At 41.5% G+C, this 247,836-nt stretch overlaps 18 protein-coding genes across 25 annotated transcripts; 8 read left to right on the top strand and 10 right to left on the bottom strand.

Annotated features, from left to right (window-relative positions):
• The first annotated feature begins 7,174 nt into the window (after positions 1-7,174).
• sap30bp (SAP30 binding protein) lies at positions 7,175-25,452 on the top strand. Of its 4 annotated transcripts, none has more exons than XM_083994010.1 (10): positions 7,175-7,302; positions 8,471-8,580; positions 9,611-9,655; positions 14,002-14,041; positions 18,634-18,722; positions 20,686-20,777; positions 20,873-20,985; positions 21,066-21,124; positions 21,680-21,770; positions 24,884-25,452. In XM_083994010.1, the coding sequence occupies exons 1-10, from the start codon at positions 7,209-7,211 to the stop codon at positions 25,060-25,062; spliced, it is 912 nt and encodes a 303-aa protein (XP_083850136.1). In that variant the 5' UTR covers positions 7,175-7,208; the 3' UTR covers positions 25,063-25,452. The 4 variants fall into 4 exon arrangements, with proteins under 4 accessions (XP_083850136.1, XP_083850135.1, XP_083850134.1 ...); XM_083994009.1 differs by having other exon boundaries at positions 24,881-25,452; XM_083994008.1 differs by having other exon boundaries at positions 21,066-21,226.
• A 6,374-nt stretch (positions 25,453-31,826) lies between these two features.
• itgb4 (integrin, beta 4) lies at positions 31,827-57,344 on the top strand. Its single transcript, XM_083993994.1, has 42 exons — positions 31,827-32,105; positions 34,528-34,610; positions 35,007-35,089; positions 35,413-35,514; positions 35,616-35,820; positions 35,897-35,993; positions 36,092-36,263; positions 36,827-37,090; positions 37,177-37,266; positions 37,339-37,461; positions 37,645-37,812; positions 38,807-38,883; positions 38,976-39,184; positions 40,855-40,958; positions 41,042-41,140; positions 42,016-42,151; positions 42,757-42,882; positions 44,280-44,398; positions 44,551-44,584; positions 45,102-45,296; positions 45,380-45,483; positions 45,566-45,624; positions 46,047-46,070; positions 46,175-46,323; positions 46,414-46,593; positions 46,674-46,822; positions 46,954-47,161; positions 47,251-47,568; positions 48,020-48,183; positions 48,263-48,443; positions 49,161-49,298; positions 49,397-49,579; positions 49,673-49,801; positions 51,766-51,948; positions 52,044-52,193; positions 53,223-53,387; positions 54,433-54,582; positions 54,695-54,883; positions 54,985-55,140; positions 55,746-55,910; positions 56,267-56,386; positions 56,473-57,344. Exons 2-42 carry the CDS (start codon positions 34,535-34,537, stop codon positions 56,598-56,600), a joined length of 5,871 nt encoding a protein of 1,956 aa, XP_083850120.1. The 5' UTR covers positions 31,827-32,105; positions 34,528-34,534; the 3' UTR covers positions 56,601-57,344.
• A 1,245-nt stretch (positions 57,345-58,589) lies between these two features.
• On the bottom strand, positions 58,590-62,429 carry LOC311003187 (butyrophilin subfamily 3 member A3; the record flags this gene model as incomplete). The annotated part of the gene is made up of 9 exons (XM_083994872.1): positions 58,590-59,149; positions 59,233-59,259; positions 60,274-60,300; positions 60,495-60,546; positions 60,774-60,914; positions 61,090-61,248; positions 61,992-62,099; positions 62,188-62,286; positions 62,367-62,429. 9 exons carry the CDS (start codon positions 62,427-62,429, stop codon positions 58,590-58,592), a joined length of 1,236 nt encoding a protein of 411 aa, XP_083850998.1.
• A 3,073-nt stretch (positions 62,430-65,502) lies between these two features.
• Positions 65,503-67,346, bottom strand: LOC311002654 (histone H3.3A). Of its 2 annotated transcripts, none has more exons than XM_083994074.1 (4): positions 67,255-67,346; positions 66,487-66,624; positions 66,259-66,412; positions 65,503-66,160 (listed from the first exon to the last, which is right to left on the bottom strand). In XM_083994074.1, exons 2-4 carry the CDS (start codon positions 66,612-66,614, stop codon positions 66,032-66,034), a joined length of 411 nt encoding a protein of 136 aa, XP_083850200.1. In that variant the 5' UTR covers positions 66,615-66,624; positions 67,255-67,346; the 3' UTR covers positions 65,503-66,031. The 2 variants fall into 2 exon arrangements, with proteins under 2 accessions (XP_083850200.1, XP_083850201.1); XM_083994075.1 differs by having other exon boundaries at positions 66,487-66,621; positions 67,255-67,325.
• A 129-nt stretch (positions 67,347-67,475) lies between these two features.
• On the top strand, positions 67,476-78,568 carry unk (unk zinc finger). The gene is made up of 15 exons (XM_083994055.1): positions 67,476-67,934; positions 68,403-68,612; positions 69,250-69,426; positions 69,512-69,663; positions 70,178-70,313; positions 70,404-70,521; positions 70,686-70,770; positions 70,860-71,161; positions 71,255-71,320; positions 71,405-71,588; positions 73,088-73,180; positions 73,836-74,018; positions 74,101-74,282; positions 75,988-76,248; positions 77,479-78,568. Exons 1-15 carry the CDS (start codon positions 67,783-67,785, stop codon positions 77,632-77,634), a joined length of 2,457 nt encoding a protein of 818 aa, XP_083850181.1. The 5' UTR covers positions 67,476-67,782; the 3' UTR covers positions 77,635-78,568.
• unc13d (unc-13 homolog D (C. elegans)) lies at positions 78,461-96,585 on the bottom strand. Its single transcript, XM_083994077.1, has 34 exons — positions 96,476-96,585; positions 95,655-95,681; positions 94,412-94,468; positions 94,251-94,307; positions 94,059-94,169; positions 93,916-93,975; positions 93,740-93,806; positions 92,419-92,599; positions 92,292-92,336; positions 92,131-92,202; positions 91,237-91,306; positions 91,036-91,140; positions 90,206-90,298; positions 90,025-90,125; positions 89,654-89,771; positions 88,994-89,115; positions 88,364-88,454; positions 88,227-88,283; positions 88,043-88,140; positions 87,190-87,241; positions 86,968-87,098; positions 85,194-85,311; positions 84,803-84,955; positions 84,612-84,707; positions 83,809-84,015; positions 83,639-83,713; positions 83,485-83,564; positions 83,047-83,161; positions 81,392-81,463; positions 81,222-81,305; positions 80,400-80,520; positions 80,199-80,322; positions 79,863-80,083; positions 78,461-78,708 (listed from the first exon to the last, which is right to left on the bottom strand). The coding sequence occupies exons 1-34, from the start codon at positions 96,530-96,532 to the stop codon at positions 78,596-78,598; spliced, it is 3,351 nt and encodes a 1,116-aa protein (XP_083850203.1). The 5' UTR covers positions 96,533-96,585; the 3' UTR covers positions 78,461-78,595.
• Positions 96,586-100,158: 3,573 nt separating this feature from the next.
• On the top strand, positions 100,159-109,687 carry wbp2 (WW domain binding protein 2). The gene is made up of 8 exons (XM_083994076.1): positions 100,159-100,344; positions 102,930-103,038; positions 103,186-103,321; positions 103,861-103,953; positions 105,231-105,377; positions 105,496-105,624; positions 107,220-107,296; positions 108,641-109,687. Exons 1-8 carry the CDS (start codon positions 100,286-100,288, stop codon positions 108,686-108,688), a joined length of 798 nt encoding a protein of 265 aa, XP_083850202.1. The 5' UTR covers positions 100,159-100,285; the 3' UTR covers positions 108,689-109,687.
• Positions 109,688-110,680: 993 nt separating this feature from the next.
• On the bottom strand, positions 110,681-117,771 carry trim65 (tripartite motif containing 65). 2 transcript variants are annotated; one of them, XM_083994060.1, is made up of 8 exons: positions 117,708-117,771; positions 116,887-117,317; positions 116,691-116,786; positions 115,369-115,599; positions 114,306-114,474; positions 114,138-114,227; positions 113,021-113,238; positions 110,681-111,208 (listed from the first exon to the last, which is right to left on the bottom strand). In XM_083994060.1, exons 2-8 carry the CDS (start codon positions 117,313-117,315, stop codon positions 110,900-110,902), a joined length of 1,542 nt encoding a protein of 513 aa, XP_083850186.1. In that variant the 5' UTR covers positions 117,316-117,317; positions 117,708-117,771; the 3' UTR covers positions 110,681-110,899. The 2 variants fall into 2 exon arrangements, with proteins under 2 accessions (XP_083850186.1, XP_083850187.1); XM_083994061.1 differs by having other exon boundaries at positions 117,733-117,767.
• Positions 117,772-118,276: 505 nt separating this feature from the next.
• Positions 118,277-125,047, top strand: mrpl38 (mitochondrial ribosomal protein L38). Its single transcript, XM_083994070.1, has 9 exons — positions 118,277-118,433; positions 119,381-119,572; positions 119,962-120,093; positions 120,186-120,388; positions 121,735-121,807; positions 121,904-121,949; positions 123,027-123,185; positions 124,060-124,196; positions 124,768-125,047. The coding sequence occupies exons 1-9, from the start codon at positions 118,349-118,351 to the stop codon at positions 124,902-124,904; spliced, it is 1,164 nt and encodes a 387-aa protein (XP_083850196.1). The 5' UTR covers positions 118,277-118,348; the 3' UTR covers positions 124,905-125,047.
• An 896-nt stretch (positions 125,048-125,943) lies between these two features.
• On the bottom strand, positions 125,944-137,826 carry fdxr (ferredoxin reductase). The gene is made up of 12 exons (XM_083994063.1): positions 137,499-137,826; positions 137,184-137,272; positions 133,047-133,142; positions 132,070-132,192; positions 131,867-131,980; positions 131,642-131,743; positions 129,450-129,557; positions 129,145-129,229; positions 127,517-127,716; positions 127,257-127,428; positions 127,004-127,177; positions 125,944-126,755 (listed from the first exon to the last, which is right to left on the bottom strand). Exons 1-12 carry the CDS (start codon positions 137,581-137,583, stop codon positions 126,625-126,627), a joined length of 1,479 nt encoding a protein of 492 aa, XP_083850189.1. The 5' UTR covers positions 137,584-137,826; the 3' UTR covers positions 125,944-126,624.
• Positions 137,827-140,396: 2,570 nt separating this feature from the next.
• LOC311002652 (uncharacterized protein) lies at positions 140,397-142,515 on the bottom strand. Its single transcript, XM_083994072.1, has 4 exons — positions 142,423-142,515; positions 141,357-141,722; positions 141,143-141,267; positions 140,397-141,056 (listed from the first exon to the last, which is right to left on the bottom strand). Exons 1-4 carry the CDS (start codon positions 142,487-142,489, stop codon positions 140,916-140,918), a joined length of 699 nt encoding a protein of 232 aa, XP_083850198.1. The 5' UTR covers positions 142,490-142,515; the 3' UTR covers positions 140,397-140,915.
• A 2,841-nt stretch (positions 142,516-145,356) lies between these two features.
• narf (nuclear prelamin A recognition factor) lies at positions 145,357-152,512 on the bottom strand. Its single transcript, XM_083994068.1, has 12 exons — positions 152,290-152,512; positions 150,907-150,975; positions 150,748-150,816; positions 150,124-150,252; positions 149,883-150,015; positions 148,875-149,009; positions 148,550-148,668; positions 147,428-147,557; positions 147,080-147,152; positions 146,668-146,805; positions 146,347-146,504; positions 145,357-146,258 (listed from the first exon to the last, which is right to left on the bottom strand). Exons 2-12 carry the CDS (start codon positions 150,958-150,960, stop codon positions 146,011-146,013), a joined length of 1,386 nt encoding a protein of 461 aa, XP_083850194.1. The 5' UTR covers positions 150,961-150,975; positions 152,290-152,512; the 3' UTR covers positions 145,357-146,010.
• A 297-nt stretch (positions 152,513-152,809) lies between these two features.
• On the top strand, positions 152,810-155,245 carry cybc1 (cytochrome b-245 chaperone 1). The gene is made up of 7 exons (XM_083994073.1): positions 152,810-152,946; positions 153,183-153,270; positions 153,418-153,459; positions 153,561-153,731; positions 153,812-153,956; positions 154,574-154,726; positions 155,042-155,245. The coding sequence occupies exons 2-6, from the start codon at positions 153,183-153,185 to the stop codon at positions 154,722-154,724; spliced, it is 597 nt and encodes a 198-aa protein (XP_083850199.1). The 5' UTR covers positions 152,810-152,946; the 3' UTR covers positions 154,725-154,726; positions 155,042-155,245.
• hexd (hexosaminidase d) lies at positions 154,761-161,495 on the bottom strand. 3 transcript variants are annotated; one of them, XM_083994064.1, is made up of 12 exons: positions 161,329-161,495; positions 160,778-160,935; positions 160,561-160,676; positions 160,352-160,439; positions 159,822-159,986; positions 158,810-158,993; positions 158,513-158,584; positions 158,234-158,432; positions 157,195-157,356; positions 157,011-157,115; positions 156,128-156,217; positions 154,761-155,957 (listed from the first exon to the last, which is right to left on the bottom strand). In XM_083994064.1, exons 2-12 carry the CDS (start codon positions 160,862-160,864, stop codon positions 155,786-155,788), a joined length of 1,440 nt encoding a protein of 479 aa, XP_083850190.1. In that variant the 5' UTR covers positions 160,865-160,935; positions 161,329-161,495; the 3' UTR covers positions 154,761-155,785. The 3 variants fall into 3 exon arrangements, with proteins under 3 accessions (XP_083850190.1, XP_083850191.1, XP_083850192.1); XM_083994065.1 differs by having other exon boundaries at positions 160,778-160,943; positions 161,338-161,495; XM_083994066.1 differs by having other exon boundaries at positions 160,778-160,943; positions 161,351-161,495.
• Positions 161,496-161,706: 211 nt separating this feature from the next.
• On the top strand, positions 161,707-171,057 carry ogfod3 (2-oxoglutarate and iron dependent oxygenase domain containing 3). Its single transcript, XM_083994071.1, has 9 exons — positions 161,707-161,824; positions 163,278-163,504; positions 165,010-165,085; positions 165,212-165,254; positions 166,536-166,600; positions 166,700-166,756; positions 166,918-167,071; positions 167,317-167,440; positions 170,106-171,057. Exons 1-9 carry the CDS (start codon positions 161,721-161,723, stop codon positions 170,240-170,242), a joined length of 987 nt encoding a protein of 328 aa, XP_083850197.1. The 5' UTR covers positions 161,707-161,720; the 3' UTR covers positions 170,243-171,057.
• Positions 171,058-180,357: 9,300 nt separating this feature from the next.
• On the bottom strand, positions 180,358-183,626 carry LOC311003186 (urotensin-2 receptor-like; the record flags this gene model as incomplete). The annotated part of the gene is made up of 2 exons (XM_083994871.1): positions 180,358-180,735; positions 182,913-183,626. 2 exons carry the CDS (start codon positions 183,624-183,626, stop codon positions 180,358-180,360), a joined length of 1,092 nt encoding a protein of 363 aa, XP_083850997.1.
• Positions 183,627-202,092: 18,466 nt separating this feature from the next.
• On the top strand, positions 202,093-203,130 carry LOC311003185 (interferon a3-like; the record flags this gene model as incomplete). The annotated part of the gene is made up of 5 exons (XM_083994870.1): positions 202,093-202,224; positions 202,363-202,455; positions 202,584-202,733; positions 202,848-202,928; positions 203,038-203,130. 5 exons carry the CDS (start codon positions 202,093-202,095, stop codon positions 203,128-203,130), a joined length of 549 nt encoding a protein of 182 aa, XP_083850996.1.
• Positions 203,131-240,222: 37,092 nt separating this feature from the next.
• On the bottom strand, positions 240,223-241,289 carry LOC311003184 (interferon a3-like; the record flags this gene model as incomplete). The annotated part of the gene is made up of 5 exons (XM_083994869.1): positions 240,223-240,315; positions 240,485-240,565; positions 240,682-240,831; positions 240,954-241,046; positions 241,158-241,289. 5 exons carry the CDS (start codon positions 241,287-241,289, stop codon positions 240,223-240,225), a joined length of 549 nt encoding a protein of 182 aa, XP_083850995.1.
• Between the last annotated feature and the right edge of the window lie 6,547 nt (positions 241,290-247,836).

The raw sequence follows: 247,836 nt of genomic DNA, 5'->3' as shown, positions 1-247,836 counted from the left end.
AACACCCAGGACTGGTCTGTGAGTCTGGACTATAGAGAACAGCAGGATCCAGCCCAGGAGAACCTGTGAGAGTAGTGAAAGGAGAGGAGGGTGAGAACAAGAAGGAGGACTAGCTGTGGAAACAGTGACTGTGTCACATGTTGACTACAGAGGTAAGAGCTTGTTTATTGATTTACATACACAGCACTTTAAACCACCTCGTACATATCACATTAATACCAAGTTAGGGCTTTCATGGCATGGATAGAATGGACTTTCTAAGTCTGAAATACATAAAAATAACAGAACTAAGTAGCTAACCAGCTGTAGAGAAGTCTCGGTGCACCTATTAACTTATTTGCAGTAGCAACATGTTGCTGACTACAGCTGCATGTCTCTGAGTGTATTCAGCTCCACAGTGTGGGAGCACAGTCCACAAACACAACAAGTCAGACAGTCTTCAGACTGTGGTCCAGATGTCCTCAATGAGGTCTTTATTCGCCATACAGCAATAGTCCTTCTTTGATGTGGAAAAACTGGACAGTTACTGTACAAGTGAAATGGATTCATCATTAAAAACAGAGTAAATCCAGTGGTCCTGCTTCTGTGATGACTGCTGTCTCATCTCCAAACTAAAACACTACCAACATGACAATAACAGTAAGAAAGTGTAAATGTAAGGGACATCAAACCATTACCATCAAATAATTAAACACCGGTTTTTGTATTATTATATTAGTGTGGCGAGGATTAGGGGGTGGGGAGTAATCAGGGAAGGAAAAGGGACCAACAGCACCACCAGGAGCCTTAGGATATTCTTTGAGGTCAAAAATCAACTCTGTTAAAAGCTATGGGGATATGGGCTTCTGACTGAATGTGGTACAAACTCAAAAAACGGCCAGGACTGAAGTTAACGAAAACCATAAAATGGTCAGGACTGGAGCTGCTAGAGACAAGAAGAAATGACACTCCGGTGGTAATGCTCGTATAGGCCTATACAACAAATTGATTTATAATAGGCTCTAATAACTCGACAAGCCCAGGCCATGAATTAGATTGGATAAAGTACAAATCTATTTACACAGAAGAACAGTAAGTGGGGTGCTGAGGCAGAGACTACTGTAAAGTAGCTCAGATTGCCCCTTCTCACTCACCCTAGTGCAGCACAGCAAACCACAGCAACCTCACAGCAGACATGCCCCAACAGTTTGTTCCAGTGCCCCTGATCAGGGACCTCACCAAGGTGCCTCACCTTACCAACACCCAGCTGCACTGAAAAGAGACCATTTAATTAACAGACCAACACCCAACTGATGAACAACCAATAGTAAAATAATCTAAAACAATAGTATAGCCTACAAATACAGCAACAGAAGCAAAACAGATCACACTAGGGAGACTAAACTAAAAACAGCAACACTAAACTAAGCAAATCAAGACAAAACAAAAGGAGGCAAAGGCAAAATGAGACAAAAACAAAGGTAAAGGGGGCAAAAAGTAGGTGGACCACCTCAGTGTAAAGTATCAATACAGCAGCCACCTACACCAGCAGCCACCACAATTAACTAGACCCGCAACAATTAATTGATTAATCGAACAATAATCGATTATTAAATTAATCGTCAACTATTTTGATAATCGCATAATCGGTTTGGGTAGTTTTTTAAGAAAAAAAGTCAAAATTCTCTGATTTCAGCTTCTTAAATCATGGTTTCTTTGTTCCTTTATGACACTGAATATCTCTTTGGTTTGTGGACAAAATAAGACATTCAAGGACGTCATCTTGTGGTTTGAGAAACTTTGACACGTTTAAATAATCGACAGATTAATCGATAGGCTAATGAAAATAATCGTTGCAGCCCTACATTGAGCCCTAGCTTAGAAGGAGTCCCTAGGCGACGTTCAAGAGGGGTGCACTACTGGGGAGCACCACTACAAAGTGTACAGACAGAACTTCCCAGTCCAGCTGAGTTGAATGAGCCATAGCCTGGAGATATTCACAACATGATGTAGCCTACCTGTAGTTCTTTTCTCCATTGTCAGATGAAACAACTGTGATAACTTGCTGCCACATGTTGTCACACATCCTTTAAAAGTTGACTGTGAAGTATAGTAGCTAATATAGATTAGATGCACAAGTATTTAGCAATCACTAAGCTAAAGACTTGTGCACTGAATGAATGGATAGCTTTGATTGATTGATTACATAAAGCCTAATGTAATCAATCAATCAAAGCAATCCATTCATTCAGTCAACTGTGGGTCTCCATGGCAACAAAGCAGAAGGAGAGCCAAATTTGCTGCCGGCCTGCCATCAAACTGTGGTTAAAGACATGATCCTGGAGGTAAAGCTGTTTAGAAACTATAAAGTAGTAGTAAATGTACTTCTATAGATAGTTTATGAACCAATGAGCAGCTGGTATTTTGTTATTACATGTGGCAGGTTGTTTCTGAGGCAGGCTAACAAGAGTTAGCCTGTTTATGCTACTAGCTTAACTTAACTTAGTTGGTGAGAGCTAGAGCTGAGGCTATCATGAACTAAACTTTATTTACTCACTTATTTAGTAATTTAGCCATGTTGTAACTGACAGATATCCACGTAGGTGAGCTGACATCTTGGTGAGTTAGTTTGTCATGACCTATAACAAGGAGGAGAGGAGGCCTCTTCAAAACTGCTCAGCAAAGTGGCTAACTCGCTAACTAACGTTAGCTACAACAACACTAACCTGTGGAGTTCACATCAACTGGTCAGTCTAAGATATCTTTAAATCACTTATTCAAATATGATTAGCCTTAACCATTTATCTATGTATTACTATATTAATTTAGTTGTTTCATTATAAGATATTTTGATCTGGCGATTTATTGATATTTATAGTGGATGGATGGAGAGACACCAAACTCTGGAACTGATTTGGGGATTGTTGTGAACTGGTTTTGGGACTGTTTTGAACTGGTTCGGGGGCTGTTTAAACTGGTTCTGTTTCTAGACTGGGGCTGTTTTAAACTGAAGTTGGGACTGTTTTAAACAAGTCCCAAACAGGTGGCTCTTGGACTGTTTTAAACTCGTTCCTTTTTTAATAGATTGTGGGTCTGTTTAAACTGGTTTTGGTTTAACTGTTTCTGAACTGGGACTGTTTTAAATTGGTTCTCTTGGACTGTTTGTTTTCTCTGTGTAAGTCAGTGTTGTATTGAAGTATGTATTGAGTACAGTGTGTGTGGTCATATACTTAAGTAGAACAGTGGTCTCCTACTGAACTTTGTACCTTTTTACTAAAGTAAAGTAAGTAATTGTAAAGGAACAGGAAATCTGAGTTTTTTTTTCAGACTGCTTATATAAGAAACAGTGGGTTTATTACTGTAATCATGATGAGTTCCTGTGTTTCTCATTAACACACTTGTGTCCCTTCAGACTGTCTTATGACTGACTGTCTTCAGTGTCCAGCTGTCTGTCTGGGCTGTCACCCACACTCAGCTGTTATAGTGATAATGACAGGCTTAGTGTGACATTTGTCATCTCAGGCCTGAAATAGTTCACTTCTTTTTAATTTAACTGAACTCGCTGCCTCCTCCTAGTTAGGGAGGTTTATATATAAAAGGTAATAGTGGTGGGAGTCAGTATTTAAAGATTCTCGGTGCATGCAGTGAGAGGTAATGACAGGGTGGAAGTATAAAATTGCAGGAGCGCAGGGTGGAGCTGTGCAGGACATTTTTCTTCATGTGAAATCCTACTTCACCCAGTGTTTTCTTTTCTTGTGTTTCGGGTGCAGCTGTGAGGTCATTTAAGCATTTTCTTGTGTTTTCAGGTGTAGTTGTGAATTCATCTGTGTGGTCTGTACATGTACCTGAGATCATGGACGCAAGTGAGGAGCTTCTGACTGTCGTGAACAAGATGTGGACCAAACTGCAGGATCTGCCACAGGCCACTCCTCTGGAGCTGGGAGCCTTCTTTGTGCTCATTCTGTTTGTCGGTAAGTTTCAACTCTTTAGTCTGAGATCACACTAACTAATCATTAAATGTTAAAATTATCCTTTACAATAATGCTCCTTTTATCAGTAATAAATAATTATAACTAATTGGTAATGTGTATAATAAGGATTCTTTACCATTTGTACTCTCTTTTTTTACTGATAAATTAATTGTTGAGATCACGGACATGTATGTAAACAGTGGACAAAGAACGAGTAAGCATTCCACTAAAGAAAGTCACTAATGGGAATGCTGAAGTCCTAAAGAATAGACCAACCAGCTCCAAGCATCCCTATGTACATAACAATCTGAACAACACCTGTGACTATACTGAGGACAGGTGTTGATAGCATGTCAGTATGCATATGTTATTTAATGAAGGATAATTTGATAATTTGGCCTTCAATGTACCTGCTAGATGGAACTTATTTGTGTGCATGAGGTTTATCATGTATCAGTAGTGCTGCTGTTGGGAACAAGGTCAGGTATAGGTAAAGGTGAACTGAAACACTGAAGGAGCTGTAGAGGTAATGATGATGACACCGACCTTTTCCTATGTCTCCTGTCTCTCCTCTCAGCCACGTTTGTCTTCCTGATTGTCCTGACCTGTGCCCACTGCTGCTGCTGTCCAAAGACAAAACAGCAAGCCTCCAGAGTCCAGCCTCTGCAGCCCAAATGAGGAGGAGACAGGACCAGCATCCACAATACACACACACACACACACACACACACACACACACACACACACACACACAACCTTATCTTCCAGTTCGTCATCCACATCCCCAGGTTCCATCACTCAGTTGCACAGAGTGACATACAGTGTTTATTTTGGAGGAGGAAATTCCATACCAACCGTCCATATGAAGAAACATATCAAAATGACATGGACAATGGCTCTGTGTGGCAGCTTCAACAACAAGCCATCAAAGCAGAGCATAAAGAGACAGAGTGACATTTTAGTGACTCGCTGTTCTGCCGATCTCTATTAGGATCCTGAAATCAACATGGAAATAGTGGGCTCTTCCACAGACACAGCCCCTCCTGCTGGTCTACAGAAGAAGAGCATTTTAAATGTTTCTAATGTTGAATCTGAGCCGTTGTTTGGTTGATGTTTGTTATATGAATAGATAATAATAACATAAATGTGTTCTCATTGTTAACATTTTGCTGGTCTATTGTTCTGAGGTTGTTTTTGGTTGTTTTGATGTCAATGTAATAAAAAAGTTCAGTTCATGTTCAAAGTAAGAAGAATTGTTTTGTATGTTTCGACCTCTGCCCGGAAATCCTCCATGTTTTCAGTAAACATTAACCAGGAGTTCCTGCCCTGACTCTGCTGTGACCACACACAGTAAATGGCTACGCTGTCTGGAGAGCACTGGAGGCTCCTCTGTCATGAAATGATACTAAACTGCAATTTTTGAGCTGTTTTTAAATAGCTGCCAGGCTGTGAGTGAGTGGAACAGAATAGGACAGTAGCTGGAGCCCTGTGTCCTCACACCATTGTATATTCACTGTGTTGGGAGTCAGTGAGCTGTGAGAATCAGACAGCGGACATGGCCATGGAGAGGTGAGTTTCTGGGCAGGAATGTGTAATGTGACAATAGTATTTAAAATCAGCAGATTTTTATGTAGAAAGCTGATAAAAGATGGTGTAAATAAAATGTATTATGCTTTTCATCACTGTTTAAAGCGATAAAGGTGTAATGTCCGGGTTCTTTCTCTTCCGATACTTGTTTATCTTTCTGTGTGCAGCGTAGCGGAGCAGCAGAAAGCCCCAGAGACACCTGAGCACTGGGTGGAGTGGTTCCTGTACCGGCTGCACCAGGAGCCATGGGCACTGGGTGGTGTTGTGGTTATAGCAGTGTTTGTGCTGGGGACTTTGTCTCTGGTCATGTTTGCCCTGCTGTATGGATGCTGCTGCGGCCCAACAGACCAGAAGCAGAGGAAGCAACAAAAGAAGTCAAAGCAGGATGGAGTGATCTAGACTGTGAAGAGAGGGAGTGTCGATCGACGGAGGATGGAGAAAGTGTCTTAATGTCCTTGCCCTGTCCACCTGTGGATCACGTCTCAGATGTGGTGGGAATATAAATCGAAAGTAAATCTGAAAGTTTGATCTGTCTTTGCTGTTGACACTGAGGGAGACCAGAGACACAGTGGGGTCGCATGATTTCAGATTGAATCATCTGTGTTCTGTCAGTCAGTTACAAACAGTGATTCCACTTTTATGAACTTTATCTCTTCTTCTTATGATTTTTTAAAAATATACATCACCATTCTTCTACAAAATATCTTAATTATTTGTGTAGAACGATATCAGGTGATGCTGGATCGTCTGTACTACACACATTTGATCTCATCTGTATGTCAAACACCTAGAGCTAAAACCTACTTCACAGTGAAACAAGAGGCTGCATTTTGGTCTCTTTCTGGACATGGAGAGTAAGGTATATAGATATTTATCTGTCCATTATTAAAAAGACTCAAGTTGTAATACAAGGTTGTCTGAGATGGGTACAAGTATATACTGTACCCAAATCTACAACTGCCCTATCACCATTGGTTTGTACAGTATTTGAATAAAATACCTTTAAAAAAAATCATGTCTTTTTTTTCCCGGATCAAATGTCTAGGATTTTAAAGTAGGCTATTTGATGAAAACATGTGGATTGTGGAAGGGAGTTGTAGATTGTTAAAGTGTTGAACAGGTAAATATCCAGTTGACCATGTTGTCTGAAGGAATTTGTGTATGAAATTAAACTTACAGGGAAATGTCCAATAATGGATACTTTAAAGTTTATAGCCTACACATAACCTAATGACAGAAACAGTCGTGTCCTTGTGAAGGGTCCACCTCATAACACATCCATCAACACCTGAATTGAATTTTTAATTTTTTGATTTAGTGATAACACAGGACATTATCAGGAACTGTGAGGCAGCACTGTTGTTTTAAAAATGAAAACATGACATATTAATGTGCTTTTTCAACAGGTTATATTAGTAATAGGCCTAGTTTAACTTTATAAATTGGTTACACGCAGGATCCATTTCTTCTTCAATGACCAAAAGACAATTGTTGATCTGTTATTATTGTGGAGAGTGAATGTAATGTAATAGTAAGTTGTTGTTTTCTGTTCCATGAAGCCATGGGGCAGCTGCGCGCTCACGATCAATGCGCGCGCATCACAGTTTCACTGACGTAATCACCCTGCGACCAAACGTGTCTGCGACGCGACGCAGACTGTTTAGTTTAGCGATGGCGAGTGCTAAAAAGAGTCTTCCACTTTCCTCTCTGGCAGACTATGGAGACGATTCAGAGCCCGACTCTGAACCCGAACCAGAAGAGACAGGTACATGTTATTAAAGGTTATAGTTGTTTTCAGTCAGGTGGAGATAAAACGTCGTTTACAGCGGGACACTAAATGGAAGCTAACGTTAGCTTGGAACTAGCCATCGCAGCTAACTGGGGAATAAAACTGTTTGATTAAAGATGAAATTGGTTCAGTCTAAACCGTTTTATGGTAGGGTTAGGTTTAGTTGTTGCTTGTCGACAAACTCAATGATACTTGCTGCATGTCAGTGTTAACTGTAAAGTAACGGGGTTCATGTTTGGACATCGGTTTGTTTTTACATACGTTATAATAACGTAAAAGAGTTGTTTCTGTTTTTAGTGCACTCTTTGTTTTTGTTTTCTGATGTGTTTGAATGCTCACTGGTTCAATGGCACGACCAAAGTTATATTCTGTTCTTTCCCCCATTTTTACATTGTGGAATATCAAAATCGATATTAAAATACAAATTGTGGAAAATTGAGCCATATCAGGAAGTAGCCTATGTTTGAGTTGTTGAATACAACGAACCAAAGACAAAGAGCCTAAATTAGCCATTGGATAGTTGCCTTAGTCCACTGTTCATGGATGAGTTAGTGTCCAGCTGAATAGACTGGGCTGTGCGTGAACACATTCAACCTGTTCTTCAACCTGTCCTTCATTATTAGCTACCTAGACCAACTTAATTGAGCCTTGGCCATTATACACAATGATGATTTAGTTGATAATTATAGATAAAGTCAGCAAACATAATAATGTTACTGACAACAGACCTGAGAACACCACAACAGTGTATATTAGGAAATATTTTTCGAAACAGTGACAATGTATAGATTCATTGAATGTCCTCATTCTCAATTTTGATTTTTATTTTAACTTGGTGACACTTGTTGACAGATCTAGGCTACATCCAAACATCATGATGATCAGTGCTTTGGTGTGAGAGATGGAGTGGATGGCTGCTGCTTTTTAATGATATCTTCATGACTAAACTGTGGTGCACTCTGTTGTGCCATTTGCAAGACACCTGCCTGCACAAGAGCTCTGAACACACAGACAGACAGACAGTCCTTGCTTTGTAGCGCGTTAGTCTCCATGATGGAGGATTTACAAAAACTAAAACTACACTATATTGAACTAAAGATTGCCTTTTTTCTTCCCCTCTTCACCTTCTCCTGTCTGTCTCCAGGGCCGCGTGGAGCGGGACTGGTCTACGGCTACGGCGACGATGACCTGAACCGGACTGAGGATGTAGAAGAGAAGGTGTCTGGAGATGAAGACAGCAGGGAGAGCAACTCGGTCAGTATTGGAGCTTCAGGATTCAGTGTTATCATTGTCATGTTATAACTCAGAGTTCAATCACAATTTAAATATCACAGAGGTCAGTTTAACAGTGAAGCTGAAATATTCATAGTTTTAGTCCTTGTTACAGCCCCTCTAATGGCAGAATTGTGTGTGTGTTTATGATTGTGAGGTGGTTGATGCAGGCTACTGCTGGAGGTCATATGACTGTCATGTAACTGATACTCTACAACGACGACGCAACATATGGGGGAATTTTCAGTATACGATAACAATGTTCAGTATTGCAATGAAGACATGTTATGATGAATGAATATCTCAGTGTGCACAGGGCTGTACGGCCTCAACACTGATAGTTCACCATTACCTTAAAGTTACTGTGGTGGGTGGAGCAGTTCAAAAGTCTTGTTGAACAGGGGTGTGATGAAAACGCACCTTTTTTTGCTCACAAAGCTTGTGAAAACACTGTGGGTCTCATTCATCATTCAGTAGATTTTGTGAGTAGCTACGAAAAGATTGGCACTACTAAAAGATTGATGAATGCGGAAATCCACGTACATTTCCGCTGCACATGGTTTACACACAAATGAGACCCTGTGTGTGCTGCTGTATGTTGTTTCCAGTTCATTTGGCTCAATGGCTGTCCCATTGGTGGTTTGTTTGTATTCATTCCCTTTAGTCAGTCTTTTTTAATGTGTTCCTATTGCGATTCCAGTGAAAATACAAATGATTGGTCTGCACTCATACAGGCTCAGATGCAGAGTATTGTTCTGTGTTGTCTTGTCTCTCCTCAGTCAGTTACACACCAAAGTGTCTTTACAGTCACATGTTACATGATCTTGATGTATGTTCTTGTTTTGTTTTTAACAAAAATCAATTTTGATTAGAAGTCTAAAGAAATCTAAAACATAACGATGTCTAAAGCTGCAGCTGGTTCTGGTTCTGGTGTGTGCTGCTGCTCGGCCCCTCCTAGCCTCTTGTCTCTCTGGCCTGTATGGTTTTAACCCTCTCATTCTTGTTTTTATAGGAGATGGAGGATTCTGACGAGGGGAGGGACACAGAAGATGTTGAGGTATTTGAACACTATCTGGTGAGAGATGGACTGGATCTTGAAATGGATTAGTTCTGATTCAAGTTTCATTTCCTCTGTGACTATACGGGACAGCTCTTTTACAAGATGTGACAGCAGATGTGAAGAGGGATGAACACTAGATGGTGCTGTGGTTCTATGTGTGTTTCAATCACCAAATTGGAACTTAATCTAGATGAGACGAGGTCTGAGATTGTTATTGATGGAGCATTCCACCTTCATGTGAGTTAAACCTGAACCTGCAGAAACTTGTACCATGCTCATCATCTGTGTGTACACGATGTTCAGGGCAGGCCTCTGAGGTGAGAGAGAGTGAGTCACAGGCATGGCCCAGGTCCAATCCGCCCCCTAAAGACGTCAGCTGTATGTGACTGAGTGTGAGAGTCTGTGAGGGTCCAGATGCTGTGAACAGGAATGGAACAGCACTTTACTTCACAACGCTATGAACTGTGGGTAATTTCCTTACCCAAAGTCAGCATCGGTGCTGACGTACGGTAAGGGGGCAGTAAGGGCTCATTCACTGACTCACTGACTTGATGGTCTGACAGTGGAACGGCCCTCACACACTCACGGACTTCCTGTGAACGCACCTCTAAGTCAGTGAGTCCGTAAGGAATCGGATTGGAATTGGGCCTCAGTCACAGGATGTCTGTTTTTCTCCAGGTGCTGCTCTTTTATTGTGAGTCTGTCCAGACAGCACTGGCAATATAAAGGTCTTAGGTGTGTGTCATTATACAACAGTTCAGTTTCTATTGTAGACCGTCTGACTACTTTATATGATTTACTTTCAGATGAATCAGATAGATTGTGTCATTATAAGCTGCAGTATTCAGATATTTAATGGAAGTTAAACCACTGCACTGTCACCGTAAAACAACTGACAGCTTGACCTGCAAACTGCAGCCAGCTGACTGTCCTTCTTCCAGGGGTGGGGGTTGATTGATTGATTGATTGATTGATTGAAATCTTTATTCTGAAAATCAAAACAAAACCAAAACCAACTAAATTACCATTATCAGAGAAAAAAAAAAAAGAATATATAAAACAAACAAACAAAAAAACTAATCATTTTATTACTAATTAACTAATAATAATAAATAAAATAAACATAAACATGTTCAAAAAGGAGTAGGTAGAAGCAAGAAGAAACGTATTAACTCCTACCCCTATTCTCTATTTTGATATTATATGATACCAATTATTATTTCATGTGAATGTCCGTATGATACTAATAATAAAAACAACAACACATCAGTATAATACTAATGATAAAGTATGATACTAATTGATTATTATAATAATACAAATAACAGTTTTATAGATAGTGTGCAGTCGATCCAACCTTTGCACCAGGTGTGTTTTGTTTGTTGCATCCTGCAGCCGCACACAGGAGAGAGAATTGAGAGTCAACTGAATGATATGAACACGGGTGAATGATGAAAAGCATCCATCAGTCAGCTTGTGTTTCACCTCACTCAGAGCAGGCTGGATTAAGAGATGTGTAGGCCTGGACTCTAACATGGTGCATCCATTAATGTTTACATTATGAAGGTGAACAAACTGATTGCATTGATGCTCTGTTTATTTAAAATGACCAACAGTTCAGACATGCATAATCCCCAAAACAAACTAACAGAAGTACAGCAGTTGCACTGTGTATGAACAGGTACACACACATTTCTCCACACATCTCACACATTGATTTGCTTCAGGTCAGATCTACGCAATTTAAAACTACTTCATAGTTTTTATATTTAAAATGCAACCACACACCAGTTCAGTTCAGTTTTATTTAATGTCCCAGAGGGCAAATTGAGTTGCAGCTCATAGAATCACATAAAAACATAAAATGTGTGACATGCTGTAGTGATCAGATCTTCTAGCAAAAAATATTTTTATATTCAACGTTGTTTTTAAAATTTTTTATTTCTAGCCCTAGTTATGGATGCACCGATGTGGCTTTTTCAGTCCAAATGGTGATGCTAATACCTGGGCTTAGCTTATCGGCCGATAGCCGAGCCGATCGTATTTTGCAATGCTATCACCAGCACTTGCAGCATTTCCATTGCAGATATTGCAAGTACCTGTCAAACTAGTGATGTGGGGCTGCTGGCAAAGTAATGCACAGTAAAAATGAATTCTGTGCCGACTCTGTCCCTCCCATTTATTATTGCTACAGTTCTGTTATCTACGGATTGAGTGCTGGCGTTTTGATACAGTTCTGCTGAAGTGCAGATAAGCGGTCGGCTCGAAGCTGGAACCTCCTTTAACCTGAGCCACTGAGTTCTTATGAAGTCTTTGAAGTGTTGCTGCAGCCAGGCAGCCCGTTACACTAGGGCAGAGAAGCACGGGCATCAGGAGACATTCAACTGTCTGTGGTGATCTTTGCTTTTCATCAAGCCCCATGTGCAGGTGAAATCTGTTACAGATGTTCAGGGTCCGTGTTCAGGGTAATTTCCCGTTAGTCCTGGTCTACCACCTGAAAATCTGTCAAGTCTGCAAAAGTTATTTAGAGACATACAGTAGGTTTGATTTCCTGTGCGCTGCCAGGAGTGTCAACAGGTGTGTCGTCCAATACAACAGACAAAGATCTGAACTGTGTGGAGAAGGTTATTCATCTGTAGATTGTGGTGGTTTTGGATTGGTGGATTGGTTTTAGGTTAATAATTCACCCACTTTGATTAAAAATGAACAGTAAAGTGATCTGTTGGGATGTTGCAATCCAGTTTTTTTGTTGCCACCAATTCCAAAACTTTGATGAGCCTGGTCGACCAATCACTGATGGTGTACTGTACATTTTATCAGTCACATACACTTGACCATTCAACGGACATGTTGTTTTGTGTTGGTGCCTGTCAAGGTCAAGGTCAAGGTTTCTTTATTCCTACCAGGTGGTAAATGTGTTGTGCAGATGGGAACTCAGCAATCCCAATTTAAAAGACTTAAGCCACTAAACAACAATAACACAGACGCACCGTGCCGTGTCACAGCCTCTCGCCGCGGAATGTGATGGTCTCTCGGCCACAGCAGCTCGGGAAGACCGGTCCCACCGGTGGTCGCGGTCTTTCTGTGGTACGGGTCGGTGCCGGCGGCCTGCTTTGATCGAGGGATCATCACATTTTACCGCGGGAGGACCGTGGGGAGGACACGGTGTTGCTCCAGATGAAGACCGGGCCGGACTGTCGGCTGAGAGCTTCCTGTTTCGGCTCCGAGCTGCTGGAGCCTCGCGGGTGAGAGCAGAGCAGCTGCTGCATCCACATGCAGAACTCCGTTTGCAAAAGCCGAGTTTTGATAAAAAAACTTCCAGATCGTGAGCTGTCATGAGTTTTTGATCGTCATCTATTTCAGTTCTGCTCGTCGTAGAGTCCCCAAATTTACACATAAAGGTGTGTTAAAGTGTCTGTTTTCATAATTAAAAAAGAAGAAGCAAAAAACGTAAAATTATCATTTTTGGCACTCAACGCATGGGAACGAAAAACGAGAAATTACGTGGTTGGCACTCAATGAGTTAATAGATGCTTGAAATATTTTATGTAAACATATGAGTAATGTAATTATATTTTGACTATATTTGATTTTACATATAATCGTAGTACTGCGATTATTTCTCTGACAATAATCGTGTCAAGAAAATGTATAATTGTGACATCCCTGGTTGTCAGGTTTAATGTGTCCTGAAGCAGCTGTGTTTTGATGAGTTAAAAAACAACAACTGAGTATGTCCAGCCATGTCTCGGCTCAGTGAGACGACGAGTCTCCGTCGTCTCAGACAGCCGGTGTCCTGTATCTGTATTGTTGTTGTACATTACTTCCAGCCGGCCCTTCTTCCTCTTCTCCAGCTCTCGGTGATTTCGCCGCTCTCACCGCCGTTCTTTGAGGTGCCTGTGCAGTTGCTAGGTGATGACGGGATTCCTGTGAATAACAGCCCTGTTCCTTTGTGCTGAACCTGTGCTCGGCCCACAGTGCTGCTGGCACAGGCAGCGTGTTTGAGAGGCCGTAAAGACTCTCTAACTCCTCCTGCTGAGGCCTTCACTGGAAAGAGTCCTTCTGATTTACTGCCCTGCTTTCTTTTACTTCTTAGAAGCTTCTGTTCTGTTCACTGCTGCATTCATACCTGTGATTAGTAGCCCTCAGGTGGGAAATGTTTCTGTTTTCACTTAAACTGACTCATTAATGCATACAACTAACACTTTTACAGAGGCTGCTTCCTTTCTTGTAGCCATCAATTTGGGTGTTCCTCACTGTATTCAACCACAGTGTCTCAGTCTGCTGCAGTGAAGTCATTAGACTGACGAGACTAAATATATATAATCTCTGTGTTTTTGTAGATCCCAGAGGCAGAAAGAAAAGACCCCAATGAGCTAGTTGGTAAGTACACACGCACGCACACACGCACACGCACGCACGCACACGCATGCTTTAACAGCTTGGCTATTGTACGAGCCACTCAGCAGAACTGGGTTAGTTAAAAAGTGACTGATTGGTGGGGTGTGAGTCTTTAATATGTGATTAGTGAGTCACAAGTTCCCTATACAGGTGTGGTACAGTCAGAGCAGACAGGAAGTGAGTGATACAGGGAGTGTTAAAGTTAGTCTGTGTGTGTGTGTGTTTTACTCACAAATCTGTCAGACCATAAACCTGTGATACTCGAGGTCCCTGTTAAACTCAGTAATTGTTGTTGTGATACTGCAGAATAAGAAGAGGACAATGATTTGACGATGTGTAGCTTTGATGAAGAATCATTAGAGTGAGAGTCAGAGTCGGTTTATTTGCCATTTGTGGAAGGAGACCACATTGGAAAAGGATTTGCAAGAGCTCAAACAAACAGGAACACACAATAGATAACATTGTTAATAAAACAATCAATAAACAGATACAGATAGAATAAATAGAAACAGTAAGATAAATAAGGACAATTTGCCCCCATGGATAGGCTGACGGTCACCAAGAAAAAGTACAGTACATACAAAAAATGCATACTATGTAAAGTGCAAAGTGCCTGCAGGAGCATAATTTAACATGGGGAAAAAAAATTAAATGCACAATTTTTGTTTGTTCAGGCCAAGCACAGCACTTGGAAAAAAACAGTTTGCATGCCTAGAGGAGGAGCATTTTATTGCACGATACCGTCTACCCGATGGAAGAGGAAGAAAAAGAGCAGTGACAGGGTGACCAGTGGGCTCATTTATGATATCTGAGGCATGGGACAGATCATTTATTTAGAAAGGAAATGAAATTGAAGTGCAGTACACTGAACTAGTCTAGGCCGGCGGTTCCTCCTCACATGCAGCGGTCACTCCTTCATCATGTCTGTGTGGTGGTGTTGTGGAGGAGCTTCACTTTTCACCACTGCAGCGACTCTGGGCCTGGACACTTGACATTCCTGCAGCGGAGCCTGGCTCCTCTGTCCTGTCTGTCAGTAAATGTCACAGAGTGTCAGCAGCTCAACACAGCCCTTTGTGTGTTTGTTGAAACACACACACACACACACACACACACACACACACACACACACACACACACACACACACACACACACACACACACACACACACACACACACACACACACACACACACACACACAGAGCCTCAGGCCTGTTTCTGTGAGTCAGATGGTGATTCTGAAGCAGGGAATAATCTTCTTTCTGTTCCCATGTTCTTCCTGTTTGTGTTGATATATTCACACTTAGCTAGATCTTTAAGATAGATGAGGCTAAACGAAGCATAATGGTGTTACCCCTGAAACACCACAGTTACACTGTGTACAGGGATGTTTTTAAAGTCCCCCTCCCGTGACCCTTTTTGGTTATTTTAAAACATTCTCTGTGGTCTTTAAATTGTGATTATGAAGTTTTTAGCCAAAATCACAAAACCTGTGCCATTTCCCAGGGCTCTTGTTCTGCACAGCACCAGCAGCTCATTAGCAATGCGCCTCTGGAGGGTGGGCGGAGACTGCGCTGCCCGGCCCCCTCGCACGCTGACAGCTGGACACTGTACGATTACCGATTCAGCGCGTTTAGCGTAAAACTCGATTCGATCCCAGACTGGAATATAGTCCTTGCTCACAGTGCAAGCTGCTCTACCAGGTGAGCTATACCTGTTACACCCTTTTACTGAGCCAGATGCAGAGCGGGGCGGGAGCTTGTAGCACTAGTGCCCTCCCCTGGGGTTGTGACACGTCAGCTCCAGTCTCCCTGAAACTGCCCGTTTGCGTCTGCCATTTGGCCCGGCAATTTGAAGGCAGAACAACTCAGAAATGCAATTTTGCACTTCATTTTCTGCTGATATGTCCTCTAACATAAGAAAAATGCCACAGGAACATGTGAAAAGCATGAAAAGCACAGAAAACACGATTTTCATGGGAGGGGGTCTTTAAAAAGCACATACACCAATTGGAGACTCTGATGTGTTAACAAGAGCACACAGAGATAGCTCTGTGTGTGTGTCTGTTCATGGCTCTGTAAGTGCACATGATGATGCCACTCCACTCCGTTGTGAACAAGACTAAAGGTCTCCTTACCTGCTGTTATGAAAAGCTTCTTCCACTGATTCTTCAGTCTCTGTTGGTTAGATTTGGTCCTACCGCTCCAGTGTAGTTACATAAAACACCTACAGTACCTGACTGACTCATCACTCTGCTGCTTAGGTTTGTGTTCAGGACCGGAGGCTGCATGTTCTCAGATCACATCAGAAGCACTTTCAGACTTGAAATCAAACATGAACAAACTGATTAGGAAGGTTTAAAAAACAAACATTTATATCAAATCAACATTTCCCTAGTATTGCTAAAATGACTGTGAGTTACAGACTCAGCATTGTGCTCAGTGCAGGTCTGTGCCGCTCTGTTCCTGGTTTTCACTGCTCACCAAGGATCTGTTTCAACCTGCCGGTTCCTTACCTGGAAGAGTCTGAGACAGATCCAGGACTTTCATTTTAAACCATTTTACTCTGGAACTCTCATTAAACATGGAATAAAACATCTAGGTATATCTGAGTTTATCTTTGCCAACAGGTCGACACGCAGCCACCAGAGTGAATTGTATTGTATTTCATTCGAATTATACTTTTCTTTAATAAGAGTGGCGGGTATAAACAGTAAAGTACACTGGTGAGAATTTGTGTTGTGGTATGGGTTTTCACTTCAGCTCTAACGTAGCTGCTGAAATTTCACACCACCATTAATAGAGGACCAATTAATGGGCACTGATATGACCCTTTATAAGCTACTAATCTACCAGCAGAAGTACTATGGGTTGTGATAGTGGACGTCACAGGCTGGACTCCTACATACCTGCATCTGGGCCAGTTTTGAAAAGTTTGTGCTTTAGTTATAACAGCTTGATTTTCCACGGCAATTCATCAAATTATACTACCATATGGTCATGTTGCATTAATGTTACTGCTTTGAGTCCATTCATAATGTAAACAGTCAGTGTTTTTAAATAATGCACCATGTTTACAGCTTTAGTCCTCTGAGAATCTCATTCATGTCTGAACAAATGCAACTTCTGGTAGGAGAAACCTCAGGGTGAGAGACAGACATAAATAAACTTTGCAGAATGGAGCCTTGGCATTCACTTTTTTTTTCTTCAGTTTTCACTATAAATTTCCGTCAGGTTGAGATCAGGGCTGTTTGTTGACCTTGAAAACCTTGAACACCCTTTGCTCTGTGGTTAGTTTCTATGGAAGTGTCCTCTTCTCTTCTCTAATATGAAGCTTTCACTAACAGCGTAACAAAATCATCTTCTCATGTCCTGTCAAGTCTTTACCTGCGGACGATCGGCACAGAACACACAAACTCTCACTCTCAGCAGTTGTTCAGAGTTGATTGATGGCACCGAGTGACTGTAAAGACTTTTCCAGAGTGACACTGAAGAATGCCTGGCCTCCAGTCAGAGAAATTCCAAAACAAGCAGAGCAGGGAAAACAGAAGAAGGGCAGGGAGGGAGAGGAGCCTCCCTTCTCATTACTCGCCCCAACAACAGCCACTCCCTGCCCTGAGCGTGCACTCCTCATACCTCGCTGCCTTATGAAACACACACAGGGAGTCAGGGACACTGTGGATGCAGTGTCGGCCTAACACACACTGACCCTTTGCTTCATATCTGAGTCCGGTCTCTGGTCCTGAACCCACCTTCCCTCTGATTCATCCACTCAGCAGTCAGTTGATGGTAGGGTCACACCAGCAGCTTCTTGTTTAAAGGGATAGTTCACCCAAAATTCAAATTTCACTCATTATCTAGTACTCACCCTCATGTCGACTAAGGGCTTGGAGAAGTTTCAGAGTCCTCCGTGCCTTCTCGGAGTTACAGCGGGGCTCGGTGCAGCACTGCATGTCCATATGACGGTTGCGAACGGACACCACTTTTCTTTGTCCAAAAAGACACACCAAAAACCATCCAAATACCTCCACACAGCTCGTCTGTAATGTCCGCCTTGTATTGAAGCCCCAACATGAGAAATTGTTCCGAAAAAAATTGTAGCGGAAACTCCTCTTCCTGGTCCGTCCAAATTTTGCACGATTTGAGCCGGCGTCAGCAAACAAGCTTGAAATATAGACTTATTTAATTTTTTCGGAACAATTTCTTATGTTGGGGCTTCAATACAAGAGGGACATTACAGACGAGCACTATGGAGGTATTTGGATGTTTTTTGGTGTGTCTTTTTGGACGAAGAAAAGTAAGCTCTGTTCGCAACCGTCATATGGACATGCAGTGCTGCACCGAGCCCCGCTGTAACTCCGAGAAGGCACGGAGGACTCTGAAACTTCTCCCAGCCCTTAGTCGACATGAGGGTGAGTAGATAATGAGTTTTGAAATTTGAATTTTGGGTGAACTATCCCTTTAACCCTGGCTGTGCAGGTAGAGACATGCTAACGCAGTGAAGAGGGAAAGCTGCTACCTGAGAACATGTAAGGACTCATGTTTTGTGTCTCTCTGTGTGTGTGTCTGTTTCCAGCTCTGTTCTCGGAGAAGGTGAGGAACATGTCACCTGACGAGATCAGGATCCCCCCCGAGCCCCCCGGACGCTGCTCCAACCACCTACAGGTCTGACATCATAACTGTGCTTAGTGTCACCACAGTAGAGTAGATGTTCTGGGTCCCCGTGTTGTGTATTTGACTCAAAGACTGTAAATAAAGACTATTAATTGTATCCTCTGTGACGCTCTGAGTAACATTAGGAGCAGAGCTGGTATCAGTCCATCAGTCCTCCTCTTCTTCTTTCTTCTTTGGTTTAGTTGAGATGTTTAGGGGAAATGTATCAGAGTAATGCACATATTTTCTTCAGGAGATGTAGTGTAGTAAGAGTAAAAGTTGCCAGAGGTAGTAATAGAAGTAGATAAGTAGAGTAGAACATTTTACTATGGTAGCGAAGGTACAGTACAACACTGATGTTTCCCTCGTTTCCTGCTTGTCCAAAAATGGGCAAAGGTGTGGAGGAACATTCAAGAACTATGGCAACTGCTCTGTCTCCGTCTGGGTAGTGTCTGACTCTGCCCCAACTCTCAGCCAATCAGAATATTTTTTTTATAATTTAAAGTTTTTATTACATTTTCATTATTGCAAACAAAAAATCATAATAAAAATAATAATAATCTGAAAATAAATGAAATAAAAACCAGGCAGGTAAGTAGGCAGGGTAGGTGACTGTACACATCTGTCCACCAAAACTATCCCATTTTTCCATCATCATATCATTCTCACAGTTTAATCTCCCCTCTATAACGTTTTCCCACAAGGGAAAGACCTTCCCATAATGCATGGATAAATGTGAGCCAATCAGAATATTGAACAAAAAGCTGTTGAAGACTCACTGTTTACTCAACAGTGGAACTGCAACTTCTGGTTCTTCATTGTTGGCTTCAATTTTCAGCCTCTGAATTTAGACCTGTTTTATTGTCTTGATAAAAGCTTTACAGGTCAATCATTTGATCCTAAAAGAAACGTCTCTGTCTGTTTGGAGAGTAAAGAGTAGGAGGATAAAGATATGAATCCTCCCTCCCTCCCTCCCTCCCCTCCCTCAGAGACGAGTTGCTGCCATCATGGAGGTTTTGATTGAGTCAAACCCAGATGTTCTCCATCAGAGTGAATAATTCAGCTCCACTGGTTCCCTCTGGGGTTAGAGATGGGTTCTGGTGTCTTCATAAATCCTGACACTCCTCCCTGTAATTTCAGTATGATTGTCTGTCATTCTCGGTATCTGCAGCTCCTTCTCTCCCTCTCTGTGGTTAGCTGCAGTGAGGAGCTGGGGCAGGTCAGGACACACAGCTGATTCAGTAAGTGAAAAGCTCTGCGTTATTCCCTGCTGGGCTGACACCTCCCCACCTTTATGATTCACCTTCACCAGAGCTGCCTGGATATCCCTGCCCTCCAGCTACGGAGCTGCAGCACAACACAACAGCCTGATTGTGCTCATTATCGAACCGTTTCCAAGGCTCTTAGCCCAGGGCTTCGAAAATCTAACTGATTGTCAGCTCCTGAACCTCGTATTATCACAGATTTCCCCCAGAAACACACTGTATCAGCTGCTCGTCAGTGTTAGATATGCTTTGAAATAACTTGTGTGATAAACACATCTGACTTCAACATAATATTTACAGTCATTTACTGTTCCCCAGCTGGCCAACTAACTAGTTATGGGAGGAGCTGTGGAGAGAAAACACTCTATAACCTCATACATAAATAATAGCTCTGTCCAAATGAATTCTCCACATGAAGTAAGAAAGAAGTCTTGTTGTTTGTGACAGTCAGAAGCAGAAGAGGGGATTGTGGGCAGGAACGGCAAGCAGACAAACCTCAGAATGAAGCATCACAGAGAGGAAAGACTGTGATGGTGGATCGTGATTCCACTCAAAAACTTTTTTTTTTAAATCAGATTATCTAACTTTAGCACCAGATGTGGATCACTGGAGATCTACAGGAGCTGATGAGGCATGAATAAAACATTAGTAGAAACAATATGAATATGTGTTGATGTCGGTTCACCTTCCTCTGCTTTGTGTTTGGTCAGGAGAAGATCCACAAGCTGTACGAGAGGAAGCTCCACGGAGACTTTGACACCAACAACCACATCCAGAAGAAGAAGGAATTTAGAAATCCCAGGTACAGTACACTGAACACATACACACAAACACAGCGAGATATTGACAAAGGAGGTCAACACACTCACCTATATTCACCTGCTCTGGTTCCTCCAGCATCTACGAGAAGCTCATCCAGTTCTGTGCAATAGATGAACTGGGAACCAACTACCCAAAGGACATGTTCGATCCTCACGGCTGGTCAGAGGACTCCTACTACGAGGCTCTGGGTAAGTGTGTGTGTCTGTGTGTGTGTGTGGGTCTGAGTGTGAGATCACAGCTGAAACACAGTCTTATCTCTCTTCTTCAGCTAAAGCTCAGAAGGTGGAGATGGATAAACTGGAGAAAGCCAAGAAGGAGAGGACCAAGGTGAGGAGCCACTTCGCTCGATGTCCATCAGTGAACACACCTGAACCAACACAAGTGTTTCTGCCTTTGCACGAAAATGGTCCAGAAGTGAAAAAAACACCAGTATGCATTTTTACACACTGTTAAACCTGATAAAAACAGATGCACTCTTATTTAACCGTCAGATGAGTTTTTTCAGAGAAGACATACACAGCTGCTGGATGGATGGATTTACTTTACTTCACTAATTTCAAACTGGGATGTTGTTATGTTACAGCAGCAGTAGGCATTAAAAAAGCAAACAAATGAAGCTCATTCTCATTCTGAGAGGAAGCAGCAGCCATGGTGTTTCTGGTTTAACACTGAAAACACACGTGTGTCCTGTTTAACCAGAAACACCATGGCTCCCTGTCCACAGTAAATGATATGGGCCTGTACACATGTAAATGAAGTGTACAAATAAGTTGTGTCCAGCTGCAGTAATGAGAGAAAGAAACCAGATACACTTCATTAATACTGTTGTTGTTATACTGAGCCCAACCAGCCCCAAGTCATATTGTCTTATGTGTTTCATAGATTGAGTTTGTGACGGGGACAAAGAAGGGAACCAACCCGTCCAGCACAGCAGCCCCCACCACCAGCAACACCACCACCACCACAGCCACAGGTAAACCCCCATCACTGCTGCGTCCGTCCGGCCTGGTGCTATAGCACGGCCCTGTAGCTCTGACCCCTGGTACTGTGAGCTTGGTTATTAAATCCAGTCCAATCTTTACAACAATCAAAATTAGTGACAGAATGAACAACTCAAAGTTAAAGGGATACGCCAACATTTTTTTTTTTTTTTTTACGTTTCTTGCCTCACTCCCGAGTCCATGACAAGCAGATAGACACCATCCTTTCGACTGTGCATGCAGTAACAAGGGAGAGCCCGTATCGCCCATAATTAGCTTAGCTCAAACGCTGGAAGTGTATCGGTAATGGTAGCCTGCCTCCACCTAAAGTCATCAGAGACGCTCTTCAGCAACTCTAAACGGACCGATCTTCGTCTCAGAGCTGACAAAACTCTCCGCTAAGGCATCTTGAGCGGTCAAATGCCGGTAACGGGACGAGAACGGTCAAAACGGAGGGTTCAAGCTAGCTACATCGAGGGTAGGTTAGCTTCCTATTTCAAAGTAAAAGCACTTCTGTATGTAAAGGGCAACGGGTGTTTTATTTTGTGAAAGTAACCGGAAGTGCGTTGGTCACAACGGCTAGCTTGAGTAGCGCCGAATTCATCCGAACAAAATTGTAAACAGCTGGTATTTAGACAAATTAACGACACACTGCTGATCTAAACGGCTACTTTCTCGCCTAAAACTGTTTGAAATGTTGATAAAGTGATATATTTACAGAGTTTAGAGCTAAAATAAAATCAGCTTCTGACTGCTGATTTCGGCTCGGGTAGGAGTCAGGCTAACACTACCTATGCACTTCCAGTGTTTGAGCTAAGCTAATTACAGGCGATATGAGCTCTATCTCCCTTGTTACTGCATGCACAGTTGAAAGGATGGTGTCTATCTGCTTGTCATGGACTCGGGAGTGAGGCAAGACATGGGGGAAAAAATGTTGGCATATCCCTTTAAATGATTGGACTGAGCCACGCCTGCTTCACTGAAACCTGAAAACAGATTCACCAACGTATGTTGCCATAGAAACTGCACTGAATGAGTGGCAGCGACACAGGACTGGTGGCCTTAGAGAAATATTCCTGTGTTTGTGCCTCTAGCAGCTAGAGTCTAGCCGGACACACACTGTACCATTTCATCCTTTTAATGAGCCCAATGACTCATTTTAGAGGCGCGCTGAATATGATCCTCACAAAGCAAAGAGCCAATGTGACTAACCCTAACGTCAGAGCTTTTGTTTCTCACGGCCCCTGAGCAAAGTGTGTCAAATAGAACATCTTAGAAAACCATGGCAACACCACACTGGACAGAAAATATGGAGCCAGTTGGTGCTACCTCCTCTTTCCCTCTCCTGTCACGAATTTCAATCTGTACTTGGATTTTAGCTATTTTAATTGACATTAACACAAAACCATCGGACAGTACCAGTGTTTTAAGTCATTTAAAAATCACAGCTGTTTCACTTTTTCTTAAATTTTACACATTGTTTAAACTGCTGCACTTTATGATGTACACTTTTCACTTTTCACACATAATGGTAAGATGTTGTAATATTTAATGTTATTCTTGGTTTAAGGGATAGTTCAACATTTTGGCAAATTCACCCATTACCATAATCCCTATACTCATAGCAGTAGGTTCATTACCTTTAATTATCGGTGCAAGTTGTTTTGAGATCCGGGGGGCAGAAAAGTGAGCTGCTCAGCTAACAGTAGATACAGTTGTCCCCTGTCCCTCATCAAACTCATCAAATACACAATCCAACAACTCCAAAACGCTCTGGTGGACAAGTTGTGACCTGCACATTCACCACGCTATGAAGTAATCATGTAACATTACAAGATGGAGTTGTGTTCGAGGTAAATGAGTATCCAAAACATTTCAGACACGGCTGCTGGGCGGAGCGATTTCGCGCAAGAAGTTCAGAGTATTTGCTGCATGTGTCGTAATGTTACATAATTATACGTTATTATTTGATAGCGTGGTGAATGTGCAGGTCACAACTTGTCCACCAGAGCGTTTTGGAGTTGTTGGGTTGTGTATTTGATGAAGGACAGTATGTACTGTTCACTGAGCAACTTGCGCCCCGCGGATCTCAAAACAACATGCACCGATAATTAAAGGTAATGAGCCTACTGCTATGATATTATTATAGGGATTATGGCAATGGGCGAATTTGTCAAAAGTCTTGAATCATCCCTTTTAAATAAAGGTTAAATAAACAAAAATAACCACTTTAGAGGTTCCAGCTCAGATGTTAGAGTTAGCTTTGTTGCTAAACCAACCTGTCTCAGAGCTTTCAGACAGTTGTCGACAGCCAGACCGAATCTCCTTGTTGTTTACATTCTACTTCCGGGTAGAAAACCAGCACGTAATTTGAATGAGATCAATAGTAACGAACGAGAGTTTAGCTATATATCATATTTTTCACGCCCTATCACTGTTTAGACAAATCTGAAATGATTGAAGAAACATTACTATTTCTGTGTGTGTGTTTTGTGTTGCTATGTGTTGTATTTATTCAGTTTGGGGGAATCACGATGTCTAGAAAGCATCAGTGGCTGCAGCTGACAGGGACAGCTAACGGTAGCTAAGCTAACGGCAGTAGCTAAGGTAACAGTGGTAGCTAAGCTAACGGCGGTAGCTAAGCTAACAGCAGGACGTCAGCTGTTAAAACCCTCCCATTGTCGGACACGACACGAAACTACTCCAGTTAGCTCAATCATGTTGTAACTCAGATATCCGCTGGAGAAAATACTTTTTCATGGACCGTTTATTGAGTCACTGAGTTATTAAAGTTAAACAGGTAGCTAACCGTTAGCCCAGCTAATCTATGATAACCATGACTAATTACAAAAATGTGCACACGTAAATAGTAATGTTTGTCCAATCATTGGTTTTATAGACTTTACAAACACCAGATTAGTCTAAACGGCGATATAGTGACATGAAAAAGTATATATAAGAAACTCTTCTCGTGCTGGTTTTCTACCCGTAAGTAGTTGTAAACAACAAGGCGGATCGTGTCCCGAGCTCGAGACACGATCCGTCCCCGTGGTAACCAGGTCAAGCTCGTTGTCTAGGTCCTGACCACACTCTCTCTCACCAGCAGACGCCCAGAAGAGGAAGAGTAAGTGGGACTCTGCGATCCCCGTGACCCTGGCCCAGCCCACGCTCATCACCACCTCGGCAACCCTGCCCGCCGTCGTCTCTGTGACGACCACCGCCAGCGGCACCAAAACCACAGTCATCTCCGCAGTCGGCACCATCCTGAAGAAGGCCAAGCAGTGACAGGAGCAGGGGGACGGGCCGTCCTCCCTCCGACGACCACACAGAGCAGGACGCCTGGGCCGCGACTCGGTCCCGCCGCCTTCCTCCGTCTCTCTGACCGGATCACAGCTCGTATCCACGGCGACGCCTGCAGAGCTGATCACAATGACTCCTCTTTATCCTCCTGTTTATGAGTTGACTCTGAACTGGTCCTAGGCTCAGTAAGAAACAGCTCTGACACAGGTCTGTCAAAGTTTATTTTTATATCGCAGTCTTGGCTCAGTGTTTTCCATTCATGCCTCTGTAGCAGCTTTGTGTTGTCGCTCAGCATGTTCTTTTTCTCCTTCAAACTTTGATGTCAGATTTTTTTTAAACTTGTACATACTATGTCTTGATGATTGGGAATAAATAGATCAGATGTTGCCTTTTTAGACTTGTTGGACTTGTGTGTTTTTAGGCCTCTGACTTCTCTAACATCTGTGTTCAGTTCACAATGAACATGTAACAAGGATTCACTTCTTCTCTCTGTGTGTGTGTGTGTGTGTGTGTGTGTGTGTGTGTGTGTGTGTGTGTGTGTGTGTGTGTGTGTGTGTGTGTGTGTGTGTGTGTGTGTGTGTGTGTGTGTGTGTGTGTGTTGACATGGAGCTTCAGCAGGTTGAGTGGTGTGAGAAGTTTCTCACTGTCCTGTGAACTAATGACAGATGAAGAGCCTCCATCTGTTTGTCAGCTGCTGTGTTGTACTCCACAGTCTGGGATAGTAATATTGTGGAAAAGTTCCTTTTTTCATGATTGAATTTAAACATGGCTGAAAGGGCTGGCTGTTCAGAGTGCTATATCCAAAATATCATAGTGATGCAAAGTTGACTGGAAGTAAAGGGAAAAGTGTGGTGGTAAATGGTGAACAAACAAGAAAAGTCAACTTGAGAGTTAAGACTACAACTGGTCAATGTAAATTATATTTGTGCATATAGAAATTTTAAAATCCCAATAACACACCCAATTGTATAATCAAAATCATGCATAAACAAAGACAATAGGAACACAAACCTACAACCGACCTGGGAGATGATAACAATTATGACAACAAAGGAAAATGGACAGGAAAATAAAACAAAATAAGATAAAAAATAATAAAAATAGAATAAAACGAATCAATTTATAATTATTAATAATAATAATAAAAGTTTGTATCACATTATTTTTTTATTCCTCCATCCTTCTTTCCCTCCTTTCTCCCTCCTTTCCACCATAATTTCTCTTCCTTCCTTCTTCTTCCTTCCTTGACTTCTCTTACTTTCTTTCCCTCCAGCTTTCCTTCTTCTTCCTTCCTTGACCCAATCTGTTCCCTTTTACCATCCTTCTTTCCTTCCTTTTTCCCTTCCTTCTTCCCACCATCATTTTCACTTCCTTCCTCCCTTCTTTCCCTTCGTCCTTCTTCCTTCCTTGATCCAATCTGTTCCCTTCCTCCATCTTTCTTTCTTTCCTTCCTTCCTTGACCCAGGAGGACAACAGGAGGATGAAATGATACTGGTGGTCGACTGGTTAGACGACATGTGCAGAATTTGCCCCAAAGCAGTCAGTCACTCTCCCTTCTTTTCTGTCTTTGCACTGTCCTATCCAAAGCAACATGGTCGTCGACTCGGAGATGCCACTGCAATGATACAGTCTCCAGCTGCTGTAAAGAACAAATCTCACATAATTAGATTTTAATACTTTTATATGTATACATTGTAAAGTGATGAAATCCATGTTGGTGTCTCCGTGTGCAGCTGGTCCCTGCACCGTCCACGCTGGCTTCAGGCCAGTTTGGGGATCTGAGTCATTCAGGTGAATCACACCCACAACATCAACATGAACAAAGTCCTTCCTGCTTTATCACATGTTTCTGCAGAAGCTGGAGTTCAGATCCAGCGCTGAGGAACGCCCCGTTCCAACTGAGTGATAATGGAGGACTTGAACCAGCCTGTGGTTCTTCATCATCACACTGGATGGTTGTAATGAATCAACACACACAGACTGAAGCTGTAAGAACTGATGCTCTCCCAAGAGAGTCGGCTCTAACCAGCACATCTTCATTTCTGACTGTTGTGAAATCTGATGAGCTCATCAGGTTTGATTCAGAGACTGTTTCACGGTGTGTGTGTGTGTGTGTGTGTGTGTGTTTGGACGTGCAGTGTTCAGGTGAGTCTACAAGCCACACCTGGTGAACAGGTCGCAACTTCCCCTGATCAAACTTTCCATCCCTCCACATGCCATTTCACTCTCAGCTGTTTTCACAACAGTTTCAACACACTTAAGTTCTGTTAAACCCTCATGTAGCTGGTTAACATAATAAGCAACTGTGACATCTCCCTGATTAAAGCTGTTGACAGATTTAACTGTGTCACAGCTAAAAGCTCTGACCTGCTGCTCACTGAGATGTGTCCCATTAACTCTGTGTTGTTGTGTCCTGATTGTAGACAGTAGTGGATCATTGTTATTCAAACAAGGTACTGTAACGTGATCTCATTAAGTTTTCTAGAGAATCAGGATCAGAATGACTTTGCAGAGACGGTAGGCAGACGTAACCTACAAGGAATTTGATTTGGTTAATTCTGCAGAAACACAATGAATAAAGAATGATTGCTCACTGTGTGCCCAGATGTAATTACAAACAACAAAATATAAATAAAGACAGTAAATAAACAATATATGGGTGGGGGACAGACTAGGAGGTCTCTGGCCTTGTTTATGAGACCAGTGTTGTTTTCATAACAGAGAAATAGATACATATTCGTAACAGTTGGTGGTACAGTACAGAGGTTTTTGACATAGTTTGATGGTTTGATTTGAAAAAAACAAAACAAAAAACTATAAAGACTACATGTTGAGGTTTACGTTGGTGTTGTGGGACATGAGCTCTCACAAATCACATCTGTCACATCTGTAGGAAACTGGGAGCTGGGATGCCTGCTGTAAGGAGGAGGCAGGTGTCCCTCAGTGGACACATTTCTCAAAGTGATAATACCCTTCTCTCTCTCCAATGTGGTACAGGGTGGTAAGGGCGGCTGGGACTGGGTTCTTCCTGTACTCCACAATCAGTCTCCACTTCTTATTTTTTTTTCCAGATTGTTGTGGCTGCACCAGATGATGGATCTCCGGCTTCTCCCCAGAGATGAGTCCAATCAGAGTTGTTTCATCCTAATGTTTTGGTGCCACTGACCTGTTGTTTGCCACAGAGTGAGCCCACATTTATCAACACTACTAAGCCTTGTGTTTTTAGACTTTTAGACTTTTTATTTATTTGCACATAAAAAAATAAAACAAAACTTTTACTTATCTCTCTTACTAGTAAGAAAGATATGAAAAATAAATGTGCAGGTGAGGTCTGAAACCTGAAAGGCTTATAACATGACCTCACCTTGATCTAACACATAATTGAAGCACAGTCAAGAAATAATAATCGCGTACCTTGTGCAAGGTATAGATAGAAAATAAAATGTAAAAAGAAAGGAAGGAAAAAGATGAAAAAAACAGGGAAGATGTTGGTAGTAAAAATAATAGTAGTGATGATAACAGCACTAAATAAATAAATAAACAAAAAAGAGGTGAGAAAAGAAAGCGAGACAAAAGAAGAGAACAGATGAAAGTGTCTGGTAGGTAATTAGGTTCATCAGCATCATCAAGAATTTGTATCTGTTTGCTTCATGACATGTTTGTTGCCACAGAAATTCATTGTCATTTATTAACAAGTTATGATTATGGCAGGGGAAACAAGCCTGAATGTAAAGTATAAAACACACCACCAGTTATTTTGAGTTACAGTTAGGCTCCCTTTGACCAGATGTAATCGTAGTGCAAATAACCTTTTCCCCTTTTCCCCTGTATTGCTTGGTTCAGAGGAATAATCCCAGAACTTGATTGGAGGGTGGAGAAAGGTGATGAGAGGACAGACCCTCAAATCAGTCAAGGTCAGGTCAAGGTCAGGTTTATTTATATAGCACCTTGAACCAAGGTGCTTTACAATTAAAATAATTACAATTACAGTTTAAACATCAGATAAGAGCACAATAAAATAAACATACAAGCATAAAATATAGGAAACAATAAAAAACTGTAATGATAAAACAATCAGTCAGGGGTTAAAAGCAGTCATAGGGATGTTTCAGTGTGTTGGTGTAGTAAACAGCTGGACCAGGTGCATTCACGGCAGGAAGTCACTACTTGTACTGAAAGTGCTTTACTTGTTGCACTGTGGGCAGACGGACAGATTGGAGGAATGATACAGTGAGTGGACCACACCCTTCAGCTCCTCCTCCGACTTGTGAAAGCTGTCTGGACCGGCACCAACAGCCAGCCATGCAGCCAGAGGGGAGGAGGGGAGGAGGGGAGAGGAGAGGTGTTTCTCCCACAGAGAAGTTGCCCATTGTACCAAACCAGATGTGGTTGCTAGGAGCATGACTGAGTATGTTCAGATCTGTTCAGTGGAACTGTTTTCTTGAATCCCAGATCTGTGTGATCTGAAACTGGAGCTGGAGCACAGGCCTGCACCAATCCTCATACTACTACTCCTGCAACTGCTCTCAGTGGTGTTGTTGTTGTAGTTTTTCTTTCTTTTTTTTAACATTCTTTTTATTGAACATTTTCAAAATTATAAAAGTCCAGCAGAGTGCAATTTTCCTGTAAAGGACAAATAAATTCATCTATCTATCTATCTATCTATCTATCTATCTATCTATCTATCTATCTATCTATCTATCTATCTATCTATCTATCTATATGATATTTCAGGCAGTTGCACTCTGACTTCCCGTAAAAGGGTCATTCTGACCGTTAATACGAAATCTTAGTCTTTCCAGAGAAATAAAGGCTGATATCAAAGACTTCCACAGGGGAGGTTCATCTCCTAACCATCTGGTCATAACAGCCTTTCGGCCCAACATGTACAGTGTTCTTATGTGATCTTAGTGATTCAGGGATATATCCCAATAAACATAATATTGGATTAGGCTGTAGTTGCTGCTTACAGTAATTATCACACTAACCCAGTGGTTCCCAACCTTTTTTGGCTTGTGACCCCATTTTGACATCACAAATTTCTGGCGACCCCGGGATCGCATGCAGTCAAGATGCGCCAGCTCAGATATTTTTATGTGCTGCATTTAATTTGAAATTGATTTATATTCGAAGTATGGAATAGGAGTTGTTTAAGATTGTGTGTGGTGTTTTTAATCATAATTTTAAAAAGAATAATAATTACTTAAAAAATATTTTTTTATTAGTAATTTACTAGACACTTCAGGCGGCCCTATTTGAATTCCAGGTGACCCCACGTGGGGCCCCGACCCCAAGGTTGAAAAACACGGCACTAACCTCATCACATACAGTAAAATAGTCTAAATAGTACATTTTGGGAAGTTTGGAGAGGCCCCTGCTGTATATTTACTATACATATATGGAGATATATAAACATTTTGTGAGATAGTTGTTGTTGTTTTTTATAGAAATCACATACAATACTGTATATCAAGCAAGAATGCAACACAAGATAATAAGAATCGAATGAGTCAGATTAGTCAATGAATCCTGGCACAGAACTTATCTCACATTCTGGGTATAAACAGCGATTACTAACAAGACCAGGTCAAAACCTAGTACATGTCTGGACCACCTTTGGTCAAATATTGATTTTATGACTACAACAATAATCACCCAACAATGTGCATTCTGTTGGGTTTACTTTGAAATACTATTATACTAAAATAAAATACTAATAGAGAGTGTTATCTTTCTTTTTGAGGTTATTTTTTAAGCCACAGGCCAGACTGGAGCCCATGCAGGCCACTGGGGCAAAGACTAAACTCTCAGCTCATGCTCCGACAGGTGAGCAACAGTCAGCTTTTACTTACTTCAACTTCAGAACAGATACATTTTTTATCAGAGGCAGGTTCTTATGTTGGTCACAGTAGTTGGTGTGAAGTTTTTTTTTTTAATCAATGACTTCTCTCTCTCCTGCTCTCTCTGCCTTGCAGGTCTTCCTCTCCTCTCCTTTAGTAACAGTGATAGGCTACATGTCACGAAAGTAGTTTATCTGCTGTCATGGAGGCGAGGTTCATTGTATGGGAAGCGCTCCTCCGTTAAGTTGTCAGGGGGCTGTGAATACTTGTAGGCTGGTCTCCACAGTCTGGTGCACTCTGTCTTTGTGAGCTCCTTTGTGCAGCGCTGTCATACACAGTGAGCACTGGGACTGAGCGTCACAGGGACACAGGACCATGCTGCTCTCTCATCTGCTTAGGAATGTGTGGCTTTCCACGCTGGTATATATAATCTTAATACAGAGACAAGGAAGGGAAAGTGAGTAAAAGATAATGTAGCAACCATGATGTTCCTGTCAAATATTTGACAAGTAGAAAATGTGCCCCGTCTGTATGAGCACATGGTTGTGTCAACACACAGTCACAAAGCCGTTTCCCATAGCCTGTAGGCACATTTCTGCTGAGGGCCACTCCCAGGAGCTCAGGGAGGAGGGGCCTTCCTCCCCACGCTCAAGCCCACACAGGTGAGGTCCTGTTGGGGAGGAATGCAGCAGGGGAGGGGGGGCTGACGCATGGAGGTGTGGAGCTTTAACCTCTAACAGGGTGGGGAAGAGACAGAGGGAAGGAAGGGAGTTAACCTTCAGCTACTCACCTGGAGGAGGGGTGTGTTTGTGTGTGTGTGTGTGTGTGTGTATGCGTGCGCACAAAAACTAAAGGAGGGATCAAGTCACGGCACACAATCATATTCACTCAGTCTCACTCCCGCACACACTGCAACACACACTGAGACACACACTCTCAGAGGAATGTGAGGGTGTTTGACCAGACTGTGCCGAAGGAGCAGAGACAAGACACAGAAAAAGAAGAAGAAGTGGAGGCTTTGTTTTTGTCCCAGCTCTTTTTTGGACGTGGACACGTGGACGCAGAGTTTCACCAAACTCTGGACAAAGCAAGACGGACTTGTGTTTTTGTGTGGTTTTTTTGTTTTTTTGTTTTTTGATATTTTGATTGTTGGACTTTGGCACCTGCACCGAGAGAGCGCAGTGAAAGGTCTGTTTGATCACTAATCTCTTTCTATCCCAGTCATAAAATTCCTAACAGCTCCATTGTTCGGGAAGTGATTACTCTGCTGGTTTGTGCGTGTGCATGTGTGTGTGTGTGTGTGTGTGACTCCTCAGCAGGTGAAGCTGTAAAGTGTGTGTTATGTAATGTTATATATCAGCATGTGGTGTGGATGACCGAGGGCTGGGTTCTGGTCTGGATTCTTCTTTTCTTTTGTATCTTGGCCACATCAGAGCAGCTCAGGTGGCAGGTCCAGACAACAGAGGCTGCTACACACCTTGTTTATTATAAAGGTTTAAAGGTTGAATGGAGAGCTGCTGTAACTCCCTATAGGCTGGAATCTTCCAGATGTGTTTTGCTGTCAAAGGCGGCAGGACCCCCAAAACCTATAGACCCCACCCCCTCTGTGGATGTCAGGGCAGGGTCAGACCCACGCCCAGCGCTGGTATGTTCACCTGGCAGCCATGTTGCTGTCTGTTGCTGCAGACACAATGAGAAAGTGGGGGTGTGTTTTGTTGCACACTGAGTCCAGATCCATGCTGCGTCTCCTGGGAGCTGGGGTCTGTCTCTAGTTTAGTGACAGGGTCCTAAACACCTGTGAGTAGCAGCAGAAAGCTGCTCTGTTCCTGCTCACTGACCGATGGCCGATGGGCTCACACATGCACACACCTGCAGACAGTCGAAGCTCACAGTCAAGTGCTGAGGACTGATGTGTTTTCAGGCTGTGTTTTTGACCTGGTTGGTCATTCTCTCACCTCGAGGAGAAATTCCTTCTTGCAGTTGTAAATCTTGAGATTTTTTTCTGGCCTGTGGTCATGGGTGCAGATCCCGGGGGGGACGGGGGGACACGTTCCCTGCCAATTTCTAAATATAAATAAATATACCATAAATTATTCAAAATTGAACAAATGTATTTTAAGACTTCACATTCTTGACATTTTAGATTCACATCTAAAAAGAAATGATTGAAATGGTGGAACAAATAACCAGAACAGAACCGGGCTCCTCCACTACAATGCAAATGAATGGGTAGTTTCTTACACAGACATAGGATACGATACGATAAACTTTATTGTCCCGTTCAGGGAAATTTGTCTTGGACACTGTAGCTGCGCCATAAATGCCTTGATGGCCACAATGACAAAAAAACAATACACTTCCAAACCCAGCAAACACAAGACATAACAGCAATGCACATATCCTATAACATAGCACATATTGCAAATATCCCACAACATAGCACATACATACACCTCATAAATTCACCATGGTAAGAGCACTATAAGAGTTATTGCACAAACTCGTTAAGAGATTTGATGGAAGTTGGGATAAAAGAATTCTTAAAATGGTTTACAGCGAGGGACTCTGTATAGTCTACCTGAGGGTAGGAGGTCAAACTCTGAGTGAAGGATGTGGGAGGGGTCACTCACTATCCTCTGGGCTTGTCTAAAAACAGTTTGCTCGTAGATGGACTGCAGGGTCTGGTTGTCGCTTTTCCCAATGACCTTCATGGCTGTGTTTACTATAGGCGAGCAAGCTACAACATAGGCATAAAGTAGTCCCATACACTGGGAGAAAAGGAAGATGGTGAGAAGGATTAGGGATCTGTCTGCATGAGTAGACATTACATGCCTGAGACCCTTAAAATGATGATTTACTAATATAACAGTGCTGGGATTTGCGCTGTTGGCTGTTTAGGACAAATAGACAAGACTGGGAAACACAATAAATGATTCCCTGTGAATGATATGGCGAGTCTCTACAAAGTTGTGATTTATGGTGCCATGGTATGAGTTGCATACGGGCAAAAAAAACAAACACTTTTGTGCCCCCCCCAATCCTGACATCGGATCTGCATCCCTGCCTGTGGTGTTGATGTGTGTGCAGCACAGTGATGTTGCCCCCAGAGGCAATTACTAAGACATTTCATGACACATGGTGCTCTTTGTCCCCCATCCCTCCGCACCACCACCACCACCACCTCCGTCTTTACTGGACTCTTTGTTTTCGTCAGTCTGTTCCCCGTCCAAAAATTCCAGCAGCAGATTATAAAGTACTTTTATTGTGATGAGAGTGAACAACACAGAATATTTCAAGGCCCCTCCCTGAACTGCTCTCTTCTGCTGCTGTCACCTCCAGTCGTTCCTCAGCTGGCTGCCTGTCTGTATAACAGAGCCCAGGATTGTATTATCCAGGTTGATTTGTTTGATCATTTATAGGACTATGTCATCCACGTTACATTCGAATCATGTGTGTAGCTGTGCAGGTGCATTCAATAGTACAGACTAATGAGTTTACACTGTCAGAGACCCTAATACTTACTGAGGACTGGACTTTTACTTCTGGTGGTTGTGCACACATACCTCTCTCTCCGTATTCTGCATAATATGAATGTGTTGTTGTGTTGCAGGGAGGAGATGGGGAGATGGACGTCGCATCTCTCAGTGGGACTGGGGCTTCTCCTCGTCCTGCTGACCTACTGCCATGCTGAAGGTGAGGAAGAGTCACGTCTGATCATCTGCAGGTCATTTGTTCACATGTCGTTCTATGAACAAGAACAACAACACAATTGACAGCAGGACTTAACATGTATGTGGCTCGACTGACAACACAAGCGTTCAAGCTGTTTCAGTCACAGGTTGATGAAGTTTAAAGATGTCACCTTGGACTTTTGGAAGATTGATTGATTGATAACCAATGTTTTCACTACTTTCTCTCATGATGATGTTTACACCAATTAGCCATACCATCCATCCATCCATCCATCCATCCATCCATCCATCCATCCATCCATCCATCCATCCATCCACCACATTATTTTTGACTTTATTATTTTGCCACTGATTAACTAACACATCTGTAAAAATTGTGAATCCCTATGACCCACAGATAACTACTGCTTTGCTGCCAGAGCTAAGACCTGCTCTGAGTGTCTGCAGGCAGGAAAAGGCTGCGCCTACTGTCCCGATGAGGTGAGAGCACAAGACAAATAGAGTCAGTTGAAATCTTCATTGTCACATCCAAAGGGAACAGCTACAGCTATATTGTACAATAGTACCATAAACACAGGTTTTTTTTTCATAGTTTTCCTCAGTTATTCTGGTTCATTTTTCATATTAGTCTTAATATTCTCTAAACCCAGCCCTAGTTTTTGTGTCAGATAATTGGCCAGTGTCACAAATTCTATTATGGTTGGAATTGACACACAAAAAAATTATTATAATAATAAAAGAATATAAAGTCATGGTCATCATTGAACATGAAGAGCTCTGATTTCTCAATTCTGTGTCCACAGAACTTCAATGGGCCTCGCTGTGACATGTTTGAGAACATCCGGGCCCATGGCTGCAGCGAGGCCGCAGTCATCACCGCTCAGAGCAGCAGAAGCACAGAGAAGGTATAGGCTACGACTCCATTGGTCTGTTGGTATGAGAGACACCGCAGCATCCTCTTCATGCTGCCTTCTTCACCCCCAGCTCTCCTCTTCTCTCTGCTCAGGCGCTGGCCATCAACACAATGCTTCAGAAGTCTCAGGTGTTTCCTCAGCAGATGAGCATGACCTTCCTGCCTGGAGAGATGAAGGAGGTGGACATCGAGGTGTTTGCTCCAACCAAAGGTCCTCTAGATCTTTACATCCTGATGGACTTCTCCAACTCCATGGCTGACGATCTGGACAACCTGAAGAGGATGGGTGGACAACTGGGTGAGCAGCATGTGCTCTGTTGTTGTGACTGTCTGGGAACTGTTAGCGTGATACTGATGGATTGTGTTTAATGCAGCTTCACTGGTCCGGGATCTGTCAGACGACTTCACCATCGGCTTTGGAAAGTTTGTGGACAAAGTGATTGAGCCCCAGACTGATATGAGACCAACCAAGTAAGAGAAGATGTGACTGAGGGATGTTTTGGTATATACAGTATGTAGAGCAGTGGTAACTGACCAGCCTGTCTTCTTCTTCTTCTCCTCCTCCTCAGACTCAAACAGCCTTGGCCCAACAGTGACCCTCCCTTCTCTTTCCAAAATGTCATCAAACTCACCAACGACACAGAGTTTTTTAACAGGGAGCTGAGCGGGGAGAAAATCTCTGGAAACCTGGATGCTCCTGAAGGAGGCTTCGATGCCATCCTGCAGGCTGCTGTGTGTGGGGTGAGTGACACTAGACCACCTGCTTCATTAGATAGATACAGTAGAGAGATAGAGAGCAAGGGATGGATGGATGGATGGATGGATGGATGGATGGATGGATGGATGGATGGATGGATGGATGGATGGATGGATGGATGGATGGATGGATGGATGGATGGATGGATGGATGGATAGATAGATAGATAGATAGATAGATAGATAGATAGATAGATAGATAGATAGATAGATAGATAGATAGATAGATAGATAGATAGATAGATAGATAGATAGATAGATAGATAGATAGATAGATAGATGGATGGATGGATGGATGGATGGATATATTAATGCTTAATAATGTACTAACTAACGTTAATTAAGGGACCCTTATTGTAAAGTGTTACCCATAGATTGATAGATAGATAGATAGATAGATAGATAGATAGATAGATAGATAGATAGATAGATAGATAGATAGATAGATAGATAGATAGATAGATAGATAGATAGATAGATAGATAGATAGATAGATAGATAGATAGATAGATACCTCCTCTAACTCGTGGGTGTCCCCTGGTCTCCAGGAGCGGATTGGCTGGAGGGAGCACAGCACGCACCTCCTGGTCTTCTCCACAGAGTCGACCTTCCACTACGAGGCCGACGGCGCCAACGTACTCTCTGGGATTCTGCCACGCAACGACGAGCACTGTCACCTGGATGCAGCTGGAAAATACACGGAGGACATAAACCAGGATTACCCCTCCATACCCACGCTGGTGCGTCTTCTGGGCAAACACAACATCATCCCGATCTTCGCCGTCACCGACCACTCCTTAGACTACTACAAGGTCAGTGCTTCGGTCTTCATCACAGTTATACGCAGCATGAAGCAGAGTTCAGGTCAATGATTTGTTTTTTTTTTTGTCCTGTGTAGAAACTGCAGACATATTTCCCCATCGCTGAAGTGGGTGAGCTGCAGGAGGATTCCTCCAACATACTGGAGGTCATGAAGGAGGCCTTCAAGGTAAAAAGCCCATGTCTGTCAGCTGAACTGAGTCTATAAAGTTCTGTGGGCTGACCTTCTCTTCTCCTCTAGAATATCCGCTCGAAGATGAGTATACGAGCAGAGGACAGAGCCAAGGCTTTCGAGGCTCATTTCCTGAAAAGCAGTGGGCAGGTGGCAGAATATGGAGCCTTTGATTTCAAGCCTGGAGCCATAGTAAGAAACAACATGCACATACATTCATGAAATCAAAGGGAACTCACAATTCATATGTAAAGTACAATTAAACATATTTTCTACTCTCCATGTTTTTGAAATATCCAGTTTAGTCAATGTTGCAGCACAGGTTCTACATGACAACAACACCCATGCTTTGTGTGTTTGTGTGTGTGTTTCAAGGGTAAGTTCAAGATGAACCTCCGAGCCCAGCAGATGATCGATGACACTCCAGTATGTCAGTTGTCTAAGGAAGACAAGGAGTCTCTTATGAGGGTCAAACCTACGACCTTCAACGCTGCCGTCCATATTAACGCCACAATCCTGTGTCCAACCTGTGACTGTGAGAAGGTACAATCACTCACACAATTAACTGTCACTTCATAACAAAACTAACTGAGTTTGTCCAACTAAGTTCCTTCGGTTACTCATGAACTAGCACGGAAACTAGCTACATGTTGATATATTGAGAAAAAAACTTGTATCCTCAGCTATATAACTTATTGTGTGGAGGTGTGGGAGACGAGTCAACATTTAAAACAAGTGTCAAGTGTGCTTTTCATTAATTGATAAAAATGTCCAAAAGCATGTATAGCAGTATGTACCTTAGCCTGTGCCTCTACAGCCACTACTCCATTTATAGACCACAGACTTTTTGGTTTTACATGTCTAATTGTTTTTGCTGTCTATATTTAGTGTCCAATCCCCAAGTGTGCCAAGGCCCTAATAATCCCTGTTGTCTTTTAGAAAGATTATTATTTGTTTGCACAGATACTATTGTACAGATACAATACTGATTGCACTGTAAAAACTCAAAATCTTTCCAAGAATATTTGTCTTATTTCTTGTCAAAATGTCTCAATTTTAGTAAAAAAAAAAAAACTAATCTCTTTCCACTTAAAATAAAACTAATCACCTAGAAATTAACTTGTTTTTAGATCATTTTCACTTGTTTCAAACTAATTTTCAATTGAAATAAGTAGAAAAATTTGCCAGTGAAAGCAGGTTTTTTGTGCTTGTAATAAGAAAGAAAAACTTGCTCCACTATCAGATTTTTCTATTTATTTCAAGTGAAAATATGCTTGAAAAAAGTAAAAAAATGTCTAAAAAACAAGCTACTTTTTATGTGATGAGTCTTATTTTTAGTATAGTGAAATTTGTTTTTGACATTTTAACTAGAAATAGGACAAATATTCTTGGTAAGATTTTGAGTTTTTGCAGTGTGGTCCCTAAAAACCAAACTTGAATTGTGTTGGCATGTGCTTGGATGTTCACAAAAGACAAGGTCCAGCCGAACTCATTTACCGTCATTAATTATGGGCCTGTCTGTCTCTCTGTCCTCCAGAATCCCACCCGTAATGCTGCCAGGTGCCACGGTAACGGAGACCTGGTGTGTGGGAAGTGTCGCTGCCACGACGGCTGGTCAGACTTTAACCATTGATTCAGATCTTGGCCTCGGTTCTGGTTCCTCTGCCTCTGGGTGCTCAGAGTGGTTGTGTCTTTGTGTCCTTCAGGCTGAGTACCTTCTGTAACTGCTCTGCCAGCGCCTCGGCTCTGGACACCAGCCTGTGCGTCGGCCCCAACATGACGGAGCCGTGCTCGGGTAACGGAGACTGTCTGGAGTGTGGAACCTGCGTGTGCTACAACCCAGACAAGTATGAAGGGCCCTACTGTCAGTACGACAAGACCCAGTGTCCACGATCCGGAGGCTTCCTCTGCAGCGGTACGACACTGTGATGAACTGTATCACAACCTGTATGAGCAACAACTGTGCATCCTTGTATAGTATTTGGTAACACTTAGGGATTAGGGAACACATAGGCCTATTCACCATTAAAGCAGAAGTGAGTGATCCGGTCGTTTTCGCTAATGCTGCGTTCCAGGCAGGCTTTTGAAATCGTAAATTACAGCTTCAAGTCACAACTTACGACTTTGTAGCGTTCCAGGCAACCCACTCGTGTTTTTCCGACCTGTTTTACCGGTGAAAGTCACTATAACGGCCACTCGTAACTTCCGACCGGTGAACTCGTACCAGATCGAACTGGTACCACTTCACGGTCAGAAAAATACGAGTTTCCTTGAACGCACCATAACAGTCCTCGTCGCTACGTCACCACATTCACGGCGTTCCTTGGCTGCACACACAGCCCTGCATGCCGTTCTCTCTCCTCATTGGATAAAAACTGTAGGATACGATAAATGTTTTCTCTTCGGCTCAGAGCAGAGCAGAGTGACTGAGAGACCCGTGTTTCAGTCCAAACACTTGTAAGTGATTGCTGTCGGAAGATATAACTATTTAAGACTTATATTAACACAAATATATCACTCACTTCTGCTTTAACTAGGTGCTTATTAATATGCATATAAGTAGCTTACTAGCTCCTTATTAGTAATTATTAAGCACGTATTAACACCTTATTCTACATAGCCTTATTCTACCTCTATTACACCATGAATTAAGATTTTTCCTGATATTAAACCAACACTAAGTAACTTTTCAACCCTCATAAAATATTTTCATAACTTTTGTGATGATACATCGACTTACAACAAGTTGAATGACACCTCTGTCGTGGTCGGAGGGGGTCTGTATCTCTTTCTCTGGCACTAAGCAGCTTTGAGGAGCATGGTAGGAACCCTGCTCTCACTTTACTTTCACTTTCGCGAGTCACAACAAGGAGGGAACAGGCAAAACGGCACTTTAGCAATGGATTATGTTTGTGTTTTCACTTTGAAATGATCCACTGGAAACAGAAACTTAGTTTTGATGTCTTCTGTTAATTTTAATGCAGGATATTTACAGGGCTTCACGCTAGTGCTCATGGGAAATGGAGTCTTCCTTCAGGCAAAACACTACCGCTTTAGTCCACAGGCGCCGCCAAACTCAACCAAAACTGAAAGTTCTTTACATAATACTGCTTTAACTCCTAATTATCGCTTATTCATTGTAAATGAATGCATTGTTGTTTCTGAATAATGATGTGAATAACCAGTGGGTTATTGGGGCCTTTTACAGGGGCAGTAGCACAAGAACAGCAATTCTTCCTTTATCACTCTGAATTAGTATAGCATTGATGCATTAATTTACAATGAATAAGCGATAATTAGGAGTTAATATCAGGAAAAATCTTAATAATTCATGGTGTAATAGAGGTAGAATAAGGTGTTAATACGTGCTTAATAATTACTAATAAGGAGCTAGTAAGCTACTTATAAGCACCTAGTTAATGGTGAATATGTGTTCCCTAATCTAAAGTTTTACCGTATATTTTACTGTGACATGTTGTCATGACCAAGGAGACACGCAAGCACACAAACACTCACATACACACACAGCACACACACAGGTGCAGGTAAAGAAGCTCCCCCCCCTCACTCTCTCTCTCTCTTCAGGCCGCGGCTCCTGTGTCATGGGTCGGTGTGCGTGCCCAGAAGGTTATGATGGGAATGCCTGTCAGTGCACCAAGAGCAACCAGACCTGTTTGGACAGTAAGGGGGTGAGTGAAGATGAGTGGCCCTGTCACCTGTCATGTGTGGGTCTGTAACCTACAGTGTGTGACGGTGTCTCTGTCTCCACCAGGGTCTCTGTAACGGCCGAGGAGCTTGTGTCTGCGGACAATGTCAATGTCAGGAATCAAAAGAGTTTGGCACGACTGACACCTGTGAACCAAACTTCCAGGTGTGTAGATGTAATGTGTTTTTATCTGCTGTCTGTGTCGGGATAATGTTTACGTGTCAGTGTCATCTCTCTTCATGTGTGAATGAATGAATGAATGAATGAATTAATTAATTAATTAATGAAAAATGTTTTATTTCGGTCAGGTCATTTAAATTACATAGTTTAATAGAAAATATTAGTTTAACCATACTGAAAAGGCATAGGCTAAAGCTAACGCTTATTTTCGCCTACCCTACATACATGATCAGCTTATTCAGATCAAATCATTCAAAACATCCAAACAGAAATAATGACGTGTAGCACAAGATCCCAAATATAATTCCAGACTAGTGTCAGTTACATCAACCAAATTTCTCATATTTTTCAAATATCTTATTTTTATACATACATACATAGAAATACATTGATCTCTTATTTTAGTCCTGGATTTTGTTTTCTCAATCATACATTTCCCGCGGAGCTCTTATCTACATTCCCTTTTTTTATTTTAAACATGTTCACAATTTTACAAGGTAACAAGTTGTTATACCTACACTTTGTACATTATCAATACAATTTTGTAGTCCACTAAATCCATGAATTTGAAAGTCCTTAATTTAATAAATAATCCATTTGATGGTTCTCTGTAATTTGATTTAGTGATAATCCTTACAGCTTTTTTTTTTGAAGAATAAAGATAGGTTTAGTATGGGTAGAATATGCATTCCCCCATATTTCTAGACAATAGGCTACGTTATGTAAGGGACAACCATTGTACAATACAAAATATACAAAGCACGCTGGTTCAACATATCTTTTACCTTGTATAATATGGCAATTGATTTAGCTAATTTTGACATGTGTGTGTGTGTGTGTGTGTGTGTGTGTGTGTGTAGGCCCAGCTGGGCGCCTGTGAAGCTACAAGAACTTGTGTCCAGTGTACAGCGTGGAACACAGGGGAGAAAAAGGACACAGAGGAATGTAAAACCAAGTGTCCCTTTAAGATCGTCATGGTGGATGAACTCAAGGAACGTAAGTGATCAGTAACTGTCCAGATTCAGCAGGACGATGCCTGTGATGGATGTGACACACGGCCACTGTCTCACTGCTTTCAAACACAGTTGGTATTTGTCCAGCTCCACGTTGTTTAAATAGTGAATACACATCTGAGCACTGATGAATGTGTTGGTGTAGGTTAGGAAACCTGGTCTGAGGTCAGTCTTACATCGTAGTATCGTGGCAGTCTTTGTGATACCGACAATATCGAATTGTTGTTAATTGAATCGATATAATATCATATTGTGCACATATCAGAGCACACCTGTTTTTTAAAGGGAATGGGAGATGACTCTTTGATTGTCGTCATTTCTTTCTTTTTTTAAATCACAAAACAGACAACATCAAGAGCACTTCATACAAGCAGAAACCAAATAACAAACATTTAGTCATCTGATTCTCTTGCCTGAAAATCAATGTCAAAAAGCTCCTTGTTCTCTGATTGGTTTGTTGCATATTACAACAAAAGACTCACACGGTTGGTTGAGACACTCAGTACACAGCCGTCTGAACAATGGACTTGGAGCATAGACATTGTATAGACTATGAAGGTAATAATATGATAACATCTCTGTTTCCAGGGGAGAGCGTGAAGGACTCCTGTAGTTTCCGTGACGAGGATGATGACTGTACATATCATTACACTGTTGAAAATACTAAAGACCAGGCGGATGGGATCCTGGAGCTTCAGGTGCTCAAGAAAAAAGGTGAGGTGCAGTCAGTGTGAACAACATCACCTTTTAATGACTGGTTGGTTTGAGTGATATTTGGTCTGAGCTGAGCTGTAGAGGCCAGACCGGCAGTGGTGGACAGTAACGGAGTAAATTTACTTGAGTACTGTACTTAAGTACATATCCAGAGGATTTGTACTTTATTTGAGTATTAGATTTCTTTGGTACGTATTACTCTTACTAGAATACATTTCCAAGACAAATATTTTTACTTTTACTCGAGTTAATTTCTAGGAAGGCTGAAAAGTAATCGTTACTTTCAGGTCTGCTCTTTTTTTTTTTTTTTTTTCTAAAATACTATTGAACACAAGCTGTGTTTGTCAAAGAAGGAAACCCTAACTCTAACCCCTGAAAGCAGCACATCAGTGCAGGTGGTTTCAAAGAGTTCATTCTCAGAAACAAGAGTTAAAAGGTCCTTCAATTCATTCAGAAAAAATTATAGTAATTCATTGATGTGAAAAATAAGAAATTTACTCTTACTCTTACTCTTACTTAAAGCAGAAGTGAGTGATATATTTGTGTTAATATAAGTCTTAAATAGTTATATCTTCCGACAGCAATCACTTACATAGAGTGTTTGGTCTGAATCACGGGTCTCCCAGTCCCTCTGCTCTGCTCTGAGCCGAGGAGAAAACATTTATCGTATCCTACAGTTTTTATCCAATGAGGAGAGAGAACGGCATGCAGGGCTGTGTGTGCAGCCAAGGAACGTAGGGACGAGGACTGTTATGGTGCGTTCAAGGAAACTCGTTTTTTTCCGACCTGTGACGTCGTACCAGTTCGATCTGGTACATAGACTGTACAAAAAGACGTAGGCCTACTGGTACGATTTCACGGGTCGGAAGTTACGAGTGGCCGTTATAGTGACTTTCACCGGTAAAACAGGTCGGAAAAACACGAGTGGGTTGCCTGGAACGCTACAAAGTCGTAAGTTGTGACTTGAAGCTGTAATTTATGATTTCAAAAGCCTGACTGGAACGCAGCATTAGCGAAAACGACCGGATCGCTTACTTCTGCTTTAAGGTAAATTTCAAAGCATGTACTTTTGGATAATTAAGTACCTTTAAAAGAAAGTACTTTTTTACTCTTACTCGAGTAATATGTCGACTGAGTTACTTTTACTTGTAACGGCGTAAATTTTGACCAGTAATATTTGTACTCTTACTCAAGTGCTGGGGTCGAGTACTCTGTCCATCTCTGCAGACCGGACAACATGAAAGTAATGACACAGGCGCAGGCACCAATCAGAGCAGGACTCCAAAACCTGGACTCCAGAACTGTAGCGCTTAATGTCTGCGATTAGGGTCAGTGTCTATGTTATTATGTTTATTATGTTTGTTGTATATTAACTCTGATCTACTCCCCTCCCCCAGACTGTCCTGCTGCCAGCCTCCTATGGCTGCTCCCTCTCCTCCTCTTCCTCCTCTTACTGCTGGCTCTGCTGCTGCTCTGCTGCTGGAAATACTGCGCCTGCTGCAAGAGCTGCTGGCAGGTAACTCAGGACACATCTGGACTCTCAAATGCACCGTCACAATCTGTACACTCACTTCAGCACACTCAAATATCTATACACTCATGATCTGCATGCTCACATCTCCATCCACCCAGAGGTGATAAAGTATCTGTCTCTTCTTCTTTCTCCAGAGCTGTCTGGCCCTGCTGCCGTGCTGCGCTAAAGGTGAGACTTGTTGTGACAGTAACTGATCTGAGAGCTGAGAAGTTGTCCCACATGGGATGATGTTGTCAGTAGGGGTGGGAGAAAAAAGATCGATTCACATAAATATCGCGATATCTTTTTTTGACGATTTTTAAATTGATTTTTTTTTCAAAAATCGATTTTTTTTTATTTTATATTTTGCAATGTGCATTTGTGAGGCTTTTTTACATACAGAGAGAGTACAGGTTTTGAAAAGGGTTTAAGTTCACTTTATAATGGAGTCTGTTAATTTATAGGCTCCTACAGTATTTGTGTGCAGATAAATGTTAAAAATGCAGACTAAAAATCGAGAGAATCGGCAATATCGTAGAATCGCAATTTAAATCGAATCACCATCCAAAAAATCGTAGAAGAATCAAATCGGGAGAAAAGCATATCGTCCCAACCCTAGTTGTCAGACTTGGAACCACATTTCCTGACCTGGGATCATGTTCTGGACCCAGAATTAAGTCTGAGTCATGTCATGTTTTGTCTGCAGGGCGCATGGTCGGCTTCAAGGAGGACGAGTATTTGCTCCGTCAGTCTCTGCTCACTTCAGACCACCTGGACACTCCCATGGTGAGAACCGGTCCTCCTAAAGGGACCGATGTGGTTCGTTGGAAGGTCACAGATAACGTTCACCGAGGGCCCAACCACCCCCAGGCTCTGATGAAGCCCAACCCTAAAGAGACCAGTGAGTGTTTTGTCAGAACACGTGAGTTGAGTATTGGTCTGAAGAAGATCACGACAGCTTCAACCTCTGTCCTTGTCTTTTAGTCCAGTTCCCAGTTTCTCTTCGGCTGAACCGGCTCTTCTCTGAGAACCTTTCTCGACCTGAATCCAGAGATGCTGAGCAGCTCCGCAAGGAGGTGGCCGACAACGTGAGTGTGTTTGTCAGCGATTATTCATAAATGTGTTAATGATTGATTGAGTGTGTCACTGAATGTTTGTCCCTTCTTGCAGCTTAGTGAGGTGTACAGCAACATCACTGGGGGCCAGAAGGTGCAGAAGACCACCTTCAGGTAAGAAGTCCAGATCCAGACAAACCTGAGTTTACATTGTGTGTTGATCCGGCCGAATATTCAGAGTTCCTAGGATGAGCTGGGAAATTTTAAAGAAATATTTTATTCCACAGGCCTACAAGCTCTGAATATGTTATGATTGTTTGACTGCACCTGGCAACCCCTTAAAGGGCTGTTGTGTTTGCTGTTGTTGTTGTCTATGCCTGTTTTGCACAAAATTTCAGTTTGTTTCTTGTTTCTATGTCTCTTATTATGTGTATGCTATGGAGTGCTTTGGTTGTTTTATGCTTTGTTGTCTTGGAGAGGCCGAAGACAAATTTCCACTACGGTGGACAATAAAGTCCATCTATCCATAGTCCATATCTATCTATTCTATCCATCTATTTGTGTTCCCTGACTTGTATCTGTTGTGGTTCTTGCAGGATGCAGAGGAATGCTGGGAAAAGGTAATGTCCTGATGGATACACTCAGCTCACTGTCGCTTTACGGACCCACTGTTGAGTCCAACTCTAACATCTGTGCCCCCCTCCCTCCCCTCTGTGCTTTTCAGGCAGGACTATACCATCATGGACACAGTCCTGTCTGCTCCGAGGAGCAGTTATCCTGACATCGTCAAACTCACAGAAAAAAATGTTCAGTCTGGAAATTTCCATGACCTTAAAGTGGTTCCTGGTTACTACACTGTGGCCACAGACAGAGGTGACTGTTCAGATGCTAATCCCACATGTCTAGTAGCTCACATCTCCATCAGTAATACTAATGTCATCTTCTTTTCATCTATCTCTGCAGAGGCATCAGGAGCCATCGAGTTCCAAGAGGGAGTGGAGTCAGTGGACGTTCATGTGCCGCTCTTTGTCAAGGACGAAGACGATGACAAGAAGCAGCTGCAGGTGGAGGCCATAGATGTACCACTGGGCATTGCTGAGATTGGAAAACGCCTGGTGAATATCACCATAATCAAGGAACATGGTAAGAACATTTTTAACTTCCCACCTATTCAGTCAAAGAAAATCAGACGAGCTGACTCCGTTCTTCCTGTCTCTCTGCAGCCTCCAGTGTGTTCTCCTTCCTCCAGCCGGCCTACACCTACAGCCGACAGGACGGAGTCGCCAATATCCCAATCAGCAGAGAAATCATTGAGGACGGACGCACACAGGTCTCCTATCGCACAAGGGATCTGACAGCAAAGGACAAGAAGGTGAGATGACTTTGTGCACTGGAGCTTCGCTGGTTATTAGTCCTTCTCGGAGTAAAGGGTCAGAGTGAGATGTGAGGTGTTGGTCTTCATCCGGAGTGTACTACTTCTGACCTGTTTGTCTCCATACTCAGGACTACGTGACTGTGGAAGGAGACCTGACCTATGGTCTTGGTGAGAGCCAGAAGACAGTTCCTGTGCGTCTGCTGGAGCTGGGTGAGAAGGACGGTCTCCTCGAGGACAAACAGGTGAAGCAGTTTGTCATGGACCTCAGTAACCCACGGCAGGGCGCCAAGCTGGGGCGCTACCCAAGAACGACCATCACCATTGCCGACCATCAAGGTGAGAAGATGTAGGATACTTCACACAAATATTCCCCCCTTCCTTCAGTGACAGCACTGATTTTCTTCAATTCATCTCATTTTATCCAGAGCCCAGTGTGTTCATGTTCAAGAAGGGCACCCAGAACTTCACCACATCTGACCCAACCTACACCATCCCAGTCGTCCGCACTCGAAACCCCGACAGCCCCGCTACAGTGAAATGGCGCACTAAGAAGGCCCAGCGCTTCGAACTGTCTGGTCCACTTAAGTTTGGTCCTGGAGAAACAGAGAAGAACATCGTAATCGACCCCAAAGCCCATCCTGGTCCCATCCAGCCAGAGACCATCCAACTGGAGCTGTTTGACCCCAGTAGCAACGCTTCTGTTGGGGAGCGAAAGACCACCCTGGTCAACGTCACAGACGGAGGTAAGATACAGTTAGGAGACATGAAGGTAACATGTATGTCTGTGAAGGTTCTCAGTCATCCAGGTCATCTTATTCTTGTGGAGTTGTAGTAAAAAGCAACTGAACTTCTTTTCTAGCTTGAAGACGTTTCACCCCTCATCCAAGAGGCTTCTTCAGTTCTGAGACTAATGCCAGAAACCCAGGTATTTAAATCCAGAGTGGGTGGTCCTGTGATTGGTTTCTAGTGAAACCAAAGTCACATGACATGAAAATACCTGGGTTTCTGGCATTAGTCTCAGAACTGAAGAAGCCTCTTGGATGAGGGGTGAAACGTCTTCAAGCAAGAAAAGAAGTCCAGTTGCTTTTTACTACAACTCCACAAGAAAAAGGTAACATGTAGTTTCTCAGGTTTCATGTGATATGAGACAAAAAGGTTGTGTTTCATCCTAATCCTAAACTTCGCCTCCTGCAGCTCCTGAGATTGCTAAACTGCAGCAGAAGGGCTTCATCAGCCAGAAGGCCACTTCCCCTGGAGGTCTCCTTTTCGCTCCAGGAAACCCTAAAGCCAAGCCGACTGGACCCAGAAACATTCACCTGAAGTGGGACCCCCCACCTGGCAACGCCATGGGTTACAAGGTAGGTACACGATGTCCATAAGAGCAGAAGCTTCAGGGTGGGTGCACATCATTTACAACACACATTTTCCTTTCTTTAGGTGAAGTACTGGATCTATGGTGACCCAGAAAAAGATGCCAAGGTCCTGGATGTGAAGACTCCTCAGGCTGAGCTGACTGACCTGTACCCCTACTGTGACTATGAGATGCGAGTGTGCGCCTACAACGCAATTGGAGAAGGCCACAACACTGACATTGTCACCTGTCAAACCTTGGAGGATGGTAACTACCCAGAACCAATCCACGACACCACAGAGGACTCAGTCGCACAAAACTGAATCATATTTAGAGGATTCACGTCTTTGTACACTGTTGTTACTTGTACTTGTTTATAAGTCTATAGCTATATGTTCATGGAATGATTCCCAGGTTATCGTCCATGTACTGGGATTATAAAGCAGACTTAGGTTCTATAATAATAATAATGACCACCTACTAACATTGAGTTGATTTTTGGTTCTTAAATACTGAGCCCTAGTGCTGCTATTGAGTTCTGCTAAATACTGAGCCTACTGCTGCTAAATACTGAGTCCTCTTGCTGCCAGATACTGAGCCTGAGACTCCTAAATACTGAGCCCTAGTCCTGCTAAATACTGAGTTCTGCTAAATACTGAGCCCTCTTGCTGCCAAATACTGAGTCTAATGCTGCTAAATACTGAGCCTTATGCTGTTAAAATATATATTCTTTAAGATTCAAACCTAAAGATTTGAGGAAAAGGATGAACTAATCAACTGAACTGTCAATACTTTAATTTTTATGTGAACAAGCTGAGTTTATTAGGCTAGAGATAATTAGGCTGTTGTGTTATTCTATTCCATTGAGTTTTCAGCTTCTGGTTGCAAGCATTCATTAATAACTATGGTTTTAACCATTAAAAGTACTGATGTGTAAACTACCTTTATGAAACACTTATGTCATAAATACTTTCTGACCTGCAGTGCCTGGTGAACCTGGACGTCTGGCCTTCAACGTCATCAGTCCAACCGTCACTCAGATCAGCTGGGCGGAGCCAGCTGAGACAAATGGAAACATTACGGCCTATGAGGTTATCTACACACCCATTGACGACGAACTGAGTACGAACCTTTCCCGAGTCCCACACAGAGGAGTAAACGCTGTCATGATGTTTATGTGATCTCATCATGTTGTAATATGGTCTCCTCTTCCTTCACAGAGCCCGTGGGCGCTGCCAAGAAAGTAAAGATCGACAACCCCAAGAAACGAATGCTACTGATCGAGAACCTCCAGAACGCCCAGACGTATCAGTACAAGGTCCGCGCCAAAAACAGCATCGGCTGGGGCCCCTTCAGAGACGCTTCCATCAATCTGGCATCGCAGCCCGCCAGACCTCTGTCCAGTATGTCCAAAACAAATCCCAAATCTCCACAAAAACTAGACTAAGAGCTATAGTTCACTAAGAGGTTTCTTTTTTTATTATTTTTTTTCCCAGTTCCCATCATCCCAGATATCCCTATCGTAGACGCAGAGGCAGGAGATGAGTATGACAGCTACCTGATGTACAGCAACGAGGTGATGAAGTCTCCTGCAGGCTCGAAGACGCCCAGCATTTCTGGTGATGGTGGGTATGAGAGCCAGAAGCACAAACTCCTCTTAACAGCTGACAGTGTGGTTTTATTCTGCCAGATAACTCCCAGTACAGCTGATGGTGGTTCTGATCAGTTCATTCTCCAGTTCTCTCAGGGTTTTTGCTTAGTCTTGTAGCCAGGATGTCCCTATGCAATATCAGTCCGAGGAGACACACAGCTCTGCGAAGTGTTGGTCAGATCAGGGCTGAAGGAGGAAATTCATTTGCCTTTCTACATTTCTCTGCTTTGGTGTGAGAAGCCTGAAGAGGTTCAGGGTGTTAATCCCATGAATATGAATACGGATTGTCTCTAAGTACTGTTCAGTAAAAAAAAAAAAAAAGCAAACCTTGGTACTTGTTTTCTACAACTCTATCCTTCCTTCACCTTCTTGCTTCTACCTGATCCAAATGCAAGGCTGGAAATATGTGAAGTTGGTGGGGTCCCACCTAGACCTGCGTCAGGTGTCTTGGAAAAAGCAGGTGGACGTCATCCCCAGTCGGCTCAGCACAGACACAGAGACCAGCACTGATGAGGCCCCCAACCCTCTGCCAGGTGAAGACCACTCCACCAGACCCGCAGATAGGCAGCATGCCAGCAAGGCCACCAGGGTTTCTCTCTGCCTCTGTGATCCATCTGTTCACCAACATTATCACTTATTTAGTCACTCGTTTCCCCCTCCCCCCGTTGTTTCGCTCCTCTCCTTCCACCAGCTGAGAGGAACACCGGCATCAACTGCCCCACCCCCAGTTGATGATCTGGGGCAGGCTTTTCCAACAAGTGCCTGTCTCTGCCTGCCTGTCTTCTCTCCATCCCACTGGGGAGATAGTGATTGGGAGGCGGCTTGTCTGTGTGTATCTGGGCTTTAGTCACTGCACTGTGTCCTTCAGGTGGAGTTGTTCAACTTGTACTGCAGTTCTCCACATGTCAGAAAAAGAGCAGCAGCAGTTTAGATCTGCAGAAGACACGATGTCACCACTTACAGCCTTGTGTTACAGGTGTATTTTATACTCAAGGGATGTAATGTCACTGTATTTACAAAAACATTCTGGTCAGACTGAAAAGTCTCAATAATTACTGAATGGATCGACATATCGAAATATAGGTGTCCCATTGTTGTGATGGGGTCACAGCAGCCATATCTATCAATATGTCATGTCGTATCCATCAATGTTCAGTAGTCATTACTATATCATTAGTTCAGTGGACAGTAGTTGTTAACTGCTGCGTATCCACACACAGTGGTTGTGGCCTTTGTTTGGGTGCACAGGGTAATAGGACTTTATGTATATCCCCTTCTGTTTGATATGTAAAATTACTTATCCAGTGTTAACATTACTGCTTTACATAGTAATACAAACTCAACACTTCCTTTCAGCATTTCAAATTAAAAGCCCTCTGTCGTTTCAGTGAACAGACACCCTTTATGGCTTAACGGGGCTGCTATTCCTGTATTGCAGAAAGATTTTTGTTGTCTTGTTTCCTGTTGCTGTTATTTCTCTTGTTTACACGCTATTCGACCTTCTGGCTTCATTTCCAGTTCTCTGCTCAATATGTCATTGAATCATTTTTCTGTCTCTTGTGATAATGATAATACGAGAGGAGTGAGCAGTAATTGTTACAGAACCAAACATCAGTGAATGAACAATATAAATAATTCCATTGTCATTCAAGGGCAGAAAGTTAAAAAGTTACAGTTCCACAGTAAAATCACTCCCCTTGACTGTAGGTGGTGCTGTTTGTTGTTGCCATCTCTATAACTTGTAATAACAATCTGGAGGTACAGGTCATTTAAACTGCTGGTGCTTCCTTTCTATGGACTGGTTCAGCATGGCGCCAGGTTGCTTCATGTCAGTGGCGCTGTGTCGTTCAGTGTCAGGATGGAAACTGCTGAATGAATTTTCCAGGTTCTGTTGTGTTGTTGACAGTTGTGGCTCCTGGTTGTGGTGTCGTTTCACAGATTATACCATGAATGGGAAGTGGGATCAAAGCTTCCTTTTCCCAGGAGGATCGGGGAACCGCAACCTGTCCACGTCTTCCTCTCCCATGTCCACCCTGAGCTCCAACTACAAAATGGGTGGAGGCGGTGGTGGGGCCTCCTCCTACACGACAGAGACGACCACCACCTACATGAGCGGACCAGGTGAGATGGATGGATGACAATCGAATAACTTCTTCAGGCAGAGTATCCACTTGTTGTGAATCTTCATCCTTTCAACCTGTCTTACTCTCCCACAGGAGGTTCTCTCAGACAGGACATGATGATGGGAGGTTCAGTCCACTCTTCGGAGGTGATCATGAGAAAGCGCTCAGAGAACAGGGCTTACACAGATGAACACATCCGGGACTCTATTGTCATGGGAGACATGTCCAAATTTCCAGCTCTGGGTGAGTTTCAACGGAGGTCTGAATTATTCCAGAGTGAATGTAGAAAAGTCAGCCCTGTCCCTCTGGTTTAAAACAGTGCAATGTTTTACAGTTTTTTTTGTTTTGTTTTTTCAATCATTTTGGCAAATTTTTCCAAAACAGTCTTGACATTTCATGCTCCATCAAAACTGTATTGCATGTATGTTAAAAGGTAGTAAGTCATTCAAAACTTTTAATTCATGTTTGAAAACCTACAGTAGGCTAGTTGTTAATTTGTCAGTGCTGCCAAAATGAAAATTTGTTTTGTTAGATTTTGTGCTAAACTGGTCAAAATGTATACTGTAAAAAGTCAAAATACATTTGGAAATTACCTGTTTAAAGTTTTTTATTAGTGCTTAGAGGACAGATTCTGGGTTAAGGTATCTCTATGGAGGACTTCAGCAGAGCCAAAAAGCGAACACAACTTATAATCATGTTAAGAAACACGTTGTGGGTGAAATGGTCCTTCTATCCTGAGAGTAGTCAATACATTATGTCTTCAGAAAAAGGAACGACAATAATCAGACCTCTGTGGCATCTGCAGGACTGACAAAACTCTGACCCATTCATGCTTTTCGCTCCGAGAGCAAAAAACCAATCAGATGCCTTCATGTCTATCTTTGTAATCTATTTCAATGAGTTTTGTGTTCTGTCTCTTTATTCTTATAATTGCATCACAAAAGAAAAAAGAGATATAAAAAAGAAATATAGCTAAAGAAGAAAAATGCTTTTCTCATTTGAGAATGCTGCCGAAGCGAATGAAAAACCTGTGAGACGCCTCAGTGGCACATGAAGCTGATAGCTTGGACGTCTGTTAGCATGGTTGGGGCTGTTGGCTGCACAGCAGGCTTATCCACTTTTGCTGACTATCGCTGTTTCTCCCTCCCTCCCTCCCCTTCTCTCATCTGCCCTCAATATGTTTTGTTTCCCCCTTTACTCGCCCCTCTTCCTGCCACTTCCACCCTTCATCTTCTGGTGTCCTCCTCTCCTCTTTTGCCCCCCTGCTCAAAGCGCCCTCGGGTGGGTTTGGCTACACTGGGATGCAGAGCAGCTCTCAGAACCAGTTCAGCAGCTCTCAGAACCAGTTCAGCTACAGCCTGTCTCGGGGTCCACGGGCCGGCAGCCAATCCTCAGAGGTCAATGAAGCCTTATATAATCTGGACAGGGTGCTTTATGGTAAGTGTGCAACATGCAGACACGAGGCTTTGGAGGTTTGCTTGATGTGAGGTGTATTGCAGCTCATCTCTCTTCCTGCAGCTGTGAGTGTCTGATTCTGAATCACCGCTGATGTGGTCAACTCTACTGTTTAATGTGTAATGTTGTAGCCTCTACAGATAACTCATCATGTCCTACATAAATATACCACTAGGTTATATTAGCGTACAGATAATACGATACATAATGATGAGCAAGGTGAAGGATGCTCACCGCTTTGATTTTAGATGCTGGTTCAGTCCAGTTCGGCTCAGACCATCAGGACCATCTGTCCTCTAAATGCTCTTCAACCAGCAGAAAGACATGGCCAGAGAGCAAATGATGAACTTATTAGAGCAGTGGTTCTCAAAGTGGGGTCCGGGGACCCCCAGGGGTCCTTGAGAGGGTTAAAGGGGGTCCCCAACTTTTTCTTGAAATTTTATCACTTTAGAATTTTCTTTAACTTTTTTTTTTTTGGGAGAAATTCTTCTTTTTTTCCCCTTTCTTTTTTGAGAAATTTTACCCGTTTTTCGTATTTTTGGGAAATTGTTCCACTTTTTTCTAGAAAAATGTTCAACTTTTTTTTTTTTTTTTGAGAATTTTTTAACACTTTTTTCCAGAAATTTCTCTACAACATTTTCAAAAATGTACGCCATTGGCCCTAATTTGAATGTACTGTATACATCGACTAATGTTCTTCAGTCTCTTCAATTTTTTGTCCAATGGGGGTCCGTGGTCTAATTTGTGTCAATTTAGGGGTCCTTGATGTAAAGAAGTTTGAGAACCACTGTATCAGGGCATTTAGTAGCTAAAGAGCAGGATATCTCCTTCAGGGGGAAAATAAACTTGCAAGTCAATTTTCAGCCCACCTCATGTCTATGTGAGATATAAGAGTAAAAATCTTAACATTTAAACACTTCAGTCTGTCCCTCTGGTTTGAGACCTCACACTCTATACAGATAGGCTACACACGACTAGCACATTGCTCATAATCAGTTTCCATTCTGTTATCTCTGTTACCGATCAGATGCTCGAGTGTCCCCCGGTGTCCCCGACACCCCCAGTCGACTGGTGTTTTCTGCTCTCGGCCCCACTGCCCTCAAAGTCAGCTGGCAGGAGCCCCACTGTGAGAAAGACATCATGGGCTACTGTGTCCTGTACCAGCTGCTCAATGGAGGTGAGTGACCCCTGAAAGATGACTGCTTAGTTTAGTTTAGTTAAGTTGCATTCCCTAACTGCTTTTAAATACATTTCTGAGTATTTCTTGTTGATCTTGTCCTCTCCTGAAGGCGACATGAAGCGCGTTAATGTGACGAACCCGGCAGAAAACTCTGTGATCATCCAGGATCTGCTGCCCAACCATTCGTACCTGTTCAAGGTGAAGGCCCAGAGCCAGGAGGGATGGGGTCCGGAGAGAGAGGGAGTCATCACCATCGAGTCTGCGGTCGACCCCAAGAGCCCCCTCAGCCCCATGCCAGGTTCTACCCCCGAAACCCCCTGAGACCAAGACTTCATCAGACACAGTCAGCAACACAGTATTATATAACTCCTTGTCTCCGCCTCTCTTCTGTCACTGCAGGATCGCCATTCACCCTCAGCACCCCTAGTGCCCCCGGCCCCCTGGTCTTCACCGCTCTGAGTCCTGACTCGCTGCAGCTCAGCTGGGAGAAACCCCGCAAGCCCAACGGAGACATCCTGGGTTACGTGGTTACCTGTGAACAGCTGCACGGTGGAGGTAAGACTTTCAGGAACATTCACAGTCTTGTTCTCTGTAGTGGTTTTTGTGTAGGATGCTCACGTTCCCTACACCTGTCATTTCTTTACTGTTAGTCTTACATAGGGTTGCAAAATTCCAGGAATTTACGGGAATATATGGGAATAAACGGGAATAAATCCGAAATTTACAAAATTGAAGGTAACATTTTACTCAACATTCATGTTTTTGTTGTTCAGTAAAAGAATTGATTGTTCATACAAGAATTAAAACTTGATAAAGTTCTACTCACAAATAAATCTGTTGAAATGTCATGTTTTTTAATTGTATTATTTTGCATGGATGTCTGCTTATGACAAAACAAAATATTTACATTTATGTTTGGATATGATACAGTTTGTTTAAATTACCCCTAATTTCCAGTTAATTCCCATAAATTCCCAATAATTCTCAAAAATTCCCATAATTCCCATGGAAAGTTTCCCATTTGGAATATTTCCCAAATTCCCCATCTTAACTTCCCATGGAAAGTTTCTGGAAATTTATCAAAAATTTACTGGAAATCTTCCGCCCCTTTGCAACTCTAGTCTTGAATATGTGTTTGACTGGCTTGTTGTTGCCTGCAGGCGACGTTCGTTCCTTCCAGGTGAACGGAGACAGCTCCGAGACCAGTCTGACGGTGCCGAACCTGACGGAGAATGTTCCCTACAAGTTCAAAGTCCAGGCTCAAACCACACAGGGCTTCGGTCCGGAGAGGGAGGGCATCATCACCATCGAGTCTCAGGATGGAGGTGAGATGAATTTCAGTCTGACAGCAATTCAACAGGTGCATCTAAATACATGGGAAAGTCCATTTCTAGTAGTTCAAGTCAAATAGCCCCAACCAAGTGTACTGACTGCATAGATGGACATAAATATGAAATAAATAAAGACATGTGTGTAATAGATGTATAAAATGTATTAGTTTCACTATTTGAATTGAAATAGATCAAGTTTTTCCATTATATTCTAATTTATTGAGATGCACCTGTCTAAGTGAAGACTGTCCCCTACAGACTGAGCTGTCAGACCTGACAACACTAGGTTGTAATATGAATTCAAGGTTTCAGAATAATCAACCCCGTCACTACTTCTTCATCCTCTACAGGTGCGCTATCTCAGTTCAACAGCCAATCACTAACAAAGAGGGAGGTCTTCCAAATGCCAACAGAAGTCAGCACAATGACCAACGTCTCTCACACCATGCTCGACGACCCTTACTTCTCAGGTACAGATAGAGTTTCACAGTGAGCTCTGTCCTGCTGCTGTGAATAATGAATATGATTAACTGAAGTCGAGTTGTTTCCCCAACAGGGATGATGATGACAACACAGCACACAGAGACCAGCGGCATGGTAACACGTCACGTCACCAAAGAAGTGGTTCAGAGGGGCGTCATGGCGGGAACAACTGTCACAAAGAAGATGTTGTATGAATCTTAAGATTTGTTTCACTACAACACGATCGTATCAGAGGCGATCCCACACACTTAGTGCATGTGAGCAGTAGATAAAAGGAGAGAGGTTCTTCTGTCATGTCTGTTACAAAATGTGCCTAAAGGAAATGCTCTTTTTAATGTTTCCATTATTACTGTCACTGTTGCTTCTCAAGTTTTCACTTTTTATAATCTCATGTAAAACTCACCCTGTTGGTTCAGGTCAGTAATCTGACTGTGGCTCAGTCATAATGGTCAGCAAAGAACGCTTTTTCTTTATGTTTAAGCGGCTACAGTTTTATTGGTTAACTGTTAAACTGTTCAGAAATTTGCATTAAATTCCACAGTGGTCTGAGTACGACTCATTAAAGGGATAGTTCACCCAAAATTCAAATTTCACTCATTATTTACTCACCCTCATGTCGACTAAGGGCTGGGGTCCGTGCAGCAGTATTTGCCCATATAATGGTTGTGAATGGTGCTCACTTTTCTTCGTCCAAAAAGACACACCAAAAAACATCCAAATACCTCCATACATGTAATGTCCCTCGTGTATTGAAGCCCCGACATGAGAAATTGTTCCGAAAAAAATTAAATAAGTCTATATTTTAAGCTTGTTTGTAGCGGAAGCTCCCAGTGTCTCAGTTCACTGCTCTTCCTGTGTCAGTGCAAATCTCCCGTAACTTCGAGAAGGCACGGAGGACTCTGAAAATTCTCCCAGCCCTTAGTTGACATGAGGGTGAGTAGATAATGAGTGAAATTAGAATTTTGGGTGAACTATCCCTTTAATGTAACTGTGGCTCATTACACAGTAATCTAACTATGGCAAAATCAGTAATCTGACTGTGGCTCATTAATCCAAGATGAACTTCTCCCCCCGTCGTTATCATTCAGGTTCGGTCTGAATTTAAGAGCGTGTTTTCTGATCCTGTCTAAAACCAGGAGCAACCCAGTGGTGTATTATGGATGCTTGTTAATAGATTTGTATATTAAAGTTTTTTTTCCAAGTATATTTAACACTCCTTTACAATTTTTACTGAAGCAGACTGAAGTTTAATTTAATGACAGACAAAGGTTTATGTTGCTGATTTATGGCTTCAATACTCACACAGAGCACGATCATGATGTAACATGGTTTTATGATTCAGATTTTCCCGTAAAAAGGGCTTCACATTCATGTGCTCCTCTACATTTTAATGAGATGTCAAGTCAAGTCAAGATACTTTACTAATCTGTAAAGGTGGTAAATGTGGTGTGTGAAAACAGAGAGTCTGTATTTGCTTGTGTTTTGCATGATTTTTTTAAAACATATTTTAGAGTTGGATCAACTTTCTACCAGTTCACATCGGTAGATCCTCTGGTTTCTGTTCCTACAAGAGCTGAAATTAAAGTTTCTTCTGTATGACCTAATGATGTGTCATCACTGACAACAAAAACAGTGTTTACGGTTTGTTTATTGATGTTTGGGAGAGAAAAAAAACATCTGTATGTTGCAGAAACAACAGAACAGCACAGCTGCAGAAAGAAGCCCATGCCTGAACATGTTCTCATGAAGCTTGAGATTAAGAAGCAAACTGTTGACATGCATTAGCCTCGTGTGCACCGACCTGCAGCTGTTAGTGAGCTGAACAGCACTGACAGGACTTGCTTTTCATCTAGAATTAATACAAATGTGATTGCCAAATTGCCACATTCACCATGTTGCTGCGGGGAAACCTTTGGCTCATGTTCTTCACTTCAAGAAATTTTTGTTTTGAAATGTTGAATTTGATAAGACGTCATCTAAAGGCTGCTTCTTTAAGGGTCTCACCTGGCTGGTATTATTAAAATACAAACATCTCCATGAGGGCTGGTTTCACAGAGGCCGTGATACAGAACGATGGTGGCTCACAAAGCCCCCCTCCCGGAGAGACTTGTGGTTCAGAACCGTTACAGGATTTAGATTAACTAAAGAATCGACCAGAATACCGACAAACAGAGGAGCGTGTCGGACGTTTCAGTTCCAGAGGCACGGCCCCGGGCAGAGGCACGGCTCTCTGACATCTTCGGACCGGATCACCAGGTCTTTGAGCACCTCCACAGTCCCGAACACGGGGATCAGTTCCTCTGTGAACTTCTCGCTGAAGGTGTACAGGTGAGAGCGCTTCTCCACGTCGTAGAAGGACAGCTGTCCCTGCTCGTAGTCCAGGTACACCCCCACCTTCCTGGGCATCAGGCTGTGTGACAGCAGGGTGGGCGGCACCGTCAGCGCCTTCAGGTCCGACCCCCTCTCCAGGCGCAGCGTCAGGTAGCCCGTGTCCGTGTTGAGCGAGTGGAAGCCCTGCCTCGTGGCCGAAGCCTTGGCCACTCCCAGCCGCCAGTCCCGCTCTCCCACCTCCACCTCCCAGTAGTGTCGTCCAGAGGTGAAGCCCTCGCAGCTCATGGCGCACCACCAGCCGTCGAAGCGTTGCCGGCAGCGTGGGGCGTCGTGGCGCTCCAGGCCGCACCGCATGCGCTTTTCATCGGTGGAGATGAGTAGATCGGGATTGGCGGAGTCGGGATCCAGTCTGACGTCCTCTGTGGAGTCAGATCAGGAGAGAAGGATTACACACAGAGAGCCGGGTACCAGAGTGGTGAAGAAGAGAGAAGAGGGGTCATACCTGCAGCTTCACAGATCCAGTTCCACACTGTAGAGACAGACAAGAGGCTTTACAGCAGCTTTGATGAAAATCCATCAATCACATCAAATGCCATGTGACCCTAACCCACCTCTACAGATCCCACCAGCTTCACACACATCTACCATGTTCACCAGCTTGACCAGACCAATCCAGACCAGAGCAGACCAGACCAGTTCAAACCAGAGTGCATCCTGAGGTTGTATCTCAAGTAGTGATGTCACGATTACAGATTTTCTTGGTAGGATTACTATCAGAGAAATAATCACGGTATTACGATTATCACGATTATTCTGCAGTGTTATGTTAGATAAATGGACCCGTATCTGTGCATTTACCTTTACTTGGGCGCACATCTGTTGATATGGTTCCAACATCATCTTTTTTTGGAAAGTGACGGTATATAGGAATCTTTATGATAAATTAAGTTTATTATTAAGTTTTTTCCCAGCCACAATCAGACTCATGGCAAATATTAAATATTAAATATACACAACACCACTGACAGCACTGACATCACTCCTGCAATTTTGACAATATGGCAGCTTTACTTATTTTAATTGTGTTTTTTTGTCTTAAATGTTATTTATTTATAGGCTATTTGTTGAATTGTATGTTTTTCCTTATTTACTTTTGTCTTGACTCACTATTTTTTAACAAGTTTTTTAAACCTTTTTAACCTGGGGGGACCTCTGCACAAGAATTCCTATTGTACCAAGCTTGCTGTGCACAAAATGGCGAAATACATTTCTTGAATCTTGAATCTTGAAATTAATTTTAATACCACGATTAATTGTGAAAACAAGTAATTGTGACATCCCTGATCTCAAGTGATAAATGCATGCGATGCCTTGAGTCTGCTCTGTTCCAGTGAACAGGTTTAACATAAAACAGACTGAAGCTCAGCCCAGCCTTAGTCCAGACCAGACCAGATCACAGACTGTGGCTCCGCTCAGCTTCAGTCTGCTCATAATTAATCACAATACAGATGAGCTGATATGAAGTGTTGAGGTTTCCACTCACCACTGTGGGGGATGTAAGGAGCAGCATCTGAGAGGAAAGAGAGACCATCATCACTTCCTGTCCTCTGATCACAGATCAATACTGATTAGCCTGAACGGTTGATAGAGACTCACTCACACAGTCAGATACAGTTACAGTCAGTTAACCTACTACAACATCTTCACACCTCGTTTCCTTATTCATTAACACTCTCTACATTAATGAGATGGTGATCGACTCACCACTCTTCTGGCACCGCTGTTTCCACACCAGCCACTGCTTAGTCACATCCTCCTACACACACACACACAGAAGGCCAGGGTGAGTGGAACAAACAGATAAAGGGATTAGATTTGCAGTCGTGTAGCATACATACATCATACATACATGCCAATTCATCCATACATGCATGAGGTACGTAAATAAATACTGATATCAGTTCCTCATATTCTCTGTCCTTTGAGGTATTAATTGCGTTTAGGTAACAATCTAATCAGGGAATCAGTGAGGGAGCTCCAGACCTTCACGGCGCTGTCGTCGTTCAGCACGCCCAGCATGACCAGCTCCATCGCCGGGCGCAGGTTGGGTAGACGGCCCCTCTTCCACTGGAACTCCAGGTCATCCAGCATCATGAGCACCTGCTCTCCCAGCCACACGCTGGACTGAGGGGAGAAGGGCAACATTTTTATTTTATTTTATTTTTTACAAATGTCGTGAACACACCTCCAGGATATTACAGCTATGATGGGATGACTGTCAGTGGTTTATCCTTCTCATCTGTATCAGGTGCAGGAGGGAACTGGGTCAGCCTCATCTCCTCCACCTCTCTACGCTCACCTGAGTTCTGCTTTTCATCTCCTGAGTCCAGTCCATGATGACTCGTTTGTGGGGTCCCATGTCACACTCCCCCCCCGCCTCCAGGATGCAGAGCAGGTGACCCTTCCAGTCCCTCTTCTCCGGCTTCTCGTACTGGCGGTTGGACACGGTGATCCTCGGCTGAACCACAGACAGGCGTTAGACACGAACCTGCCCCAATAATGCTGCTATTCAACTTTATTTAGTTAATCACACCCCAACCTCCCCTTTTTTATTATTATTTTATTATTAAGTAATTAATTAATTTATTTTATTTTAACTATAATTTTATTTATTTTTAATTAATTATAATAGATCATACTATATTATTCAGCGTCATTTGGTATCAGTATCAGTTAACTTGAAGCTCTGTTTCTGTTTTTGTTGTTGTTATTCTGTTTTGTTTTGTTTTGTTTTGTTTGTTTTATGGCAAGAATGTTGCTCAGTGACAGATTACTAGAATAATTAGATATTGAGTGAGGGGCAGGCAATATAAGATGTATCTTCTCCCTGCTCCCTTCCAACCAGTGAAAGAAATGTTGTGATGATATTGTCAAATTGTGAAATTGCCTTGGTTGGAATAAATAAAAAAGAAAGAAAGAAAGAAAGAAAGAAAGAAAGATTGCACTATAACTAGGGAGGGGAGAAGGCTGACTGACTGATCGATTGGCTGCTGAGGTTTATTTTTATTTTATTTTTTTCCTCTCTTCTCTCTTGTTTTGTTCTCTCATATCACAATTTATCATTTCATTTACTTTTTCTGGCCGCTGTGTTGCGGTGTTACGTCTTTCTTGTCTTGTGCTGTGTTTGTATGTTATGTTTGTCACAATAAATAAATCAAAAATAAAGCTGCAGAGAAAATTCACATGACATCTGTTTCATACCTGTACTCTCTTATCTAAAATAGCGGCCCACTCCACAATGAAGTCCCGACACAGGGCAGGGGGCCAGATGTCCTCATTGGTCCAGATGTGTCCCAGGATGTTTGACCTCTGAAGTAAGAACAACAAACCTAAATGAGTGGGTGTCTGTGATGATATTTGCTGTTTGACGGCAGCGTGTAGGAGGCAGAGAGCCCACCTGGCAGATCTTGTTGAGCTCTCGAGCTAACTCCATGATGAATAACTGACTCTCCACCAGCGGCGCCTTCTTCTCCAGCCTCACCTGCTTACAAGACTCCTGCAGATGAAAAGGAGAACCGTGACCACGGGAAACACTTGACCTCAGCGCTTATTGAGTCCGAAGCTAAGGATCTGTACCTTGAGGCGGATCTTGAGCTTCTTGGCTGGCTCGATCAGGAACTGCAGGCAGTCCTTCATCATGCTGGCAGCTGCAGAGCACCCACACTGCCCTTTGGTACAATAATAAAAAGCTTTAGTGCACTGGCACTCAGTTGTGTGAAGAACTGAAGCAGAGCTGCAGCCGATTACACAGAGCAAGAGAGAGAGAGAGGGAGTATGTTTGATTACCCCTCTGCACAGAGCTCTGAGCTCTCATTAGTGGATGAGGAGGATAGAGCCACACACTCAGAAGAGTAAGCAGACTTTGCCCACACAGTCCCCACACACACACTCCACAAACCCAAACCAGGCACAAATATTGCAAAGTAACAGGATTTCCTGATGTGTGTGGGTTGATGAATCAGAACACACACACTTTTGTATCCCCAATGAGACGTGAAGCAGCAGCTCAGGGCACTTTAAAGGCTGCAGAGGCTGCAGGCAGTGGTGGGGGCGGTGGAGGTGTGTGTGTGTGTGTGTGTGTGTGTGTGTGGGTGGTGGTGGGGGGGGGGGTTTGTTGGACTGGTTTGCTGTTGATTCAGCAGTCCGCCCTCGCAGCCTGCTCTCACGCTCTAGGGGATTTGCTGTGCTTTCTGTGATGTAGAGGAGGCAGCTGAGACAAGAGAACTGACTCTGCAGTGACTGAGGAGGAAATTTGGTCCTGACAAAAAAAAAAACTGCATCAAAAATAAAAGACTGAGTCCCTTATCTATAAAGTAACAGACATCAGATCAGTGAGGATGAAGATCCACGACTGTGTCATGTGTGGCAGTTTCTCTATGATGCTGATGCTGATGCTGATGATACTGACTGTAGGTCCTTCACTCACATCAATAAGTCAGTGAGAACCACTAGAAATGTCCACATGTGTCAGAGGACGTCCAGAGCTGGGGACTGGACTGGACTGGACCCTTCCCGACCCCCTAAGACTGACACTCTGTGACTACACATGGTTGGAGGGTCTATTTTGGGAAGTGGAGGAAGACAAGCTGTGTGAGAGCTGTGTGTGAGCTGCAGATTACACAGGATTAGCAACTAGAGCTGAACAAAGCCAGGTAGCATTTCTCTATATGAGGAGCTAGGCTGCCTGCACCACAACAAACACACATTAACAGTAACAACAACACAACAGGGAAGGTGTTGCAATGCAATGACTGACAGGAGCTGAATTTAATATGCTATGTCTGAACGCTGAACGCTGACATAGTAGCTACATGATGTAAATCTGCAGAATAAAGTGTCCTCACTAAGTCTTGTATTGACGCCCTGACAGCTGCTCCGCTTCGCTCCGTTAACATCGACGTGCAGTGCAAAAATCAAAGTCTCACCTGGTTATAGGAAGACGGAACTCTCCGGCTCCTCAGAGGTGGTTTCTGGTGCTGGGTTAGTCCTGGTCCTGGTCCTGGTCCTGGTCTGAGCGGCTCCTCACTACAACTGCAGCATGAGACTCAGCGCGCGCTCTTATCTACCGCTGAGCTGCAGTCCAATGAAGTGTCAGCAGAGGACGCCAGAGCTCAGGGAAGTCATAAGGACACCACAGCCTACAGGTGTGTGTAGGAAGGATGGATACACCAGGTATGATATGATATGATATGATATATGATATGATATGATATGATATGATATGATATATGATATGATCCCTTGAATCCTCTGGTTTTCAACATGAACATGACAACATAAGAAAACAACACAGCAATTAACAATTCAGCTAACACAGAAGTCGGTATAACACCCATTAAATGCAAGCCCAGCAAATCTACCATGTCCATACATAAAAATGTGCTGTTTTGCTTACTTTATAGGTTACGGAAATACATAAATTCAATAAAACAATCTCAAGCATTCTCAAGTCTCAGTCTCAAGACACGCTCTGTTTTTAAGTCTGGAGTGGTGTCAGCTGTTCTTATTAAATCAGTCACAAGGAGCCTTGAACATAAAGGGTCTTTCTGCCTTCATATGATACACTGGTGAACATGGTGCCACACTTCATACTAAGGATATTGGAAAGGTTCACAATTGAAATCAATGAATAAATGTCACTTCATCCAACAAACAAGCATCCTATCCCTGTCTTTGGTAGGCTACAAGCTGTGATAAACACCAGCCTTAGTTCTGGGTAGGTATGTTCCAGCTGCCCTTATCAAAAAGAAAAATATTGACCCCTCAGTCGTGTCAAAATGCAGACCAATCTCTAAACTACTGTTTTTGTCTAAGGTTTTAGAAAAAAAAGTGTTGTTTTTTTCAGCTGCAATCGTTCCTGCTTGCCCATGGCATTCATGAAAATACTAAATGACTTACTAATTTAATAACCTTACTTGGGAAACCCTGTAGATCAGTGGATTTTATTGTCTCGCCTGAGCAGCGTGTTGGCACCACTGGCACTGCACTTTTATGGTTTCAATCCTACCTGACAAATCTTAGCTTTTCCATGCGTCTACTGTAGGGGAATTTGCCTCAGGCATGGCTCTGCTCACATCTGGGGCTCCCCATTAAAGATCCATTCTTGGCACCATCTTCTTTCTACTATACTTCTACTGGGTTTGATTTTCAGGAGGGATAATATCTATTTTGATTGCTTTAAGTATGTTTTAGGGGGGCCTTTTTGGCCTTTGCTGGACAGGACAGTTGAGAGAGACAGGAAATGGGAGGCAGAAAAGGGGGGAATGACACGCAGGATAAGGCCGCTGGACGGGCCGCCTGCAGTGAGGATTCCCCCTCTCTGCCTTCCCATCTGGTGTCTTTCATTTGTCAACTATACTATCAAACAAAGGGAAAAAATATACTTTAAAAAAAGGTTAGGATTAGAATGTTTTTCTATCTGTAAAAATTGTGGCTAGGCCCAAACAGCTGGACCCACATATAGTCTGATCATGTAATTGAATGTAAAGTGAATCACCATGCTTCAGCTGTGTGGCACTGAAAGCCAGCAACATCAGGGAGCGCGAGAAGACTGTCTCATGGTAAACATGTTTACACATACATGTTGAACCACATTTTTTTCTTTCTTCCAGCTGAAGCACACAGTAGTTAATCTGACCCATTTCATGTGTAATAAGAGTGTCAAGACCATACGTCAACACCATCACAGTCAGTACAGTACACAGACTTTCTACTCATAAAGACCTTTAATAGAAAGACATGTGACAACATTTTCATAAATAGTATAAGTGTAGCTGCCAAGATTTTATGTTGGAAAACATGTAAAAATCAGTCCTGAAAAATACAGGGGTTTGTTATGCCCCTTGTCAGTGTTGAGTATTGACAGCATCAACGCCAACACTGCGGTAAGCAAGACATGCTGGCATCATGTAACTGGTAGATGGGTGAGAGGATCCTGGACCGCTGTGGAGGATGTAAAGAAACTCATCCTCCAGATGCCCGATACCCACAGACGTTGAGGGGACTGCATGTTGTAATGTGGAGTAATGACTCATGATAGAATGGGTAGCTATTCCTACTGCACTACCAAACTACCAGAAGTATGCAGGTTGTGGAATGGTCAATGCAATATCTTAATCTAAAACTGAATACAAAATTCAAAAGAAAAGTTATAAAAAAATACCCAAGAAATAAAAAAGTCCACAAAAATGGTTAATTACGATAAATAGAATCATTTGTGGTGAAGCACTGCTACTGGTCATTTAAGCCCTCTCTCCCCTTATCCTGCGAGCCAGCTGGATGTCTTTGGGCATGATGGTGACGCGCTTCGCGTGGATGGCGCACAGGTTAGTGTCCTCAAACAGACCCACCAGGTAAGCCTCGCTAGCCTCCTGTACAGGGGAAGAATGAAAGCAGGGATTAGTCTTGCAAAAATACTGATCATGTTACAGCGGTGGTCCTTTGGGGGTCTCATAGAAGCAGTGTTTACCTGCAGAGCTCCGATGGCAGCGCTCTGGAAACGCAGATCAGTCTTGAAGTCCTGCGCGATCTCCCTCACCAGACGCTGGAAGGGCAGCTTGCGGATAAGTAGCTCAGTGGACTTCTGGTAACGACGGATCTCCCTCAGAGCCACAGTCCCAGGCCTGGAGGGAAAGTGCTGTTTTAGTGTCGAGCAGTTTCACATTCAATTCAATGCTCACTTGTCATGAATACAAACCTGTAACGATGGGGCTTCTTCACCCCGCCGGTGGACGGTGCGCTCTTCCTGGCTGCTTTAGTAGCCAGCTGCTTCCTCGGCGCCTTTCCTCCGGTGGATTTACGAGCGGTCTGCTTAGTACGGGCCATCTCGGTTCTACTGAACAAAGAAAAGAACCTTTGTTACGAAAAAACAAAGACCACCAGCCCCGGATGTAGCACAACAACCGCATTTCTGTCGTAGAGTCCCGCTTACCAACGGGTATGCGGTGCTAGCTTAGCAATAGCACCAATAGCATTAGCATTGAGTGTAAAGAGAGCTCCCCTCCCCCAGGCCGGGGCTACAGCGAAGGCTTCAGGTTTGCCTCGCTAAGCTTAAGGCGGAACTGAATTGGAGCAAATCGAATAGCAAGAGTTCACGACAACGGACTAATGCCGCCATTATTGTTCCAAGTCAACGATTTAACGAAACGCTAAAAGGCTGACCGCCCGAGTCCCGACAGCAGCGACCGGGGGAGCCCACGGCGAAACACGGACGTGATATAACCCGTCTGTGGTTCAGCTTCACCTCAGTGAATTGAACGTTCATGTTTCGCCATGTCCGTCAACCAGAAGAGAGCCTATTGTTCTATTTTTAGCTAACTGTTAGCGCTAACATTAGCACATCGACATTTTAATCCTGAGCCACTGAATACGCCTGTAGACAGATATGTAGTAGTCCCCGGACACATATGACTGTGGAATCAAACAAACAGTGAGACACATCATCTACAAGGTTGAGCGGAATTACCTTCAGAAAATAGCTTTGATGCCAAATGACCTGCGTCGCGGACGTCTGATCGGCTAAAGCCACAGAGGACGGTTCGTGTTGGGAGGGGGAGGTTGAAGCCGAGTATATGTATGTTTTCATGACGTCATACCCGTAAGATACCGTGCGCTGATTGGTTCGCTTTCAAACGGATATATGTGACAGCCAATGAGATCGAGCGGATGGAATCACATGAGCGCTATCTCTGATTAGGACTACATTCCTTTGTTTCAACTTACCTTCAAACCGTGTGTAATGTTATGTTATCTTTATTAAAACATTGTCACGGTGTGTGAGGTGAGCACGGAGGCGTTCACCGAGCTGCTCACTCTGTAATTCACTTGTGGCGGGGACTAGTTCCGTGCTTTCCCCCGTTAGCTCTTCGCTACTACTTCCTCTTGTTTTGCGCAAGCTCACATTGTTGTAGAATGCGGATTCCGAAGCTATGTCGAATAGCTAGCCAGAAAGCTAAAAACAAGGTTCTCGTTGTTAGGCTTTAAGCTGGAAAAAATGTCGAAAACACACTCACAGCCGCCGTCATCTTCGGCGGCAGCGACAACCACCGGGGGGGCCTCTTCGTCCTCTTCGTCTTCACCCGCAGGGGGCTCGACATCTCCCGCTACTGTGTTGAACATACAGCCCGAGAAACCTCAACATTACACGTACGTAGTTTGTAGCAGGATTAGCTAACTAAGTTAACACAGCCTAACGTGTCATTGTGTAGACCAATCTAGACATACATTGTAATCGAAACAGTGAGTTATACATAGGTTATGTGTGGACTGAGTCAAGTCTCATCAGATTATTATAATGTGCTTATTACCAGAGCAGGTCTCTTCAAAGAGGCCTTACGTTCCTTAGCACCAGTGGTCATTTCTTAAAGCTTTCTTTAAGAGGCTCAATAGAAGTCATCCTGTGTGTTTTTGAATATGTTTCTGCATATATTATCTGTATAATGTCTCAGCAGCAGAGAACGGGGTGAACTTTAAACAGCTGAAATCCTTGTACAGAGTTTGTACTTGTGTGCACTGTGTCAACTTGTACAAACACACTCTGCTAGTGGTGAGAGGCAATAACATGGTCTTGTTATGAATACCACAGTCTGTTGTTGTTATTTCCCTCTCTGGCAGATACCTGAAGGAATTCAGAACAGAGCAGTGCCCACTGTTTGTGCAGCATAAATGTACACAGCACCGGCCTTTTACCTGTTTTCACTGGCACTTCTTGAATCAGAGGCGGCGGCGACCCATCCGCAGACGGGATGGGATGTTCAACTACAGCCCAGATGTTTACTGCACCAAGTATGACGAGGGAACAGGCACCTGCCCTGATGGAGATGAGTGAGTGTGCTCACACTGACTTTAAACTCAGTATCGATTGTTTTGGTTCACTTTTTTACCATGATATTCTGATATAAGTCAGAAATAATGAAAAGAATCACTTGACCATTTGTTTGAAACCCTACAGACAGACCACATTTGACCCTTAAAAACATGTTTTTCTTTAAAGGGTCAAATTTGAAGTATTGTACTTGTCTCATCTCTAACCTATAGTGGTGTTTCACGTTTAAATCCTGAACTGTCACAGAATGACACAGAGAAAGACAATGTCAAAGTAAAGAATGAAGCCGATTGCTTAAATTACTCCATATAAAATGCTTCTTTATAAAAGAAAAATAGATATTAGGTAAGGTAAGTGTTTAAGAAGATTCAATGTATTTTCAGATCAGGAAGGTTGTGACTTAATGATTCATACAGATCACCAATGTCAGTGTCATTGATTTAATCTGTGTCTCATATCAACAGTGATTGTAGTTCTGTTGAGATACAAAACTGTTTTTCTAATTCTAAACCAGACCTCACTAAAGTCAGTTACAGCTGTCATTATATGTGATTCATAGGAATACAGGAGTAGTGGTATTTAATTGGCTTCTGCATGTTAATTTCTTTGTATGAATCCTCTGTTTGTCCCCTCCAGGTGTCCATTTCTCCATCGGACAGCAGGAGACACTGAGCGCAGGTATCACCTTCGCTACTATAAAACTGGATCATGTATCCATGAAACTGATGCAAAGGGCCACTGCAGCAAAAACGGCTCCCACTGTGCCTTTGCGCACGGATCACATGACCTGCGCAGCCCCGTCTATGACATCAGGTACACCAGAGGAGTCAAAGAAATGCTTGAATCTGTCTGTACCTGTATCTCTTTGCCGTGGTCACTGATGACATCGTTTCCACAGAGAGGTGCAGGTGATGGAGTCTCAGGGAGGTTTGGGGTCCTCGGAGGGAGGAGGAGCAGCGGGGTCGGGGGGAGGAGGAGATGGACAGTCAGGACAGGCAGCGAGTACAGCCCTCATAGAGAAGATCCTGAGTGAGGAGCCACGTTGGCAAGGTAAACCAGCTGTGTTGTTGTGTTGTTTGTTCTGATGTGAAATCCAAAAATGAAAAATTGACGGATTACCAGTATCATACATCACAAAAAACGAAAAAATGTCTGGTTTTTCATATTTCAATTTTAGGCTCAGATCAAAAATACGAAATGGAAAAACAGGACTGAATTTGATTACAGATGTTTTACCCTCCAGCTGCGCTGGTCACGTCACAGAAACTGATCTTTGTGACTGTGTCTCTCTGATATCTCCCAACAGTTTTCCCCAGAAATTTGCTGATATTTCCTATGAAATTGACCAATTGAATATTAAAATCAAATTCAGTCCTGTGAGCCGTTTTTCCATTTCGTATTTTTGATCTGAGCCTAAAATCGATTTAGATTTTTGAAACATTTTTTCGTTTTTTGTGTTAGATTAAAAAACAAATAATCCATCGCTTTTTCATTTTTTGATTTTTGATTGCCAATTGAAAATAGAAAGAACGAATGATACAGGGATTGTGTTGTTCTCCTTCAGATAACCAGTACGTGCTGTCTCACTACAAGACGGAGCTATGTAAGAAGCCGCCTCGTCTGTGTCGTCAGGGTTACGCCTGTCCGTATTATCACAACAGCAAAGACAGAAGGCGGAGCCCACACAAGCACAAATACAGGTGCTGCTCTGTCACATCAAGTGATGACTATCTCATTGTCCCTCGGTTGTGCTTGTATTGACGGAAACTCTTGTGTTGTTGCTGCTTTAGGGCGCTGCCGTGTCCATCTGTGAAACAGAGCGAGGAGTGGGGAGACCCCAGTAAATGTGAGGGGGCAGAAACATGTCAGTACTGTCACACCAGAACGGAGCAGCAGTTCCACCCAGAGGTTTGTGTCTCTGCAGTCGTTTTGTTATTATATATAGCATGTGGCCGGAGCTGATATTAGTTATTTAATAAGTAACTGTAAATAACGTTGTTGCTGTTGTTGTTGTGTTATCATTGTAAAATTGTGGTTTAGTGACATTAGATGTACTGTGTGTCGTGTCACAGATCTATAAGTCCACAAAGTGTAACGACATGCAGCAGAGTGGCAGCTGTCCCAGAGGACCCTTCTGTGCCTTTGCTCATGTAGACAGTGAGTCCTCACATGTCTCTGACTTCAACTACTATTGTTATTTTTAGTTATCATAATAATGGAACATTTCATCTTTTATCCCCTCCCAGAGTCCTTTGCTCCTGAAGAGCCCTCATTCCCAACGCCCGGCTCCCCTCCAGTCCCCCGACCTCCAGACCCTCTTGCCACCCAGGACGCTTCTTCAAGTCCCATCAGACATAACATGGGGCCGGGACCTGGTTCTGTGTCAGACCCCTTCTCTCCGTCTGCGGTGTCCTCTGTGGCGGAGCAGGGGCTGCTGGGAAGCATCCTGTCCCTGTGTGAGGATGTGAGTCAAGGGTCCGGGCCTCTTTCTCCGTGGGCAGGGGAAGGAGGGTATGGCAGGGCTCCTGGCTTTGAGAGGGAGGACCAGGTGAGATGGAAAAGGTGTAGGAGGAGAACACAAAAATAAGACATGACCATTGTCCTCCAGTTGTGATCAGTGATCTGATGTTTGTGGTTTCAGGCGAAGCAGAGGAGTTTTGCTTTCGAGCCTCGTAGCAGAGAAGTGGCCTCAGCACAAAGTAAACAGGTGGAGAGAGCTCAGTGTATTTTGTCTCAGACCTGTTTTCCCTGTAATGTCTGTGTGGTCAACAACATGTTCTCTGTCCTTCAGGATCTGCTGGTGTTTCTGCCAGTGGGCAGCCCTCTGAGTCTGTCCTCCAGCATCCCCTCCAGTCTGGCTGCCACCCCGCCCAGCCCCGCCCCCCTTGGACCCCTGGGCTCCAGCATCTCTTCAGGCATGAATGCTAATGCCCTGCCATTTTATCCCACCAGTGAGACTGTGGAGTCAGTTGTTGGTAAGTGTGTGTGTGAGAAACATTTTTGCAAATGTATTAAAGCCCCTGTACGGAGCTTTTAACTGGATACGCAAAAGTCTCTGGTTTCTGCTGATGTGTCTCTGTTACCTACAACAGCAAATGAGCCAATCAGTGTGAAGATACGCTATTTCTAAGTAGTCTAATCTATACCTCTGGAAGGCATGGTCGGGTCGGACCACTGACGAAACGATACGAAAAGATACATTACGTTGCTAAAAAAAAAAGAAGCAAGTCCTGTGTTCTTTCCGACGTTTCCAAAATAAATCTGCACGCGCCGGCCAGACAAACGTCTTCATGACAGTGGGAAATGCAGTCTTCATTCCACCGCTTTCGTCCACAGGGGCCGCCAAAATCAACACTAGATGAAAAGTCTTTATAGGGGCTTTAAGAATGCGTTGGCCAAGAGGCTACAACATTCAGTAACTTCAGAAAACATCAGTTTTACAGCACTAGCAAAGTTTGACACTATCATGCATTGTGTTTGGACCTGGGGACAATGTAGGAAGACTGCTGCTCAACCCAGCTCAGGATTAGTAAGATGTGTATACATCTATAGAATCAGAGTTCCAAAGGAAAAAGACATCCTGAATTACAACATACAGTAACACTGATGTCAAACTCCTCATTGAGGCCTTTAGGTATCTAAAGTATCAATCCAAAAGAGCTCCCTTTGACGTAGCTTTGTTCCCATAGCTCTGCTGCTTGGCAATTCAATGTGGTAATTCAGGGGAAAACAGCCCAGAGAATATCACCTGCGTGTACAATGAGCTCAGTGTTCAGTCTCTATAGGGAGAAGTGAGTCTGGAGTTAGTCCATCCTGTTTTATTGTCCCCTGGAAATCATTCTATTGTTGTTTCTGCCATTGGTTGAGTTGTGAGTATTGGCTGTTGTTGTCAAACTGATGAAGATGTCACTTGGCTGTGGCGCTTGATCATCTCTGAGACGGTTCTACACCTTAATTCAGACCGAGAGGAATTCAAGTAAAAAGCTGACGATTGGGAAAATGCACATCCTAAAGAAAATGCATGTGAAGGCTGAATAATATCGCAGGAGCAAAGCTGAAAAGGCAGAATCTAAAGTAGAAATGCAGAATTTGCAAACTGGAAGCAGAATAGTTTGAAAATAGTTTAACAATCAGCAGAACTATTAAAAAGCTGTCGCTGCTTAGTTTGTATACAGAGTGAGACAGGAATTAAGTTAAAATAGCCCTCTCAAACTGTGACATAAAGTTACTATGGTGGTTAAGGTTGGAGTGACTATAGGTTATGTATCTGGAGCAAGGGTTGATGTTGAAAAGCAGACGTATAGCTGTAGTTGAATGACCAATGATGTTGGCTGAAAAAAGAGCAGAACTGTTGAAAATAATCTGTTTAAATCCTTCAAGCTTAAGAGTGGTGGTCCTCCTGACCTGGAGAAGCTCAAAATCCTCTGATCTTCATTATCTGAACAAACCGACATTGCTGCTTTTTGTGTTGCAGAGTCGGCTCTGGACGATCTGGACCTGAACGACCTTGGAATGTCTTCGTTGGAGCGGAGACTGGAGAGCAGCTCCACTGTCGGGGTGATGCTGGGTAAGACACAGGAAAACCACTTCGCAGAATTTAAATATGGCACAACCCAGCAATACACACACACACACGCATTAGGGCTGTCAATCTTCCCCCCAAAGCAGATTGAATTTCTAATGCTTATTATGTTAAATATTCGAATTATATTCAATTTTTTATTTTTTATTATTTTTACCAGCTTTTTATCACATCCTGTGTCCACTAAAGGGCATTCCAACCAAATCTGTTATGTAACATTTGCAACACACTTAAGTTTTACCAACTCAATATAAAACTTCAAGAAGGGAAATCGAAATATTATAAGTAGTGGTGCAACGGATCACAGTTGATCCGTGATTCATTCCGATCGCTCTCCACGTGGGAACACGTAGGCACCGCCCCAGGAGAATAAACGGGCAATTAAAAAATCTCTATGTCGCGCACAACAACAACAACAAAATAGTTTGTTTTATCAACACGTTCACTACCCCGAATGTCACAACACACAACGTTAATTTGCGTCGTTGCGGAAGGCACAGGCTGGAACATCAGTTTCCACCTTCGAAGGTCCTCATTTTTACAATAATTTGAATTCTGTTGGAATAGCGAAGTTTGTTCTGACAGCCCTAACACGCATGCACACACACCCCTTATATCTCCTGATCGTGTGTATCTGTAGGAGGGAGCCAGCTCCAGAGTTCTGCTCCAGTCAACATCCCAGGATCTTTCAGCAGCTCTGCTCCTTTCAGCTCCCCATCACCATCTCCTCCAATCAGGCCTCATGCTTCACCTTTCCTCTGTCACCTCTCACAGCCCAGCCAGTCGGAGAGCTCCTTCTTAGGGCCGTCCCAGAACTCTTTAGGTTTGTGGATCCTGCTGACAGTGAACATATGAGGTGGTGTAGTAAGGTGTGACCTCACTGTGGTTCACCCTTCTCTCTGTAGGTTTTAACGGTATGAACACTAACATCTGGGAGCACTTTCCCTCCGCCCAGGGCTCCCCCGGCACCCCGCCCGCCCTGCTGCCCTCCGGCCCCTGTGCAGAGAGTGGGAGGCTCAAACAGGAACTGGAGGAGGCTCACAGGGCGCTGAAGCAGTGGGGCCATAGCTGGAGACACACAGCTCAGGTAGGTAGGTAGGGAGGGAGTGGAGTTACAGTTTCTGTTTGTCCCAGAGCGATGGCTTGTGGGAAGAAACTGTATTAGGGATGTCACGATTATACATTTTCTTGGTGCGATTCTTGTCAGAAAAATAATCACGGTACTACGATTATCACGATTATTATGCATTAATTAATTTCACAACACTATGAATGTGTAAAATCAAATATAGTCAAAATATAATTACATTACTCATTGTTTACACAAAATATTTCAAGTATCTATTAATATAGGACCAATTATTAATCCCCAGGGGAAGTGTTTGAAATATTTAGGTCATAAATTGTTATCTATACCAAATGTTTACATTTATTTCAATCTTTTTTTTTGTTTGTTTGTTTTTTTTATTAAAAATGACACGCTAACATTTAAATTCCTACCAATTCAATGTTACGTTAGTTAAATGGACCAGTATCTGTGCGTTTACCTTTATTTTTGTGCACATCTGCCGATAAGGTTCCAACATAATCTTTTTGGGAAAGTAACGGTATTTAGGAATCTTTACGATTAATTAATTGTGGCTTTTAATACCACAATTAATTGTGAAAACAAGTAATCCTGACATCCCTAGTTGATATGTGTGTTGGTGAGGGCGCATAGTGCTCTGTAGTGCCACCCAGAGGGGGGAAGTCCAGAGTGGTCTGATGGATCTGTAGTGGAGTTTTCCGTCACTTTTGTCGTCTTTTTCTGCCCTGTTTGGTTGATGAACCAAAGTGCAAAGGACAGATTGGATTATTGCAGTGTAGAAATGGATCAGCAGCTCCTGAGGACGTTTGAACTTTCTGAGTTGATGCAGGAAGTGTTTCCACAGCAGACCCAGTCTTCTTGTGTATGGTGATAGCAGGCTTCCCCTCACATCCTCTGTCATATCCACATTCATCGTTCAGATGAAAACACATTACAGCTGTTAAGATGTGACTGTTGGGGAACTATTAACTGTTGGAGTTAACCATGAAGAACAAGCTACACGTCATATAGTAGAATTGAAGACTTAATTATACATTTTCAAAAGCTTCTGATATGTAGTTTATTACTTACTCTCCTTGAAATGCTAAAAGAAGATATCCTGATTACAGTGATAACGGCGTTATAAAGTAACGGTGCTACTTTTTTCAATAACTAACAAGTAATGTTACTGTTTCCCCCGTTATAACACTGTTACCATTACTGACAATTAAAATGCACCGTTACTCATAAAGAAATCCCGTCACAAGATAATACACCCGTTAAAGTGTACGTTATATTCAATTTTTTTTCAGTCTATCAACTAGTCGGAAAAAAGCCGACTAGTTGACCATATCGCTTAGTATTCCTGAGGGAGTCGGTTAGTTTCAGATAAACAGGAGGTTAGGCTTATGGTTAGTGGGGTCAGTCCAAGTAATTTGACATATTTGAGCATTCTTTAAAAAATAAACACAATAGTTACTCTTATAATGTAGTAAATCAGTAACTAACTCGTCACTTTTTGGGGAAGGTCACTAGTAACTATAACCAAAATTTGTTTTCAAAAGTAATGTGCCCAACACTGCCTGATTATTGTGCTATGAGTGTTTTATTATCCTGCCGTGTTGTATGAATGATGAATGTATGAAACTGATGATGTAATACCATCGCTGTAAAACAAAACACACTAGGTCAAAAATGAAAGAACTCTCTGTGTGTGTCTCTGTAGTCCTGGGCTGCAGCGAAGGCCGAGGCTGAGGAGTCTCGTGCCCACGCAGCTCGGTTAAGCATGGAGGTGGAGAGGGCGAGGCACGCTGAGGAGAAGGCCCAGAGGCAAGCCACCGTCCTGCAGGAGGCCGTGGAGAGCTTGAGGAACGGAGACAACCCCCATTTAGCATTGCACCAGCTCCAGCTGCTACACAGACTGCCCCTGGAGTCAGTCCTCAGTCTGCAGGCTCAGCTCTGCAGCTGTCTCCATGCTGTAGAACAGGTGAGAGCACAGTCACTCAGTTACAAAGTCAGAGATGTAAGGTTTTTATTTATTTATTTTATTTTTACAATGCACCATTTCATTATAGAAGGATCTCAAGGCAGTTTTCAAATTGAGCAAGTCTAGACCTTCTCTTCACAACAGTATTTACAGAGACTCAAGGGCAGAGGATGTTGTTATGATGCCATGTAAAGCCCTTTGAGACAAACTGTTTGTAGAAACGGGCTATACAAATAAAATTGCCTTGCCTTGCCAACAAAAACAGAGCCAAAGAGCAGCACACATGGCAAGTGACAGGAAAAATGTCCTTTTAAAGGCAGAACCCCACTCAGGGTGGGTGGGGCCATCTGCCTCGACTGGCCGGATTGGTGGAGAAGAACTAGACAGTGAGGTACTATAAATTCTGATAAAATCCAGAAACACTAATAAGGATTAAGAGTTTAGCACAGGTGTGTGTATAAAGACAGGTAGATTTTAGATAGATTTTAGATTTTATTCATTTGCACAGTTAAAAATTACACAAGTAAAAGTGACAATTTAATGTGCAGGAAGAGGCGAAAACTCGAGGAGTACAATTTAAAATTTAAGAAACAAACAAACAAAAGACAACGACTAAAGAACAAACCAAATAAAACAAACCAGAAATAATTTCAAGGAGATTACACAAGAAGATAAAATATGTGTCATGTCAGTACATCCATTACTTGTGCCAGAGCAGACAAAACAAAAATTAAATGGTGTTTCAGACATCCTTTATAACCTTGTACAGAGTGGGAGTGGGAATATGTATTCCGTGAACCTGACAGACGGAGGTGGTGTGATAGGAATCAGAGTCCAACAGGTCACAGGTCTTGAAAGTTGAATAAGACATTTTAATTTAATTTTTATAGTTTTATAGATTCCTCCTTATCCTGATCAAAGTGGAATGACAGTCTGACATTCTGAAAAGACCCAGATGTGCAGACCTTTTTTCTCCCTCTGCTCTTAACCAGACTGCCAGTGATCCAGGTTCACTGTTCATGAATGATACCATCAGCATTCACACTCTTATCATTATGGCTTCTTCTGCTGTTTTTCAATACCTAGTAGTCCCACAGTATTTATGCTCCAAAAATCATTCAGCTGTCCAAAAATACCGTTTTTTTCTGTTACTTTTCTCACTCGTTTTTGCTATTTGGGCCTTTTATTGTGATATGGTGTGAGTCGTTAACTGTGTGTTGGTTTTTCCAGGTGGTGTACAGGAAACAGAGACAGTATTGTGTGACGTGTGGAGAGCCTGGGTCGGTGTCACTTCCCTGTGGTCACGGGCTACAGTGTGAGAACTGCTCCAGCTCCACAGAGTGCCCCCTCTGCCCCGAACAGACCCTGGAGCAGCAGCTGTCTTGACCTGAAGTCCAGTGGGACTGCCACAGACCACAGACCACAGACCACAGACCAGTCAGTCCTGATTACATAGAAGCCAGCCTTGGACCTGAACTCCCTCCAGAACCACCTGGAGCTCCTTTTCTCACATGTTATCTTAGATGACGTTCACCAACATGAAAAGCTGAGGGTGCTCTGGTCTCCATCATTTTCCAGCGTTATCATAGTCTTGCTTAGCTAATGCTCTTGACCAGCGACACTGTTCTTCACCCTGTTCTTGAATGTAACTTAAAGTTACCTTAAACTACAAAACACACACATACTGAACCATGTTTAAGCCTAAACAAACAGCTGAGTGTTTCAGTGTCTACGTTAGGAAACCATCAGTTACCTGTGACGACAAAAGTGAGATGCAGCTTCTACCAAACCCCCTGTGTCTGCCGCGTGTGAATGAAGCACAACACATAACCTGACTGGCTCAGATCATGGGTAACTGTGATTATTGGAGGATGAGGTTGTGTAGTCTGAACAGACAGGTAATTCCAGGTTCAGCAGATTTTTATTAAGACATTATCAAGAGGTTTGAAACAGTAACAGTAATCTGATACAGGGGCCACTGCTCAGTCTCTCATGTTCAATCTGACATTGCATTCTGATTTTTTAAATAGTTATTTTTAGGTGAAGAAATAAAGAAAGTGAATTCCTGTTAAAAAGAGAGAAGATATTTAAAGTATAGTAAATGTGTGTAACAGATGACCTCTGTTAAAGCTCAGGTTTAACAAACTGGAAACATGTTAACAAAGAGTCTCTTTTTTTACAACACACACATACACACTTAACATATATAAACCCACACACAAAGCATCAGGAAGTGAACAGGTCATGTCATGATCCAGTGTTTCCTCTGAGTGGTCATCTCTGTGTTTTTGGTACAGATTAATAAAACAAATTGTATATTTTTGGAGAAGACACGGTGTCTGTTCCATCACTGTCCGTTGCCCTCCTGCGACTGTCTCTCTCTCTGACGTCTCTTCTTTACGAAGGCCTGAGCTTCCCGCTCTCCTCTCCTCGACTCCAGCAGCCTCAGGATGGCGTCCTCTGCAACAACACACAACAAACATTCAAGTTCAACAATAAATTAGCATTTAAATTAGATCAACTGGATTCTCATAACATCACATGACCCACAGTTCATTGGATAGAGCAGTTCAAATACAGTATGTAAGCTAGAACATATTGTTGAAGCTAATTAAATAACAGAACTGAATGAGTTAGGTTAGCGATAGATGTCACTGCCTGTATCTACCTCATAGCACTTCATACTGTGACTAGCTCCTCCCTAGGATTTCATCAGAATTCTGTTATTTATAGGACCACATCAAAGTAAAATGAAAACATCATGGTTGACTCTTTAATGTAACCCCTCCCAGCAGGGGGTCTACAAATACTTCTGTGTCTTGATGGTTAGGTCTGAACGCTCTTGACTGTAAATTCAATGGCATGGCTATCCCAAAAATGTTGAAATTGGACCCTTTATTGGATCTTCTGACAAAAAATGTTAAAAAAAAAAAAAAATATATATATATATATATATATATAGTTCCAAAAAATATATATATATTTTTTGAATATCAGGTTTGCATAGACAATTACCTTACATACCTGCTGTATCTATTTTGATACACACATTTTCAACACGGTTCTACTATAAAATAAGTTATGAAATATGAAGTAGTTTTACTTTGCATCAATGCAGTAACTATTCCTATTGAAGTTTCAGTAACAATTTTTAAGTTTTTCTTACCTTAACTTTTTCAAAATTGGCAAAAATATTCATGAGAAAACACATTTGGGTCACTGACTGACATCGGCCATATTGGATGTCCCTAGTGAAGGCCTGCTGGTGCATGAATAATAACTCGGTTAAGGGTTAATCTCTACTTAGCTAGGGGAATTTAAGTCTATTTCACTAAAGTAATGGCTTAACGAAATGACTTAGTTAAGATGAGAATTTCAACATTGTGTTCGTCAGACAGACTTTAAACAGACAGTCTGGATGGATCCTGTGACGTGTTAATAACAGAGGAGATGAGGAAACTAATCTCTTATTAATTCTTAATTTATCACCATGAAGTTATTAAAATAGAGACACAGTTGGTGTGATCTGATCAATATATCTACGGTTCATTTGAAACTATTAATATGTGGAGCTCTTATATGGTTGATTGTTTTTGTGGATCCATAGTTCATACCGTTGGGTTTAGGATGCATAAGAGGCAGGCGGATCTGAGCAGGGTTGCTGTCGGGCTGTGAGCTCGGTCCATCTTCTTCCCTCCCTCCACCGATTCCTGGAATGGCCTTCAGTCCCAGAAAGGCCTCTCCCTCAAAGTCGTCTGTGCGCAGGGTGTCGTGGTCCATGACGGTGACCACCAGGCAGGCCCCGGGAGCCTGGCACTGGTCCAGAGAGACCATACTGTGGCATGAAGGAGACAGGTTGCAAATAAAGGTCAAGATGATGATGAAAGACCACAGACAAGACTTACGGAGACTGAGACCATGCAGCAACAGAAGGAAAATAATATATTTACAATTCGAAGGCCTCGTCAAAAAGAGGGTTGAGGTCACAGCTTTTGATCTGGGTGCAGCGAGGCTCCACCTCACTGAAGATGTGGTTTGGCTCCAGACACAACTGCACAAATGGATCGCTGAGACCTGGAGAGGACATCGGTCTGTCAGCAGAGGTCGGTGTTACGTGTTACCTGTCATGTGACCGGCCGACCTGGGCTCACCGTTAGAGTCCATTGGTAATAGGTTGACTGCATTCAGCACCTCCACTCTGAGTCTTTGGTCTGATCTCCTGTAGGACGTGAGGAGGGTGACGGCACCGTACTTCTCTCCACTGTACACGTTCTGCAGAGAACACAGTTAACGGGATAGTTCAACATTTCAGCAAACTGGCCCGTTGCCATAACCCCTATTATAGCAGTAGGTTCGTTACCTTTAATAGTCGGTGTAAGCTATTTTTAGAACGGTGGAGCAGAGCCGCGAGCTGCTCAGAGCTACGCTACGGAGCCTAATGGGATTTCTTGGTTTCCCTCATCAAACTCATCAAATACATAATCCAACAACTCCAAAAAGTTGTGACCTGTACATTTACCACGCTATATGAGATAATAACAGAACATTACGAGACAGAGCATGCAAAACCGCTGATGCGCGTTGCCTTCAGGGACAGTTTTTCAGCAAGCAGTCTCTTAATTTACCTCTAAAACAACTCTGTCTGGTAATGTTCTGTTATTATCTCATAGCCTGGTGAATGTGCAGGTCACAACTTGTCCACCAGAGCGTTTTGGAGTTGTTGGATTGTGTATTTGATGAGTTTGATGAGGGAAACCAAGAAATCCCATGAGCCTCCGTAGCGTAGCTCTGAGCAGCTCACGGCTCTGCTCCGCCGTTTTAAAAACAGCTTGCACCGACAATTAAAGGTAATGAACCTACTGCTATGATTATAGGGGTTATGGCAATGGGCCAATTTGCCAAAATGTTGAACTATCCCTTTAAGAGTCGAGTGGAACAACAACCTGCACACCTACAGCAGGTGAGCCTCTTACCTGCTCCTTTATCTTCCTGTCATAGAACTTATGCACCAGTTCCTGGCTGCTCAGAGAGTTGTGGGTCAAGTGAGCTTTGAGCATCTAGACAGAGACAAAGATCTCATGAAGTAACAGTGAAGAGAAGAAGACCCCCCACCCCCCCACCCCTCGATGTCTGATTCTCTCACCTTGTATTCGTCAGAGTGCAGGGTGCTCAGAGGGAGTCCATTTCCCTCAGCATGGAAGCACTGCTCCAGGCACTGAAACACACAGTTTATGAGCTGACAACTATTCTCTCTGTACAATGATAGCTGAGTAAGGAGAAAGAAGCCACTCTGAGGGTCTCTGGTCTTTGTTTTCATACCTAGCCTAGCAGTGTGTGCATTTTAGAGAATGTGGCAGTCTGTCATTAATCAATTGATCTTCCCTGTAGATAAAGTTTTAAGAGCTTTTACTTCTGCTAAGCTGGTCGCAGTTGCAACCTTGGTGCTTTCTGGTTAACCAGCAGCGTTCACACCAGTTTAAGTGGAACCAAATTGGGAGCATGTTACTCTGCATTACTCAGAATTTTTGCCTTTTTAGCTGTCTCTGTAATCATTCTTCAGTTTTTATAAGTTTACTAATTATTTGGTCTGGTGTTGGAGTGAACCCAGCCTCGACCATCTCTTAACAGAGTTCAAAGATTAGAATTACCTTACTTTACCCAAAGAGAAATTCATACAACTTGTTCTTTCTTGTTTTGCTTTCTAGCTTTTCTTGAAATTCTGTATTTGCCCAAATTGCCACCAGACCACTGACATTTTTTCTCCAGGTTGTCAGTCACTGCCTTCTGCTTCTTCCTGCTTGTCTAGAATACGACACGCCCACTGACGATGTCACGGTTCGCAGGGAAGAACTGAGTATTTCTTGGTTCCCCTGAGAATTGACTTTTCAGGTTCTGAACCTGTTATCTTGAATTTGTGTTATTTTCTGACCATTTTGGGTCAGACACTTTTGGGTTCAGGAACTGAAACCGGCACGGAGCCCTGCCCTGTGAAACCCCTATGAGAGGAAAACCTGATGACCTGAAGGTCTGTTTTTTCTTCTCCTCCATGTATCAGTCTGTTTTCATTGGTCACAGCTACAGTCAACATGATCATGTTTGCTGGCTAACTTTTAGGATTGCAGTGGATCCTATCACAGCCATGGTAGCATGGGGTAATGGTTTTGGTTTGTTTGTTGAACCTTAAAGCAGATATCAGTGGAATGTTTTTGTTAATATAAGTCCTAAATAGTCCTATTTTCCGTCAGCAATCACTTACATGAAGTATTTCAGCCTAAACACGAGTCTCTCCGTCACTCTGCTCTGCTGTAACCCGAGGAGAAAATTTTCCTTGTGGGATACAAGTGTTATCCAATGAGGAGAGAGAACGGCATGAAGGGCTGTGTGTGCAGCCAAGGGATGCGCGTGAATGTGGTGACGTAGCACGAGGACCAATTGATGCCTGACAAGGGCGGGGGCTGCTAACTCATGGTGCGTTCAAAGAAACTCGTACTTTGTGTTTTTCCTTCCTGTGAAGTCATACCAGTTCGATCTGGTACGAGTTCACGGGTCGGAAGTTACGAGTGGCCGTTATAGGGAACTTTCACAGACAACAGGATGGTAAAAACACGAGCTACGGGTTACCTGGAACGCTACCAAGTCGTAGTTGTGACTTGAAGCTGTAACTTACGGTTTCAAAAGCCTGCCTTGAACGCAGCATTAGCCGAAACGGCCGTGAAGCTGATATCTGCTTTAATGAAGCATTTGATATGAGCAGCTGTGTTAAGTCACTGTGTGATAAGCGTGTGGCTCAGGACCGACCTGCAGGGTGTAGAGCAGCCTCTGGCAGAACACCATCAGCCCCTCCTGCTGTGGATGCTGAGTGGCCACCTGGTACAGGATCTTCACAGAGTTGTTCCACAGAGGAGTCAGGAGACTGGACACCAAGGAAACCAGAGACAACAACATGGATGTGGAGCCATGATGAAGGATGATGATGGCAAGGCAAGGCAAGGCAATTTTATTTGTACAGTTTGTCTCAAAGGGTTTTACATGGCATCATAACAACATCCTCTGCCCTTAGACCCTCACATCCACTGAGGAAAAACTCCATGGAAAACCCTTTTACAGGGAAAACCAGGAGAAACCTCAGTGTGAGCAACAGAGGAGGGATCCCTCACCCAGGACGGACAGACGTGCAATAGATGTTGTTACAGACAAGAAAACAGTTTATGACGATGATGATGATAAACACTATACCTGCTGAAGTTCTCCTTTACCAGATTTTCATTCATGTACTTCAGCTCCTGTTCAAGGTAGCGCATCAGAGGAGCGGCAGCCTGAAACAGAGACGAAGCTGAGATCAGACAAACTCCCGAAAAACCAGGACCCATGAACTGTGACTGTCACCTACGTCCTCTGTGGACTTGGAGGGAATCCGTCGCCTGGTGGACATGCTCCTCACATGAGTCTCAATGTCTGTGTTCAGCTGAAAAAACACACAGATGAAGTGGTAATATGAGATCACACATATTTGATCGTGGTAATGTCAGTTCCTGCTCCTCCTCATGCACCCGAACATACCCTCTTTCCCAGCGTGTCCAAGGCGGAGCGGATCTCTCGGCTCAGGATGCTCTGGGCCTGTTGGAGCTGTGACGGCAGAGTGTTGTGGAACTGACTCTCTCCGATGACGGTCTGGGTCCGGTCCCGAAGCCCCACCCAGTTCAGCTGTGTAGGAAGTCTGCTGAGGACGGACCTCAGGTGCTCCAGGTCGTTGACAACCACACACAGCTGCACGCAGAAGAGGTGTGTGGTCATATTTTTCAAGAATTTTGGTTTCCATTACTTTCAGGTTTGGAGGAATTTTCTAAAGAGGACATATGATTGGTTGAGCCCTGAATCGGTGCCCTGTAGAGCAGGGTAGACCTTAATATTAAATATATGTATCTCTGTAAAATCTATGTGTGTGTATGACTATGTGGGTGTTCATATGTGTAGCTAGTGTATAGGTATGGGTATATGGGTACACTACAAGCACGCTTATGTGTATGTTTGTGCATGTAGGCACATACAGTATATGTGCAAATACCCCACTAATGTCAGTGAAGATGGGTTGCTGCTTTTTCACTTATTTTTATTGATTTTTATTTTCTCCTGTTCTGTTTGTATTTTGTGTTTTTGTTGTGAGTCACTCCATCACTGATATTGTTTCAGGATGGATATTTTTTGTTGTTGTATTTTTGTGTTAATTCATTGGAAATATATAATAATAATATAATTAAAAATAATAATAATAAAAAAAAGAGGTTTGTGTGTGTGTGTGTGTGTTAGTAACATAGAGTAATAAAAATCCACATTTGTGTGTGCCTGTGTGTGTGCATGTGTACCATGTTGATGGCGCTGCCGTGGTCGGAGTTCTCAGACAGGACGCGGACCCTCTCCTTCAGAGTGTGACAGTAATTCACCACGATCTTACACACATCCTGAAACACACCCACACACACACACGCCTCAGTCAGCTGCCTGTGTTTGTGTTTGTTCACATTAGATCTCGCTTCTCCTGCCTGTCGTGACGTACCTCAGTCAGTTTGACCATAAGCATGAAGGCCTCTTCGGGATCGGGCCAGGACAGCTGTTCCCACAGCTGGCAGATGGGCTGGATACATGCCACCAAGTCCACCGCTGAGGAGCTGTGCTTAATAGGTACCGACCCAGACTGCAGCGGCTGGAGCTGAGGGGGATGTGAACATGTCACCATCTGACAGTTGATCTACTTTATCAGTAATTAATGTTTCTTTTGTTTGTTTTGCTTTGCTATTTGTGCAATTGCTTTTATAGGTGAGGTTTAAATATAAGCCTGTAATGGGTTTCTAACTCACCCGCACATGTATTCTTTTCAGTTTAATTGTTTGATTTTATTGTTGCTTTTATAATCGTGCAAATAAACATAAAACATAAAACATAGTTACCTGGTCCACCTGCACAGCCCGCTCTACCCGGTCCTGAGTTTTGCTGAAGGCCTGGTTGAGCCAGTATGGCAGAGCTTCTCTGAAATCCTCGTGGAAGTTGCTCAGCTCAAGCAGTCCCCTGAAACAACACACAGAGCTGCTCAACCCTCATGTTCCACTCATGTGACCATATAGTTTGCATTTCACCTCCTCAGTGGATATGACATTTGTCGTGGCCATGACGTGAACTGGACCATGTAAGAACCATCTGGATGGTCAATGTTGGGTTTGCTTAAGCCAAATAAGGAAAGGTTCGTCAATGAATCACAACAGAAGTCATCAAGAGTCTCAAGCAGCTAAAAGCTAAAACATCTTCATTCACAGGTCACAAAGGCTCTGACTAACTGTATAAGAACAGAATGAAGAATTTGTGTACTGGATGTCTTTTATATTTATTGATTAGTATCTATTTGAGGCCTGTGAGTGCGTGAATCAAAATCTGATACATTTTGTACCTCACAGTGGAAAAGAAATAATCTGTAAGGTTCAAATTCAATTTGCAATAGAATAGTTTGGTTGAATTGCTACTTTTAGTGTTGCAATTATATTTGTTTATCTGTATGTTCTGTCATACAGTGTTTTTCAACCTTTTTTTAAACCATGGCACATTTTGTTCATTAAAAAAATCCTGTCGCCCCCGCACTAACCAAAAATGTTACAAAATGACACAGTTCAGCCTAATTCAGTAAATATAATACTAATGTTGTCTCTTACAGTGTAGTTAGTTTGTTCTGACTCAGTAATGGACATTGCTAAGGCCAGGTCATTGTGCAGGCTTCTGCCACTGCACCCATTGACATAAAAGAGTCCTATTTTATTAACCAACTCTGCCAGATAGTCACTATAGCAGACACAGATCATCCTCTTAATCGCCCATAGAGGACCGGCCGGTCGGCACAAGCCTAGTCAGCCTGCTTTTAATCAACTGATCTCAGTCTTCAGACAATTGATTGGTCAAACTGTGTGCTCTTGTTTGATTGAAACAAAAACCAGTTATGCATAATGGTGAAGCAACCTCATCTGTATTTTGACTTTGCTTTGCAAATTACGTTTTTTGTTGTTGTTGTTGTTGTTGTTGAGGTGTAGGTGTGAACTTTGTGGAGTTACATCAGTGATAACCTGAGGCTTTCACTCTCAAAACATTTGGACTCCCACGCCATCAACTCCTCCACTCCAAGGCAGTCGTGTTTGAATCAGCTAGTGCCCTGATGAAGCTATGTTAGATTAAAATGAGGCAGAGGACTCACCAGAGACCATGGCCTTATCTGAGGGCTGTGTCCGAAGAAATACAAATTCCTGTCATTTTAATGTTTCTATATTTACTGCAACCTAACTTCCTCACCTCCTACAAAAAATCTACCTTGGTTGTTTATCATCTCTCACAGTCTTTTTCTTTTACAGGTTCTACAGTCAGTTAGTTTCTGTAAAAATGTGGAACAATCCAACAATGAGTTGACATAATAAATAATCAGGGCCGTTGTATAGGGGAGAAAGGTGATGATAATTCAAGGGGCCCAGTAACAGCCCTGTAAATAATATTTTAGTATACAGTGCTACAAAACTTGTGTTGGAGTCAGATTTTTCCCCCCGACTCAAGTGATGAAGTTGGGGATTTAGTTTACCCTTGTTATTATCTGACAGTTTGTTAATGACACATACTTGAGGTAACACACAAATTAACTCAAAGTAAAAAATGAGCTAATGCCAATAGATTTACAGATTTGTTGTGTCTAACCTCTTCTGTAAGAAGGCCTTGTCTTTGTGGATGGTCTGCAGACTCAGGTAAACAGAGAACAGGCTGTTGGCCAGAGGCTGCTCCATGTGACCCTCCACCAGGGACAGCGTGTCCTTCACTTCCCGTGCTAGCTGTGGACAAAGGTATAAGGGGAATGTGCTGAGATGAGACAACTGAGTACAGTTCACAAAGTAATCTTAAAACCATTCACTCATCACTCACCAGAGAATCAAACCTCTTATAGACCACAGTGAACACGTCCACCTGCACAGCACTGAACAACCAGGGACACTGATTAATACAAATATTCCTCATCAAGTTTTGTCTGAACTTTACATTTCTTTGTTCTGTTCTCTTTTATATCATTTACTGGTGGATATACAAGTTAAACCTAAACACAAGCTATGTGTGTGAACTGGTAACATGAAGTTATTAAAGGGATAGTTCACCCAAAATTCAATTTTCTACTCACCCTCATGTCGACTAAGGGTTGGGAGTTGGGACTCATCTGTGCCTTTTTGAAGTTACAGGCGGGGTCCTCACAGCACTGCATTGCCATATGACGGTCCCAAACGGGGCTCACTTTTCTTTGTCCAAAAAGACACACCAAAAACCATCCAAATACCTCCATACAGCTCGTCTGTAATGTCCCTCTTGTATTGAAGCCCCAACATGAGAAATTGTTCCGAAAAAATTAAATAAGTCTATATTTTAAGCTTATTTGTAGCGGAAGCTCCCAGTGTCTGGGCTTCAATACAAGAGGGACATTACAGACGAGCAGTATGGAGGTATTTGGATGGTTTTTGGTGTGTCTTTTTGTTACGAAGAAAAGTGAGCCCCGTTTGCGACCATCATATGGCAATGCAGTGCTGTGCGGACCCTGCCTCTAACTTCAAAAAGGCACGGATGAGTCTGAAACTTCTCCCAATCCTTAGTCGACAGGAGGGTGAGTAGAAAATTAGTGAAATTTGAATTTTGGGTGAACTATCCCTTTAATGTTATCTGTTACACACCTGTGATTTAAAAGTCAACAGATCATGAGAATGTCTGTCAGTGTCCACTTGTCCCTCCTTACCTCACAAACACCTTGTTCCAGTTGTCCTTGTTATGTTTAATGTCCTCCTGCACTTCTGCAATCAGCTTGGAGAGGGCGCTGACAATGTGGGGCCGCTCCTGAAAAACAGCCTGACCTTAATACTGGGAGATAAAGCTGTGACACCTGGAGACACAGTGTCAGAGGTCCTGAGCTCTGTAGCTACCTTAGTCATGGGCTGGTGGAGACTCTTCTTGATGGTGAACCACTCCTGTGTACCTGTCTGAAGGTACAGGTGCATCTGATGGAAACAAGGACTTATATATTTCATACACCGATGATGTTGTCACTGTGGTAACTTACCTGTATGGCCAGGTTGACTTCATCCTGCAACTCAAAATGGGCTGGGTTCAGTTTCTGAAAAGCCCTGGTTTTACAAATCTGGACCAGGATTCTGAGGAAAAGCATATTCATGTATTGTTTACCTCCATCACAGCAAGCACATTAGTAGTAGTAGTTTATTCGATCTTTAACACAAAATTATTTACAGTTGAGCATCAAACACAGTCAGTCAACCTTCCATAATACCATCATTCGTTCAACTATTTCAAAAATAGATCGAAAAGGTGTAGGCTGAAGCTATCTAGCTTATACTGTAGATGCCTACCCTTTAATTCAATTTTCCATTATATCCATTAGAGCTCTTCATGATTTCAGAGTCATAGAAAGAAATAATTATCCAATAATTAACAAGTGTAGCCAAAAAAAATAAAATAAATAAATAATTTAACAGCATTACAGTTGCAATCAACACCCAATTATTCAATCCTGTTCATAGCTTTCTATCATACTATGTTTTAATCTATTTTTAAATTGTGTTATGTTTTTGCTTTGTTTGAGATGCTATGACAAGCTATTCCACAGTTTTACTCCCGCCACAGAAATACACATGCTTTTTAATGTAGTATTTATTCATATTTTAAAGGTCTGTACCTGAGCAGTGTGTGGAGTTTTGAATTAGCAGAGGGAGTTGGAGGGAAGATGTCTCTGTATTTGGCCACGAGACAGAGTCCGTACTGCAGGAAGCCATGGAGTGAGTCTCCCAGTTCCTGTTTCTGTGGACAGACACAAACCCTATTCTCTGTTTTAACTCATCGTAAATCCAATCCTCATACAACAACCCCCCTGACATCAGGTGATCTGAAATTGCCCTGAGAGGACTATTTATGTTACATCATTTTACTTGGTGGTTTCTGGCAAGTAGCCAGCTAACTGTAGCATATTATGCCATTATAACTTATTATGTTTTCAAGATAATGGTGATTAGGAGAGGATGAGAAAATTATGATCATTAGAGGCAGGTAGGGACAAATGGTTGACAAATAGATTTAGGAAGCAAATAAGGGAAATGGAAATGATGAAAGGTGTTGCGTGATGGCAGTTTGTTTGTGAAATGCATTAACTATGATTGTAAACCGTGTGAAAAAAGGAAATGGCTGGGGGAAAAAAAAGTCATAGTAAACCCATTATTTCACAAATGTTTGTAAAGGATGGACTGCATGGACAGGTGTCTGGTTTTATGCATCTGTGCAGATAGCATAGGTGAGGTAGGAGTGTATCCTGTTCCCTCTGCGACTCTGAGCTGGATGTTACCTGCTGGTGCGGCAGCTCCTGCTGGTGCCAATGGTACTCTATACTGGTGAGCTGCTGCAACAACACAGAGGAGTCCACCTCCAGGCTCTGGTACAGTTTACTGTAAGCTACCCACTTCCTGTGAGAGACACACACACAAATGAACACACAACCAAACACAGAGCTGCTGATATGTTTGAAATCACTATTCTTAAATGTATCGTCTTTTAATGTGCTACGCCGTATTGATTTGGACTGTATGAGACTTATTTTCCTGAACATTGTTTTCTTAGGCTGCTGCACATCTTCTACATCTGCCGTGTGCTACAGGTGCTGTATGTCTGCAACAGACACAGGCGCAATATGTCTGCCAGATGTTAGCAGGTACTTACGCAAGGTCCTGGAGGAAAGGGGAGAGGTCGGTCTGCGTAGCATAGAGCTCGAGCAGAGTCTGAGCCTCCCCACACAGCTCACCTTTCCATGGAGCAGAGCTCTGAGAGAAAACAGATGAGAACATCAAGAGGAGACGAAGACAGTGGACAGGCTTTTCTGACAGGGGAGCGTGTCCTTTACCTGCTGTTTGGAGATGTACGCCTCAACAAACTGCTGCAGAATCCCACAATAGTTGATGTAGGCGCTGCGACCAGCACTCAGGGTCAGGTCTCTCTGTCAGGCACAGAACACACACCTCCGTGCAGTTAAATAAACTATCATCATGGCTATCCAGGTTATCCAGGCTTACAAAGAGGATTTTAATCTTTAGTAAGGCCGTCCTAATCAGTCAACCTTTAAACATGTGGTCTTTCCTTTCAAAGAAACCTACCCTCATCTGGTTTGAACAATTCAGGCCAATTTCCAAACTTTCAAAAGTTTTAGAAACGGTGGTACTGACACAAATTGTATCTTTAATCTATCAAAAACTGCTTTGACAAAATGCAGTCTGTTTTTAGAGCTTGATACTGCATGGCCCTCCTCAGTGACATACCCTTAGCAGCAGATAGACCATTTGAAATCTTTCAGGTTTCAGTGCAGCCTTTGTTACAATGGATTGCACAATTTAGCTGACTATTTCAGAAACTGGGTTCCAGGACGAGGACACTGCACTTAATTGGCCAAATAATTCAAAGTCAATATGTCTCCTTCCATCACTATGCAGACAACACGGAGACCTGATGAGATTAGAAGCTGAAAACCTTCAAATCATTCAAAATCCAAAATGGATATTGTTACAACCCCCCACCCATCTTATTGAGAGCAGCCACAATGTTTTATTCACCAATATCCAACCTACTTCCAGGAACCTAGAGGTGATATTCGACCTTTGAGCCACACATAACAAAACAAGTTTGTACAGACATGTTTCAGTTGTCTATATGAGGATGATATGAGTATTTTTTTTTTACTGATTTATGGATGAACTTGAGGTTAAGGTGACACTGTCCACGGTCGGGATACGTCTCTGTTCTGGGCTCCAGGTTGTGCCAGTTGTCTTCAGTGCAGTGGAGGTCCTGCAGTCACATAGAGCAGGTGTGTGTGTCATGGGACGGTTGTGAGTCAAAGAGTGAAGAGTGAAGCAGCTGGTGTAGAAGGAGAACAGGACGTACCTGTAGCTTTAGGACAACATTCCCCAGGAAGTCATCAGTACCTTTCTCCTTCTTGGCCTCCTTGATCATCCTAAAGGGAAGAATCAGATCTTTTTAGCGAAGCCGTCCTTACACACACAGATGTCCATATAAGTTTGTCATCTGCTCTTTTACCAAGTTTGCAAATTGGCTGTGTGGTTTTTTACCTTGTATTTGTGTCACTGTCAGTTTGAAACTAGAGAAAGTTTATTGAAAAGTTACTTTCTCACTGTAACGGATTTAGGAAGAAAAAAACGATTTAAATCCTGAAACTGATTTTTTCGGGAAAAAATCGAAGATTTTACTATACTAGTAGGCTACATGTAAACAACATGTAAATAGTTGGATAATAATTCCTTATGGTGTGCCTAAACAGATTTTTGAGACAATGGAGTTGCGTGTCATAGACTGTGATGGTACAGAGACTCAGGTTTAGATAAATATAGACCTAGGTATTGGTTCGTTATTGCATTATTGTTAAGTTTAATTAAAAGCAACATAATATTCATCTGAGAACTGCTTCTGTTACAAACTCTCGGTCTCTGGCTACAATGGGAAGTGCTGTTGTTTTTTCCCTGTATTTATTTATTTACATTTAATGTATTTAGGTCTATAGGACACTTTATAGCGCCAATGACTAAAATCCCAACCAGTTTTGTTATTATAATAAGACACAAAACGTGGGCAGATTTGTTTTGTTTTTTTTCTGAATTGTACGCTTTGCATCAGGGCTCCGTTCGTTCTGTCGGTCGGGAGTTTATTTCTCCATAACGCGGGTCGTAAAAAAGGCAATTTTTTTTCAGCACCCCTTGCTCAAAATGACTTCCAGCGGCCCTGGTCTGGTGTGATGTGTAAGAGTCTCAGAGAGTCTGCTACCTTCTTATACTGTTAAAATTGGTTTTGATCTCCTCCAGTTTCTGGCTCAGGGACACCGCCTCGTCCTTGTCCCTGAAACACAAGAGGCACAGTGAGGGTGGATGTGATGAAGCTGACGATGATGATGTTGTACTAGAGGACATTGAGCCGTGTTCTCTCACCACATCTCCAGATGGAAGTTTGCTCCAGCAACATCTCCAAACTCTCTGAAACAGAAACAATAAAGAGTGATGCAAATCTCAATCTGGTTGACCTGACATATACGTACGTATGTGGTTTAAGACTCACAGTATGAAGGTCTGGTTCCAGATGGGGTTCAGGGTCTGTTTCTTTACATCTGTTTGGTAGATCTTGTCACCGGATGCTGCATCTTTCACAACTGATTTACAGGGTTTGGCTCTGGACTGGCGAGTCCTCTTCTCCTCCTCATCCTCCAGTATGGTCAGAAGACAGTACGGGTCACTGAAACCTGTTCACACACACACCTGAGCTCACGTGACATGGAGACAACTTCACGGGTGGGCGAATAAAAATTACAGACCGCACATAATTGAGGTGAAAGCGAAACGCGCAGTCAGCAATGAACTGATAAAAATCAATATCAACTGAATATGAAACACACACAGATTATCATCAGAATCCATTTCTCTGTAAGAGGATGAATCATCTCATTCACTGCCTATAAAAAGTGTCCTTGCTTTTATCAATTTGGGGGTTTTGGACAGAATTTCCCAAAAAGAAACTCCCTAATGTCAAACTGAAAGCAGATTTTCACAAAATAATGTGAATTAATTAAGATTTATAATGTAAAATAAATGACTGCATAAATATTCACCCCCTTCAAGTTAGTATTTAGTAAATGCACCTCTGCTCTGTGTGGATAGGTCTCAATCAGGCTTGCACTAAATCATATGAAGCTACATCTAGACTCTTTTTGTCCATTCTTCCTTGCAAAACTACTCAAGCTCTGTCAGATTGCTCGGGGATTGGGCCTTCTTGTTTGGATTGAGGTCAGGGCTTTGACTCGGCCGCTCCAAAACATTCACATGCGGATCTTTAAGCCATTTCTGTGTAGCTTTTGCTGTATGCTCTGGGTCGTTGTCTTGCTGTAGTAAAAACAAAAGCACGCACATCCCAAAAAAACTTAAGACTAGGTGCTGGACCACCAAGGAAGACACAGGTGAGGAAAAAAGGAGACCGCACACTAGTTTTAGCTCCCGTGACAGTTTAATGTCACACACATGTAACGTTTCGGGCGTCAGCCCTTCATCAGACATGAAGACAGTAGTTAACACATCTGCTTAAATAAATGAACAGGTCACCTGAAATGTCATGACCAGTTGCCTTGTTTGTTTGCCTGCCTAGTGATTTAGTACCTCTGCTTGATTTTCTGCCTGCCTGGTTTTGATTTGGACTGAATAAACTGACACTGATTTCACCTGAACCCCTGATTCTGTATCCGTGTGTCCAAGCCTTTGAGTACTGAGCCTGGTATACTGATCTCATTCTGAGATGTCTTGCTGCTTCAGGAGCCTTCTCTATCTAAACAGAGTATTATAACATAAGAACTGGACAGACAGGTGCAAAGAGGTGCACAGAAGCAACTCACCACTGACGTCTTTCCCCAGGATCCCCTTTGCTTCTTTCACAGTGGCCATCAGACAGTACACCGGAGGCTGGAAACGTGACGTCAGACTGTTACTAGCTGCCTCGAGCAGGTGTGAATGAAAGCAGGTGAGGTGCAGGAGTAGCCTACTACAAATGATGCAGGTGATTGTGTCTCACCTCTGCGCTCTGTGCTCTCTCCATCAAACTGCTGTGCTCTGACTCTGTCATGAGGAAAGCCTGTAGACGGGACAGTGTGTGTGTGTGTGATCAGTCATATATACTTGATGGGATACTGTGTGTGAGGCTGAGAGAGAGTTTACCTCCTGGATGTACTGGTGAAGCTGTCTGTCTGTGAACACCTCCGCTGATGATGATGGTCTACCCATCTTATGAGCGATGGTGTACAACAGCTCCTTATACAGCGGCTTCAGCTGTGAATGAAGACAGAAAACAGAGTGAGTGCCAAACAGGAGAGCTTGCTGCAACATGTGAATGAGAAGTGATTGTGATACCTCAAACTCCTTGTGTCTTCTTGCTTTCTCCTCTGGATTCTCATCTTCTTTAAGATCCTGAAGCAGGTAAATAATTTGTCAGTGACTCATTTTGTTGAGGAGGTCAGTGAATAGACTCCAGGTCAAATCTGAGCTGTTAAAGGTCATGATGTGTCTCTCACCCTCCTCTCTCGCATTTTTCTTGTCTGCCCCAGTTTACGAACATGTCCTGGTGAAAACTGACAAACATCATATATATAAATCAGACTGTGATGCCAAGACAACAAATACTCTCTCTTTCAATTATTATATTATAATTTTCAGAAACGAAACATGTTCATTTTCAGAAATATCTAGTCTATTTCACCACATCAGAGGCACTTCTGTCATCTGTGGATACATAATTTCTGGCACTTAACATGCCATGGCTGATTTTTGTCCTAGTCCACCCTTTGTCTCAACTGTTCTCCCGCCTACTGCTTCAGATACAGATGTGCAGTGGCCCTGAGGGCTGAACACAACACTGCAGAAAACACACAAAGACACAAATGTGCTACAATGCTACATACCCTTTGGGCGGGGTCATTCCTATGTTCCCACAGCCCTATGTTCCCACAGCCTTATGTTCCCACATTTCTAACTTTTGTTGTCACTGAAAATTAGGCCCTATGTTCCCACACCCCTTTGGTCCCACCATTGGTTGTGTTTAGGCAATGAATAAAAGAGTTGGTTAAGTTTAGTAAAAAGACCCGGTAGAGGCTAGACAGGCCAGATAGATAGAGCCCAGATAGGTAGAGAGTCCAGTGGGAACATAGGGCCTAATTCTGAGAAAAATCTTAGAATTGTGGGAACATAGGGCTGTGGGAACATAGGGCTGTGGGAACATAGGCATGGACCCCTCTGGGCCACTCTAGTAAACTAATATTTTAGCTCTGCTAGCATGTAGCTGTAGAAATGCTAGTCTGTTGGTGATGCAACCTCCACTTTGAATCCTAATAATATATCAATAACGGACTGATTGCCATGAAATCTTGTACAAATATCCACAAGACACAAATCCTCCTGTAGTGTCTCCAGCAGGTCAAAGTAAAATCTACTTCCCACTTTGAGAAATGATAATTATGTTTAGCTACATGCTAACACATTTCACTTGGTTGCTTCACATAGTAGCTAATCATCAAACATCAATCATTCAAACATCAGAAGTTTCCATTCAGTGGTCAGTTGGATTTGATCTCTGCTGTTTATTTATTGAACCTATCTACTGTTCTGCTGCTATACCTGCTCATATTCACCATTTAATGTTGTAGTGGTGTGTTTTGTTTTGTGGATTGTTATTATTTTCCTACTTTATTTGGGAGAGGTTTAACAAATTAACAACCAATAAGTCAACCAGCAAATTAGTTTGAAAAAATGCTATTTTACCTGTCTGGGTCTTGTGTAACCTGGTTCCTGCAAATAAAGGACAAAATGCAACTTTAATCATGATATTAGGAGAGAAATCAATTAATCGAACAAACTGGTGGTATCAAACTGTCAACGTCAGCCTTCAGTGAACATCACAGATGAGATAAGACTGTCAGAGACTTCCTCTATCACTGATCATGAGACTAACAGTGAAATAACTCTCTGTGTTAGGCCTGTGAATATTCTCATTTATCCAGGTCAAGGAAATTTAAATCGAATGCAACTGGACTTGGTTATTTGTCTTGGAAGATGTTTCACCTCTCATCCAAGAGGCTATGCTTCATCAGTTCCTGCTCGCATCTCACCAGGCTATGACTGGTCAGAGATAACTCTTTGTGTTCAGTGTAGGAAAATCACTCGGACAACACATACACACACGTTCCAGTAACTTTACAGACTCAGAGCGTCTCCTCTCTGTGGTGACAGCAACAGTTTCAACTCCCACAGAAGCAGAAGTGCTTTCAGTCACATCTAAAGTCAAACCTTCATGAATCATAGTCACATATCTGGATCTGGGCAGCATGACTCGGTTATGAGCAGCTTGTAGCTTTTAAACTGACTAAAAACCGTCAGTTTTACGGGATTTTTCAACTTTGACAAGAAAAAATCCAAAATATTAATATAAAACCAAAACTGAAGAAACAGAAACCTAAAGAGAAGTATCGTCAGTTCATTATCGCCTCATCAGTAATGTGGTTGGAGACCAGCATAGAGAAAGAAGTTAAATATACAGTGATCAAAGATACTATGATAATGCAGATGTACGTGACAGTCCATACCTGTTCAGGTGTCAGCAGTTTTTCTCCCATGCCGCTGGTTTCACCCTGACTTGACATGATGAAGCTAATATCCTGAGGAGCTGACTATGTGTGTGTGAGATGGGGAAGCTGCATGGCTGCTGTGTGGTTCATTTGTATGTTTCACAGCAGCAGGAAATCATCACTTCCTGTAGAAGGTGTAACATCAATAGCTGCGACTGAGGAGTTCTTTTACTGCTCTGACCTGAATCTGCACAAACACTCTTACTTCCTGCCAGAATTATCACCAAAGTTACAACACAGATCATCGGCTTCAGCTAAACTTGAACTTGACACATCGGTCCATCTCCTCTGTGGCTGTGGAAGCATTACGCTTGTTCAAGTGTTTGTGGGAGCATGATATATTATTATATTACTAGTGCAGTGGCAAACATAACAGTTTGCTTGGTGTGAGAGAGGGGGAGCGAGTGGCTACAGTGGCAAAAGTCAAAATGTGTTTCCTTGACTGATATCTTTTGCATTTTATATCCAAACAACTCCAAACTTCACACTGCCCTCGGTTGTGTCATTAGCAAGACGCCCACACAGACAGACGGTCCCAAATGTAAAGTCACAGGTATGCAAATATTTGATACATCATGAAAACATCCCTTGTTTTACTTCAGTTTGTAATGGCTATAATGCATTGGTTAGACAACAAACTAGGCTACAGGATAAGAGGACGACCAAGAGATAAGGGCCACAATGACTGATAATATAGCAACCCTGGTCTCTCTCAAAGGATGTGACCAAATCTGCAGCATTCAACAACTGCATCAATAATACAAATATTCCAACAATACAATAGATGAGATATCCTTGATAACTGTTTGCATTTGTTAATGTATGTATTTCTTCATTTAGTTAAATAAACTGTAGTACAGTCAGTAAAGGATATTTTTAAAGGAGCTATTCTGTAATGAAAATATAACTTGTAAGAAAAAATATATTAAAACTTCAAACATAAAAGTTCACTATTCTCCTGTTGGATGTGTGTGTTAGAGTGTTATGACAGAGTATGTTTTGTAGGGGTGATAGCTGAACAAGTTTATTTTGAGATTACTTCTGGTGGTTTGAGGGAGTTTTGCTGAATTTGGTGTCAGTAATGCAGACTGTATGAAGAGTTTCAAAAAAAGTGGCTCCAGGGGGCTGTTGCACAGAAACCTAGATAACAGATTAGGCTGGGGTTTTATGGTTATCTTGGCTGAATGTAGCGGGGACTCAGTTGCATGAAAGCAGAGGCAAATATGTTGCCATGGAGATTTATTCTGTGCAGCTAGCCTGCTCCCAGCCAGGCTACAGCCAGGCTTAACTAATCCTGATGTTGTATTTGTTCAGTCAGCTGTAACTCCTATAGGAAATAAATGGGTTTCACAGTCATTTAATGGTCTTGACCTGGGTATGGTCATAGTTATTTCATGGTACATTTTCTGAGTAATATGCATTAAAATAACACACGTCCAACGTCATTCAGTGAAGAAGCCTCCTGTTATCAGTTTAATTCTAACTGTCATCACTTACATAATACCTATTTTAGGATAGTCATTATTAGTTATGCCAACTGTTATATTAATGGAGACTGCTGTTCACATTGCTGTTAGAAGTTTGATGAATAGCCTAAATATATTATCACAAATGGATGATGATGTTGCAAAGGTGGTTTTAATAAAATCAGTGATGTGGGTAATGTATCCCATGTGTCCAATTCACATGTGTCGTCTTTCTTCACAATGACACTTTATTAAAGGGATAGTTCAACATTTTGGCAAATTGGCCCATTGCCATAATCGCTATAGTCATAGCAGTAGGTTCATTACCTTTAATTGTAGGTGTAAGCTATTTTCAGTACGGCGGAGCGCAGCAGCTGGCTGCTCAGAGCTACGCTATGGAGGCTAATGGAATTTCTTGGTTTCCCTCATTAAACTCATCAAATTCAACATCCCAAAACTCCACAGCGCTTTTGTAGACAAGTTGTGACCTGCACAACCACCACGCTATGAGATAATGACGGAACGATACGAAACGGAGCCGTTTTCGAGGTAAATACAGGGTAAATACGGAGACTGCTTGCTGAAAAACTGTCCCTGAACGCAACGCGCATCAGCGGTTTTGTATGAATTTACCTCGAAAACGGCTCCGTTTCGTATCGTTCCGTCATTATCTCATAGCGTGGTGGTTGTGCAGCTCACAACTTGTCTACAAAAGCGCTGTGGAGTTTTGGGATTTTGTATTTGATGAGTTTGATGAGGGAAACCAAGAAATTCCCTTAGCCTCCATAGCGTAGCTCTGAGCAGCCTGCTGCTGCGCTCCGCTGTACTAAAAATAGCTTACACCTACAATTAAAGGTAACGAACCTACTGCTATGACTATAGCAATTATGGCAATGGGCCAATTTGCCAAAATGTTGAACTATCCCTTTAATGAGGAGGCATTTCAGGGCGGACCCCCTACCATTCTTGATGACTACTTGATATCAACTGTTTCTGTTCCCTGACTCTGACTCTATCTGTGAAAACAACTGCGAGTCCTACCAGTACCACATCTAGAAATACTCAAAATACAGCGATTATGGTGTGTGGAAGAAACATGCAGGAAGAGTGCAGGGATCATCTGACAGTAGCCTTCAGTAAATGGAGCAACAAGAACTGACTCCTTCTAAACACTTTCAAGGCCAAGGAGATGGAGACTCACATACCTGACTGGGCATCTGGACAGTTAACTGGGTACCAGAACCTGAGGGGGCAGGACCGGCTCTTTTTCCTCAGGAAGTTTAGGACTCACTCAGGGCTGTTGTTGAGAGACACATCCAAATGTAAGATGGAGAACATCATAGACAACACAAACCACCATCTCCACAACATTTAGTTCAGACATGCAGCTGCAGCAGCATCTCACTGCAGAACTGAGATGTTTAGAAGATCCTTAGTCCTCTCTGTCATCAGACTGTACAACACTACAGCCTAAGGTAATAACTCACTTAATTCTATAGTTTGTTATTTATTATTAAGTATAAATTATTCATTAGGCTATACGAATATACAATGAATTTCCATCTGACTTTTTAATGGATGGAAGACTGGGAAAACAAGATACACATTAGAAAACTGATCAAATCAGCATACAAAATACATCTAAAACAGGTAAGAGCAGCAGCATCAGTGGGAAAGGGGCACTGCACAGGAGGTCCATATAGGTATATATAGTTTCTGGGCTGAAAGCTGTTGTCCAGTCTGTTGGTTTTGCTTCCGATTGTCCTAAATCTTTCCTTCCTCTGCCAGAGGGCACCACAGTGCTGCAGTTTGTCAGGATGGACTCCAGTAAACTAAAACAGTATCAAGGGGGTTAATCAGAATCAAAGTTTAGTATAATAAGTATAATATGATAAATAAAGCATTTAGAATTTAGATTAACCCTCCCCCCAAAGAAACTGTTTGTGTCGACAAAAATCAAGCACTTTTTGAGAAAAAATAAAATAAAATAAAATAGAAAAAGTGCTGATATGTGAAACAACTGATACTAATTCTACTTCTACTACTATGATGATAACAATAATCAAGTTTGCTTAATCTGTATCTTATTTTTTCGCGAATGCTTTTTAGGCTCTGTGACGTCACGTTGTGGGCGTTCCATACGGAAGAGCAGGTGCAGCACCGACCATAGACCATAGACATACAGCACCATAGACAGACACAGCACCGACCGTCAGTCAGACGTTTTCAGCGGAGCTGGAAGAGCTCGCGGAACCGCAGCCTCCCGTCCTCCAGTCTTCCTGTCCGGTGGGCCGCCAACACCATGACCCTGAACCAGAACCACTCGGAGTGCGGTGGAGTCATCATCAACAACAGCGAAAGGTAAAATCATCATGAACACGCTAACGTGCTAAAGCTAGCGGGTTTCATCCTACTCTCTACCGTGAAACGTCACAGACACGTCATTCAATAATAAACATCTCCTGCGTCATTTGTGTGAACGGATGGAGACGGTGTATATTTATCCAGCAGACACGGCAGCGTGAGTTAGCTGACTCATCCCGCGGAACAACTTTTAGTAGCCTACCTGTTAGCTTGTTTATCATTATGTGATGGTGACGTCACAAGCTGTACGCCTGGTCCCATAGTAACAGCAGCGAGGCCACAGTGACCGTTATAGCAGCGCGCGCCGAACGGGATTATCGCATTTTCCAAACTAAACTTTCACCAACTGATCTTCACTGCAGCAGCCAACCACACAACCACAGAGAAGACGTCACCGTGATCACACCAGGCGTTTCCTAGCTTTAGGTGGAGCTGTGTTTCACCATGTTGAACAGCAGCATTACTGTCATGTTTACTGCACAGTCTTCATCATCATTCCCATCGCTTTCCTCATCACTTTCCTCATAGCTGTCTTCATCTCGGTCTTCATTACTGTATTCGTCATCACCACTGTATTTATCACTGTATTATTACTGCCTTCACCAGTGCTTGTTGTCTTCACTGTCTTAAAGCAGAAGTAAGTGATATATTTGTGTTAATATAAGTCTTAAATAGTTATATCTTCCGACAGCAATCACTTACATAGAGTGTTTGGACCGAAACATGGGTCTGTCAGTCACTCTGCTCTGCTCTGAGCCGAGGAGAAAACATTTATCGTATCCTACAGTTTTTATCCAATGAGGAGAGAGAACGGCATGCAGGGCTGTGTGTGCAGCCAAGGGATGCGCCTGAATGTGGTGACGTAGGGACGAGGACTGTTATGGTGCGTTCAAGGAAACTCGTAACTCGTGTTTTTCCGACCTGTGAAGTTGTACCGGTTCGATCTGGTACGAGTTCACGGGTCGGAAGTTACGAGTGGCCGTTATAGTGACTTTCACAGGTAAAACAGGTCGGAAAAACACGAGTGGGTTGCCTGGAACGCTACAAAGTCGTAAGTTGTGACTTGAAGCTGTAATTTACGGTTTCAAAAGCCTGCCTGGAACGCAGCATTAGCGAAAACGACCGGATCGCTTACTTCTGCTTTAACTGTCGTCTTCTTCGCTGCCTTCACTGCCTCTGTCTTCATCACTGTCTTCACTGTCTTTATCATTCTCTTCATTATTGCCTTCACCAGTGCTGGTTGTCTTCACTTTCTTCTCCGTCTTTATCATTGTCTTCATCATCACTGTTCATACCACTGTTGACACAACTGTTCTCGCCACTGTCCTTATTAGTGCTCATCATCTTCACCGCTACTCTCTGAGCTGATTTTAAATTAAAATGTGTGTCTCACATAGACAGTCAAATATTTCTAGATCACACTACAATTAATGTAATAATAGACATCAAGATTCAGTATTCCGTGCCATGTTGACAAGTCGACTGGAATTTGCCAAGCGAAGCCCAAAAGGACAGGCTTCACAGTAATTCACAGAAAGCTTCATGTCTAATTTAGACCAGTTTGTTTTGTTAAAATAATTTGTTAGCCTATAATAAGCTTTCATTAAAACTGTATTTTATTATTTTAACTTGAAACTTTTAAATCTGACCTGGTAAAGGCCCCTTCACTTCTGTAGTTCCTTTAAAAGACCATCCACTAATTCTTTAAAGCATTTTACAGAATCACACAGACAGTCCTACATGGAGCTGTAATGTCTGAATGACAGATAATAACACTCACATCAGGCTGCAGTGTGGTCATGCAATGGTGCTTCAATACCCCATGATGCAAAATATGTATTTTCCCAGCTTTATGCTGTATGTTCATGTATCTCTTGATATAAACCTCATCAAAATGTATGTATTTTCTCCTCCTGTAAAACAACTTCAGACGTTTGCCCTTGTGGGTATCCAATTACATTCTCAAAACTCTTAAGATCATTTGGCAAAACAGTCTTCACAACACCATAGCTCACTTGCAAAAGCTCATATCTCTCCCAAAACAGTTCACTCATGTATACAGTGCAAATGTATACAGCATAATATATTGTAATACTGTACAGCATAATATACTGTAATATAAAACACATAAACAAAAACAGGAAGCAATGAAATGATGCTGACATGTTTTGGAGAGAACAACCATTAGACTGAGAATCAACATTAGATCAACAGGATCTATTCATTTGGAAATTGTGCTAAATATAGGCTATCTGTACTTAATCATTTACAAAGACGTACTGAGACATTTGCAATTTGATTAAATTAATGAGAAATTCAATTCTGTTGTGAACATTTGCCAAGTGGTTTGGAGGTTTGTCCATATTGTTTTGAGAATGTAATTTCTGTTTCAAGAAATGAGTCAAATTAATGGAGGAAAACTGTCCTCAAATCCCCAAATGTTTACATTAATTCATTTAAAATTCTGCTGGTCACCGTGGCAGCCTCAGTGCTGGACCTGTTAGCCAGTTTGAGAGTATTATATGGACCGACTGGCCGGCTGTGTTTTCTGTTGTGTGATTGTTGTGTGCTTGTTGTCTCAGTGTGCTGATGAACCATGACAACGTGGAGCTGGCGTTCTGTGATGTGGACGGTCTGCCTGAAGCCTTCAGGAAGAGCAAGAAGGGAAGCATCTACCTGACTCCATACAGGGTGAGAGACACACTGTCCATTTATCCTCATCACTGCTGACAGCAAGTACACAACAGCCTGATACACTGACAGGCAGCAATGTGTGTGGGGGGGGGCGTGTTGTGTGAGAGGTTTTGCAGACAATGTTAGTGGTCTGTTCCCCCTCAGGTGATCTTCCTGGCTAAAGGCCACGATGCGCTGCAGTCGTTCATGATGCCCTTCTACCTGATGAAGGGCTGCGAGGTCAAACAACCTGTGCTGGGAGCCAATTACATCAAAGGCACCATCACCGCAGAACCTGGAGGTACGTTCAGGTTACACCGTAGCTGTGGCCCGGTTCAGAGGCCGCATCCGTCACAGGTATGAAGGCCGAGCGTCATGGAGCAGCTAGACTGACTGTCTCATTGCGAAGGCGCAAGAAATGCATTCTGGTTTCCCTGGGCAATGATGCATCCAATGAGTGGATCCTTTGTGGCCCAACCTTTCCCAAGATTCATTGCACGCTGGTAATGAAAGAAAGAACAACACAGAGAGCCACTTGTATTGCCACAATGTAAGTACTGTGTCTCAGTGTAAGTGGCTCAGCACAGTTCAACTCAGATCACCGTTGCTGTGCTTTTCAAAGGCAGTTGTGGATGTATGAATCACAGTGGATGTATAAATCCTCCGTAGACCAGACTGTCTTATTCCGCTTCATTCTGTGAAATGTTTGACCGCTACTAAAGGGGTATACACCTTCATAGACTGCGTCCTCCAAAGGATGCAGCCCCTGAATTAGGACACATTGAGCCCACGGATGTTGGTGCAGTGACCACAGTGATTGATGTGTGATTGTTCCCACAGGTGGCTGGGATGGCAATGCTACGTTCAAGCTTGTGTTTGCTGCAGGAGGGGCCATAGAGTTTGGACAGTACATGCTGCAGGTGGCGGCTCAGGGTATGACAACCCACCAGCACAGTAACATGTCACAGCAGCAACTGTCATCCTGATGTTGTTGTTGAATTGAATTGAATTGAAAATCTTTATTGTCATCTTCAAATTCATCTTTGGCCTCAAAAACAAGACTACACAGCACGTACAACATACAAAAGCTTCAGACACAGATTAGCAGATTAGCAGACACGTGGCATAGAAATGTGCAAAAGACAGCTTTATATCTGTTAAAAAGTGAAGATAAATAGTATAAGTAAAATAAATTAGTAACTCCAAAATATCAATGGTTCAATGAGAGGTGGGGGGAGGGGTTAACTTAAAATGCATAGTGTAAAATCACCTGATCATTGATTTAGCAGAATAATAGATGTAGATCTAGTTGATGTAGGGACCCTGAATCTCCTTCCTGATGGGAGTCTTTCAAATGGGGGTCCTGAACTATCAGTAGGTCTTTCCTCTTCATTTTACTGGCTATATTTATAATTTTTGTGAGTTTACTTTTGCTTTATGCCCCTAGATTCCCAGACCAACATGTAATGTTGTATGAGATTACGCTTTTCCAGCAGACAGGTGTAAACCATCCTCAGCACTCTTCTGCTAACTACAAAGCTGTTAAATGTCCTTAACTCTCCTGTTGTCCTCCTGGGTCAAGGAAGGAAGGAAAGAAAGAAAGATGGAGGAAGGGAACAGATTGGATCAGTGAAGGAAGAAAAACGAAGGGAGGAAGGAAGTGAAAAGGATGGTGGGAAGAAGGAAGGGAGAAAGGAAGGAAAGAAGGATTTGGCAAAGGGAACAGATTGGGTCAAGGAAGGACGAAGAAGGAAAGATGGAGGGAAAAAAGGGAAAGAAAGAAAGAAAGGGAACAGATTGGGTCAAGGAAGGAAGAAGGAAGGAAGGGAAATGATGGTGGGAAGAAGGGAGAAAGGAGGGAAAGAAGGATGGAGCAAGGGAAGAACAAAGAAAGGAAAGGAGTAGATAAAGGAGGGAGGAAGGAGGGATGGAGAGACAGAAGGAAGGGAGGAAAGAAGGACAATTCGAAACAGATTGGGTCAGTTTGACACAGGAGGACGACAGGATGGTTAAGAGAAACAGTCTCAGCATGTTCAATAGAATTCAGATTACTGTCTAGGATGATGCCAAGATATTTAAAACTGCTGACTGTCTCAACATCTTGGCCCCCGATTATGACCATTAGACCCACCAACGCCATGTCATCCACATATTTAATTAAACGTAACTATCACATCCTCCTCTGATTGTCCTCCTCTTCTGTCTCTCAGCATCCAGAGGTCAGCCGGTGACCGCTGGCTTCGGTGGATGCCCCTTCATGGCCAACGGAGCCTACGCTTACCCTCCTCCCCCCACTAATGGGATGTACCCATCCGGAGCTCCGCCTGGCTACTCCTACCCCAACCCTCCTCCCACAGGTAGCAGCAGTTGAGATGACCGCAGCCTTCATCAGCAGATACTATGTCTGTCTCAGAGGCCTGAGATAAAGGCAGCATGTGTGTGTGTGTGTGTGTGTGTGTGTGTTCTGCCCTCCAGGCGGATTCTACCCCAGCCTACCAGCATTTGATGCCTCTGCTGCCGCCGCCTACATCCCTCCACCTCCATACTCTGCTCCTCTGGGCCAGCAGCCGCCACACGACCCAGACCTGCCGTCCTCAGCAGCAGGTGAGTGTCTGACAGAGAGGTTGCCGGGGTGACCAAACTGATATTGTGGCAGTTCGACCTTATTTACAGTTAGCTCCATATACGTATATTTGGACACTGACATAAGTTTTGTTATTTTACTTGTTTACTGAAACATATTCAAATTATGGTCATATAATGCATATGGAGTGGAAGTGCAGACTCTCAGCTTTAATTAACAACATTATTAACAATAAGGCCTGGACATCCATTCCTGGTGGATGATCGTAGGATCATTTCCATGTTGAAGAAACGCCCCTTCACAACATTAAGTGAAGTAAAGAATTCTCTCCAGGAGGTAGCAGTTACAATATTCAAGTCTACTATAAAAATAGACTTCATAAAGGCAAATACAGAGGGTTCACTGCAAGGTGCAAACCACTCAAAAGCCCAAGAAAAAGAGAGGCTAGACTGGATTTTGCTAAAGAAAGAAAAAAAAACATCTAAAAAAGCCAGCACAGTTCTGGAGCAGCCTTCTTTGGACAGATGAGACCAAAATCAACCTCTACCAGAATGATAAAAAGTGTGGAGAAGGTGTCGCATACTACGTCATGTGAAACATGGTGGAGGCAGTGTGATGGTTGGGGTCTGCATGGGCACCGGCGGCTCTGGGTCACTGCTGTTTATTGATAATGTCACAGAAGAAAGCAGCAGCCGGATGAGGTACACAGAGGTGTACAGAGACATACTGTCACTCAGATCCAGCCCATGCAGCCAAATTGATTGGACAGTGCTTTTATCAAATCAAAGCAAAGAAATTGAATATTCTCCAATGGCCAAGTCAGTCACCAGATCTAAACTTCAGACAGGAAGACTCACAAACAAACAGCAACTGAAGGCCGCTGCAATAAAGGAATGACAGAGCATTAAAAAGGAAGAAACCCAGTGTCTGGTGATGTCCATGGGTTCAAGACTTCAGTCAATCATTGCCTGCAAAGGATTTTCAAAAAAATATAAAAAGTAGCCTTTTCTCTTCAATTATTGATTTGTCCAGTTACTTTTGTATATCTGTATCTGTATAAAAATGATTGCCGTTCCTACCAGTTTTATGCAATATTTTTGTTCAACACATCAAATTAAAGCCAAAAGTCTCATATCAGTTAATTCATTTCAAATCCATTGTGTTGATGCACAGAACCAAAATACTAAAAACTGTTTCACTGTCCAAATATTTATGGACCTCACCTAACTGTATATTGTGGGTGACTGTAAGTGCAAGTCCACTTTCCATTTATTGCTGGATCCTTGAAAGAAATGACTTTAAATGTAATGTCTGACTTATCCCATACCAGGTGTCACTTCTCGCCTATAATCAAGTTTGATTATAGGTGAGAACTGACACACTTAGGGCAATAATTAATATCATAATTGTTTTGTTTTTATGCCTCCACCCTGGCAGTCGCAGCCAGGGTCATATTGTTTTGTGTCCACCCCATGTCTGTGCCAATTTGGCACAAGCATTTACTGTATTTTTAGATGTGATGCAGTTCTCTCTCAAATCTCAGGGATTTAATGTTAAAGTGTGTTAATGTTTTATTACCCCCCCCCCCCACCCCCCACCCCTCCATCTGTTCCAGCTGAGACCAAAGCAGCTGAGGCAGCAGCTAGTGCCAGCGGTGCCACACTGCCTCCCACACATGTGTACTTGCCACAGGTGAGTTCCCTGCGTCAGTCTGTTGGAGCAGCCCCCCCCTCACCCTACTAACCCTACCTCAATGTACAACCTGCACATTAGGGTAACTAACTGGTGACCCAAGGAGGTGACAGCTTGCCTTTGCCCAATGTCAGCCCCTGCAACCATGATAAGCAGTATGGATGATGGATGGATAAACGTGATTTATAAATGAATGTTGTCATCAGATATAAAGTGTGACATTAACTTCACCTTTTCTTTACATTTTTTCATTATCTATACCTCTTATTCTGCACTAGGGTCACGGTCTCAGCTGACTTCACCCTGGACAGGTCGCCAGTCTATTCTATCACAGGGTTAACATACAGTCGTGCTCATAAGTTTACATACCCTGGAAGATTTTGTAACTGTGTGTACCATGAATGATCAGGCAAAACAGATTTCTCTTATTTTTAATGGGATTCAAATTAAACTGTTGAGACATCCCAAAATAACACAACCATTAAAAAAAAACTAAAAAAAAAATGATCATCAGAGACCAACAAATGTTTGATGGTACCAGACCGTGGTTTGGTATCAACAGAACCCCTCAATTTCCACTTTTATGAGAGCTTGAGCACTGCTGATCGGCATTCTCAAATCTCTGGATATCTTTTTATATTCTTTTTATGTTTTATAAAGTTGAACAACCTTCTCCCTCAGGACTTTTGACAGTTTTGTTGCTTTCCTCATGGCTCAAAACCCAGCAAAGTCAGTGCAGCAGTGGATGAAATGTGCAGGTGTTTGTCAAGAGCCCAGAATCTCATTGACTTTTTGATGCCGTTGACGGCGACGACACAGCAGAACGATACTGCGTAGGCGCTGTCCATGGTTTACTTGATTGATTGAGATATTTATTAACAACAGACAAAACAGCGTATTTCCATTGTGGTCCCTTTAGTGTGTGAGTGTGTGTGTCTGTGACGCACCAAAAGTCTCTTGATGTATCAAACACAGAGAACTATGGGCTGTGGAAGTTTGAATAGTCAAAATACATACGTTATCATGACCTGAACCATATGTTGCGGTAACAAAATTGTTGATTGGGTGGAAACCCGGCTTTACAGGCGGGGGCAGCGGGGGTAACGGGGGTATACTGTACTTTTCGGCCCAGCTCCTAGCAAAACACTGATATAGCTTTAAATAGTTAACTGAACAAGTTTGAACCAACTTGGTTGTGCAGGTACAGGTATCAGGATGACCTCTGTTAGATTCAATTAATCCAGGTGAGTAAAAGTTATTCTGGGTTTGTTAAACTGGCTTTGTAGTTTGCATCAGCCTATAGTCCTGCAGTCTTAGACTAGACCTGTCTGTCTCTCTCTGCAGGACAAGCCTCCTCCCTACTCCCCACCAGAGGACAAGAAGAACCAGTAGACCTGTGAGAACCCCAGTGGACCCCCTGTTGAACATCAGATCTGGACCACGACAGCCGGTGTGAGACTCTGGTGTCCTGGTCTGGGTCTGGTCTGGACTCTTCCTCTGTCATTTATCTGTCCTTGTGTCTGACCTCTGCTTTGTCACAGCTGCTGCACTCTGTCATGGCTTTGTACTATAATGTTGATAACAATGAAGCTCTTTATTTATTTCAAACCAATTAATCAACAATTTAATGTAAATGTCTGAAGTGGGCAAACAAAGCATGATCACATGACTGACCACATGATTGCATTAGATTTTATTAAATGATTCATGTGGAAACAACTGAGTATTGCTTCATCACGGATTCACTGAAAATGTACAGGCAGTAATTCTTCTTCATCTTCAAATCCCACAGACTGAAGCTCATGTCCTCAGCCTTTCTGTTGAAGTGTTCATGATATTAAAAAAAACTCAAGTCTATGAAAAACATCAGCTGGTTTGGTCACAGGTTGAAAACTTTGATTCCATTGTCAGCGTTGATTTATATGTATAAAGTTTGGTTTCAGGTCACTGATGGTCCATTAGAGGGACTTGTGTACTTTCACAGCTCATTGTCCAATTCACAGCTGTCTCATATGGAGACTGAATAGTTTGTGTTTTAGCCTCAGCTGTAGTGTTTTAATCCAGGGAGCTGACTTCAACGACAGGTGTTCACAGAATTCAAGGGACTGTCACGTTTAGCAGTTCTTCTACAAAAGTGACAACGTGCTCCTTCTCTTTCTTATATCTGCAAACACACCTACTGTTGAGTTAGAGTTTGTTAATACGATTACCAGGCGGTGCTACTGGTCAGTGAGGCAGGGATGAATCAGTCTTTATTTCTGAGGAACTGGGCTGGACCAACAGCAGACTGAATCAGGTGTGTGAGTGAAGTTCAGGACCTTAAAGGACAATTCCGGGCAAATTCAACTCGGGGCTGTATTTTCCTAACATTTTAGGTCTAAAAGAAGGAATCTGAAGGTTTTCAGTTTAATTGCTCCTGTTTTGCGGTAGTTGTGTCTGTCCCCGCATCGCCACGGTAGCGATGAATGGGAGAGGATGGAAGTTCGGCTGCTTAGGCTGTTTACATCCCTCAAAGCCACATTTTTTTTCCACAGACAGCGTCAGATGGCTCCTCAAACATGCACCGAGAAGTTTATTTACTTCAAGCAAGCCAACATGTAGGGCTGACCCAAAAAAATCTAAGCTTCGAAGCTTCATTCGTTGCCATGATAATCGATCATTAAGTCCGTGATCGATTTTTCTTTTCTTTATTTCCTTTTACTGGTTCTCATTGGCAATTGTTACAAATGAGTAGGCTACTTGGCATCCTGGAAACCTACCTGATTTTGGAGATATGCAGTGTTTGTTTGCCATTACTTTCATTATTTCCGCTACGATCGCGCACCCCCCAGCCGCTGAAGCTTCAATTTTGATCGATTTTATGTCCGCGAATATTCGATTATCAAAATATGATAATCAGGACAGCCCTACCGACATGTTTGTAAAACTAGATCTAATTCAAAGTCTCACGTGAGACCCAAGTTGACGCGCTCGGTGTGTTTATGTGCAGTCGGAAGCTCCCATTTGTGTCATAAACACAGGAATATAACTCTTGACTTGCTTGAAGTAAATAAACTTCTCGGTGCATGTTTGAGTAGCCATCTGATGCTGTCTGTGGAAAAAAATTGTTTACTTGAAGCAAGTCAACAGTTGATATTCCTCGAGCACGTCAACTTGGGTCTCGCGCAAGACTTTGAATTAGATCTAGTTTTACAAACATGTCGGCTTTCTTGAAGTAAATAAACTTCTCTGTGCATGTTTGAGTCGCCATCTGACACTGTCTGTGGAAAAAAATTGCAGCTTTGAGGGATGTAAAGAGCCTAAGCAGCGGAACTTCAATCCGCTCCCATTCATCGCTGCCGTGGCGACGCGCGGACAGACGCAACTACCGCTAAACAGGAGCAATTAAACTGAAAATCTTCAGATTCCTTCTTTTAGACCTAAAATGTTAGGAAAATACAGCCCCGAGTTGAATTTGCCCGGAACTGTCCTTTAATGACCTTTGACTTGTCTCTTCCATATGAGGACGTGATGAGAGAGGGGCCAGTGTAGCAGGGAGTGTTAGTTCTCCTGAAACAAAGATTGAAGTCACAGTAAAAAGATTGAAGTGGTTCTCCAGTGGGCTCATGTGGAGCAGAGGGTGATGCTGACCCCCTCTCCGATCCAGCAGGCGGGGAACAGCTCCTGGGTGAAGGCACAGTGGAAGGCGTGGAGCCTGATCTGCCCGTCTCCGTAATAGGTGAGTGTCCCCGCCTCGTAGTCCAGCAGCATCCCGATGCGGGTGTGCTGGGGGTGACCCCCCACAGTCTCCCTCCGCCCGTTATGCCAGGCGCTCAGCTGATGCTCGTCCAGCTGCAGACTCCAAGACAGCTCGTTCATTCCCACCATGCACCTCTTCCCTTTCTCCTTCCTAGGAATTGCCTCGTAGGTCACCTGAGGAGAGGAGGAGGAGGAGAAAACTGAGATGAAGCCAGATTATAGACAATTAAATGTGTGTCCTCACATATTTAATCAACACAGTATTTGTTTATTTCACCATGCACTATTTATCCTTTCAACATTAAACATTAGTTTATTGATGGAAGTCACCCACAAGGGTCAGACACTTCACAAAGAGATGAGTCTCTAGTTCAGCAGGAAAAACCTTCAAACCATTGGGGAGTAAAGATGCTCTAGACAATTTTATACACATGTTGAGTTGATTTTACATTCATTGAACTAATTAGGCATTCTGAAGGCTCCCCTCACCGACTTGCCATTATTTGAACTCGATTTATATTCGAGAAAGTGAAAGTATAGAATACAATTGTTTAAGATTGTCTGTGGTGTTTTTAATGATAATTTTAAAAAGAATAATATTTGGTTAAAAAAATATTTTTGTTTAGTCTTTAAAGCAGAACTATGCAGGATTTCGGCTATAATTATTGTGTCTCAGAGTCACTGTGATGGTAGAGTGACTTATTATGAGGTGAATGGGGTCTAAGCCAATGCGCCCACCCCCCCCACTGGCTGAAAACCGCACTTGCAAGATCAGTCCTCCGTCTCGGTGTAAATCTCATCAATGGATAGAACTATCGCGAGAAACTGCCTTACGGCAGTACGAGATAAGAACGCAGATGACGTCATGCATGTCATGAATCGTGATTGGTTTGAGTTCGGAAAGTCGGAGGAAACCATGGAAACATGTTTGTACTGATGAAGTTCGGCTTGTGGCTAACACGGAGCTAATGCTAACAGACACACACACACCATGGATCTTTTATAAGATAATGTAATACATCATGACACACACACACACGCCTTCGCGTTTTGGAACCTTTATTCATGTGTGTGTGTATGTCTGTGTCTTTGTGTCTTTGTCTGTGTGTGGCCGTATTAGCGTTAGCTCCGTGTTAGCATTAGCTCCCTGTTAGCGTTAGCTCCGTGTTAGCATTAGCTCCGTGCTTAGCAAACACCGCTCTCTACCTTCAGCAGTAAACACAAGCACGTGTAGGGAGGGGGTGGAGGAGGTGGGGCGGCGAGTTTTTTTTTACGACAGTGACATGTGCCTCCCAGAACTGTGGGGGAGCCCCGGAGAGGGAAAAAAAGAGAAACCAACGAAGGAGCGAGCTATTTCCGGCCAAGTTGCATAGTTCTGCTTTAAATCAATTAGACATTTCAGACGACCCCATTTGAATTCCAGGCGACCACACGTGGGGTCCCGACCCCAAGGTTGAAAAACACTGCTGTAGCCTGTTCTGAACATGCTGTTTGTTAGGATCAGTTGTTAGGAGGAATGAATCTTGGGTTGATCCAGGCGATACTGTCACAATACAGCTGCATTAAGCATCACACATTTGTAATAACAGAATGTTTTCTATGGAAATTCATCCACCGACAGAGCTTTGCAGCAATGTGTGTGCTTGCAGTCAATTGCTCTGATTGCATCAGTGCCGTAATTGGCTGTAACTGTACAATTATAACTACATTTTATGGGGACTTAATCATCTGGATGACATACAGTACAAACTACCCCGTCTAATAAAGAACGGCTCAAGGATGACCTCCTCTCTGAAAATGCCTGTGTACTTATTTCATTGCACACACATGGATATGTTACTGTTTGCACTGATTAACTGGCAAAACTCATTCATCCGTCTACCACTAGATCAGTCTCAGTTATCTCTGAACACTGTGAAGTACTTGACGTCTGTATCAAACCTTCGGTGACACCTTTCCTACAGTGTGCCGGTGAACAGCTCTTACCCCGAGGTACGCCCAGGGCTTGGACACCTCCAGCTCCCAGTAATGCTGTCCATGGGTGAAGCCCTGAAAGCACAGCACTTGCCAGGTGTGGTCGAAGCGGGCCTCGTGAGATGGGACAGGGCGGGGCCCGGAGGTCAGGTGCTCCGCCCTGCGGTTCTCCTGGGACAGGGACAGGTGTCCATTGGCTGTACGAGGATCAAAGGTCAGAGAGCATCGGTCTGCAAAGAAAAGGAAGCAAGGAGTGATTCCACCAAATAAAAATAAAAAAGTTGAAATCTATTTGAGAGAACAGACATAGAAAACCAGAAGAGGGACGATGGAGGTAACAGAAGCCACGAAAATGATGTGGATCAGATTGACCGTTACAATGGTAGACAAGAACTAGAGAACTGAAAAGATGTCACATTGCCTTCAATTCTACCATGGCCTGGTTGACTGAAAACCTACAGAGACACAATGGTCCACACCACCAGAATGCTTTTGACCTTCCTGGGGAGCTCAGAGACCAATACATAGGGTGGCCGTGAGGGGCCAGGACGCTGCAAACTCCACAACACAACACTTTAAGGAAAAATGCGCTGCAAACTCCACAACACAACACATTAAGAAAAACGCGCTGCAAATGTCACAACACAACGGAAGTGTTTTCCAGGGGGACCATAATCAGAGACGGACCCACATCCTGTTGCCGGTCTGAATCAATGAATGTTCAAACCAATCTGTATTAGGACCATAGAGGATGAGTTTTTTTCAAAGAGGTAAGTGTTCTTTTAACAGACTTGTCAATGATACCACAGTGGCTGTGCATCACTTTCAAGTGTCCCTTGGAAACACTTCCATTGTGTTGTGACATTTGCAGCGCGTTTTTCTTAATGTGTTGTGTTGTGGAGTTTGCAGCGCGTTTTTCTTAAAGTGTTGTGTTGTGGAGTTTGCAGCGTCCTGGCCCCTCACGGACACCATAAACACCTTACTGGAATTCTGGGTGATATAATCTCTTCTTCCAGTCTCCTTTCTACATGAAAACACTGTGACCTCTGCTGTTCTCATGTTCACTACTCCTAACTTGTGTCATCCAGTGACAGAAGGAAAGTCAGAACAGGACAGGAAACAGACGTACAGGCGCTGAGGCCCTCCTTCCCCCCGGGGTGACATGGAGCAGCTGGACTGGGAACCACAGCCAAGACTGGTCTCTTGTCCTGAGGAGATCCTGGAGATCAGGGATAAGAATGAGAAGATAAGAACCTGGACAGAGGAGGAACCAACAACCCAGAGGGAGGCAGCTTACCGTCTCTGTCCTGACCCACAGTCACGCTCACAGCTTTGTCCAGGTCCTCAGACACCAGCTTTGAGACCCGAGACAACACGTCTGTGATGCCACTTAGCTGCTCCTGAAGGTTGGGGCATACGTCTGTGGGGACTTCCTTAAAACGAGGAACATCTACATGCAGAGACTCCTGATGTGAGAAAAAAAAAAAGATTTTCAGAGACAGGAAGCAGAGCTGTGAGACAACGATCCAGATGTGTTGTTGTGTCACAGTCACACAACAGGTGGAGCAAATTAAGTTAGTTAACAAATCAGTCATTACATAATCACGTGATAAAACCACATATGTGTTCTGTTTTAAAGGGATAGTTCAACATTTTGGCAAATTGGCCCATTGCCATAATCCCTATAGTCATAGCAGTAGGTGTCGGTGCAAGCTATTTTTAAAACGGTGGAGCAGAGCCATGAGCTGCTCAGAGCTACGCTACGGAGGCTAATGGGATTTCTTGGTTTCCTTCATCAAAGTCATCAAATACACAATCCAACAACTCCAAAACGCTCTGGTGGACAAGTTGTGACCTGCACATTCACTACGTTATGAGATAATAACGGAGCGTTACGAGACGGAGTTGTTTTAGAGGTAAATTTATGCAAAACCGCTGATGAACGTTGCGTTCAGGGACAGTTTTTCAGCAAGCAGACTGTATTTACCTCGAAAACGGCTCCGTTTCGTAACGTTCCATTATTATTATATTATTATTATTAGCGTGGTGAATGTGCAGGTCACAACTTGTCCATGACAGCGTTTTGGAGTTGTTGGATTGTGTATTTGATGAGTTTGATGAGGGAAACCCCAAGAAATCCCATGAGCCTCCGTAGCGTAGCTCTGAGCAGCTCACGGCTCTGCTCCGCCGTTCTAAAAATAGCTTGCACCGACAATTAAAGGTAACGAACCTACTGCTATGACTATAGCGATTATGGCAATGGGCCAATTTGTCAAAATGTTGAACTATCCCTTTAATAACAGATCTATCTATCTATCTATCTATCTATCTATCTGAAACACTACAGTCAGCAGCAGTACCTTGATGAGCTCGGTGTCCGGGAGGTGATGCAGTGATGCTATGTGTTCCTGGCTTTCTCTGAGTCGGAGCGAGTTCTCCTCCAGCTCTGCGAGCCGGGCCTCCGCCTCAGTGATGGCGGCCTCCCTCTGTTCGTCTATGAACAGCTCTGTAGCCTGCTGCTTCTCAGCCAGGACCTTTATCAGGCTGGAGAATTTGACAGTTACCCAGGCTGAGGTCTGTTGAAGAGTCACCTGTAGACAGAAAGCAGCAGGTCACACGTCTGCCTAGTAAACACCTGGTGAACACAGACACAGACTGTTTGAAGCTTGACTGGCTGTGAAGCTTTAATTTACTTTTACTTTTTTTTTTTGCACATTATATAACCTGCATAAACAATGGAAATAATTAAATTAAACATTGTGCAGGAGAGGTGGAAGCCAAAAAAGGCTTATGAAAATACCTCCCCTATGTAAAAAAGCGGTAGGTGCAAAGTAAGAAGATAATACAGAAATTCATAACATAAAAAATAGAAAAGAAAAAAGACAAATTTACACGGAAAATGAAAGATACTGAATTAATGAATGAAAGAAAAAAAAAAACAAGCTCCAGATTTGTCAGTTAAAGGGATAGTTCAGCTTTTTTGAAGTGGGGTTATAGTAGAAAGGTCTCTGCTCTCCCCCACAGAGAAACACAGGCCCATGTGCTGCACAGAGACATAGGCAGTACACTGTTGTCAATGAGGAACCATTAATCAGCGTATTTTCAAGAAGTCCCGTCTCAAAATAATACACCAGTTCAAGAGTAGGATCTAAAGTAAACATTTACAATGCATCATGGTTGGAAAAAAAGTTTCTTTATCTGGAACTAACCAACTCACTCAATACACCTCAGTATTCCTCCACACAGGCAGGCTCCACTATGTGCTGTATCACTCCACCTCTGATCCAAACAGCTGATAGGGTTTTTTCCGACCAGCTGATGCATTGTAAATACTCTTGAACTGGTGTATTATTTTGAGATGGGACTTCTTGAAAATACGCTGATTAATGGTCCCCCATTGACAATGTACTGCCTGTGTCTCTGTGCAGCATGATGGGCCGGTGTTTCTCAGTGGGGGGAGCAGAGAGCTTTCTACTGTATCTAGTGTACTTAATGGGCATTTGTAGCTCATACAATCCTGTGTGTGTGTGAGGCAGGGGGGGATTTCTCCTGAGCTGAACTGAAATGGACTGAGGGTTAAAGCTGCTTTAACTAAACTCATTGAGAGTGAAGTTAAAGCTCTCTGTTGGTGCCATGTACTGTAGGTCACACAGTGCAGCTCTTCCCATGAGGAGTTGTTTACCTTGGCCTGGTTGATGTTCTCAGACAGCTCACTGATAGTTTTCTGTGTCTCCTCAAGGAGTTTCTCCACCTCCTTACTCTTCCTGTGCAGCAGGAGCTGTAGACAGTTAGACAGGAGCTTTAACATTCAACCCTGACGTGATGAAACACTGTCTCCTCTCCAGCTGAGGTGTGTGCTGTGCTGTGCATCACCGTACCTCCTGGTTCTCCCTCTCGGCCTCCAGCAGGACCTTCTCGTGGGCTCCGCACTCTGAGATGCCACACTCACAGCACAGAGACATCTTGTCCTGCCTGCAGTAATACACCAGAGGCTTTTTATGGCGCTCACACAGCAGCATGGGTTTGGCCCCTTCACCCCCCCTCAGCAGCGCCTCTCTGCAGGGTGGGACGCTGCTGTTGGCAGCCTCGGTCAGCACCGACAGGGACACGTTCCGCTTGAGGACGGGCCTGTTGTCAAACTCCTCGTTGCAGATTGGACACGTTGGTCCAATGTTGGACTTGCTCTTTATGTCCCAGTGACGAGTGATGCACACCTGACAGAAGGTGTGTCCACAGGGGATCGTCACGGGGACCCGGAAGCGATCGAAGCAGATGATACAGGTCAGGCTGGGATTCTGGGACTCCATCTCTGCACACAGGAACAGAAACAGAAACATCGGATGAGAGGATGGTCCCTGAACGCATCAGCATATCTGCAGTGTCATGTTAAATATAATACTGTATAATAATTTTAACCTTTCACAAACACACAGTTGAGAGAATGAATGAGTATTCAAGTCGCCGTGCTGCTGCTCCGACAGAGAGCAGCGGCGGCGGCTCAGACCTGCAGCTGACGTTAGCCCCACAGCCTTTAGCCCGGGAGCTGGGCTAACGTTAGCCCGCATTCAGGTCAGCCACAGTTAGCTCGATATGTCGGGCCAACCAACCAGTGGTCATTGGGTTAACCCGGTCTAAGGGTTCGTTCTTCTCACAGACACAACACAGGCACAACACCGACACAAACGGCATCTTTTCTTACCACTTCTACACAACAACACATCCACCTCCACGGTAAATACCGTCAGATGGAGAGCCTCTGGTGACGTCACACGCACATGACGCCTTCGGGTCCGTCGGGAAAATTAAAAACGCACAAAAATGTTTGACAGTCCCACGTTTGGTAAAAAATAAAATAAAATAAAACAACAGAAATTACGAGAATAAAGTCATTATAATATGAGGATAAAATCACAATTTTACGTAAAAAAAAAAGATAATATTTCCAAAAAGACGTACTAACAAAGAGAAAGAAGTCGTAATATTACGAGAATCAAGTGCATGACACAATATTATGAGAATAAAGCCATAATATTTCGAGAATAAGGTTGTAATATTGCAACAAAAAAATACAAATACAACCAGATTCACTTAGTAGCGGCAATAGAAAAAAACTTTTCTCGAACAATTCTTTATGTTTTGATGACATAATGTGGAAAGATGAAGTTTCTGCTTATTTACGACATTTTCCCTGTTCCCTGTATTTTCCTCATAGACTGTAATTTTTTCCTCCGTCTGTAACCGTCTGTGAAACACACAGCACTGACGGTCGAACAACCACAGACTGAGTAGTTTTCTACCTCTCGGCCACCGTACACTCCGGATGGGAGGACGCGATTCAAGATGGCGCTGCACACCATCCTCACCGCTACCCTGCGGTCCGTGATAGATTTACGGGTCAACAAACTGAGGACATTCGCCACATCAGGTATCGTACTAAGGATACTGTTGAATAAAGTCTTGGGAGGGTTATATGCTGTGATTCTGTCCGTGTAGTCCGACGCAAACTCGGATCAACGCGGTCCTTGTCATGTGTGTCACGGTTGACCTGAGCGATCCAGTGGACAGGCTGTAATATAACTTAGTTATGGAAATAGCCTATTAACTATGAACAAGACACGCGATCGAACTTGTACCTTGTTGTTTTCATCTCATCCATCAGTTTCATCGAAATCTATTTGATCTCGCACTGTGACTCGCTCCTGTAAAGTCTCTATGAGTAACATGGTGTGCAGTTCTGTCCCCCTCCATTTATCCTGTCAGTCATCAAACGACGCATAGTCATTATTTAAAGGACCATTAACATTATTGTCTTGGATCCAAAAACATCTGTCTGATTTACTTTAACCACAGCACCCAGGCTCCCAAGACAGGTTCACTAGTTTTCACAGTAGGAGCCATGTATCCTTTGCTGCTCCCAAACACATTAGTTAGATCAGCTTTTAGGCAAGGCAAGATCATTTTGTATAGCCCATTTTTACAAACAGTTTGTCTCAAAGGGCTTTACATGGCATCATGACAACATCCTCTGTCCTTAGACCCTCACATCCACTGAGGAAAAACTCCATGTAAAACCCTTTAACAGGGAAAAATTGGAGAAACCTCAGGGTGAGCGACAGAGGAGGGATCCCTCACCAAGGACGGGCAGATGTGCAATAGATGTTGTATACAGACAAGAAAACAGTATAACATGGAATATGGAAAACACAGAAATGTTAACAAGAGCTGATGGAGGCAGCTTCTGGTGGGAGGAAAGGCAAGGAGAGCCTTTGGCACTATGGCAGCATAGCTATACAATGGTTCAGGGCTACCTAGAACATCACTCTCTCACATTTCCTGTCATGTGACAAACCTCTGAAATCTTTCCTCTGACAGTGGTGAAGTGCAGAAGGGCGCCTCCTTTGGGTCCGATGCCTAACGCGGACATCGACCTCACGAACCCAGAGTCGTTGGAGAGGTACCGCAGCTACACCCGTTACCTGAGGCGAGCCGAGGAGGCCAAGAACCAGCCGGTCTGGTGGAAGACCTACAGGGGCTACACGGAGCAAGCTGATCCAGAACATGGTGGTGAGAGAGGAGAGGAAGCTGTTGCCAGTCATTTCCCTCAACATGTAGATGCCGGTGTCATAAAAACACTACAGTGCATACATTCTTTTTTTTTTAATGTATTTAGCACGAACAATAACATTTAAAACAACATGGACAATCATCATAACTGGGATGTGCAAAGGGGAGGTATAAAACCCAAAAGGGCTTATATAAAAACCTCACCCACATATTCGAAAACCAAATTTGTTACAATTTGAAAACAATAGAGACATAGGAAATAATTAATAACAAAAAATAAATAGAAAAGTAAGTGATTAAACAGTAAATATTAGGAAATAAGGAAAAATACATACATAAATGAATAATACAAAACAATAATTCACACACATGCATCCCCTTGGGTTCAGGTACAGAGCATGTGGACATCGGGCTGCCCTACCACCGGCCACGCAGGACCACGGAGGTCAGGGAGAGAAGACAGGTGCTGAAGGACAAGAAGAAGAACGCTGAGCTGGAGAGGAGCCTACGTCTGCGCACATGTAAGATGATATCACATTACCTTCTGATGGATCGAGTTTTTTGCCTGTGAGTGAATGAGTTGGTGAGCTTCTCTCTTCCTCCACCCTCCTAGTTAAGATTCCCATGGACCGGGTGACGGAGACCTGGGAGCAGAGCACCGCTCCCTTCCACATAAAGAGACTGGCAGAGCACTACGGGGTCTTCAGAGACCTCTTCCCCAAGGCCTACTTCCTCCCTCAGGTGTTACTTAATGTCCGCTACAGTCAGGACACCAGTGGCCAAGTGCATTATGGGAACAGACTGACACCAACCGAAGTAAGTTAAAGGACCTGTTTTGAATGTTAAAGTATATTTTTTGGGGCTTTTTTCACTTTTAATGGACAGGAGAGTTGAGAGAGAGACAGGAAATGGGAGGCAGAGAGGGGGGGGGGGTGACACGCATGATAGGGCCGCTCGAACCAGGGCCGCCTGCAGTGAGGACTACAGCCTCAACACATGGGGCGGGTGCTCTACCAACTGAGCTAAACGCCGCCCCTTGAATGTGTGTTTTTAAAGACACAAATAAATTAAATCCAAAAGCAAAATCTGTGAAGGTCTGAACCAAATCCATGCAAGTAAATCTTAAAAAAGCCTCAGGAGGAACAATAATACTGTCACAATAATGTCACAGCTGTCAGCCACTTTGTCATGAAGCCGTAAAACTATACATCCCAGAGCACAGTGCAACATGTGCACTTAATATCTTTGTTATGAAAATCAGCAGATGAAATGTAGCGTTGAGGTTCAGAAAAGAAAAGCGCCAGATTCCTGGATGTCTGAAGATGTTTATTGATCTTGGCCAAGGAGGATGGAGGAATCGCTGATACTGACAAGAGTGCACGATGATGCACAACAACTCTCCTCAACTTTTATTAGAAAGTGGATGCTCTGTGCAGAACGGTGTGTACGTACGCGCTCACTCTGGCTCACTGAACAATAAACTTCAAGATAGAAATGTGACACTTCCTCGGTGCTGTGAAGGCTCAGATGTTTCCACTCTCTCTTCCAATTCTGTGTTATCATACTCAGCATCGACTGTCAGAGTCGTGCAGCTGTGTCTGGGATGGGATGCCAAACACTGAGATTTAGGACGCGAAGGGAGGCGTCATGGCCTCGGCATGTGTCTGTGAGGGAGTGCAGGGCAGTTAACTGTCTTCTGGCTGGATATCTATCGAAAGAGGTTTTTACCTTTGACCTCATGTGGTTGAAGCGTGTTTGACCTTTGACTTCATATGGTTTCTTATAAAACCTCTCAGATTTTCCCTGACCAGTCCCAGCAGGCGTCAAGATGTAGACAGTGTTTAAAAATAACATCTGGAAATGAGGACAACTCCAGACTATGAAAGACTGATCCAAGAGCAGGCTGACATGGAGTACAAAGCTGTGACAGGTTTGGATTCACCCTGTGTCTTGACTGCAGGAGCGATATGAAGCCAGCGTCCAATCACAGCTCAGATTCCATTTAGAACCCAGCTCAGATTCCATTTGTCTTTTACTTGTGTCAGAATGATCTACACTGAGACTTCAGAGGATCGTAAGAACAGTCTTGGGCAGAAATGTGAGCTGCGTATTATTTGGAGTCATAAAACTAACTTACCCCTCCCCGCTGTTCCCACTCCCAGGCAGCTTTGGTTCCTCAGGTCAGCTTTGGTGCAGAGGAGAACTCGATGTGGACTCTCCTTCTCACCTGTCCAGGTCAGACACAGTGTTAACTCAGATGTTATTGTCATTTAAAGTTACTGACTGAAGCTGCTCGCAGATTCACTGTCTGTGTCACATCATGTGTTTCAGATGAGCATCTTCAGGACAGCGAGGCAGAGTATGTCCACTGGCTTGTGTAAGTCTTGCATCTTTGTACATACATACACAGCTCTGGAAAAAAAATAAGAGACCACTCCCAAAATGATCAGTTTTACTATTTATACAGTACAGACCAAAAGTTTGGACACACCTTCTCATTCAATGTGTTTCCTTTATTCTCACTGAAGGCACCAAAACTATGAATTAACACATGTGGAATAAACAAAAAAAATGTGAAATAACTAAAAACATGTATTTTCTTCTTTGTCTTCTCTTTCTTCTTTTCTTCTTCCTCTCCTTCTTCCTCCTCCTCCTCTATCTCTGCCCCCACCAATTCTAGTTTCTTCAAAGTAGCCCCCCTTTGCTCTGATTACTGCTTTTTGCTCTTGGCATTCTCTTGATGAGCTTCAAGAGGTGAACCTGACCTGAACATGGTTTTCACTTCACAGGTGTTGCCTTGTCAGGGTTCATTAGTGGAATTTCAGTGAGAATCTACAATGTAAATAGTCATGAAAATAAAGGAAATGCATTGAGTGTGTCCAAACTTTTGGCCTGTACTGTATGTACAGTATGTGTTTGAGTAAATTTAACTTTTTTTTTGTTTTATTCCATCAACTACCGACAACATTTCTCCCAAAATTGAAATAAAAATATTGTCATTTAGAGCTTTTATGGGCTGAAAATGACTAAACAAGTCTAAATAACAAAAAAAAATCAAGTCTTTTCAGACCTTGAATAATAATAATAATGCAAAGAAAACATGTTCATATTTATTCCTAAACAACACAGAATATTTTAACTCAGGAAGAGTTTATAAATCAGTTTTTGTGGGATAATGCAGTGGTTTTTATAATTTTCCTATAAAACCAGACCAAACTCATCAGTGAATGAGTTGTGTTTGTGTTGGTATTTAAAAAAGAAAAGAAAAGAATGACTGTCATACATGTATAGATGCTTTTAAGAAACATTTGTGGAAGTGGTCTCTTATTTTTTTTAGAAAGCGCCTTTCAAACCACTCAAGGACACTTTACAGAGTGCATAAGACAAAAAAAATATTATTATTATTATTATTATATAAAATAATATTACATGATGATGTGACCTGTGTGTGCAGGGGGAACATCCATGGAGGGGCGGTCCAGACTGGAGATGAGCTGTGTAACTACCTGCCTCCGTTTCCTGCCAGAGGAACAGGTTTCCACCGCTACGTCTTCATCCTCTTCAAGCAGCACAGACCAATCAGCTTCAAGGATGACATCAGGCCGTCACCATGGTGAGCGCCCAGACAGGAAGCTGATGTTCTTGGTGTGTTTGTCCCTCTCAACCCACACTTCACACTTGCTGCTGCAGATACAGGACAGGACCCTGAGGTGGAGACGGGCTCCTCTTCCATCACTGCACTCAGCCATCCGCCACGCTACGATCTGTCTATCTACAGATAACTCAGATTATTTGAAATATTTGTTTAGAGTTAGAACAGGGTATCCGCCGGGTTTTGAAATGTATTAAAAGGTGATAAATCAATTTTGGAAAAATTAAGACCCTTAAAAAGTATTTTAAAAAAAGTATTTTCACAACTTTTTAAAGTCTTAAATTTTAAAGGTATTTTTTTTATGAATTAGCTGTCCAAGAGTTAGTCCTAAAAAAACATCGTGAAAGTGTGTGAATTTATTTGTTTTATTAAAAAACAACAAAGATGAACCGGTACATTAAAAAACTAGGCTCACTGGGTGCGTTCGTAAATTATCTCTGAGAGCGCCAGAGCGCACTCGGGTGGAAATTCAGATACGCTCTGGCGCTCCCAGTGCATATTACAAATGTCACATGACACCCCTATATTTTAAATTCTGTTGTATCATAATGGTCTATAGTCTTTATCACAAACTAAAACTGTTACATTAGAAGTGTCACTGATGTAAATGGTTACAGCTTGAAGTGGCGGTGAGGTATTAAAAAATATTGAGATGGTCCTGAAAAAGCCTTAAAAAGGTATTAAAATGAACTTCAAGATTCCTGTATGTACCCTGTAGAAGAAGCTACATCGTAGGGTTCAGAGAAGCAAACTGGATGAGTAAATGATATCCCGACCACAGCTCGACCACTGTGTTTCTCAGTCAGATGATGTGATGTGTCTTCTGTCCTCTCAGTCTGTCTTTGGAGGACCGGACCTTCAGGACGCAGGACTTCTACAGGAAGTATCAGGATGACATTACACCTGCAGGCATGGCCTTCTTCCAGAGCCAATGGGACGAGTCTGTCAGCAACACCTTCCACAACACACTCAGTGAGTCATCCCCCCCCCCACACACACACACACTGAGTGTCAGTCACCCACAGGATATGCTCAGGCGACGTCCACACTTAACCACTTTTTTTTTTTTAAACACATCTCTCGTACTTCATCAACTCTTTCCTGTCTCCACTGCGGTGTTCTTCAGAGACGTCTGACTGAGCTGGTGCCACTTTAGGGTTGTATTATGGTCTGGATGGACAGAAACTGACCTTTTAAAATAATGGCATGAACACAGAGAGTCCCTCACTCGACTACAGTGTTGGATGGAACATGAAAAAAGAATCACTTTCTCCTCCTTCCAACTATTCTCTGTAACTCATCAACTGCAGTTGACAATTAGCTTCCTTCCTGTTTACACCAGCTCATACTGTACATGCTCAGTGTGTGAGTTGTCTTGGTTACGTGTGTGGTAGTCTGGATAGAAATGTTTCAGTTAGAAAACAAGGTAAAGTGGACGAAACCTTAGACAGTATAACACAGTGAAATCACACACACAACAATGTGTTGCTGTTGCATGACATGATGGATATATGTGTGTGTGTGTGTGTCCATCCTCCTGCAGACATGAGGGAGCCGGTCTTTGAGTTCATCCGGCCTCCAGTCTACCACCCTCCCCAGGTCAAATACCCCCATCGCCAGCCACTGCGCTATCTGGACAGATACAGAGACGGACAGGAGCACAACTACGGAATATACTGATCCTGATCCTGATCCTGATCCACATGTAGATACAGGTTCAGATCATCAAACTGGAAACTCCAAAGACTTTGACTATTAGACCTGAGACCTGAAGCAGCTTTAGCTCATCAATAATAAATGTTTATTGTTGTCACTGTTGGAATAAACGATTGTTTCTAAATGACTGATCAGTGTTTAGTTGCTTTCATCAGTCTGAAACTAAAAGACTAACACACACAACACAGTGACAGATGTTTAAACTAAACTACTACTACTAATAATAATAAATAATAAACTAAAATCACACTGTCAGAGGTCAAATCATATCTGACAGCAACAGGAACTTCTCTGCTTCTCCAATCTGATCTCAGTCAACAGAGGAGCAATCAGCAGCTGTTTTGTGTTTGTGAGACGATCTCAAATCCATAAACTGTTCTCTGTGCTAATGAGAACTGCAACAACCATGGTGAATATTACATTAAACCAATATGTGCATGATTTCCTTCAGTTTCTGATAAGGTTATTTATTCTCAACATGACCTCTTATCTGATATGTATTTATTGACTCCATGATGTAAAACCTCTTACTGTATCACTGACTGAAGTGTTGGATGTTATTTGTAATCAAACCTGCTTTAGTTATTTTTGACCATTTGGGGGCAGTGGAGACAAACTGAACACAGTATTAAGTTGTGAAGGAAACAAGCATTCACTTGAAAAGCCGCAGTACTTTTTCAGAGTAATTAACAGTTTTCCTGTTTTTCGGAGTAATTCCTTTTCTGACTTAACGAGATACTTAAATATCAATAATATCAATTTTGTGCACCCCTGGTCAAAATGTCTGTTCATGTGAAGATGGAATGAGCCCCAAAAGACATAAAGTTACAGATGACACATTCACTTTACATTTTAAACAATATAATTTTTATTTTCATCTTTTACATTTTCAAAATGACAGAAAAACTGTATAGTTAGTAGCTAGTAGCCCCCCCTTTGGAAACTATCACAGTGTATAAATAGTAAATATCTTGTCTGATACCTTGGTCAAAGTTTTCTGAGAGCTCAAGTCTCCTGGGTTTCATTCTTTTGCAGGCTGCTGCTTTGTTTCCCTTTTGCACTCGAAAAGTGTAGAAAACTAAAATAATTCACTGATATTGATTCAAATACTGAAAAAGAGTGTTTCATGTTTAACTTTATGTCTTTTGGAGATCATTTCATCTTCCAACTGCTTAACTGTTCACATTAACAGACATTTTGACCAGGGGTGACCAAACTTTTGCATGACACTATAGATTTTAAAACCCACTAATTGTTCCTTGTAAATTCAGATGGATATTGAAAGGTTATTACAGAACACCACCTCAGAGAGTCAGAGGAATCGAATGCAGCATTTCACAACAGTCTTAGCCTGGTTCAGTAGTTACACATGATATTCTCATTTATTCAGATGCACCTGTATGAGATGACATTACAAATCCAGGTTCAGGAGGTGGGATGTGAAAGAATCAAACATACATTTTATTGTGTATAAAAGATTCATTATTATTCATAATGGCAAATAGGATTAAGTGTATCAACTACATGAGGTCAGCTGTTGGCATTTGGACAAATACCGGTAAGCTCAGTCCATGTTGAGTAGTTCTGCCATTTATTATCTGCGCAGACTCATTGGTTGATTTCTGCTGGTCCCATACGGCAACAGATGAGTGTCTTTCAGAGTCCAGTTCACCCGAGACCAAGTTCAGCTTCGAGCTAACTGAAGCATCTCCTCCACAGTGAGCAGCTTCTCTCTGGGTTTTCCTGAGGCTTCACCTCTGCTCATTTCCACTCTGTCGATCTTCTCCCAGTCTGAGAAACTTACTGCTTTCACCCCTACAAACACAAACCGCAAATCACAAATGCATTGAATATTTATATGAGAAAGGAGTTTAGTTTTGACACGAGTGAACTGTTTTGGGAGAGAGATGAGCTATTACATGTGAGCTATGAACTGTAAGACTGTTTTACTAAATGATCTTAGAGTTTTGATAATGTAATTTCTGTTTCAAGAACTGAGCCAAACCAATGGAGAAAAACTGTAAGTATGCTGTGATGTGGTGTGATGAGCTGTCAGGACAAACCTCTCTGTTCCAGCAGAGCTCTAGTGAGCTGTGATCCATCTTTAGCAGCAGAGACATCCAGAGCTCCTGACTCCATGTCATCCACTACGGAGCGTGCGGTGTCAAAGCTGTTGTTCATGGTGGTGGCTATCACCCCCGTGGGTCCGGTCTTCAGCCATCCACTGCAGTACAAACCTGAGGGACAGATGGACCGGGGTTCAACTGGGGGATCTGCTTTCATCATGTCTGTGTGCACCTGTGGGCTAGTCTGTACCTGCGGCTTCATGAACACGGCCCATGGTGTTGGGAACGATGGCTCTGCGGAGGTCGAACGGCACCGATTGGTCGATGGGGAGGCTCTTGTAACCGATGCTGCTGATGACCAAACCGCAAGTCACGTCCTCCACCTCTCCGGTGTGCACCACGCGGGCCGCCTCACCCGAACCCTGGTCACACACACACAGGTAGGTAACCAGCTTTCAGCCAAACTCAAGCAGTGAGCAGCCGTATGCAGCTACAAGAGATCCTGTTTACCTCTAGCCTGTTGACTTCTAGGCGGATCCCGGCCGTCCTGTGGCCTTCAGGGTCCGCCAAGACCTCCACAGGGCTGCGGAAGAACCTAAGACCCCATGTCCGGGAGGCCTGATCCCTCCTCTCCTGTTCCTTCGCTGCTGGAGGCTCCAGGGCCGTCTTCAACATCAGTTCTGTGAGCCGCTTCCTGGGCCTTGGTATATCTGATGGCGATATTAAAGGAGACATATTATGCTCCTTTTCCACAAATTAAAATAGTTCCCAGGTGTCTTAAAGGCATGTCTGTGACATGCTTTGGTCAAAATACCCCAAGGATCAAACATCACAGCTCTTTTCATTCGTTAAAAACAGCCCTGTTCAGAACAGCTGGACTCAGTGCCTGTCCCTTTAAATGCAAATGAACCCGCCCTGCCCCATATTATGCAAATTCGAGAACGAGTTACATCATAGAGTCTGCCAGTAAACCCAGAACTCCGTTAGTGCTTTTACGGTTCTCTCAACTAAAAGTCAATACATTTTTTGAATGGGATTTTGGTAAAATACCTTAAATTATGTCTGGTTCTATGGCTTAAACGAGTTTCAGGTTTTGTTCTACGTCAGTAAATACCCTACTTGTTATGAATTAATTTAGAAGCTTTTACATGGCGGTTGCTAACAAGTTTCTCAATACGACTACAAACCCTGTAGGGGACATTAAACGGCATCACGCGCACTCGCGCCTGTTCGGGGGTGATGACGTTTAATGTCATCAACAGGGTTTGTAGTTTACTGACGTGTTTTATGTCGTACAACAAAACCTGAAACTTGCTTAAGCTTTTGTTAACCAAAGACCTAATTTGAGGTATTTTACTAAAATCACATTCAAAAAACATATCGACTTAGACAAGGGAACTGGAAGGGCTAGAAGCGCTAACGGAGTTCCAGGTTTACTGGCAGACTCTATTGCCAGACAACTGAGGGAACAGCTCGTAAAACCATGTGGATTTCAACCTAGGGAGCGGAAAATTACAGATTGTTTTTGTCAATTCTCAAATTTTGGGGGCCGGAAGGCAAAACAAACATCTAAATATATGTTAAAGAACCTTCAAAAAGTGATATTTCCATAATATGTCCCCTTTAACATCTGCCTGCTTGACTTCAGAACATCATCTTTAAAGCATTTGATGATTGTATGTACTGTACGTATATGTGGCAGTGAATATTCTTTGAATACTCTTCTGCTGATGCATTAGCTCTGTTTTAGTAACTCTGGAAACAGTGTGTAGTGTATCCCAGAGACCAGATGTTCAAACTTCTGTGTTGTTGACATTAACAGACACTGAACTGACAGTTTGAGAAAAGACACAGAACACCAAGGTTGTCACTCAGCCCTGGGAAAAGGCCGGCGGGGGAATCATCCAATGTCTCCTCTCTGATGAGGACAAGGACAAGGACAAGGACAAGGACATTACCTCTAAAATGCACCAGCAGAATGTTTGACCATCTGACTGCACTGGTTTGTTGATGAGCTACACCGCCACACATCCCATGGTCTGGGAAATTCTCACGGTTTTGAATAAAATTCATGACGATTTCTTTTGTGTAAAGTAAGACAACAAATGAGGCAGGAGCAGGGAGGAGTATTCTTGTACCTGTGAGAGCTTCTTTGACTCCATGAAAATCGGCCTCCACCATCTCAGGTCTGGTCCCCACCAGGTTGACCATCTCTCTGAGCTCCTGCAGATGAGCAGAAGATAGAAGGGATTATTCAACTTTATTATCACATGTGTCTGTAGTGGAACTATTTAAATTCATTAGGATCATGACAGATGATTATTAACCCTTAGATTCCCCAAATTTCAATTACAGGTAACGAACCTACTGCTAAAACTATTGGGATTATGGCAATTTGCCAAAATGTTGAACTATCCCTTTAACTCTCCGCTGCCAAACCCACCTTGATTGTGAACGCAACCTGCATGGGTCCTCTCCTGCCAACGATCAGCACCCTGCGGACCTTGCTCTGGACCAGAGCCTCCAGGGCAGGCTGGGTGATGTCCGTCGTCTGTAATAAAGCACCGAAAAGTTTTCATCAAAACCCCCTAAAGGTTTTTTGAGGAAATATCCACAACACACACACACTTACATGAATGAGGGAGTTTCACAATCACATCATAAGTTTCAGCCTGATCAGATGTGTCCACACAAAGTCATTCTGTACATGAGGTTCATCTGATCTGGGCTGAGAAGCTGCAGCTACATCTCTGTTAGACTTAATAAACAAGATGTTTACATATCTAAAGTTTCATGACTTTATTTAGTTCCCAACCGAACCATCCCGTCACTGTCACTTTTCACTCAGCTGCCAAAATACACTGCGCCTGCATACAGTACATGCGTTCCCAGTGGAAACACTAAGGAGGGAAATACAAGTCAACAAGCTCCCTATCCTTTTTATGTGAAATAATAAAATCATGTACAATTTAAACATTTCATTTCCACATACAAAGTCTTCCAATGAACATACAGTAAAACACCTCGAGCGACATCCTGGTACATTCACTGTGAGTTTAACAAAAGATGAACATATTAACTATGTAAACAAAGTTTTGAGTGCTTTGAATTGTCAGTGCAAACAACATTTTCACCACTGACTCCACAGTTCTTCACTTAGTTAGTGCTTTTAAAGGGACCCGAGCCGATGCTCCCTCTTGGTAAGACATTGGTAAAAGTTGGCCTTTGTGTCTGACCAGAGCACCTTGATTTTCTTACTTGTTGGAGCTCCTTCATGCTGCTTATTTGCAACCTGAGTCTTTTTGTTTGAGTTTGTGATTATTCAGATGCTGTGATGGTGTTTAGAGCTAGAACATTTGAAAACACAGTGTTTTCCTCACTATAAAATAACAAAATTAACCAAAAAAGAAAACCTTGGCATCAGCTATCGCACAAATTGTTATTTTTAACACGAGTATTAGCCCTCCTTTAAAACACCAGGGTAACCAAGGTAAACCAAGAGATAACTTGCTAAGTATCACTGTCAAAACAACAGCTGCCTGGGGCTGCACGCTCAGCTTCCTGTGTAGGCTATTGTTGGAACTGGTTGCAGTTTCAATGTATTTTTTTTATTTTAGTATCATTATCAACAAGACTCAAACACTGATGTGACCAGTTTCTTTGCATTGTGATTAAACGCTTTTTTCCCCCACAAACTCAACCAGACCAGAGAGGCCTGTCCTACGAAGGAGGCTCAACATAGCCAGGCTTGGTGTTCATGATGCAGCTCAACAAAACCTCAAGCCCCGGTCAGAGTTAACACGGTACTACGACGGTGGTTATCAACTTGGTTTGTCAAGTCCACTCTCAGCTTTGTGCTCTGTGCACGTTCACATCAAAGTCTGACATCATATGATTCACTTCCGTGAAAAATGGAGCGACTACAGCCGCTGATTTCAGCCAAGACGAGCACAGGGATGCAACTACCTACTTTCTGACAGCTGAACATTGCACTACTTTTAAATAAAAATAAACTTGAGCAACAACAACTGTCATTTTTATATTGTGTTTCATATTGTTTTCATATATTTTACTGATGGCGAGTGTGTTTTTTTGAAAGCGAGGCCGGGTGTGCGTATGAAAACCTACAGTGGAGTTTTCAGCTGCTGTACAAGCAAATCGTATATTGTCTCTGTACAAAGACAACAAAGACCTTTTAAACTGTGGAAATAATGTAGACCTATTCAAGATTTGTGTTTGGGCAACACTAACATATAACAGGCAATCGCTCTGGGCTCAACAGGTGAGGGGACAGGGGAGAAAACAAGAGCTCAGCTACAGCTACGGACGTAATAAGAATCACTGACAGAGTTTTACATGCAGTTGTCTTTTCCTTTTGAATATTAGCCTTTGAGAAAATGGTTGAATGTTGTTCAATTATTATTATTTTTTTTTTTAAATGCAGTTGGCTGAAAATGAAATATAAAAAACAGTCTTGTGATTTTTCCTGACTTTATTTAATATGTGGAATAGCCTATGAATAAATCCAAAGTAAACATTTATTCAGTGGATATTTCAGCTTGTAGCAGCTTTTACCTCCAACAGCTGCTGGTTAACACACACCCTGTCTCCTAACATCCTCTGTGCAGCTCTCACCTTCAAACTGTCAATGGGCGACAGCAGGACTCTTGCGATGTCCAGGGCCACGTTACCTTGTCCCAGAATAACTGCTGTTTCACAGCTCAGGTCTGGACTCAGCTGAAAAGAATCATAAACATAAAATAAAAAACTAAGGACAGAGAAGGTAGTGTAATGATTACTCTAAATAAAAAAAACATCCATTTGATTTATGGCAAACATGCACACTGATGACAGCAATACCTCTCTACAGCTGGGCAGCCCGTTGTACCATCCCACAAAGTCTTTGGCAGAATAGACGCCAGCCAACTCTTCTCCTGGGACTCCGAGGGTCCGGTTCCCCTCGGCCCCGTAACTCTGCAGGAAACACAGTGCACCAAGAGCTTTTTAATTGTGGGGCGATTTCTACAGCAGGTGGTGAAACATCCTTTCCGTGTTCTTCTCACCAGTACAACTGCATGGTAGGCTCGCTGCAGCTCCTCAACACTCACATCCTTCCCCACGTTCACGTTACCGTAGAAACAACAGCGTGGATGCTTGGCTGTCTGTGTGAATGTGTTGATGACGTTCTGAAGAGATAAGAAGATCACAAGTGTCATGCAGAAAAGTTTACAGTTTACAGTAATATTAGAGATGCATGATAATTATCGGCCCAATATCAGGAAATTATGACGTCATTCCGAAAAGTCCGATGTTATTAACTTATCGGCCCGATAAGATATAGTATGTATTTTTGTCAGCCCTGCTGTGTGGGTCGTTTTTTTTAACCAAGCGCTCTCACTCCTAACATGAGACCTGATAAATATCTATATATATCTAATGTATGAAGGCCTGCAGTGAATGCTGCGTTCAAGTGGCCTCAGTGACTGAAAAAAAATCATACTCCCTTGCTAATTACTTGCTAATAGAATATCTTCATTGAAAGAGTCAAAACTATATTTGGTTTTGTTTATAGTATTGATGTCATGATATGTATGTTAGGTCCTCACTAGTCTTTCTTATCTCCAGGTATGTTATCGGTTATTGGTATCAGTATCGGCCTTTGGAAGCAGAAAGTTATCGGTATCGGTTTAAAAAAAAAAAGTTATCGTGCATCCCTAAGTAATATACATTAGGCTGCAGTACTTCCACTCTTACACCATAATGTAATATGGTCTGTTTTCTCACGCCTTTGGGAGTTCACTTCCATATTTCTGGGTTTTAGATACTTGGTCAAGGTTGTGTGTGTGTTCTGATAAACCTTTTATGATGAACTGCTACAACAACCTGTAAGAAGGCCACAGCTTGTGACCAGACCACAAACTCATAATGTTGCGTTATGACAGCATTCCTGCTTCTCTTCGTGTCATAGCTGCAGTTGTTATTATAATCCAGGAACATCCATAACAGTGTTGGCTGTCTAATACTTATGAGGAGCAGAGACCTTGACTTCAGGATGATCAGGGGCAACTCCAAATCGGACAAGGCCAAAGGGGATGGGAAGCCGCTCATAGATATCCACCAGAACCTGTTGATGAGCCTGAGATCATTGGGGGAAAAAAACATTCATGAAGTTAAACAAAAATCTGGAGAAATGACAAGAGTGTTGAACTATGTCCTCATTATAAACTTACTTCTATGAGCTACTTCACAGACTCTTCTTTTACTTGTCGTTTAAATATTTGCTTCATGTTATTCATAACACAAAGCAGAAACATGGAATAACATGTTTATAGATGTATGAGCAGATCAAAATCCAGTAGTTCATAAATATGAGCCATTAAAGGAAAAAACTGAAATCTTTAGTACACAAGTTGAAACTGTCACAGAGGGGAGTGAAGCTGCTCTTGAGACATGTGGTCAGACAATACCTTCTCATTGACTGTGTTTCCCTATGTTGCCATACAACCCGGGCCACTACTAGAAGGGATTGTATAATCCCACTCAGACGCACCTCGTGTGGGCAGACGCATCTGGAATATCTTACCCTTACCCGTTTTGATAAGAGACTGTAATACGTTTGCCACAATCAAAACTAGCTTAAAGAAGTGGCTACTAACAGGGCCGGCCCAAGGCATAAGCGAACTAAGCACCTGCTTGGGGCCCCGTGACTATTGGGGGGCCCCCAAAAGGCAAGTAACTTTTTTTAAATTGTAGTGCGTAACTTTTGTCGATCCTTATAGAAACACTGTGTACTTACAAAAAACTTTGATTATTGTTGCATTTCAAATTGTTGTTGCACTTTTCTGTAAAAAAAATGTAAAAAGCAGATGATGTGTTTACAGTAAATGCATTGTCTGTTGGTTTATTTTGTTACTTTTAGTCGACCTATAGGTGACATTCAGTATCCAAGTAGGCTAATATCAATTTGAAGATTAAATGTAAATCAACCCCAGGCTGCTGCACTTTTAGTTAAATTTGGTGCCATTTCAGAATAAAAACCATAGATGGGTACAAACCTGCCAGGATGTGATGATTCGTAATGACAGAGTAAAAAATGAAATAGTATTATTGGCAGTAATAGAGGGCACCAAAATAAAGATTTTGATTAGGGCCCCATGGAGGCTTGGACCGGCCCTGGCTACTAAGTAAACAAAGCTGCAATCATGACCACCGATAATGAGTAAATGCCACTATGTCACTTTCTTTCATGTAACTATGTCATGTCATCATTTTTGGTACTTTTATTTATTAACTAACTGACTGTGTTTCCCATCTTCACCACTTACTTATTTTTACTTAATCAGTTTTTTCTTTCTTTCTTTTTTTCTCTCCTCCCCCTTTTGGCCACTCCCCCATTGTCTGATTATTACCTTATAACTGGCACCAACCATCAACCACTAAATCAAGAAACATGACCCGGACCCTGCATTGTTGCAACCTCCCATTCCATCTACACCCCCTTTGTCTTACCTATGTATTATGATTGTATTACTTTCTTTTTTTCTTTTTTTTTTAAAGGGGTATCTGCCCCATGTTTTTAAATACTTGTGTTTTCTTTAACCTGCTTGTTTCTATTTCAGTATAGGGGGACTGTCAATGGAAATTAGCATTTTGGCTAGAATTGAGTACATTTACATTTTATCTTTAAAATGTTTATCAATGTACATTGTCCCTCTTTATCAAATAAAAGGAATTAATATTGAAATTGACTGCACTGAGGTGAGGATGGTCTAATAGTCCAGGCAAAATAGCGTTTTACGACAGACTAATTGTCACAGAAGGTTTTTCACCATACATCATTTCTATGAGGTGTCTAGAACAACATACTAAAAGTCCTAAGAAATCCTAGTTGGGGAAATATGTTTAATTCGCATCATTATTTACTGTGTAAAGTCTATGGTGCTGACAACAATACACCCCAATGGGGCTATTTTTTCCCTTTACTCCTATCACAATGAAACTTTACACAATGAAAGTATCCATGAAATGTAACATTTTTTGTATTACAAGTTTCTTTGAAAATGAATTTGAATATGCAAATGAGTCTTACACTAATCAAATATGCCCAAAATACACCCGAATAGGCTTCTTTTTTTCCTTTACTCCTACCACAATGAAACTTTAGACAATGAAAATAGACATTTAAAGTAACATTTTTTGTATTACAAGTTTCTTGGAAAATGAATTTGAATATGCAAATGAGCAATACACTAATGGAATATGCCCCAAATACACCCGAATAGGCTTATTTTCTTCCTTTACTCCTACCACAATCACACTTCACACAATAAAAGTATACATGAAAAGTAACATTTCTGTATTTCAAGTTTCTTGGAAAATTAATTTTAAATATGTAAATGAGCTCAACACTAATTGACTTATGGTCAAGAAGCCATAAAGCCACAAGCAGCAACAGGGGCCAAATAACTAACACATTCATGTCCATTCAATAAGTTAACCTATGCACTGAGTGCTGTCACTTGCCACACTTGACTTATGCATACACACATGTCACTTGCCACACTTAAAAGACCTATATTGACCTTAAGAATTAATTGCACAGTCTTGTCTCCAGTTGCTTTCTAAATTCTTTTTTTTTATTATTAGCGAACAAGCCTTACCTAACGACTTTCCTCCCAGTTCGCAGAGAACATCAGAAGAAAGTCAGAATTCATCAAAGTCGTTTCAACGACTGTGTGTGATGTTATATTATATATGACATTTATGATGTTATATATATGTTCAACAACATATGAGCGGGACTAAGAACTAAGTTATTTGGCCCCTGTTTTTGCTGCTTGCAGCTTTATGGCTTCTTGACCATAAGTCAATTAGTGTTGAGCTCATTTACATATTTAAAATTAATTTTCCAAGAAACTTGAAATACAGAAATGTTACTTTTCATGTATACTTTTATTGTGTGAAGGGTGATTGTGGTAGGAGTAAAGGAAGAAAATAAGCCTATTTGGGTGTATTTTGGGCATATTCCATTAGTGTATTGCTCATTTGCATATTCAAATTCATTTTCCAAGAAACTTGTAATACAAAAAATGTTACTTTTAATGTCTACTTTCATTGTGCAAAGTTTCATTGTGGTAGGAGTAAAGGAAAAAAAGGAAGCCTATTCGGGTGTATTTTGGGCATAATTGATTAGTGTAAGGCTCATTTGCATATTCAAATTCATTTTCAAAGAAACTTGTAATACAAAAAATGTTACATTTCATGGATACTTTCATCATGTAAAGTTTCATTGTGATAGGAGTAAAGGAAAAAAATAGCCCCATTGGGGTGTATTGTTGTCGGCACCATAGACTTTATACAGTAAATAATGATGCAAATTAAACATATTTCCCCAACTAGGATTTCTTAGGACTTTTAGTATGTTGTTCTAGACACCTCATAGAAATGATGTATGGTGAAAAACCTTCTGTGACAATTAGTTCTATTTTTGGGTCCAAAATGAGCTAAATTGCCTGGACTATAAGGGTCAGGCCTCTGTAACAGCAGCAGACCACAGATCACATGTTTAAAACCCTGGTATTTAGTCCTTACTCAGATGTTTTAGGTAAAAATGTAAAATGCATCACAGTAATTATGTTGTGCTCACACACAGACACACACCTCAGTTTATGACAGAGTTTGTTACATCACAATCATGTTCATCGTTTTTTCAGCCAAATGTAAATATACACTGGAAACTTGACTTGTATCCCATTCACAATGATCAGCCCTAGTTCAGTTTGCAGTCCATTCACCTCCTCTATCTGGGTGTGTTGGGCGGGGTCACTCTGTGGGTAATGCTTCACATCCTGAGAACAATCTGCTTTTTCCACATAGTTATTATGAAGAACCTTTATTTGTCATTAGGCTATGTATAGGCTTTATGCACAGCTCCACTACTTCCTGAACTTAAACAAGCTCCTTTATTTCCTGTCTTACATTATTGGACAAACTGATTAAACCAGGTGTGTCTGACCATTGTTGTGACTACTGAGGTACTGAGTCAGACACACCTGGATTAATGGATTTGTCCAATAATGTAAAGACTTGAGAGCTTGTTTAAGTTCAGGAAATAGTGGAGCTGTAGTGTGCATAAAGCCCGTCCTACAGCCTACACTGTTAGAAGAAGTGTAGCTACCTTGATCAGATACTGGGCCGAGTAGAAACCTGCAGGGCCACCTCCTACAACACACACCTTTGGACTGGTGGAGGTGGACAAACTTACACCTGCAGATTAAAAAAAAAAACACAGGACAAAGCAGAACAAACTCAGCCCTGCTATCTAGATCCACGATCCGTGATTAAAAAGAGAGATTAGTTTAACAACTGAGGAGACTGGTGACAGTAGTGGGACATGTATACGTGCTCCAGCTGTACAGGAACATCCATACTGACTGAGCTCCATGTTGGCACCAAACAGAGGAGACCCACATGCACCGAGGCACCGACTCACCGTCATGGAGCCGCCGGCTGATGCAACGAGCAGCGCGGGGAGTCCACAGCCTCAGCCCGCGGAGCAGCAGCGTGTGGCCGCTCATCTTCTCCAGGACAGGGAGGCTGACTGTCGGGACTAAAACTAGTGAACACCGGTGTGAAGCCGTCCTGGTGCTGGGAGAGAGAGAGAGCCGCTGCGTCCGGAGCTCTGACCCAAACGCGTTACGATTTCACAGACTGGTAATGGTATAATAAAGTTTAAATCGCGTTGTCACGGCCGCTTCCAAGATCCAGTGTTGTCACAACCATAGACTGTAAAAAAGCAGGTCACAACTTCCAAACATATCCACTGTGAATTCAAGGCGGCGCTGTGTGTTACTCCCAGACTGGTCCCATTGTAAACAACGGCGATGCATGACGTAGGTTCCGCACGAGCAGTAGGCTAAAGGGATAGTTCAACATTTTGGCAAATTGGCCCAGCAGTAGGTTCGTTACCTTTAATTGTCGTTGCAAGCTATTTTTTAGAACGGCGGAGCAGAGCCGTGAGCTGCTCAGAGAGCTATAGCCTACGCTACGGAGGCTAATGGGATTTCTTGGTTTCCCTCATCAAACTCATCAAAAACACAATCCAACAACTCTAAAACGCTCTGGTGGATAAGTTGTGACCTGCACATTCACCACGCTATGAGATAATAACAGAATGTTATGAGACAGAGTTGTTTTCGAGGCAAACGCAGAGACTGCTTGCTGAAAAACTGCCCCTGACAGGAACACGCATCAGCGATTTTGCATGTATTTATGCCTACCTCTAAAACAACTCCATCTCGTAACGTTCTTTTATGAGACGGTAACGAACCTACTCCTAAAACTATAGGGATTATGGCAATGGGCCAATTTGCCAAAATGTTGAACTATCCCTTTAACGAGACATACAGGGGAAAGGGCTGTAATTTACATCCAGAAACAGTTGTTCATTTGTTCTGGCTGTGCTCTTACAGGAAAAAACTATGGGCAGACCTTAGCAAATTTATTATTGACTCTCTCACTATAGATTTTATTTTACTTTGGGAAAATGTTGTGTTTGGTTTCCATAATTACCCTAAGAAAGAAGGAAAATGTTACTTTTTAATAAAAATCTGTTTTTATTTCTTGCAAAATTCCATATTCATAAAAATACATTTTCTAAGAAAACCCCTTGCTTTTATGTTTTTCATATGACCTTGTTGTATAATGAACATCACCCCTTGCACATGTTCTCTGTATTTTCCTTGTATACTGTTCCCTGTCCTACTATTTGTATTTATGTCAACTCCTTTTAAATAAAGCTGTTGAAAAAAAAAAAACAGGGGAAAGGGTAGGCCGCATGACATCATTTGGTCCACCACCTCTGAGCGTGTTTGAGTCATCTGAGCTCAAATGCATAGTTACTGTACTCACCTGTAGTTGACTATCTGTGATCATAGATCAGCATTGCGGTGTAGATGCAGGAAAAAAAACAGTGAAATGTCCCTTTCTTTCATTTTCACCTATGTATTGTGTTCTTTTTACAGTCTATGGTTTGAAGACATCTTTGGAAAAAGGTTTTAATCTTAAATGATTAATGTGCATTCACAACAGCCAGATGTGCATTAAGAGGAAATGAAGTTCACCTCCCTAGTTACTTTAATATCGGTGATTCAACTTTATTTTCTACACAATGTTAAAACAGTTACAGCCAGTTAAACATGAGCATGGCCAAAAACTTACAGTAACTCTAGCTCATGCTTTCATCATGCATTTGCTCATGGTGCAGAAATCCCAGGTCATATTTAGGACAAGTCTCAGAAACTCACTATGTACAAAACAACACAAAGGTGTCACTGACAGCTTTTATTTCTGTGAGCTACTTCATGTTGAAACCGCTGAACATATAGAAACAGGAAATAACTAAAAGGTCATATTTAGACAGCAAGTCACACAGATGTCTTACTGTAACAGATCAACATACACTGAAACAGCCCGATGACTCACTAAAATCTGAGATCTGAGATCTACAGGTCTGCAGCTTTTTCCAGGCCATTAAGGGGAGACACTACAGGTGAATAGGGTAAAACATAACAGATATCACCATGAAACTTCCCAAGTTTATCACTTTCATTACGACAAATATTTTTCGTATTACAAGTTTTATCAAATGTTATGTTTAAATATGTAAATGTGGCAATATCCAATTAAATATGCGCTAATTTGCATATGTTTCCAGAACCGAAATCCGAACAATGGATAAAGCCCCTTTCAAAATTCTTGTTTTATTTTGTTGACATATTAGAGTCAGAAGTTTTTACACAGGGGATCTCTTTTTATCACTCTGTAAATGAGAAAATACTGTCACCAGCCCTAAAAAAAAATCAAATTTTGCCATGTTTTTAGGGACAAAATGTTGAATAAATCAGGCTGTGAATGATATCAGCAACAATCCCCTATGTAAAAAACTTCAGAATATAGACTGGAAGGTTTGGTGTCTGTAAGTGCTGCTGAAGTGGAGATTTCGGGCCCAGAGTCTGAGGAAAAACTAATTTTGAGAAAACGGCCTTTAAAGACTTGTACTGTAAAATTCCATAGATTGTTAATGTAAATTGTACTTTTACCATTGGTTGCAGATACGGAGGAAATTAGTATTTTTGGAGCCTACATCATTGTTCAGGAGAGAGAGAACTTTACAATGATACCTGACATGAATTTAGAAATCTACTGACGAAAGAGATGAAATGAAATAAAAATAACCACCTTAATGTGGTTTTTCTACCATTTCTTTTGACTTCTCTGAAAGAATACAAAAGGAAGAAAAAATAGCCCAAAATCTCAAAATTGACCAATGCATGAAGAAACGGTGTTTTTGCCTGTAGTGTCTAGTCGCCTATGAGCAATGAAATGAAAGTTAAAGTGCACAAGTTTCAGACAGACACTGGGTCACAGCCTCTTTGTCTTCTTTTTTATTCACCAGGATTGTGAAGGAACACTTGATTAATGGTTCAGAGTTTACTGTAACTGATACAAACATGTGGGATGTTAAACTGAAAACACTTATTTTGACAGAAGCTTAGATTTACTGTTAAAGATGAAGTCAGCCAGAAAACCGAAAGCTCAGAGGCCGTTAATGACACACAAAGGAAACAAAGAATATGTGCGAGAAGGTCACGCAAACGCGTTGCTCAACATGGAATAACAAGACACTTGTTCAGCACTCATGCAGTACGTACACCCCACATCACCCAGGATGTGGTGGCTCGTTAACTTTTCTGCAAACAAAGTCAAATTTGTGTAAAAGGAAGTGAAAAGCAGATAAAAGATGGGACATCACTGATGGGTCAATCCGTAGAATCAGACATTGTCATCGCTACAGACCCGGCTGTAATATACATAATGTGGTGCTGTTTTCCACAGAACCATGAGCTCTTCACAGAATGCCCCTGTAGTCGAGATGGTTTGCAGTTGTGATCATGTAGGGACAGTGCTGAGGTCTGCGCTCAGGACAGGTATACTGAGGGTTAGGTCTCCGCGTTTCTACATCTCTGACAGGTCTGAAGCTCTTCCTGAACTGTAGAGAAGAAGAACCACATTTGTCTCAACTCAACCTCAACTGCTGGTTTTGCTAACGAGTTTTAGTCAACTTTATATACTTACTCGTTTGCATTTCACAATCAGGACTCCAATGAAGAGTATCAGCACCACACAGAATGCTGTCACACTTAAGGAAATCAAGATCAAATCCAGAATCTGGTCCTTGCACGGCTCCCGGGGCCCCCCCTCTGTGAAAGCACAGGATGAAAAGCTACTAAGTTGCTGCTTTTAATTATGAATGTACAGTGTGTGTGTGTGTGTGTGTGTGTCCTTTTACTTGTGACGATGATGATGGTGCCATTGCTGGACTGGGCTTGCTGATTTGTCTCTAGGCTCCAGTGGCTCCAGCTGCAGTAGTACATGTCAGTGTCCTCCAGCTCCAGCAGAGACAGCCGCAGCATGACGCTGGAGCCCTCAGTCTCAGCCAGCTTGTCCGAATCCATGTGAACTCGACCTCCATATTTTGGAGCTGTTGTATTCTTGGTAACTTTGCCGTTTTGCAGGGATAGGTATATAATATCTTTTTCACCATGAAAATACCTGCGCAGGTAGAGCCCCATGGGGTTAGACAATGAAGTGGTGCATGTGATCTCAGCAGATGAGTTTACTCTCATGTAAGAGAGTTTGGAAGGACTCTGAGACACTGTGGAGAGGAGGAGGACGGTTAAACAGAATAGTGAAGAAAATCATTCAGGAAACTAAAGCTGAAGTCACGTTAGACACTAAACACACCTGTCAATCACATTTCTCTGCTTCAAGTGTTTCATACTGGTCCTTGACACCTCAGTGAAATGTTTCTTCTTTTACTATCGAACAGCTACTGTCCAAAGTCACATTTTAGATGCAGAGCTTCCACTACAAATGAATTTTATGAAAAGTATTTAAACAAGTGGACGCCCATAGTTTGGAGCCTTGTCACATTTCATAGAATGACCTGCCAGATGTGTCTAGTGAACCTGAGAATGGGCCTGACCGATAATAAAGGGTAGTTTCTTGCACAACGACTCTGCTCGTTTTGACACTGAGAACAGTTCGCTGATAAAATAAGTTACATTACATTGTGAATAATGGACTTTTGATTTCTTTTCACTATTGTTACACAGCTCAAACAAAGGGAAAACTTGGGAAATCTGACTAACTTTTTAACAAAACCCATCCATTCAGTCTCTCTCTCTGTCACACGTGTTAAAGATATTGGAGTAGGGCTTAAAAAGCTCAATTTCATCAAAGACGGTCACATCTCTGAGTTTGGAAACTAATGCACCTAGTGGTAGGCAGATCCTCGGATAATTATGGTCACACCAAGAAGCAAGCAACACACACACACACAAACAATCACTCACCTGTCCAGCTGTGGACCTCGGCAGACATGAAGAGCAATCCGAGCACATAGCACCAGTGGGGTTGCATCCTGTAAACTGACAGACTGTCGCTCAGAGAGAGCCGTATGTGGTTAAGAGGAAACGGTGCGTGTGTGTGTGTTCGACTGCATCAGAACTGAAGATAAGGAAGTGCTTGTTACTGACAAACATGTTTTTTTTAAAAGACATTTTCCATCACACAGAACTGTTGCATGCAAAGGCTGAATTAACCTGCACACTGTCTGACACAACACCCTGTCACAGTAACACTGTCAGAGATAAGGCAAGGAGTGAATCACAGCTTCTTCCAGCTGAACAGTTCAAAACCGAAGCCAGTGAAGAAACAGTTATCATTCAAATTGCTGCTGGAAAATCACCTGGCATTGATGGATTTCCACAAGAATTTTATTTAGCGTTTCACAATAACCTTACCCCTCTGTTGCTATCCCATTATAATGAAGTTATCCAAAACAGCTTTTTCTTTCCATCCTCACACACAGCATCAATAATTCTAATTCCTAAAAGAAAAATAAAGATCCTTAACTATGTGAGGGTCAATGCCCCCTATCCATTTTGAAATGTGATATAAAGATATTTGCTAAGGTAATATCAAATATACTTGAAAGGATGATAATGAAACTGGTGCATCCTGACCAAGCAGGTTCATAAAGCAACGATATGGTTCAGATAGTATAATACAGCTATTGAATATAAAATGGACAAACCGAAAATCCCCCACTCCTTCCCCTGCGTTGGCCTTAGATGCTGAGAAGGCCTTCGATAGGTGGGGGTGCCTTACCTGTTCAAATCGCTTGAGAAATATGGATTTGGACTCAATTTGATTTGTTGTGTAAGAAGTTTATACCCAAGCTACAGTCATAACTAATGGTATAGCATTGTGCAATGTTGAGCTTCTTATAGGGGTACTAGGCAGGGATGCCCCTTCACCTGTTGTTTGTCCTGGCCCTTGAACCTCTTGCTATTGCTCTAAGACAGAATGCCGACATCGCAGGAGTGACAGTTTTAATGAGGTCTGTAGGTGCCATGTAGTGTTTTTTGTGTGTCACATCCAGGGAGGAGTCAGGTGGGGTCAGCTCAGCAGAGTAGTAAAATCAGCTGTTCTTCACCTGTTGATGAATGAATGAACTGAAAAGGTAAGGGGTGGAAGGTCCTACTTTGCTGACCGCTAATTTACACTGTTTTGGACGATTTTAGGTTTCTTGTGGGATTGTTTCACTGCCTGTGTTTTATCTTAATAAACATGTGAATCGACATTCCTCCGGAGCTTACGTAGTTTTTATTATTCAGAAGCATGTCCGGCAAGTAAAGTGTTTCCCTCGCTTAGCCTCTCAGTGACCACTACTGTTCCATCTATAGTCGCCTAACAAGGTCCACAACTTTATACTTTATGCTGATGATGTCATCCTGTTCCTCTCACAGCCCTCAAAATCAGTTAGCAGTGGTCTGAAAACCACAGACCAATTTTCAATTCAGAATTAAACACTGTAATCTCACCAAACTGTTTACCCTGGTGGAAATATTGTCAACTAAGAAGTGCTGTTGTAACTTTAAGGAATAAATGTAAAGATCCTCCGAAGGGCAACATATTAGGATAACTGTTTATTCGTAAACGATCAATCTAAAAGCACCAAAGAACTTATTGACAAAATAACATCAAACTTTTGGATGTGATGTAACTGAAGATGAATGGAACCAGATTTGGATCAGAGTGCAAACAGTCTCTAAGGAGGTTTCATTGGAGTCACCACAACTCAAAACTGTATCATTGGACTCGTAGTACATTAAACAGACCAACTGGCTTGTGTTGGAGGTGCTCAGCTCAAGAGGGGACCTACCTGCACATGGTTTGCAAAACAACTAGAACCCATATAGAGCCAGATCCTGCTGTTTGCCTCCTGGAAATCTTTTCTAGGCTTATAAATCAGTCTAACAATAAATGGCTAGCAATAAAAAGTTATTATATTGCCAATGGAAAAACACCTCAGCTCCTATTATCCATGTCTGGTTAAATGCACTCTCAGAAGTAGAAAACCTGGAAAGAGTCATAATATACTGCAACACAAACTCTGTGGAGAAAAATGAAAAAGTTTGGTCTTCTTGCTATGGCATGATTGATGAAATATAGTCTCTGCCAAGGTAGACCACAATGTGTATACAGCCCTGTTTAATTATGTGAATGTGTAGGATGTGTTTACAAGGCAACTATGCTGCCCATTTTGATAATGTCTATGGACATATTGAAGCACTGTAATTTTGGCTATGATGAATTGTGAATGAATTCTGAGTTGAATAAGGTATTCCCTGCCTTCAATATTTTTTTTGGTCTTTTTTTTCTTCTTCCAACCTAAATGTATATGCCTAATCTGCAAAACCTCCAATAAAGAGAGGGTAAAACAAGGCCATTGTCATTGATTCCCCTCATCAAACCTTTCTCTGGCCAGGACATTCCTCTGTCATCATGGTTTTTTTGTGCACTTTATTAAACAAAATTTGTAGATGTCATTAAGCAACTGCCCTGTGTGCTTTTAATTGCCGCCTGGAGACAAACAAAGTTGTATTGAATTGAATTGAATTGAATCATTAGTCACCAATCGTGCCATCAAGTCTGATCCTCACTTAACCTTTGAGGCTCATATCAAACATCTCTGCAAGATATCATTTGCACCACCTCAGGAACATTATAGCCAGACTCCGTCCCACACTCACCCCACATGATGCTGAGAAACTCTTCCACTTCATTGTCTCCACCAGACTGGACTATTGCAATGCAATATAACGTGTGTCTCTGTGTTTATAGGGTTAGCAGTCCTGAATCATGTCACTGGCACTGAATTTAAATAATTTTGAAAACAATGAAATTTCTCCATTTAATGTCTTGTTGTCATGTGTCTCAAATCATCTCATTGTGTTTACATCAACAGTGTCTGTTCAATGAGCAAAGGAATCAGAGAGATTTAGTATTTTAGTGTGATTGATCTTTTATAACAAAGATAAATGATGAAGTTTGGGAAATTATAATAAAATTAAATCTTGTACCATTAAAAATGACGAGTCTCTACATAGGGATGGATTCAGGTGTACTTGATGATTGCCTTTGATCTTCTGGAGCAGCAGCTCGACTTTCCGACGACTGGCTGAGACAAGATGATCACACATGGTTGAGAGGTACAATGGACCGGTGGAGATGACTTGACTACACAGTAAAACTTCTTCACTATGAACCAATCAAGACTCTTCACACTCAGTGTCAGTCGCATGACTCTGCATCATTCATCTTATAAGTCGTCATGCGACCAGCTCAGTGACATCATGGCTTCATTCAGCATGACATCCATAAGAAGTTAGACCTCATCTTTCCTCAAGCTCAGGTTTGGCCCTTGTTCTCAGTACAGACACTGCCTCACTGTGACCAAATGGAAGAACTGCACCTATGGAGACCGGTCTTCAGCAAGTCCACCAGGGTCTTCTGCAGGACGGAGATGGTCCAGAATCAGGACCATGCTTAGGGGACCTCATTCAACCATCGTGTCTTCAAGTTAAATTACTGTCTCACCACTGCATGTGGGGGGGCTGTCCATTGCCTGGACCCTGGTTTCTATACTGGGTGTGCAGCAGCATACTGGTCTGGGCGGAGTCCTGGCCCTGCAGCCAGTCTCGATAGAGAGTCTGCAAGGTGGGGTTGAGCTCTGGGAGACGGACTGGCAGGCTGCTGTAGGAGTTTTCCATTTGCTGGACCAGGGCTTTGTCCACCCGTCCTTCTGCCTCACTCTCCGCCTGACCCCGGCCACTCAAGCACCCTGGAGAGGGGAGGGGGATTACATGATGAGGGAGTCTCCATGGCATTGAGATGAGTGAATATACTGTATGGCTGCAGAGTTAAGTTACCTCCTGGACAAGACAACACCTCCACCAGATGGTACGGCACTCGTCCCTTTCTCATCCGGTGGACGAGGGTCTGGATGTTCCTGAAACCATAGACAGCAGCAAACTGCAGCAAAGTCTTTCCGTCCCGCTCCAGGGTCACTTCCTGGAAGTCTCGGTTCCTATGAATGCACCAATATGGAGACAGGAAGAGAGCTGTTAATCATGTCACACACACGCAGTTGGTATAAACAGACAAGGACATAATGCTACAGATACTCAGGTGTTCCAACTGTGACACAATGAAAGTTACAGTGTAGGTGTGAGGATGCAGGTGAGTCTCACCTGAGGGTTTTGTATGTGATCTCATGCACCTCCACACCGAAGAGCTCTTTGGCAGCGTGTTTGAACATGTGCTCCAGGAAACCTTCAGAACCTCGACCCTCATGTCTCACTAGAGCCACCTCTCCAATCTCCCCCAGCCTGAAGCCAAGTACAACCACTCAGTGAAGATATCACCACATTAATATACAATTCATATGCAATATGTACAGTAGTTGGTTGGATTGTTCTGCGGCAGCTCTTAGTGTAGAGCTTGAAATATCAAACACATGCAAAGTAAGAATCAGTCACATGTCGGGCTGCATCATGTCCAATCAGCTCTGGTCCAGTCTAATCCAGTCTCCTCCCCATTAAGTCTGATCCAGTCTGGTCAAGTTTACTTGGGGTGACAAAGAAAACCATTTCCACTACTCACACTGGATCCAGTGGAACAGACTCCAGGTCCGCCACTGAGACGTTCCTCCGCTGCATTAAGTGATAGATCTCACCTGAAACATCAAACAACCCTGTTACTGAAATATCACCATTAAACTGATTGAATCATCTCAAGGGGTTATTCCCAATAATGAAAGCTGACTTCAAACGAAGGACTACAGGAGTCGAAGGGGGAACCTTTCCACACAACTGAGCAGTCAAACAAAAACAAGAGACTTCATTCTGTACGAATACTGCACAAAGTTATAATATAATAGTGCATATATGTCGTAAACACAGCAGGTCACAAGTCACAGTGAGGTCACAGCAGCAGTGTATAAGACTGAACCTGAGGTGAGGACACAGTCGACATCTCTGGAGTCCAGCAGAGTATTGTAGAACTCCTCTCTGATGGCTTCCAGCTTCTTATCAAAGCAGGGAGCCACCACGATGTGGTACACCTTATCTGGACTCAGGCTCTGTTAGGAAAAGAAGAAACAACAACAACAACATAATCAGGTATATTATATAACTTATCCACAGGATCACAGTGATTATGTACTGTATGTATGTTTCTGTTCACTGTTCAAGCTTAACACAAGTAAAGATCCTTATAGTTTTAGCAGTAGGTTTGTTACCTTTAATTGTCGGTGCGAGCTATTTTTAGAACCGCCGAGCCGAGCGGCGAGCTGCTCAGAGCTACGCTATGGAGGCTAATGGGATTTCTTGGTTTCCCTCATCAAACTCATCAAATACACAATCCAACAACTCCAAAACGCTCTGGTGGACAAGTTGTGACCTGCACATTCACCACGCTATGAGATAATAACAGAACGTTGCGATACAGAGTTGTTTTAGAGGTAATTTCATGCAAAACCGTTGATGTGCGTTGCCTTCAGGGACAGTTTTTCAGCAAGCAGTCTCTGCATTTACCTTGAAAACCTTGAAAACAACTCGTAACGTTCTATTCCCATAGTGTGGTGAATGTGCAGAGCATTTTGGAGTTTTTGGATTGTGTATTTGTTGAGTTTGATGAGGGAAACTCCAAGAAATCCCATTAGCCTCCGTAGTGTAGCTCTGAGTAGCTCACGGCTCTGCTCCGCCGTTCTAAAAATAGCTTGCACCGACTATTAAAGGTAACGAACCTACTGCTATGACTACAGGGATTATGGCAATGGGCCAATTTGCCAAAATGTTGAACTATCCCTTTAAAAGGTAAATGTGCTGTAATATCAAACATTAATAATCTTTCTGACTCAACTGGATTAAAATGGATGCTTAGCACTTTATCTATCTGATACCACGATGAATCACTTATTCTGGATTCAGAGTTTCCAGCTCAGTGTTCACTGACTCATAGTTCAGGTTTAGAGCCAAAGTTTGTTAAACCTGCTTTCTGGAACAGAGCCCAGTAGCCTTTACTGATACAATTAACTGGACTAGTTAACCACAGCTGACTAGTTCCACCCACCTGCTGTTTAGAGAAGTAGTCTTTGATCAGACAGCCCATGATCTGCTGAGAAGACCTGGCAGTGCAGATATGCGGGGTGACCAAACTGCCCAGGATCCGCTCTGAGTAACGGATCCACCCTGAGGAGGACACACACACACACACGCTTGATTAGCCCTACTCCTTCTCTCTCTTATCTCTGACGAGGGGTGTGGGGTGAGAAAAGCTCTTTATCTCTCTCTAGCAGTTTTCTTGTGTTGTTTATGTCTATGTCTATGTGTGAACTGCAGCTATTTGCAGAGAGAGGGAGAGAAGTGGTGCACATGGTAAAACAGAGGAGGTTTACCTGGGCAGGAGGAGGTGAACATGGGCAGGGCATTGGAGTCGTGGTGCCTCCTGCGGTACCTCTGAATAAACTCCTTCTGACTCTCTACGATGCTGAATCCTGTTGCCAGAGTGGAGTCAAATACATAGTGGACTCCTGTAGACCAGAGAGTCCAGTTCATGTTTAATTAACTAGTCTTAAACAGGAATCAAGAGCAAATAACAGAGGATGCGAATGCATTCTGTTTCTGACTGAATACAGTCAGTGAGCTGCTGAAGAAAAGACAGGGAGATGGCAATTGTTAAAGGGATAGTTCAACATTTTGGCAAATTGGCCCATTGCCATAATCGCATAGTCATAGCAGTAGGGTCGTTACCTTTATTAAGTGCAAGCTATTTTTAGAACGGCGGAGCAGAGCCGCAAGCTGCTCAGAGCAACGCTACGGAGGCTAATGGGATTTCTTGGTTTCCCTCATCAAACTCATCAAATACACAATCCAACAACTCCAAAACGCTCTGGTGGACAAGTTGTGACCTGCACATTCACCACGCTATGAGATAATAACGGAACGTTACCAGACAGAGTTGTTTTCAAGGTAAATTCATGCAAAACCGCTGATGCGCGTTGCCTTCAGGGACAGTTTTTCAGCAAGCAGTCTCTGTATTTACCTCGAGAACGGCTCCGTTTCATAACGTTCTGTTATTATCTCATAGCGTGGTGAATGTGCAGGTCACAACTTGTCCACGAAAGCGTTTTGGAGTTGTTGGATTCTGTATTTGATGAGTTTGATGAGGGAAACCAAGAAATCCCATTAGCCTCTGCAGCCGCTCGGCCGTTCTAAAAATAGCTTGCACCGACAAATAAAGGTAACGAACCTACTGCTATGACTATAGAGATTATGGCAATGGGCCCATTTGCCAAAATGTTAAACTATCCCTTTAAACCAGATTCCCCTCCATGATCTTGTGCCTCAGACCCATACAGTTTATAATTAAATGTGAACTTGGTCGTGAATTTGAAGACACTCACCCAGACTCTTCAGAAAGCTGCACAGTTTGCGGGCGGCGTCACTGATGTCCAGACCAAACTTGACGGCAAAGAACGGCAGTGACTGTGGACAAACGGAGGCGACCAGCACCTTGTGTTCTGACACGTCACACCTCTGGGAGGGAACAGTTACACAATGAAACTACACAGTGGGAGCAGTAATGTCATCATACATATCACAAAAACAACATAGAAACAGACTGCTTATGCTTATGCTTTGAACCTTATTGTTCTCCAGAACCTGCTCCATCTCCTCAAGGTTCTGCTGAGATATCTTCAGACTCTCCTCCTCTGACACACAGCCATCACAGGACAGACAAGCACTCAGCAAAACCTGAGCTCCTTCATTTAGCTGAGGACACACAGGACAGGTGAGATGGTACCAGAAACAATGGTCACACAGAGGGTGACATATCCAACGTCCAAATCTCGCGCGATTTGCGCCGGTGTCAGTAATCGCACTGATGCCAGCGCAAATCGCGCGAGATTTGGACGGACCAGGAAGAGGAGCTTCCGCTACAAACAAGCTTGAAATATAGACTTATTTAATTTTTTTCGGAACAATTTCGCATTTCCGGGCTTCAATACAAGACGGACATTACATACGAGCAGCATGGAGGTATTTGGATGTTTTTTGGTGTGTCTTTTTGTTACGAAGAAAAGTGGTATCCATTTGCAACCGTTATATGGACATGCACTGCTACGCCGAGACCCCCTGTAACTCAGAGAAGCCACGGATAACTCTGAAACTTCTCCCAGCCCTCGGCATGAGGGTGAGTAGATAATGAGTGCAATTTGAATTTTGAGTGAACTATCCCTTTAATAAATAGAAGACTGATGTAGTTACCTGTCCATGACTGACTTCTTCTCCCTCCTGCTGTGAGACGGCTCCTTCATCACTCTGCTCCTTGTTGCACTGTGACCACATGGATAATCAATTAAAGACTTTTCTGATCCAGGATCACAAAAACAACCATGTTCTTCGGAGCGGGCCGAGTCAATTCACCTGTTTGGTGCAGTTCTCACACTTCTTCCTCTTTGCTGTATTCACTTTGGACATCTTGCTTGTGGTTACCTAAACACAGTGATGACATATAGATAACAGCAGTATGAGCCCCCTCCTCCTCTAATCAGACACACAACACTGAGAATAGTGGGAAACAAACTAGTATCATGTCATTAATATTTCAACGTTTCATGTTATTCCAGGCACAGTGTTAACAGCGTGTGACATGACTGGAAGACTCTTTGATTTACCTAAGGCTAAGCTATCTCATAGTATGTGTATGTTGTTGTGTGACAATGTGTAGGGTGAATTCAGGTAGCCTATATTGGGACAATTTTTGTAAATCCATTTTCTGAGCCATTTTTTGTCATCAAGATTAATAAATAACCCAACAAATTAGATATGTCTGGATTCTAGATTCTTCTTTTGTGAGAGCACACTCAATTTTAAAGGAACTATTTTTTCGCGACTTGTTTGGTAATGTGGGACACAGGCCTGTGGTATGGGATATTGCATGGAGCTGCAATTACATTAAAAAAAGACATGAATAGATTGCTTAATTATGTATATTAGGCCTATAGCCTATTATGTTTATGTTGTGTATTAATAATCTTGTGATTTGGTTACAATGTACCAATTATTTCAACAAACAGCAGATTTAATAGCCTGAAACATATTGTGAGCAGATTATTGACCTCAGGAGAAGCAAGAATGTTTTTTTTTAAATCCTTTTTTTTAATATATATATATATTTTGTTACATTTGTTAGATTTTGTTAAATCTGCTGACCACACACCCCTGTGTGATGTCACCCAAAATATTTAATGTGACTTTTAATGTAGACATCCAGAGGAATGTATCAGCACCTTTAACTTTGCCATAGCCCATTCAAGGCAAGTGGAAGCAGTGTTTTTCCTTATCTGTCCCAAATTACCTAATGTCCCAATATACCTGAATTCACCCTATAGTTGTTGCATAGCTTAACTGTGTTGTGTGTAATGTTGTATGGTGAATAAAATCCACAATCACTCAACAACACACAGTTTAACATATAGCAACACTCACCCAAGGGCACTTGACTTGCTGCAGGATGGAGCCACAACAGTAGATGAGCTGCTCTTCTCTGAGTCACAGCTGCCCAGCTACTGTGCTGCTACTGTGTTGTGTGTTTCTGATTGTGTGACAGTGGCTGTGTATTGTGGTGTGACTGCGTGTAGAGTTGTGTGACTGTCTGTGCATGTTTGTAGTGTTGTATGACTGTAGGACGGTGCGCGCTGTTACTGTAGATAAACAGTCTGTAGTGTTGTGTAATAATGTGTCGTGTGGTCCGGTGGTGAACAGGGTGTAGTGCTGTGTGCTGCTGACCGAGTAGAGGTAACTCACCGGACGGTTTCTGTTCCGCTCTCAGACAAAGACGAGGAGGAGCCGCAGAGGACGGAGGCGCTGAGGAGGACAGAGGACAGAGGACAGGAGGGACAGGACAGCGAGTGTCTCTCGGCTCTTCTCACTCCTAGGTCCACTCGTTTATGGACTGCGTCCCCAAATGCCAGCTCGGCGGATATTACAGGCGAGGACATCTGACATTCATGCCACCGGTGAACTGACTATACACCCTGGCTGCTACTACCCCGGCGCGGCCACTGCGCATGCGTGGAGGATGCAGTCAAATTAATGTAACAGCTCAGCCTGTTCTGGACTATACGGACAGATCTAAAGTGTTTTTTTTCAACCAGTCACTCTGTTTTGTTAGACAGTTTTGTGCAGTGAACTATAACCACACAGCCAAATACACCTTTACGTTTGAATCATAGACTGTAAAAGGTTTCAATGCATGTTTTACGCTCTTATTTTGAAAGCAGCGTGAGGAGAAGCGCGTCCAATCAAGGCTGACGGATCCCGGAAGGAAGTGTCACCTATTGCAGAAGATTGCTGCTGCAACAACAGGAACTGAGCTGTATATTCATTCACTGACGGTTTGAAGGGACTCGTGCTCTTTTATACGATCTTGTTGGCGAGAATCTCAAGGAAAGTGAGTAAAAGGTGAGTGTGAAGAAGAGCTGACTCTTTATGAAACTGTTTATACTACTTTGATAAAAGCTTCGTTTCTGATGCTTCATGTCAACACATCGCCCCCTTCTGGTCAGAATGAAAAACGGGCAAAATTACAAATTAATCTTCATTGAAACTAAATGTATGCAGGCTATAGGTAAAATGAGCTTATACATGTGAAGTAGCTGATTGAGTTGTAGTTAACTGACCTCCTGGCATCTGCTCAGATGGGATACATGACAGTAGAGGAGCACAGCTCCACCCTGCTCCACCTGAAAAGGACTCCAGGCCTCCGGTCCTGGTCTCTCCTGATTGGTAAGTGTGTAGCATAGACTGTAAAGGTGTGTAGGCCTATTCCTCTGTATAAACCATCCTGTGTGATCCTTCAAACAGTTTCATTCAAACATCTCTGCTCTGGCCATGCATCGTCTTCAAATAAGAAGCCTGTCATTGTAATTGCAGGTATAGCATCAGTCGGACTGGCAGCTGCATACTACAGCTCAGGTAAAGAATTTAGTGAATCTGTTAATTTTTCTTTCAACATACTGTTAACCTCCGATGTTAATGTTTTGTGTTCTCTTTGTTGTTTTATGTGAACCTCTTAGACAGCATCCTGTGGAAACTATTCTATGTGACTGGCTGTCTATTTGTGGCTGTACAGAACATGGAGGAATGGGAAGACGCTGTCTTCGACAAAACCAAGAACCTGATAGAGCTCAAGACCATGAGTTTGTATGCTTCAGTTCTGACGATGTGGAGGAAGGGACAGGAAAAAAGTCAGTAGCACACTGTTGATATGTTTGTGCTGTGCTATGGTACTATTAGATCTTAATTGTCATGTCCTCTCTCTGTCCAGTTGTGCTGGATCTGACTCAGCTCTGTGATATCTGCATCCAAGAGGAGAGGGTTCGTTATCTGGGGAAGGGCTACGTCCTTATGCTGCGTCTGGCTGCAGGCTTCTCCTACCCCCTCACTCAGAGTGCCACACTGGGAGGACGCAGGTATGTGTCTCAAAACATTACAGAGACGTAGAGACAGTAACAAGGTTGATCAAAACTCATATAGTGCAAGCAAATGGAGGTAAATGTCCATGTTTTTTATTTCCTTGTAACAGTCAGAGCCATATTGTTGGGGGTTTTGGGGGAGGAGAAACAAAGGTCAAGGATGCGGTGATATTACAAAATGTCAGTTTTATGTTGTGCAAGCAATATCTCAGGAGCTTGTTCAAATTTGGCAGTGGCACAAATATCGGGGTGGTTCAGTGGCTTGCCTGGTGGCGTGCGTGCCATTTGGCTTGGTCCTAATTTGCGGTGGTCATGAACATGTTGTGTTGACCCGAATTTGAGGATTAACTTAGATTTTGGTGATCAAAGGTCACGATTAGGGAATCCCTATCCTTACACTCCTCAAAGGAATCCCTTCAGATTTTCATTTTGTTACAATATGACATGTTTCATGTGTAAATGAGATGATTACCATTAAAGAACAGTTTGAAAAGACAGGACACATTTAACCTCCACACATTTACTACTGATCTTCAAAAATGTACTGAAAACAACTGCGATCACGACTATATTGGAGGATAATGTGTCTAATGCTGTTTCCTGTTTCTTGGCAGTGATGTGGAGGCGGTGGCTGCTCTACTGAAACGTTTTTTGGGGCTGGAGGAGCTCAGGCAACATGAGGAAGATGATGATGAAGAGGAGGAGTGCTCTCTGGATAACAGCAGCGACCAAGATGATGAAGCTGATGAAGTCGGAAACCTGTAACGGTAGTTGTTGTTGTTGTTGAGTTTGGGCATTGTGGTCGAGAATTAGCGGGCTCGGCTTGAGTGAAATTCATTACACGTTATACTGAAAGTGTGTGCATGTGACACTGAGGGTGTAGGCTGTTATTATGTACACACAATCTTCTGTTGTGTATATCTGAGTTAAAGTAAATAATTCAACATTTAGACCTCCATGAAAAATCCTTCAGGTGCAGAGACTCTATAGCTCATCAGGTCTAATGATTGTTTGAAGGTGCAGCTCCACGTTGTCTGTATTAACTGTGCCTTTCACTGAACTAATGACTGTTTATGGTGTAGATGCTGTTCCCACCACTCTCCGGACCACCCAGCTGACAGCGTGTACTCTCACCGTAGACCGTCAAATGTATCTCCATAGTACGACGGAGTATTTGGGCCAAATTGAGGAAAAAAACAAAAAAACACAGACTTTGAGAATAAAGTCATAAATTTACGAGAATAAAGTCGTACATTTCCTACGAGAAAAAAGTCATAACATTACGAGAATAAAATCGTAAATTTATGACTTTATTCTCGAAGTTTGAGATTTTTTTATTTGTCAATGTGGCCCTAATACTCCGTCGTACCATAGGACATGAGGAATTTAATGACTCAAACTCTTCAGCTGAACCAAAGACTGAGTCTTAGGAAATACTTTGGCTCAATGTTTGATCTGTTTTTATATGTATGTATTATGTATGTGTGTTTGTTTGAATTGAATCAGGGCTAATGACGACTGTTAATTTTTACTGTTGATTTTATTGTTTTTTTATATATATTTTTTTTACAAGAAAGAGTTACAGGTGTGGTTCATATGAACCAGGTTGGTGTGTTCCTTATTCTATGAGCAACAATCAGCTGTTTACAATTATGTAATTGTCCTTCAACGATCAACTGTTTACAATGAGCCATTTATTCTTTGCTCTAAGTCTACTATCAAATCATATTAGTGACACACTTACTGTAATTAAAGTGCTTAATAACATTATCAAAATAAAATGTATCGTAAAAATATATGTTGTAGTAACATTCATTATTTTTCTTCTATGGGACTATCTCTTTAACACAGGCCAGGGTTTCCTCTGTGATCCTCTGCAGAGGTGCCGTCACTGGGCTCACATGTTCTTCTATCCACTCCGTAGCAGTGCATTCTGGATAAAAACGCAGCATTTCCTCTTTCACTGCCTCCAACTTCTGCTGCAGCGTAGTCAGATACCTGATGACAAGTGATTACCACAAAGAAATTGAAAAGCTATGAAGTATTATACTTTTTTTTTTTTGGATAACATTCTCTGACTTGAACTGTTTTCACCATGCATTTCATATGTTCACACTCCATTCACTCATCGAATCAAAAAAAAAAAAGAGAAAGAAGTCCGTCCTTACGCTGACGCTTGGTTGTGAATCGTCATGATGATGAGTGGGTTTACCATCCTCCTCTGTCGCTGGTAGGGGCTGAACCATCCTCTCACAGCCCTGCAGGAAGGACACAGCTGTTCAGCCCTTCTCAGTGTGGCCCCAACAGAGTCGCTCCATACTGACCAGTTAATGTTTAATGTTGGACATGCTACCAGATTTTCAAACTTTTTCAAACTAACCCATCTGCATACTGCATAGCCATGAGGCAGAAAGTGTAAACAGTGAATAAGGATTGTGGGAAATGTAGATAATTGGCATGAGAAATGTAGGAAATTGGTACACTACTTCTTAGGACAGATCTTTCTACCCAAAGTTTTGGTGTAAGTTGAGTTTCTAATTGCTCTATCCTTGTCTGTTTTTTCCTCTGTCTTTTTGTTCTTTTGCCCTTTAAGCCTGTCTTTTTACCCTGATGGATTTTATTGTAATTGGTTTGAGACCAGACCATGTAGCTACCATGGTGATTTTACACTGAACTGAACTACGTTGAAACCTCAAACGAATGCGGAGATCTCACAGAGTCGGGCCTACTGTAGCAGAGGCCCGACTCTGTGGGGGCCAGTTCACTTGGATCGGTTGCTGAAACTTGAGAAGAATTTCCACTACAAAGCTTTGCAGTTGTCGGGAGAATCAAGCTCTGGTCTACATCCTGGTCTTTACTTTCTGTACAGGAAATCCCTGTGCCTCTAGTTTTTTGTTCTTTTGTCTTTTGGAAATCAGAGTATAATGTATAATGTATACAAGATAAGATTGACTCTTCGCCCTCTCCTTTGTGTTTCTGCTAAGCTAACTGTAACTGCAGTGAACTGAGCCTGGTGTCAGAGGAGACGAGTGAGATGAAGGTTGAACTCACATGCTGTTTTCAAAGAAGCGAATGTCGTCTGATGTCAGCAGGTTATTCAGGTCAACGATGAGCTCAGCCAGTCTCTTTCCTGGGAACAATTCCTCCGCAGGTCTCCTGCAGGAACACAACACAAGCTAGAGATACTGCTGCACCTCAACAATGAGACAGTTACATCGGACAGTGCAGAGCTCACCCGTCCAAGGCCTGCACCTCCACCGATGGCACACTCAGCCTCTCACACACTCTGGACTGACCCTCCTCACTGAGCTGACCCTGGACCAGCGTCTGCAGACAGGCTCCCAACGACGGAAGAGCCAGAGGCATCAGCTCACACAGCACGGACATGTGGTCATACCTACGGTGGGACAGGACCGGAGCTTTTTAGGAGGTCTGAACTGGACTGGACCTGACCATGTCATGTCAGGTATCACTGTAAAGCTCTATCCCTCTCCTGAACAGTGATGTAGGCTCCAAAAGTTGTCATCTCCTCCGTATCCGCAACCAATTGTAAAAGTATAATTTACATTAACAATCTATGAAATTTACAGTACAAGTCTTTAATGGCTGTTTTCTCGACATGAGTTTTTCCTCAGACTCTGGGCCCCAAATCTCCACTTCGCCAGCACTTACAGACACCAAACCTACTCGTTTTATTCCTGTCTATATTCTGAAGGTTTTTACAGAGGGGATTGTTGATATATCATTCAAAGCCTGATTTATATAACATTTTATTGCTAAAAACATGGCAAAATTAGATTTTTTGGGGGGGCTGGTGACAGTATTTTCTCATTTACAGAGTGATAAAAAGAGATATCCAAAATCCCTTCTGTAAAAACTTCTGACTCTAATATGTCAACAAAATAAAACAAGAATTTTGAAAGTGGCTTTATCAATTTTTCAGATTTCGGTTCTGGAAATGTCTGCAAATTAGCGCATATTTCATCAGATATTGCCTCATTTACATATTTATATATAAAATTTGACAAAACTTGTAATACAAAAAATATTTGTCTTAATGTAAGTGATAAACGTGGGAAGTTTCATGGTGATATCTATTATTTAAAAATGTTACCCTATTCACCTGTAGTATCTCCCCTTAAAGTCCAATATATCCAGTTTTTATAACAGAAAGTAATTACACACTCATCTCACACACACACACTAGTAGACCATGTAAAGTAAACTGGCATGTTCCACCTGTCAGTGTGGACAGGTGATAAGTGCATCCTCACCTCTGCCAGCCGGTGAGGGCGATGCCCCTCAGGTTTACACCAGTAGGTAAAGCAGCAGCCACCTTCAGCCACTGCACATGATTGTCCACGTGCCTCTGAGTGCCGGGCACACAGGTGTCAACACTGGTGGAGCCTTTGAAGGAGCTGGCAGCCCACAGCCCTGACAAACCAGCTGCGTGATACTTGTTCAGCAGAGACACTGTTCAGCACAAAGGATTCATCAGACACCAGAAACAAGAGACCACAGATCACAAGTTCAGGGAACATGGTTCCTCCTACCTGTCCTGTCCACATCCAGTTCAGGGGTGTAGTCCCACAACATAGGCTGGACGAGTCCCACCAGACCACTATCTGTTCAACATATAAGAACATATTATTGAAACTGTTAATGACAGTTCATAAAAACAAGACATTATTGCTGAACGAGTTAGTAATAATCATGCTGTAACTGAGGCCTTGTTTATTGTACCAACAACTTTAACCTGCAAACCTTCATGACCAGCTTCTGAGGAGCAGGAGCTATAAAAAAGTTGACTTTAACTTTAAAGCTGCAGAAACACCTTTGTTGCTTCTTACCTTTCAAAGTGTCTGGGCTCATGACTCTCATCATATCATCCCACATGATAATGGTCAAGTGAGGCCACGTCTCCTTGATGGCCTTGGCGATCTTTGTCACGTGACTCAGGAACAGCTGCTCCACTGTGCATCCTGTTGAGGCCAGCCACGACTGTGACTCCTCCCCCTCACCGAGCATGTACACCTGAGAGAATACGTGTAGGGCAAGCGGATTTAACATTTAAAAGCTAAGTTTGACTATCCCGAATTAACATCGTAGATATCAACGACGTCTTTCTGACTAGTCGTAATTACATTTTGAATAGTTGGATTTTTTATTCAAGATATCTGTAATTCAGTTTTGCCTAGTCAAAAAGAACATTTCAGATATCCGCAACTACATTCTTCCTAGGAAAAATGATGTCACTTTTGCCATTTATGTGTATGGGGTTTGTCATTACAGATATCTACAATTCAGTTGCGGATATCTGCTATGTGAATTACGGATATCTGTAACTGAATTACGACTATTACGAATTCCAGTTTGAGATATCTTCAACGTCATTTTGACTAGTCATAATTCCAGTTACGGATATCTACAACGTCATTTCGCCTAGTCAAAAGTTAATTTAAGATATCTGAAAACGGACATGTAGATATCTTTAATTGAGGTGAATTAAAGATTTCTTGAACTGGAATTATGACTGGTCAGAATCAAATTGTAGATATCTCAAACTGGTATTAGTACTAGTCGTAATTCAGTTACAGATATCCATAATAATTCACATAGCGGATATCTGCAACTGAATTATAGATATCTGTAATGACAAACCCCATACACATGAACGGCAAAAGTGACGTCATTTGTCCTAGGAAGAATGTAGTTGCGGATATCTGAAATATTCTTTTCGACAAGGCAAAACATCTGCAACACATATCCAGTCTGGCTTTTAAATGTTAAAATGGCTTGCCATATTATGACATGTGTCACACAAGGGAGGCGTGCCACATGATTACTGAGACTCATCCTCACCTCATCGCCCCCAATGTGCAGATAGTTAACGCCTGGATGTGACTCCACCACCTGCCTGAGCATCTCCATCACTAGCGTCTGTCCCTCTGTTTTGTGAGGGTTCAGAGTTCCCAAACAGTGAGGCACCTCCCTGAGGCCCGACATAGGCTGATGCTTCAACACAAACTGACAGAGACATAAAAACACACAGCAGGTCAGACACCGAGCATCACACCGAGCAGGAAGCACATCTGCCTCACCCAGGGCCGTTGTATAGGGGAGAAAGGTGATGATAATTCTAGGGGCCCAGCGCCTAGTGGGGCCCACAAAAAACCCCAGTAGTCTAATCTTTGTATGACTGATTTATTCTGCATAAGACCCTGACTAATACTCACAGTAATGCTGCATTAGCATCAAAACAAAGTAGGCTAAATAAAAAATGATAATACATACGTAGTCTAAGAAAAAAAAGTGGAAAAGTTAGGGGGTAGGGGCCCATTTTAGTATTCTTTAAGGGGGCCCAGAATTCCTAGCAACGGCCCTGGCCTCACCTCCATGTGTCCAAACGTCTGCACCAGGGGAATCACCTCCATGGACTTAGATCTGGCAAATTCCAGCAGAGATAATATTTCCTGTCGGCTGCAAGCAAACACAGTAATTAAGACTTGATGAGACACCAGACATGACCGTTGGTTGAATCTTCTCTTCCTCACAGTGAAGATTGTACGATGAATGTTGCAGGTATAGAGTCAAAGTGCACCTGTAGGCAGGCTGAGCCGTGGCCTTCAGCAGCTGCAGCTCCCCCTCATAAGGAAACATGTCCTCGTACTCCACCAGCAGGCCCTCTGCTCCCAGATCGGAGAACAGCTCAATCAGCTGAGGAGGCCAAAAAGGTCAGATACATGTGACATCAATCAATGACACACAGGTGTAGGGACATGTGTAAATGTGTTACAGACCACATACAGGGGTCTCACCTTGTGGAGGTATTCTGCTTTAGGAGGGGCACCTTTCAGATCTAAGTGAACCAGTTTCTGTCCTTCAGGCCAGGGTGGATACTTCATCTTGTCTAACTGTGTAGACACCAGCAGAGCCTCGTGTCAACAGTAGATGAGTGTCCACGTCTGGTACTGGTCTTCTATCCTAGAGTCAGAGGTAAACAAGGTGAGGCAGCTTTAGTTTCTATGCACCCACTGGAACAAACTCCCAGAAACCTGCAGGTCTGCCAGAACCCTTAGTGCCTTTAAATCAACATTGAAGACTTTCATGTTTGCTGATGCCTTTCTGCACTGTAACATTATTCAGTTATTTTATATCTTTTTTACTATGTTTTAGTTGTTCTGTCTCCCTTTCTGTTTTACTTCTTTTTATATCTGTTTTAATTCTTTCTCTTGTCTGTTTTTAAATAATGTTTGCTTTTTATGTTCTTATTTTGCTAATATGTAAAGCACCTTGAGTTGTTTTGTTGCGGAAATGTGCTATAGCCTAGGCTACAAATAAACTTGCCTTGCCTTGTCTGAGACTCAACTGGTTTGACTTACCTGGACAACACAGATCGGATGGGATGCGCAAGACACTGGACGGAGGATCTGTAGGTTTTTGAGGATGTTTATGCAGCTGTGGCGCGGATGCACCTTCCTCTTTGTTTAAATGTACGTACTGCAGCGTTATTCTCTGGTTTCTATCTGTCGCCCTGCCCTCCTTTCAAATCAAAAACATACGATAGACGATCGATTTGTCCAGTCTGAATGGGAAGAGCAATGGATAAAAGAGCGAATAATGACCCATTCCCGCCTCACTATACAGCTGTGCCTGTGGTGCAACAACTGGGCCAATGAAAACGTTACTTTCCTTTCCGGACAGCCAATGCGTGAACCCGCAGTCATCCACTCGGAAGTGGGGAGTCACAGCCAGGCATGGATGTGGATGGTACATGTCGAGGATTTCTACGTCAAGATGGTGCTACTACGAATGAGGAATACAAAGGGTGGGAACTCCACTGAGATCGAAAAGAAGATAAAAAGGTAGGTGATCACTGACCGCATCTCCAGTTCTGATATGGTGGAGCAGAAAACTGATGTTTGAGCAGCAGTGACTCAACAATCAACCCTCAAGAAGCACAAAGATAGGACCACTAATACAACCACAACTGTGATGTGCATTGAAAATGAGCAAGACTCCTACGCTTTATTGTCCTCCTGTTACAACTTGTTTTGCTTTTTTAGTCTTTTTTTGGGGGGGGGGTTGTGTTTGTTTTTGTTTTTCTGTCCTCCTTTATGTTTGTGATGTTGATGGGTTGTATGTTCCTGTCACCTGATTATTTGTGCCATTTTTTCTTAAAATGGAAAAAAAAAAAAAAAAAGAATGAAAAGAAAAGAAATAAAGAAGACTGAGACTTAAGGGGGACAGATACAGGAACGCTGCTCTTCATGACCTTTTTCATACAGTACATGCACAGCTTTAGACCAAACCCAAAGTTGGCCCTTCTCATGTGGAGAGGGGTGACAGAATCTACAACAGACTCACCACAGTGATTGTGACCACTAAAAAACAACTTATTTAACTTATTTTATGGTATTTAAGTGTGGATACATCATTTGATATATTTTTGGCTGCTGCAATCTGTTAAATGTAGCTACTCTTAAAGTCAATCTCTTAATATAAAATATTATATAATTGTTCACATTTCATTAGGCTGAGGTGGAAAAAGAGGACCAAGAAACACAAGAAATGTCAGTGCAAGCAGGAACCACAAGTGAAGCTAAAAGCTAGTAATTTTAATAGTATAGCAGATGTGTTATAAAATGTGTGTTCTTTTCCAATGTGTTAACTTCAAAAATCCCAGCAGGTTTGTTGGAATGCACTTTTTCCTCTGACAGAGTGTTAACGAATCCTCCTAGTGCTGCAGCCGACGCGGGTTTATTGCTGTACTGTTGTGTAAGCATAACAACAGCCTGTGACTTACTTGGCCCTGAGTTTAAACTGAAACAGCGAAGACATGCACCGTTTTAAGGTGACAGTGTTTCAGTGGGACATCAAAAAGTTCCCAGCAGGTTCATCACTTTTTTCTTTTTAGGGTAGCTACAGGACTGCAGACTAGCTTTTTTTTTCACTATAGGAGCACAGTGGCCCTTAACTTAAAAATTTAAATCAAATCAAATCAAATTTAAGAGCATGCAGAAAATTTAGGGCCGCACACAATAAATTGACTTGCAAAGCAAATATTCACATTTCCTTTGTGTTCATGATGCACACACATGTCCTGCCGTCTGTAATAACATAAACCACATTCGTTGAGTCGCCCCTTCCACATTTCACCAGTGTAAAAAAAAAATTAAGAAAAAAACCCTGCACTTTGTTGCACATTTTTTTGTCTTGAGAGAGAGAGAAGAGAGATTGTTGAATCTGTGCATATAACCTGGACTTCATCATCATCAGTTGATTCTCCAGACCTTCTTTTCTTTCTGTGGTTGTCAGAGGTCATGCCCTGAGACAGGGGTCTGCGTGGAGGGGGTCCAGAGGACTCGTGGCCTTGCTGCTGGTTGCTGTGTGTGTGTGCACGGTGGTAGCCTGCTTGTACATGCAGCCTGTGGACAGCGACATCACAGGGACGCTGGTCAGCCAGGGGGAGCTGGTCTCCTCTCAGCCCCGAGTCTTCAATGTCCAGTGCTCCAAAGACTACGAAAACTACAAGCGATTCCCAGGTGACGAAAATAAAGAGATTCAGAACAAATAGTTTTTTTTTAATTCTTACAAGCAATATCAATTTTATAATGAAAAAATAAAACCAGTCAAAGATAGGGACAGAACCTTTTTCGCCCCAAACCAACGGCCCTGACCCTCACCCGCCGCAGTTGACGACTTCACCTGCTCTGCACCTAAAAGATCCACGCAATACACACCCATTACAAGCCCCAGGTTTCTCCTTTGTGGCGCCCCCTATGGGCTGAGCTCAAAGTGTTTTGGTGGGCTCCTTCTTAGTCTCCTTCTGATATCGACTGAGTTTCGTGACGATCGGAAAAACGGTTAATGATTTGGCTCCGATTTGCTAAGCCCCGCCCTTTGAAAGGATATTTTGCTTGACAGTGGCCATGTTTTTTGACCGATCTTGCTCATTTATAATAGAAATGACTGTCTCAGCCCCCCAATGCCATATACTATGTTTGGTGTTGATAGCATACATTTTTCAAAAGTTCTATTAATTTTACTGTTTTTAATGTTATTCAAGTTAGCAAAAAATCCGTAATAGCAGTGTTCATGGTCAAAGAGGCTTTTTTGTAGAGGACTATCAGGAGGACGTGTGCGTAAAATTTCAAGTCAATAGCACTTATGGCTTGGTGGGGAGAGCCTTTTGAAGTTTACACTCTGTTAAAGCGCCCCCATTCGGCCGATTGGGATCAAATTTTTTGAGCAGTACTTGGATGTCATTTATAGCCGATGTACTAAGTTTCGTGTCTCTAGGTCCTTCCAGCTCACCATAAATTAATAAAACGCAAACAATGATGGTTAATGATGAATAGGCCATGCCCACTTTCACCTATCAACATGGCACACAAGATACTTACCCCTGTAGAGCATGCACACCAAATTTGGTGAAATTCCATCCAATGGTCTTTGTGGCATTTATAGCGCCCCCTATTGGTTGAGCTCAAAATGCTTTGGTAGGCAGCTTCCCAGTCCCATTATGAACCTACCCACCAAGTTTTGTGATGATAGGGCAAAGGGTGTAGGAGTTATGGCCAATCATTTCTAAGCCCTGCCCATTGCAAAGATATTTTGGTCTGTGGTGGCCATGTTTTTTGACCGATCTGGCTCATTTATTATAGAATTTGTATTTTTATTTCCCCCGGGGGCCATATACCAAATTTGGTGTTGATAGAATCAATCTTTGAAAAGTTCTATTCATTTTACTGTTTTTCACATTATGTAAATTAGCAAAAGATTTGGCGGACTTTAATGGTCCAATTGGCTTTTTTGTGAAGCACATTGAGCTGGACTTGAGTGTCAAATTTCCAGTCCCACAGAAGAACAGCTTCTCCAGAGTTTAAAGACCTGTAGTAGATTGAGATCAGCATGCTGCCAGAGAAAACAGGGAACACACCATACTAACAGAACAATGAGTGCAGGGCCAGGAGAAAAAAACACTTTTTGGCCCAAAGCCGCCATCCTGAAACTTCAGATGTTTATCCAATTCTCTTTCTCATCCCAGGATGCACCCCCAAGAGGTGTGGCCGTGCCGTTTTAGACAGTCTGGTCACCAGGGAGGAGGTTCAAGCACTCAGGAGGTAAACACTGTTGTACAGGGCACACCATCTCTGTCAGGTTGATCTTATTATTATAACCTTTATTTATTCTCTAGAGACATTTTCAATGTCGTTGATCTGTAAGTGGTTTCTGTGTCTGACCCACAGGCTTGCTGAGAGGGGGATGGCACTAGCTGGGTCGGAGGGAGGGGTAAGTATGTGACCTGACCACATGAATAGTGTATCAGGGCTTAAAGGGATAGTTCAACATTTTGGCAAATTGGCCCATTGCCATAATCCCTATAGTCATAGCAGTAGGTTCGTTACCTTTATTTGTCGGTGTAAGCTACTTTTAGAACTGCGAGCTGCTCAGAGCTATGCTACGGAGGCTAATGTGGTGAATGTGCAGGTCACAACTTGTCCACCAGAGCGTTTTGGAGTTGTTGGATTGTGTATTTGATGAGTTTGATGAGGGAAACCAAGAAATCCCATTAGCCTCCATAGTGTAGCTCTGAGCAGCTCACGGTACCCACCGAAGTCTGCCATGTTGCATCGCCGTCTTTGATTACGGTACGCGAAAGCAGACAAATTTGGCTCAAACGCTCTATTGAGTGTCTGTGTCTAGGCTTGTGCCTGGAGGATGATCGACATAGTTGTTTTTGTTTTTTTCTGCCGTTATAAGACACACACGGTGCTACAGCTGAGCAGCATTAGCAGCTAGGTCTTACAATGTTGAACTGTTCTTATACAAAGTGCAGCCAAACACAGGTGGGGGCTCACCACTTTCGTTGTCCAATTTGTGTACAGTGACAATAAAGACTATTCTATTTTATCAAGGTGGACTTCTGTTTTATCTTTGCTTCTCAGGCACACTGTATCTTTGGGCTCATTATGACATTATAGTCTGTACTGAGAAACATGTGGACATCTTCAGTCCTGATGAGTCTTTGAATCTCAGATAGTATTCCTGCAGTAGCGGATGCTGTTAGTTACTGAACCTTTTCATGCCAGCGCCACCAAGTGAGTAGGAGTACCAGAAGCAGTTGCAGTTTTAGGACTGTACTGTACTTCTAGGGCCCTCAAGGTTTATTTAACCTACTTTTTGTCTAAGTACTTAAAGTTTTAAATGTTATTTTCATTTACTTTGTTCTCCCAGTATTTGTAGTTTTAAGGGTTTATTTACCCCCTTTTTATTCACCCAAATGATTTTTTTTTCTGTCACGTGGTTGCTAAAAGATGCCTGTTGGACAGTTTTTGTAACTGGCCTCATTTGGTGATCATCAGACAAAACAGATTTTACAATGTAGGAAGACAAAAGAAAAATTCACTCTCTAGTGCCTTGGATTTTTTCTTTTGTCTTCCTACATCCTCGATCCCTTTCCAAAGAGCACCTCTATTTTAAACAACGAGTCCACGAAGCGCTCCTTTTTTTTGAACATTTTTTGAAAGATTTTACAATGTTTTCTAGCAAATTTGATTTTAACTTCTGCAGGCTTCCATACTGGACCTGCACTCTGGAGCACTCTCCATGGGGAAACAATTTGTCAACATATACAGGTGAAACTCATGCACGTTGTCTTCATGTCATTTGTCAGTGAGTGTCAGTTTTTTTTTCACATGCCTGTCTCTTATTGGCTGCTGTGAATGTGTCTGCAGGTATTTTGGGGCTCAGATCAAGGATGTGCTCACAGCAGAGGATTTCCAGCTCTACAAGTAAGGCCTTAAGTCAAATTAGTCTTAGTCTTGATAAGCCTGTGCATATTCTCATTTGTCCAGGTCATAGTATCTTAAAGGAATTTTAAATTGAAAGCAACTGGACTTGGTTATTTGTCTAGAAATCAATCACTCTAACTCGATGCATGTTCCCCCATCAGAGATGTGCGTGGGAGAATCCAGGCAGTTATAGCTAAGACCTTCGATCTGGACCAGACTCTGATGTATCTCACCAAGCCCACATTCTTCTCCAGGATCAACACCACGTTAGCCAAGACCCAACACGATGAGTACTGGCATCCACACATAGATAAGGTAACAAACACTTTTGTTGCCAGTGGTTTAGACTTTAATGGCTGTGTGTTGAGTTATTTTGAGGGGACAGCAAGTTTACACTGTTATACAAGCTTTACACTGACTACTTTACATTGTATCAAAGTGTCATATCTTCAGTGTTGTCCCATGAAAAGATATAATATAATATTTTTAAAAATGTCAGGGGTGTACTCTGTATATGTATGTATGTATGTACATTATATACATGAAATCTCATCTCATAGGTAACTTACGGCTCCTTTGACTACACCAGTCTTCTCTACCTGTCTGACTACGGCTCTGACTTTACTGGAGGAAGATTCATCTTCATGGACCAACATGGGAATCAGACTGTGGAACCCCGGGCAGGTAAAGTAGAGTTGTTGTTTTTTTTGCTTTCACACAGTGAAATCACTCTAATGGTTTCAGGAGAATCATCAAATATTTTGGGGACTTTTTATCAAACACTGAGCAAACTAACTAGATAAAATAAAAGATAAAGAAAAAAGAAACAACTCACTCTCCCGTGCCACTGTGGGGGGCCTGTGGCATGAGGGGGCAATGTTTTGTTCAACCACCAGGTGATGCTACGAGTGTTCAGGGGTGGACCCTCATCACACGTGAAGTTTGGAGCAAATCGGACAGGGCTGGGTATAGAACCTCACGATTCGATTCGATTTTGATTGATGGATTGATTGATTGAGTACTTTATTGTCAGAATCACTTCTGAAATTTGTCAGAAGGAAGGTTTTCTTGAAAGAAAGAGGTAGCCTATATTGTCTTGTAAGAATAGGTGAAATTTTCTGAGTGGATTTAAAATGGGGAAATTGGCCAGGAGTGACAAATCATCCGTGTGTGTGGGGTAAAAGTAAGGTTGGTTAGGATTTGGGCAGTAACCTATAGCCCTGAGATCTGCTGAGCACTTCAAATTGATCCGGGTGCACTAACTTCTCTAGCAGTGGGTTTAGCTTGTGTGCCACTATTTTGGCGAATAACTTTCCATCAACATTGTGGGTCTTTCCCTTCTGTGGCCACAGTTTGAGTGAGTCAGCTGTAAAACAGCACTTGTCTGGGCGTGCTCAATTAACTTTTCATAAATAAGGGGATAGCTTTTCACCAGGGAGTCCATCAGGACCTGATATTTTATTACCTTTCAATGAGGCAATGGCATACTGTACCTCAGTGTTCAGCAATTCACAATCCTCCCCACCTAATCTGGGAAGTCACATTTATGTAACTGTCATAATTGAGACACAATTTTGTTTCAGAGCCAATATTTAAAGGAACTTAGGGCAGGATTTGTGAAGAAATACATACGTTTTAAGTTTTTTAATACTAACGGGTGATGAAGCATTCTCTCCGTTGCCTTGAACAGGCTGTGTGCTGCATAATGCGTTGCAACTCTGGGTCCACTGTCCTGAGGCAGAGAATGACTAATTGACAACTTTGATGCATAATTTTATATACTTAACAACTTTCTCAGTCCTTTAAATTTGACAGAGTGGTTAATAATATGTTTTCCTCTGGCATTATAAATTTTAGATTCCCAATCTGTGGTCAATTTATCCAATATTTCTAGTATTTCTGAGCAAATGTTGTTGTGCTGATGCAGTGAGAGACTGTGGCAGGCCCAAACGAGACTGTGGCGGCTAATTAATGGGAAACACTGGTATAGTTTGCCGTTTCCAATACAGCCACAGTGTCACAGCATCAGCTGCACTGCTGTGGAGAGTTCATGCGCGCTCACGCACCAGCTTGGCTGATGGCTGCAGTTACCCTAACGGCCACAACGGCCGTTGTATCACTAATGAGTCTTATTCCTTGATCCTGCCCCAAGTTCCTTTAACGGTATTTTTTTAACATGAGTAAATACTTCACATATCTTAAAGGTCACTGCAGCTGTTTTATGTCTTTGCATCACTTCTCTTCCTTTGGCTTTTCGCAGTAAAGTGCATTGTTTGCAGGCACTGGTTTCTGATGCTCTGGGACAGGAGGATTCCTGATTCCAACTTTTTTATTCACGTTTACATAATGAGTCCAAAAATTTATGAAAAATAAATCTCTAAATGATAAGACACAGCTGCATCAAGCTATATGAACACATGTTTTATTTTGAAACAGCACATTGCCATGGACCCACAGAGTTTTTTGTCCAAGAGGAAAGATGATTAAATGTTTTCAGTCATTTCTGTTGACACTCTGGAGTCTGGACTGAATCTCACCACTTCATCTCTGCATGGTTCCACTTCCATGTCTTTGGGTTTCAAATTTCCTCCGGTTCCACAAACAACATCTGCATAATACGCAGTCTGAATGAGCTCACTGATTTTCCAAGAAGAAGACGAGGATTATTTCCACTGTCAGCTGAGATCAGCACATTGCTAAAGCTAATTAACCAATTAACACCAGATGCCTTTTATTGGAAAACAAATGTTTAAATTTTAGGATGTGACTGTAGGATGAGTTGCACAAAACCCATAATGCTGTTTCTGAACTGTATTTGCATAAGCATGTGCTGGAGTTAACATGGTTAGAGAGGAATGTAAATGTTTCAGTTTTGGGGGACTAGAAATATTTATATCAGACTGGCCTCTGTTCACGGTAACAACGTTGCTAAGCAGTGCTAAAGGTCAACAAGAGAAGAAAAAGACTCTACTTATATTCCTGCCTTCTGAAAAGCAGTAGTCAACTAATCTAGCATGCTAATAAACCCAAATGTTTTTGGTCTGTGGGTCTGGAAGCTGGAAAACCTACAGAGAACCCATGCAGCAGGGAGAATATGTCAACTCATGGGGATTGAAACCAGAACTTTCTTGCTGTGAGGTGCCCATGCCAAACTCTGATCCTCCATACATGCTTGAACTGTGTTTAACCCCAAATACTGAAATACGCATAATGCTCAGTTAGGCTATACCTGTCTTGTATTCAACGTTGAAATGTAACTGATATCAGTTTTTGAGATATTTACCAAACATTTCTATGCAAAATACAGTGTCTTTGTATCACTCCTCCCTCTTCTCCCCTCATCTTCCAGGACGAGTCTCCTTTTTCTCCTCTGGCTCAGAGAACCTCCACCGTGTGGAGAAAGTGGCATGGGGAACACGCTACGCCATCACTGTGTCCTTCACCTGTGACCCTGCACACAGCATCTCTGACCCTGCCCTGCCCTGAAGCACCCTGCGTGACGCCCACTGAGTCGGATGAGCCCTGTAACAAAAAGGAAGAGGAAGGATGATGAGAAAAGAAACAGTGAGCCTGTTTGTGAAGGTTTGACTGTTCAACCTTCAATTTGTGTAAATGTAATTTTCAGACTGGTTATGAGTACAGTCTTCCTGCTCTGTCTTGGCTTTTACTATCCCAGATGAAACTGCTTCTGGGAAAGACATTGAAGTAGGATTTTCTTTGTCTCCTTATGTTTCACATGTGAAGCATAGACATAATTCTTGTTCTCACCCAGCTCTAAAGAGGCCTGTTCTTCAAAGAGGAAACCTTGTTGTTCATTAAGTATGAAGGTAGATTTGTGTCTTTATTATTCAATCAAAACAAGGTTGCTTCAATCAAAACATATATTTTCAATAAAAAAACCAATCAATCAAAAAGCAAAAATGCATTTGAACACTGTTTTTCTTTGATTGAAAATGTTTTCTTTGATAGAAGTGAAGGTTTTTTTGTTTGAAGCAACTTTTTTGATTGAAGTAATGTTGTTTTGTGTTTGGGCCATATTATGGGTAGGACATTTGTGTCTTTATAATTCAATCAAAAAAGAAGTAGCTTCAATAAAAAAAAAAACGTTTTCAATGATAAAAAAAAAGTTTTTGAATGCAAAAAAAATATTTGAGACTCAAAAAATTGCATTTGAGCACTTTTTTTGGACACTTTTGAGAAATTCTACTGGGGTGAATTCAGGTAGCCTTGGGACACTATTTGTAAATCCATTTTCTGAGCCATTTTTTGTCATCAAGATCAATAAATAACCCAACAAATGAGATATGTCTGGATTCCTCTGGGTGTCTACATTATTTATGTGAAACAATTATGTGCTAATTTTGTGAGAGCACAGCACTCTATTTTAAAAGTTTTGACACAAAACTATTTTTTTGCAACTTATTTGGTAATTTGGGACTCAGGTCTGTGGATGAAGGATATTGCATGGAGCTGCAATTACATAAAAAAGACACACTATAGATTGCTCAATTATGTATATTAGGCCTATAGCCTATTATGTTTATGTTATATATTGTTTATAATCTTGTGATGTGGTTACAGTATACCAATTATTTCAACAAACAGCAGATTTAATAGCCTGTAACATATTGTTAGCAGAGTACAGACCTCATGAGAAGCAAGCATGTTTTTTAAAACATATTTGGTGAATATAAATATATAAAATAACATGAGATAACACAATCTGACCTACTTTTGAACCTCACATCACATATTAGCAACATTAACCGCTGACTTGATATTCTGAAATGTACAAAGGTACCTGTTTTCCCTACATGTGTGAGAATTTATCACTTTTAAGCATGTAAGATATGACTACACTATTGAAATATTTCAATATAAACCCAGAAACATTGTCCCAACTCCCAAATAACCTGAACATGTCATTTGGGACAGCAAGAAAATGTCCAAATTAAAGGGACAACGAGGAGTTTCTATTTGGTTATAAAAAAGTCTCACGTTAATGTGGATGAATCTCCGCTACCCACACTTGTTAATGGGCCCATTTTCGATAAATATATCGTTCTGTCTCTATCGTTATTTTGTTATTATTAGTGGTGGCGGAAGTGCTGGTCGAGCCGACCAGCGTTTCCTTCGTTGCGAATCATGAGAATAACGCAGCCGCATCGCCGTTTATGGTCGGAACTACGGTGGTATGTGAACCTCTTTGAACCTCTGACTTTAATTATTGATGAATGAAAACATGAGTCCGTCTTGCGCCCGGTCAAAGAAATGGACGGTGCGCGCGGAGGCTCATAAATGTAGTGTGAAAACGCTTCGCTTTTCCAAAACTCCTCGTTGTCCCTTTAAGAAAATGTAAACATCATCATAAAACAATGTTTGTTTATTTTAGCACACCATTATGTCACAATTATATAACTTACAGTAAATTAGTCATACAAATGTAATAGCCTTATATTAAATTCCAACAAAAGCAGATGCCGGTCTCCTTACCTCCTGATATTTGGGGTCAGCTTCCTGTTTGATGCTGTCCACACCAGGGACGTGCAGTCAGGTGAGGCAGTGTCTCACTTAGACTGTCAGGAATAATTTAATTATTTAGTTAATCTAAGGTTTAATTGTTTTTTTATTTCAGATAACTTTACCACAGGTTTAAATGTGTCAGCATTTGGTGATTTTCATAGTCTAATAAACACAACTCAACTGAGTTTGATAATCAGCCCCATGGCCACTTTTCCATGCAAAGGAGGCCTTTGTTAAAACATCTTTTTGTTTATTCTCATTCCTCATGTTTAATCTTTTTCTATATTTGTCACTCACATTTTTTCTAATCCTTACACCTCTGTCTGTCTGTTTCTGTTAGAACCTCATCTCTATCATGACAGGACAGTGAGGTTTTATCCAGCACCACAGGGATTTATCGTTCTTATAAACTAATTTTCCCCTCTGGGATTAATAAAGTTAAAAGCTTAATAAAGCAACCATTAATTTTATTAACCTTGCTTGCCATGCAGTGGTGGAAAAGGCAGATAGTCATATTACTGTCTTACAGACCAAATATAAATAACATTGGGTAAAATATAAATATTTTAGCATAAATTCTATGCCTATATCCTTTGAGTGTCACAGACATGGTGAACAGATAGACCCAGACATCTGCTGCCTTATTCTGATGATCTAATTCTCTGTAAAAAAAAAAAAAAAAAAAAAAGAGACAAAAAAAAAGATCTGGATGAGGATCCTTCTTTGCCACACTTCCCTTCCAGACTAACTCTTCTGCTCGGAGACCAGCACCACTCCATAAGCCAAGAGCACCTGCAACCACTAGTGGCTCAAGAATCTAGATCTTGATCTCATTATAGCAAGTATGCTGAATAAAGAGGTGCCAGCTGTTCTCTAAGGAATGATAGTAAATATCATTTCATCTATTCCAGTTGAATTTATCACCCAATGAGTAACAATTTATCTTCAACTAAGAGATAGATACAAACTGCACTTTGCGAGATAAGGTCAAGTCCTAATTTATTATGGAGAAAAACCCGACATTCTCTCTGAGAGAAGCACTTGGTGAGAGACGGGGAGGAATACCTCCCAATTTTACTGGAAGAAACCTCAAACAGAACTTGGCGGGTAATAAATGATAAAGTGAACCTATTACTTTGGAAAGAATAAAGTAAAACTTATTTTACTTTATAAGTTAAGTAAAACTTATTTTACTTTATTTCATATACAGTAAGTAACACTGACCACTGATATAATAAAATACTATATGCATATGTTTCACTTTTTCCACTGATACTGATATCAAAAACAGTAAATCTCACTGCAACCACTCAAAAAAGACAGAGCGGGACTTAGAGGTAACTCTGGGCCAGAAGAATATCTTTTCCCTGTCTCACAGTGTCTCCTATATGGACACACGCACATAGCACCTGAAAATCTTCAGGTGAATGTGACGTTTTTGGACATTGGTTTTGAATTCATTAATTTACTGGATCAAGTTGAAGCTCATTTCACAAAGCAGACTGAAACCATGCCACCGTCAGGATCAGGGTTGGACACTGGACCTTACTTTGAGGTCATGTTTGCTGCCAGCTCTTGAGAGCACAATTATCATTGGTGTGTTAAAGTATTTATAGAGTGGGTAACTGAAACTTAATCTTTTTGTGCTGGAAATAAAGACATTGAAACCACCAGAAACTGACATGCAGTCAGAGCAGTAATCAGTCTAACAGCTGGAAATGACGAGAAAAGCTTAGCATTCAGGAGACTGACATCTGGTAGCCTGCAATTCCTCATGCTTCTAAAGCCTTGCTGAAAAAGTGATCTTAAGGCTAAACCGCAGTATGCACCAGTGTTTACTTTCAGATATTTATCCATGTGTTCATAACTGGAACCACAACCAGTAGGGGAAAATGGAAAAGAGCAGCACAGACAAGTCCCTCGTGTGACAGTTATTGGAACCAGATTTGTTTTGACTGCAGCCCAGTGCTGAAGAGATTTTACCAGACAGAGATCCAGGACCAGGTATGACTTTGTTGAGGATGTATTTAAATGATTAGGCTATTACTTTTCTTTTTGTTCTCTGTTGGGGCCTATGTACGCCAAAGGGTGCAATAACCCTATTGGACCCTATTATTATTATTGTTAGGTAGCTTTCCCATGTTTGAAAACTCATGAAACTCAGTGCACCCATCGGGACTGGAGAAAATTTACATATTCATATTACTCTGGACAAAATGGCTCAGAGGCACCTTCTAAGTTCAGCCCTTTTGGATGTGTTTCACATACATACTGTGTATGGAAATTACAGAATGTCAGCCATTTTAATGTAAGTGTTACTTTTTTTTTTTTCTTCTTTTTTTTTTTACTTTATTACCTTTAATGCACATTAACAGGCAATTAACATCACAAAAGAATACAAAAAAATCATCTTGAGATTGGGTCTCATTTGTCACACAGAGTAAAGGGTATAGCACATATCGTATCTAGTTCTGTACTCGACAAAAAGGGATATTTTAGATCATAAAAAAATAAATAAATGAATAGAGTATAAGTGTATAGTCCTAGGCGAGGTAACTGGGGTCCACCTTCTCATAAAAACAGGCACTTTTAGCTGTAATTGGGCAGTCATTCCATCACGTAGACATGTTTTGCTTCCTGTAACCACTGAGTGATCATGGGAGGGTCAGGCTTCATCCAATTGATAGTACTAATAATTTTTCTTGCAATCATCAACAAAATATGTAATATATAACATTGTTCTGTGGTAAACAGGATATCAGGAAACACATCTAATAAAAATGACAAAGAGTCCATAGGGAGGTCCACTGCCAAAAAATTTTCCAGTTCTTCTTTGACGTTTTTCCAAAATATTTGTATTTTCGGGCAGTCCCAAAATATGAGTATGGTCACCAACCATACCACAGTTCCTCCAGCAGTTGTTGCTGGGATTGTACTTGGAAACAAAAGTTGTTAGTGGTGCCCTGAAGAACCTAATTCTGACCAGTCAAATTCTTTGTATAGTTGGCTTCCAACCCCCTCGCTCCCAAGAGTCGTCATCTATTATTGCAGATGATGACTATGTCGATGACTATGTCCCCACTCCAGTTCCCATTGTTGCTTGTCTGACATATCCATCATTCATTTTTTTGTTTTTTTGTTAAAGAACGGTGTTCAAACAGATGTATGAAATGATTTATTTGTCACTGACTCAAATATGGAATAGCATCCCCTCAACTGCTGTCAGCCATTAAAGGTCCAGTGTGTAGCCTAATATGGGGGTAAAACCGTGATATCTAGCGTTCAGATACTAGATTGGCTGGATTACTGCTATGGCTGCTGTACAAACATGGCAGCACAAGATGGTGATGCTCTCTAAAGCAAGACCCTTGCTATATGTTTATAAAAAAGAAGAATTATAAGGCTACGAAAACCAAATGCATTTTATTTTATAGCGATTATACACTTACACTTATACTTATAGCCTATACTTAAAATATATTCATGGATATTCAGATTTTGCCAATAAACATTGCCAATTATTACACACTGAACCTTTAAGTTAACATTACTAAACCGTAGAATGTAACTTCTTGCCTCATCTTTGGTCTGATAAAAGCAACTCTGGCTGTCGTATTTCTCGGGACAAGCTGGGCACAGTCTCCATGGGAACAAAGCCATCAAGGCTGGTGGACGCGGTTTCATCTAAACTGGATCGGAAAAATAATTGACCCTTCAGGGTCAATGCAGCAATAAATTCCTGTTTCCTGTGTAAGATTTTGGTTGCTTATCGGTAAAAGCAAAGAAGCAAAAACATGAAAAGATTTTGTTTTTGTCAGGGTTCACTGCATTGCAACACTCTTTAATAAATTCCACTCTGCTTTATCATCTGGTTCTGTGAAGACATAAGCATAGCAGTTTATCAAAGGAAGAGAGGAAAGATAGTAAAAGCTCCGGGTTCAGAGGCGTTCAGTGCAGTAGACGTCTATTACGAGGTCTGATTTTTGTTGTGTTGTTGTTGCTTGTGCAAGAGCTTTAATGCCCCCTGGCCCAGTTGCCAAATTGTGGCCAGATGCCAGATGCTTTACCAGGGTCAGTAGAGAAGTATTTACGAGCAAGTTTGCACGACCTGAGAAGTATAACTACACACAGCTGTCCTGGGTCCGTCATGTTGTTCAACGCGCAAGCATGTGCGCACTCCTATACTCAGTCAGCCCCATCCCTCTAACATACACTTCACTGATGAAGTCACTGGTTTTTACCGTTTTCTTTTGTAATAGGGCACAGGAGTCGCCCTAGGTGACTTGTAACATATTTTGGGGGGGGAAATCAGTCAATGGACTTAGGCGACACAAAATGGGTCCAGTGATATACAGTAGAATGACTTTTTGAATAAGTTTACAGTAAAAGATGAGTTCAAAAGGATGAAACGTTTAATCACCAGCATAAATCTTTTAGGTCTAGAACACTAACAATGAAGGATAGAAAAGGATAATGAAGTTAAATAGATAAACACTTTCAACTGTGGAAGTGGTTACTGTGCTAGAGTTGATCCATCATTTATGTACAGTTTCTACAGTTTATCACTGACAGAGATAAGAAGCCAAATTAACTACAGACAGAATATTAAACTTCTGCCGTTGAAGTGAGAGTTATTTTCCACATTTCCCATTTCTGAACTCAGGATGCCCATACGGTCTGTCCTCTCCACAACCAGGTAAAAAGAATCAGCCGTTTCATACAGAGTGAGTGTAGAGCCTTTCCAATTGCAGTAAAAGACATCACTTCTTTAAAGAGGTGGTAATCATGTTCTCAATCAGCTGTTGGTCTACTTAACTTGGGTACTGATTGAACAGCCCTTTTGTGATATGCTGGTACACAATATATTTTTCTATAACATTTTGTATTGTTTAAAGAATGTTGAACTTTTTTGTGATAATCATTGACAAAATATAAATATTGCATGTGTGAGTAAGTCACTATATGAGAGGAGCACAACAAGGAAAAAAACAATGCCACACTGTGACAGGTTGCCTGGCTATCACAGGGCCAAACAACAACACAGCCAAACAACCCACACACACGCACTTGCATTCATGGGCGTAGCGGATGCGGGGTACACGGGGGACTATGTCAACTCAACCAGAGTTTGGCAACTTTAGTTTAGATTTTGACTTTGTATGTCATTTTTAAAGAGCTAAAGTCGGTTTCCTGGTGCTGTTCTGTTTGTTTGTGTGGTTCTTTAGCTGCTAAGGAGAGGTGCAATTGAATGCGAGAGGATGATAATAGACTCAATAGACCTTTGAACAATTTGTCCCCCTCACTTCTAAAATGATGGCTACGCCGCTGCTTGCATTCACACATACAGGCAATTTAGAATCACAAATTAACTGGTAAATAGGAAGAAAAGAAGTAGAATTTTCACCATAGCACAAAGGCCACAGAGAAGGTCGGTTCAGCACCAGTTGACGATAGCAGAACACAAGCTAATTCAGTCAGCGGATACCTTCTTGAACTATAGTATTTACATGCTGGAAACTGGAAAGGGTATGTGAGAGAAATGACCATTGTCTGTGTTGTTTTGTTCTGTCTACATTGTCTTGTGGTTTCCTGTTTTATTTTGAAATGTCCCTCTCCTCTCGTTTCAGGTGACTCACGTACCCCTTCCTCGTTTTCCCCTGCTGGTCTGATTGTCTTCCCCGCCCTAATGGTTTCCACCTGGTATCCACTTCCTTATATGTGTATACTGAGGCCCGGTCCCATTTCTCCACATTTGGCTGAGTATGCTTGGTTACACACACACACTTTGGTGACGTTTTGCTGGTGGAACGTACATTTGCATATAGTGTGCAAGCATGTATTAAGTGGCCAAGTGCACGGAGATATTGAAAAGCAATCAGGACATACTTGATACAGCCTGTCATCTGAGTGCCAATATTGTGCAGACTGATGTTTCAATTACATTACTACACCTCTGTGCAAACCTAAACCAGCCAGGTTTGTAATTCAGAACGTGACATGTCCAAGCTTTTAGCAGAGTCTGAGCCTCATCTGTTCACCTATAAAGAACTCCATCATGACAAAAGAAACAGAGCACAGCAAAGGTTTAATAAACAGTGCTGCTGGATCACAGTCTCATCTACTCCAAAAGTGTCTCTATGCGCAAGATTCAAATCATAAAATGTGTGGGCCCAACTCCGTAAATTAAAAAAAAAGAGATAAGAAAAACACACAGGTTTAAACAGAGTGTGATGAAAAATATTCACAAATGTTATAATCAATAGAGAATAGTTTCCCTTTGTTCTGTGCCAGTTCGTCTTGTCCAATGAACCAGCGACTTCTCCATGCCAGGCTCCCTTACCTATGTCAGGTTTTTTCTCTTTTGCTTGCTTCTTTGTTTTGCTTCTCTTAGCTGCAGAGTTTTCCTCAAAAGAGTCATTTTTTGTTCTTTATCCTAACTGTTGGTTTTTCCTCGAAAGAGTCATTTTTTGTTCGCACCTTGTCCAATAAAAGACTGTTCATTTTGGAACTGAGTTTTGAATAGTGCATTTGGGTTCTGAGACCAGTCTTGAAAATGCATGTAGGCCTACAAAAACACTGAGAAATAAATTAATTTCGTATTTGTTTATTTCTCTGAATTTACAAATAAATAATACATTGTAGGCATGTGCAACATGTCCAGACACACCCAAAAATCTCAGGCAACCATAAAGCAAACGAAACGTGGCCATTTTGATTTGATTAGTCAATTTTGGCATTGTTTTTGCAATTTCCACACCTATTTCAATTAACAATATCACAGCTATTGTCAATCAGATTTATTTGTCTTTTGAATAATGTGGACTTCATATTTATTGAACCTCATGTTAAGACCTTTATGATGAAAAGTTTTTTCTTTATGTCAATGGGTGTGGCGGCTTTGGTGCTGCCAATTTAGATGATACGCCAAGACAATTAAAATAGCTCTCACTCACTTTGTCCACACAGCTCTTGTGGAAACCAGAAATGTTTTACATTAATGTGCATTGTGCACTAATCCTACATTGTTGACCTGATCCACTTAATTTCATGGCCACACAAGGATCAACAAGTTGATGAAGCTCTATAATGACACTCTTGTGTCCCTATGTATGTCTTATATATTGCCTATTGTCTAAATTGATAGAATGAGCTTCATTTATTGTAAACTTTTTTCAATTTTTTAAGACTAAAAACAGACATCTCCAATATGGTGGAATTCAAGTCACAATTCAAAGCTTTTATGTGAATAGTTTAAAATGAAGCTGTGATGCAATCCCCAACCCTAACCCACTCTATCTGCATGGTGCATTTACACAAGTGTCAAAGAATCATGCAACGTCTTTTACAATTGTCCCTCAATCTGTTATACAGTGGGTTTCCTATTAACAAAACCAAAAAACATTAGATATACAGAGTGATTTGTATTTCAAAAGAAAACACATTAAGGTATTTTGCCCTTCATTTAATGAGGTAAAGCACTGCAGCCTGTTCTGCTGACTAGTTTTCAAAGAAGAAGAGGCTATTAAATTGACTAATCCTTTGGATTTTGATTAGATTACAGAATGGTAAAGATATTGCACAGCAGTACAGTGTCAGCAACAAACAGCTAGCATGAAACCAATTTCTCTAAGGAGTTTTTCTTAAAACAGGGGAACTGGTTTTCCTCATTGTGCACAGATAGTTGGCTTTTGGTGTGGATTACTCATGACAAATGTAGATTGGAACTCCATGGTCCAAAACATTTTTTTGGATCCCCTATGCAAACAAATATTTTATTTTTGCCACACTGTTCCATACAAAAACATAAAGATGCAGAGTTTACACATGGACATGTCCACACTGCACACCAGGAAGTAGAAATCCATTAACAGACATGTCAGAGGGTAACAATCAATGCCATCAGTAATCTCATAGTCTTCCTCCAACACAGCTGCCAAGTCTAAAGCATCTGTCGAATCCCAGGCTATTGATCAATAATTGATGAATCGTGGAAAGATGGAAAAAAGAAGCAGGAAAACGGTGCTGTTTCCCATCTGCTGCAAAATCCCAAATTTTGGCAAATGAAAGCGGCTCCTAACTCATCGACTGCTTGTATGAGCCCTCAGAGAGGATGTGTGTGCGAGCATGAAGCTCTCAGTACACTGCTGACTGCTGGATGATGATGACCTGTGAGACGAATGCTGAAAACGACTCCTTCTGTTAAAGTACCTGCCAGCTGTCCAGGAGCGCTTGTGCTTCCTCAGGTACTCCTTGTAGTTTTTGCTGAGCAGTGTGTAGAGGAAAGGATTGATGCAGCTGTTGGAGTACGTCAGACACGTGGTCAGATAGTTGATGTTGCGCATAGCTTTGGTGGAGAGGGACAGCGAGGGGTGGAACTGACCCAGCAACTGCCAGATCCAGAATGGCAGGAAACACGCCCAGAAGAGAAGCACAATGGTGAAGATAAGGTAGAGCACCTTTGGGGTCATAAGAACAAAGCAAGGAACTATTAAAGCAGAAGTAAGCAGAATATTTGTGTTAATATAAGTCTTAAATAGTTCTATCTTCCGACAGCAATCACTTCTATAGAGTGTTTGGTCTGAAACACGGGTCTGTCGGTCACTCTGCTCTGCTGTAAGCCGAGGAGAAAACTTTCCTTGTATCCTACAACCTTTAACCAATGAGGAGAGAGAACAGCATAAAGGGGCGGTCCTCTCTGTGTGTGCAGCCAAGGGATGCACGTGAATGTGGTGACGTAGGGACGAGGGCGGGGACTGCTAACTCCATCGACTGACAGAAAGTTAGCCAAAACGTACTTCTGCTTTAAGTATAGATTTTCACAATAAACAAGGAGTTAACTTGTGGACTTCCACCACAGCCATTAAATTATCAAGCTCAGTACTAATTAAGGTGGTTGAACAACAGACAGTATTTCAAATATGCAGTGTTTGTGAGGATGTCACGTCATATGAGCTCATAAATGTTGTCACTTCTACTCAGACATTCTTAGTAGCATTGTTAACGGCACTTTTAAAAGTTGCTTTTAACCATAGTACAGGCAATCCCTTAAATCACACATAAACAAGTTCATCACAAAGACAAGTGAAAAGAAAGAGCAAGAAAGAAATGGAAAATAAAAGGGCTATGTCAGGGAGAATAATGATTATGATCATGTTAATGGAATGCTTCAAGCAGAGAACCAAAGTGATGCTGCAAGACTCATAAATAGCAACTGTTTTCAGCCATTACAAGCCACTCTCATAGAAAAAATAATGAATCAAGGTTGAGTCAGGTTTGTACGTAAGAGTCTTTCCTAACCTACATCTTATACAGTATATTAGGTTCAACCTGATGGATGTGATTTGCAGACTGGGGAAGATGTGGAGGACAATGTCTAGTGATTCAGACTATCAACTAAGAACAAATGACTCAACAGAGCTTAGGTCTGTTCTAGATAAAAGGAAGAATTTAGGGTTTTTAATTTCTTGCCTAATGCTGACATTTCTTGTAACCATGACCATGGCCATGTCAGTAATTCCAAGGAAGTTGTTTCTGTGCCAGAGAGGACTATATACCCAGGGGGCAAAGCAAAAAAACAGACACAGAGCATTGTAAAAGGTCTGACACCAGAAATGATATAGGAACTTCAAGGATTGAAACCTGGGTAGACAACCTGGTCAACTAGCTGCTGGAAAGCTACAGGGGGCCAAAACCCCTCTTCTTGGGTAATTTTGCTGGCAAAATTATGTAAATGCAAATATTTAGGTACTACAATGGCATAAATAGTCATACAACTATAAAATTTGGCAGAGAGTATCTTGACACATAGGTCGAGGCATGAAAAAAAGATTTGATTTTAAGATATCACCCTCAACATCCCAAAAAAGACAACAACAAAAAAGTACTGTTCGCCTGACAAATTCTCATGAAAATTATTATTTTTCAGCACTTTATGGAGAATATCTATGCCTAACATGTATATAGAAAACTTCCTTAATTCATAAGCTTCCATTTGAGTCCAAGATAGCCTTTCTACCACCTACTGGAAAGCTACAGGCTGTCTCCAAACAATGCATTAACTACGTTCTATTTCTGGTCTCCCCAAAGTGAACAGATAGATAGAGAAGACCGTTGGCCACAGCAAGTGGGGCTTTTGAGATAGAAAGGCTATCTTGGACTCAAATGGAAGCTTTTGAATTAAGGAAGTTTTCTATATACAGTATATGTTAGGCATAGATATTCTCCATAAAGTGCTGAAAAACAATAATTTCATGAGAATTTGTCAGGCGAACAATACTTTTTTTTAGTCTTTTTTGGGATGTTGAGGGTGATATCTTAAAATCGAGTTGCAACAAACCCCAGAATCTTTTTTTCATGCCTAAATATTTGCATTTACATAATTTTGCCAGCAAAATTACCCAAGAAGAGGGGTTTTGGCCCCCTGTAGCTTTCCAGCAGCTAGTTGACCGGGTTGTCCACCCAGGTTTTAATCCTTGAAGTTCCTAGATATCATTTCTGGTGTCAAACCTTTTACAACGCTCTGTGTCTGTTTTCCAAAAAACTGGGATTTTGCCCCCTGGGTAATAGAACCACTAAAATAAACAGGGAAACCCCCCCAAACCTCTCATATCCCATAAAATAAACTTGCACTAACCTTTTGATTAGGAAGTTTCCTGGTCTGTTTGAAGTGTTCTGTCTGTGAAACCCAGTAAGTCCGCGCAAGCTGGGTATAGAGATAGCCAATGATCAGTCCTGGAGCGACAATGCTAGTGCAAAACAGGATGGAGATGTATATCTTGTAAGACAGTGGGGATAAGGTGGACTGACACATGGCTTTGCTGCCCACTGTCATTAACTCGATGCTCACAATCATCGGCAGGGCCAGGATGAGAGAAGCTGCCCAGGCCAGCAGAGCAATGGCCGTCCGGTAACTCTTTGATCGTTTTACTGTGTCAAGTGGCTTGAGCACCGCAAAGTAGCGCTCTGTGCTCATAATGGTCAACGTGAAGATACTGGCGTGCATGGTCAGAAAGTCCATGCTGATCAGAATTCGACACCCCGTGTTTCCAAAATACCATCCTTTCAGGAAATGTGTGCTGACCACAAAGGGGATTGTGAGAAGATACAGCAAATCTGCCAAAGCTAGGTTTATGATATAGATGTACATAGAAGCCACAGTCCTCATGGAGTGACACATGACCACCAGAGTGTAAATGTTTCCCAAGACTCCAATCAGGCACATGACAGAGAGGATGGTGCTGATGGTCAGGGTGGCGGCCGTGTCCTCGTGTGCGTTAAGAACAGGGTCAGTGACATTGGCGCCATTCTCCACTACGACTCCTATAGGCTCCATGGACACTGTGGTCATTTCTGGGTGGGTGAGAACAAAAAGTCAAGGATGAGCGTGGTGACATCACGGAAAAAATGACAATTATTGAGGGATTTGTCATTTAGTGGCCTGGTCTTTAAACTTTCTTTCTTTCTTTCTTTTTTTTGCATAAATATGATGTATAAATGTTTGTTTAATTCAATCCACATTTTCAATTTGTGAGGGAAAAAGCCTTTATGAAAGCCCTTAATGAGTTTGTTTCCAATGTAAATAAGATCCATCTGTATTGATGCAACTACCAGTAGCACCAGTGCAAGTCTTTCGGTTTAAGTAACTTTGCTAATTGCAGGGGTGTGGACTGGGGGTGAAAGTACAATCCACTAAAAGATTCAGTGGCCATAAACAGTGCGAGTAGAAGAGGATAGCACCTACAGGTACCTGCCAAAACCCATATTGTCGCAGTTGGAAATAAAAACAGAACAAAACTGTAATTAAAAAAGAATGTAGTGTCCTTATTTATTGCTTCTGAGTCATTCAAAACTGCTTCTAAAATGTTTGCATTACGATGTGATCCAGCTGACTGATATTGACTGTTGTGGGGTTTAGCAACCAAACATTTGTTGCAAAATCTCCCGAGTTATGCGAACACAAGAAGTTGTGATGTTGCATGATATTCTGTTATTAGAACAAAACAGACAGCATCTTAGACATTACAAATAAGAGCTTATTCTTAATGATTTTTGCCTGGTTTAATAAAGGTTAAAAAAAAAAAATTAGACGAGACTGTGTATGCACATTTTTACTTTCCAAAAACAACACCTGTGAAAAGTGTGTTTGATTTGTTGTTCTGGCATGTTTGGTTTTTTCACATCCAGACCACATTCTTTTACTCAGTCTGTAATCTGCAATATAATACACCACGAGGAACAGTATGTTGTTCAAGTTTTCTGCCCATGAGATGAGATGTTTTGAAATAGAGATGATGTCTTACCTCAGATCGTTAAATGGCTTTTGACACATCTGAAATCACATTGGATTTTATATAACAGAGGCTACAGCCTCATTCAAAGGATTCATTTTTTAAATTTGATGTATTTACTCAGTATGAGCAAAGTATTAGAGCTATATATTTAGAGCTAATTGAGTCATCTTCAGTCACTGAGCGCTCACTGGAAAAATGATATGAGCTGTTAAAACAGAGCCAAATCATACATCAGAGTTAACCGTTGAAGGGGCACAGAGAACAGTCGAGTTAATAGCTGCCAAACCACAGACAGGAATCACTGTGGGAGTATTATTTTATAAGCTGTTCCAAAATCACCAGGTGCAGAAATTAAGTCTATATTTCAGCCTTCACTAATCAACGGCCCTTTTTGAATGCAATGATATATATTTTATAGAAAATTTGAATCTATTTAGGCATGCAGAAAAACACATAAACTATTTAGTCTTACCTGGGGTATGTGGGTAGACAGGGTGGAAAGATTCAGCGCTCAGCTATTCCAAAAGCCATGCTTTGTCTCAATTTGCTACTCCAAACCTCACTTTGCTTACTGCAAATATTTCACATGCTATGAAAGTCCCAACAGTATCTGAGGGGTGGCACATGCATATGGAACAAAGGGGGAAAAATCTTTCTCCAGTCTTGAGGAAGGAAAATAACCAACATGAATTATCCACAGCAAAACAAATCCCTCCATTGTTAAGCTGTCAACAGTAAACAAGTATCCAGATTCAAGAAAAAGTTGCTCTTAAAAAGGATTCAGAATTAAAAAGGATCAAAGGAGACAAATACATACGCATTCTGATATGAGGAACATATTAAGCTACAACTGATTGTTGAGAATCGCCCGTCTGACTGACTATGAGAGTAAAGAGACAGAGAGAGAGGCAGAGTTAGAGGGTGGAAACAAAGAGAGAGGAGCACAGTGCTTTTTAGGCAGTCTCACGTTGACGTTCAAAGAGGGAGGGAGAAGGAGAACACAGGAAGAATGGGTGAGAGCATGGTATGCAGGAAATGGGCATTGCTCTCAAAACCCTTTGCCATCTATTTCCATTACAACACACTACAAACTTGGGTGTGTACTACAAATGTGCAACACAAGGACTTGGGACACATGGCGCACTGACAGAACAACCCCGCTGACACAGACACAAATAGCAAAGCTAACTCTGACCCACTTTTAAGCTGTCATTCACATTGGTGTAAAATTGCCAGTCAGATGTTCTTGTCAGTGCATTTGCAAGAGCTACAAAGTATATAAAATGTGGGTGAAAATAATGCAAGGTAAAACAAAATTCAAGGTCAGCCAGAAGAACACTGGTTGCTCTGTGTGTGTGGTTGTTTTAAAGACTCCCTCAGATGAAAATGAATAACCCTTTTCATGTTGTTCACATGTTCCTGTGGCATTTTTCTGTTTCTAGAGTACATATCAGCAGAAAAGTAAGTGCAAAATTGCATTTCTGAGTATTTCTGCCTTCAAACTGCTGTAAACCAACGGCAGACCCTAACTGGCAGTTTCAGGCAGACTGCGGGTTGATGTGTGCAGAGCAGCACCGTCTCCGCCCACCACTCAGAGGCACATTTCTAATGAGCTACTGGTGCTCTGGTGCTCTGCAGAAGGAGAGCCCTGGGAAATGGCACAAGTTTTGTGATTTTGGCTAAAAACTTCACAATTTAAAGACCACTGAGAATGCTTTAAAATAACTAAAAAGGGTGGTTGGAGGGGGTCTTTCCATTCACTGTCTCCAGACTGGTTTCATTGGCCAGGGGCCGGGTGTTTAGCACAATTGCAAGTTAGTTTTTGAATTGAGCTAATACAGATTCTTCATTATGACTGTCAGAACTCCTCCTGTTCACTTTATATTGTTGCAGGAAAGAAATGTCCTGGTCTGAACCTGAATATGTTTCTGGAGATCGTCGCCAACACTTAACATTTGAAAACACTCAGTGGAGATGATCAGGGTAATCAGGGATCAAGATCCAATAGAGTTTATTATTTCACAAGATATAAACCTGGATTAGCTCTGGAAACAAACAGATCAATCAATCAATCAATCAATCAATCAATCAATTTGTTTATTTCGGGCATGTAAATCATCATCATCACACTTCATCTTCGTTCAAATAATACAATACACATGGCCGAAAGGGAAAGCGGGAGAAGCAAAAGCTTATCTAGTCCCGCCCCCATTACCCACAGAAACTTCTTTTTTTTTTTTCAAGATGAACTTGCATAATCTTTTACTATATTTGCTGCGTACGCAGAAGGAATATTCACCTCTTTTCCAAAAAAAACAACCTCTCTTTTCTGAGAAACTAATGGTTATGGATATCCACTATTCCCTCCAGGGCTGGCTGGCGCCCAACTCTCCAGAGAGCAACCCAGGGCTTCCTGGCTGGCAAGCAAAGCCAAGTGACCAGTGACCCTAACTCTCCAGGGGTGGCTTCCTAGAGTTTTTTCTCTAGGGCTGACTGGCAAATCCTGGTACCTCTTACCCCCATAATTTCAAAAGCAACTCAGGCTGTATTTCACAGCTGTATCTGTTCTAAAAGTATTGTATCAGTCTGAAGTGGAATGGTTGAGTAATAAGGATTAATAAAAAAAAAGAAGAAAAAAAGACAATCCTACTGTACATACAATACAGTGAAATATGGAGATTCAGAGGGCTTTTATTCTAAAATGCGACATCAGATTGACTTGATATTTTCTGGGTGTCATCCTGGGGTCTAGTACTATCAGACTGAAGTGGAATTGTTGAGTAATAACGGGTAGTTTTTAAGAAATATGAATCCTAATGTACATAGAATACAGTGAAATATGGAAGTTCAAAGGGCTTTTATTCTGAGATTCCACATGTTTTCTGGGTGTCATCCTGAGGTCTAGTATTGGTCAGTGAAGTAATAGAAATGAAAAATAAGTTAAAGAAGTGGTAAGTAAATGTACTTTCCAACACCAGAAAGGCACAGATTTGGTAATCAATACTGATTAGGTCAACAAGGGAAAGGAAAACAGATGATGTGTAATAAATGTGCTGTTGCTCCCTCTGTTGAATCAAGGTAGTATTGCATCAATAAACATAGGCAACACAGAATATTTCACATTGTAGAAGTAAGAGTTTAAAGAAATAAAACCATATACATTTTTATATTTGCTTGAAACAATGTCAGAATAAATAAAATAAATAATAATAAATAAAAAAAAACATACAAAAATATAAATATAAAAAATAAATATTCAATTTTTTTCAGTGCAAGTTACCATATATAAATATACATGTTCAATCAGTTACTTAATAAATAGACCGGCAACCAAATAAATAAACAGATTGATCTATAGTTAAATAGAATAAATAGATAAGTTACAGTTTTTCTCAGTCGCTTTGGTGCTATTCTCAGATCAGAATGAAAGTTCTCATAACTATTAGTTCAACCTCCACAACATGTAGTCATTTGTCCACATCATAGTAGCAGTTTCTCCTTCCTCTGAACAAATTGCAAATGCTTTTGGACATGTATCAGTTGCTTTCATACAATTCTCTGCTGTTTTACAACATTATCATTTGTTTATGTCATGTCAGTCAAAATGAACTATACTTTTGAAGGCTGAATAGTCTTTCCCTATAAAACTAATAGTCCTCATTTCATTGCTTGAGTCATTACATACAAAATTCTTGAACTAGTTTTCAAAATCTGTCAAACTAGTTTTAAATGTTGGGAGAAGCACTGTGAATTCAATTATTGAAACATTAAGGAACAACAGGTATGTATGGTATTGGACAGTAATTCAGCACTAAACAATCTGCACTGCTGTCATTGTGTCAGGCCTTACTGTAAGATACAGTGGGACAAGAACTTTTTACATTTACATTTAGACTTACAGCTTCACTAGAGAACAGATTTACTGTATTGTAATGTATTACAGCAACCACAGTAAAGATTCCCCATCTTTACAGTACGGTACTGTACTACAGCATTTTACAAGTAGGAAGCACTTTTACAGTATTGTACACTACAGTAATAATGGTTGATGCAGTACATCTACTGTACATTACTGTAATTTTACTCTGCATCACATAGGATTACAAGACAACCTCACAGAGGTGGAAGAGACTGAGCCCTTTTCACTCTGCTACAAGAACAAGACATTTGTGCAATGGTGATTACAAACAATGGCATAAGGTTGAAAGAGATACAATGTAAGGATGACATTACTGTATCTTTGGGAATATTGAATCTGTTTCAATGGCTACAGTTGACAGAGTGATGTAGATGACAATGTGACTGGAACGTCTGGATGTGCAGGAATGATTTACAGTACTCTGTAGGTTCAGTTACTATATGTACTGCAACATTGTTTACGTAAAGTTGTACCCAAAGAGTGTTTCTAATGTTTGTTGTAGATGACTGTAGTGTATTTTTCCTTTGCACAATGCTGTGAACAAATCAGAATTGCAAAGAGCATACAGTATGCAGTAGAAATGTGAAACATACATATTCAGTATCTCCACTAAATACAGTAATGTGTAACTTTACTGTAGTTTTCACATGGCTGTACAAGTAGTGTATAGTGCTGTCTGGAGCATTTTCAGGTAGTATCATCACTTTTTGCATTGGAAAACACTTAGAGAATAAAGTGTCCTAATGAAAACATGACAAAGCCATTTGACTATCTTGTTCATAAACGATGGTGTCAGGACTTCTCATTTTGACGACACTGACAGTTTCATTGACATGAGTACTTGCTTTTGAGGGATGGACAATCCATTTTGAGCAAGTGACGCGCTTTTGCAGGTCATCCACTAGGTTTTGCAGTTTGTGATAATTGTTCTGAGAAATGCACTAACTGTTGTGCAAATGTTAAGAGTGATGTGAGAATAGCACCAAAGCGACTGAGAAAAACTGTAATAAATGAGCCGGTGACGGTGACGGACGTTCTTTAGTTGAGCAGAGGTGAAATCAGCTGATCTGCTCCCACCAGATAGATAGATAGATAGATAGATAGATCGATAGATCGATCGATCGATAGATAGATAGATAGATAGATAGATAGATAGATAGATAGATAGATAGATAGATAGATAGATAGATAGATAGATAGATAGATAGATAGATAGATAGATAGATAGATAGATAGATAGATCCACTCTGACACTCACACAGGAGCGAAGGCCGTCAGCCTGCTGCGTCACAACGCCCACAAAGTCCTTCACTGTCTTCTCCTCCCATGATGCATTGCTGTAGTCCTCTTCAAACACAGCGGCCACCTCGTCCAGAACCTGCACCGTGAAACCAACTTTATCCTCAGCCTGGAGGAAGAAGGAGGAGGAGAAGAGTAATCAGATTAGGGATGTGTTTGTGACTCAGAGCAGATTTAACAACACAGGCTTTTATTATTATTATTTATTATTATGAAAACCTTTAAAAGAGAGGAAACTTACTGATGCTTTGGACGCCTGGTCGTACACACTCTGAGGGAAAGGCAAAACGTCATCCACTCCAGCGTCCCCAGTGGTGTTAGTGGAGTTATTAACCTGCATCACACACAAAGACACATCATGAGTTGAGGTGAACACACACACACACACACACACACACACACACACACACACACACACACACACTGGTCCACAGAGTCTGAACAGAGCAGCACTCAGACCAGTGACTCACCACGTTGTCCAGCAGCTTCAGATATTCTTCACTGTGCTCTCTGAACTTGTTCTGCATCCAGCTGCAGCTCAGCGACGAGCCTCCACTGAGCTGAGCCACAAACAGGCAAACAAACACTAAACTCTCCTCCAGGGGAAAGTGAAAATGAAAGTGTTCACAGTTCACAGTTTTTTCTAAATATAATCTAATTTACAATGTAGTTGTAGTTGTAGTGTAGAGTTTTTACATTAAAAGCAGCAGGAAAAAAAGAATAGTAAGATAAGGAACATATCAAGAGGTATAATAACAATAAAACATAAAGAATCATTTATCATTTAAATTTTATTTCTTGCAACACAGTGGAGACCTTCACCTCTGCACAACTTCAAACAAAACAATCTTCTCTTCAAACGTCTTTTAATTTAAAACATTACATTAATTATGTGTTATCTTACGATTTATCTTTTCTGTTTGTCTCCATTCAGTTTAACTGTGTTTGCAGTTCACAGATAAAATAACATTTATTGACTGCATTCATGTCACATACACACCAGTATTTATCTCATGTATGTAGTTTAATTCAATAAAAATGACTATAAAGTTACCAAAATAAGAGTCTAAGCAACGATGCATCATCAGCCACAATATGTTTTCTCACGTTCTGCAGAGAACAAGGTGAAAAGAGTTCACTTTTGTTTTCTCTCCTGTCAGGAACTTCCCCTTTACGGCTCCGACTGGACAAGGAGCAGTGACTCTTATCTAATCTGATCAGTGATGCAATAGTTTAACGATTCAGACATAAACAAGAATATTTTTTATTTCTATGTTCGATGTTCACAGTTGATTTCAGGAGATATTTTTTCATGTGGCCTAAAAAAAACTGGCTACTTTTCTCCTTTTTCTCTAATTTCTGCTCAATAAATATTATATAAATATTATAATAATCACCATTAAAACTGGTGCAGTGTTGCAAATTTCAGACAAGAACAAGCTGATTTTTTTCCTTAAAAGTTTCAGAAATATTCCTGTTAATCCCCAAATATCCTTTATCTAACAGATCTGTTTAATAATGAACATTCATTTGTATGTTTTCATGCAGTATTTCAGCTTTTGTTTTAAACTGCATTTTATCATCATGAGAAACATTTTTCACCAAGTGTCTTTTTTTTATATTTGAGGAAAATTAATTTCATTTAATTTGTCTTAAAAAAAAGGAAAACTATCTGGCTATAATTTCCTTTTCCCTCATCCTCATCTTATCTTGGCTGTGATATTGTTTAATTCTTTTATTGTGGGAAAACTTTTTCTTCAGGTCACTGATCAAACCTGAAATGTGAAGCACTGACCATGAGCTGCTTGTTGTGGTTGTCTGGACCTTTGTGAAAGTCACAGGTGTCTGTGCAGGTTTCCCCAGGCCGGCAGGTATGAAATGAAAATGAAACAGGTGAGTATAAATGAGCAGCAGCTCAGCTCCATCTCATCACAGCAGCTGGACACATCTGGACTGACTCTACACACTCAGAGGAGACTTGTCATCTTTAGTCTTTGTGAAGATGTTGAGCAGGATCTTGTTTGTTTGCATGTGTGTGTGTGTGATATGCAGGTTAATAACTCCACTAACACCACTGGGGACGCTGGAGTGGATGACGTTTTGCCTTTCCCGCAGAGTCTGTACGACCAGGCGTCCAAAGCATCAGTAAGTTTCCTCTCTTTTAAAGGTTTTCAAAATAAAAGCCTGTGTTATTACATCTGCTCTGAGTCACAAATACATCCCTAATCTGATTACTCTTCTTCTCCTCCTCCTTCTTCCTCCAGGCTGAGGATAAAGTTGGTTTCACGGTGCAGGTTCTGGACGAGGTGGCCGCTGTGTTTGAAGAGGACTACAGCAATGCATCATGGGAGGAGAAGACAGTGAAGGACTTTGTGGGCGTTGTGACGCAGCAGGCTGACGGCCTTCGCTCCTGTGTGAGTGTCAGAGTGGATCTATCTATCTATCTATCTATCTATCTATCTATCTATCTATCTATCTATCTATCTATCTATCTATCTATCTATCTATCTCTCTATCTATAGTAATAATGATAATATTCTTGTGTGTGCAGGGCCACAGCGCTGAATCCTGGGAGCTGATCAGACAGGAAGTCAGAAACCATCTGGTGGGAGCAGATCAGCTGATTTCACCTCTACTCAACTAAAGAACGTCCGTCACCGTCACCGGCTCATTTATTAACTTATCTATTTATTCTATTTAACTATAAATTAATCTGTTTATTTATTTGGTTGCCGGTCTATTTATCAAGTAACTGATTGAACATGTATATTTATATATGGTAACTTGCACTGAAAGAAATTGAATATTTATTTTTTATATTTATATTTTTGTATGTTTTTTTATTTATTATTATTTATTTTATTTATTCTAACATTGTTACAGACAATAAAAATAAACCACTTCAAGCAAATATAAAAATGTATATGGTTTTATTTCTTTAAACTCTTACTTCTACAATGTGAAATATTCTGTGTTGCCTATGTTTATTGATGCAATACTACCTTGATTCAACAGAGGGAGCAACAGCACATTTATTACACATCATCTGTTTTCCTTTCCCTTGTTGACCTAATCAGTATTTTGATGACCAAATCTGTGCCTTTCTGGTGTTGGAAAGTACATTTACTTACCACTTCTTTAACTTATTTTTCATTTCTATTACTTCACTGACCAATACTAGACCTCAGGATGACACCCAGAAAACATGTGGAATCTCAGAATAAACGCCCTTTGAACTTCCATATTTCACTGTATTCTATGTACATTAGGATTCATATTTCTTAAAAACTACCCGTTATTACTCAACAATTCCACTTCAGACTGATAGTACTAGACCCCAGGATGACACCCAGAAAATATCAAGTCAATCTGATGTCGCATTTTAGAATAAAAGCCCTCTGAACCTCCATATTTCACTGTATTGTATGTACAGTAGGATTGTCTTTTTTTCTTCTTCTTTTTATTAAACTACTCCTTATTACTCAACCATTCCACTTCAGACTGATATAATACTTTTAGAACAGATACAGCTGTGAAATACAGCCTGAGTTGCTTTTGAAATTATGGGGGTAAGAGGTACCAGGATTTGCCAGTCAGCCCTAGAGAAAAAACTCTAGGAAGCCACCCCTGGAGAGTTAGGGTCACTGGTCGCTTGGCTTTGCTTGCCAGCCAGGAAGCCCTGGGTTGCTCTCTGGAGAGTTGGGCGCCAGCCAGCCCTGGAGGGAATAGTGGATATCCATAACCATTAGTTTCTCAGAAAAGAGAGGTTGTTTTTTTTGGAAAAGAGGTGAATATTCCTTCTGCGTACGCAGCAAATATAGTAAAAGATTATGCAAGTTCATCTTGAAAAAAAAAAAAGAAGTTTCTGTGGGTAATGGGGGCGGGACTAGATAAGATTTTGCTTCTCCCGCTTTCCCTTTCGGCCATGTGTATTGTATTATTTAAACGAAGATGAAGTGTGATGATGATGATTTACATGCCCGAAATAAACAAATTGATTGATTGATTGATTGATCTGTTTGTTTCCAGAGCTAATCCAGGTTTATATCTTGTGAAAGAATAAACTCTATTGGATCTTGATCCCTGATTACCCTGATCATCTCCATTGAGTGTTTTCAAATGTTAAGTGTTGGCGACGATCTCCAGAAACATATTCAGGTTCAGACCAGGACATTTCTTTCCTGCAACAATATAAAGTGAACAGGAGGTGTTCTGACAGTCATAATGAAGAATCTGTATTATCTCAATTCAAAAACTAACTTGCAATTGTGCTAAACACCCGGCCCCCTGGCCAATGAAACCAGTCTGGAGACAGTGAATGGAAAGACCCCCTCCAACCACCCTTTTTAGTTATTTTAAACTCTTCACCTACTTCTACAATGTGAAATGCTGCAATACTACCGTGATTCATCAGAGGGAGCAAAAGCACACTTATTTTTTCTATCATTGTTTTTAATTTCCCTTGTTAAAGCTGCAGTTGGCAAGACAACAAAATTCCAGGACTTTGTCGAAAATTTCAAAACAATAAAAGAGAATTAAAAGAGAAGAAACATACGGCTGTGAACACCTGACTGCACAGGTCATAAGGGAAGGACACTGCAGCAGCATGGTTCACTTCAATGATTGATCTGATTTGTACTTAAAGCAGAAGTAAGCGATCCGGTCGTTTTGGCTAACTTCTTGTCAGCCGATGGAGTTAGCAGCACAAACATTCAATTTTTGTGTTAAAGCAGTATTACTGTAAAGAACTTTCAGTTTTGGTTGAGTTTGGCGGCGCCTGTGGACCAAAGCGGTAGTGTTTTGCCTGAAGGAAGACTCCATTTCCCATGAGCACTAGCGTGAAGCCCTGTAAATATCCTGCATTAAAATTAACAGAAGACATCAAAACTAAGTTTCTGTTTCCAGTGGATCATTTTAAAGTGAAAACACAAACATAATCCATTGCTAAAGTGCCGTTTTGCCTGTTCCCTCCTTGTTGTGACTCGCAAAAGTGAAAGTGAAACTTAAGTGAGAGCAGGGTTCCTACCATGCTCCTCAAAGCTGCTTAGTGCCAGAGAAAGAGATACAGACCCCCTCAGGCCACGACAGAGGTGTCATTCAACTTGTTGTAAGTCGATGTATCATCACAAAAGTTATGAAAATATTTTATGAAGGTTGAAAAGTTCCTTAGTGCTGGTTTAATATAAGTCTTAAATAGTTATATATTCCGACGGCAATCACGTATATAGAGTGTTTGGTCTGAAACACGGGTCTGTCAGTCACTCTGCTCTGCTGTAAGCCGAGGAGAAAACTTTCCTTGTATCCTACAACCTTTATCCAATGAGGAGAGAGAACGGCATAAAGGGGCGGTCCTCTCTGTGTGTGCAGCCAAGGGATGCGCGTGAATGTGGTGACGTAGGGACGAGGGCGGGGACTGCTAAGTCCATTGGCTGACAAGAAGTTAGACAAAACGACCGGATCGCTTACTTCTGCTTTAAATTGTAAAAATATTCTGTTTTCTGTGTTTTCCTGCAGAATTTCAGATTTTGTTGTTATTCATGAACTGGATTTTTTCTTTTGTCTTTCATTTTTTCATTGTTAAACGTTTATTATTTTGGGGGGAAAATTGTTTCTTTTAATCTGAGGAAGAAAGATTTGAGGACCAAATTGATTAATTTTCCAACATTTTAAATGAATAAATGTTGTAATAAACATCATTAAAACTGTAGCAGTGTTTGAAAATTTCAGACAAGAACTTGATTACTTCATAAAAGTTGCAAAAATATTCCCGTCACTTTACAAATATCCTGCAATATAATCTGTGTGTTTTCATGCAGCATTTCAGCTTTTGTTATTTTATTTATACGTTTTATGTGTCTTTGTCTTTATATATATATATATATATATATATATATATATATATATATATAGAGAGAGAGAGAGAGAGAGAGAGAGAGAGAGAGAGAGAGAGAGAGAGTTTTTTTAATTGATAAAAGTTTTTGATCAGGACAAATAAGTATTTTTTTCTATTATTTTGGGTGAGAGGTGGAGGGTTGTTTCTTTTAATCTTAAAAAGAAAGATTTTAGGCCCAAATTAAAAAATTTCCCACATTGGCTAAATAAATAGATAATAATTATTATAAACATCATTAAAATTGTAGCAGCATTTGCAAATGTAATACATTTTGTTGTTCTATTATCAGTGTCTTCTCTTTTAATGGTTTTCAAAATAAAAGTCTGGATTATTATTATTATTACATATGAAGGTGTCCCTGTAGAGGAGCTTGGTAGAGGTTGGGGGAGGGACCTAAACGTTGTATCATTTTGAAATTTACGAATTAGTCCTAGAATTTCGTCGACTTGCCAACTGTAGCTTTAACAAGGGAAAAAAATATATGATAGAAAAATAAATGTGCTTTTGCGCCCTCTGTTGAATCAAGGTGGCATTGCAACCATAAACATTTCACATAGGTATAACACTAAAGAGTTTAAAGAGATAAAACCATACACATTTTTATATTTTCTTGAAGATTTATTTTTATTGTCTTTAACAATGTCAGAATAAAAAAATAAAAACATATAAAAAATATAAATATAAGAATATAAATATTAATTTTTTTCAGTGCAAATTGAAAAACACAAGTTAGTACACAAAAATATATGTTCAATCAGTTACTTAATAAATAGACCGGCAACCAAATAAATAAACAGATTAATCTATAGTTAAATAGAATAAATAGATAAGTTAATAAATGAGCCGGTGACGGTGACGGACGTTCTTTAGTTGAGCAGAGGTGAAATCAGCTGATCTGCTCCCACCAGATAGATAGATAGATAGATAGATAGATCGATAGATCGATCGATCGATCGATAGATAGATAGATAGATAGATAGATAGATAGATAGATAGATAGATAGATAGATAGATAGATAGATAGATAGATAGATAGACAGACAGACAGACAGACAGACAGACAGACAGACAGACAGACAGACAGACAGACAGACAGACAGATAGATAGATAGATAGATAGATAGATAGATAGATAGATAGATAGATAGATAGATAGATAGATAGATCCACTCTGACACTCACACAGGAGCGAAGGCCGTCAGCCTGCTGCGTCACAACGCCCACAAAGTCCTTCACTGTCTTCTCCTCCCATGATGCATTGCTGTAGTCCTCTTCAAACACAGCGGCCACCTCGTCCAGAACCTGCACCGTGAAACCAACTTTATCCTCAGCCTGGAGGAAGAAGGAGGAGGAGGAGAAGAAGAGTAATCAGATTAGGGATGTATTTGTGACTCAGAGCAGATGTAATAACACAGGCTTTTATTTTGAAAACCTTTAAAAGAGAGGAAACTTACTGATGCTTTGGACGCCTGGTCGTACAGACTCTGAGGGAAAGGCAAAACGTCATCCACTCCAGCGTCCCCAGTGGTGTTAGTGGAGTTATTAACCTGCATCACACACACACACACATCATGAGTTGAGGTGAACACACACACACACACACACACACACACACACACACACACACACACACACACTGGTCCACAGAGTTTGAACAGAGCAGCTCTCAGAGCAGTGGACTCACCATGTTGTCCAGCAGCTTCAGATATTCTTCACTGTGCTCTCTGAACTTGTTGTGCATCCAGCTGCAGCTCAGCGACGAGCCTCCACTGAGCTGAGCCACAAACAGGCAAACAAACAAGATCCTGCTCAACATCTTCACAAAGATTAAAGATGACAAGTCTCCTCTGAGGGTGTAGAGTCAGTCCAGATGTGTCCAGCTGCTGTGATGAGATGGAGCTGAGCTGCTGCTCATTTATAAGACTCACCTGTTTCATTTTTCAGACCTGCCGGCCTGGGGAAACCTGCACTCACCTGTGGCTTTCACAAAGGTCCAGACATTCATGTGGCATTAAAAAAACTGGCTACATTTCTCCTTTTTCTCTAATTTCTGCTCAATAAATAGATAAATATTATAATAATCACCATTAAAACTGGTGCAGTGTTGCAAATTTCAGACAAGAACAAGCTGATTTTTTCCCTTAAAAGTTTCAGAAATATTCCTGTTAATCCCCAAATATCCTTTATCTAACAGATCTGTTTAATAATGAACATTCATTTGTATGTTTTCATGCAGTATTTAAGCTTTTGTTTTATGTATAAACTGCTAATTTTATCATCATGAGAAACATTTTTCATTCATAAAAATACTATATATATATATATATATATATATATATATATATATATATATATATATATATATATATATATATATATATATATATATATATATATATATATATATAGTATTTTTATATATATATGTATATTATTATTATAACATATGAACGTGTCCCTGTAGAGGAGCTTGGTAGAGGTTGGGGGAGGGACCTAAACGTTGTATCATTTTGAAATTTATGAATTAGACCTGGAATTTTGTCGACTTGCCAACTGTAGCTTTACTGTAACAAGGGAAAAAAATATATGATAGAAAAATAAATGTGCTTTTGCTCCCTCTGTTGAATAAAGGTAGCATTGCAACCATAAACATTTCACAAGAGTTTAGAGATAAAACCATACACATTTTTATATTTTCTTGAAGATTTATTTTCATTGTCTTTAACAATGTCAGAATAAAAACATAAAAACATATAAAAAATATAAATATAAGAATATAAATATTAATTTTTTTCAGTGCAAATTGAAAAACATAAGTTAGTACACAAAAATATATGTTCAATCAGTTACTTAATAAATAGACAGGCAACCAAATAAATAAATAATCAGTTTAATTTATAGTTAAATAGAATAAATAGATAGGCTAAGTTAATAAATGAGCCGGTGACGGACGTTCTTTAGTTGAGCAGAGGTGAAATCAGCTGATCTGCTCCCACCAGATGGTTTTTGACTTCCTGTCTGATCAGCTCCCAAGATTCAGCGCTGTGGCCCTGCACACACAAGAATATTATCATTATTACCATAGATAGATAGATAGATAAAGATAGATAGATAGATAGATAGATAGATAGATAGATAAATAGATAGATAGATAGATAGATAGATAGATAGATAGATAGATAGATAGATAGATAGATAGATAGATAGATAGATAGATAGATAGATAGATAGATAGATAGATAGATAGATAGATAGATAGATAGACTTACAGCTCCTTCTAGGTGGTGTGTGAGTCTCTTGAAGGACATGTGCAGCTTCTTGTTCTTCTTCTTGTGGCTGTGTCTCCCAGTCTAAATGAATAACAGGGAATAGAAATATATATTTATAAGTTTATGTTCATCTAAATTAGTCGTAATTGCACCATCAATTATTGATCATTAATTCATTGATCCACTCTGACACTCACACAGGAGCGAAGGCCGTCAGCCTGCTGCGTCACAACGCCCACAAAGTCCTTCACTGTCTTCTCCTCCCATGATGCATTGCTGTAGTCCTCTTCAAACACAGCGGCCACCTCGTCCAGAACCTGCACCGTGAAACCAACTTTATCCTCAGCCTGGAGGAAGAAGGAGGAGGAGAAGAAGAAGAAGAGTAATCAGATTAGGGATGTATTTGTGACTCAGAGCAGATGTAATAACACAGGCTTTTATTTTGAAAACCTTTAAAAGAGAGGAAACTTACTGATGCTTTGGACGCCTGGTCGTACAGACTCTGAGGGAAAGGCAAAACGTCATCCACTCCAGCGTCCCCAGTGGTGTTAGTGGAGTTATTAACCTGCATCACACACACAAAGACAAACACACACATCATGAGTTGAGGTGAACACACACACACACTGGTCCACAGAGTTTGAACAGAGCAGCTCTCAGAGCAGTGGACTCACCATGTTGTCCAGCAGCTTCAGATATTCTTCACTGTGCTCTCTGAACTTGTTGTGCATCCAGCTGCAGCTCAGCGACGAGCCTCCACTGAGCTGATCCACAAACAGGCAAACAAACAAGATCCTGCTCAACATCTTCACAAAGATTAAAGATGACAAGTCTCCTCTGAGGGTGTAGAGTCAGTCCAGATGTGTCCAGCTGCTGTGATGAGATGGAGCTGAGCTGCTGCTCATTTATAAGACTCACCTGTTTCATTTTTCATACCTGCCGGCCTGGGAAACCTGCACTCACCTGTGGCTTTCACAAAGGTCCAGACAACCACAACAAGCAGCTCATGGTCAGTGCTTCACATTTCAGGTTTGATCAGTGAGTCAGAAAACCAGATGAGTGTATTTAATTCTGTTTCAATATTTTTGCAATTTAAGTAAAATTCACATTTGTTAATCAGATTGATATTTGCATCACTGCTACAGGTTTAACAACAAAAAATGAATCATTATTATTATTGTCTGATTTAAATCTGTTACTTGTTTTGTATTTTTAAAGAGTTTAATGTGTTTATTTAGTTTAATTGCATTTTTTTATTACTATAGTCAGTGGTTGTGTGTGTGTGTCCAAAGCTGTGAAGCAGGTTACATCAGTGTGTCATACACCAAACTCTCCTCCAGGGGAAAGTGAAAATGAAAGTGAGTGACGGTGACGCTGCTCTGCGCTCACGTCACGTCACGTCACACAACAATCACAGCTCACATGTGTTTCTGAGGAACAACCACAAACTAGTGAATGAAGAGAAGAGCCTTGTTGTGTTTCATCATTTCATTCTCTGTCATGAAGTCATTACTGTAAATAGTATTTTAACACGTGTTGTGTTGTTCCTGCAGGAGAGGGAGGAAAGAATCAGACTGTTTATTATTTTTCTGTCTATTGTTTATATGCAGATTTAATTGTGTTGTAAATTATCATAACACAGAGGTCACTTAATGTGCTTAACAGATATAAAAGGAGCAGAAATGAAGGAACAACAGGAAACTGTATTGGGGGAAAAAATGTATAAGACAAAGGAGAATAGAGTAGTTATTAGTAACATAACTTTCTGTTTAAAGCCACAGTTTGAGTCAGAGCCAGTAAACTAGAGAAAGACTGAGGGGAAGTAAAGTGTCAGAGTGTCACAGTTCATCTGTAAAGACTGATTTAGCACTTCTGCATTTAGGAAACACAGTTTATTCATTCAATCTTTATTTCAATACAATGTAGTTGTAGTTGTAGTGTAGAGTTTTTACATTAAAAGCAGCAGGAAATGAAAAAATATATATAATAAAATAAAGAATATGTAAAGAGATCAACAAAATTAAAACATAAATTATTTGTCATTTACATTTTATTTCTTGTAACACAGTGGAGACCTTCACCACTGCACAACTTCAAGTTCACAAGACAAAAGAACATTAATTGACTGCATTCATGTCACATACACACCAGTATTTATCTCATGTATGTAGTTTAATTCAATAAATAAATAAAGTTACCAAAATAAGAGTCTAAGCAACGATGCATCATCAGCCACAATATGTTTTCTCACGTTCTGCAGAGAACAAGGTGAAATGTCTTCAAAGAGTTCACTTTTGTTTTCTCTCCTCACAGGAACTTCCCCTTTACGGCTCCTACTGGACAAGGAGCAGTGACTCTTATCTAATCTGATCAGTGATGCAATAGTTTAACGACTCAGACATAAACAAGAATATTTTTTATTTCTATGTTCTATGTTCACAGTTGATTTCAGGAGATATTTTTTCATGTGGCCTTTAAAAAATTGGCTACATTTCTCCTTTTTCTCTCATTACTGCTTAATAAATAGATAAATATTATAATAATCACCATTAAAACTGGTGCAGTGTTGCAAATTTCAGACAAGAACAAGCTGATTTTTTCCCTTAAAAGTTGCAGAAATATTCCTGTTAATCCCCAAATATCCTTTATCTAACAGATCGGTTTAATAATGAACATTCATTTGTATGTTTTCATGCAGTATTTCAGCTTTTGTTTTATGTATAAACTGCATTTTATCATCATGAGAAACATTTTTCACCAAGTGTCTTTTTTATATTTGAGGAAAATTAATTTCATTTAATTTGTCTTAAAAAAGGAAAACTATCTGGCTATAATTTCCTTTTCCCTCATCCTCATCTTATCTTGGCTGTGATATTGTTTAATTCTTTTATTGTGGGAAAACTTTTTCTTCAGGTCACTGATCAAACCTGAAATGTGAAGCACTGACCATGAGCTGCTTGTTGTGGTTGTTTGACCATTGTGAAAGCCACAGGTGTGTGTGCAGGTTTTCCCAAGCAGGAATGTGAAACAGGTGAGTTTTATAAATGAGCAGCAGCTCAGCTCCATCTCATCACAGCAGCTGGACACATCTGGACTGACTCTACACACTCAGAGGAGACTTGTCATCTTTAATCTTTGTGAAGATGTTGAGCAGGATCTTGTTTGTTTGCCTGTTTGTGGCTCAGCTCAGTGGAGGCTCGTCGCTGAGCTGCAGCTGGATGCACAACAAGTTCAGAGAGCACAGTGAAGAATATCTGAAGCTGCTGGACAACATGGTGAGTCCACTGCTCTGAGAGCTGCTCTGTTCAAACTCTGTGGACCAGGGTGTGTGTGTGTGTTCACTTCAACTCATGATGTGTGTGTGTGTGTGTGTTCACCTCAACTCATGATGTGTATGTGTGTGTGTGATGCAGGTTAATAACTCCACTAACACCACTGGGGACGCTGGAGTGGAAGACGTTTTGCCTTTCCCTCAGAGTCTGTACGACCAGGCGTCCAAAGCATCAGTAAGTTTCCTCTCTTTTAAAGGTTTTCAAAATAAAAGCCTGTGTTATTACATCTGCTCTGAGTCACAAATACATCCCTAATCTGATTACTCTTCTTCTTCTTCTTCTCCTCCTCCTTCTTCCTCCAGGCTGAGGATAAAGTTGGTTTCACGGTGCAGGTTCTGGACGAGGTGGCCGCTGTGTTTGAAGAGGACTACAGCAATGCATCATGGGAGGAGAAGACAGTGAAGGACTTTGTGGGCGTTGTGACGCAGCAGGCTGACGGCCTTCGCTCCTGTGTGAGTGTCAGAGTGGATCAATGAATGAATGATCAATAATTGATGGTGCAATTACGACTAATTTAGATGAACATAAACTTATAAATATATTTCTATTCCCTGTTATTAATTTAGACTGGGAGACACAGCCACAAGAAGAAGAACAAGAAGCTGCACATGTCCTTCAAGAGACTCACACACCACCTAGGAGGAGCTGTAAGTCTGTCTATCTGTCTGTCTATCTATCTATCTATCTATCTATCTATCTATCTATCTATCTATCTATCTATCTATGGTAATAATGATAATATTCTTGTGTGTGCAGGGCCACAGCGCTGAATCCTGGGAGCTGATCAGACAGGAAGTCAAAAACCATCTGGTGGGAGCAGATCAGCTGATTTCACCTCTGCCCAACTAAAGAACGTCCGTCACCGTCACCGGCTCATTTATTAACTTATCTATTTATTCTATTTAACTATAAATTAAACAGTTTATTTATTTATTTGATTGCCTGTCTATTTATTAAGTAACTGATTGAACATATATTTATGTGCCCTAACTTATGTTTTTTTTGATTTGCACTGAAAACATTTTTTATATTTTTTTTACTGTAATATGTTTTTTTTTATTCTGACATTGTTACAGACAATAAAAATAAATAATCTTCAAGAAAATATAAAAAATGTGTATGGTTTTACCTCTTTAAACTCTTAAACCTACTCTACAATTTGTACTGAAATGTTTCATTTATTTATATATTTTATCTATTATGACATTGTTACAGACAATAAAAATTAATAATCTTGAAGACAACTTAAAAAATGTGTTATTTCTTTAAACTCTTCACCTACTTCTACAATGTGAAATGTTTATTGTTGCAATACTACCTTGATTCATCTGAGAGAGCAAAAGCACACTTATTTTTTCTATCATTGTTTTTAATTTCCCTTGTTAAAGCTGCAGTTGGCAAGACAACAAAATTCCAGGACTTTGTCGAAAAGTTCAAAACAATAAAAGAGAATTAAAAGAGAAGAAACTTAGCGATGCTGTGAACACCTGACTGCACAGGTCATAAGGGAAGGACACTGCAGCGTGGTTCACTTCAATGATTGATCTGATTTACTTAAAGCAGAAGTAAGCGATCCGGTCGTTTTGGCTAACTTCTTGTCAGCCGATGGAGTTAGCAGCACAAACATTACGCTTACTTCTGCTTTAAAGTGTGTTAACTCATTGAGTGCCGCGCTCCTTTCCAAAGTTTTAGTCAAGTGTACCGGCAATTTAGACCATTTTTGACTTTTTATGTAGAGCCATAGTGTATTCTATATTATTGCCACCAACACATACTGTAGCTCAATTGAAAGGTTTAACTTTATGCTTCAAATTACCACAAACCGTTTGTTTCTACGTGCCTCCGTTCCTGAGAAAACTCAAGCTAAACATGGCTGGGTTTCACCAAAATCCCTCCTTTTTTTCTAGAAAAGGAGATAGAGCGTCTTTTATGAAAGGTGCGCTGTTTGTGCCTGTCGCTCTTCTGACACTCGCATTTCTGGATCAAAGGGCTCGTATAAGATAAATATATACAACAATGGTTGTTCTATTCACAAAACCACCATCGGGGGCGGGGGGGGCGCCACTAAACAACAATAACACAGACGCACCGTGCCGTGTCACAGCTTCTCGCCGCGGAACGTGAGGGTCTGTCGGCCACAGCGGCTCGCTCTCACCGGTCCCGCCGGTGGTCGCGGTCCTTCTGTGGTACGGGTCGGTGATGCCGGTCTGCTTTGGCCCAGAAACCATCAGATTTTACCGCGGGAGGACTTTGGGGAGGACACGGTGTTGCTCGAGGCGAAGACCGGGCGGGACAGTCGGCTGAGAGCTTCCTGGTTCTGCTCCCAGCTGCTGCAGCCTCGCGGGTGAGAGCAGAGCAGCTGCTGCATCTGCATGCAGAACTCCGTTTGCAGAAGCCGAGTTATGATAAAAACTTCCAGATCATGAGCTGTCATGTGACTTTGATCGTCATCTATTTCAGTTCTCCTCGTCGTAGAGTCCCCATATTTACATATAATGTGTATTAAAGTGTCTATTTTCATAATTTAAAAAAAAAGCAAAAAACGAAAAAACTCGTTTTTGGCACTCAACGCATGGGAACGAAAAACGAGAAATTACGTGGTTGGCACTCAATGAGTTAAAGCAGATATCAGCTTCACGGCCGTTTCGGCTAATGCTGCGTTCAAGGCAGGCTTTTGAAACCGTAAGTTACAGCTTCAAGTCACAACTACGACTTGGTAGCGTACCAGGTGTGGCGAGGTGGAGTGGTGAGTAGTGGTGAGTGGTTGCCAACAACGCCACCTGGGGAGTTTCGCCCCAGGAAATAGTTACTGTTTTTTTATAAAAATGAAAAAGGTCACGCAGGCTCGAATCACCACAGGGGAGAGTTCATGTATCAAAAGGATAATAATTTATTGTCACAATATTGTTTTTATAAAACTTCAATGGTTGCCAAAATATTTCACATTCACAACAGACTGGGCCAAAGAAAGGGGAATGGACAGGGCTGGGCCAGCCACGGCGACCCTAAATCAAACCAAGGGGAAGGAGAAACAAACCAAGAAAATAATATCACCCGTGACACTGCACACACACGCCATGGAGGAGTGAAGAAGCCACCACCAGGGATTGGGCCGCCGTGCTGGACTACAGCACCTGTCCACAGGGAGAGAGGGAAAAATTAAGATGGCCGCAGTCTAGCTGACCTCGCACACACACCACAAACAATTAAATACTATTTATAATACAAAACCAAATTAAACATAATATCTTCTTAAAATATTCAAATGCAAATTAGAGGAAAACAAACAATTATCAAACCCGCCCCCCCCACAAAAGAAAAAGGAAAACAAGAAAAAAAGAAATAAATTGTTAAATATCTCCGAGGTCACTGTCGTCGGCAACAACAATCATTTAATCAAAACCATGTAATCGAGCCAAACAAAACAGCAGCAAACATCATGGTGGCCGATGACCGGAACACACCAGGACGCAGGATAGTGTGCAGAACTAGGAGAGTGGGGGCCGCTGGTTACAGCGCCCCGCTGTAAAGCAAGAGAGACAGTGTCACAACTAGTGCAATGATGTAAAACTGCAACAGCAGACAATTAGAGCAGCCTACCTCTGAGCTCTACTGCACCCAACACGCGCCCACCAGAACCGCTCGCTCCCTCCGGCTCACCGCCGCTCCGAGCACTGCAACGGAGCGGGAGGATGAAGCCCCAGGGCCAATAAAAGTAAAACACCAAACAATAACTAACACGGCATGCTTACCTTAGTGATATGACGGGGAGACTCGGGCATGCACGCCAGCCCGCTCACCGAACGCGCCGCACAGCAGAGGCAGAGAGGGAGAACAGCGACCAAACACACCTGTCCCAATCACACACACAGCGTCGCTCCACCAGCTCGCCGTTGCTCCAACACTGCAACGGAGCGAAAGGATGAGGCCTCAGGCCCAATAACAGCAAACACAAACCAGCAAATACGCAGAATTCCTACCTTAATGATACGACGGGAGGACACAAACAAGCACGCCGGCCAGCTCACCGGACGCACCGCACAGCAGAAGCAGAGAGGGAAAATGTCGACCAACACAGCTGTTTTAATCACCTAACAGTGCCGTCCCCCCATTAACCTGCGCCAGGCTGACACAGCGCCATGCAGTGACCAGGAGGGAGATGACTCACCCGGTCACATCTACCCCACCTTTCTTGCATCGGCGTCCCGACGATGAACCACCGTGAAACCTCAACTCCAAGGCCTAAAGTGAGCAGACTGAGCGGTAAGTACGGGCTGCTCATTGGTAGCACCATCTACCTGACCGATGGAGCGTGGGAGATGATAGACATTTGAGTGCAGACCAGCTGTTAAACGAGGTGTACGACGTGGAGCCTGCTGACTGGAACAGGGTGGATCCCTGGGAGGGTGCGACGGAGCTGGTACAGAACCTCCCGGCTGTGGAGCAGCGCCGGGGCTGGACCCACCTCCTAGGTGGTCTCTCCGAAGTTGGCGTGAGGAGCCAACCGAGCTTGGCACCACTGGGGTGCGGGGCAATGGGGTTTCTGGAACCAGCAAGTAAAGATCAACAGAAGAGTCGCTGTCAGCTTCCAGCACAGCTGGGGGAGGTTGCTCCTCCGGGGGTGGAATAAGGGGCTCGGGCCTGACGACAGCCTTCAACATGTCACGGTGTACTGTCCGCTCTTGATGCAAAGCCTCCACAGGAGCGATAGTGTACACTGCACCCTGACCTGGAGCTTTCACTACTTGATAGACCAAAGAGCTCCAGACATCCTGAATCTTGTGCCGACCTCTAACACCAAGGTCCCGCACATATACCAACTGACCAACCTGAAAAGGCACCTCTCTGACTCTCTGGTCATGCCTCTCCTTTCGGCGGCCTGCAGCAGCCAACAGCCGCTCCTTAGCACCCTCAAATGCTACCTCAAGTCTCGCTTGATGCTCAATGATCCAATCCTGTACCTCGCCTGGGACCGGGTCCTTAACTCGACCAAGAAGGAAATCGATGGGAAGCTGTGGCTCCCGCCCACACATCAGGAAAAAGGGGGACTCGCCAGTAACCTGATGTGGTGTGCTGTTATAACTGAAAAGCAGCTGTGGCAAACAAGAAGCCCAGTCCTGTTTCTGTGAAACTGGCAGGGTGCAAAGAAGATTGTGGAGAGTTCTGTTGAACCGTTCGCACTGCCCATTCCCGGCAGGGTGGTATGGAGTGGTGCGGGATTTATTAACACCATACAAGCAGCAGAGTTGTTTGATCAACAGACTCTCAAAGCAACGACCTTGATCTGAGTGGATGCGACTCGGAACCCCGTACCGGTAGAACCATTCATGTAACAAAACACGAGCAACGGTACAAGCCCGCTGATCCCGGGTGGGGACAGCTACAGAAAATTTACTAAAGACATCAGTCATGACAAGAACATTTTCAAAACCACTTCGGGAAGGCTCAAGCAGTGTAAAATCCACAGCCACAATTTCATTTGGCCGGGAGGCCAACAAATGGCCCATAAAGCTATGTGGCACCGAGCCAGAGTCTTTTGCAACTTGACAACGTACACATTCCTGTACCCATCTCTTTATGTCCAGGAACATTCCTGGCCAATAACAACGACGCCTGACCAATTCGGTGGTCCGTTCAACGCCCTGATGACCATGCTGTTCGTGAAGTTGTTTCAAAGTTTCCTCTTTGAGAACTGCTGGGAGGAGGAGCTGAAGAATCCCCTCTCCACCCTCCGGGAGGAAGATCCGACGATGCAGTACCCCTTCATGGTCAACCAGACGGTCCCACTGACGTAACACAGCCATGACTGATGGAGAAAGCTGACGCCGTTCAACTGCAGAAGGCCGAGTTTGCCTCCTCCAGAAAGACAAGACCTCCTTCAGGAGTGGATCCGCCTCCTGCAAGGAACCAATGTCGACAGTGGACTGGCCTGGGAGGGCCGAAACGATGGACTGGGTCACCGTCGCCCCAGGAGCTGGACGTGACACTTCCTGAAGGACCTTGGGGACTGGCGTACCAGGCAAGAGTTGACCGATGGCGCTGGATACAACCTCGGGCTTCCGGGAGAGCGCGTCTGCATTTTTATTACTGCGACCCGAACGATACTTTATTTCAAAGTCAAAGATGGCAAGCTGCGAAGCCCATCGCTGCTCTGTCGCCCCAAGCTTGGCCGAATTGAGATGACTCAGTGGGTTGTTGTCTGTAAAGACGATGCACTTGTGCCCCATCAGATAGTCACGGAATTTTTCAGACATGGCCCACTTAAGTGCCAAGAACTCTAGTTTCATCGAGCTGTAATTGCTCATATTGCGCTCCGTGGGCCGGAGGCCTCTACTAGCATAAGCCAGTGGTCTTACGCCATTTTCTGTCTCCTGGGAAAGGACAGCTCCCAAACCACTATAACTCGCATCGATCTCCAGGATAAACGGACGCGTGAAATCTGCATAGCTCAACACAGGAGCAGAAACCAGCCTGGACTTAAGGGCCTCAAAGCTCTCCTCGCAGTGGGACGTCCAAGCATCACTAAAGGCCTGCCCTGACCCTCTTCTGGACTTCGTACCGGCAAGAGTCGCCACCAGCTTGTGAAGGGGGGCAGCCAATTTCGCGAAGCCCTCTACAAACCGCCTGTAGTAACTCGCAAAGCCGAGAAACGAGCGCAACTCAGCCACTTGGCGTGGACGTGGCCATTTTGCCACGGCCTCGATTTTAGCAGGGTCGGTGGAAACACCTTGGCTGGAGATAACATGCCCCAAATAATTGACCTGCTGCTGAAAGAACGCACATTTCCCCAGCTTAACTTTCAGGCCTTCTTGTTGGAGCCGGCCCAGAACGGCCTCCAGCCGTTGTAAGTGCTCACTGACAGAGGAAGAGAAGACAATAATGTCGTCTAAGTAAAGAAGCAAAGACTGACCTTGCTGACCCCCGAACATTCTCTGCATCAATCGTTGAAAAGTGCTCGGGGCATTACATAACCCAAAAGGCATTCGATTAAATTCAAAAAGTCCAAACGGTGTACAGCAGAGGAGGCTGGTCCATTGAGGCAGAGGAGGTTGGTCCTCCTCTATTTTTGAGAGGCAAAAGGAAAATTTATTTTTTATTTAAGAAAGAGTAACTGGTTGAAATAAATCATTACCAAATCTCAGTATAATTTATAAAATATTATATATGTATTTTATCATAAAAAAAGTTTGTTTTTTGGAAGAAAATCCACTTAAAACGGCTCAACTGCGCCGCCAGCAGGCTCAGGAGACAGAGCAGGCTGTGTGAGGAGCAGGGAGCAGGAAGGTGGGGGCTCTACGGAGGTGGCAAGATTTTTACCTCCCTAACTGGCCTCGGGGCGGGATCTTCTTCCATTGACTCAATGCATTTAGGATGTCTTCATCCTGACCTGTGATTGGCTAAGACACGTAAAATGACGTCATGACGGAGGAGGCTCTTCTGTACCAATCAGCAATCAGAACACAAGATTGACAGCAGGTTGGTCCAATGACAGTTCTCCAACCCCCCTTGGTTACTGTTGCTATGTGCGCCAAACTTTCACTCCCAGCCGTGCTGCTTATGCTGCTCCTAGCACAAGAAATACGGAGTTTTCAGAGATATTGGCATCGATTTGAAAGGAAATATCAGCAGATTTCTGGATAAACTGTTAGGAGATATCAGAGAGAAGCAGTCAGAGAGATTGTTAATAGTTTTCAGTTACGTGACCTGGGCAGCTGGAGGGTAAACAAAGACACGACCAGACTTTTTTTTTTTTTCTCCGCCATCAGCTCAGGTAAAAGCATAGCTATATCTAAGAGGTAAAAGCCAAATATGTATGTAATTTGAGTGGAACACTTTGTTTTGTTATTAATAATTACAGATTTTCATGGTTTTTGTTTTTCCTTTTTAAATCAGAGGGTGTAAATCCCCACTGTGGCATTTACAGGTGTTGAACACTGGCCTGCTTTTTTTTTTTTTTACATCCCACATCCAAGATCATGGCTCTGTCTTTTTCATTAGGCCTGTGTTAATCTGAAAACAGTAAGATTTAATAAAATTATGTTGTTTTTAAGAAATCTTGTAAGACATTGTTTTACTGTTTAATTTTCATTGAATATAATAAAGTAGGGAGAAGTAGTGCTATAAAATAAAATGAGGCCGTGGACTGGTGTTCCTCCTGTCCTCCCTAATTTTTTCAGTCACCAGCCGCCACTGGTGTACAGAATGCTGTTTTGGGTTTGTCTTCCTCTGCAACTGGAACCTGGTTGTATCCGCTAGCCAGATCTATCGTGGAAAACCAACGAGCACCACAGAGAGAATCCAAACTTTCCTCAATGCGAGGGAGAGGGAACGCATCCTTCCGGGTCTTGGTGTTCAACAAACGATAGTCTACACACAGTCGAAGTTTCCCGTCCTTCTTTCTGACCAAAACAATCGGCGACGCATAAGGACTGCAACTTTCCCTAATGATCTTGGTCTCAAGAAGCTGGTTGATATGAGACTTCACCTCTTCGTACTCAGAGGGTGGGATGCGGCGGTAACGCTGCCGGACTGGCGCATCATCCAGCAGTGGTATGTTATGCGATATGAGATTTGAGCAACCCAAGTCACCATCGTGGGTGGAAAAGACAGAACGGTACCGCTGCAATAATGATCTCACCTCCCTCTGGTCCTCATCAGACAATGTAGCCAAGTCACTAGATGTTAGCTCATCCTGTGCTACACTGGTTGCTCCCTGGGCAGAAACACTGGCGGTGATCGACTTAACCTCAGTCACGCCCGGAGGTAGACTGATTACCTGGGCCCTACAGAGGGAGCCAAGACGAGTCCGAGGGTACAGAAGAACATCTGTCGTCCCCACATTGATCACCGGGATGTAAGCAGTGCCTCGGATGACACGAACAAGACAGGGAGAAGCAAGCAAGCCACATGGCAGACCAGATTCCAAGGGTTCGAAAAGCACAGTCTGATCGCTGGCCTGCTCGGGACAAGTGCTGGCGACAAGCCTAAGGACCCCACCAGGTATTCGTATCGTCCACTCACCCCCGACCCTCACAGTGCCTGTGCACGGGTTTGGCTCGCTGACTGAAGACTGATGGTACTGCTGCAGCGCTTCAAAGATTGGACCTGGAGCGTGCGACACGGGTGGCGAGGCAAACAAGGAAGAACCATGAGTTCCAAAAAGCTCTCTGTAACAATTGCGAATGACGTTCATCCCCAAGATGCCAGGGACGGAAGACACAGTGCCGGGGGGGTCCTTGACGACTAACACCCCACAGCGAGGAATGACCTTTCCACACAATACAACATTAAGCTCTAAGTAACCAACATAGGGAATTTCTAACCCGTTAGCGGCACGCAGCTGCAGCCAATTGCACGACCGAAGCCGATCCTGGTCCCAAGATGAGAACTGCTGTTGAAAGAAGCTCTCAGTAATGGTGGACACCATAGACCCAGTGTCGACCAAACAAGGGACATGAACACCACCAAACACAACATCAATTTTTGGACATGACGACATCAAACCAGCAACTAACTCTTCCTGTGAGCCCTTGACTTCCCCATCTGAGCGGAGGCCCGCCGACTCAGAGGGTGTCAGTTTTCCGGCTGATGAGCCGAGGAGGTCGCCCTGGTAACCTGAGGGTTTGCACCACCAAAAGAGTTGGCCCGTGGACGAGGGGGTACGGTTGGGCCCCGGCACTCCCGTGCGATGTGGCCTGGCTGTTGACACCTTCGACAAATTAAAGGACCATTTCGAAAGAAATTCCCTGGTGGTCGTGGGGCCTGCAGAGCAGCCACAGTCTGCGTGAGCTGGTCAAGTTGGGCCTGTTGACGCTTCAAAAGTTCCATTAAATCACTCATCTCTGACCTGGGAGGGGCAACGGGATGACGTGGGTGGGAGTCGCTTTGCACCCCATACTGGAGACCGTAAGCTGATGGTAACGAATGGCTTCGCCCCCTAAACCCACTTGATTGGCCCTCCCTTTCCCATCTGATAGCCTCAGCGCGTACGTCCAACAAGGAAGCGGTCGGCTTGCTACGGACGTACTGTTTAAGCGTTCGACGGAGAGAACTGTCAAGAACATGCTCTACAAATTGGTCACGCAAAAGATCCCCAGCATTAGGAATCCCGTCGGGTGCGCACCGCTCAACCTGCTCCATTAAAGCCAGCAGGCCCAAGGAATACTCCTGCAGAGTCTCCCCCTCCTGTTGTTTCCTAGAGAAGAAGGCCTGCTGCAACGTTACATAAGATTGTGCACAGCCATACAGTTCCCTCAGAATAGCAAAAATCTTAGCTGGATCTCCTCGCTCTGTGCTGGGCCTAAACCGGATCTCCTCTCGGGCTTCCCCATCTAAATGATCAAAAATGAACAGGGCTTTGTCGGCGGCGGAAAGGCGGCGAACCCGCATGCATGCCTCGATCTCCTCCGTCCACTCAGCTATCCCTACACCTGTCTTCCCATTAAACAAAGGACATTTACGGTCTCTGGGAACCACAACCAACCGCTCCGTGACAGTAGCAGCACTAGATGGGGCATAGCTAGCTGAACCGGAGGGACCTGCAACAGCTCCACCGGGCACGTCCCGGGAAGCAGTGCGCTCCCGCTGTAGCTGCTCATTGTCTGCCTCTAGCTGTGACACTAAATCCCTAAGTCGCTGTACCTCATCCGCCATGATGGCTGTGAAATAGCACCAATACTCACGATACCGAAGTCTGGTTCTTGGGATGGATGCTGCTGTTTTGACTCTGTAACTAGAAACAATAATATCAATGAAAAAGAAAAAGAAATCAATCTCAATAGCAAAAAAAACAACAACAAACAAACACAAAAAAAAAACACGTCCCTGCCCCTTTAAATGTGGTGATCCTGCCGACAACGCCAAGATGTGGCGAGGTGGAGTGGTGAGTAGTGGTGAGTGGTTGCCAACAACGCCACCTGGGGAGTTTCGCCCCAGGAAATAGTTACTGTTTTTTTATAAAAATGAAAAAGGTCACGCAGGCTCGAATCACCACAGGGGAGAGTTCATGTATCAAAAGGATAATAATTTATTGTCACAATATTGTTTTTATAAAACTTCAATGGTTGCCAAAATATTTCACATTCACAACAGACTGGGCCAAAGAAAGGGGAATGGACAGGGCTGGGCCAGCCACGGCGACCCTAAATCAAACCAAGGGGAAGGAGAAACAAACCAAGAAAATAATATCACCCGTGACACTGCACACACACGCCATGGAGGAGTGAAGAAGCCACCACCAGGGATTGGGCCGCCGTGCTGGACTACAGCACCTGTCCACAGGGAGAGAGGGAAAAATTAAGATGGCCGCAGTCTAGCTGACCTCGCACACACACCACAAACAATTAAATACTATTTATAATACAAAACCAAATTAAACATAATATCTTCTTAAAATATTCAAATGCAAATTAGAGGAAAACAAACAATTATCAAACCCGCCCCCCCCACAAAAGAAAAAGGAAAACAAGAAAAAAAGAAATAAATTGTTAAATATCTCCGAGGTCACTGTCGTCGGCAACAACAATCATTTAATCAAAACCATGTAATCGAGCCAAACAAAACAGCAGCAAACATCATGGTGGCCGATGACCGGAACACACCAGGACGCAGGATAGTGTGCAGAACTAGGAGAGTGGGGGCCGCTGGTTACAGCGCCCCGCTGTAAAGCAAGAGAGACAGTGTCACAACTAGTGCAATGATGTAAAACTGCAACAGCAGACAATTAGAGCAGCCTACCTCTGAGCTCTACTGCACCCAACACGCGCCCACCAGAACCGCTCGCTCCCTCCGGCTCACCGCCGCTCCGAGCACTGCAACGGAGCGGGAGGATGAAGCCCCAGGGCCAATAAAAGTAAAACACCAAACAATAACTAACACGGCATGCTTACCTTAGTGATATGACGGGGAGACTCGGGCATGCACGCCAGCCCGCTCACCGAACGCGCCGCACAGCAGAGGCAGAGAGGGAGAACAGCGACCAAACACACCTGTCCCAATCACACACACAGCGTCGCTCCACCAGCTCGCCGTTGCTCCAACACTGCAACGGAGCGAAAGGATGAGGCCTCAGGCCCAATAACAGCAAACACAAACCAGCAAATACGCAGAATTCCTACCTTAATGATACGACGGGAGGACACAAACAAGCACGCCGGCCAGCTCACCGGACGCACCGCACAGCAGAAGCAGAGAGGGAAAATGTCGACCAACACAGCTGTTTTAATCACCTAACAGTGCCGTCCCCCCATTAACCTGCGCCAGGCTGACACAGCGCCATGCAGTGACCAGGAGGGAGATGACTCACCCGTTCACACAGGCAACCCGTAGCTCGTGTTTTTACCATCCTGTTGTCTGTGAAAGTTCCCTATAACGGCCACTCGTAACTTCCGACCCGTGAACTCGTACCAGATCGAACTGGTATGACTTCACAGGAAGGAAAAACACAAAGTACGAGTTTCTTTGAACGCACCATGAGTTAGCAGCCCCCGCCCTTGTCAGGCATCAATTGGTCCTCGTGCTACGTCACCACATTCACGCGCATCCCTTGGCTGCACACACAGCCCTTCATGCCGTTCTCTCTCCTCATTGGATAACACTTGTATCCCACAAGGAAAATTTTCTCCTCGGGTTACAGCAGAGCAGAGTGATGGAGAGACTCGTGTTTAGGCTGAAATACTTCATGTAAGTGATTGCTGACGGAAAATAGGACTATTTAGGACTTATATTAACAAAAACATTCCACTGATATCTGCTTTAATATAAGTCTTCAATAGTTATATCTTCCGACAGCAATCACTTATATAGAGTGTTTGGTCTGAAACACGGGTCTGTCAGTCACTCTGCTCTGCTGTAAGCCGAGGAGAAAACTTTCCTTGTATCCTACAACCTTTATCCAATGAGGAGAGAGAACGGCATAAAGGGGCGGTCCTCTCTGTGTGTGCAGCCAAGGGATGCGCGTGAATGTGGTGACGTAGGGACGAGGGCGGGGACTGCTAACTCCATCTGCTGACAGGAAGTTAGCCAAAACGACCGGATCGCTTACTTCTGCTTTAAATTGTAAAAATATTCTGTTTTCTGTGTTTTCCTGCAGAATTTCAGATTTTGTTGTTATTCATGAACTGGATGCTGCTTCATGGTGAAGCAGCATTTAGCTGTTATGCTGCTCACATGTGGAACAAAATACCAGCAGAACTGAAATCAGCCCCAACTGTCAGCACTTTTAAATCCAGGTTAAAAACATTTCTCTTTTCATGTGCTTATAGCTGAGAACTTAAAACTTTATCTATTTTATTTTATTTCACTTTTATTTGCTCTTGCTTTTAACTCTGTTTTCGGTGTTTTGTTTGTTTTTATTCTGTCTTATGCTTCTTTTTTTTAATGTTTTGTCTTTATGTAAAGCACATTGAGTTGCCTTGGTATGAAATGCGCTATATAAATAAAGATGCCTTGCCTTGCCTTGCCTTGCCTTTTGTCTTTCATTTTTTCATTGTTAAATGTTTTCTTATTTTGGGGGAAAAATTGTTTCTTTTAATCTGAGGAAGAAAGATTTGAGGCCCAAATTTATTAATTTTCCAACATTTTAAATGAATAAATGTTGTAATAAACATCATTAAAACTGTAGCTGTGTTTGAAAATTTCAGACAAGAACTTGATTACTTCATAAAAGTTACAAAAATATTCCCGTCACTTTACAAATATCCTGCAATATAATCTGTGTGTTTTCATGCAGCATTTCAGCTTTTGTTATTTTATTTATAAGCTTTATTGTGTCTTTGTCTTTATACATTAAAAAAAGACTATATATATATATATATATATATATATATATATATATATATATATATATATATATATATATATATATATATATATATATATTACTAATATTACATACGAAGGTGTCCCTGTAGAGGAGCTTGGTAGAGGTTGGAGGGACCTAAAAATTGTATCATTTTGAAATTTACGAATTAGTCCTGGAATTTCGTTGACTTGCCAACTGTAGCTTTAACAAGGGAAAAAAATATATGATAGAAAAATAAATGTGCTTTTGCTCCCTCTGTTGAATCAAGGTATACCATAAACATTTCACATAGGTATAACACTGAAGAGTTTAAAGAGATAAAACCATACACATTTTTATATTTTCTTGAAGATTTATTTTCATTGTCTTTAACAATGTCAGAATAAAAAGATATAAAAAAATATAAATATAAGAATATAAATATTAATTTTTTTCAGTGCAAATTGAAAAACATAAGTTAGTACACAAAAATATATGTTCAATCAGTTACTTAATAAATAGACAGGCAACCAAATAAATAAATAAACAGTTTAATTTATAGTTAAATAGAATAAATAGATAAGTTAATAAATGAGCCGATGACGGTGACGGACGTTCTTTAGTTGGGCAGAGATGAAATCAGCTGATCTGCTCCCACCAGATGGTTTTTGACTTCCTGTCTGATCAGCTCCCAGGATTCAGCGCTGTGGCCCTGCACACACAAGAATATTATCATTATTACCATAGATAGATAGATAGATAGATAGATAGATAGATAGATAGATAGATAGATAGATAGATAGATAGATAGATAGATAGATAGACTTACAGCTCCTTCTAGGTGGTGTGTGAGTCTCTTGAAGGACATGTGCAGCTTCTTGTTCTTCTTCTTGTGGCTGTGTCTCCCAGTCTAAATGAATAACAGGGAATAGAAATATATATTTATAAGTTTATGTTCATCTTAATAAGTCGTAATCGCACCATCAATTATTGATCATTCATTCATTGATCCACTCTGACACTCACACAGGAGCGAAGGCCGTCAGCCTGCTGCGTCACAACACCCACAAAGTCCTTCACTGTCTTCTCCTCCCATGATGCATTGCTGTAGTCCTCTTCAAACACAGCGGCCACCTCGTCCAGAACCTGCACCGTGAAACCAACTTTATCCTCAGCCTGGAGGAAGAAGGAGGAGGAGGAGAAGAGTAATCAGATTAGGGATGTATTTGTGACTCAGAGCAGATGTAATAACACAGGCTTTTATTTTGAAAACCTTTAAAAGAGAGGAAACTTACTGATGCTTTGGACGCCTGGTCGTACACACTCTGAGGGAAAGGCAAAACGTCATCCACTCCAGCGTCCCCAGTGGTGTTAGTGGAGTTATTAACCTGCATCACACACACACACACACATCATGAGTTGAGATGAACACACACACACACACACACACACACACTGGTCCACAGAGTTTGAACAGAGCAGCTCTCAGAGCAGTGGACTCACCATGTTGTCCAGCAGCTCAGCGACGAGCCTCCACTGAGCTGAGCCACAAACAGGCAAACAAACAAGATCCTGCTCAACATCTTCACAAAGATTAAAGATGACAAGTCTCCTCTGAGTGTGTAGAGTCAGTCCAGATGTGTCCAGCTGCTGTGATGAGATGGAGCTGAGCTGCTGCTCATTTATAAGACTCACCTGTTTCATTTTCATTTCATACCTACCGGCCTGGGGAAACCTGCACAGACACCTGTGACTTTCACAAAGGTCCAGACAACCACAACAAGCAGCTCATGGTCAGTGCTTCACATTTCAGGTTTGATCAGTGATTCAGAAAACCAGATGAGTGTATTTAATTCTGTTTCAATATTTTTGCAATTGAAGTAAAATTCACATTTGTTCATCAGATTGATATTTGCATCACTGCTACAGGTTTAACAACAAAAAGTGAATCATCATTATTATTGTCTGATTTAAATCTGTTACTTGTTTTGTATTTTTAAAGAGTTTAATGTGTTTATTTAGTTTATTTAATTGCATTTTTTATTACTATAGTCAGTGGTTTCATTATGTGTGTGTGTTCAAAGCTGTGAAACAGGTTACATCAGTGTGTCATACACCAAACTCTCCTCCAGGGGAAAGTGAAAATGAAAGTGAGTGACGGTGACGCTGCTCTGCGCTCACGTCACGTCACGTCACACAACAATCAGCTCACATGGTGTTTCTGAGGAACAACCACAAACTAGTGAATGAAGAGAAGAACCTCGTTGTGATTTCATCCTCTGTCATGAAGTCATTACTGTAAATAGTATTTTAACACGTGTTGTGTTGTTCCTGCAGGAGAGGGAGGAAAGAACCAGACTGTTTATTATTTTTCTGTCTATTGTTTATATGCAAATTTAATTGTGTTGTAAATTATCATAACACAGAGGTCACTTAATGTGCTTAACAGATATAAAAGGAGCAGAAATGAAGGAACAACAGGAAACTGTATTGGGAAAAAAATGTACAGTATAAGACAAAGGAGAATTGACTAGTTATTAGTAACATAACTTTCTGTTTAAAGCCACAGTTTGAGTCAGAGCCAGTAAACTAGAGAAAGACTGAGGGGAAGTAAAGTGTCAGAGTGTCACAGTTCATCTGTAAAGACTGATTTAGCACTTCTGCATTTAGGAAACACAGTTTATTCATTCAATCTTTATTTCAATACAATGTAGTTGTAGTTGTAGTGTAGAGTTTTTACATTAAAAGCAGCAGGAAATGAAAAAAAATATATAATAAAATAAAGAATATGTAAAGAGATCAACAAAATTAAAACATAAATTATTTGTCATTTGCATTTTATTTCTTGTAACACAGTGGAGACCTTCACCTCTGCACAACTTCAAGTTCACAGGACAAAAGAACATTTATTGACTGCATTCATGTCACATACACACCAGTATTTATCTCATGTATGTAGTTTAATTCAATAAATAAATAAAGTTACCAAAATAAGAGTCTAAGCAACGATGCATCATCAGCCACAATATGTTTTCTCACGTTCTGCAGAAAACAAGGTGAAAAGAGTTCACTTTTGTTTTCTCTCCTGTCAGGAACTTCCCCTTTACGGCTCCTACTGGACAAGGAGCAGTGACTCTTATCTAATCTGATCAGTGATGCAATAGTTTAACGATTCAGACATAAACAAGAATATTTTTTATTTCTATGTTCGATGTTCACAGTTGATTTCAGGAGATATTTTTTCATGTGGCATTAAAAAAACTGGCTACATTTCTCCTTTTTCTCTAATTTCTGCTCAATAAATAGATAAATATTATAATAATCACCATTAAAACTGGTGCAGTGTTGCAAATTTCAGACAAGAACAAGCTGATTTTTTCCCTTAAAAGTTTCAGAAATATTCCTGTTAATGCCCAAATATCGTTTATCTAACAGATCTGTTTAATAATGAACATTCATTTGTATGTTTTCATGCAGTATTTCAGCTTTTGTTTTATGTATAAACTGCATTTTATCATCATGAGAAACATTTTTCATTCATAAAAATACTATATATATAGTATTTTTATATATATATGTATATTATTATTATAACATATGAACGTGTCCCTGTAGAGGAGCTTGGTAGAGGTTGGGGGAGGGACCTAAACGTTGTATCATTTTGAAATTTATGAATTAGACCTGGAATTTTGTCGACTTGCCAACTGTAGCTTTACTGTAACAAGGGAAAAAAATATATGATAGAAAAATAAATGTGCTTTTGCTCCCTCTGTTGAATCGCAACAACCGTGGTCGGCCCGTTACAGGCTTGATGAGCAGGACCTCAGTCAGTGTCGCGGTGATGTAGGCTTTGGGCTGTGTGCTCGCACATAGTGACGACGAGCACGCGCATCGTCGCTAACCAAGATAGGATTAATAGAGTGTTGGCCACTCCGAGGTAAAAACCAAAACCCAAATGAAATAGCAGCTTCCAGTCCGGGGTGCCGCCGGGACTGGCCCGGGGTATTATTACTTTTTACAGTTTTTCTCAGTCGCTTTGGTGCTTTTCTCACATCACTCTTAACATTTGCACAACAGTTAGTGCATTTCTCAGAACAATTATTGCAAACTGCAAAACCTAGTGGATGACCTGCAAAAGCGCGTCACTTGCTCAAAATGGATTGTCCATCCCTCAAAAGCAAGTACTCATGTCAATGAAACTGTCAGTGTCGTCAAAATGAGAAGTCCTGACACCATCGTTTATGAACAAGATAGTCAAATGGCTTTGTCATGTTTTCATTAGGACACTTTATTCTCTAAGTGTTTTCCAATGCAAAAAGTGATGATACTACCTGAAAATGCTCCAGACAGCACTATACACTACTTGTATATATACCAGCCATGTGAAAACTACAGTAAAGTTATACATTACTGTATTTAGTGGAGATACTGAATATGTATGTTTCACATTTCTACTGCATATGCTCTTTGCAATTCTGATTTGTTCACAGTGTTGTGCAAAGGAAAAATACACTACAACTCATGCCGTTCTCTCTCCTCATTGGATAACACTTGTATCCCACAAGGAAAATTTTCTCCTCGGGTTACAGCAGAGCAGAGTGACGGAGAGACTCGTGTTTAGGCTGAAATACTTCATGTAAGTGATTGCTGACGGAAAATAGGACTATTTAGGACTTATATTAACAAAAACATTCCACTGATATCTGCTTTAATATAAGTCTTCAATAGTTATATCTTCCGACAGCAATCACTTATATAGAGTGTTTGGTCTGAAACACGGGTCTGTCAGTCACTCTGCTCTGCTGTAAGCCGAGGAGAAAACTTTCCTTGTATCCTACAACCTTTATCCAATGAGGAGAGAGAACGGCATAAAGGGGCGGTCCTCTCTGTGTGTGCAGCCAAGGGATGCGCGTGAATGTGGTGACGTAGGGACGAGGGCGGGGACTGCTAACTCCATCTGCTGACAGGAAGTTAGCCAAAACGACCGGATCGCTTACTTCTGCTTTAAATTGTAAAAATATTCTGTTTTCTGTGTTTTCTTGCAGAATTTCAGATTTTGTTGTTATTCATGAACTGGATGCTGCTTCATGGTGAAGCAGCATTTAGCTGTTATGCTGCTCACATGTGGAACAAAATACCAGCAGAACTGAAATCAGCCCCAACTGTCAGCACTTTTAAATCCAGGTTAAAAACATTTCTCTTTTCATGTGCTTATAGCTGAGAACTTAAAACTTTATCTATTTTATTTTATTTCACTTTTATTTGCTCTTGCTTTTAACTCTGTTTTCGGTGTTTTGTTTGTTTTTATTCTGTCTTATGCTTCTTTTTTTTAATGTTTTGTCTTTATGTAAAGCACATTGAGTTGCCTTGGTATGAAATGCGCTATATAAATAAAGATGCCTTGCCTTGCCTTGCCTTGCCTTTTGTCTTTCATTTTTTCATTGTTAAATGTTTTCTTATTTTGGGGGAAAAATTGTTTCTTTTAATCTGAGGAAGAAAGATTTGAGGCCCAAATTTATTAATTTTCCAACATTTTAAATGAATAAATGTTGTAATAAACATCATTAAAACTGTAGCTGTGTTTGAAAATTTCAGACAAGAACTTGATTACTTCATAAAAGTTACAAAAATATTCCCGTCACTTTACAAATATCCTGCAATATAATCTGTGTGTTTTCATGCAGCATTTCAGCTTTTGTTATTTTATTTATAAGCTTTATTGTGTCTTTGTCTTTATACATTAAAAAAATACTATATATATATATATATATATATATATATATATATATATATATATATATATATATATATATATATATATATATATATATATATATATATGTATATTATTATTATTACATACGAAGGTGTCCCTGTAGAGGAGCTTGGTAGAGGTTGGAGGGACCTAAAAATTGTATCATTTTGAAATTTACGAATTAGTCCTGGAATTTCGTTGACTTGCCAACTGTAGCTTTAACAAGGGAAAAAAATATATGATAGAAAAATAAATGTGCTTTTGCTCCCTCTGTTGAATCAAGGTATACCATAAACATTTCACATAGGTATAACACTGAAGAGTTTAAAGAGATAAAACCATACACATTTTTATATTTTCTTGAAGATTTATTTTCATTGTCTTTAACAATGTCAGAATAAAAAGATATAAAAAAATATAAATAGAAGAATATAAATATTAATTTTTTTCAGTGCAAATTGAAAAACATAAGTTAGTACACAAAAATATATGTTCAATCAGTTACTTAATAAATAGACAGGCAACCAAATAAATAAATAAACAGTTTAATTTATAGTTAAATAGAATAAATAGATAAGTTAATAAATGAGCCGATGACGGTGACGGACGTTCTTTAGTTGGGCAGAGATGAAATCAGCTGATCTGCTCCCACCAGATGGTTTTTGACTTCCTGTCTGATCAGCTCCCAGGATTCAGCGCTGTGGCCCTGCACACACAAGAATATTATCATTATTACCATAGATAGATAGATAGATAGATAGATAGATAGATAGATAGATAGATAGATAGATAGATAGATAGATAGATAGATAGATAGATAGATAGATAGACTTACAGCTCCTTCTAGGTGGTGTGTGAGTCTCTTGAAGGACATGTGCAGCTTCTTGTTCTTCTTCTTGTGGCTGTGTCTCCCAGTCTAAATGAATAACAGGGAATAGAAATATATATTTATAAGTTTATGTTCATCTTAATAAGTCGTAATCGCACCATCAATTATTGATCATTCATTCATTGATCCACTCTGACACTCACACAGGAGCGAAGGCCGTCAGCCTGCTGCGTCACAACACCCACAAAGTCCTTCACTGTCTTCTCCTCCCATGATGCATTGCTGTAGTCCTCTTCAAACACAGCGGCCACCTCGTCCAGAACCTGCACCGTGAAACCAACTTTATCCTCAGCCTGGAGGAAGAAGGAGGAGGAGGAGAAGAGTAATCAGATTAGGGATGTATTTGTGACTCAGAGCAGATGTAATAACACAGGCTTTTATTTTGAAAACCTTTAAAAGAGAGGAAACTTACTGATGCTTTGGACGCCTGGTCGTACACACTCTGAGGGAAAGGCAAAACGTCATCCACTCCAGCGTCCCCAGTGGTGTTAGTGGAGTTATTAACCTGCATCACACACACACACACACATCATGAGTTGAGATGAACACACACACACACACACACACTGGTCCACAGAGTTTGAACAGAGCAGCTCTCAGAGCAGTGGACTCACCATGTTGTCCAGCAGCTCAGCGACGAGCCTCCACTGAGCTGAGCCACAAACAGGCAAACAAACAAGATCCTGCTCAACATCTTCACAAAGATTAAAGATGACAAGTCTCCTCTGAGTGTGTAGAGTCAGTCCAGATGTGTCCAACTGCTGTGATGAGATGGAGCTGAGCTGCTGCTCATTTATAAGACTCACCTGTTTCATTTTCATTTCATACCTACCGGCCTGGGGAAACCTGCACAGACACCTGTGACTTTCACAAAGGTCCAGACAACCACAACAAGCAGCTCATGGTCAGTGCTTCACATTTCAGGTTTGATCAGTGATTCAGAAAACCAGATGAGTGTATTTAATTCTGTTTCAATATTTTTGCAATTGAAGTAAAATTCACATTTGTTCATCAGATTGATATTTGCATCACTGCTACAGGTTTAACAACAAAAAGTGAATCATCATTATTATTGTCTGATTTAAATCTGTTACTTGTTTTGTATTTTTAAAGAGTTTAATGTGTTTATTTAGTTTATTTAATTGCATTTTTTATTACTATAGTCAGTGGTTTCATTATGTGTGTGTGTTCAAAGCTGTGAAACAGGTTACATCAGTGTGTCATACACCAAACTCTCCTCCAGGGGAAAGTGAAAATGAAAGTGAGTGACGGTGACGCTGCTCTGCGCTCACGTCACGTCACGTCACACAACAATCAGCTCACATGGTGTTTCTGAGGAACAACCACAAACTAGTGAATGAAGAGAAGAACCTCGTTGTGATTTCATCCTCTGTCATGAAGTCATTACTGTAAATAGTATTTTAACACGTGTTGTGTTGTTCCTGCAGGAGAGGGAGGAAAGAACCAGACTGTTTATTATTTTTCTGTCTATTGTTTATATGCAAATTTAATTGTGTTGTAAATTATCATAACACAGGGGTCACTTAATGTGCTTAACAGATATAAAAGGAGCAGAAATGAAGGAACAACAGGAAACTGTATTGGGAAAAAAATGTACAGTATAAGACAAAGGAGAATTGACTAGTTATTAGTAACATAACTTTCTGTTTAAAGCCACAGTTTGAGTCAGAGCCAGTAAACTAGAGAAAGACTGAGGGGAAGTAAAGTGTCAGAGTGTCACAGTTCATCTGTAAAGACTGATTTAGCACTTCTGCATTTAGGAAACACAGTTTATTCATTCAATCTTTATTTCAATACAATGTAGTTGTAGTTGTAGTGTAGAGTTTTTACATTAAAAGCAGCAGGAAATGAAAAAAAATATATAATAAAATAAAGAATATGTAAAGAGATCAACAAAATTAAAACATAAATTATTTGTCATTTGCATTTTATTTCTTGTAACACAGTGGAGACCTTCACCTCTGCACAACTTCAAGTTCACAGGACAAAAGAACATTTATTGACTGCATTCATGTCACATACACACCAGTATTTATCTCATGTATGTAGTTTAATTCAATAAATAAATAAAGTTACCAAAATAAGAGTCTAAGCAACGATGCATCATCAGCCACAATATGTTTTCTCACGTTCTGCAGAAAACAAGGTGAAAAGAGTTCACTTTTGTTTTCTCTCCTGTCAGGAACTTCCCCTTTACGGCTCCTACTGGACAAGGAGCAGTGACTCTTATCTAATCTGATCAGTGATGCAATAGTTTAACGATTCAGACATAAACAAGAATATTTTTTATTTCTATGTTCGATGTTCACAGTTGATTTCAGGAGATATTTTTTCATGTGGCATTAAAAAAACTGGCTACATTTCTCCTTTTTCTCTAATTTCTGCTCAATAAATAGATAAATATTATAATAATCACCATTAAAACTGGTGCAGTGTTGCAAATTTCAGACAAGAACAAGCTGATTTTTTCCCTTAAAAGTTTCAGAAATATTCCTGTTAATGCCCAAATATCGTTTATCTAACAGATCTGTTTAATAATGAACATTCATTTGTATGTTTTCATGCAGTATTTCAGCTTTTGTTTTATGTATAAACTGCATTTTATCATCATGAGAAACATTTTTCATTCATAAAAATACTATATATATAGTATTTTTATATATATATGTATATTATTATTATAACATATGAACGTGTCCCTGTAGAGGAGCTTGGTAGAGGTTGGGGGAGGGACCTAAACGTTGTATCATTTTGAAATTTATGAATTAGACCTGGAATTTTGTCGACTTGCCAACTGTAGCTTTACTGTAACAAGGGAAAAAAATATATGATAGAAAAATAAATGTGCTTTTGCTCCCTCTGTTGAATCGCAACAACCGTGGTCGGCCCGTTACAGGCTTGATGAGCAGGACCTCAGTCAGTGTCGCGGTGATGTAGGCTTTGGGCTGTGTGCTCGCACATAGTGACGACGAGCACGCGCATCGTCGCTAACCAAGATAGGATTAATAGAGTGTTGGCCACTCCGAGGTAAAAACCAAAACCCAAATGAAATAGCAGCTTCCAGTCCGGGGTGCCGCCGGGACTGGCCCGGGGTATTATTATTTTTTACAGTTTTTCTCAGTCGCTTTGGTGCTTTTCTCACATCACTCTTAACATTTGCACAACAGTTAGTGCATTTCTCAGAACAATTATTGCAAACTGCAAAACCTAGTGGATGACCTGCAAAAGTGCGTCACTTGCTCAAAATGGATTGTCCATCCCTCAAAAGCAAGTACTCATGTCAATGAAACTGTCAGCGTCGTCAAAATGAGAAGTCCTGACACCATCGTTTATGAACAAGATAGTCAAATGGCTTTGTCATGTTTTCATTAGGACACTTTATTCTCTAAGTGTTTTCCAATGCAAAAAGTGATGATACTACCAGGAAATGCTCCAGACAGCACTATACACTACTTGTATATATACCAGCCATGTGAAAACTACAGTAAAGTTATACATTACTGTATTTAGTGGAGATACTGAATATGTATGTTTCACATTTCTACTGCATATGCTCTTTGCAATTCTGATTTGTTCACAGTGTTGTGCAAAGGAAAAATACACTACAGTCATCTACAACAAACATTAGAAACACTCTTTGGGTACAACTTTACATAAACAATGTTGCAGTACATATAGTAACTGAACCTACAGAGTACTGTCAATCATTCCTGCACATCCAGACGTTCCAGTCACATTTTCATCTACATCACTCTATCAATTGTAGCGATTGAAACAGATTCAATATTCCCAAAGATACAGTAATGTCATCCTTACATTGTATCTCTTTCAACCTTATGCCATTGTTTGTAATCACCGTTGCACAAATGTCTTGTTGTTGTAGCAGAGTAAAAAGGGCTCAGTCTCTTCCACCTCTGTGAGGTTGTCTTGTAATCCTATGTGATGCAGAGTAACATTACAGTAATGTACAGTACATGTACTGCATCAACCATTATTACTGTAGTGTACAATACTGTAAAAGTGCTTCCTACTTGTAAAATGCTGTAGTACAGTACCGTACTGTAAAGATGGGAAATCTTTACTGTGGTTGCTGTACATTACAATACAGTGAATCTGTTCTCTAGTGAAGCTGTAAGTCTAAATGTAAATGTAAAAAAGTTCTTGTCCCACTGTATCTTACAGTAATGCCTGACACAATGACAGCAGTGCAGATTGTTTAGTGCTGAATTACTGTCCAATACCATACATACCTGTTGTTCCTTACTGTAAATGTTTGAATCATTGAATTCACAGTGCTTCTCCCAACATTTAAAACTAGTTTGACAGATTTTGAAAACTAGTTCAACAATTTTGTATGTAATGACTCAAGCAATGAAATGAGGACTATTAGTTTTATAGGGAAAGACTATTCAGCGTTCAAAAGTATAGTTCATTTTGACTGACATGACATAAACAAATGATGATGTTGTAAAACAGCAGAGAATTGTATGAGAGCAACTGATACATGTCCAAAAGCATTTGCAATTTGTTCAGAGGAAAGAGAAACTGCTACTATGATGTGGACAAATGATTACACGTTGTGGAGGTTGAACTAATAGTTATGAGAACTTTCATTCTGATCTGAGAATAGCACCAAAGCGACTGAGAAAAACTGTAATAACGTGGGTTAAAATACGGGAGATTTACGGGAAAATACTAATACGGGAGGACGGCGGGAAAGAGGGGTAATACGGGACTTTCCCGGCCAAAACGGGATACTTGACAGGACGAGGAGGGACAGTGACCGTCAGGCTGTTGACTCACTGGGGGTGAGAACGTGTTGGTGAGTCTTATAAATGAGCAGCAGCTGGACACATCTGGACTGACTCTACACACTCAGAGGAGGCTTGTCATCTTTAATCTTTGTGAAGATGTTGAGCAGGATCTTGTTTGTTTGCATGTGTGTGTGTGTGATATGCAGGTTAATAACTCCACTAACACCACTGGGGACGCTGGAGTGGATGACGTTTTGCCTTTCCCTCAGAGTCTGTACGACCAGGCGTCCAAAGCATCAGTAAGTTTCCTCTCTTTTAAAGGTTTTCAAAATAAAAGCCTGTGTTATTACATCTGCTCTGAGTCACAAATACATCCCTAATCTGATTACTCTTCTTCTCCTCCTCCTTCTTCCTCCAGGCTGAGGATAAAGTTGGTTTCACGGTGCAGGTTCTGGACGAGGTGGCCGCTGTGTTTGAAGAGGACTACAGCAATGCACCATGGGAGGAGAAGACAGTGAAGGACTTTGTGGGCGTTGTGACGCAGCAGGCTGACGGCCTTCGCTCCTGTGTGAGTGTTAGAGTGGATCTATCTATCTATCTATCTATCTATCTATCTATCTATCTATCTATCTATCTATCTATCTATGGTAATAATGATAATATTCTTGTGTGTGCAGGGCCACAGCGCTGAATCCTGGGAGCTGATCAGACAGGAAGTCAGAAACCATCTGGTGGGAGCAGATCAGCTGATTTCACCTCTACTCAACTAAAGAACGTCCGTCACCGTCACCGGCTCATTTATTAACTTATCTATTTATTCTATTTAACTATAAATTAATCTGTTTATTTATTTGGTTGCCGGTCTATTTATTAAGTAACTGATTGAACATGTATATTTATATATGGTAACTTGCACTGAAAAAAATTGAATATTTATTTTTTATATTTATATTTAGGGTCCGGGCAGCTAAGCTGCCGGGACACTATTGTATTCCGAGGAATTCTTCTTCTTTCTTTCTTTCTTTCTTTCTTCTTCCAAGGAAGTCATACTTCCCATGGGCGAAAACTCACCAAACTTCACAGAAACATCCGACCCCATGCCAGATTCACTCAACTCCAAGGACACGTGCCCCCCCCTCCTAGGGGGGGCACAATAAGCGTTTGAATTTAAAAACTTTAAAAATTCCTACCAAACCAACGGTAGATGCTAAAGTTTTGAAACTTCACCACAATGTAGCCTCAATACTGCAGAAACTTTTGTCCACTTAAACTTAAACTTAAATTATGAAGTCCATCACTCTGTTTTTTTCAATAACTGTAAAACTTTTAAAATGTATCTCCTCCCACAATTTTTGCTCAATTGTCACCAAACTTGCTACAGAGCATCTCCAGACTGTCCTCCACAAAACTTGTTTCTCGGATTTTTGATTAAGCAAAAATTGAGCCTACAGTGCATGAAAACGTTTGACTGTAAACAGTACTGTAAACATATACCATCAAATTCCTGCTAAATACATTTTCAATCTTCCTGAAAAAACATGGGTTGATGAAGTTTGGCAAATATCAGAATTTTGTCTCAAAAACTGAATTTTCTAGAACATTTTGAATTCTGCTCTCATGGGAACAACTGCAGTCAATGTGAGACTGGAATTTATAAACATCATATTTTCTCTTATGAAGCAAAACACTTATCATTAAAAACAAATCACCAACATTTCCATGCTGTCAAGATGCAATTTATGTCTTATCAGATTTTTGTTTAGATGACTGAATTTCTGACATTTTGACCATTTCATCACAACAGCTGCCCGGGCACTGGCTCACCTGAGTGGATAAATGAAGCTACACAGCACGTCTCACTACCAGCTAATTAGCTCAGCGAGTTAGGAGCTGGTTCTTGGTGTCAGAGGCTGTGAGTTCGAGACCCAGCAAGGGTGATGATGATGATGATGATGACAGATCAAAATGTCAGTTGTCCTCAACACGAAACACAAGCCAATTGTCCTAATGGTGGCATCACAGCAAGCCTCTAAATTTAAAAATCCAAATAGCTTGGACTGGACCATGTGCGAAGGCTCCTAACATCTTAGAGTCATAGTAGATGTTTGACAAATACATATCAGAATTTTACCTCAAAAACTGATTTTTCTTTTTACTGTGGTTTCAAATCTGCCTACGCGACAGTGAATGGCTTACTCAATTTGTGAAGCCACTGTTGAACTGCCACTTGTCAATTAGCTCAGTGCGATAGACAACGGTCTATGGTTCCTGAGGTTGTGGGTTCAATCCTCAACTGATGCAAATTGAACATTATAAGGTCAACTGTCTTGTCTTCCTATTCTCCTGTTTGTTGCTCAGAATTGCCTAAATTTGCCCAAAAGTAGTCCGGACCCGACCCATCGCTGCGCAGCAGCTATAATTTTGTATGTTTTTTTATTTATTATTATTTATTTTATTTATTCTAACATTGTTACAGACAATAAAAATAAACCACTTCAAGCAAATATAAAAATGTATATGGTTTTATTTCTTTAAACTCTTACTTCTACAATGTGAAATATTCTGTGTTGCCTATGTTTATTGATGCAATACTACCTTGAGCACATTTATTACACATTATCTGTTTTCCTTTCCCTTGTTGACCTAATCAGTATTGATGACCAAATCTGTGCCTTTCTGGTGTTGGAAAGTACATTTACTTACCACTTCTTTAACTTATTTTTCATTTCTATTACTTCACTGACCAATAGGCTACTAGACCTCAGGATGACACCCAGAAAACATGTGGAATCTCAGAATAAACGCCCTTTGAACTTCCATATTTCACTGTATTCTATGTACATTAGGATTCATATTTCTTAAAAACTACCCGTTATTACTCAACAATTCCACTTCAGACTGATAGTACTAGACCCCAGGATGACACCCAGAAAATATCAAGTCAATCTGATGTCGCATTTTAGAATAAAAGCCCTCTGAACCTCCATATTTCACTGTATTGTATGTACAGTAGGATTGTCTTTTTTTCTTCTTTTTTTTATTAAACTACTCCTTATTACTCAACCATTCCACTTCAGACTGATATAATACTTTTAGAACAGATACAGCTGTGAAATACAGCCTGAGTTGCTTTTGAAATTATGGGGGTAAGAGGTACCAGGATTTGCCAGTCAGCCCTAGAGAAAAAACTCTAGGAAGCCACCCCTGGAGAGTTAGGGTCACTGGTCGCTTGGCTTTGCTTGCCAGCCAGGAAGCCCTGGGTTGCTCTCTGGAGAGTTGGGCGCCAGCCAGCCCTGGAGGGAATAGTGGATATCCATACCATAACCATTAGTTTCTCAGAAAAGAGAGGTTGTTTTTTTTGGAAAAGAGGTGAATATTCCTTCTGCGTACGCAGCAAATATAGTAAAAGATTATGCAAGTTCATCTTGAAAAAAAAAAGAAGTTTCTGTGGGTAATGGGGGCGGGACTAGATAAGCTTTTGCTTCTCCCGCTTTCCCTTTCGGCCATGTGTATTGTATTATTTGAACGAAGATGAAGTCTGATGATGATGATTTACATGCCCGAAATAAACAAATTGATTGATTGATTGATTGATTGATTGATTGATCTGTTTGTTTCCAGAGCTAATCCAGGTTTATATCTTGTGAAAGAATAAACTCTATTGGATCTTGATCCCTGATTACCCTGATCAACTCCACTGAGTGTTTTCAAATGTTAAGTGTTGGCGACGATCTCCAGAAACATATTCAGGTTCAGACCAGGACATTTCTTTCCTGCAACAATATAAAGTGAACAGGAGGAGTTCTGACAGTCATAATGAAGAATCTGTATTAGCTCAATTCAAAAACTAACTTGCAATTGTGCTAAACACCCGGCCCCTGGCCAATGAAACCAGTCTGGAGACAGTGAATGGAAAGACCTCCTCCAACCACCCTTTTTAGTTATTTTAAACTCTTCACCTACTTCTACAATGTGAAATGCTGCAATACTACCGTGATTCATCAGAGGGAGCAAAAGCACACTTATTTTTTCTATCATTGTTTTTAATTTCCCTTGTTAAAGCTGCAGTTGGCAAGACAACAAAATTCCAGGACTTTGTCGAAAATTTCAAAACAATAAAAGAGAATTAAAAGAGAAGAAACATACGGCTGTGAACACCTGACTGCACAGGTCATAAGGGAAGGACACTGCAGCAGCATGGTTCACTTCAATGATTGATCTGATTTGTACTTAAAGCAGAAGTAAGCGATCCGGTCGTTTTGGCTAACTTCTTGTCAGCCGATGGAGTTAGCAGCACAAACATTCAATTTTTGTGTTAAAGCAGTATTACTGTAAAGAACTTTCAGTTTTGGTTGAGTTTGGCGGCGCCTGTGGACCAAAGCGGTAGTGTTTTGCCTGAAGGAAGACTCCATTTCCCATGAGCACTAGCGTGAAGCCCTGTAAATATCCTGCATTAAAATTAACAGAAGACATCAAAACTAAGTTTCTGTTTCCAGTGGATCATTTCAAAGTGAAAACACAAACATAATCCATTGCTAAAGTGCCGTTTTGCCTGTTCCCTCCTTGTTGTGACTCGCAAAAGTGAAAGTGAAAGTAAAGTGAGAGCAGGGTTCCTACCATGCTCCTCAAAGCTGCTTAGTGCCAGAGAAAGAGATACAGACCCCCTCAGGCCACGACAGAGGTGTCATTCAACTTGTTGTAAGTCGATGTATCATCACAAAAGTTATGAAAATATTTTATGAAGGTTGAAAAGTTACTTAGTGCTGGTTTAATATAAGTCTTAAATAGTTATATATTCCGACGGCAATCACTTATATAGAGTGTTTGGTCTGAAACACGGGTCTGTCAGTCACTCTGCTCTGCTGTAAGCCGAGGAGAAAACTTTCCTTGTATCCTACAACCTTTATCCAATGAGGAGAGAGAACGGCATAAAGGGGCGGTCCTCTCTGTGTGTGCAGCCAAGGGATGCGCGTGAATGTGGTGACGTAGGGACGAGGGCGGGGACTGCTAACTCCATCGGCTGACAAGAAGTTAGCCAAAACGACCGAATCGCTTACTTCTGCTTTAAATTGTAAAAATATTCTGTTTTCTGTGTTTTCCTGCAGAATTTCAGATTTTGTTGTTATTCATGAACTGGATTTTTTCTTTTGTCTTTCATTTTTTCCATTGTTAAACGTTTATTATTTTGGGGGGAAAATTGTTTCTTTTAATCTGAGGAAGAAAGATTTGAGGACCAAATTGATTAATTTTCCAACATTTTAAATGAATAAATGTTGTAATAAACATCATTAAAACTGTAGCAGTGTTTGAAAATTTCAGACAAGAACTTGATTACTTCATAAAAGTTGCAAAAATATTCCCGTCACTTTACAAATATCCTGCAATATAATCTGTGTGTTTTCATGCAGCATTTCATCTTTTGTTATTTTATTTATACGTTTTATGTGTCTTTGTCTTTATATATATATATATATATATATATATATATATATAGAGAGAGAGAGAGAGAGAGAGAGAGAGAGAGAGAGAGAGAGAGAGAGAGAGAGAGAGAGAGAGAGAGAGAGAGAGTTTTTTTAATTGATAAAAGTTTTTGATCAGGACAAATAAGTATTTTTTTCTATTATTTTGGGTGAGAGGTGGAGGGTTGTTTCTTTTAATCTTAAAAAGAAAGATTTTAGGCCCAAATTAAAAAATTTCCCACATTGGCTAAATAAATAGATAATAATTATTATAAACATCATTAAAATTGTAGCAGCATTTGCAAATGTAATACATTTTGTTGTTCTATTATCAGTGTCTTCTCTTTTAATGGTTTTCAAAATAAAAGTCTGGATTATTATTATTATTACATATGAAGGTGTCCCTGTAGAGGAGCTTGGTAGAGGTTGGGGGAGGGACCTAAACGTTGTATCATTTTGAAATTTACGAATTAGTCCTAGAATTTCGTCGACTTGCCAACTGTAGCTTTAACAAGGGAAAAAAATATATGATAGAAAAATAAATGTGCTTTTGCGCCCTCTGTTGAATCAAGGTGGCATTGCAACCATAAACATTTCACATAGGTATAACACTAAAGAGTTTAAAGAGATAAAACCATACACATTTTTATATTTTCTTGAAGATTTATTTTTATTGTCTTTAACAATGTCAGAATAAAAAAATAAAAACATATAAAAAATATAAATATAAGAATATAAATATTAATTTTTTTCAGTGCAAATTGAAAAACATAGGTTAGTACACAAAAATATATGTTCAATCAGTTACTTAATAAATAGACCGGCAACCAAATAAATAAACAGATTAATCTATAGTTAAATAGAATAAATAGATAAGTTAATAAATGAGCCGGTGACGGTGACGGACGTTCTTTAGTTGAGCAGAAAAATCAGCTGATCTGCTCCCACCAGATGGTTTCTGACTTCCTGTCTGATCAGCTCCCAGGATTCAGCGCTGTGGCCCTGCACACACAAGAATATTATCATTATTACCATAGATAGATAGATAGATAGATAGATAGATAGATAGATAGATAGATAGATAGATAGATAGATAGATAGATAGATAGATAGATAGATAGATAGATAGATAGATAGATAGATAGATAGACAGACAGACTTACAGCTCCTTCTAGGTGGTGTGTGAGTCTCTTGAAGGACATGTGCAGCTTCTTGTTCTTCTTCTTGTGGCTGTGTCTCCCAGTCTAAATGAATAACAGGGAATAGAAATATATATTTATAAGTTTATGTTCATCTAAATAAGTCGTAATCGCACCATCAATTATTGATCATTCATTCATTGATCCACTCTGACACTCACACAGGAGCGAAGGCCGTCAGCCTGCTGCGTCACAACGCCCACAAAGTCCTTCACTGTCTTCTCCTCCCATGATGCATTGCTGTAGTCCTCTTCAAACACAGCGGCCACCTCGTCCAGAACCTGCACCGTGAAACCAACTTTATCCTCAGCCTGGAGGAAGAAGGAGGAGGAGGAGAAGAAGAGTAATCAGATTAGGGATGTATTTGTGACTCAGAGCAGATGTAATAACACAGGCTTTTATTTTGAAAACCTTTAAAAGAGAGGAAACTTACTGATGCTTTGGACGCCTGGTCGTACAGACTCTGAGGGAAAGGCAAAACGTCATCCACTCCAGCGTCCCCAGTGGTGTTAGTGGAGTTATTAACCTGCATCACACACACACACACATCATGAGTTGAGGTGAACACACACACACACACACACACACACACACACACACACACCCTGGTCCACAGAGTTTGAACAGAGCAGCTCTCAGAGCAGTGACTCACCACGTTGTCAGCAGCTTCAGATATTCTTCACTGTGCTCTCTGAACTTGTTCTGCATCCAGCTGCAGCTCAGCGACGAGCCTCCACTGAGCTGAGCCACAAACAGGCAAACAAACAAGATCCTGCTCAACATCTTCACAAAGATTAAAGATGACAAGTCTCCTCTGAGGGTGTAGAGTCAGTCCAGATGTGTCCAGCTGCTGTGATGAGATGGAGCTGAGCTGCTGCTCATTTATAAGACTCACCTGTTTCATTTTTCAGACCTGCCGGCCTGGGGAAACCTGCACACACCTGTGGCTTTCACAAAGGTCCAGACATTCATGTGGCATTAAAAAAACTGGCTACATTTCTCCTTTTTCTCTAATTTCTGCTCAATAAATAGATAAATATTATAATAATCACCATTAAAACTGGTGCAGTGTTGCAAATTTCAGACAAGAACAAGCTGATTTTTTCCCTTAAAAGTTTCAGAAATTCCTGTTAATCCCCAAATATCCTTTATCTAACAGATCTGTTTAATAATGAACATTCATTTGTATGTTTTCATGCAGTATTTAAGCTTTTGTTTTATGTATAAACTGCATTTTATCATCATGAGAAACATTTTTCATCAAGTGTTTTTTTTTTATATTTGAGGAAAATTAATTTGATTTAATTTGGCTTAAAAAAAAAAAGGAAAACTATCTGGCTATAATTTCCTTTTCCCTCATCCTCATCTTATCTTGGCTGTGATATTGTTTAATTCTTTTATTGTGGGAAAACCTTTTCTTCAGGTCACTCATCAAACCTGAAATGTGAAGCACTGACCATGAGCTGCTTGTTGTGGTTGTTTGACCATTGTGAAAGCCACAGGTGTGTGTGCAGGTTTTCCCAAGCAGGAATGTGAAACAGGTGAGTCTTATAAATGAGCAGCAGCTCAGCTCCATCTCATCACAGCAGCTGGACACATCTGGACTGACTCTACACACTCAGAGGAGACTTGTCATCTTTAATCTTTGTGAAGATGTTGAGCAGGATCTTGTTTGTTTGCCTGTTTGTGGCTCAGCTCAGTGGAGGCTCGTCGCTGAGCTGCAGCTGGATGCACAACAAGTTCAGAGAGCACAGTGAAGAATATCTGAAGCTGCTGGACAACGTGGTGAGTCCACTGCTCTGAGAGCTGCTCTGTTCAAACTCTGTGGACCAGTGTGTGTGTGTGTGTTCACCTCAACTCATGATGTGTGTGTGTGTGTGCAGGTTAATAACTCCACTAACACCACTGGGGACGCTGCAGTGGGAGACGTTTTGCCTTTCCCTCAGAGTCTGTACGACCAGGCGTCCAAAGCATCAGTAGCCGAGCTATTCGTTGTTTTCTAGGTGTGCATAAATTTACTCCTGCTCTGGCTCTCCAGGGTGACATGGGCTGGGAACCCTGTTTGATTAAACAGAAAGGGGAAATGCTTAGGCTTTGGAATCGCTTGTCTTCTATGCCAGAGGATAGAATAGCCAAAAAAATATTTAACTGGGATAAAACACATAACTATCCTTGGTATCGTGACATGAAAGCTATCTTCAGCGAGGCTGATCAACAACATATTTTCACTAATGGTTTGCGTTGTAATGTTAATTTTGTGAAACATAAGTTATTTCTTGAGTATAAAGAAAAATGGGCTAATGATATCTGGCTTAAACCAAAGCTCAGAACCTATTGCCAATTGAAAAATGTATATTGTTCAGAACCCTATGTGACTTTGCCATTAGATAGATCCAAGAGATCTCTATGTGCCCAGTTGAGGGCTGGGATTCTCCCTCTGGCAATAGAAGTTGGTCGGTTTAACTCAGTACCTGAGGATGAAAGACTATGCACATTATGTAATTTAAATGTAATTGAGGATGAACTGCATTTTGTGTTTCATTGTCCGTTATATGACGAAGCCAGGCAGTTTTTGTTTCAGAAAATGCAAAATGTGAAACCGGAGTTGTTTTGGGTTGATGATGAGGTAAAGTTGGAATGGTTCTTCAGAAAAGAAGTCTTTACTATAGCTACTTTCATGAAAAATGCCTGGTCAAAAAGAAGAGGTGAATTATTTATGTGAACTCCATGTGGTTTCTGTTTTTGTTTTTGTTTGGTTTTGCTCTGATTATTTTGTTTGGTGTCTGGATGTGATGATATTGTGTCTTGTAAGCCCTTATAGGCTGGGCGCCTTAATTGGTGCACGACACGTTAATAAATATAAATTCATTCAATTCATTCATCAGTAAGTTTCCTCTCTTTTAAAGGTTTTCAAAATAAAAGCCTGTGTTGTTACATCTGCTCTGAGTCACAAATACATCCCTAATCTGATTACTCTTCTTCTTCTTCTCCTCCTTCTTCCTCCAGGCTGAGGATAAAGTTGGTTTCACGGTGCAGGTTCTGGACGAGGTGGCCGCTGTGTTTGAAGAGGACTACAGCAATGCATCATGGGAGGAGAAGACAGTGAAGGACTTTGTGGGCGTTGTGACGCAGCAGGCCGACGGCCTTCGCTCCTGTGTGAGTGTCAGAGTGGATCAATGAATGAATGATCAATAATTGATGGTGCGATTACGACTAATTCAGATGAACATAAACTTATAAATATATATTTCTATTCCCTGTTATTAATTTAGACTGGGAGACACAGCCACAAGAAGAAGAACAAGAAGCTGCACATGTCCTTCAAGAGACTCACACACCACCTAGAAGGAGCTGTAAGTCTGTCTGTCTGTCTGTCTATCTATCTATCTATCTATCTATCTATCTATCTATCTATCTATCTATCTATCTATCTATCTATCTATCTATCTATCTATCTATCTATCTATCTATTTATCTATCTATCTATGGTAATAATGATAATATTCTTGTGTGTGCAGGGCCACATCGCTGAATCCTGGGAGCTGATCAGACAGGAAGTCAAAAACCATCTGGTGGGAGCAGATCAGCTGATTTCACCTCTGCTCGACTTATTAACTTATCTATTTATTCTATTTAACTATAAATTAAACTGTTTATTTATTTATTTGGTTGCCTGTCTATTTATTAAGTAACTGATTGAACATATATTTATGTGCCCTAATTTGCACTGAAAAAAATTTAATATTTATATTCTTATATTTATATTTTTGTAATATGTTTTTTTTCATTTATTCTGACATTGTTACAGACGATAAAAATAAATAATCTTCAAGAAAATATAAAAAAATGTTTATGGTTTTACCTCTTTAAACTCTTATACCTACTCTACAATTTGTACTGAAATGTTTTATTTATTTATATATTTTATCTATTATGACATTGTTACAGACAATAAAAATTAATAATCTTGAAGACAACTTAAAAATGTGTTATTTCTTTAAACTCTTCACCTACTTCTACAATGTGAAATGTTTATTGATGCAATACTACCTTGATCCATCTGAGAGAGCAAAAGCACACTTATTTTTTCTATCATTGTTTTTAATTTCCCTTGTTAAAGCTGCAGTTGGCAAGACAACAAAATTCAAGGACTTTGTCGAAAAGTTCAAAACAATAAAAGAGAATTAAAAGAGAAGAAACTTAGCGATGCTGTGAACACCTGACTGCACAGGTCATAAGGGAAGGACACTGCAGCAGCGTGGTTCACTTCAATGATTGATCTGATTTGTACTTAAAGGTGTACAGAAAAGAAAATTGAATTTGAGCCCACTTTGGGTGATAAAATTAATGTGATAACTCATCTTTCAGACGTTGTAGGCCAAACTTTGTGCAAAATTCTATTTTTGAGTAAATCCGGGATGAAAGTGTGGTTTTTTTTTTTCGCATTGGATAATGCAGGCGCACGGATTATACGTCAGCCTGTACACGATTCACCAGCCACTGATATTGGATCCGTAATCCGTCATTCAACGTCTGAGACACGCACACACACACGGAGCTCGGTCTCGCCCCAAGCTTTGAATATCCCGCCCGCTCGATAACGACCAATCAAATTCGTTTTCCTCACTCGGGTAAACTCGTGTTGCAGCTCGTGACAACTCGGCGCGACAAACAGGACAAACGGCCATTTCTGTACACCTTTAAAGCAGAAGTAAGCGATCCGGTCGTTTTGGCTAACTTCTTGTCAGCCGATGGAGTTAGCAGCACAAACATTCCGCTTACTTCTGCTTTAAAGTGTGTTAATATAAGTCTTAAATAGTTATATCTTCCGACAGCAATCACTTAGAGTATTTGGTCTGAAACACGGGTCTGTCGGTCACTCTGCTCTGCTGTAAGCCGAGGAGAAAACTTTCCTTGTATCCTACAACCTTTATCCAATGAGGAGAGAGAACGGCATAAAGGGGCGGTCCTCTCTGTGTGTGCAGCCAAGGGATGCGCGTGAATGTGGTGACGTAGGGACGAGGGCGGGGACTGCTAACTCCATCGGCTGACAGGAAGTTAGCCAAAACGACCAGATCGCTTACTTCTGCTTTAAATTGTAAAAATATTCAGTTTTCTGTGTTTTCCTGCAGAATTTCAGATTTTGTTGTTATTCATGAACTGGATTTTTTCTTTTGTCTTTCATTTTTTCATTGTTAAATGTTTTCTTATTTTGGGGGAAAAATTGTTTCTTTTAATCTGAGGAAGAAAGATTTGAGGCCCAAATTTATTAATTTTCCAACATTTTAAATGAATAAATGTTGTAATAAACATCATTAAAACTGTAGCTGTGTTTGAAAATTTCAGACAAGAACTTGATTACTTCATAAAAGTTGCAAAAATATTCCCGTCACTTTACAAATATCCTGCAATATAATCTGTGTGTTTTCATGCAGCATTTCAGCTTTTGTTGTTTTATTTATAAGCTTTATTGTGTCTTTGTCTTTATACATTTAAAAAATACTATATATATAATATTTTTATATATAGCCTATATGTATATTATTATTATTACATATGAAGGTGTCCCTGTAGAGGAGCTTGGTAGAGGTTGGGGGAGGGACCTAAACGTTGTATCATTTTGAAATTTACGAATTAGTCCTGGAATTTCGTCGACTTGCCAACTGTAGCTTTAACAAGGGAAAAAAATATATGATAGAAAAATAAATGTGCTTTTGCTCACTTTGTTGAATCAAGGTAGCATTGCAACCATAAACATTTCACATAGGTATAACACTGAAGAGTTTAAAGAGATAAAACCATACACATTTTTAATATTTTCTTGAAGATTTATTTTCATTGTCTTTAACAATGTCAGAATAAAAAGATAAAAACATATTTAAAAAAATATAAATATAAGAATATAAATATTAATTTTTTTCAGTGCAAATTGAAAAACATAAGTTAGTACACAAAAATATATGTTCAATCAGTTACTTAATAAATAGACAGGCAACCAAATAAATAAATAGACTGTTTAATTTATAGTTAAATAGAATAAATAGATAAGTTAATAAATGAGCCAATGACGGTGACGGACGTTCTTTAGTTGAGCAGAGATGAAATCAGCTGATCTGCTCCCACCAGATGGTTTTTGACTTCCTGTCTGATCAGCTCCCAGGATTCAGCGCTGTGGCCCTGCACACACAAGAATATTATCATTATTACCATAGATAGATAGATAGATAGATAGATAGATAGATAGATAGATAGATAGACAGATAGACAGATAGATAGATAGATAGATAGATAGATAGATAGATAGATAGATAGATAGATAGATAGATAGATAGACAGACAGACTTACAGCTCCTTCTAGATGGTGTGTGAGTCTCTTGAAGGACATGTGCAGCTTCTTGTTCTTCTTCTTGTGGCTGTGTCTCCCAGTCTAAATGAATAACAGGGAATAGAAATATATATTTATAAGTTTATGTTCATCTAAATAAGTCGTAATCGCACCATCAATTATTGATCATTCATTCATTGATCCACTCTGACACTCACACAGGAGCGAAGGCCGTCGGCCTGCTGCGTCACAACGCCCACAAAGTCCTTCACTGTCTTCTCCTCCCATGATGCATTGCTGTAGTCCTCTTCAAACACAGCGGCCACCTCGTCCAGAACCTGCACCGTGAAACCAACTTTATCCTCAGCCTGGAGGAAGAAGGAGGAGGAGAAGAAGAAGAGTAATCAGATTGGGGATGTATTTGTTACTCAGAGCAGATGTAATAACACAGGCTTTTATTTTGAAAACCTTTAAAAGAGAGGAAACTTACTGATGCTTTGGACGCCTGGTCGTACAGACTCTGAGGGAAAGGCAAAACGTCTTCCACTCCAGCGTCCCCAGTGGTGTTAGTGGAGTTATTAACCTGCATCACACACACACACACATCATGAGTTGAGGTGAACACACACACACACACACACACACCCTGGTCCACAGAGTCTGAACAGAGCAGCTCTCAGAGCAGTGGACTCACCATGTTGTCCAGCAGCTTCAGATATTCTTCACTGTGCTCTCTGAACTTGTTCTGCATCCAGCTGCAGCTCAGCGACGAGCCTCCACTGAGCTGAGCCACAAACAGGCAAACAAACAAGATCCTGCTCAACATCTTCACAAAGATTAAAGATGACAAGTCTCCTCTGAGTGTGTAGAGTCAGTCCAGATGTGTCCAGCTGCTGTGATGAGATGGAGCTGAGCTGCTGCTCATTTATAAGACTCACCTGTTTCACATTCCTGCTTGGGAAAACCTGCAAACACACCTGTGGCTTTCACAATGGTCAAACAACCACAACAAGCAGCTCATGGTCAGTGCTTCACATTTCAGGTTTGATGAGTGACCTGAAGAAAAAGTTTTCCCACAATAAAAGAATGAAACAATATCACAGCCAAGATAAGATGAGGATGAGGGAAAAGGAAATTATAGCCAGAGAGTTTCCCTTTTTTAAGACAAATTAAATTAAATTAATTTTCCTCAAATATAAAAAAGACACTTGGTGAAAAATGTTTCTTATGATGATAAAATGTAGTTTATACATAAAACAAAAGCTGAAATACTGCATGAAAACATAAAAATGAATGTTCATTATTAAACAGATCTGTTAGATAAAGGATATTTGGGGATAACAGGAATATTTCTGCAACTTTTAAGGGTAAAAATCAGCTTGTTCTTGTCTGAAATTTGCAACACTGCACCAGTTTTAATGGTGATTATTATAATATTTATCTATTTATTGAGCAGAAATTAGAGAAAAAGGAGAAATGTAGCCAATTCCTTTAAGGCCACATGAAAAAATATCTCCTGAAATCAACTGTGAACATAGAACATAGAAATAAAAAATATTCTTGTTTATGTCTGAATCGTTAAACTATTGCATCACTGATCAGATTAGATAAGAGTCACTGCTCCTGCAGTAGGAGCTGTAAAGGGGAAGTTCCTGACAGGAGAGAAAACAAAAGTGAACTCTTTGAAGACATTTCACCTTGTTCTCTGCAGAACGTGAGAAAACATATTGTGGCTGATGATGCATCGTTGCTTAGACTCTTATTTTGGTAACTTTATTTATTTATTGAATTAAACTATACATGAGATAAATACTGGTGTGTATGTGACATGAATGCAGTCAATAAATGTTCTTTTTGTCCTGTGAACTGCAAACACAGTTAAACTGAATGGAGACAAACAGAAAAGATAAATCGTAAGATAACACATAACTAATGTGATGTTTTAAATTAAAAGACGTTTGAAGAGAAGATTGTTTTGTTTGAAGTTGTGCAGAGGTGAAGGTCTCCACTGTGTTGTAAGAAATAAAATGTAAATGACAAATGATTTATGTTTTAATTTTGTTGATCTCTTTACATATTCTTTATTTTATTATATATATTTTTTCATTTCCTGCTGCTTTTAATGTAAAAACTCTACACTACAACTACTACTACATTGTATTGAAATAAAGATTGAATGAATAAACTGTGTTTCCTAAATGCAGAAGTGCTAAATCAGTCTTTACAGATGAACTGTGACACTCTGACACTTTACTTCCCCTCAGTCTTTCTCTAGTTTACTGGCTCTGACTGTGGCTTTAAACAGAAATTACTGTTACTAATAACTACTCTATTCACCTTTTTTTTAAAACAGTTTCCTTATTGTTCCTTCACTTCTGCTCCTTTTGTATCTGTTAAGCACATTAAGTGACCTCTGTGTTATGATCATTTACAACACAATTAAATTTGCATATAAACAATAGACAGAAAAATAATAAACAGTCTGATTCTTGCCTCCCTCTCCTGCAGGAACAACACAACACGTGTTAAAATACTATTTACAGTAATGACTTCATGACAGAGAATGAAATGATGAAACACAACAAGGCTCTTCTCTTCATTCACTAGTTTGTGGTTGTTCCTCAGAAACAATGTGAGCTGTGATTGTTGTGTGACGTGACGTGACGTGACGTGACGTGAGCGCAGAGCAGCGTCACCGTCACTCACTTTCATTTTCATTTTCCCCTGGAGGAGAGTTTGGTGTATGACACACTGATGTAACCTGTTTCACACCTGTGGACACACACACACACACACACATAATGAAACTGACTATAGTACTGTAATAAAAAATGCAATTAAACTAAATAAACACATTAAACTCTTTAAAAATACAAAACAAGTAACAGATTTAAATCAGACAATAATAATGATGATTCATTTTTTGTTGTTAAACCTGTAGCAGTGATGCAAATATAAATCTGATGAACAAATGTGAATTTTACTTCAATTGCAAAAATATTGAAACAGAATTAAATACACTCATCTGGTTTTCTGAATCACTGATCAAACCTGAAATGTGAAGCACTGACCATGAGCTTCTTGTTGTGGTTGTTTGACCATTGTGAAAGCCACAGGTGAGTGCAGGTTTCCCCAGGCCGGCAGGTATGAAAAATGAAACAGGTGAGTCTTATAAATGAGCAGCAGCTCAGCTCCATCTCATCACAGCAGCTGGACACATCTGGACTGACTCTACACACTCAGAGGAGACTTGTCATCTTTAATCTTTGTGAAGATGTTGAGCAGGATCTTGTTTGTTTGCCTGTTTGTGGCTCAGCTCAGTGGAGGCTCGTCGCTGAGCTGCAGCTGGATGCAGAACAAGTTCAGAGAGCACAGTGAAGAATATCTGAAGCTGCTGGACAACATGGTGAGTCCACTGCTCTGAGTGCTGCTCTGTTCAAACTCTGTGGACCAGGGTGTGTGTGTGTGTGTGTGTGTGTTCACTTCAACTCATGATGTGTGTGTTTGTCTTTGTGTGTGTGATGCAGGGTGAGCACATTGAAGTGAACGACGCTGTGTCCTTCCCTTATGACCTGTACAGCCAGGTGTTCACAGCATCAGTAAGTTTCATCTCTTTTAATGGTTTTCAAAATAAAAGCCTTTAGTTCAGGGGTGTCAAACATGTGGCCCGTGGGCCAAAACCGGCCCGGCAGAGGGTTCAATCCGGCCCTCAGGATGAATTTGCCAACTGTGAAAAGACATACTGTAAGAGGCATGAAATTGCACATTTAATCAAGAAATGTCAAGTTGCTTCGTAAAAGAATAGTTCATTAACTGTAAACATCTTAATAATGCACTAAAACAAAGGGAACAATTCAATGTTCTTTTTATTTATATGGTATCATGCTATTATTTTACTAGTCCGGCCCACTTGAGATCAGATTGCGCTGTTTGTTGCCCCTGAACTAAAATGAGTTTGACACCCCTGCTTTAGTTTTATTATTACTATTATGTGAATGTGTCCCTGTAGTAATCTGATTACTCTTCTCCTCCCCCTTCTTCCTCCAGGCTGAGGATAAAGTCGGTTTCACGGTGCAAATTCTGGACCAGGTGGCCGTTGTGTTTGAAGAGGACTACAGCAATGCATCATGGGAGGAGAAGACAGTGAAGGACTTTGTGGGCGTTGTGATGCAGCAGGCTGACGGCCTTCGCTCCTGTGTGAGTGTCTCAGAGTGGATCACCAGCCTGTTTCTCTAATTAATGAACATCTGTCTCCACGGCGACAGTGTCATTACAACAACATAGTTGATTTTATGTTTTTTTTTAATTCAGACTGGGAGACACAGGAGGAACAAGAAGCTGCACATGTCGTTCAAGAGACTCACTCGCCACCTCCTCGCAAGAAGAGTAAGTCTATCTATCTATCTATCTATCTATCTATCTATCTATCTATCTATCTATCTATCTATCTATCTATCTATTTATGGTAATAATGATAATATTCCTGTGTGTGCAGGGCCACAGCGCTGAATCCTGGGAGCTGATCAGACAGGAAGTCAGAAACCATCTGATCAGAGCAGACCAGCTGATTTCATCTCTGCTCAACTAAAACACATTTAGTTACATCTGCTTTTTTTATTTTCTAAAATTTGCATTGAAAAAAAAATGAATATGTTTTTTATAGTATCTATTTATTAATGTGTTACATGATTATTTATTTTATTTAACTAGTTATTCATCTGTTTATTTATCTATTTATTTATTGCTTTGTCTTTTATTAAAAAATTGAAATTTGGATTGGAAAAAAAATGAAATATATTTTTATACAATATTTATTTATTCACTTTGGTCAATAAAAAAAAAAAATCTTCCAGCAAATGTGTATTGTTTTATCTCACACACTGTGTATAATTTTGGGTTCAACTTGATCAACTTGAAAACACAAGTTCTTCTGCTGCCACAAAATATGTGTAACACCCGTCTCATGTACCTATGGGGCGGGCCTGGGTTAAACTTATGATATTCCCCTTTTTGTTATGCTTAATAAATAAAATAAGAATTGAGTAGGCTAAATGAAAACCACACACAATAGCACTTTAAATGTAAATACTTTTTTAGTTAGAGGATTTTTTAGTTCAAAATAGAAAAATAAAAAATATGAAATAATCACTTGGGTTCAGTGACAATAAAATTAATGTTCAACAGAAATGATGCCCGTTTTGATCACTTTAAATACTGGCAATACTGGTTATTCACACCAAATATCATGAAACATAAAGCGAGCGAATAATGCAATGAACCCCCACACACACACACACACACACTTCCACACGCACACACCACAGTCCACAACAGTCTGGGAAAAGCTACCCCAAAACCCCGTTGCAGGCCTGTTTCGTTGCTCGTGTGCGTTGAGGCCCAAAACACACTGGCCGCTTCGCTCTCTGAAAGCAAAATAAAAGGCACGTGCAAATCAACAGTTACTCACGGCTCCCACAACAGTCCATGCGCTCCCGACAGTCCGTGGGGAAACGGGGAGATGAGGGGGGATTCCGTCCGACAGCTCTCGTCCACACCGGAGGGCGCAGATCCTCTCGACAGGGCACAAAAGTCTGTGTTATCCGGTAACAGTCCGTTCACCTTAAAACAAGAACTTTCAGCCTCTAAAAAAGTCTCAAAACTTCGAAGCGGTTGGGCTAACTCGTGTCTCTCCCTCTTTTCTTTCTTCTTTCCTCTGCTTTCTTCCCGGAACCACAACACAGTCTAAATCCCACCCGATCCCACCCAATATAATACATCCATGATCCCACCCCCTCACGTCAGAGCTCTGCACAAGCCAATCACAGCAAAGACTTTTGTGATCGACACCTCTTAAAACAAATAATATTGTGTAAATAACGTACTAACACTTAAACACTGTTTCAGATGAACTTAGTCTTTTTTCTTTTAGGACACGACATGAGATGACATGAACTTATATTTTTAACACATACTTCTTGTAGATTTTTTAACTTTTTTAACCTTTGTATTTTAACCATATTTATGCATTTTTAAACACATCAATACACAATAAACTTCAAAGGAATTATGAATCTGTACATTATATTGTTATCAAAATGCAAATACACCCATGACTTTAGCAAGGGCTACATATGATTTTACTTCCAACATGTAGTTTTGAAAACCTTTTGAAACAGCATCACTGGTTATGAGAAAACCTCTTCAATGAATGTAACATATTAGATTAAATCAATGGTAAGATCAAGATATATATTATAAATAAAAGTAAACACACAGACTGATTTGATTTGATTTTGATTTGATTTTGATTTGTCTCAAACAAGCACATCAAAAGACAAACAATATATGTAACAAGAAACAAAACAACAATGATACTGTGCAAGTTTGAGAAGGGGCTGAAAGAAGCAAAGCTTATCAAGTTCAGTCCCCCCTTACATTGTGATTCATGTCATACATCTGTAGTTCCATACAATTCAGAAGATTAAAAACATATTGCTTTAATATGCAATAAGATCATGATTATAAATAAAAGGAGTAAAATTAGCAGTCCAGTTCTTTATAACTGTCCAAGAGTGTACACTGTAATAAATTTCAGGGTGGTTTAACTTATAAATTTAAGTTCAAAAGCTGCCTTAAAAACATGAGTTAACTCAACTTTGACAAAAGCTTTATTTCAACTAAGGAATGTAAGTTATATAAATCGCTTAATTAATGACCATTTATTGTTTGAACTTGATACTCTGAGTTTAAATTACTTACAATGTTACATTGTACATTAAATAAAACTTACTTTCTCTTGTTAACTTAACTTATGATTATATGTTGTTTCAACTCATGAAGTTCAGTTCTACTAGTTATTTAACTCATGATTTTGTACTACTTAAACTTGATGATTTTAGTTCAAACTACTTACTATATTGCATTTTGAGTGACTTTAACTCATGTTTTTAAGGCAGCTTTTGAACTTAAAGTTGCAAATTGAACAAACTAATGTTTTTAAATTACTGATTTTGTCTCGACTCACAATGGCAAGTTAACAAGTTTACTAAAGATCACACTGAATAGACTTACAGTTCAAATACATTTATTGAACAGAAATAATAAACAACAATCTTGATGAATTTCTCCAGTCAGGGTTATCTTATCAAAAAACATTAGAGTCATGGAGAGTGAGTGTGAGGGGCTCCAATGCATATGTTTGTACTTACTTTTAAATTGTTTTAAGTTATTGCACATTTTTATAGTCTATTCCACATTTTAACACCACAAAAATAGATGCTAAAACTTTTCAGGGTAGAATGGATGGTAGATTGTTTAAAGTTACAGTTCCCTCCTAAATCATATATGCTTTCTCTGACCATAAACATTTTCTG

This window comes from Trachurus trachurus (genome assembly GCF_905171665.1).
Source record: "Trachurus trachurus genome assembly, chromosome: 19".
NCBI lineage: Eukaryota > Metazoa > Chordata > Actinopteri > Carangiformes > Carangidae > Trachurus > Trachurus trachurus.
The sequence above is the reverse complement of the archived record's forward strand: the minus strand, read 5'-3'. Positions and strand labels throughout refer to the sequence as shown.

Coding starts and splice junctions, on each gene's coding strand:
- LOC311002652 (XM_083994072.1), bottom strand. CDS start 142,489: ATGCAACCCCACTGGTGCTATGTGCTCGGATTGCTCTTCATGTCTGCC. Junction 141,268..141,356: donor CACCATCATCATCGTCACAA/GTAAAAGGACAC, acceptor GTGCTTTCACAG/AGGGGGGGCCCCGGGAGCCG. Junction 141,057..141,142: donor TGATTGTGAAATGCAAACGA/GTAAGTATATAA, acceptor TCTTCTCTACAG/TTCAGGAAGAGCTTCAGACC.
- wbp2 (XM_083994076.1), top strand. CDS start 100,286: ATGACCCTGAACCAGAACCACTCGGAGTGCGGTGGAGTCATCATCAAC. Junction 100,345..102,929: donor ATCATCAACAACAGCGAAAG/GTAAAATCATCA, acceptor TTGTTGTCTCAG/TGTGCTGATGAACCATGACA. Junction 103,322..103,860: donor CATCACCGCAGAACCTGGAG/GTACGTTCAGGT, acceptor TTGTTCCCACAG/GTGGCTGGGATGGCAATGCT.
- trim65 (XM_083994060.1), bottom strand. CDS start 117,315: ATGGAGTCCCAGAATCCCAGCCTGACCTGTATCATCTGCTTCGATCGC. Junction 115,600..116,690: donor AGAACATCAACCAGGCCAAG/GTAAACAACTCC, acceptor TTCTGTCTACAG/GTGACTCTTCAACAGACCTC. Junction 114,228..114,305: donor TGTGGGTCAGGACAGAGACG/GTAAGCTGCCTC, acceptor CCTGATCTCCAG/GATCTCCTCAGGACAAGAGA.
- cybc1 (XM_083994073.1), top strand. CDS start 153,183: ATGGGATACATGACAGTAGAGGAGCACAGCTCCACCCTGCTCCACCTG. Junction 153,732..153,811: donor GAGGAAGGGACAGGAAAAAA/GTCAGTAGCACA, acceptor CTCTCTGTCCAG/TTGTGCTGGATCTGACTCAG. Junction 153,957..154,573: donor GCCACACTGGGAGGACGCAG/GTATGTGTCTCA, acceptor GTTTCTTGGCAG/TGATGTGGAGGCGGTGGCTG.
- itgb4 (XM_083993994.1), top strand. CDS start 34,535: ATGGGGAGATGGACGTCGCATCTCTCAGTGGGACTGGGGCTTCTCCTC. Junction 37,462..37,644: donor ATTTCAAGCCTGGAGCCATA/GTAAGAAACAAC, acceptor GTGTGTTTCAAG/GGTAAGTTCAAGATGAACCT. Junction 37,813..38,806: donor CAACCTGTGACTGTGAGAAG/GTACAATCACTC, acceptor TCTGTCCTCCAG/AATCCCACCCGTAATGCTGC.
- narf (XM_083994068.1), bottom strand. CDS start 150,960: ATGTCCAAAGTGAATACAGCAAAGAGGAAGAAGTGTGAGAACTGCACC. Junction 150,817..150,906: donor GTGAGAACTGCACCAAACAG/GTGAATTGACTC, acceptor ATGTGGTCACAG/TGCAACAAGGAGCAGAGTGA. Junction 146,505..146,667: donor ATCACATACAAAACCCTCAG/GTGAGACTCACC, acceptor GTGCATTCATAG/GAACCGAGACTTCCAGGAAG.
- unk (XM_083994055.1), top strand. CDS start 67,783: ATGTCGAAAACACACTCACAGCCGCCGTCATCTTCGGCGGCAGCGACA. Junction 69,664..70,177: donor TGAGGAGCCACGTTGGCAAG/GTAAACCAGCTG, acceptor GTTCTCCTTCAG/ATAACCAGTACGTGCTGTCT. Junction 71,162..71,254: donor GCTTTGAGAGGGAGGACCAG/GTGAGATGGAAA, acceptor TTGTGGTTTCAG/GCGAAGCAGAGGAGTTTTGC.
- ogfod3 (XM_083994071.1), top strand. CDS start 161,721: ATGTGGATGGTACATGTCGAGGATTTCTACGTCAAGATGGTGCTACTA. Junction 161,825..163,277: donor ATCGAAAAGAAGATAAAAAG/GTAGGTGATCAC, acceptor TGTGGTTGTCAG/AGGTCATGCCCTGAGACAGG. Junction 163,505..165,009: donor AAACTACAAGCGATTCCCAG/GTGACGAAAATA, acceptor TTCTCATCCCAG/GATGCACCCCCAAGAGGTGT.
- sap30bp (XM_083994007.1), top strand. CDS start 7,209: ATGGCGAGTGCTAAAAAGAGTCTTCCACTTTCCTCTCTGGCAGACTAT. Junction 14,042..18,633: donor AGACCCCAATGAGCTAGTTG/GTAAGTACACAC, acceptor GTCTGTTTCCAG/CTCTGTTCTCGGAGAAGGTG. Junction 20,986..21,065: donor CTCCTACTACGAGGCTCTGG/GTAAGTGTGTGT, acceptor TCTCTTCTTCAG/CTAAAGCTCAGAAGGTGGAG.
- hexd (XM_083994064.1), bottom strand. CDS start 160,864: ATGAAGTATCCACCCTGGCCTGAAGGACAGAAACTGGTTCACTTAGAT. Junction 159,987..160,351: donor AGACGTTTGGACACATGGAG/GTGAGGCCAGGG, acceptor TGTCTCTGTCAG/TTTGTGTTGAAGCATCAGCC. Junction 158,433..158,512: donor ACTGGATGTGGACAGGACAG/GTAGGAGGAACC, acceptor TGTGCTGAACAG/TGTCTCTGCTGAACAAGTAT.
- LOC311002654 (XM_083994074.1), bottom strand. CDS start 66,614: ATGGCCCGTACTAAGCAGACCGCTCGTAAATCCACCGGAGGAAAGGCG. Junction 66,413..66,486: donor AAGAAGCCCCATCGTTACAG/GTTTGTATTCAT, acceptor CTTTCCCTCCAG/GCCTGGGACTGTGGCTCTGA. Junction 66,161..66,258: donor CTGCCATCGGAGCTCTGCAG/GTAAACACTGCT, acceptor TCCCCTGTACAG/GAGGCTAGCGAGGCTTACCT.
- fdxr (XM_083994063.1), bottom strand. CDS start 137,583: ATGAGCGGCCACACGCTGCTGCTCCGCGGGCTGAGGCTGTGGACTCCC. Junction 127,429..127,516: donor TAGAAGTCAACAGGCTAGAG/GTAAACAGGATC, acceptor GTGTGTGACCAG/GGTTCGGGTGAGGCGGCCCG. Junction 126,756..127,003: donor AGCTCTGCTGGAACAGAGAG/GTTTGTCCTGAC, acceptor TTGTGTTTGTAG/GGGTGAAAGCAGTAAGTTTC.
- unc13d (XM_083994077.1), bottom strand. CDS start 96,532: ATGTCAAGTCAGGGTGAAACCAGCGGCATGGGAGAAAAACTGCTGACA. Junction 92,600..93,739: donor CCTGGGGAAAGACGTCAGTG/GTGAGTTGCTTC, acceptor GTGTGTGAACAG/GTTTCAGTGACCCGTACTGT. Junction 89,116..89,653: donor AGGAGCTGCCGCACCAGCAG/GTAACATCCAGC, acceptor GTCTGTCCACAG/AAACAGGAACTGGGAGACTC.
- mrpl38 (XM_083994070.1), top strand. CDS start 118,349: ATGGCGCTGCACACCATCCTCACCGCTACCCTGCGGTCCGTGATAGAT. Junction 118,434..119,380: donor GAGGACATTCGCCACATCAG/GTATCGTACTAA, acceptor TTCCTCTGACAG/TGGTGAAGTGCAGAAGGGCG. Junction 121,950..123,026: donor GAGTATGTCCACTGGCTTGT/GTAAGTCTTGCA, acceptor CTGTGTGTGCAG/GGGGAACATCCATGGAGGGG.